Here is a 216,513-nt window from a genome sequence, read left to right on the forward strand (position 1 = left end):
TGATCTCTCCTCTTTCATTTTGGATTTTATTTATTTGAGTCCTGTGCCTTTTTTCCTTGGTGAGTCTTGCCAAGGGTTTGTCAATTTTGTTGATCTTTTCAAAGAACCAGCTCCTTGTTTTATTGATTTTTTCTATAGTTTTTCTGTTCTCTATTTCATTTATTTCTGCTCTGATTTTTATTATCTCCTTTCTTCGGCTGGTTTTGGGTTGTCTTTGTTCTTCTTTTTCTAGTTCCTTAAGGTGTGAAGTTAAGTGGTTTACTTCGGCTCTCTCTTGTTTGTTCATATAGGCCTGAAGTGATATGAACTTTCCTCTTATTACTGCTTTTGCTGCATCCCAGAGATTCTGATATGTCGTATTTTCATTTTCATTTGTCTGTATATATCTTTTGATCTCTGCGCTTATTTCTTCTTTGACCCATTCATTTTTTAGAAGTATGTTGTTTAGTTTCCACATTTTTGTGGGTTTTTCCCCCTCTTTTTTGCAGTTGAATTCTAGTTTCAAGGCTTTATGATCAGAAAATATGCTTGGTACAATTTCAATTTTTCTAAATTTGCTGATATTGTCTTTGTGGCCCAACATATGGTCAATTCTTGAGAATGTTCCATGTACACTAGAGAAAAATGTATACTCTGTCGCTTTGGGATGAAGTGTCCTGTAGATGTCTATCATATCCAGGTGTTCTAGTATTTTGTTTAAGGCCACTATATCTTTATTGATTCTCTGTTTGGATGACCGATCTAGAGCCGTCAGCGGAGTATTGAGGTCTCCAAGTATGATTGTATTTTTGTTAGTTTTTGTTTTAAGGTCAATAAGTAGCTGTCTTATATATTTTGGTGCTCCTTGGTTTGGTGCATATATATTAAGGATTGTTATGTCTTCTTGATTCAGTGTCCCCTTAATCATAATGAAGTGACCATTTTTGTCTCTGAGTACTTTTTCTGTCTTGTAGTCAGCATTATCAGATATGAGTATTGCTACACCTGCTTTTTTTTGGGTGTTGTTTGCTTGGAGTATTGTTTTCCAGCCTTTCACTTTGAATTTGTTTTTATCCTTGTTGCTTAGATGTGTTTCTTGTAGGCAGCATATAGTTGGATTTTCTTTTTTAATCCATTCTGCTACTCTGTGTCTTTTTATTGGTAAGTTTAATCCATTTACATTTAGTGTAATTATTGACACTTGTGGGTTCCCTACTGCCATTTTATAAATTGCTTTCTGTTAGTTTTGTATCTAGTTTGATTCTTCTCTTTTGTTTTTCTGTCATTTGTTTCTGTTTGTTTGTGTTCCATACTTCTTTCCTCTGTTGCTACCTTTTTTAAGTCATGTGTTTTTGTGGTGGTTTTTTCTAGGGTCGTTACCATTAAGTAATGAAAAGGGTACCTACCATATTCATTGTAGTACCCTATCTTATAAGTATTTCTGCACTTCATCGTCCTTTGCTACTGTTAATCTCCATTCTCTCCCCCCTTTTTTTTCCTTTGTTGTCACAGTTTAAGTTTGGTTTTATTGTGTTCTTGGTGGAGCTGTTACTTGTGGTGTTGTTTTCTTTTGTTCTTTGAATCTGGTTGGAAAACCCCCTTTAGTATTTCCTGGAGTGGGGGCTTTCTCGTGATAAATTCTCTCATCTTTTCTGTATTTGTGAATGTTTTTATATCTCCTTCATACTTGAAGGATAGCTTTGATGGGTATAGTATTCTTGGCTGAAAGTTCCTCTCTTTCAGGGCTTTAAATATTGGGGTCCACTCTCTTCTAGCTTGTAGAGTTTCTGCTGAGAAATCTGATGATAATCTAATAGGCCTTCCTTTATATGTTGTACTCTTCTTTTCCCTGGCTGCCTTGAGAATTTTTTCTTTGTCATTGGTTTGTGTCAACTTTATTATGATGTGCCTTGGAGTGGGTTTGTTGGGGTTAAGAAAACTCGGTGTTCTGTTTGCTTCTTGAATTTGAGGCTTTAGTTCTTTCCACAGGCTTGGGAAGTTCTCGTCTATTATTTGTTTGAGTATATTCTCCATTCCATTTTCTTTCTCTTCTCCCTCTGATATACCTATTATTCTTATGTTATTCTTTCTGATGGAGTCAGATAATTCCTGTAGGGCTTTCTCGTTTTTTATTATTTTTGAGTCTCTTTCTTCTTCTCTCTGTTGTGCCTCAAGTTGTTTGTCTTCTATTTCACTAATCCTATCTTCAATCTGGGTTGTTCTGCTAGCTAAGCTTGTTACCTCGTTTTTCAGCTCGTGAATTGAGTTTTTCATTTCTGTTTGATTTGTTTTTATAGTTTCAATTTCCTTGGTAATATATTCTTTGTGTTCATTGAGTTGTTTTCTGATCTCCCTATATTGCCTTTCTGTGTTTTCTTGTATATCTCTGAGTATTTTTAAGATTTCTATTTTAAATTCTCTGTCATTTAGCTCCAAGGCTTCCAATATGTTAAGTCTTTTCTCCATAGATTTTTCCACATCTATTTGTGTTACCTCTCTTTCTTTTGTATCCATAATATTCGATTTCCTCTTTCTTATTGGCATCTGAGGGTGGTCTTGTTGATAGCACTAATTAGAATTAATAAAGAGTAAAAAGTAAAAAAACAAACAAACAAACAAACAAAAAAAACCAAAGGGTAAAACACCCCACAAAAAAAAGCAGTAATAATTTATTATTTCCCCCTTTTTTTTCTTTCTTCTCCTTCCCTCCTCTCCCCTCCTCAGGGAAATATCGTGCCTATAATGGAGGGCCTGGTTTGCGGTGAAGAGTTCAAGGGGCAAAAAAAAAGGAGAGTAGGGACCTACTAAATGCAAAAAAAAAAAAAAAAAAAAAAAAGGAAGAAAATCTTAGACAAGCATAAGTTGATCTGCCTGCGGGTGATGGTCAACTAAGAGATATAATGAGAGGGATAAGAGGGAACCAGAAAAAAAGGACAAAAAAAGGAATAATAAAGAAGAAAAAAATAAAAATAATAAGTAAAAATCTGTTGTATTAAGTGGAGCGAAGACCAAATACAATGGAGACCTTAGGTTGGGAGGACCCAAAATGCCACAAAAATAAACTAACAAGAAAAAAACAAAAACAAAAGCGAAAAAGAAAAATAAAGCCAAAAAAAGCCTTGAGTCCCAAATTAACTAATTTGTTCGTGATTGAGGATTAAATGGGAGGAAAGTAAAACGAGAAAAGAAAAAATGAATAGAAAGGAAAAAATAAGAAAAAGAGAAAAACGAAGGAAGAAATAAAAAAGGAAGAGAAAAAAACAAAATAAAGCAAAAAACAACAACAACAACAAAAAAAACAAAAGAGGAGAGAGTGAGAGTTAAGTGTCCTGGAGTATAACCCCAAAGGAGGGTGAGGATGAAGAAGAGAAATAAAATGTAACACTTATGGGTAGTGTAGTTCAAGAAAAGGGAAGCATAAGATGGGCAGAGAATAGAAGGACCGAGGTGGAGGAAATAAAGGCAATAGGATAGAAGAAACAAACAACAACAACAACAAAAAAAAAATTAGTGGAACAAGTTGTAAAGTCTGTGGATTTTTCTTGATTTTGAGATGTTAACTTCTTCCTTTTTCTTTTCTCTCCCTCTTCCTAGTCGGTGACTCTGTACCCCAGGCTCTGCCCCTGTGTCACATTTAGGTAGGGATTTGCAGTTGATGGGATTCTATGGCAATGTCATATAATTGGCTTTAGTCTTGCTGGTAGTCAAGGCTTGTTGGCGTTTGCAGGGTCCAACGATGAGAGAGTTTGCTTTCGTGGATTCTCTCTCCTAGTCCCCCCTTCCTGAATTAGCAGCCTGGTGATCCAGCTATAAGGCTGCCACTGCTTCTGCCTGGGGAGTAAGAGGCTCAAAGAGCTAGGAAATCCCCACTCTATCCCCACTCAGTGCAAGGCTCTGGGAAGGGCTCTGACAGTCAGGGCCTCCAGTGTAATCAGGCGGGGGTGGGAGTCAATTGTTGTCAAGGTGATTGTTCAGCGCCTAGCATTCCGTTGGACCTCTCATCCCAGGCTTTCCACACTTTGTAGCCTGTTTTGGCTGGTAAGAAGAGGCACTAGTCTCTGCTTGCGACTAGTGTGGTATAGATCTTATTATCTGCCAAGTCCTTCTTGTTAGCGTTTATCCCTGAATATGGTGGCTCTATCAATCAGAAGTTGCCCCCGCCCCTTTAGCGAGAGGCACCAAAAAATATCACGCCTCTTGTCTTGGGTCGGTGAACTGAGAGAGATCTTATCAATTAGAACCGAGGGTGCGCAGATTTCACGGGTTAAGTTAATTTTAGTAATTGGGTCGCAGCTGTGCTCCCGAAGGTATTTCAGGCTGCCTGCGCGCGCCCCTCCCCCAAAGCTTGATTGTTAGCTTGAATGGCTGGGTGAGGTGCCCCGCCCGCGGAGAGAATCTCCCAAGTAGGGAATACCGCCCTGGGGCCTCTCCCGCTCCCCGTGCGCGGGCCGCTGGGAACGTTAGCGGTGCTCGGTCTGCAATGCTCGGTCTGCAACCAGACCGGGCGCGTGCCAGCGGCTGCTCGCCGCTCGCCGCTCCGGAGTGTGGGCGGTGCTCGCTCTGCAACCGACCCGGGCGCTGCTCGCGGCGGCGGCTCGCGGCGGCGGCTGGCGGTGGCCGCTCGCGGCTGCTGCTCGCGGCTCCCGAGTGCGGGATGACTTACCACAGGCGCACTTCCTCGCGGCTTGAATGAACGTCCCTGCGGTAGCTTCCTCCACACCCTCGTCTCTCAGATTCAAGTGATAACAGTCCTTTTGCTTTCAGTTTGTGTGGAACTCCGTAATGCTCCGAAGATAAATTTACCTGTTTCTAGTTGATAAATTTGTTGAGATTTTGGGGAGATCTGTCGGACGCGCTGCTCACGGCGCCATTTCCGTGACGTTATTCAATACTATCTTGCTCTGTTTCTCTCTTTCCTGTCTATAGTTTTGCCACCTAGCATGCCTCCCTGAACAACATAGTTTAGTTTGGGCATTTCTAAATTTTACATAAATTTAGCAACCATACTTGAATGGAATCGTCTTCTCTTACTTCTCACACTTAACCCTGCTTGTAAGATTCGTCCACAATGTGTATATCTGTAGTTCATCCACGTTCATTGTGGTATAGGAGTCTACACTGCTCACAAAAATTAGGGGATATTTCAAAATAAATATGAATCTATAAAATATCCCCTAATTTTTGTGAGCAGTATATTATGTGGATGTTGCACGATTTATTCGTTTTACTTTAATGGACATTTATTTGCCTGTTAGAAAGATACATTGTAATAGAGGTCTCCTGGTGCACACATGTAAGATCTCTAGGTTATTCATCTAGGGGTGCGATTGATGGAACTTACTTAGGGTATGTGATTGCTTAAATGTACAAAGTAGTGCAGAGCTGTTTTCCAAAGCAGTTATGCCAATTTGAACTCCCTCTAGCTGTGTATGAGAGTTTCTGTCTGCATTCACACTTAACTCAGTGTGCTGGATTTAAAAATTTTTATCAGTCTGGTAGTATGTAGTACTATCTTTGTCATAGATATTAATTAGTCTGCACTTCCATGATTACTAATGAGGCTGAGCTTTTTTTTTTTTTTTTTAAGAGAGAGATTGAAGAGAGAAAGAAAGGGCAGGGGAGGAGCAGGAAGCATTGACTCCCATCTGTGCCTTGACCAGACAAGCCCAGGGTTTCCAACAGCATCCCAGGCCCACACTTTATCCACTGCACCACTACAGATCGAGCGTATATATTTATTTATATACTTGGCCATTTAAGTTTCTTCTTTTGTGGAGCGCAGCTTCCAGGCTCTTCTCTATTTTTCTATTGTATTGTCTTTTGCGTATTGATTTATTATTGTTGATTCATTCAGTTCGCCTACCAATGGAGAACACGGGAGAGGGCCGGGAGGACGAGGGAAGCTTCAGAGAATGAATGCGAACCGCCAGGGAGCGGAGGGCGGAGCGGAGGTCCCCAGACGTGGAGGAAATTCCCCACAGAGGAAACAGTCGCCGCGAAGATTTTATTTGCTTCAGGGCCTTCATCAAACATAACTGGAAAAGGTAAAAAGGAGAAAGAGCCCCTCTCCCTCCCCATTCCTCTTCAGGCAAATTAGATTTGTTTCTGGATTTAACATTCCCATTTTTGAAGACTATTTTTCATGTCGATGAAACGGACTGCGTGTTTCTGCACCTTGGGCTTTTCCGGGCACCGTGCCTTTGAAGACTCACCTCAGATCAAGTACAACTTACCTCCAGGCCAGGGCCATGGAACTGAGGGAAACCATCCTCTAAGAAAAATTGTTATTGTTGTCCAGACTTGCTGCCTTTCAAATCTGGAAGTATCTTAAAGCAGTATTTAAATTCCCAACCTAATGATATTATTCATAATGAATTTATCCTTCAGAAAACATAATTTATTTTTACTTCCTGGAACAGCAGTTCAAAGCTGAAAATGGATTTTTGTTGTTGTTGTTATCTCTACAATTGACAGATCTTTCTGGCTAAGCCGTGATTTGGCACTGGTTGGTTCTTAACTCCGGCTTTTTGAAAGTGCAGTTAAGGAAAACTGCAATTCTCAGGCAGCCGACATTTGCAACCTTATTTGGCCCCTCATTACCTCATTCGTGAGGGTGGGAAGCGCTCTGGCTTCAGATCACATGCTTTGGCCTAGGGAGAGGGTGACTCTTATTTTGTTCTCTGACTGATGGGGCCTCAGAATGGGGTGGAGAAGGGCTGAAAATAGTCATTTCTTGGCTGCACTGGTCAGGAGGGAGGGCCTCTCTGATATGCGTCCATTTAGAAGTGAGCAAGAGAAACAAGCCTCTGGAGTCGGCCTCACCGGTACAGTGAACATGATGTGAGTGGAGCGGATAGAGGCCCAAGGAAAACTCAATGGAGGTTTAGATTTAGTCATGGTGTCTACATCTGTTAAAAGATAAAGCTGTAGTGTGCCTTTCTGTTCAAAGCTAATCTCCACCTGACCAGGTGGCGGCACAGTGAATAGAGTGTTGGACTGGGATGTGGAGGACCCAGGTTTGAAACCCTGAGCTTGCCTGCTTGAGTGCAGGGTCACTGGCTTGAGTCCAAGATTGCTGGTTTGAACAAGGGGTCACTTGTGTTGCTGGAGCCCCCCAGTCAAGGCACATATGAGAAAGCAATGAACAACTAAGGTGCAGCGAAGAATGGATGCTTCTCATCTCTCTCCCTTCCTGTCTGTCTCTGTCACACACAAAAAAGTGGTTTCTAACTTGTTTCCAAGTTAGCATTCCTAGATCCCAGTTCTTGCCCAAATTAAATGCCACTTTCCCACTTATATATTAGGAATGTTAATTTGGTCAACTGTCTTATAAAAGTCAGGTACCTATCTGCTTTCTTTCACTCACTTAACCATTGATAGTGAACAAGTAATTTATGCCAGCACTGTGCCAGGCATAGGGTTAAAGTATGAACACGGTTTTTCTTCAACAAGCCATTCAAAACTAATAAACGGTGTGGGAGGTCAGAATCAATGTGGCTTTTGGAAAGGACTAATGATTGTAAGGAGCCACGAGGGGCCTGGGGTGCTGGTCATAAGTTGCTTCCTGATCTGGGTGTTGGTTATGTGTTTACTTTGGGAAAATTCATTCATAAATTTCTGTACTTTTTGTAAGAATGCTATATGTTGATAAAATCGGCACTAGAAAACCATAATCTACAAATGTTTATTTTTTAAAAACCTTTATGAAATTGAAATCTATAGTACTAAAGGAAAGATTGTTTTGGGGTTGAAACACATTGGAACTGAGTTCTAGTACATTTTTTCTAATGTTCTTCCTATTTCTCTGGGGATCATGGCACCACTGCCCCCAAACAACCAGATAGCCTCAGAGTATTCAGGGAATAAAATATTTTGTTTTTATATTTTTAAAGTTAGGGAAAAACATGTGAGACTGTAATAGAGAACTAAGATCCTTTTCTCTCTGACCCCTCCGCATTCTCTATGAAACTCTTGCCTTTCCTTGTATTTTCCATTAGTCAGAAGATATTAGCAATTTTTATCTGCCCATGGCTTATTATGTATGTTGTTGTAGTCTTTCATCCAATAAATGTTCAAAGATTTCAGTGAGGTTTAGATGATGAGCTGCATTTGAGCAGGCCCTTCCCTGCTCTGCACTATTTAAACGTGCTGTGACCAGGCTAGCGCATTGAAATATAATGTTGCACCATAGTGCTGTGTTCTTCCTTAGCTCCTTAGAGTGAGTTTGAAATTGACTAAGTCAGAAGACAGAGCCAAGGTAAGCTCATGCAAATATCCTGCTCCATCAACAACTAACTAAACAACCAAGTTTCCAGTGCTTAATGAACTTTCTATTTTTATAATATAAACCTCAAAAAGTTACTAAACTACATCAGGCAATAGCTGAACAGGAGAACTTTCCCCAAGTCAAGTTATAACTTCTAGTTCAATTCTTTCTCATTTTCTGATTTTATTATTTGCATTGACATTTACTAATGGTTTAGCCTTTATAAATACTATGTTTGTGTTAAACAAACATAGAGTGGCTTTCAGTTCATTTTAGGTCTCTTAGAGTGACCGTGTAATTTATTGTTCAAACCCAGGATACTTTTGAAGATGAAAGGAGACACTAAAAATAATTAACACTGTTAAATGATCCACAGCAAGGGGAACTTGGGGCTGGCCGGGCAAACCAGGATATCTGGTCACCCTACTTATCTTCAGATAAGGGGGAAAAAACAAAAACAGACTGGAGTTTGTTTTTCTCCACCGGCCTGTACTGGACCCTTTAACAGTGATATGTCCCGCACTCCTCCCTCGCATTCATTACTCGTTAACTCTAACTGGTCTCTCTACCTCACCTGTCCCAGGGGTACTTGTAAGACCACATACCTTAGTCCAGCTCATCTGCTAGCTAGCCCCTGCCTTTATTAAAAACACACACTGTACAAGTCACGTTAATTGCAATCACATTCATGTTTCATATCAGCTGATTTTAAGCAAAACAAAATAAGAATAAAACGCTCCTCCATGGCCTTTTCCAATTAATATTCAACTCTGCCGATTGCTCCAATCTCTGTGTCTTCGTTCATCATCATTGCTTCTCGCCCTTTTGGCTAAGATCAGGTGTTGTCTCTGTGTCTTCATCGTCACCAAAGTACATTGCTTTTTACAATATTCTATTTATTAAATGTACCCTAGTACATGTTCTGAAGCCATTTCATACATGTGTGTCTTGCTTCCCAGTCAGTTAAGATAATAAAGAGTTAAATCTGTTTTTCTCTGGCTTCCATATTGCCCGGTATAGTGTTCAACGCGTACGACTTCCTCAGTATGCTTCCTGACAAAACAAATCTTTGAATGGCTGCAAAATTCCAAGAACTTCTTATCCCCCACAAAGAAAACATTTTCTTATTGTTTGCAGACTTAAGTTGAAGTACAGTTGATTCTCATGCCTGACCAGGTGGTGGTACAATGGATAGAGCATTGGACTGGGATGCAGAGGACCCAGGTTCGAGACCCCAAGGTCACCAGTTTGAGCGCAGGCTCATCTGGTTTGAGCTAAGCTCACCAGCTTGGACCCAAGGTCGCTGGCTTGAGCAAGTGTCTGCTGAAGGCCCGTGGTCAAGGCACGTATGAGAAAGCAATCAATGAACAACTAAGGTGTCCCAACGAAAAACTAATAATTGATTCTCATCATTCACAGACTCTGTATTTGTGAATTAGCTTACTTGCTAAATTTATCTGTAACTCTAAAAGTAACACTTGTAGCACTTTCATGGTCATTTGTGGACTTGAGCAGAGCCACGGAAAACCTGACTTTCCCAATGCACATGTTCTGAGCTGAGGTCCAGCCAGGTGAGGCTCTGCCTTCTTGTTTTAGATCCCAGACTATAAGCAAGTACCCTTATGATAAATATAGTGCCGCTTTTTTGTGTGTATGTGCTTTCTGTGGGTACCTTTGCTGTGTAAAATAGCCTTCGGGTATAGTTCTGAAGTGCTGTCTGTTGTTCCTAAGCACAAGAAGTTTATGATGTGCCTTATGGAAAAAATAAGTTTGTTAGTTAAGGCATGAGTTACAGTGGTGTTAGCCATGAGTTCAGTGTAATAAATCAATAATACATACTAAATAAGGTCTCTTTAATAGAAATGCCTATAAAACAGGATTATGTATTGTTTGGTTGTCAAAAACATTGTGACCAAAAGTTTGTAGAAACTATCTTGTATTTTCCCTAGAAGGAATTTTTAGTATTCACTAATGCAGTATTTGCAGTAACTTTATAAAACATACTGTGCTAAATAATGAGAATTGACTGTATTCAAATACTTAAACCATTTTTCAAAACTACACAACCTGAAATACTGGAGTTAACTTGCTTATGAATATTACTTTAATGAATATAGACCTAGATTGTGCTAAAATTGAATAACTTACAATCATCCAACTCATTCTGCCTATATAAAATATTTTGGCCCTGGCCAGTTGGCTCAGTGGTAGAGCGTCGGCCTGGTGTGCAGGAGTCCCGGGTTCGATTCCCAGCCAGGGCACACAGGAGAAGTGCCCATCTACTTCTCCACCCCTCACCCTCTCCTTCCTCTCTGTCTCTCTCTTCCCCTCCCGCAGCCGAGGCTCCATTGGAGCAAGGTTGGCCCGGGCGCTGAGGATGGCTCTGTGGCCTCTGCCTCAGGCGCTAGAATGGCTCTGATTGCGGCAGAGCTACGCCCCAGATGGGCAGAGAATCACCCCCTGGTGGACGTGCCAGGTGGATCTTGGTCAGGCACATGCAGGAGTCTGTCTGACTGCCTCCCCGTTTCCAACTTCAGAAAAATACAAAAAAAAAAAGAAGCATTTTGTTGATTCCAGAACAGTCAACTCTCATTCCATAAGTAAATGATGAACTACAACATAGTTTGATGTGACTCATAATAATGAAGACATTATTGCCTAAGCTATCATAGCTCTCTTGGAAAGAAACAAACATATTCTAAGAGTGTATTTTTGCCAGTTATGTCTTGTGAAGAAAAAAAAATGTGTTCGAAACCATACCATAAGGGTGACAGCAATAAATTCTCATATGTAATACTTGGCCTATAGTTAGCTATAGGGAGCACTTTTAGAACTAAGAAACATCTGAAAAAAATGTAAGGATATGGAATTATTAATTAATTTCATCTATTTGAGGAAGTAGAAGATAATCATAATTGAATTGCCTGATGATCTGCATTTATTTTTGTGGTGTTATTAATCCTCCCAAAGATTCCAGTGAGTTGTCCCGAACTAAATTCCATCCTGGAGAGGATGAACTCCCCTAAACAATGAACCGGGCTACATTTTCTCTTTTTGAGCAGGAGAAAGAAAACTGGCCTAGAAGTCGGGAGATCAGTATTTCATTCCCCACTGTCACATTTAGAGTCACTTCTGATTAAGTCATGCATGTGTCTCTTGGTAGCCGATTCTTCGTATTTCTTATTTGGAAAGAGCTGCTGTAGATGGTCAGCTTCTCATGTCAGCTGGCACAACAAAAGCATGGTGGAGCTCTGGGACCTGACTGCAAATTTGTTGCAGTTGTGAGTATTTATCTTCCACTTACTGTGTCAAGCACCGGGCACACTTGTTATTACCTGTCTTGTTGATAACAGCTAGTTTAACAGGTGTGAGGTGGTATCTCATTGTAGTTTTGATTTGCATTTCTCTAATAGCTAATGAAGATGAACATTTTTTATATATCTGTTGGCCATTGTATGTCTTCTTGGGAGAAGTGTCGGTTCAGGTTCTCTCCTCATTTTCAAAATATGTTTTGTTTTTAAATTTTTTTTATTTATTGATTTTAGCAAGAAAGGAAAGAAGAGAGAGAGAAAGAGACAGGAACATTGATCTGTTCCTGTTATGTGCCCTGAGGACCGAACTGGCATCCTCTGTGCTTTGGGACAATGCTCTAACTAACTGAGCTATCTGGCCAGGGCTCTTCTTTTTTAATTGTATTGTTTGCTTGTTTGTTGCTTGTGGAAATCTGTCTACATGTGGCAACAGCTTATCCTCCCAACAGCAACATGAGTCAGTCCCATTTTCAAAGAAGGAAATGAAGGAGAGAAAGGCCTATTGGGAGGGTACCCAGTTTTGAACAGTACACTAATTCTGTTGCTTGAGCTCTTAAACACTATTTTTTCATCATGTGTGATTTCAGGCATGATTTTAACTTTTCAAAGTGTTGAAGTTCTCGGGTGATAGCTTAAGATGTGTTAAAGCACACACCCCTGATCAATTTAGGGAAATTTGCTCTTGGCCTCTCTCAACAAAGTTTATTAAAATAATAACCGTAATCCTTAACAATGTCATCAAATCAATCAACTGATAAGTAATATCAATCTTGGGTTCACAAGATATTGATATTTTGAATCTTCAGCTATGTATAGTGTTGAACAAAAAATTTTCATGGCTAAAGCTTTTTTATTTTTTTTAAAGATTTTATTTATTGATTTTAAGGGGAGTGGGGACGAGCCATAGTTGCTTCACTCTAGCTGTTCACTGGTTGCTTGTCATATGTGCCTTGACTGGGCAAGCCCAGGGGTTCGTTCCAGGTTGGCATTCTATCCATTGCACCACCACAGGCCAGGCCGAAAACTTTCTTCAATGAAAGTTTTTATTAGGCCATTGCTAGTGTAGACATAAGAAATATCCAAACCTATAGAGAATTTTCATGAGCTTATTTGAGCCAAACTAATGACTATTCCCGGGAAGCAAAATCTTGATGAATAAAATGCTCTCAAGAATAACAGCTTTGCAGTTCATTTTATACATTACAATCGAAGGAGGAGGCTAAGGGGTCACATGAAATCCATTGGTAGATTAAGGGACCAGAGAAAGCAAAGAGGGGAAATCTCTGGGATGAGATAAAAACTAAAATGTAGACACATACTTCTTTCACAGTGTTGAGTTCAGGATAATTAATTACCACTTATAGTTCATAGAGATGGTATTCAGGGAGCAAGATAATATTGAGAGGTTCTGGTTGGGGTGCTGAGGGGTCTGCAAAAGGAGATTACTCTGTCATTTCAAAGTATGCTATCTTAGATGCAAAAAGAAAAGAGACAGGTGCACTTCAAGTAAAGATTAGCCTTTGTCAAGGGAGCTACAGGCCAAGGATGGAATATCCACCATGACTTTCTTTCAGTGAAGAATTTTTAGGTTCAGATCATTTTCTGTGGTTACTTTCAGTCTCTGAGTTTGTAGGGCCTCCCATGCAGGCTTCCCTGAGCTTGTCAGGTTTAGTCTGTGTTCCCATTTTGTCTACACCAGTGAGAAAAAGAGCCAGAGCATGCGGTCGGAACCACTAGCAGCACTGTAGGTGGGAAAGGCGACGTCTCTTGTCCTAGAGTTTACAGGCTCTTTTATGGAAACAGTTTGGGGGAGAAAGATGGAAGGTATTTTGAAAGACTTTACATGGCTACAGATAAAGGGGTTGGAGAAGGTGAATCAGGCCTAATTTGGGGATAGGTGCAGAGCCCCCAAGGAAGAGGTGTCAGGTCCTGTGGATTGGTGGTGGGCTACAGTCTGGGAAGTTCATGCATAAGCAAGAAGTGGAGGCTCCAGAGTATATTGGCGCCAGGCTGTTATCTTTAGATTATCCTGGAAATAGTCATCTGGAAGTTAATTTAAAGTTCCAACATATAGTCTAGAATGCAAGCAGTTTTGTTGGTTTTGCCCTGCGATTGTTAACTGATTAACCTCTGCTGTCTCTTCTTCCCACAATCCTGCCTGCTATAATTTAATTGAGGACACCTCAGAATTTTTTCTTTAAATGGGATATTTGCAAATAAGTAAGTTAAGAAAAATTGAAGAGAGCAATAGTTTGTTCTGTTCAACCATATTCGAGCAAAACATTTAACAAGACAGTTAGTTGTCGAGTAGCTGTTGCTTGTAAATGTTGAAGTCTGAGGACTCATTGAATTCATTCTGAAGGTGCCTTGTCCAATGAAATGCCTATGGCAAATGGAGAAAGCCGTGCAGGATTGCATAAACTGAACCTTAGCATTCCAAAACAGTGACCAAGCTCAACAGTACAGCCAGTTAATTATTCTCAGAGAGATTTCTGTGTCTCTTTCCCTATAAAACTGCATTTTTCTTTATAAAATGAAGAGCATCATATCATTAACTTAAGAATGTGTAAAACATTTTCTTAGAGTATATTGCTTTAAAATAAAAATTTACTCAAGATATACAGTCTACAAGGACATTCTTTTTCCATCATTAGATAAGCAGGACACAGACCGCAGTAAGGACACCTAAACGTACATCTAGAAATCAGGGGGAAATTTTTTTGAGTTCTAGAAAGTTGAGGAGAAAAAGGAGTCACAGACTCAACCTGGCAAGCTCAGGGAGGCCTGCAGGGGAGGCCCTACAAACTCAGAGACTGAAAGTAACCACAGAAAATGATCTGAACATAAAAATTCTTCACTGAAAGAAAGTCATGGTGGATATTCCATCCTTGGCCTGTAGCTCCCTTGACAAAGGTCCATCTTTGCCTTAAGCGAGCCCGTCTTTATTATTTATTTATTTATTTGATCTAAGATGGCACACTTTGAAATGACAGAGTCATCTCCTTTTGCAGACCCCTCAGCACCCCAACCAGAACCTCTCAATATTATCTTGCTCCCTGAAGACCATCTCTATGAGCTATAAGTGGTAATTAATTATCCTGAACCCACCACTGTGAAAGAAGTATGTGTCTACATTTTAGTTTTTATCCCATCCCAGAGATTTCCCCTCTTTGCTTTCTCTGGTCCCTTAATCTACCAATGGATTTCATGTGACCCCCTTAGCCTCCTCCTTCGATTGTAATGTATAAAATAAACTGCAAAGCTGCTATTCTTGAGAGCATTTTATTCAAGATTTTGCTTCCTGGTAATAGTCATTAGTTTGGCTCAAATAAACTCATGAAAATTCTCTATAGGTTTGGACATTTCTTTTTTTTATAGGGACAGAGGGAGAGAGTCAGAGAGAGGAATAGATAAGGACAGACAGACAGGAACAGAGAGAGGTGAGAAGCATCAATTATCAGTTTTTCATTGTGACACCTTCGTTGTTCATTGATTGCTTTCTCATATATGCCTTGACCGTGGACCTTCAGCAGACCAACTAACCCCTTACTCAAGCCAGTGACCTTGGGTCCAAGCTGGTGAGTTTTGTTCAAGCCAGATGAGACCGCGCTCAAGCTGGTGACCTCGGAGTCTAGAACCTGAGTCCTTCCGCATCCCAGTCCGACGCTCTATCCACTGGTTTGGACATTTCTTATATCAAGGTAGCAAAGACAAAGAAAGAACAAGGTGGAAAGCTCAGGCTAGTGTTATGACTCTTGATCAGATCCTAGATGCAAATTTTCTTCATCTTGTTACATGTCTTGTGCCCAGATGATTGATCATGGTGATGCGAAAGTGTGCCCGCCTGCTGTCTCTGTAAGGATCACCCATCCTCCCATCTGGGTGTCCTGGGGCCCAGCAAGCTCACTGCTGCAAGAGAAGTACCCCCAAGTACTGATGATCATCTTTTATCATGACCAAGAGCGAGGGAATGAATGTTATGAAGTAGTTCTACTTTGCATTTTTTGCTTTAGGTAAGTTGGTCACATAATCAAGAGGGTAAGTTACTAATGGGGCACTTTTTATTTTGAAGCAGAAGAAATTCCTTTAGATTGGTACAGGAAACTGAATTTTCAAGTGCTCAAGGTTGTTGGCGGCTTTTAAAGAATTCACACATGCCTGACCTGTGGTGGTGCAGTGGATAAAGCGTCGACCTGGAAATGCTTAGGTCGCCAGTTCGAAACCCTGGGCTTGCCTGGTCAAGGCACATATGGGAGTTGATGCTTCCTGCTCCTCCCCCCCCCCCCCCCCGCCTCTCTCTCTCTCCTCTCTAAAAATAAATAAATAAATAAAATTTAAAAGAAAAAAAAAAAGAATTCACACATCTCAACGAGAAGTTGGTCCTCAATGAACTTAGGGACTAGAATGCAGCTTCTTACTGTAACTTTTATTCAATGGAAAACATAGACTTGACTTGATCATTTCGACCTCAGTCTCAAGTTTGAGAACTACCTGTATCGAAGAGAAGCCATTGTTAGGAATTAGTTTTAGATATATTCATACCTGTGTTTCCTCCCCTTTTTTTCCTTTTGTCTCTCTCTTTCGTGTCTGTGCTGTGTCTTCCCTATGACACTTCATGAACAAAAATGGTGTTAGGATGGGGAGGATAGTGAAGTCCCACAGAAAGATGCAGATTGGTTATGCAGGACAGCTCTTCATTCCTTTTTGTTATTTTCCCCTTAGGATGGCTCTTTTGCAGGCTGGGTTGCCTTTAGTTCATTGTTTGCATGATCTGCCATTGAGAGAGTTCGTGGACGGACTATGTCCTCACATGGTATAATTTTGGGCTTCAATCTTGCAAAGTTTCTACTTAGCAAACTTCCGTCCATTTGCAGATCCAAAGGCCCAATGTTCCCCATCGAAGCAGATTAGAAATAAAATGAACCGATGGCTCAATGGAGTAGAATAGGGAACACAGCAAAGCCTCACACTCAGCAGCGCCTTGTTAGCTCACAGACATTACAGTTCATCTACGCAAATAACCGCACTCCCGTGTTCAATAGATGCAGCAAGTGAAGTCAAATACACAGCTCTCTCTGACACCTAGAGAACACAACCCTTTGGTCTGGATTTTATGTAACATTATTCTGTGGAGTTGCTTCATCCCCAAAAGAAATTGGTAGAAATTATTGTAATTAACGAACAGGCAGAAGATATGCACGCACGTGAAAAGACAAATGGCAAGCAGTGTCTGTACTGTTAAGAATCTGAGGCGACTGTTGTGGAGTAAATGGCTTTCATATCGATAGCAAAGAAAAGTTCAGAGGAGAACATCAGAAGCAGAGACTGAGATGGCCTTTTAACGCGAGTGGGGTAGTGTGTCTGTTAGAACCTGGGGCTGTCGCTTCTACAGAGCCCTGCTGCCCCGCACGCTGATTTGGAAAGTTAAAGGGATGGATGAGGCAGAGTTGGGCGAAGAAAAAGAAGAGGATCCGCGATCATTTCCCCTTAAAGTCTCCTAAATCCAAATGCGGGGGATTGGCCGCGTCTTGCCAGAAGAGGAAATCCGAGTCGCGTCTGAGAGAGGACTGATAAAGATGTCCCTCTTTCACCCCGGGAAGCCAGCACCCAAGCACGACTGAGGACCGCGACCCGCCGGCTGCGGCAGCTTCCCGAGGGGCCCGGGGCGCGCCTGTGGAAGGTCGGAGGCGGAGTTGCCTGGCTTCTGGGAAGAGACCAAAGGAATGAGTAATTGGAAATTCTGTAACATAGACCCTTCTCCTAAACCCTTTAGCCCTTTCACCCCAAACCCCCTGCTGCGAGGCAAGGGGACTGGAGACAGGGAGTCGTGGTGGAGGGAGAGTCGTGTTTCGGAGAGGGAAGTGAAATAAAGAGGGCGGCACCCGGGGGGACCTGTGCGTCATTGAGGGACCGCGGAGAAACGCGGGCGCCCGGGGTGGAAAAGGAGAAGTGGGAGCGAGAAGCCAGAGGGGGCGGCCGCGGAGCGCGGTGAGGGCGCCGCGAAGCGCCGGAGCCTCCTGCCTTCTCCCGCCGCGCCCCGGCCGCCCGCAGCCCCGCGCGCTCCCCGCGACAGCTGTGCGCAGAATGTGGCCTCGGACGCGGCCCCGGCCCCGCGCGTCCTGGCTCTGGGCGCTGGCCCTGCTGGCCTGGGGCGGCGTGGGACTGTGCCAGCCCGGCTCGCAGCTCACACACCCCGCGCGGCCCAGTGCCAAGAACAAGTAAGTGTGGGCCCCTCTTCTCGCCCCAGGACGGCGACGCTCCTTCCCAGAACTCCCGACTCCTGCTTCCTTTTCCCGGACCCGCGTCCGGGCCCCGAAACTGCCCAGCCAGAGGTGACGAGCAACAGCCGGAGGCCCCTTCGGGCTGCCCCAGAGCGACACCTCCTCCCAGGTGGCCGTGCACTCCGTGGTCGGCGCGGGGCCCCAGGTGACCCCGCCGGAGCCTTCAGCTGTGCTGCCCCCGGGGCGCGGGGCGCTGTGGTGTCCCGCAGAGCAGGACGAGCAGAAAACTCCTGCCAGGAACTACAGGAGCCCCTGGGCCAGGGTACTCGCCTTCGTCTCTCGTAGGGAGAAGGTGCCGGGTCTTCCCCGGCGCGTCCGCGCACCTTCCCGGGGTCGGCTTTGTGGGGCTCGCGTCCCCGCAGGAACCCCTGACCCCGGCTGCGTCTGCCGCCGTATCACCTCGTCCCCTCTCACCCATGCATCCTCCTTCTTCTCCGGGTGCCCATCTGCCCCTCTCTCCTTCACCCCAGGAACTGGTGCGCCTACATCGTGAACAAGAATGTGAGCTGCTCTGTGCTGGAGGGAAGTGAGAGTTTTATTCAGGCTCAGTACAACTGTGCCTGGAACCAGATGCCCTGCCCGTCGGCGCTAGTGTAAGTTCTGCAGCGGAGGAGCGGGCGGGGGCGGGGACCCCGGGCGGGGCGGCGAGGGTGGGGTCCGCGCGGTGGGCGCCGGTCGGTACGCAGATCTCTTCCAGACCCGGTGTCAACTCTGCCGCCGAAAAGTTTGAGCGCTGAGCGGGGTCCCGGGCACGCCAGGGCATTTAAGAAGCATGTGTTGCCCTGAGCGAGCGCTGAGGATGAGCAAGACTTGCTTTATGATCATCAGGGCACAGGAATGGGATGAACAAAACCCCCACCCCCACTTCTCTCTCCAATTTTATTACTAACATATGGCAGCTGGACCTAATCAAATTCATATTATGTGTTCTGGGGCATACAGAAATTCCAAAATGTATACTGCAAGAAATGTTTAAGTGTAGGGTTAGCTGAGTGTCATAAAACAGACGAGTTTTGTTCAAATGTCCCTATGCCTCTAACCTCTTCTAGTGTAGATCGTCCCAGGAGTAACTGGCTTAAAAGTGTGTCGTTGTTGTGTTTTTCAGGTTAGATTTGGGGACTGGCTAAGAGGTGATGATGAGAGAATGGTTCTTAAAGACAAAGGGGAGGAATTAATCATCTTTTTGCTTATAAAGATTTCACCATCTTAAAAGAAAAAAAAAAAGAGGAAGCAATGCAATAAATAGAGTACAGGGTTTGTTAAATACATCACACTCGTTCAATGGCCATCCAACAAGTCTTTGTGTTCCCGTGTAAGTCAGATATCAGAGGATGAGCCCATTTGAAGAAATAGCTGTTGGAGAACACATGTGATGGTTGAAATTAATTGTTTTCCCCTAAGAATAAGTTGTTTGTCTTAGAGCACAGTTGTCATTACAGCAAAGAAGAATAGCCAGTAGGCGGATCTGTCTTTGGCAAAGCAAAGGGACAGATTGAAACTTGTACTCCAGAAGCCTCATTCCAGAAGACAGATGAACCTTCAGGCATGTGAGGTGCAAGTGGTCCCTAAATCACTGCCACCCCCCACCCCCCCCATGGCTGTAGTGCTAACTGCAAACAGGAAAGGGATAATTCCTCTTAGGTCATGACTTAGAAGAGATTCCCACTTTTTAATATACAGAGAAACAGGCTGAAGTGGAATCCCTGGCTGTCACATTGGGTTTGGTAGATGGTCAGAGAGGTGCATCTCTAGTCAGTACTGTGCATACCTCACAGTCTATGGCAGGGGTCCCCAAACTACAGCCCGCGGGCCACATGTGGCCCCCTGAGGCCATTTATCTGGCCCCGCAGCACTTCCGGAAGGGGCACCACCATCTCATTAGCCAAAAGCAGGCCCATAGTTCCCTTTGAAATACTGGTCAGTCTGTTGATTTAAATTTACTTGTTCTTTATTTTAAATATTATATTTGTTCCCGTTTTGTTTTTTTACTTTAAAATAAGATATGTGCAGTGTGCATAGGGATTTGTTCATAGTTTTTTTTATAGTCTGGCCCTCCAACGGTCTGAGGGACAGTGAACTGGCCCCCTGTGTAAAAAGTTTGGGGACCCCTGGTCTAGGGTTAGCAGTCAGCGGATTCAAAGCCAAGTAGCAATTTTATACTGTGGTGGAGACATGGAAGTATTTATACAGTTTGAATTGATTTCATAAAATTAGATTGGTTAATCAGGAACGTTTCGTTTGTTTTACACAAGAATAGGATTTTGTGGCTCGCTATAACCTTAATATTTACTTGTGACAACTCAGAAATAAGTTTGTCACATGGGGAGGTAATATTTTTCATTTCAATGATATTTTTTTAACACTCTGAAATTATTTTAGTGCTTGGAAAATTCAGTAACAATTTAATTGTTGTATTTGTATTAAACTTAATGAAATAAATCCTGTCTTCAGCAGCAGGTTAATGAAAGACAAGTAGAGTGTAATTTTGCCACCCAATAGGAAGGACAGCAAAAAGTGCTATAAAAATACAGATGTTTATATTGATTTATTAAACAAAATCGAAATAAGTGATCTTGGTATTTTTCTTCAATAATAACCATGTAAACGATTCAAGTGTGTTTTTACATTATTTTTTTACAGGGACAGAGAGAGTCAGAGAGAGGGATAGATAGGGACAGACAGACAGGAACAGAGAGAGATGAGAAGCATCAATCATCAGTTTTTTGTTGGGACACCTTAGTTGTTCATTGATTGCTTTCTCATATGTGCCTTGACCACGGGCCTTCAGCAGACCGAGTAACCCCTTGCTCGAGCCAGCGACCTTGGGCTCAAGCTAGTGAGCCTTGCTCAAACCAGATGAGCCCGCGCTCAAGCTGGTGACCTCGAGGTCTGGAACCTGGGTCCTTCTGCATCCCAGTCCAATGCTCTATCCACTGTGCCACCGCCTGGTCAGGCTGTTTTTACATTTTAAGTTACTGCATTGAAAGTGAAGTTTAGCCTGACCAAGCAGTGGTGCAGTGGATAGCACATCGGACTGGGATGTGGAGGACCCAGGTTCAAAACCCGGAGGCCGGCAGTTTGAGTGCAGGCTCATCTGGCTCACCAGCTTGGGCATGGCATCTCTGGCTCGAGCAAGGGGTTGCTTGGTCTGTTGTAGCCCTTCAGTCAAAGCACATATGAGAAGGCAATCAATGAACAACTAAGGTGCCGCAACAAAGAATTGATGCTTCTCATCTCTCTCCCTTCCTGTCTGTCCCAGTCTGTCCTTCTCTCTGTCACAAAAAAAAGAAAGTGAAATTTAAAAAATAAAAATAGTAAGATAAAAGTAAATAAATAAAAAAGACTATTTTAGCTGATCAAGCTGAAGATCTTGAATTTAAGCTGCTTATTCAGTCCTGGCCTTTTTCTTTCCGTTTCTTTAGACAGGAAAGGAATAGTTTACCTTATTATTCAACTACTGTTTCTTATATTTTGAAGATTAGTAGATGAATGAAGACAAAGGGAGAGACATTTTAAGAATGTATTTAAAAGATAAGGAATGGCTGTTTGGCACGAATTCCCCAGGTTTTCTGATGAGTCCAGAAGCCTGAGTAATTTCTTTCAACTTACAGGTACTGTCAGGTGAGGTCTTCATTATTCAAACCTTAGACCATGAGATCTGTGGACATGAAGGTGCTTGAGGGATGCTTCCTCGGTGGTGTCAGAAGCACAGGCACACCTTGTTTTATTGCACTTCACAAGAATTGCATTTTTTACAGAGGGCAAGACCTTCCACCAGCAAAAAGATTACATCTCGCTTTATTGCAGTGCTCACTTTATTATGGCGATCTGAAACCGAACCCACCATCTCCGAGGTTTGCCTTATAGGACTGGAGGCTGGTTAAGATGCTGGAGCTAGATGAGAAAGCTTACTGCCTATGTTTCCTTCTAAGATGCTTATGGTTTCACGACTTACATTTAAGTCTTTTATCCATTTTGAGTTTATTTTTGTGAATGGTGTAAGTTGGTGGTCTAGTTTCATTTTATTTGCCGGTATATGTCCAATTTTCCCAACACCATTTGTTAAAGAGACTGTCTTTACTCCATTGTAAGCTCTTACCTCCTTTGTCAAATATCAATTGTCCATAAAGGTGTGGGTTTATTTCTGGGTTCTCTGTTCTGTTCCATTGATCTATATGCCTGTTCTTATGCCAGTACCAAGTTGTTTTGAGTACAATGGCCTTGTAGTATAACTTGGTATTAGGAAGTGTGATCTCCCACTTTATTCTTCTTTTTCAAGATTGTTGAGGTTATTCGTGTTCTTTTTTGGTTCCATATAAGTTTATGTTAAGTGAAATAATTCAGTCAGAGAAAGAAACATATCATATGACCTCACTCATCTGAGGAATCCAAGGAACAATGAGAACTGAGGAATGAAATTAAACCTGAAGGGAAGGGGAAAGGAGGTGTTGGGAGAGGGGCAAGGGAGATGTTGAGGGGAACACGGGGGAGGGATGCATTAGGGAGACACTAGAATCTATGTAAACACAATAAATTAAATTTAAAAAGATGTTGCCTGACCTGTGGTGGCGCAGTGGATAAAGCGTTGACCTGGAAATGCTGAGGTCGCCAGTTCAAAACCCTGGGCTTGCCTGGTCAAGGCACATATGGGAGTTGATGCTTCCAGCTCCTCCCCGCCTTCTCTCTCTGTGTCTCTCCTCTCTCTCTCTGTCTCTGTCTCTCCCTACCCTCTCTAAAAAAAAAAATGAATAAAAAAAAAAAAGCACCTCTTACGTAAGAGTGTGCCTAAAAAAAAAAAAAAAAGAATCTAAAAAGATGTTAATAATAAGGAAAATGGAGAACTCTGTACTTTCTGCTCAACCTTTCTGTAAACCTAGCATTGCTCAAAAAATAAAGTGTAATTAACTTTACAAAAAAAAAAAGATAAAGAGAGAGATGCTGGAGCTAGAAATGCAGTTTGGTACTTGGTGACAGTCAATTGCCTGGGAGTGGCAGGTGTGACTAGCGAGGCCTTGATATGGTTGGAGCAGAGCTGGGCGGTTACCGGCCGTGGAGGGAAAGGAGGAAGAGAAGCCAGAGACGGAGCAAAGCCAAGATCTGGGGGAGTGAACTGTGTCTTAGAGACCCCAGGAGGAGGGGCCCAGGAGGCGAGGGGCCCAGAGGGCCAGAGGTGTTAGCGAGCAGGAAGATTTGCTTATGCAGATGGAGGCAGTTTCAGTTTCTGGAGCTCCTGTGAGATTAAGATGAGGATACCCAGTTATCCAAGAATCAAAGGTTTCAAAGACTTGGGTGGATAAAGGGAGTTGACAGTAGCCAAGCAGGTGGAGAATTAATTCAAGAGAGAACTGCATGTTTTAGCAGAGACGTGAGGGAGCCGAAGGGAGAGACTGAATGTGCTCTGAAGTTGAGGTGGGAACTGGCTGGGAAGCCAGGGCTTTGCTGGGGAAGTTCACACAAACAAGAGGAGGACATGCCTGGCTGCATCCCTGGGTGCTCACCTCCGTGGGCAGTTCCAGAGAGTTTAGACCAGGGGTCCCCAAACTTTTTACACAGGGGGCCAGTTCACTGTCCCTCAAACTGTTGGAGGGCCGGACTACAAAAAAAACTATGAACAAATCCCTATGCATACTGCACATATCTTATTTTAAAGTAAGAACAAACAAAATGGGAACAAATACAATATTTAAAATAAATAACAAGTAAATTTAAATCAACAAACTGACCAGTATTTCAATGGGAACTATTCTCCTCTCACTGACCACCAATGAAAGAGGTGCCCCTTCAGAAGTGCGGCGGGGGCCGGATAAATGGCCTCAGGGGGCCGCATGTGGCCCGTGGGCCGGGCCGTAGTTTGGGGACCCGGACCCCTGGTTTAGACAGTGCTCCATGTGCATATAGGAGGAGCCTTAGCTTCCCGATTGCAAACTGCGTATCAGTAAGTGAACTAGGAGCAGAGGTTTTTATATGCTATGTGGGCATTATGAACATTCACTTTTCTGAAACTATAAAGAACCTTATGTTAGGACTTTTCATTCTATATGTTTTTTAATTCTGGCGACAACCTTTCAGGAGGAATACCATTGTCTCCATTTTACTAGTGAGGAAATGGACAGGAGATATTCCCTGGCTTGCCTGTGGTCACAGGATGGTAAGTGGCTGAAGCTACTTCCAGACCCAGGGCTGCTGGCCTTTGGGGACTGGCCTCTGTCCCTAGGGCAGTGGAGAATGCACTTGTTGTGTGTATCGCACAGTACTCAGCTATAAAGAACACATCTTCCTTCATTAAGGCCATTTCCACATAAAAGTGATTGAGAACTGTTTGGAAGGTTCAACACAGTATCCCAAGCCCGACTTGGGGAGACTGTCTCTCTGGAGCGCGTGTTGTGACATGATGAGCCCTTTTATCTTCACTGCCTTCCATCTTTACAGCAACCCCTGCAGGCGTTATCCCCATTTCGTAGAAGGGCATGTAGTTAAGAAGTAGCAGAGCCTGGGTTCAAATCTAGGTCTATTTCTAGTGTTTCCAAGCCTTGGGCTCTTCCTGCTGCACACCCCTGTTGTCCCTCACCCTGAGATGGGCAGCCCGACAGTGTGTATGTGTGAGGCCTGCCCCAGCACTGGGACTCCCGCACCTCTGTGAGATGGGGAGGGAGGAGGCCCCTCCAGGCGGGCTGGTGGCAATCGGGTGCGCCAGTAGAAACAGCACCATCTTTCTTCTTCTTGGACTAGGCGTTGTTTCCTTTAATGCATCATTCATGCCTCATGGTGGTCATTCCAGATAATTATACAACCTCCCACTCAGCTCGCAGTGGTCCAGCTGGCTGACGTCAGCATTGGAGATGTTTGGGGGCGTCCTGGGTGCAGAGCAGCTGCCTTGCTGATGCCTTGTTGTTGGAGCGAGCTGAGGATCCCAGATGTGAGGCAGGATTATTCCCCTGCATTGGCTTCCCTTCCAGCTCCAGGCTGAGGCTCTACAGGTCTGGCTGCAGTTTCCTGCTCGCTGACACCACAAACCGACGAGGGCTTATCAGCATCTACCCAGCCCTGCCCCACCCCCTTCTGGGGTATATTGCATCTTGGTGAAATTTTTCCTATTAGCTTTTTTTAAAAAAAAAAGTCATCAGTCGAGGGATCTGAATGAGGCCAACTGAAAGAAACTGTACTACCATAATAACACAGACTAGGAATTTGCGAATGTGTAGCAGGTGTGAGCTCAAAGTGCTGAGTCTCCAGAGCACCTGTAATCCTCTGATTCCAGTGGGAGCAGATGGTCATTCCCTTGGAAGAAAAGCTGTCTATTTGGAAGTAATCTCAGCCAGGAAATGTTTTTTGGTTTGTTTTTTTTTTTAAACTAAGAACACTCAGGACTTGGGGAGGAAACATAAGGGCTTGCATATTCTAGAGACAGTTCTATACTTTCTGCGTCTCTAGGGACAGAATTCTCTTTCATTCAAACAAAGCCTCTGTGTGTATAGCTTTGGGGGATTTTTCCCCTCCGAAGCTTTTAGACAGCTTGCACTCAGTTGGCTGTTAGGAGCCTTTCTCCTGGGTGCTGAGGAAAACTCAAATGAATTGATTAGGTCTGAGGGAGCCTGGGAAGACACTTGTGAACATGTGCTCGGAGGCTCCAGACCCCAGACCCTGGGCTGTGACTGGTGTGCTTCCCGCCTTGGGTTTTCCATCCTGATCTGCCTTTCGTGCGTCTCCTGAGTTTCCCTAGACACCCTCAGACTTCCCTTCAAGCTTCTTTGACCTTTTGCACTTTCCCTGCCCTAGGTTCCCGGTAGATAAGACGTAGACCCCGTTGGCGTTTCCAGAACACTTCTATGTGTGTTTTATTTTTTTCTAATCACGAGCTCGGCCAGAGGATTAGATAGGGCAGAGACAGACGGGGGCCTTGGAAAAAAAACACTTGTATGCTTATGGGCTACATTTTCTACCCTATCTTGGAGGAAAATTAATGGGATTCAAATAGAACTTATGGCCTTAAGAAAAAGTGTGCTTTGCCCTGGCCGGTTGGCTCAGTGGTAGAGCGTTGGCCTGGCGTGCAGAAGTCCCGGGTTCGATTCCCGGCCAGGGCACACAGGAGAAGCGCCCATCTGCTTCTCCACCCCTCCCCCTCTCCTTCCTCTCTGTCTCTCTCTTCCCCTCCTGCAGCCGAGGCTCCATTGGAGCAAAGATGGCCCGGGCGCTGGGGATGGCTCCTTGGCCTCTGCCCCAGGTGCTAGAGTGGCTCTGGTCGAGGCAGAGCGATGCCCCGGAGGGGCAGAGCATCGCCCCCTGGTGGGCAGAGCGTTGCCCCTGGTGGGTGTGCCGGGTGGATCCCGGTCGGTCGCATGCGGGAGTCTATCTGACTGTCTCTCCCCGTTTCCAGCTTCAGAGAAATACAAAAAAAAGAAAGAAAATTTTGCTTCTTGTTAAGCCCCGTTTTAGTCCCGTTAATTGGTCTTTCTCTGTTGATGTCTTCTACCACATTGGCACTTGATAAATGAATGAAATTCTAAGGTAGGCAGAAAAGTGGAGGTGAGTGGAGGCAAGCATCCCTTGAAGTAGCCCCCCCCCCCCAGGCTGGCTGGTGTGGCCAACATGTTCTGTGGAGGAGGTGAAAAACTCGGCTTCTGGCCTGAGTCTTACTACCACCGAGCTGTGGACTCCAGACAAGTCCCTTACCTCTCTGAGGCACAGTTTCCTCATCTCTACAGGACTTTGAAGAAGCGCCCCATTGCACTCATCTAAGGTACACTTAGCGGACTGTCTGGGACGTCTGTTCTCACTGCTTGTTTCAAGTGTTGTTGCCTCTCAGACAATCTTATCTGTCAGGGCTTTGACTGTGAAGTGAATGCTTCCTGGCATGTTAGAGAAAGACTGAAGTGCTAAAGAATGAAATAAATTCAGTGAGCTGAGATAATAATTACAAAACTGAAATGACTAAAATTGACTTTTATTTTTTTTTATTTTATTTTATTTTTATTTTTTTTAAAAATTTATTCATTTTAGAGAGGAGAGGGAGAGACAGAGAGAGAGAAGGGGGAGGAGCTGGAAGCATCAACTCCCATATGTGCCTTGACCAGGCAAGCCCAGGGTTTTGAACCGGCGACCTCAGCATTTCCAAGTCGATGCTTTATCCACTGCGCCATCACAGGTCAGGCCTAAAATTGACTTTTAAACATGAAGTTAAACTCTTCTTTGGAAGCAGAACCAGCAATGAAGTTTCTTCAGGGAATACACATGCTTTCAGTTGCCGTGGGCATTGATGGCTTGGCAAGAGTCAGTGGCAGGTAGAACAGTAAGGAGAGGCAAGGGGCTTGTTCTGGTTGCTGTGGGCAGTGGTGAACTCTGCTGACCTTTCAGGCAGACGCTAGCACACTGTTTTCCTCATGTTGGTAATGTTAAGATGTTACTTACTAATGTTTACTGAGTGTGAACAATGTGGTCAGCACTGATACGACTAGTTATAGTCTTCTATGTACAACTTTTTAAAACCTACAACTGACAAACTCGGCCAGTGCTCAGATTACTTCCAGACTGTCACCCAAGTGTTTTGATTTATTGTTGGTTACAAGACATTCTTACTACTCAGCATTAACTGCTCTTGTCCTTAATGAAGCTTAAAAATACCGATGAACCGCTTGATAAGTGATGCAAGTGTGTCTTCTCATTCCGAAGAATGATTTTCCTGGAAGGGTCGAGACAGGAACATAGTAGTTTCAATGTGGTCGTAGTTTACATTGGAGGAAAAATAATGAAATGATTAAAGTGAAACTCACCAATAAGTTTTCTTCTTTCCTTCCTGTTTTAAAGTGGTGATGGATGTTGAAAAAAGTGGAGACGGTTCAAGCTAGCCACATTCCTGGTTTGAAAATGCTAGAGAAGCAAACTTTTCTGGGTGTGTCGGGGCCCAGCTGTACTTTTTATTTTTTTCCACCTAAGAAAATATTAGATGATTAGGGAATATGCCTAAAAGTTACTCTGTGCAGGGTCAGCCTTTCAGGAGAGGGTATTTCACTGTACATTTGGTTAACAGAAATTTGGTTAAGAGACAGGTGGTTTAGGCAAAACCTTCTCAAACTGGTCATTTTGATGGAAGGAAATTGGTGATGAGGTTTCTCAATTTTTTTCCCCTAACTTCTCCCATTTTCGTATATATTTATGATTGCACAATATCTGCCAGATTGCGTGGGTGTAATGTGGTAATCTTTTACAGAGATTTGCTCACAATGTATTCTAAAACAAGCTGCTAGAAAATTTCCCTCTTGCGTCAAGTTTCCAACATCTCAACAGGGATGCCGTGGAAGGATCAGGAGATAGGAGCCTAAGATTTTTCTAAACCGTAGTGGTGAAATGTCACTTGCTTTTCTTTTCCACACATCCTGAAAACGTAGCCCAAAAAGCTGTGGCAGTGATTACGACAGAGCTGAGGGAGGGCTGAGTTTCCCAATCCAGCCCTTCGTGGAGACATCTTTCCATCCTCTGGGCGGTGTTTCTCCGCTCAGTCCATTCCAGCCCTGAGAGCTCTCACACGCTGGCGGGACGAGGGCCTCGGGGGCGGAGATCTAGCCGCGCCTTTCTCAGTATTCTGAAGGTTCCAGATTCTCCAGTCCAGCCTGCTGACCTGACAGTGTTCAGGCCTGGTTTGTGTGTCAGCTGGGCTACTCCGAGAGCCTTCGACTGCTTTCAGCTGGGGCAGCAACTTTCCAGGACAATGGCAGGTCAGGGCCCGGCTTGGTCGTGACAAATGGTGTGTCCTTTTCCCATCCCAACATATTGCATCACCTTCTGGCCACTCTTGGGGTATTGGGGGGGTCATTCTATTCTATCATTGTAAAATATACCTAGGAAGACACAGCACAGATTCTTGCTCACTGACGGTGTGGGTGGGGAAGCAGAGATACCTTTTATGGCTTGTTTTCTGAGCCAAATTGCAAGGCATCCTCTACACCAGGGGTCCCCGCGGGCCGCATGCGGCCCCCTGAGGCCATTCATCCACCCCACTGCACTTCCGGAAGGGGCACCTCTTTCATTGGTGGTCAGTGAGAGGAGCATATTGACCATCTCATTAGCCAAAAGCAGGCCCATAGTTCCCATTGAAATACTGGTCAGTTTGTTGATTTAAATTTACTTGTTCTTTATTTTAAATATTGTATTTGTTCCCGTTTTGTTTTTTTACTTTAAAATAAGATATGTGCAGTGTGCATAGGGATTTTTTTATAGTTTTTTTTATAGTCTGGCCCTCCAACCGTCTGAGGGACAGTGAACTGGCCCCCTGTGTAAAAAGTTTGGGGACCCCTGCTCTACACGCTCCTTGTCAGAAGTGACAACTGGGAAAATAATAATCCCAATGAGTGGACTGTCTGGTTTTCAAACTGATAATTTATGTCTTTGATGCTTTGTGTTATTTTACACAGAATGACAATTTGGAAATGGTTATAAAATATTGTTTTGACTGTCTTTCTTTGATCATTGATCCATACCTTTGACAGTCCAAAAATAAACCTAAGCTTGAGTGTCCAGTAGACAAAAACAATTGGTTGTGTGTCTGAAGAGTAATCTGATATATTATATAAAAAAAAACTTCACTCAAATTTTTGCTTTGAAATTCTGAAAAAGACTCAACGATGCTGGTTTTGGTTTGTGCTTAACAGAGCTCTATTTCAAATAGTTGAGACAAGACTCTCCTATCAGGCACTTCGCTTTCACAGTCCTGAAGAGGTTTGAAAACATCCCCAAACAAAAGTAGTTGGTTTTTAAAAAACAGCTTTGTTGAGATATAATTTAGATAAACTGTACATATTTGGAGTTGGATACTTTAATATTATGACCCATAAAATCAACATCACAATGGAGATATTGCACATTTCCATCACCCAGAGTTTCCTCATACACCTTGATAATCCTCCCTTCTCCAGGCTGATGTGCTCTCTGTCACTGGAGGTCAGTTTGCGATTTCTAGTTTTATGTAGAGTTACACAGTATGTGCTGTTTTTATTTTAGACATGTTTTCATACAGCATAATTGTTTTGAGGTACATCCGTTTTGTACTATGCATCAATGTTTGATTACTTAGTGTGGATCAGTGTTCCCTTGTGTATGTGTGCACTACAATTTGTAGTTGTTTTGTAACCAAGGAATTGTGAAATACACTGTACAAAAACATTTATAATGATTGTAAGGTTACTTCTCCAATTTTTCTGAAGACCAGTTGAGGCGGTAAATACATAACAAATGTAGAACATTAGATAAAACTATAATGGAGTGGGAAAAAAAATCCCACATTTCACATTTATAGCTCTGCAAATGTTGGATTAAGGCTATATAATTAGGATAAGCCATTCTGAACTGACAGAAAGCTGAGAAAGGTTAAAGCAGACTTACTCTTTGAAGATGCTTGGTTACTCAGTCTCATTAAACAAGCATTTTTGTGCCGGGCCCGTGTCTGGCACAGGACAAACAAGGAAACTGACCCCTCTCTTGCCCTCCAGATGTTCACATCCTGTAGGTGAAATGAGACCTAAACAAATTATAACAAAATAAAAGGCAGAAATGAGAATTGCTGTAAGAGAAGCACAAATAGCTGACGATGTTCAGAGGTGGAAGAAACTGTTTCCAGCCAGGAGGCATGTGAGAACTTGTTTGCAGGTGGTGACACCTTAATCAGGCTTTGAAGGAAGATCCTAGTTGAACATACGCAGATGAGAGGAAATGCCAGCAAGAGTCAAGAAGGACCATGAGCGAGGGCCTATGGGTGCGAGGTGCGGGGACGTCTATAGTGAAGAGGAAATCAAGGTGGAAGCACAGCTGGTTTTGAGACGGTGAAGGAAGGATCCGTTCAGGTCCTCTCTCCTTCGTGTCTAGATGGCCATCTTCTCCCTCTCTTCCCAGCATTCTCCTTCTATGTGTGTCTCTGTCCAGATTTCCTGTTTATATAGGGAAACCAGTCCTCCTGGATTTAGAGCCCATCCTAATGACCTCATTTTAACTTGATTACTTTGTAAAGGCCCTATTTCCAAACAAGGCCACATTCTGGGGCACTGTGGGTGAGGATTCCAACATATCTATTTGGAGCATGGGATACAATTCAACCCATAACAGCTGAGATGGGGAGTTTGGGCTCTATCGTTTAGGCAAAGGGGCTTCATGGAAGGTTTTCAATCTGGGACACCATCAGAGGTGCACTTCCAAATGTTGATCTGGCATGTGTGCAGAGAGAATTAGAGGAGAGAACGGGGTGGGCACGAGGGGTGGTAGGAGGGGCCCTGTTAGGAGATGGACCACCGTCCACGGCAGACCTGAGGTGGGTGTGGTGGGAGAAGTGGCCCCGGCTGTGGAGAAGATGAGGAGCAGCGACCCAGTTCTGATGGGTGGGTGACTGTCTCTGTGCTTAATGTATGATTAGCACGGCGTGGGTTTTAAGGATACGTGAAGATCTGTCACTGAGAAGTCTGTGTAGTCTTTTGTCAACGGTATTGATAAACAGGACCACACATTGCAAAGGAAGGCAAATTAGTTCATGGACCATCATTTGGAGATTTATGGTTGGATTGCTTTTATCCACGGGACAATCAGGACCTCTTTATTCATCACCTTTGGTGATCAGGCATCAACTGTTGTCTTTCATTAAGGCGACTGATTCCATTACTATAGAAAGACCCCATATTTTTAGTCACTGCAAATTTTGCCTTATGATGTGTGTTTGTGTTTACATATGTATATTACATGCACAGTTTTTAACTTCATTTATATAAAGTTTTATAATTTTACAGTTTTCACAGCTATTGTCTAATTTTATTCTTTCACTGTCTGGGAGTAGAAGGGAGACAAATATTATAAATCCCAATTTGTATTTGAGGAAACTAAGGATTAGAGAAGTTTGGGGGTCTTCTCTGATCTAACTGGTCTTTGACTGAGTTGGGACTTTAATGGTGTGATTCTGGTTATGGATAATAGAATTAGATGTTATTCTCCATATAGTCTCCATATAAATGTGATTGTCCCATACTGGATACTGATGGCTCCAGGAAAGCAATAGTGTGGTGCTTGGTACCACTTGGTAGGTGCCCAGAGGATGTTTGCTGAATGAATGGATGAAAGAGACAGCATGGGGGTTGTTTTTTTATTTTTCTAGTGAGGCTATTTTTTTTAAAGACCAGTTTAAGGTTCACAGCAAAGTTGAGGGGAAGGTACAGAGATTTCCCGTACACCCCTTCCTCCACACTTGCACAACCTTTCCATTACTGACATACTCCACCAGAGTGGTACCTTTGTCACAACTGATGAACCTACATTGACACATCATTGTCACCAAGGGTCCATAGTTTACATTAGGGTTTATTCTTGAGAGATCACGTGTCTATAGCTTATCTTCCTTCCCATTGTTAAGAATCATGTGGCTGAGTTTGGTTTTCAGGTATGGAGACCATAAATTTGAACAACTGTCCATGGCTTGTGTTTTTAAAATGGAAATTGTGACATACATACCTAGTCTTCAGAAGTAATTGTTAATAATGAATGAAGCCTGAGCAGGCAGTGGCCCAGTGGATAGAACATCAGACTGGGATGCAGAGGACCCAGGTTTGAAACCCCGAGGTCGCCAGCTTGAGCACAGGCTCATCTGGTTTGAGCAGGCTCACCAGCTTGAGCCCAGGGTTGCTGGCTTGAGCAAGGGGTCACTCAGTCTGCTGTAGCCCCCCAGTCAAGGCACATATGAGAAAGCAATCAATGAGAAACTAAGGTGTCACAACGAAGAATTGATGCTTCTCATCTCTCTCTGTTCCTGTCTGTCTGTCCCTCTCTCTGTCTCTGTCATTAAAAAAAAAAAAAAAAAAAAAAGCCAAACAACAAAAAAATGAATGAATATGCAACGACTTGCAGCTAAAATTAGGATTCGAGATATGGTAGATTCCAATGAAATCAATCAAAGTAATTATATAAATTATAACTTAGATTTCTGAACTGGCTATCTTAGTATAATCTTTAAAAGATTTTTTCCAATATGTAAGTGTACATTGACTCTCTTGGGTGTGAAACAGCTTCATTTTGCGAGGGTTCATGTTACACAACTATAAAGAATAGTTTGGTGTTATTGGGAAGATAAAGTGACCAAAGATAGAACTGCATTTTGAAAAAGGTAAATACTAAAAATATAGGAAATTATTTTAAAGATTAATTTTGAAGCTTCTTTGAAAATACCGTGCTTGCTTCTATATTTTATTTGCAGAAATTGATTGAAGGCAATTTTAGTGAAGTCTTTGGGTACTGAGCCAACTTAAGCTCCAATTTATTAGGAGGATGAGAACCACAACTTATACCACAGATCTGATTGCTTTACTTATTTAAAGGAAACAATATAAAGCGCTCCATAAAATTTTTATAAAAAAATTAAATATGATTTTAAAGAAATGGAAAGCAAGCCCCATATTTTCAATTTGTTAACAGATACCTGTTGGTCCCCTCTTCATTCAGCGTCTACATACTGCTCTCACTCTCTTCTAATGAAACAATTTAGTAACCGGTTGGCCCTTTATTCAAAGGCAGACAGCCCATAGGTGGGGAGAGTGCAGTGCTTCACGAGCAATGCGGGGCCCACCCTGTCTTGGGTTTTTTGGTCATTTTTTACCTTAAATAGACAGTCAGATATTTCTCCAGCAAAATGGGTTAATTCAGGAACAACAAAGAATGGCAATTCGTGATATGTGGTTTAAAGGGGAATTGTGGGCAGGTCCAGAGAAACAAAGAAAAGGGACATTCTTTTATGGACTTGAGAGGGGCTAATGTAAACAAGAGTCTTTTGGAGGAGACAGACTCAGGTTGGAAGTGTAGTGACATTTCATTGGCTGCGTTATAGCGGTCTCCCATCGGCTCAGCTGTTCCTGGGCCAAGGAGGTTCTTTCCCTCCTGCTGTGTGAGTAAAGGAGTGTCACTTACTGTCAGAGACGTAAGGAACATTTTCCTGTGGGATCAATACTATGTGTTGAATGACACCTATGCGTGTCTTCTCTTTTAGCCTCCTGCGTCCCCTTTAACTGAGGTTTCTGTTTATTACTTCTCATAGGCAAGAGTAAGTTTTATAGAGCGTTGGAAGAGGTGACGGAAGTAGGGCGCAATTGGCTGGGATTGGATACCTGACCTTATTTAGAAATCAAGGAACAAGGAAACGGGTACGGAGCCCAACTCTGGCTTGGCATTTGGGGACCAGCTAACTGGAGAGAGTGTGTTTCTGGTCAAGTGGAGCATTGAGATGAACATGGAAGTTTAGCTTGCTGATGTGTCACCCAGTCAGAAGCAGCTCTGTCTGGATCTGGAAATTTCTTTCAACACCTCTAATTATACAGGAACTGTGGATGCCCAAAACCTTCCCTCTGACCTGGGACAATTCTCAAGGTGTACTGTCCCATCACCATTTCATACCTGGGTTCTGTGGTCATTCTCTTAAAACCACATGAGGTTGGCTGAGCTAGGGAATGCCATACTCTCAAGTTCCCTGAGAAAAATCCAGTCCTCCAAGTCTGCCTGAGCAGTGCGGACTGTCCTGGAGATTGTTAGAGACACATGTGGCTATAGGACATCACAAATATCACCCACCTTGACAGTCCATTGGCCACCCCAAGTTTTCTTGGAGGAAAGTTATTCCTCCTTGTCCTACTGCTTCACTACCACCCGCCATTTAAAAGCAAATACAATTACTTTTTGTCTCACTAAATCATCCCCCTGCTCTCTACTTGTCCACATCTTGTGAGAGAGGTGTTCTGCGCGGTCCCTTTAAGAAGAATCCTGGGTCTGAGAAATCAGTCTCTTTCTCACAAACAGTATCCTGACTTGTTTCCAGCTAAATACTGTCTTTAGGCCTCTTCTGGGCTCTGGGGCTGTAGGCTGGGGCTTTGTTCCTGGGGCTCAGGACCCTCCCCTCTCTGCTAAACTCACTTCCCACCACGCGAGTCTCTCCCTGCTGCCGTTCGCTCTGGGGAGCTGGGCAGCCCTCTCCGCATTTCCGCTTTTCCTCCCAGTCTCGGTGTGGCTTCTTCAGTGTTCCTTGGTTGAAGAGTCCTCTTAGTTTAGTCCAAAGTTGGTTCTTCCAGATGATGATTCTTAAAATTAGTTTGTAATCCACATTGGTTCTGGGAGGTGGGAGTTGGTACGTCCACCTACTCCAGCGCCATCTTGACTCTCCTACTTGTCCACATCTTAAGGTCTTGGGCTAGGTGGGGTGGGTTGTGGCAGCATCTTTCAAAGAAAATCAGTGTTCCTCATAAGCAGAGCACAGGTGAAGAAAATGTCTCCACCTCACTGTGTTAAGTGTGGATTTAAAAACCATAAAGTAATAATTAGCTTGGATAATGTGAGAAATAGAAAACTATGTTACAGCGTTTTGTCCTTTACCCCCACCCTCGTTGCGGTCATAACTTAGAAAAGAAATGCAAGTGTTCCTATGTTTTCAATTCCCAAATTATTATTATTATTATTATTTTTAACAGAGAATAAATTGGCCCCAAGGGAGAAAATGTCTTCATAGCTGCAGAGAAACTCATACTCTCTCAGGGTATTTTAAACTTCTAAGTGACTTCCACACCAAGTCACAGGTGTGACCTGTGTAACAGCTTGCCAGGTGCATCCATAGTCTTTACCCAAAGGTCTGACATAAATACAGATGAGATATCACAGCCAATTCCTTTTTTTTTTTAAAAAAAAAAGGTTTTATTTATTCATTTTAGGGAGGGGGGAGGGGGGAGGAGCAGGAAGCATCAACTCCCATATGTGCCTTGACTGGGCAAACCCAGGGTTTCGAACCGGTGACCTCAGCGTTCCAGGTCGACGCTTTAGCCACTGCATCACCACAGGTCAGGCTAGCCAATTCCTTCTTAGCATCAAAAAGCAACACTAAGAACACTGGATGGGTAGCTGCAAGCTGAGGAGAGCTGGAGCATATGGAGTCGAGGAAGAGGAAGCAGAGAGCAACTGAGATCCATTCCTTAGGAGAGAGGGACAGAGGTTGCAAACCAAGTCAAGAGAAACACAGGAAAAAGGATTTTGAAATTATGGTGACTTTATAGGAGGATTTGAGAAAATACCTTTTCTGCTTAAAAAAAAAAAGAGGGGAAAAACCACAATAGAGTTATTTGGTGGCTCTGAACAGAAACGTTTGGATTCCCAAACCACGGAAAGTCATGTTTGTGGTGAGTGTCAGGCGGAGGGCCGAGCCAGCTGACGTTGGCACAGCCGCACGGTGGGAACACTGAGTATGAACCTGGGGGACCGATGAGGAGGACAGCCTTCTGTGATTCTGACTCCGGGAATGAGGAAAGATGACGTCAGCTTGAGAAACGGAATAGTGTAGAATGTATTTGGCGGGAACAGCCTGCAGCAGTGATGGCCCTTTCCAAAAGAATTCTTCAGGAGAATGTGGCCCATCATTAATCTTGGATTATTCAGCCCTCCAGAAAGCCACCACAGTTCGCTGAGGCCTGCCTGATGCCCCACACTCGCTGGGCCTCCTCCCCGCTGTCACAGTGTAGAATTGAGTTTTACAATGTATCTCCCAAAGTGAGGAAATTAAAAGTAAGAATGCGGGCTTATTGGAACTCATGCATATGCTGTGTCTCATGGTCTGGATACACTCTGCAGTTGGAGATGATGTCATCTTTAGCAATGCAAGTTAGTCAGAAGGTCCCGATTGCTCTTATAGTCGAACTTAAGAGTAACAACTTCACTGTCTATGAAGCCAAGTTGGACTGAGCCTCACAGCTGAACAACTGTGGTTTTCTTTAATCACCTTTCTTCAGGACTGTAGAATAGCTCTGGCCTCATCGTTAAGAGCAGTGATAAATTATGGAGGAAAATTTCTACTCATTACACTATCTGATCAGGGAAAACTATTAAGAAGTAAAGAGAATTTTAGGTTTTGAAATCTAGCTTGCCACTCTAAGCACAGAAGGAAATGAATTCAAGAGGAAACGGAAAAATAAGCAGCTTACCATTGTGGTTTCTGCAGCAAATATCTCCTTTGTGCTGGGAACAGACAGCCCCTTATCCGCACATTTTCATTTTGAATACATTGCTTTGGTGTAGGATCTGTTATTTTAAAAATGTGGACAAAGCTCTATTGTGATCTGATTTTACTCGGGGCTCATCAATCTGACTTTTAGATTCCTTCGATACATTTAGTATTTCAGAAATATATTTGCCCAAGTGTTCTGGCTTTTAAGATTGTGGTGGATTTTCCTAAAAAGTCAAGAAAAATATTTTACATTTTTTCCCCCCTGTTAATTTCTCCATTCAGAGATCTAATTAAACATGTGTAATGCAACAGAAAAAGATAAGATAAAAATTCCGTTTTTTTGCATTTGCTGTGCTTTAACCTGGAAATTAGCTCTTCATTCCCTTCATTTTATCTCTGTGGGGAGATGTCGCCAGAATGTGGAAAATTAGCATCGGGAGGGTCCTGGTGGAAAGAGTCACTCCCTCAGATGGCAGAAATTGTTTTTGTGGATAACGGCCGATTTTGGAGCGTCAGTAGGACACAGTAGATTTGAACGGCGTGTGTTTCCTCTGCGGGTACAGAGCCACTTTTCCTTCAACACGGTTTGGGAATCACTTCTAATTTCAAAGTTGGTGGCTTCTACTGCTAAACTATATTTACTTTCGGCCAATGGTCACTTCAATAAAAAACTCCTGTATGTATTCATTGATTGATAGGAAAACAAGCAAAAACCGGGGGAGGGGCGGGGACCCCTTTGTTACACATGGTTCCTAGAAAACTGCCCCATTGTTTTATCAGTTCTGAATGGGAACATGGAGGCCAAACACTGTAAGAGTGAGTTAGCATAGAAAAAGGAAGAACATTCTTTTTTTTTTTTTTTTTCCCCATTTTTCCGAAGCTGGAAACGGGGAAGCAGTTAGACAGACTCCCGCATGCAACCGACCGGGATCCACCCGGCACGCCCACCAGGGGGCGATGTTCTGCCCACCAGGGGGCGATGCTCTGCCCCTCAGGGGCGTCGCTCTGTTGCATCCAGAGCCATCCTAGCGCCCGAGGCAGAGGCCACAGAGCCATCCCCAGTGCCCGGGCCATCTTTGCTCCAATGGAGCCTCAGCTGCGGGAGGGGAAGAGAGAGACAGAGAGGAAGGAGAGGGGGAGGGGTGGAGAAGCAGATGGGCGCTTCCCGTGTGTGCCCTGGCCGGGAATCGAACCCGGGACTCCTGCACGCCAGGCCGACGCTCTACCGCTGAGCCAACCGGCCAGGGCCAGGAAGAACATTCTGACACAGGCCCCAGCCTGGATGAACCTTGGAGGGGATGAGGAAGGGCCGTCCATGCTCTTTGCCCTCCTCCTCTCCTCCTAAAAAGCAGTGTGTAAATACCCCACCTCTCCGGAACCAGGATGAGGAGGGCAGTTCTTGTCACTGAGGACAAGGAGCTGGCAGTGACATGAGTCTGCGTAAACAAACCTCACTAAAATAGCCCTTATCTTCCGTTAGTTTCCCTCATATATTCCCTAGTCACCATCTCACAGCTCATCACCTCTCGAAGGCCAGGGCTTCTTTCCTTTGTCTAATCACTTCTCCAGAATTTATCACCCTCTGTTAGAATGGCGGATAAGCCGAGTTTAACTTATTTCTTCTTCGGAGTTTTTTCTTTTCTGAGAAGCCGCTGTGCACACAGAAGTACGGTTATGTGTCTTTCTCTTGTTAACCTGTCTTTTGTCAGTTTAACTCATAGGCCCAGAACAGAAGAAAGCTTTTTTTTCCTTCTCTACCTGGACATTATGCTAAGTGAAATAAGCCAGTCTCAAAAAAAACAAATACTGTCTGATTCTACTTATATGAGGTACTTACGGTGGTCAGATTCATACAGACAGGAAGTAGAATGGTGGTTGTCAGCGGCTTGGGGGAGGGACTAATGGGAGTTAGTGTTAAACGGGTACAGAGTTTTAGCTGAAATGTTGGAAAAGTTCTGGAGAGGGATAGTGGTGACAGTTGCACAACAATGTGAATATACTTAATGCCACTGTACTCTTAAAAATGGTTAAGTGTTGGCCCTGGCCGGTTGGCTCAGTGGTAGAGCGTCAGCCTGGCGTGCAGAGGTCCCGGGTTTGATTCCCGGCCAGGGAACACAGGAGAAGCGCCCATCTGCTTCTCCACTCCTCCCCCTCTCCTTCCTCTCTGTCTCTCTCTTCCCTTCCCGCAGTGAGGCTCCATTGGAACGAAGATGGCCCGGGCACTGGGGATGGCTCCTTGGCCTCTGCCCCAGGCGCTGGAGTGGCTCGCGGCAGAGCAACGCCCCGGAGGGGCAGAGCATTGCCCCCTGGTGGGCAGAGCGTCGCCCCCTGGTGGGCGTGCCAGGTGGATCCCAGTCGGGCGCATGCAGGAGTCTGTCTGACTGTCTCTCCCCGTTTCCAGCTTCAGGGGGAAAAAAAAAAATGGTTAAGTGTTCAATGTAATGTGCTGTGTGACAGTAATTGTAAAACATTGAATTACTGTGCCTGGAGTGAATTGAACTGCTGCTCTGTGGAAAACTTGGAGTAGTAGCTAAATGCCAGATACCCAGGTCTGCCCTGGCGAGCATTCTGAAACCCGAAGAAACAACTTCTCGACTCTACATGCTAATATTCCTTGTCCAGGTAGGTGGTTAGCTCTCCAGGCCCAGGGTGCTGCCTACCAGGGAGAGAGGAGCACCCCTTCTTTCTGGCTTCCTTTCCCACCCCCTCAGTCTTGTTCCGATCGATACTATGCAGAACCACACGTGCGTGCAGAATGAAGCAAGAAGAGCTGGCTCCAGTTTTCTTGGGGACAAGCCAGTGACTGGAAGAAGAGTTTACTACTAGAAAGTCTGTTCTTGGGGGAAATCCCAGTCAAACGAGTGTGTCCCCAGTGGACCAGTGGGCTTTTGATTTGAGCAGTTTTCGTGGCTTGTGCAGTGCAAAGATCCTCACCTTGTAGAACGCTGTCAATACGATCCTCTGCCAGCGACGGATGTGTGGTTATTTTTCAGAGAGATGTTCTACCAGCGATTCTAGGTTGTGGGAAGAGAAAGACAACCAGTGAATGTGAGATAGAGACCCAGCGATGAGCAGATAGACGTAAACATGTGCCCATTGCTGTTCCCTTGACAATCTTGTGACTCTCTAGGATGGTCCTGTCCAATGAAACGTTCTTGAAATGTGGCTCATGTGACTGAGGAGCTAAATGTTTAATTCTATTTAATGTAAATGTAAGTAGCCAGAGGTGGTTAATGGTCACAACGCTAGGTCACCTGGTGTGTGATTCTCACCCAGTTCATCATGATGTGAGACCCTGCAGCTTGGTTTGGTTTGGGGGAGACTTACGAGTTCACATCTGATTGGGGTTAGACCTGAGGATCATTCTGGAGTTTTTAATTAGGATAGTGGACTCCCCCAAACCCTGTCAAAAGTAGGCCTGCTATTATTAATTATTGTTTAAAAAATCAATTATTAACTGATTAATAATCGTTCATCAAGCACCTACAATAGGAGTGACACTGTTTTTAGTGGGGATGTTGTAGAGAGCAAACCCCAGAGGTCTTCTGGCCCTAATGGGGCATCCAGTCTGCAGGAAAGACAGACATTGAACAAGCAAAAGCAGGTGTGAACTGACATGTTTGGGAAAAATCTCACCTTGAGTCAGCAGGAAGGAGTCTTTGTGGCACTGAGGTCAAATGAAGGTACAGTCATTTTGTCACATACCGTTCTAACGGACAGTTCCAGTTATGTGTTCCCTGAACTCTGATTCAACATCTTTCAAAAAAAAAAAACAAAATAAAACAAAACAAAACAAACAAAAAATACCTTTTACTTATTCATTTTAGAGAGGAGAGAGAGAAGGGGGGAGGAGCAGGAAGCATTGACTCCCATATGTGCCTTGACCGGGCAAGCCCAGGGTTTCGAGCCGGTGACCTCAGTGTTAGGGGTTGGCTATCTACTGCGGCCACCACAGGTCAGGCTCTGATTCAACGTCTTCAGTTCTTTTCTTGCTACCTTCCTTCTCATTAGAATTTCCTTGGTCTGAGTTGGCGCCTTTACACAGAATGAACTCATAAAAATGGTGAACCTTTGTTTCACCCCAAAAAGTTTCCGAGGGAGAGGGGAGTTGGAGCGAGTGGGCTTAGCTGAGGCAGGGGTTGGGGCAGGCTCCGGCTGAGGCAGCTCCTTGCACCAGCCCCCGGGACCCCAGGAAGTCCTGGGCAGCCGGGGACAGTGCTTCCCAAGGGGCGGGATGCTGTTATACTCTTGACCCAGACTGGGATGGGGGCCAAGGCTGCAGCCTGGGTCAGCCTTCCGGCTGTCCCGGCACCTCCAGACTTGCCCTTTGGCGGCCCCCAGGGGATGCCATGAGTTAGCCAGTTCAGTACGCATCTATTGAGCCTCTCTGAGAGCTCCTAGCCCAGGGGTCCCTGCTAACACTTAGGCTGCTCTGGCCCTGAGCACTGCCCTGCCTGGAGACCCAACCCTGGCTGCCTCAGGGCAGTGGGTTCCCTGGGCCTGCTTCTCAACTCCGCTGGGCTTGACCAACAGTCTGGGAGTTTTTGAAAGGTACACAGACCTGGGTGCCCCTGCCCTCAAACCAATTATAAGTAAAATGCTGAGGGATAAAGGCCTAGACGTTTTGTAAAGCTCCCTGGCCAGGATGCTGTCCTGTGGTGCTCTGGCTGATGGGGGCAGGGTCCTGGAAATCCTTCTGGGTTCTTCCCTGTCCTCTGTGGAACCTCCCGGGGGCTGGTGGGAGCAGGAACCCTTTCCCCTTTCTGGGAGGAAGATCCCAGTATGGCTGCAGAGGGCGATAACCCCTCCCTTCCTCCTTCACACCCCCACACTGAGGTCAAGGGGACCCCAGGCCCCCTCTGCGATCCAGGTAGCCAGCACAGAGAAGCTGGAACGCGAGCTTTCCCACGGTTAGGGGTGGCGGCCTGATCATTTCCAGCCGTCACCAGGGAGGCCCCTTGCACAGGCTAGACCTGAAAACAGGAGAGATACCGGCAACCCCAACTCCTCCGCCTGCAACCGGAAACCCTAGGGGGAGGGCGGGGGAGGAGACCCAGGAGGAAGGAAAGGGAGGCGGGCACTCCAGGGTATCCCCCGTCTGGGGCGGCTCCACAGTTCATAGCCGCCTTCACGGAGGAGAATGAAGCGTGCTGGAAAAGCTGGAGTTTCTCACAGCTGCACCGCAAGAGGGGTTAAGGCTCCCGAGTGGGATGAGAGGCCGACCTTCTTCCCAGGGCATCCGAGCTTCAGGCTTTGCTTTCCTGTTCAGCTCGGCGCCTCCAGGAGAGCTTAATATGTGCTGTCATCTACTGGCGCAGGAACAAAACTCCAGAGCAAACTCATATTCACATTCAATCTTAATGCTCAGAGGAACCAAGTTTTTCTGAGGTTACACATTTTTCCAGCATTATGCTGTGCTTGAGCATGCAAAACAATGAAGTGGAATTTTTCTTTTTTATAGTTTCTAGGACTACACAGAGGATTCTTCTGGTTAGGTAGGAGGTAGGGCCAAGGGCTGAATTAGACACAGGCGAATTAGGGACAGTGACTACCTTCTTAACAGATGTCCTTTGGAACATCTGCGGGTGGGTGTGGCCATTTCGAATTTAGGGCAAATGCCAGCAAGACTCGCTGATTTTGCGAGTTGGGAGGCTGTGTGGGGTACAGAGGAGAACACGAGTTTAGATCTCAGCCCTACCCTTCCTGGTTGTTGGAACGTGGACAAGTCCGTTAGCCTCTGTTTTCTTATTTGTGAAAAGAGGACAGTCTGGATTGTGGGGACTGGTTGGGTGTGTGGTGGGAATGAGACAGAATGAAGAGCTGAGGAGGGCGGGCTTGCACCCCTGCTAACCGCTCACTCCTGAGCAGCCTCTTTTCTGTTTACTGGGCTTTCTCTTCAGTTTTACTTGAGAAAGGCTCCCACTGGACCTTCTCAAAATCCACACACCAGCCTCACCACAGACCAATGAACTCAGAGCCTCTGACGGTGAGACCCAGGCATCAGTACTTTTTTACAGTACCCTGGGGATTCTCAGAGCCAAGGTGAGCACCACTGTCCTAAAACACCAAGTAAAACAGGGACAGTGGCAGGTGCTGGGACCCTAATGCTTGGAGCAGGGCCCTCTTGGAATTCAATACCTGGTCTGTCAGGTGGTGGAGTAGATTTTTACATTTGAGGTTTTGGGTGACATGGTTTTGACCCTTCTGTGGAAGATTTTCTTTTAAGTTAATTCATTGATTTTAGAGAGACAGAGAAAGGGGTTGCATTCGGGGAGAAAAACAGAGAAAGGGAGGCATTCATTTGTTGTTCCACTTAGTTGTGCACTCATTGGTCACGTCCCTGACCGGGGATGGCACCCAGAACCTTGGTGTTTTGGGATGACGCTCTGACTGAGCTAACCGGCCAGGGCTCCTCCTAGAAGATGTTGAAGTCCATGACATGTAGTAATCTCCAGTTCTCTCGGGAAGATCACTTCGAACAACACCCATCGCCAGGCTGGAGCCCGAGGCGGAGTGGCTTGGCTGGCAGAGGGACGGCAGGCCACCCGGCAGCTGGTCGACCCAACCCCACCCCTGAGCAGCACACGACAGCCCTGGGAGGCGATACAAAGATCCTTTCTTTCTGGGAATTGGCCCTAAAAAGACGACCAGCTGCTAGTGCTGGTGTTCAACTGGAAGAGAAAGGGATGAGGTTCAAGAATGTCATGGTTTGAAGCAGAAATAGAAGTTGGGGTAAATGAAGGAGCTGGCTTGCATCTGAGCTGTAAGCCGGGGCCCTGGGGTGCTACAGTCCGAGAGCCCCGTCCTTCCGAGTGCCCGGCAGCCGCTGGGTGGTCACTGCCTGTTCTAGGCCCAGTGCCCGTGGGGACTTTGCAGCTCTTCACAAGGGGCTGTGTGATGTGCATCAGGGACGTGCGCTTTTAAAGGGGACTTCTGAGTGGTTGCAGTTCTGCTTTCTTATTTTTCTCATTAGCTGTATGAATCAGGGTATCTTTTCAAAGAATCTGGACACAAATATTGGGAGGTACCATCCCCAAAGGCCTGTGGCCCGCCATCTTTGTCAGTGTCAGGGAGAGCAGGTGCTTAGATAAATAACCTGGATGCCATGGGAGACAAAGGTGCAGGGATACTTCTTTAAAACACGAAGCAAATGACCTTGAGTTACACCTGAAAAACTGTCCACAAAGCAACAAACTAGAACAGACGTTTATTGGTGGAATAAAAGCTCAGTGTATGCAGAATGTCCTCATCCAATGGGGATCGTGGGGCCAAGTGTTTCCAGGTTGTCTGTTTCTCCAGCCTTTAGTGGGAAGGGGCTGGGGCTGGGGTGGAAGCCAAGAGATGGAGGAAGGGGGCCAACGGTGGTTTGGCCGAGCCCCAGGGCGCCACTGCTGCTCTGAGGAGACCTGGAGAAAGAGGCAGGGCCCAGTGACCTGGATGCTCTTCATTGGAGTCTTGGGGGAGGGGGGGGGGCAGGGTGCTTGTGACAGCAGCCAGTAAAGAGAGATGCCGCCCTTTCCTCCCGTTCCTCCCACAGGTACCGTGTGAACTTCCGACCCAGATATGTCACCAGGTTCAAGATGGTGACTCAGCTGGAGTGGAGGTGCTGCCCTGGCTTTAGGGGGGCAGACTGCCAAGAAGGTCTCAGAAAACCCATGAAGACTCTGCATCCCACGCCCGCTCGACCTCGCAACAGCTTGAAGAAACCCACCGGTAACTTCTTACCTGTGCTTGGCTGTGCTGGGTACCGCTGATATTCCCAGTGCTCCTTCAGACAACACGACTTAGGGTTCGTGATGTGGAGCTTTTCAGGGTCTTCAAAGCACGCAACTATAGCGTGTGCCTGCAGTAGACACGTGCAGCACACAAATTTGCAGAAGCAGTAGCAATAAAAAGACAAAATTTTTGCAAGGAAATGGCTTTGTTAGGGCCAATTTGTGAAAGCCAAGGCTTTAGAAATCAGTATAGAAGAGGTTGGTGGTATGACTTGTGTAGCCCCAGGCAGAGGTGGAGAGAGATTCAAGAGCAATGCCACTTTGGGCCCTGGCCAATGAGCTCAACGGTAGAGGATTGGCCCAGCGTGTGGAAGTCCAGGGTTTGATTCCAAGCCAGGGCACACAGGAGAAGCACCCATCTGCTCCACCCTTCTCCCTCTCCTTTCTCTGCTTTTCCACTCTTCCTCCTCTCATTTCTCTCTATCTCTCTCGTCCCCTCCTGCAGCCAAGGCTCCATTGGAGCAAAGTTGGCCACAGTGCTGAGGATGGCTCCATGGCCTCTGCCTCAGGCGCTAGAATGGCTCCGGTTCCAAAGGAGCAACGCTCCAAATGGGCAGAGCATCACCACCTAGTGGTCATGCTGGGTGGATCCCAGGCGAGCCCATGTGGAAGTCTGTCTGTCTGCCTCCCTACTATTCAGAAAAATACCCCCTCCCCAAATAGAGCAATGCTGCTTTGTTTTTACTTTACTTTCATCTATAAGTTCCTATAAACCTGACTTTAAAGGAGTTAAAATTACTTTTTTAAAAATAGAATCATTCTCATTCTGTTTGGGTGTGATATTTGCAAAGCTAAACCCCACATCACAAGCCTCCAGTGAGGTGGTTCTTAAATTTGTTTCAAATAATTTGTTATTTTTTTAACTGAAGTAGCAGAAACTCAACGCATCGCTAAGAAAGAAAAGATCATTTTCACCAGAGTACACCTTTGCTTTTAAGTGTACGGTTAAGAGAGTGACTTGTATGGGTACTTTTTGTCTTTTTTATCTACATCACTTTCTCTTTCCTCTTTTTTAAGTTGAATCAGAATAAATGTAACTTAGATTTCCTTATGAATTAAATGTTTAAGTCATTTTGAAACGATTATTTTTCCCATGAAGTGTTTCAATTTAGAAACTGGTAGTTTGTCCCAACATTGTAAAATAGACTTTCAGATAATATTTTATTATAAAAGTAATGCATATCAATTAAAGAATGTATATAAAACACAAGACAATGTTTAAATATAAATACTCTCACCACCATGTGATGACTGTTATTCATGTTTTGTTACGGAACATGACTCTTTCCTGGGTTGGCATATACAGTATCGTTCATCCCATGAATATTTATCGAGCTTCTATATCTGTACTAGGTACTCGGTAAGTGAGGAGAACAAGGCAGACGCAGTCCCTGACCTCACTGAAGGTCCACGTTAGCCAAGTAATTACAACAAATCATGTTAGGTACTGTAATGGGCACACGTGATTTTGGCTGATAGCAGTTTGTTTCTGTTTTGTTTAGTTTCAGTTTTCATTTTATAAAAGTTTAAACATAGATGTAGTTTAATGAGTCGAATTGCTTTATAAGGACTGTTAGGAAAACCCCTTTCTGTTCCCAGGGATAATTAAACACGAAGGCGCCCTTTTGTAATTTACCTTCATATCTATTGACTGCTCGTTATGGAGGGTGAGGCTTTGACTCCCTTTCGTCCACCCGCCAACACACTGCTCCTTTGCCTCCATCTTCTCCATATAGTTATAGCGTGTTTTATTCATTCAGTATTTACTATTGGCTGTGTAGATACTAGTTACAGCTGTGGTATGCTATGCATCTGTTGCCTTTCCTACACAGCTTTTTGATTTCTGTCAAGTTAATGACGATCTTATATTTTTCTTTGCTTGTTTTTTTATGTTTTGTTTTGTTTTTTTTGTATTTTTCTGAAGCTGGAAACGGGGAGAGACAGTCAGACAGACTCTCGCATGCGCCCGACCCGGATCCACCCGGCACTCCCACCAGGGGCGACACTCTGCCAACCAGGGGGCGATGCTCTGCCCCTCCGGGGCGTCGCTCTGCCGCGACCAGAGCCACTCTAGCGCCTGGGGCAGAGGCCAAGGAGCCATCCCCAGCGCCCGGGGCCATCTTTGCTCCAATGGAGCCTTGGCTGCGGGAGGGGAAGAGAGAGACAGAGAGGAAGGAGGGGGAGGGGGTGGAGAAGCAAATGGGCGCCTCTCCTATGTGCCCTGGCCGGGAATCGAACCCAGGTCCCCCACACACCAGGCCGACGCTCTATCGCTGAACCAACCGGCCAGGGCCTGTTTTTATCTCTAGTTCAACCCAAACTCTCCTCCAGTTAACTACATGTCCTGTCCTTATATTCAACACATCAGTTTTGTCTTCCTGGAGAAACCTCCCCAGGAGCCCCCTTGCCTGCCCCACCTGGGCTGGCCACCCTCCTCTCCTGGTTTACAGCTGCTGCCTCGTGAGCTCTCCGGGCCTGGCTTCTGTTGAGTCTGTGTTCCTGTGCCCCCTGCTTGCTCTTTCTCAGTTCATGCCCTTGCCTAGTGCACATCTTCTAGTAGTTTCATGAAAAGATTGCATGACAGATAAACTTTTTGATATTATAATGTCTAAATATACTTTTTACTCTAGTTTTAGAATTCTAGGTTGGAAATAATTTTCCTTTAGAATTTGAAAGCATAGCCTGTCCAGGTGGTGGTGCAGTGGATAGAGTGTCGGACTAGGAAGCAGAAGACCCAAGTTTGAAGCCCTGAGGTCACCGGTTTGAGCGCAGGCGCACTAGCTTGAGCGTAGGGTAGCTGGCTTGAGCATGGGGTCGCTGGCTTGAGCATGGAATCATAGACATGATCCCATGGTCGCTGGCTTGAGCCCAAGGTTTCTGGCTTGAGAAAGGTGACACTCGCTCTGCTGTAGCCCTCCCCCGCCCCGCTCATCAAAGCACATATGAGAAATCAAGGAACAACTAAGATGCCACAGTGAAGAATTGTTGCTTCTCATCTCTCTCCCTTCCTGTCTGTCTGTACCTATCTGTCCCTCTCTCTGTCACAAAAAAAAAAGAAAAAAATAATTTGAAAGTGTTGCTCAGTTTTCTTCTAGCTTCCAATGCAGCTGTTTAGAAGTCCAAAACCCTTCTGATTCCCATTTTTTTTTTTTTTGTTTTTGTTTTTGTTTTTGTTTTTGTTTTTGTTTTTCATTTTTCTGAAGCTGGAAACCGGGAGAGACAGTCAGACAGACTCCCGCATGCGCCCGACCGGGATCCACCCGGCACGCCCACCAGGGGCGGTGCTCTGCCCCCCAGGGGGCGATGCTCTGCCCATCCTGGGCGTCGCCATATTGCGACCAGAGCCACTCTAGCGCCTGAGGCAGAGGCCACAGAGCCATGCTCAGCGCCCGGGCCATCTTTGCTCCAATGGAGCCCTGGCTGCGGGAGGGGAAGAGAGAGACAGAGAGGAAAGCGCGGCGGAGGGGTGGAGAAGCAAATGGGCGCTTCTCCTATGTGCCCTGGCCGGGAATCGAACCTGGGTCCTCCGCACGCTAGGCCGACGCTCTACCGCTGAGCCAACCGGCCAGGGCCGATTCCCATTTTTTATGTGTGAGTTGGTGGTTTTTGTTTTGTGTGTGTGTTTTTTCATTTTAGTAGGATTTCAAAAGGGATGAAAGGAGATGCTTATACTCAATCTACTGTCATGAAGAACATATTATTTTTGGAACTCATTTTTTAACTTAACTTATATGAACATCCTTCCATGTTATTAAATATCCTACAATATCATACAATGGCTTTAGAGAGTCAGTGTGATTATTGGAACACAACCCCATACTGATAGTCACTTAGATTGTCTTCAAGTTTTCATTAATACAGATAATATTTGAAAAAGCATTTTTTCCTGCTAATTTTTAGACTCATCCCTGATTACTGGAATATATATCTAGGAGTGTAAATTGCAGCGTCAAAGGATTCTGAGTATTTTGACACGTACTGCCAAATTATACTGTCAAAATGTTGTAGCAATCCCCACAGTCCCCAGCAGAAGAAAGAAGCACTTCCTTTTTTTTTTTGTTTTTGTATTTTTTTGAAGTTGGAAACGGGGAGGCAGTCAGACAGACTCCCGCGTGTGCCCGACCGGAATCCACCCGGCACGCTCACCAGGGGGCAATGCTCTGCCCATCTGGCGTGTCACTCTGTTGCGACCAGAGCCACTCTAGCGCCTGAGGCAGAGGCCATGGAGCCATCCCCAGCGCCCGGGCCATCTTTGCTCCAATGGAGCCTCGGCTTCGGGAGGGGAAGAGAGAGACAGAGAGGAAGGAGAGGGGGAGGGGTGGAGAAGCAGATGGGCGCTTCCCCTGTGTGCCCTGGCCGGGAATCGAACCTGGGGCTCCTGCACGCCAGGCGAACGCTCTACCACTGAGCTAACCGGCCAGGGCCAAGAAGCACTTGCTTACATCCCCAGTCTCCTGCCCTTTGTTTTATTTCCTTCGTTCACAATAACATTTTGTTTGTATGCGATTCAATAACTTGTTTTCTTCTTCTAGTGTCTCGAAATAAAATACATCTCCAGTATGGAAAATAAGTTCTCCACTTGGGAGTTTGGTCGTCTGGCCTCCAATCTTGTTCTTACCACTAAATCAGTTTTAATTAATAATAGCTGTTATTAGGACCATGTGTAGAAGTTTAGAGGAGATAAAAACAATGAACATTAAACTCAAATCTCTGTAACAGTCTCAATTTGTTTCTAATGTCTGTCAGGGTCCATTAATGCACTTTATTTCATTGTAACCTATTCTGTGTTTGACTTTTTCACTTTACTTGCAGGCTTGTCCATGCTAACTAACCCCTTCCTAGTATTCCTTGCATCCTGCTCTGCATTCAGGGGTGTGGTTTGCTCCTTATTCTCTTAATTGCCTGTGGTTTCGATAATCTCCTTTTAGTTTAATTTATCTTTCCCTATACCTATCAGTTTATTTTTACTTTATGACTCATCACAATCGTCTTTATAATATTTTTTCTTCTCTCTTGGACTATTTCCTTGGAGTTATATTTTTCAAAGTAGGATTATCAAAAATTCAATGTTCGTATTCTTTGACTTAGTGCACCTTCCTACATATGGCCAGATGACTTCAGTTTGGAGATAGCAATAGAATCATTTGCTTTATTTCTCTTTTCATTTTAGTTTCCCCAACTGAATAATAAGACTAACCAGTGTCTCTGAGACTCTTGTAGCAAAGAGGATGGTAATAAAAATAAGAGGATATTGAGGAGTTACAGGGAGGATAACTTGCTGCTCCTATGACATCATACCACCCAACAGCTAATGGGTGGGTCTTGCAAAAGTGGCTTCTTGTGGTTTCACAGTATGTAGTCAACCACTGGGATGTAACTGCAGTTTGCTAATGTGGGGATGATAGTTTCATATGATAAAGTAGATAGGAATGTTTCCCTTCAGGGTGAAAGAGACCATTAAGTGTCATGTACCATGTACCTATTTTCTGAAAAAACCTAGGAGGGAAGGTAGCACCTCTGCTTCACAGATGAGGGGATTATAGTTACAAACATTAACTAACTTGCACAAGGGCAGAGAGTAAACTACAGAGGCAGAAGGCAGGTGGAAATCGGTTTGACTCAAAGCCCACAGTCTTTTCCATTCTACCACAATAATCATCTGCAGCGAGAGTGGAGGTTTCAGTGTATTCTGTAAGTACCCTGTTTATTGTTTTTGCAGAAACAAGGTAAAGGTAGAAAATGTTAAGTCATGTCCAACTCTTTCTTCGTAACAGATGATGAACCAAGCCAAGTCTCAGAGCCCAAAAAGACTTTGTCACCAACTCATGCAGCAGAACCAAGCCGGACAGTAGATCCAAAACAGGGGCCCCAAGAACTTCAGGATAAAAAAATTCAAGTGCTCGAGGAGAAGGTTCTCCGACTCACAAGAACGGTTCTTGACCTCCAGTCTTCCATTGCTGGAGTGAATGAAAACCTCAAACATACCATTCAGGATGATGCCAGCAAAATGCACCCGCAGCCAGTGCCTGGCAGTGCTGTTGGTAGAGACACTGAAGTGGCCCAGCATCCTGGTGTCAACAAAAAGGAATCTGGCATGAAGGACATCAAATCTGAATTAGCTGAAGTCAAAGATGCTCTGAAGACCAAGAGTGACAAGCTGGAAGAGCTGGATGGGAAAGTGAAGGGTTATGAAGGGCAGCTCAAACAGCTCCAAGAGGCTGCCCAGGGCCCCACGGTGACCATGACGACCAATGAACTCTTCCAAGCCTATGTCGACAATAAGATTGATGCCCTGAGAGAGGAGCTCCTGGAGGGAATGGACAGAAAGCTGGCAGATCTGAAGAACTCGTGTGAGTACAAGCTCACTGGTCTCCAACAGCAGTGTGATGACTATGGGAGCAGCTACCAGGGAGTGATCGAGCTTATAGGAGAGAAAGAAACAAACCTGAAAAAAGAAATAAATGACCTTCGAGCCCAGCTACAGGAGCCTTCAGCCCGATCAAACTGCTGTGATAGCAAAAAGACTGGTGACTTTGGGCAACAGATCAAGGCGTTAGACCAGAAAATTGAGAGAGTTGCTGAAGCCACCAGAATGCTAAATGGGCGACTGGACAATGAGTTTGACCGACTGATGATTTCAGAGCCAGATGTGGACTTTGATGCAAGATGGAATGAGCTAGATGCAAGGATCAATGTGACGGAGAGGAATGCAGAAGAACATTGCTTTTATGTTGAAGAAACTCTTCGGGGTACCATTAATGGAGAGGTAGATGACTTGAAGCAGCTTCTCGATCAGAGAATACGATCTCTGGAAGAGCGTCTGGGGGGTCTCCTGGAGGTGGGCAACGACACCTATGCAGAACTCACTCCCCCAGCGTCAGCCCGACCAGGTGTGTCGGGGGCTGGGCAGGAACAGGTCATTATAGAATTAAATGACCTGAAGAACAAAGTTCAAGTTGTTGAGGATATTTGCCTACAGAACTTCCAAGGAGAGCTTCATGGGATAGAAGATACTCTGCCAAACGGAGACGACCACACAGTGGGTGATAGTTTGAACCTTTGGAAATTGCTAAATGAGACGATGCATAGGAAATTTGAAGAAACTGAACGCAGCATCCAGAAACTTCAACAAGATTTTAGTTTTCTTTATTCTCAACTAAACCACACAGAAGACGAGATGAACCATCTTCAGAATGAGGTGAGCAAGTGTGGGGACGGTAAAAACGCTGGAGTAGGCGGGCCTTCTAAGGGGGGCGAGCAAGAAGGGCCGGTGGAGCCCCTCCCTTCCCCCCAGGACATGGTGTCTCCCTGCTGCGGCCAGCTGGAGGAGAGGTGGCAGAGCCTGCACGGCCAGCTTCTCTCTGAGCTGGACACCTGTAAGGACAGTACGCAGGGGGTCCAAAGTGACGTCTCCGCGGTTGAGGCCCGGGTGTCGCAGATGGAGAAGACGTGCAGCAGACTGGACGCCATCTCGGGAAGTCTGCAGAGGATCAAGGAGGGGCTCCACAAGCACGTGAGCAGCCTGTGGAGTTGTGTCCGGCAGATGAACGGGACGCTCCGGGCGCATTCCAGAGACATCTCTGGTCTGAAGAATTCTGTCCAGCAGTTCTATAGCCATGTTTTCCAGATTTCTACCGACTTGCAAGATCTGATCAAATTTCAGCCATCAGCAAGTAAGTTGACCTCTCCTGTGTCATTCTTGTATGTGTTCCCGGCATGCATGCTACAGTTTGGACAGTTTGGGGGACTAGTTACATCGGTGCCGCTCTAAATGTGCTCCATAGACTGGCGCCAGTTTGTGAAATGTTTGGTGCTGGGGAGTGATGACAGAAATACCAACTTTGAGAGTATTTAGTGTTTAGAAACTTTTTTTTTTTTTTTTTCTGAAGCTGGAAACGGGGAGGCAGTCAGACAGACCGGGATCCACCCGGCATGCCCACCAGGGGGCGATGCTCTGCCCATCTGGGGTGTCGCTCTGTTGCGACCAGAGCCAGTCTAGCGCCTGAGGCAGAGGCCATGGAGCCATCCTCAGCGCCCGGGCCACCTTTGCTCCAATGGAGCCTTGGCTGTGGGAGGGGAAGAGAGAGAGAGAGGAAGGAGAGGGGGAGGGGTGGAGAAGCAGATGGGCGCTTCTCCTGTGTGCCCTGGCCGGGAATCGAACCCGGGACTTCTGCACGCTAGGCTGATGCTCTACCACTGAGCCAACCGGCCAGGGCCATGTTTAGAAACTTTTAAAATAATTTGACATTACTGTAGCATCCAACCACAGGAGTGTGGGCTGCATCCATGAACTGCTGTCCTCAGGTCTAGCACAAACTCCCTTGTGTCTCCCGAGTTGAATGCTGACTCACTGGGTCCATAAAGACTTGTCTAGGGCAATGATGTGCCCAGAAAAAACCCCGCCTCCTGACCTGTCTTCACCCCGTTTTCTTTTTGTCTCTCCTCCTCTTTGAGCTTTCCTTATCTTTACCACCTTGCTCACCTCCAGCTGACGGAGGTCCTTATGAGCTCAGCTGAGATTTTATGTCCTGCTATGAGCCTGTAGAGTTTTATGATCAGGTTCCAGCTGAGACATAACACCCGAGAGGTAGACAAGCCCTGGCCTGACCTGGGAGAGGCAGGGCCTCTCCTCAGTAGATGTGGGGAGGGTCCCAGGTCCTCAGAGTTAGAAGGTTTGTAGATAAGGAGTTACCATGTCAACCAAGAGCAGGAAGTTACCCTCTGCCCAGTGTTGGGCCCGCCATACCACGCTATTTATAACTCTCCTCTCCTCCTCCCCAGGCCCATGAAGCTCCTATATCTCTGGAATGTTGAGTAAGGGTCACAAGACTGTGTGTGTGTTCACAGAATGATTGTCTCTTGTGGTGACAGGGCTGTATGGACAATACCTTATAACAACAGATGAAACCAGATATTTCCAGTTGGTTTGCAGCTCCCAGGCAGTGTGGGAAGCTGTATGAACTCTTTCACATTTGTCTGTTGAAGTAGGAGTTGGTGGTGTGTGGCTTCCAAAAGATTATCCTTTTGCAATGAACTCAATGTTGCGAATTTAGAATGCATGGACTTTCAGGGATTTCAAAGAGCCAAAAGTAACCCAGCAGAACTTGATCCGTCCTGGGAGAGCATCCAGGGCAAGGGGATCTGTGTCTTGAGTACGGGAGGCCCAGGGGTGAGGCAGGAGTTAAATATCACAAAAAGTCATACATCACCTAGTGCAGTGGTTCTCAACCTTTCTAATGCCGTGACCCCGCAATATAGTTCCTCATGTTGCGGTGACCCCAAACCGAAAAATAATTTTGGTGGCTATTTCATAACTATAATTTTGCTACAGTTATGATTCGGAATGTAAATACCTGATATGCATTATGTATTCTCATTGCCTCTCTGCCTCCTAGGCTTCTGTCCTCCGGCGCTTGCTGCACCCGCCCACTGATGACATCAGCAAGCGCCGGACACACGTAATGCGCTGCTATGGACTGTGGAGCCCCCCCCCCCCCCCCCCCGCTCCCCCCCCACCCCTTAGGCCCCGGACGGATGATGCAATCCCGTCTGCGCATGACCGCAGGCAATCAGTTTGAAACGCACGTCCAACGAACGTCCATAATGACGTGCGTTCAAGCTGAATAGCGCTGCTGCAGACGCTAGCGCGGCTTCTCAGCGGCTAAAGCCATCAGGAAATATGTATTTTCCGATGGCTTTAGGCGACCCCTGTGTTTTGGTCGTTCGACCCCTGCCAAGGTCGCGACCCACAGGTTGAGAACCGCTGACCTAGTGGAAAAGTCAGCAGGACATTTATTGAGTGCCTCTGAGCAAGGCTCTGTGGCAGATGCAGATGAGGAGCGTGATCCTCGCCCTCCAGGCCTCTTCAGTCACAGTGGTGAAGACACACCCAGGGCTGCAGAGAGAGGGAATGGGATGGTATGTAAAGGTCCAGTGAGAAGTGCAGCGGTCACTCTTTTATTTTCTATTTATTTATTATTATTTTTTTTGGTATTTTTCTGAAGCTGGAAACGGGGAGAGACAGTCAGACAGACTCCCGCATGCGCCCGACCGGGATCCACCCGGCACGCCCACCAGGGGTGACGCTCTGCCCACCAGGGGGCGATGCTCTGCCCCTCCGGGGTGTCGCTCTGCCGTGACCAGAGCCACTCTAGCACCTGGGGCAGAGGCCAAGGAGCCATCCCCAGCGCCCGGGCCATCTTTGCTCCAATGGAGCCTCGGCTGTGGGAGGGGAAGAGAGAGACAGAGAGGAAGGGGGGGGGGGTGGAGAAGCAAATGGGCGCTTCTCCTATGTGCCCTGGCCGGGAATTGAACCCGGGTCCCCCGCACGCCAGGCCGACGCTCTACCACTGAGCCAACCGGCCAGGGCCGCGGTCACTCTTTTAGTTCATAGGCTCTTACAGAATGCTTATTGTGTGGGAGGTAAAGAACTATGTGTGTGGAGTATGTGGATGACGGTATGTGATGGTGATAGTCTGAGGGAAACAAATAGAGATGGTCATGGGAATGGGGGTGTGGAGGAGCCCCCACGGCTGTTGTGGAAATTGAGGAGGACTTCTCAGAGGAGAGAACTGCTGAGCCGAGCATTCAAAACTGAGTAGATTGAGAGCTCAGAGGCTGGTGGCATGAGGAGTGGGGTAATGTGCTAAGTGAGACTTCTGAAAGGAGGTGTTACTGGAGCTAATATTGCTCCAGTGAGGGGTGGGCGAGCTTCAGAAAAGCAGAAGCATGAAGGAGGATGAGGGCATGCCTTGTGAGGGGTTGGTGTGAATTAATTAGTTATTTATCACCATGGAACAACCTACCCCAAATCTTGGTGGCTTAAAAGATAAATATGTATTGTTTTCTACTATTTTGTGGGTCAGGACTTGGCAGGGCTTAGCCTGGCGGTTCTTCTGCTCCATTTGAGTCACCCACTTGGCTACAATCAGCTGGCATGGGGCCTGGCTGGGCTGAGAGGTCCAGGCAGACTTCAGCCACATGTCTGGGCCTCATGATTCCTCCACTGGCCATTGTCCCTCTCTCTCCATGTGGCTGACTTGGGCTTCCCCACAGCATGGTGGTTTCAGGGTGGTAAGGTTTATTACGTGGCAACCAGCCACAAGGAAAGTTGCAGGCTGTTGGGCCTCTTCCAGGCGCGTCCTAAAGCTGTCTCGGTGTCACTTCTGCCACATTCTGTTGGTCAAACGAAGGCCTCTGTTGAAGACCAATGTGGCTTGTATGTGTCGGGAGGGAAAGAATATTAATGACAGTCCTCATACCTCTCCCATGAGCAAAGGGCCAAAGGTGAGGGTGCATAATATAGTGTATGCGGTACCAGAGACCAGACCTCTAGACCAGGGATGCAGACTTCTCACTTCGTCCACAACCCTGTTCACAGGTCACATTCTTTTCTTCAGAAGCACCCCTAATGGTGGCCGAATTATCTAGGGGCAGCCAGTGGCCAGGCAGGGGCGGGCAGAGGGGCCTCAGCCGATGTCTAAATAGCTTCGAGTCTCTTTCATGTCTCTCCTGTTAGTACAGATGTTTTGTTATTTGGGGGGACATATGGTCAATGACTTTCATCTAGTATTTGGACAGGTGCCTAACTTTCACAAGGTGAAGAATCGCTGTATTTTCATCACTGTCTCGCCTTCAGCTCCGTGGCCCCTGTATAGTCCCACCCATTCATTCAACAGATATTTACTGAGTTGTGTCCTAGTGCTGAAGTTTTCGCCCTCAGGGATCTTGCACTGCAGTTAAGAAGACAATGCAAAGCCAAGGAAATAAAGGTCTGATTTCAGCTAGCGGTCAGCGTGTGAGGAAAGATATAACAGAGCTAGGCAGTCGAGATTAGGGGACAATATATTTTAAGTGAGTGATCAGGGAGGGCTGCTCAGTGGAGATAATATTTGACCATATACATGAATGAAATGAGGGGCAAGCCCTGCAGAGATCTGTGGGACAGATGTTCCCGGTAGAGGAAACAGCATGTTCAAAGGCCCTGAGGCAGGAATAAATTGGCCCTGTTTGAAAATCAGAATGCCAGTTTGAGCAAGTCTGTGAGCAAGGGGAAGTCCTAGACAGTGAAGTCAAAGAGCGGGTAGGACCCAGATTATGTAGGATTTTTTTGGCTATGGTAAAGGACTTGGATTTTAAGTATAATAAGAAACTATGAGAGGATTTTTAGACAGGAAGAGATTAGTATTTCTCAGGTTTGCAATTCCATCTAAACCCATACTTTTTAACTTTGGCTAAGTTATTTATCTACCTAATGCCTCACTTTCCACATCTGTTAATTGGAAAAGGTAATGATAATAATACCTTAAAAGTTGTTAAGAAGATTGATATCCTCGGCAGTGGAGTATTACATAGTCCTTGGTAATCACTCAATAAATATTACCTATTATTTTAACCCTCTGGATGTTCAGTCTGCTCTCGGCTGAACTTATAAACTGTGGATTGGGTAGAAAGTGTAAAAAGCCCAGAAACCCTCCTCCTTAGCATTCAGGATTCATGCTCAAATACACTGTGCACAAAAATTAGGGGATATTTGATCACTTCATATTCATTTTGAAATATCCCCTAATTTCTCTGAGCAGTGTACTTGCAGCGCCCAGAGGCTTGGCACTCAGGGATACATTAGCTTCTAAGGAACAAGGAGGTTCCTTCCTCCTTTGTTCTTCTGTCCGACACGGCTGAGGGGTTCTGTCCTCTGCATGGACACAGTCATTCCCGTTTTCACAGCCGGGTGTGGGCACTGTCCCTTCACACCTTCTCATCAGCACCCTCCTCTCCCTTTCCTTTAGTGGCATCTTGTCCCCAAGCTGCGCAGTTTCATCCTCACCGAAGTCAGTCAAGTAGGGAGTGTCCCTGCTGCCAGTAGCTCCAGTGTCCATCCCCAGGTGAGGGTGAACGGCAGGGTCTGTCCTCTACCCAGGACCAGGACCCTGCAGCCTGCACGGCCAGCATCCCCAACACCGGGACCGGCTGCGGCCGCTGGCAGCTCCAGTGTCCATCCCCAGGTGAGGGTGACCGGCAGGGTCTGTCCTCTGCCCGGGACCAGGACCCTGCAGCCTGCACGGCCAGCATCCCCAACACCGGGACTGGCCGCGGCCATGGGCAGCCGGCACCTGCCCGCCTGCTCCTGGTCTGACAGAGAGGCTGAGCCCGGCTGACTGCGGCGTTTGTACTGTTCCTCGTATAGTCGGCAGAGAAGGGGAGTTCCGGTGTTGAGAAACCTGGGGCTCCCCGAGCAGAGGCTGAGGCAGAGCGTTTCTGTGCAACAGGGAAGCTCCCTTTCCCTGCGTCACGGTTCCAGGAAGGGTGCCTGCCTAGATGCCACAACGTCGTTTCAACATCCTCGACACAGCAGCGTCACTGCCCTTTCTGATCGCCCACCTGTTTCTTCTCATGTCTTTGGGTAATTTCTTTCTTGCTTTATTTTTTTGGCGGCGGGGGGGGGGGGGGGGGGGGGAGGAGATGAGAAGTATCAACTTGTAGTTGTGTCACTTTAGTTGTTTATTGATTATTTCTCCTAAGTACCTTAACTGGGAGGCTCCAGCCGAGCCAGTGACCCCTTGCTCAAGCCAGTGACCTTTGGGCTCAAGTCACTGTGACCCTGGGATCATATCAATGATTCCACACTCAAGCCAGCGACCCCGCACTCAAGCTGGAGAGCCTACGCTCAAACCAGTCAGGCGTTTTTGAGTAATTTCTTATTTATACTACTTCAATTATATTAGTAATGTTTCATTTAGAAGTGTTTCAGATTTAAGAATCCCATCAATACCAAGTTGCTTAATTTAAGATGTGCTGAAGAATGGAAATGCATGATTTTTCAAATCCGTATCTAAGCATGAAGTCCGGCTGGGGGGGAAGTGGCCTGATGCAGGTGTTATGATGGGTTTTTTTGCTCTTAACTTGAAATTGGTCCATTTTGAAGCCAGCTTAGGGCTAAGACAGCATGATGGACTTGGAGTGTAATGGACATATTTACAGGCTATATAAACTGCATACTCGGACCAGACTGACTGCAGACAACATGCCGCCTTTGACCCTACAGGCATCTGGTTTTTGTGGCGCTCTTTAGGTGTATGAATAGCATCCGCTTTTCTCCATCCTAACCTTGAATTTCGAAGTGCAGAGTTCTGAGGACTGAGCTCTCCCACAGCTACAGGCAGAATCCTCTGGGAGCTCCAGGGGATTCCTGTTCAGCTGGGATGAGGTGAGATCCAGGAGTCTGTAATTACATTTGTAATTAAAACAATAAACTGTTAGGCCCTGGGCGGGTGGTTGGTTAGAGCATCATCCCGACATGCTTAGGTTGTGGGCTTGATCCAGTCAGGAAACATACAAGAATCAACCGATGAATGCAGAAAGAAGTGGAACATCAAATCAATGTTTCTCTCTCTGTCTCTTTCCCTTCCTCTCTTTCTAGAAATCAATAAATAAAATAGAGGGTGAGGGAGAGAGTGAACAATATATCTTTAGCTCTAGTCCTGGAAGTGGAAGGCAGGCCAGCTCAGGGGCATCAGGGGACAACTGCCTAGGACCCACTTTACCCAGAAAGAAGGGGAGACACAGGTGAGGACAGAATAAAGCCACTGACTTTGACACCTGCCACCCGCACAAGGGTGACTGTGCATGAATGGGTCGTTACGAACTCTGTTCTGTTCAGTATTGACGGGTCTTTCCTTATGTCTTGATTACTGCAGCCTTATATACAGTGAGTCTGGACATCAGGTAATGTAGATCCTCTCTGCCTTTCCATATACATTTCAGAATCAGCTTGTGTATTTCTGCCAAAAACCAAATTCCCAGGTGATGCTGATGCTCACTCAGATAAGCTAGAGCTCTTCCCTGAGATTCAGTGACATACTTTCCGTTTCAGATGTACTGCCACAGATTTTACCAAATGCAAGCAAAGCAGTATCTGTGCAGTCGTCCCTGGTTACGAACAAGACAGGTTCTGTAGGTTTGTTCTTAAGTTGAATTTGTGTGTAAGTTGAAACAGTACATTTAAATGCGACTTAGATGTTTGTCTTAACACAGTATTTATTTTTACCTTCCGGTGCATATAAATACTTAAACATTTTTATTTTATTTTACTTGTTAATATTTATTGATTGATTTTAATGAGAGTTGAAGTGGGACAGAGAGAGACAGAGACAGGAACAGGAACATCAAGCTGTTTCTGTATGTGCCTTGACCAGGGATCGAACCAGCAACCTCTGTACTTCGGGATGACGCTCTAGCCCACTGAGCTAACCAGCAAGGACACTTAAATATTTTTATTCTCTTTTTTTTTTCCTTTCTTTCTGAAGCTGGAAACGGGGAGAGACAGACAGACTCCCGCATGCGCCCGACCGGGATCCACCTGGCACATCCACCAGGGGTGATGCTCTGCCCACCAGGGGGTGATGCTCTGCCCCTCCGGGGCGTCGCTCTGCCGCGACCAGAGCCACTCCAGCGCCTGGGGCAGAGGCCAAGGAGCCATCCCCAGCGCCCGGGCCATCTTTGCTCCAGTGGAGCCTCGGCTGCAGGAGGGGAAGAGAGAGACAGAGAGGAAGGAGGGGGTGGGGGGTGGAGAAGCAAATGGGCGCTTCTCCTATGTGCCCTGGCCGGGAATCGAACCCGGGTCCCCCGCACGCCAGGCCGACACTCTACCGCTGAGCCAACCGGCCAGGGCGACACTTAAATATTTTTAAATACAACCTTAAGCAATCCTGAATGATGCAGAAGATGATGGACTTGTTGAAGAGGATGAGACTGGTGTTAGAAAGAGTCAGTTTCTTTTTCTTTCTTTTCTTTTTTGTGTGTGACAGGGACAGAGAGATAGACAGAGAGAGGGACAGATAGGAACAGACAGACAGGAAGGGAGAGAGATGAGAGGCATCAATTTTTCATTGCAGTTCCTTAGTCTACTTAGTTGTTCATTGATTGCTTTCTCATATGTGCCTTGACCAGGGGGCTGCAGCAGAGCGAGTGACCCCTTGCTCAAGCCAGTGACCTTGGGCACAAGTCAGCGACCTTGGGCTTTAAGTCAACGACCATGGGGTCATATCTATGATCCCACACTCAAGCCAGCAACCCTACGCTCAAGCAGAATGAGCCCGCACTTAAGCTGGCGACGTTAGAGTTTCAAACCTGGGTCCTCCGCATCCCAGTCTGACACTCTATCCACTGCACCACTGCCGGGTCAGGCAAGAGTCAGTTTCTTAAAGTAGGCATCAGGGAGGTTTGTACAGAGCTTTTCTTTTCATCATAAATGGCCCTGTAGCATCTCAGGTCTTCAGTAACTGTGCGGTAAACTTTGGTGAACCTCTGTGTATCAGGGTGTTGGTCCTCTAATTTTACCATTCCTGCTTCAGTAAAATGAAGAACATCAGCTAGCTCTTTTGTAGAAAACATTTTGGTTCAGGAGTTTCTGAGTTCCTGTTTTCTTCCCTAAATGCTATCATCTGCTGCTCCAGCTCCATAAGGTCTTCACTGGTTAGTTCTTTGGGAGTTGAGTAACTCGATGACATCATTTTGCTGATGTCTGACTGCAGCTGATTACCAGTAGCCCTTGTGGTGCTCCATTCGTAAGTGCAACTGGCATGTAAGTTGGATATTTGTAACTCAGGGACTTACTGTATTTCAGTGTTGTCCTTGTTAGAAGTGTTAGAAGTTGTCCCATTTTCCCTGTTTAGCCTGACTCCGTGGGCTTTCTCTGTGGTCCCATCTGGACTCGCTCTCTAGGCTCGGCCCACTTGGCTCTGCCCTCCCGGGAAGAGTCAGCGGGCCCCTCTGTGCTGTCTCCAGCACTGTGCTCCCTGGTACCAGTGGGAGGGTGTTTTTCTGTTCATTCCAACCAAAGCCAGAAGCAGCGTGTAGGCTGCCGTCTGGTGAGGGGGGAGCCATTCCAGGGAGTACACGCGCTCCCTCCCTGTGTCGTCGGGGGACAAGCCAGGTTTTCTGTTGATTGCCTCGTCAGCCTTTCATGTACTTACATGTCCTCCGTTTAGAGGGCAAGTTCACCTGCTGTCACCTCAGCCTTCCTGAAAGGAAGATCGGTGACCATTTCCTCAAGAAGCCCCTTCCCGTGGCCCACCCTGCCTGCGATGGGGGCTGCAGCTGCTCTGAACTGCCCGGTGAGCAGGGTGAGCCGGCGTTTGTCACCTCGGTCAGTGTTGGCTTGGGCCTGTCCCCAGGAACTGCGCGTTCACTGCTCAACGTAGCACATCTTGTGTCCCACCAATTTGCTACCCCGTGTCAGCATGTGATGAATTTTTTTTAAAGCCAGTTCTCTTGGTTGACATCTTTAAAATACTTCTGTGGCTGCAGCGTTTGGTCTGCAGACAGGTGCTCCAGATGCCGGGCAGATTGCCTTTCACTGGAACCTGACTTCTGAGGAATTGCACCGTCTCTGGCTGTGTTTTACCACTGGGGAAGCATGCTCACACCCCGCCCGTCATCTGATTGGCCCTGAGGGCTGCCTGGGTGACAGGAGGTGTGGCCAGGTTAACCTGGTAACAGAGGGGGCTAAGGACTTGCGAGGGTTCAGTTGCCTCCCCACAGCCAGCGCGTGACACTGACGCTAATGTCTAAGGCCAGTGTCTGTCCGCACAGATTCTTGTTCGGTGCTGAGACACCACTAAGGCACTGGGAACATGCTCAGGAGCCTTAATTTTTATGACTTAAATTCACAGTGCAGCCGGCCTGCCTCCGGGTCCCTGGGTGGCTGCAGGAGGGGACAGACTACTCGGCTCTTGTCGGGGACACAGGGCATTGACAAGCCAGAAGACACATGTTCTTAGCGCATCAGCCTCATGGGTTTCTGAGGACTTTTAAAGGCAGATCCTTGTTCTAGGAAAATTGAAATCGGCTTTTACTAAGAACTTAAAAGGAGAGGGAGTGGATTTCATTACCCAAGTGTCGGGTCCATCCACGGTAAGGCTGTGTCATGTCTGACCTGCTCCCGGTGGCACGAGGCCACATGTTGGCATCAGGACAGTGCCACAGGGCAGGGTTCTCAGCACCGGAGCCAGGACACGTGTGGCTGACCCATTCCTCGCCACTCCTCACGCAGTAAAGCAGGGCAGCAACCCTGGGCTCCTAGGAACTCGATTCAAATGGTCACTCTCTGAATTAGAAACATATGTTCAATTCAGAAAGACGTTGACTGCCAGAGAGTTATCTTCCCAGAATGAGCAAAACACTGTCTAGTCTTTGTTTCAGCGCTCATAACTGTAGTAAATCAGGAGCACCACGTGACACTGCGGAGGCCAGGCTGGGGCTATGCCGTCCGTCCCTGCAGCCTTCTTGTTACTCTTGCTGTGACATGACGGGAGGTTCGGAGCTCACCCAGCTCTCGTGGACGGATTCCCCGAGGCCATTAGTGGAGACTGGCCCAAGCACTGTATTTGTTCGTGCTTTTTCCTCTGAATTCCGCTCGGTGTGATGGGCCTGAGTGTTGAGGGAGTCATGGCCATGACAGAGAGAGCTAGCGCTGTCTCTGTGACCAGTTAGCAGCCCCCACAGAGGCAGTCATTGGCAAACTTAGGGAGCTAGTTTAATGGCTGGCAGGAATGTGGGTGGGGCCCATAGTCCGTGCCATACTTCCAGCCTCCTTCTTTTCACCGGGCACTTACACGTGCCAGGCCCTGTGCCTAGCCCTGGGGATAAAGATCATTAAAGTGTGTCCTCATCACCCAGCAAGAGAGTAAAGAGAAGAAAGTAAAAGAATCTCTGGAGGACCAAAGAGCCTCATGGTTCAGACACAGAATGTTTCAGGTCCTACTGGGCCGACTCACGGAGCAGGTGGTGTGTGAGCTGGGACTCAGGAAGGATGACTTCTGAACCGGGAACCAGTAAGGAGGGCGGAAGAGAAGATGGAAAAGCAACAGACTTAAGCATGCCGGGAAGGGATGGGAAGAAATGGGCCCGTGCCGAGTGTCTGCTACAATTACATTTATACGAATAGGAAAAATAGTGCTGAGACGCTTATAACGAAAATCAGCATCACTGCCCCACATTTCCCGTCGCCCTTCTCACTCTCGGGGGCAGACACGGGCCACTCTTTCAGTCCGTGGGTTTCTCTCAGTGAGAGAGCCAGCAGAGGCCACTGAGGGAGTGCAAACAGTGCAAGCAGAGGCACAAAGGAATGGAGCTCAGAGCACCACGGAGGTACTGCATTCAGCCTGCAGGAGGAGACGGGCAGGTAGTGGGGACTCGGGATGTCAGACGGATAAGGTTCGATTTGGTTTGATGAGCAGTGGAAAACAACGGAAGATTTTTGAGCAGGGAGAAGGTGACTCAAATGCTTTCTAAAGAGCATTGTGTAAAAAGTGTGGAGGAAGGAGCCAAAATATTTCAGAATTAAAATCAGCTGGACTTAGCAACAGATGTGTGCGTGTGTGCATGTGTGTGTGCGCCTGCGTGCATGCATGTGTGTATGCGTGTGTGTTAGTTAAGGGAGAAGGAGGAGGAAGCTGTGACTCTCAGTGCCTGGATGAGGTGACCAGGAGAAGGGCTGGATTTCAGAGTGACAGCTGGTGTGCAGGACTTGATGGGAAGAGGTAAAAAAAAAGAAGGACCTGTCTGAGGGGCCAGACTTTGCTATTTTAAGGTACTTGGTTGACTGTAATTCACTGAGGGTTTTAGGATTGAGGAAAAGTATTTTTGAATTTCAGAAGGAGACACCTACACTGAGGCTTAAAGGGAAAAGTTGGTGGGGAGGGAGGAAAGAGGGGTGAACAGGCGGGAGTGATGCCGGATTTGGGCAGCAATGTGCCTGAGAAGGAAGGATGACTTCTGAACCGGGAACCAGTAAGGAGGGCGGAAGAGAAGATGGAAAAGCAACAGACTTGGCCCTGGCCGGTTGGCTCAGCGGTAGAGCGTTGGCCTGGCATGCAGAAGTCCCAGGTTCGATTCCTGGCCAGGGCACACAGGAGAAGCGCCCATCTGCTTCTCCACCCCTCCCCCTCTCCTTCCTCTCTGTCTCTCTCTTCCCCTCCCGCAGCGAGGCTCCATTGGAGCAAAGATGGCCCGGGCGCTGGGGATGGCTCCTTGGCCTCTGCCCCAGGTGCTAGAGTGGCTCTGGTTGCAACAGAGCTATGCCCCGGAGGGGCAGAGCATCGCCCCCTGGTGGGCAGAGCGTTGCCCCCTTGTGGGCATGCTGGGTGGATCCCGGTCGGGCGCATGCGGGAGTCTGTCTGACTGTCTCTCCCGGTTTCCAGCTTCAGAAAAATACAAAAAAAAAAAAAAAAAAAAGAAAAGAAAAGAAAAGCAACGGACTTAAGCATGCCGGGAAGGGATAGGAAGAAACAGGCCCGTGGTGAGTGTCTGCTACAATTACATTTATACGAATAGGAAAAGTAGTGCTGAGACGCTTATAACAAAAGTCAGCATCACTGCCCCACACCTCCCTTCGCCCTTCTCGCTCCCGGGGGCAGACACGTGCCACTCTTTCGGTCCCCGTCCCCCTTGACACTCGCCTCCATACTTCTAAATTGATTTATTAGCTTTAGATGTCTCTATGCAGATATTGTAGATTGTAGTATTTAGATGTTATAGATTATATTACTTGTCAGCTACAGACGGCCTACATATTAGAGTCTCTCATGTCTCCCTGCTTCCCCTCCTCCCGCTCCCACAAAAATCAAGTCAATCCTGATGCTACTATGAGGTAAACAGCTCAATCATAGCTAACACTTTCGGTTTTGCTTTTTTGCTGAATTAGTAGTAGTGTTGCGTTATTGGCTAGATTTTATGTATCTGTTTTGAAGTCTTCTCGCCCTTCAGCACTCTCTTAATACAGTTTTCCACAGAATCAAATGAATCGTATTTGTTGACTCCCCTCCTGGAATTCTCTTCCTCATCCAATCTGAACAGCTTCTCTAGTCTTGCTAGGAGGCTGAAACTTCCTTCACTACCATCCTAGAAATTTCCTGAACCTCTTTCCTGTCTAAGACCCTTTTCTTTACTTCGTTTCTTTCTTTCAGCCCTGGCCAGTTGGCTCAGTGGCAGAGCATTGGACGGGTGTGGATGTCCCAGATTTGATTCCTGGTCAGAGCACACATGAGAAGCGACCATCTGCTTCTCTTCCCCTTCTCCTTCTCCCTCTCTTTCCCCACCTCCTGCAGCCATGGCTCAATTGGTTTGAATATATCAGCCCCAGACCCTGAGGATGGCTCCATGGAGCCTCCACCTCAGATGCTAAAAATAGCTCAGTTGCGAGCATGGCCCCAGATGGGCAGAGCATCGGCCCCGGACGAGGGTTGCTGGGTGGATCCAGGTCGAAGCGCATGTGGAAGTCTCTCTCTATTTCCCCTTCTCTCACTTGGAAAAAAGAAGGAAAAAAAAGTTTCTTTCTTTCATGGTTCACTTTCTTGTTTCAGTGGAGCACATTTTCCAATTCTCTCTCTCTCTCTCTCTCTCTCTCTCTCTCTCCCTCTCTCTCTCTCTCTTTCTTTTTTGAGAGCCAGATAGATAGACAGACAGACACAGGAAGGGAGAGAGATGAGAAGCATCAACTCGTAGTTGCAGCATTTTAATTGTTCATTGATTGCTTCGCATATGTGCCTTGGCTGGGGGGCTCAAGCCAAACCAGTGACCCCTTGCTCAAGCCAGCGACCTTGGGCTCAAGCCAGCAATCTTGGCTTCCTGTCTGTGATCCCGTGCTCAAGCTGGATGAGTCTGCTCTTAAGCCAACGACCTTGGGGTTTCAAACGTGGACCTCAGCATCCCAGTTGATGCTCTATCCACTGAGCCACCACTGGTCAGGCTCAATTGTTTTTTTTTTTTTTTTAAAGAAACTATGCTTGAGGGAGAGTTTTGTTTGGTTTATAAATATGGCATGTCTTAAACATGTCTTTTTTCTAGTAGTCTAATCGACAGACGGTTGTGGCTGGCTATGGAATTCAAGGTTAATAATGACGTTCTCTCAAAATTACCAGGTGCTGGTCTCGTTTTCCACTTTCTAATACTGTTGTTGAGAAGCCTGATGCGCCCCTTCTCATTCAAAGTCACCTGAAAAACCCTTTTTCCCCTGAAAGCTTATACGATCTCCTGTTTATCCTCAGTGTTCAGAATATGCCTTGGTTTGGGTCTTTTTTCAAGAATTGCACTGGGATTATCTTCTTCAGTGTGAAAAATTGTGTATGTATTTGATAATTCTCTCCTTACCATCTCACCATCCCTACATCCCAGTTTTTCTTGGCAAAGACTTCTGGGTTGACCCTCTGATTTTCTTATTCGCTCCTATTGCCCATCCTTTTGTCTTCCTATCCTATCTTCTGAAAGGTCATTTTGATTTTATCTAGCAACTCTTTCATTAAATCTTCTTCCTTTTGGCAAGCATATTTTAGATCAGCAACGTCTCATCCTTACCATGTCCTTTTTTTTTTTTTTTTTTTTGTATTTTTCTGAAGCTGGAAACGGGGAGAGACAGTCAGACAGACTCCCACATGCGCCCGACTGGGATCCACCCAGCACGCCCACCAGGGGCGATGCTCTGTCCACCAGGGGGCGATGCTCTGCCCTTCCGGGGCGTCGCTCTGCCGCGACCAGAGCCACTCTAGCGCCTGGGGCAGAGGCCAAGGAGCCATCCCCAGCGCCCAGGCCATCTTTGTTCCAATGGAGCCTTGGCTGCGGGAGGGGAAGAGAGAGACAGAGAGGAAGGAGGGGGTGGGGGTGGAGAATCAAATGGGCGCTTCTCCTATGTGCCCTGGCCGGGAATCGAACCTGGGTCCCCTGCACTCCAGGCCGACGCTCTACCGCTGAGCCAACCGGCCAGGGCTCCTTTTTCTTTTTTATATATATCAGTCTGTTCTTGCCTCTTAGATGATGTCTTCTGTTTCTCTGAGGGTATAACATGTTTATTTTCCCGCGTTGTCTGTTTCTTCAGAGTTCTTTGCCTTAGTTGGTTGGATGGCTGTTTTGGTTTGGATCTTTCATATTGAAGGCTTTCCTTGCACGTCAAGTGATCTTGACTGTGGTTCATAGTTAAAGATGAGGCACAGATAGGGCTTCCCGCCTGTGGGCTTCCCTCTGGAGTCTATTTGAAGGTCCCTTTTGTCTCTGACCTGAGCTAGCTAATAAGTATCCCGGAAGCTGAGCAGGGGAAAGGTGCTGGGAGCCTCCTAATTCAGTGTGCAGACTGTGCCTTAGTGTCTTCAGACTGTTCCCTGTCCTCCACCGTGGCTGATACCTCCGTGTCCGAATCCCTCTGCCTGTTTCTCTAACCCAACCCTTCCTAAACAGGGTCCTGAAGAGAATTGGGCCTGACCCATTCCACTGATTGGCATGAATTACCTTCTCATCTAGAGTGGTCCTAGCTCTGTATTTCCTTGGGAGAACGGAGGACAGGGTCCCTCCGCCTTGCTCTCTGCAGGGCTCAGTTCTCTCACGGAGCGCTCGGCAGGAAAGGCGGGGTGTGAGAAACCAGCTCCCTCTGGGGTGGGGGTGGCTGAGCAGCCCAGCTCTGTGGGTAGAGAGGGTGTGTGTTTAATGTGTCATAATTACCTTAGTAGTAAAATTAAACTAGACAGTGGGTCAGAATGCAGTCACCGATTTTGCCAGGACAAAATTGTATAGCCGCAGAACCTGGGTATTGCAGGCACCATGGGGGCCCAGAGTGGGGTGTGTGTGTGTGTGTGTGTGTGTGTGTGGCTTCTGAGGGTGGTATCCGGCCAGTCCTGGTGATTTTTAGATAAGGCAGGCTAGTTCCAAAAATGTATTTATTGGGGGCAGCAGTTGTGTCCCAGCGCCATCACAAGAGGGCAGGAAGGTGTGAAGAGACGCTTCCTGTGTTGGTGACGGCCAGGCTGTGGTGAGAGGCAAGGGCCCCGCTGCTGCTCTGGGGCCGCTCTGGCTGCAGAGGTGGCCGGAGCTCCCTGACACCTGCCTGGGCCACCTCGGTGTCTCTCCCCTGGTCGCCCTCAGCTGGTGAAGCCGTCCACGAGCTAGTGGTGGGAAGGTAAGGCAGCAGGTTGCCTGCCCTGATTGGTGGTGCATCTGGGGTGTGTTACGCAGTGGAATCAGTTCTTGGGGCTGGTTTTGGAGAGTGCAGCCATCATGTCGGGAGGCTGAAAAGCCGCTCCCTGGGCAGGGCAGGGCAGGGGGGCTGCCGCTGGCCTTCGTAGTGGCCCCCAGGCGCCAGAGGGCAGCTGGACACGCGGCCCCTTCCGGAGGGCAGGCAGGCTGTCCGCAGGGGGGCTGCTCTGCTGCTCCTGGCCCCGTGCCCCATGCCCACGACTGGGTCGGTGCTACCACAGCACAGCCGCCCAGGCACACACTTCGGTCTCACCGAGGGGCTGTGGCCGAGCAGTCAAACTTGAGGTGGTTTTTTTTTTGACACTCTGATTTTTACTATGATGCTACAACAATGCTTTTTTAAAAAAATTTTTAATTAATTGTGTTTACATAGATTCTAGGGTCACCCCGAATGCATCCCCCCCTCATATTCCCCTCAACATCTCCCTTGCCCCCTCCCTAAAACCTGAGGTTTGTAACTCTGTGTTTCTTTCCACTTCCCAAATGCTCAGCGGAGGAGCCCTCAGAAGCGCCCCCGCCTCCACCCCGAGGGAAGGCCCCCCAGGCCCCCGAGAAGCCCCCGCAGCTGGCAGAGGTCCCCACGGAGCCATCTCATCCAGAGCTGACCCCTCCACTGCCGCCAAGGCCCAGTGCCCCCCCACCTTCTAAGGACGCTGAGCAGCAGCAGCCTGCTCTGCCCAAGAGACCCCAGCAGCCACTGCCCCCGCCAGCGCGGCCCGGCTGGACAGGGCTGCCCTCTCTGCCCGGCTCCAGCGGGGTCTTCATGGAGACTGGCGAGGCGGGGCCTCCGGGGAGGATGGGCGTGTCCGGAAGGGGCCTGCCCCACGGGGTGGACGGCCAGACCGGGCAGGTGCCCGTCCCCAGCACGGAAGGCTTCGCAGGAGCACCAGGTAAGGCTCCCGGCCAGCAGGCCCCTCTGAGCCGCAGAGGGTGTGACTACGCGGAGGGGCGGCCCGAGCCTCCCGGGTCTGCTGCAGGGGCTTTGAGGGTTCAGGGTACAAGGTCCAAAATTTAGCTCTCCAAAGGTGCTGCGATCCTGAAGGACCAGTTCATGCTGCTGAAACCCCCAAAGCCTCGGGCACCCCAGGGACAGTGCAGTAAGTTAGTCTTAGAATTGCACCCTATGGGCTGGAAACCCGAGGCCACGGGGAGAACTCGCTGATCCCCCAGCAGTAAGTGCTCCCGGGAAACCAGATGTGTGCTGTGTGCGCGTGTGCAGCAGCAAAGACAGCCGCCGGCCGGGTGGCCTGCGCTGGCCTCGGAGTTTCTGTGAGCGTGAGGGAGGGAAGCCTAGTTTGGCGCTCGGCTAATCAGTGCTCCGTGCAAGTTATGTCCACAGCATCGGGGGGCAGGCAGCAGCGGTGGGGTGGTGTCGGGTGAAGGCCGGAGAAGGAAGGAAAGGGGAGCAAGCATTTGTGGGATCCCCACCATGTGCCAAGGACTAAACCAGGCACTCGATTTCTTATGGCTCTCCTGACAGCACTGTCAAGTTGTTCGTTCTGTTTACAGATGAGGAAACTGAGGCTCAGGGCTATGACATGTAAACAAATATTTTTAAGCAGTTTGTTTTTTTATTAGTTTCATGCATTGTGGATGCTTATACACTGTTGGGCTACTGTCCGTCCGTCCATCCATCCACCCATCCATCCATCCATCCATCCACCCATCCATCCATCCATCCATCCACCCATCCATCCATCCATCCATCCACCCACCCATCCATCTACCCACCCACCCACCCACCCATCCACCCATCCACCCACCCATCCATCCATCCACCCATCCATCTACCCACCCATCCATCCATCCACCCATCCATCTACCCACCCATCCATCCATCCTTCCACCCACCCATCCATCCATCCACCCACCCATCCACCCACCCATCCATCCATCCATCCACCCATCCACCCATCCACCCATCCATCCACCCATCCACCCATCCACCCACCCACCCATCCATCCACCCACCCATCCATCCACCCACCCACCCATCCATCCTTCCACCCACCCATCCATCCATCCACCCACCCATCCACCCACCCACCCACCCATCCATCCATCCATCCACCCACCCATCCACCCACCCACCCATCCATCCACCCATCCATCCATCCATCCACCCACCCACCCACCCATCCATCCACCCATCCACCCACCCATCCACCCACCCACCCACGCATCCAGGTGAAGCCCATGGACAGACAGTGCTCTTAGAGGGCAGCATGGTAGATGAGCATAGCCCGATTCAGTCTGTGGACCTCTCTCCATGGCTTGCGAAGCCAGCGCCTCCTCTCCCTCATCCAGCTCACCCCCAGGAGAGCCTCCTGCTCCAGGGAAAGGCGGGCTAGTGAGCAGCCGGTGCAGCAGGTGCATCTGTGCCTAGGAAGGTGGCTTGGAGTGGGTGCCCTTGCTCTTTGTCTAGTTAAAGAAATAGCACGAGGAGCAGGGAGAGAAAGAGGGGCTCTGGAAGATGAGGTGCTTTCTAGAATTTTGATATTCCATTCCCTTCCCATTTTGTTTTTCAGGCTACCTCAAGTCACCTCCCATAGCGGCCCCAGGTGCGTCTGCCAGGCCAGGGCAGCCTTTGCCCCGCGTGTCCTCCTCCCTCTGGGCTGTTTGTGTGGGTGGACACTGGGGCACAGCCCTTCCCCACCAGCCAGCTGCAGGCACAGCCTCTGCTGACGGCAGTGGGTGGAGCCCTGCAAACTTGGCTCCCCAGAGAGCGTCCGAGTCATGCTGGAGACATGAGATTTCCCCTCGTGCATGATTCCAGCTTGTGGAGCTTGCCGAGAGGACCACGGGGTGGACCCAAGCCTAGGCTGGCCCTGACCAGCCCCCTGGGGCTCCAGGCTTTACTGGTTCTTCAGTAAGCAAGCAACTCCCTGGCATTCCCATTACTCAGTCCCCGCCCCGCCCACCCATACAGGCAGTGTCACACGTAGACCCCCAGCAGTGCCTGTCCCACCACGCAGCTCCACTGCCCTCCCGTCCCTGCGTGCTTCACTTGAAGACAAAAATCAAATGGCGAGCCTGCCTCTCGGGACAGGCACCCAGGCCCCATCACCACCGGCCTGTGACCCCCTCGTCCTGTCTGTTCCAGGGGTTCCAGTGCCTTCTCTGGTGTCCTTCTCTGCGGGGCTCACCCAGAAGCCTTTCCCCAGTGATGGAGGCGTCGTCCTCTTTAACAAGGTGCTGGTCAACGACGGGGACGTGTATGACCCCAGAACTGGTAAGTCTTGCGGGCGGGCTATCCGGGGTCCTGGGAGTGGAGCCGCATGGGGGAGACGCCCCAGCAGCTGCCGGCACTCGAGGGGCAGTTGGTAGCGTTGCTGTTTCTGGTTGCGGGTCTGGTGCAAAGGTTTCCGGCTCGCGGGCTGCAGGGCCGGTGGGTGTGCAGTGAGTCTCCAGTCGGCACGCCAGCCCTCGCCGTGGCTTGTCCCTGACTGTGCAGCCACGAGGGGCTCTGTCAGTATGTCGTCCTCGCACCCGGAGCAGGCCAGCGGGAGATTAGCCCGCCCTGCCACACTCAGGGAGAAGCTTGTGGTTTATGATGAACAGAGCCCCCCTAAAGGGCGGGATCCCTTCCGGGAGAGTGGCCTGTGTAGGGTCTCCTGCTCCGGGACAGAACCACTGTGGCTGCCTCGGTCTGCTTGGGGCACCCGTACTGTCCCCCCCCCCGGCCCACAAGAACGGGTCACCCTAGGATCCTGCTTCTGGGGCTTCCCGCCAGCCCGCCCCCCGAGCCTGGGATTCTGTCCCTGGGGACTGGAGGCAGAGCCCTTCCACCAGGCCAGACCTGGGCATCTGGTCTCCGGTGGAAGGGAAGGCGGGTCAGGGCCCCACGGGCGTGTCCCAGGGGCTGTGTGTGCTTCCCTACAAGGCCATTGGCAGCCCTGGGGAAACAGCTGCAGGCGTGCCTGGGGCCAGTCAGGGCGGGCTCTGAGGCAGGTGCTGAGGGCCCGGGCGGCCTCGGGGGTTCTCTCCTGAGGAGCCCGGAGACCTCCTGTCAAAAGCCAGCAGACTGAGTGCCAGCGTGGGTCCTCCAAGGGCTGTGTGCACATGCGCAATGGCCGGTGGACTTCCAGGAGGTGGTATTGAGTTCCTTCTCAGCCATCGCCCCTGTTTGCCCTTCCTGGCCATCAGGCCAAATCCCACCTGTTCTTAGGGCAGTGGTTCTTAGGTGTCAGTGAGCATCCATCATGTGCAGAACCTGGGAAAACAGAACTCCGGATCCTCCAGGATGACTGCCGGGGCACTGGGGAGCCTGCGTGTCTAACAGCTCCCGAGGCCCGAGCAGGCAGCCAGTGTGGGAGAAGTGCTTCTTGCTCTCAAGCACAGCTTCCTCCACGGCCCCCACTCCGTGCTGCCTGGGTACTGGGGACAGCCTGTCCACTGCGACAGGTCAGGGACCTTTGCCAGCAGGAATGGTGACCCACACTCTCCCACGGTCCCAGGATGTGCGGCCCAGAGCTTCTCACTGAGCAGGTCCTCAGTGAAGGAAATTCTGGTGGCTCCGAGCAAGGCCCCACTCAGGCGGACGGAGGGACCGTGGAGGCCCGGTGTCCGGAGTGCTGGCCGAGTCTGCTCTCAGGCCCAGGTGCCCTGGGAGACTCCTGGAGCTTTAGCGGACAATTAAAAGCTGGGAAAGGAGGCTGGGTGGCCTGGCATTTTTCAGGGCGAGTGGAGACCCAGAACCCAGATTCCTCTTCAGCTCCGGGGCCTCCATGCTGTCAGCTCCTGGCACGGGCTTCGTGTTCCCAGGCTGGTGCTCTCCCGAGCCCAGGGGAAGCGGCTGCTCCGGCAGGTGTGGTGTGGGACGTGCCTCCGCTGTGGGGCCGCCTGCAGCTGCTCTGCAGTCGGTATATCTACAAACCTTTCCTCTTTCTCACGCCGTCTCCACGCCCCTTACTACCACTCCCCTGCCTCCCCGGGCCCAGAACCTGTGGACTTTGGACTAAGTGAAAATCAGCTAATTTCTGGCTATGAGGGATGCCACCCACACGCTGGTCCCGTGTGGGAAACCGGCTCCTCCACGGGAGAACCGGCTGTGCTTGTCCCCAAGCTTCACGGCAAGCTCTGTGAGTTGTGGGGTCCTGCCTCCTCAGGGGGCAGTGCAGGGCTTTATGGACATGATGCCCACAGGCAGAGCTGGGCGGCGGTTCCAAGTTAGCTTTGGGCTACTTTCAGATGGAGGACACTCCCTCCCAAAAGGCAGCTGGAACCTGGGCGGCTGCTGCCTCCCCGCTGCACCTTAGGGGCGGGGTAGCAGGCCACACACTGGGCCTCAGCCCTGCACCTCCACCAGGCAGGCCAGTGCCTAGGCTGGACTGGGCTGCCTGCAATGGTAGAGACAGAGCTCTGTCCCAGCAAGGCCAGAGGGCCCTCCCCTGCACGGCGCCCGGGGGCAGGACTCCCCTGCACGGCGCCCGGGGGCAGGGCTCCCCTGCACGGTGCCCAGGGGCAGGGCTCCCCTGCACGGTGCACGGCGCCCGGGGGCAGGACTCCCCTGCACGGTGCCCGGGGGCAGGACTCCCCTGCACGGCGCCCGGGGGCAGGACTCCCCTGCACGGTGCACGGCGCCCGGGGGCAGGACTCTCCCGCAGCTGCCCTGGGCAGAGGTGAGGTCTAGTAGGCCAGATGCCGGGGGTTCTGCAGTATTACCCTCTTCTGGATGTGACAAGCATCAGGCAGTGGATCTTGCTATGCAGACAGGGTGAGTGGCCAAGAGCAGTGCGTGCGGTTGGGCAGATGCAGGCGGGCTCCCTCTCCTGAGACCTGGTACGCTGTCTCAAAGGGCTGTGATGCTGTCACATGAGCACAAGTGTCTGCCTTCTTCCTCCCAGGGGTGTTCACAGCTCCATACGACGGGCGCTACCTGATCACTGCCACCCTCACTCCAGAGAGGGACGCGTATGTGGAAGCCGTCCTGTCCGTCTCCAACGCCAGCGTGGCCCAGCTGCACACGGCTGGCTACCGGAGAGAATTCCTGGAATACCACCGGCCCCCAGGGGCTCTGCACACGTGCGGGGGCCCAGGAGCGTTCCACCTCATCGTGCACTTGAAGGCGGGGGACGGTGTCAACATCGTGGTGACGGGGGGCAGGCTGGCTCACACAGACTTTGATGAAATGTACTCCACGTTCAGCGGGGTTTTCTTATACCCCTTCCTTTCCCCCATCTAGGGCACGAGGGAAAGTCATAAGACCTGGAAAGCTTTAATATATTCACTTTATGTATGTAACTGGAGCACTGGTCTAGTTTTCTGCCAACATCCCACCACCTCTCTCAAGATAAAGGCCTTATCTGGCTTTGGGGGCCACCACCACACCCCAGAGTCCCCAGCATGCAGCAGGGAGCCAAACACGTGGGCACCAATTTCCGTCGCTCCCACAGGCCAGCTGAAGAGACGGACACGCCCCTACTACGAGCCAGGTCCTCCTGGGCCCCATCTCTGGCTTTTCCCCGTGGGCCTACGCTGGGCCCCCAGGGCCGCCCCGCAGGGCGAGGCTGCAGCATCGCGTCCTGCTGACGAAGGCGAGCCGCTGGATGCAGTCCCAGGAGGCTGGCCGGCCCAGGTGGCTAGTCTTCACCCGAGAGCAGGCCTGTCCCCTGCTGGCTTTGTGCTGAGACTGCGTGCAGGAGAGAAGTTCAAACACTGAAGTGGCACGTGGCCACAAAGAGACCTGGGATTCCAGTCGGGGCCGCCCCAGGCCGGATTCACCAGGGCTCAGCACCTGTGAAGGGATCCAGTGAGACTGTCTGTGCAGCTGTTGGGCTCCTTGAATGACATGTACTATTTAAGTGCAAAGACAGGGAGTATCAATAAAGATGTAAAACCACTAAACCACTTCGAGTTATTAAACCTGGTGCCTTATGGATTGAGAGTTGTTGCTAAAAGTAAACTGTGGAAAGGTAATTGACTTTTTTGGTAACTGTAGAAGATAAGCTTGAGTAAATGAATCTAAACCATTAACTTACCCCTTAGCATCCAAGATGCGCTCTTGGTTCTGTTTTGCTTGTAAAGACAGACCAGATGTGCTTGGAGGTCCAGGCCCCATGTGAGCCCTGCAGCTGAAGGGGCCCCTCCAGGGGATGCTGAAAATTCACATCTAATTAGCAGCTGCCCACGCTAATGAGACCGCTCGCTGCCCACATCGCACAGACGTGGCTTTAAGAGCCCCGGGTTCCCAGGCAACAAGAGGCCCAACATAAAGCTGAGCACACAAATGAACGCTGAGGTCATGAGAGAAGCAGGCCTCCCCCCATGGAGAGCACATTCTGTCCCGGGAAGTGCAGGCACCTTCCTCCCCCTCCAGCAGCCTCAGAATCCGATAGGCACATCAGACCCTCAGCTCCAGGTGGTCTCTGTTCACCAGGTGGATACAATCTGTTGGGCACTCAAGTGCCACTGGGGGAGGCGAGTCCCCCAGAGCCCAGGGAGAGATGTGGACACAGACACGTTCCTGTGGCCTGAATCAGCCCCACATGCGCTTATGCTATAAAAATCACTTTGGACTGTCCCGGACTGCTGCTTGCCGGTAGACGACAGGGGGGCCACTGGCCACTGCAGAGGGGAGCCTTCCCCTTCACCCCGACCACCAGGCGAGGGAGAAGTGCCCAGGAACCCGAGGGGCTGGGTGGGAGTGGCATTCTCACCCTGTTCCCCCGCTGGGAACTGGCTAAGGGCGGCTGTCCGAGGATCGCTGGCTTCCTAGCAATGACTCATGGGAAAAACCCCAGGGCAATGGCGCACTTTCGGAAACCCGGCTGGCACACAAATGCTTTTGCCCTCTTGTCCTCACACCCCCTGGAAAAGACCTTAACTCGGTGCCAAAGGGGATAAATGTGCGACAGTTGGAAGGCAGTGACCACAGACGGTTGGAGAGCACCAAGTAACACGTGTCTTCCCTCAGGGCATTCTGACTCACTTACTGAAAAACAGGTGAATTTCAGCTGTGTCCCAAATAGGCAAGGTAGAGGAACTGCAGCAAGTCCTGCATTCACTTCAAGATGAAATAGGAAGAACACCCGATCATGCTCCATGTAGGAAAAAGCATCTTTCCGAATGGAAAGGCCAAGAGAAACCACGCATCACCCGGCTGGAGGCTGCGGGCCCCCGAAAGCCGGGGAGGGTGAGTGGGTCAAGCCCTGGGCCTCAGTGAGGACTCAGTAAAGGAGCTGCTGCTGAGAAACAGGGAGAGTACCTACGGTGAGCAGAGAGAAAGAGGACTGGACGTTGTTTCTCCTCGCGTGAAACACGACGAATGGCCACACTTGAAATGACTGAAAACAGAAGAATCCGAGCAATACAGAATGCAAATCAATGCATACTGCACCTGAAATTATTTCCATGTTAGCGCATTAATCTAGCTCTCTCAGTGACTCTAACCTCTCTCCAACTGTTTTGATTTGTGGTTTGAAAGGACAGAGGTATTTGTGATCAGAGACACACTCAAGTCCACGCTTCCATTCTTGAATGTGCCTTTGCATATCCACAGCCACTTTCTAAACACATACGCGTCTTCCCCACACTGCCCTGTCAGGGAAGGACAAGGAAGGATCCGGGCAAACTCTAAGGGGTGCAGAGGGCAGCAGAAGGAAGCTACAGTTGACATAGGTCTACGAGAGCTCAGGGATGGAGCCCATGCGGCTCCTCCCTAAAGTGCTTGAAGCCATTTGTGGGGGCAAAAGCCATTTCCTTTATAATCAACCTCCCTGTGAAGAACTTCCTTTCTCTTCCCAAAGCACAGCCCCAAAAGCTGAGATCCCTCCCCAACCTCTGCCCACGGCCATGGCCTGCCCCGCGGCAGGACAGGGCGCTCCCACAGGAAGGCAGGCGCACTCCGGGAGGGCTCGGGGGCCCAGCACATGCTGCATCTGGCAGGGCCCAGCGATCTGAGGGGATAAAAAGATGCTCATTTAAATAATGTGTGGGTGTGGGGTTTTGATCCAAGTTCATTTTGACTCCTGAGCTGATGAAAACATCAGGATTGCTAAGTAGTCTTCACCCCGAGGAAGGGTTTAATGAGGTGGGCTGGCCATGAGCAGGCTCTCAAGGGACCCTGAAGGGCTAGAGGTGGGAGGGAAACACAGCCCAGAGGACTCCAGTGAGAACACACCAGAAATCACATATGTACAAATGAATCATTCCCTGGCAGAACTTACAAAGCAAGAGGTTAGTTCCTGAGGGTGTAGCCTCACTTTTGGAGTCAGGTTTTATGAAAATAAGCACCAAAAAGAAGTCCTTTCTGTAGACAAATTTAAGTGTCAGCAAAGATCAAAATGCTAATTTATGGAAATCAACAATTTCTGGCAAGAGTACACAGATGGTTTAAATGTCCTCTGAAGGAAAGAGTCAAATGCATTCAGTTTATGCTTGTTTATTGTTGTAACATTTTATTTTGAACATCAAACACTGGACCAAAATATGAGCCATTTATCTTAAAACGATGGTCTTTGCCATAAGTAAGAGTACTGGACTGATGCTTACAATTAATTTCTGACAACTGAAACCTCATTAGTGGCACTGCTGCCTAATAATCAAATACTTCATCACAGAGTGCAATTATTAAAAGAACAAAGTTTCCCCGTCCCTTTCTTACCTTCAAACCAAAAACATAGGTTTCACCTGGAAAGAGCACTTACTTGAAACAAAAACTCAGTATTTAACTGGTTTCACTAAACCCAGCACACTCTAAAATAGGAAAACAAGCTTCCTAGAGTAAATACGATATTGAAAAGATGTTAAAATTCCCTGGAAAAGTCTGTTTTCACCAAGTTGCAAAAGAGAGAGTTAACTTCTTACCTGTTTTGAAATGTCTTGTGGCCCCGGCCAGTGGCTCAGTGGATCGAGTATCAGCCCAGCGTAGGAACGTCCAAGATTCAATCCCTGGTAGGGCACACATGAGAAGCAACCATCTGCCTCTCTCCCCCTCCCTCTCCCCCTTCTCGTCTCACAGCCAGTGGCTCAACTGGTCTAAGTGTGACCCCGGCACTGAGGACAGCTAGCCCCACATGGGGGTTGCCAGGGAGTCTATCTCCTCTCCTCTCACTTTTTTATTTTGTATTTTTGTTTTGTTTTGTATTTTTCAGAAGTGAGATATAGGGAGGCAGAGAGATAGACTCCCGCATGTGCCCGACAGGGATCTACCCGGCACGCCCAGCAGAGGGTGATGCTCTGCCCATCTGGGGCATCACTACATTGCAACTGGAGCCATTCTAGTGTCTGAGATGGAGGCCATGGAGCCGGCCCCAGCGCCGGGGCCAACTTAGCTCCAATGGAGCCTTGGCTGCGGGAGGGGAAGAGAGAGACAGAGAGGAAGGAGAGGGGGAGGGGTGGAGAAGCAGATGGGCACTTCCCCTGTGTGCCCTGGCTGGGAACCGAACCTGGGACTCCTGCACGCCAGGCCGACACTCTACCACTGAGCCAACTGGCCAAGGCCTCCCCTCCTCTCACTTAAAAAAAAAAAAGATCTTGTGAGGTCTCACGGGGCACAAGCACTGCAGTCTTTTACTAGCTGCTGTTCCCCAGCTGCTCTCCCTGTGACAGCAGCTTTCATTTGAGCAGGTCACAGTAGTCAGTTTTTACTTTTTCCAGTTGAAAACTATGCACAGCAAACACAGGACTCACACATAGGCCACACGGGCGGCTGCGGCCCACACGTGTACTCGCTAACACCAGGGAAGTGCAGATGACGACACCACAGCCACACGCGCTGCAGCACGTGCACCAGGCAGACACTGGAGTCAGGTGGAGTGGGAGCGCGGGCAGGGGGCAGGGCCGTCTCACCGGGGAAGCAGCTGAGCGCGACCTGGAAGAGCCCCCTCTGCCTGCGATCTCCCCGCCACGTCCTCCATCAGCTAAAGCAGCGCAAGGCTAACGCTCCCTTGCTCGCTCACCACCGTGGGGTCTGTGTACAAACACACTCAAGGGCACCGCTCTTTCACAGAAAGAACACGTCATTTGTACCAAATGGCGACGGGTTTTCAGCACAAACAATACTTTCATAACACTATAGTAATAGTCATCACCTACTCTTCAGCAAGAGGGACTCCTTAAATAAGGAAAAACACTCATGTCAACTAGGGGATGTACCCACTGGATCCATCTGCAGCGACAAAATGACAAAGCCTCGTGCTGTGGACACTGGGAGAAAGGGCTGGGTGACCCGGGCTCCCACTGAGCCTTCTGGGAAGGCCATGTGTCCAAAGAAAGAAACTGTCTGGTCAAAAGCTCTTTAAAGGACAACCTAAAAAGACCGACAGAAGGTGTACGTTAAAAATGTTCCCACTGCGTGTACGCAGAGGCCCGACTAGGCTCAGGTTAAGTGCATCAAGCTCCTGTTCTTCTAAAGCAAACGCAGCCGAGGACACACTGGCAGCATCTATGAGATCAAGTACCGGCACGGCCACTCTACGGGGAACCTGATTCACTAACAGGACAGAACTTCGTGTAAAAACCTAGCTTCCCTAGCCTACTGTACAGAGATACACTCACTGGACAATCAGGTCCCGCCCTGCCTCGGCAGACGCGGTGCTGCCCGCTCCGGCACACAGGCCTTCAGGCCCGCACGGAGAGCCGCGTCCAGGGCCGCACGGAGAGCCGCGTCCAGGGCCGCACGGAGAGCCGCGTCCAGGGCCGCACGGAGAGCCGCAGTCCAGGGCCGCACGGAGAGCCGCGTCCAGGGCCGCACGGAGAGCCGCGTCCAGGGCCGCACGGAGAGCCGCGTCCAGGGCCGCACGGAGAGCCGCAGTCCAGGGCCGCCAGGAGAGCCGCGTCCAGGCCCACACGGAGAGCCGCGTCCAGGCCCGCACGGAGAGCCGCGTCCAGGCCCGCACGGAGAGCCGCACGGAGAGCCGCGTCCAGGGCCACACGGAGAGCCGCAGTCCAGGGCCGCACTGCTGCCCGCACCCAAGTGCTCTCGGGAAGCCGGCCGAGCGGCACCAGGGACTCTCCACCGCTGCCTCTTCCCTTCTTGACATCAGTATTATTTTGAGTGGAATAAACTGAAACAAGGAGAGCCCCCAGCCCAGTACAAGCAGAGGTGGAAATGGAAGCCACCCGAGTGGGGTGGGCCTGAGCCGGCAGCTCCCACTCCGGCCTCCGCTCTGACCTCGCGCTCTGCTCCTCACCCGGAGGCCTGCGTCTGCTCATTTCTGCTCCCCTACCAGTCCTCTCGGCTTTAGTGCCCAGTTGACTGTCAACACCCAACCCGGTCTCCAGGCCTCAGCTTACAGGACAGAAGCCTTCCCTGGTGCTGTCTGCTTAGACTTGGACATGAGCTCATTACCGCAGCTCAGAAGCTGAGGGCCAGGCAGGCCGGGCCCTGCCCAGGAGCCCCTGCACGAGCACTCCAGCATCTCCCAGGCCTCCCTGAAAGCAGACATCAAGCACATCCTGCAGAGCTGTTTCTTCTGGCTAGCTTCAAGACGTAACTTAAGGATCTCCCGTCATGGAGTCTCACAGATGAGAAGGTGATGATCTAAGGGGCTTTTCCTCCCAAGAGCCTGTATCTGTGCGGGGACATGAGCCCCCTCACCCCGCCAGGTGCCAGCTGTCCCACTTCTGAGAGGCAGGGGAGAGGAGCCCGGAGAAGGAACGTAAGCAGGTGGTTTGACCAACATCATTAATGGGGCCTGTGCAGTTTGGTGGACCCTGATCCCCTTAATAAAGCCCTGATTTTACAGAGAAACACTTTCAATTGCCCAATGGAAATTTAACCCTTTACTTTGTGCAATACTTTGGTCCACTCTTATTTCACTTTTTTCTTGCTTTTAAATGATGCAATCAAGGAGCACCCAGCACACAACCTGACACAGCGCATGTGTGAGAACCGACCAGTGACAGGAGCCCAGGCCTCGGCCCTCGGTCCGACCCTCCCTCCCTTCTCCCGCTGGGGCCGGCTGCAGCCCCGCCAAGCCCGGGAGGTGAAGGAGGGGCCCTGCTGCTCCAGGCGCTCTCCTGGTCCCTGCTGGGGGTGGCTGTCCACACAGGTCTTGCCCCGCGCCTGCGGCTGGGAGGGGAGCCCAGTGTCCTCTGTCCAGCAGAAGTGCTGGTCACCTTCCCGAGCTGCAAGGCAAGAGATGAGGATCTCCTGGAGGGGCCGCCTCAGGCCAGGTCGTCCAAGTCCACTCTGGGGATCGGATCTCGCCAGTAGCAGAAGGAGCTGAACTCTGGGCATGGAAAAGCCGAGTTCTGTTCCTTGCTGAGCAGTGGGAACACGTGCTCCACGAGCTCGCTCAGCCTGTGGTACCTGAGAGGAGGGAGGGGAAGGAAATCACACACTGTCAGTGCGAAGCTGACCCAGGAGCACAGAGTGCAGGTGGTGGAGCTGGTCACTCAGTGCCCGACGGGCAGGCTCTGAGCCCCGTCTCCTCCCTCCACGGGCACAGACTTCCTCCTCGAGGCCGAGGAGTCAGCGACCCCATGAACAGAGGAGAAAGCACCCAGGCAGAGAGGAAAGCCTCCAAAGACAGGTGCAGTTCTCACACGCTGAGTGAGGCCAATACTTAGTGTCTCTGTCTGTCCCCAGCATCACCCCGGCTGCAGGGCACGAGGCTGAGAAACACACTTACGATGACTTGTTTCCTTTGGTTCTTTCTTGTATTAATTCACCCTTGGGGTTCACGGTGAATATTCTGCAGTCTGGAACTCCAACTTGTGTGTAAGCATAGACATCCTGCAGGAGACATCAAGCAGGGTGATGACAGGGAGCAGAGATTAGGAGCCGTTTCTCCGGTTCCTCGGGAGCCCGAGTCGCACAAACACAAGACTGTCTACGGAAAACAAGCAGAGCTGGGCACCGTGTAGCTCTGCCACCGAGACTGAGCCTTAGACAAACCCAAACAAAAAGTAGAGCCAAACCCAGAGGGCGTGGAGGATCCAGGAAACGCAGGCGCCAAGGAGACGCCACAGGGCACCCTGGAGCAAGTGGGGTCCCTCTGCCTGCCAAAGGCTGGGGCAGCCCCTTCTGCATGCCTGGGGTCTGAGCCCTTCTAAGGGGAGGCAGGTCAAGGGCATGCTGATTAAGGGTGAGCACGTACGCCGTGGCTCTGGGGTGAAGCCAGACATGGCTCAGAACCACTCAGAACATGAGTCAGAACCACCCGAGGAGACAGGGACTGATGCCACAGAAACAGAGGACAGTGCCCTTCACCATATACCAGAACCTGGGGACAGGTCTCCACCGACAGGACCTCCCTGCCTGCTGGGAGAACTCTGAAGCAGATGCAGTGAAAACCTGTTTAGTGGGACATCCATTTCGCCTCTAAACTCACTGGAGAATTATGACACGGCTACCCCTGAAAGCATACTGTCAGTGTACCCCGCACAGCAGATGTGCAGCCGAGGAGACACTTACATTTGGACGATTTCCAAAGGCAGCATAGAAGGGCTGCTTAGACGGGGCAAACAGGTTCTTGATATCATTTAGACACTCAATTTTGAATTTCTCTGGTTTCTTTTCAATCACTTCCCTAGAAGAAAAAAAAATTGTTAATATAGTCACCAAATTCAAAATGGTAGTTTTCCCCAGTGTACGGTCTTGAAAAATTTTGGTGCTCACAACCACCCAGTTTCTAAATCCTTTTTACTGATATTTTTCTCCTTCTCTTCCCGTCAATCTGATGACTAAGACAATCTGATGGGGTTTGGAAAAAGAAAAACACGACCACTGCCAGAACTGGACTTTCCCTGGCCGTGCCTGACACAGAGCAGAAGAGCTGTGCCTACAAGGCTATGGGGAAGCCCAGGAACTGAGACAGACAGACAGACAGAAGCGACAGCCCGACACGCACTCCCACACAGTCACCCAGGCCCAGCGGCGCCGCTGCCTCCCTCCCCCCCCTCCCGTGCTGCGAGGGGCTGCCCGCGGGGGGGGGGGGGGTACCTGTGGAAGGCGGAGAACAGGCTGCTGGGGGACAGCATCAGCGGGCCCCGGGGCAGGATCGTGCCCTTGTCGTTGACCCAGTGCAGGTAGCCGCGCGTCATGTCGGCCATGCCGATGGCACGAGCAGAGCAGTACAGGAACTTGTAACCGTTCCTGAAAGAGAATGTGTCCTATTTCAGCCCATTGTGCTATGGCTAAAGGTGGGGAAAAAAAGCACTTTTCTTATGAAAGATCCAAGTAAAGATCTTCTCATTTACTGTGAAAAATTCTTGAACTTAACAGGAAAACAGGATTACAAAGATTTCACCTTTCCATGGAAAAATCCCAGACATATATGCAACTAGGAATTATGCTAAATTTATAAGGACCTCAGCATCTAGTCCATGAAAGGCAGATTACAGAACAAAAATCTTGGACTATCTTTAAATTATCTGCTATACAAGATCTTACTTCTAAAGACAATCTGCAGAAGGCAACCCACTCTGTGAGCCATTTTCATACTAGGGCATTCTCAACTAATGTTGAAGACCCTGTAATTTTCAAATTGATTTAACACACACACACATTAGGGCCCCATGAAGGCCACGGCCCTGTGGTCTCTGCTGTGCTAGCACAGAAGGCCCCACAGGTGAAAGGTTCCCCCATGCATGCATGTGCTTCCTCCTCATAGAAGTCCCAATTTAGAAGTCCCCAAGTATCCAGTTCATAAACCAGAAATGAAAACTGCTCTTGCTAAGTTACAACTAAACGCCCCACAATAGCAGTATAGGAATACAGATAATGGCTAAAGCTCACAGCACTGTGAGAACGAGAGGAAGGCGTCGCTGCCACTGCGCTCGTGCGAGGCTGGAGGGCGGGAGCCGGAAAGCGGAGTCGGGCTGACTGGATCGTGAGCATGCACGGTTTCCACGTGTGCTTTTTAATAGTTCTTTTTTTTATTCTTTTACTTTTTATTATTGATTTTAATTTATTGTGTTTACATGGATTCGAGTGTCACCTCGAATGCATCCCCCCCCCCCCCCCCCCCGTATTCCGCTCAACATCTCCCTTGCCCCTTCCTCATTTCTGATAGTTCTTAAAGCAAGATCCTAGTTCCCAGAGAACATGAGCAGGTGGGACGGGGGACCTACTCATTGATGGCATGGTAGAGCTTTGCGATGCCCTGGTGAGTCCAGTCTTTACCCAGCTGTGGAAGAATCTGTCCCAAAGCATCAGACCTACGAGGGTAGAAGCAGGAAAAGGTATTAGAAGTCAAGCACATGATAGACAAGTATTTTGCTTTTTAGTTATATGCCCGCTGCCGAGAAACTTGGAGGGGGGGGGGCAGTGGACAGGGCGATGTGCAGTGAGGGGCCCCCTGCAGACACACCCACCCACAAGCTCCGGGCAGCAGACCCAGGCCTGGGCCAGCTGTGCATCCTCAGAGGTAATCACAGCACACACCTTTTCCTCCTCCTTAATCTCAACAGCTTTTGAGTTTTTATTTTTAATGACAAAATCTGGACACCAAGTAACTAAATCCTTCCAAAAGTTACATTCATCATTACATTTGTGTGGCTCCGCCCATTTCCTCCATTCATAAATGAGCCCATGGGGACTGCACTCAGGATGCTTCAGTGAGCGGTCCCGATGGCCGAGGGTGGGTGCCTGGAGAGAGGCCCCAGCCTGGCCACACACTGCCCTGCGCCCCCTCCTCTCCCTGCCACCCACCACTAGCTCCTGCTTACTTGGTTATTGTTCCGTCTATGTCGGAAATGACGACCTTGTCATTCCAGTCCCACAGGTAAATGGTCCCTGCGCAGCGGCAGGTGCCCTGATACTGGGTTGTAATACTGAACACCACATCATTTGGGCCATCTTGGAGCTTCAGTTTTGCCTTTTATAAAAAGTAAAAGAATAAAGAAAACCAGAGGCAGAATTTCAAAAGTTGATGAATCTACGTTACAATCAAAAGTCACATTTTCCAATAATATGTAGTCATTGAAAGATTGTAAGATACATATAATGTTAAGTGAAAAGGAATCTAATCTCCAAAACATATAAACATAACTGTGTATAAATACATAAAGAATGCATTAACATTATACCAAAAATTTTTTAAATCAGCTGAAAACACAGTTTGGAGCAGTCGGAATGTTTACAGAACAGAACAGCGCCTGCTGCGCCCGCACCCCTGGCCCAGGCCGTGCACAGGACCCCTGGAGGTCCGCGCTCAGGGAGCCACCGCCTGAACAGAGTTGGGGATTCCAAGAGCTTTTCCTGATCCCCCAAACAAGAAATCTCTCTGCTCCTGCTCCAAACCTAAGACTGAGGGCTCAGCAAAACTATTTCACACTGCCTGATCAGGCGGTGGCGCAGTGGATAGAGCGTTGGACTGGGATGCGGAAGGACCCAGGTTCGAGACCCCGAGGTCGCCAGCTTGAGCACGGGCTCATCTGGTTTGAGCAAAGCTCAGCAGCTTGGACCCAAGGTCGCTGGCTCGAGCAAGGGGTTACTCGGTCTGCTGTAGCCCCACGGTCAAAGCACATATGAGAAAGCAATCAATGAACAACTAAAGTGTTGCAACGAAAAACTGATGATTGATGCTTCTCATCTCTCTCCATTCCTGTCTGTCTGTCCCTATCTATCCCTCTCTCTGTCTCTGTAAATTAAAAAAACAAAAACAAAAAAAACTATTTCACAATGAAAATAGGTGGAAACAAATAGGAAAGGGGAAACTGTGTCTAAATAAGATATATTACTTCTCTATTACTGTGAGATAGTGGGTGACCCAGTGATGAGCTAGATGTGCAAGATTCATGGGGAAACAGGTTAAAAATACAGATTCCTCAGCTCATTCCAGAAACTGAGGTGAGGGAGTCAGGGCTGGTAGAGTAAGCTACATCCCAAGTTCCCCAGGGGATCCTGGTGGTCCCAAGAGGTGGGAATTTCTGTGAGCATTAATAATAATTCAATAATAAATGTGGCCTGACCAGGCAGTGGCGCGGTTGAACTGGGATGCGGAGGACCCAGGTTTGAAACCTCGAGGTCGCCAGCTTGAGCCCAAGGTCACTGACTTGAGCAAGGGGTCACTCAGTCTGCTGTAGCCCCCGGTCAAGGCACATATGAGAAAGTACTCAATGAACTAAGGACCCACAATAAAGAATTGATGCCTCTCATCTCTCTCCCTTCCAGTCTGTCTGTCCTTATCTGTCCCTCTGTCTCCATCACACACATACAAAAAAAATAAAGTGTGTGTGTGGCTTGAGACTGAGTGGACAGAGAGGAAGCAGGTCAACTGAAACAGTTACTAAGACACTCCCACCAGACCCACGCGGATCGCACACTACTCACGATCTGGTCTGAGGACAGACGGAGAGACTTCTTGTACGAGGTGGTGCTGCTGTGGCTCGGGGACTCCGCTGGCATGGAATCCATTTTGATAGATTCTTCAAGCTCCTGTGACCCCTCATCACTGGATGACACATCCTCTGCCGGCCTAGTCAACATCAACCCAGTTACTGAAGAGGCAGTAGGCTGTTTCCATTTAGGATCAATAGAAGAAAGAGAACCTAAATCCCTTCTAGAAACGGGGAGTTCTTCCCCCTGCCGCTCCCCCACATCCTGCGTCCATGCTGCACATTCACTTCATAAAGGGCAAGCCCAAGTCCATGTTCCTCCTTCATAAAGGGCAAGTCCACGTCCACGGTCCTCCTCCTGCTCATGACTGGCCCCCGGTTACTTTCTGGCTAGGACTGGGCTTTTTCTCCTAAACCAACGAATGCTACTTGTTGAAGTAGATATGTATGTTTCAAAAAGTACAAACTAAAGAAAATGTAATTGTTTATGTAGATTTTAAAAAAACTAACAAGAAAGATTTTCTACAGCCCGTTTAAAAGAGGGTAGTCCCCTCCTCTCACTTAAAGAAAAAAGAAAGAGGGAGCGAAGGTAGAGAGTAAGACTACCTTGTCACACAGATGCTGAACCAGAGTCAGGGAAGGGACAGACGAGCATCTGACTGAGGAAAGTACACGGGCGGCAGGAACAAGGACAGGCTATACGGTGGCACTTCCTCTAAAAGGCCAGCCAGTCTGAATGGCCAGCGGGGTGCTACTTCTTCCAGGAGATGGAATAGACCCACACCAACTCCTGAGACTCCCTTCTATCTCCATCTGCCTGCCAGGAAGCCGGGGAGCAGGGAGCAGGGACAGCCACCTCGGGCCTCCTCGGGGTCCTCTCTCCCCAAAGGCCCACAGTGATTTCACAGGTATCCGATTCCACGGCTTCAGGATGGGAGGAACAAGGTATACTGCTCACAAAAATTAGGAGCTATTTCAAAATGAATTTGAAGCTATAAAATATCTCCTAATTTTTGTGAACATAATTAGGGAATATTTCAAAATAAATATGAAGCGATAGAATATCTCCCAATTTTTTGTACTTAGGAAGCAGAGATGAATACATTTACTCTTCTAAGCAAATAATAATTTTTAGAAAAGCAGTTCTCATTTGCAAGCTGGATGGCATGAACAAGCTACTTATTCACATACATCCACAGGAGAAAGATGTTCCCAAGAATTAAACCAAACTGTCAAAATCAACTTAAATGCAGTGACCAAAGCAGGGTGGCCCAAGTGCTATGAGCCCAGAGGAAGGGCAGGGTGTCCCCACCTGCCACTGGCTGGCTCTTTTGTGTTCGATGGCAGGTCACTGGTGGGTGGCACCTCGGATTTCCCTTCCTTGGCCTCTGGCAGCTAAAAAAGCAAGATAACAATTGTCAAGTGCAGCTTCCCTACCAACAAACAAAAACTCATCAGCAGTCCTCACAGGAATAAGCAAAACTGCTTTCTGAACCTACAACTTAAAAATGCTCAAGAAAACAGACTTTCCCTAGTTTGAGTCAGACAGAAACCTGAGACAGAAGTCACATGCTGCTACACAAAAGTTGTCACTCCAAAGTCAGAAGAAAATAACTTGAAGAGTACCATTTCAAGTCACAAATTAGGATGCAAACAGTCCACACTTGTTAGGCCCCAGCAGAGGTCCCGGGGCTACGGGGCAGAAGGGCGGGTGCTGTGCCTCCTGAGCGGCAGGGAGCCAGCCCGCTCCAGCTGGCAGGTGACGCCGGAAGTGGGAGAGCACAGCCCTGGAGCTGCTCTCAAGGTCGAACCCTAGCTCCGCCCCTCAGCAGCCAGACACTTCGCTGCTCCGTGGCCCAGCATCCTCCCCTGGACACATCGGTAAAGGTGAGGTAGCACATAGGATATAAAGAACCTAACACAGTACCTGCACACAGCAACCGTTAAACATGGCGACTCTCACTGTAAAAGTGTATTGGATGGCCCGAGTGGACGTTTTTGTGTTTGGCATTATTTTTTTGAATAAATGAAAGATTCTCATCTTTTCAGTTCACGGCAAGGATGCTCCAGGCCGCTTACCTGTTTGGTCATGCTCTCTCTCTTACGCCAGAACCACCAGCGACCAGATTTCTTTGGCATCTTATCTTTGACCCAGGACTCAACTGTGGCCTAGAAACAATCCACTTGGGTTAGTCCAGCAATCTGAGCACCGAGCTCCGCCCTCCCAGACTCCTCTGAAGCTTTTAACCCCGGAAAGATGAACAGTGTCCTCTCTCATGGCAGCTCTGGGGATGAGGCCGAGGGGTCAGCCTGTGTAGGAGCAGCCCCTCAGGGGCTGGCAGGCGGGTGCTCACATGTCTCTACCCCTGGGAAATGCGGCTCCCCTAAGTTATCAGGACCCATCAGGCCAATGATGGCTTCTTGCAGAACGGATTCAAAGCCACCTTCAGGTTCTACATAACAATTTGACCTAATCACATGATGCCATACTTCTGGTGGCCACATCACCTCTTCTTGCTTCTTCTTTCCATATTAGTGAGAGGAAATCTTTTTATTGATTCTGTATTTAGCAGTTAGAATCTCTCCACTTTCATACACAATCAATAACTGGTAAAAACGACAAAGATGTGGTGGCCCAGATAATTCCCTAGATTTTGGGCATGAGATCATTTGAGTGGGGACAGAACTCTTTTTGAATCTTTTATAGTATTAAATAAAACTCTGAAAAGTACCGAGTTTAGAAATACACACATATGAACTTTTCTAAGTACTATATGCTGAGGATACTTGTGAAGGGGCAACAGAGGGCAGATGATCTCACCTTAGGCAAACTCTTCTGGAAGACTTGCAAGCTAAGGATCATGGGAGCGGCCAAAGCCCAGTTATAGTAACTGCAAGAAACAAAAATTGTAAAACACCATTACACAGACTGAGGTGTGAGAGAGGAGGGGGTAGGAAAAGAGGAAGAAGAGATAAAATTCCTTATTCTTTTCAGTAGAAGTGAATAGCTAAATTTTTTTGTCACGTGATTAATGTTTGCTTCAGGCCAAACTACTCTGAATAGAGAAGCAGTAAAATCTACCAAACAAAATAATATTTTAAGAGCTCACTTAAAAATAAAGCTGAAGCTTCACTTTCATGGCAAAGTTATTGTCCATTAGCTCATTTATACAAAATGACATATTTTATAGCCAGAAAAACAATAGTTAAAAAGAGCGCTTGGGAAAAAAACCCTGCAAGAGCATTTAACAATTACAAAAACAAAAATATTTACCGGTTATATATCCGTATTACAAGGTTAGGATTGTCAATAAGCCCAGGGTTTTCTGCAAATTCATGATAAGTAATGATATGCTCCATAAATTTTTCTGCAATTTAAAATAATAATTAATTTGGTTAGAGGTTATATAAATTCCCAAATGCGATCATAATACTCTGCACTGAAAGGATTACAGCACTAAAAAAAGTCAGACACGCCTGACCACCAGGTGGTGGCGCAGTGGATAGAGTGTTGGACTGGGATGCGGAGGACCCAGGTTCGAGACCCCGAAGTCGCCAGCTTGAGTGCGGGCTCATCTGGTTAGAGCAAAGCTCAGCAGCTTGGACCCAAGGTCACTGGCTCAAGCAAGGGGTCACTCTGTCTGCTGTAGCCCCACGATCAAGGCACATATGAGAAAGCAATCAATGAACAACTAAGGTGTCACAACGAAAAACTAATGATTTGATGCTTCTCATCTCTCTCCATTCCTGTCTGTCTGTCCCTGTCTAACCCTCTCTCTGTCTCTGTAAAAAAAAAGTCAAAAGTCAGACACTTGTTTTTCCCCAGGACAAGAAAAAACACATCTTTTCTATCTTCTCTCCTTCTTCCACCACTTCTCCCTCGGTTAAAAACAAGAAAATAGAAGAAAGAGATATACCAGAGACTTCTAGGAAAATTGATCACAGATGTGGCCAGCAAAGAGTACACGTATACACACACACATACTCTCTTCTGACTAATGGAAACTGTACATTTCATTCTTATCAAAGGGAGAAACTCTCTACTGGCAGGTAACTGCATAACTGAGGAATATTCATGGGGCTTTTACAGCTTGAAAGGCAAGCTACATTAGAAGAAATAAGACATTTTACAACTGCTTGGAGCAAAAAACACCCGAAAATTTGGCTTTGGGTCTGTCAAGAAACACACCCCAGTTGCTGCAGAATGAATGAAGTTTCTGTATGAATTTTTATACCGTCCTTAAACCTGTACTCTAGCAGATCTAGGCTAACAAACAAAATTCTCCTTCTGGTAATCTGTGCACTAGTTACCTTTACTCGCCATTTCTGCCTCCTCTCATAACAAGATCTACCTTTCGAAAGGGTAAATTTTATAGTTTACATAAATTGTAAAATTACCATTCTTCACCTCCTATATATTTTTAAGTGAAGTCTTATAAAGATTATAAGAATGTGATGGCCATGGCCAGGTGGATGGATAGAGTACTGGCCCAGCATGCGGACATCCTGGGTTCACTCCCCAAGTTAGGGCACACAGGAGAAGCAACCATCTGCTCCCCCCCCCCCACTCCCCCTTCTCTCTCTCTTCCCCTCTCGCAGCCAGTGGTGTGACTGGCTTGAGTGACAGCCTCAGGAGCTGAAGATAGCTCAGTTGATTCATGCATTGGCCCTAGACGGGCACTGCCCTGTGGATATTAGTAGGGGCATATGCAGAGTCTCTCTCTCTATCACCCCTCCTCTCACAAGAGAGAGAGAGAGAGAGAGAGAGAGAGAGAGAGAGAGAGAGAGAGAGAAAGAAAAAGAAAAGAATGTGACCTACTTAATTTTGTCCCTGGAAGGAACCACTGGCCATAAGACACTTAACTTTTTGCAAAATAAATAAATAAATAAATAAAATGGAATTAAGAAATGAAGAAGGAAGAGGCATAATGAGTACCCTGTGAACCTAAAAGTAAAAATATTTAGGCTAACATAGTTCTCTGACTCTGGGGCACCCAGTCTGCCGCAAGCAAGCTTTCAGATGCTCTGAGGGCACGAGAAAGCAAAAGATGATGCTAGTCATGGAAAGAAGATCTTTCCTCAGAGAAAAATCAATCCAAGGCCACCAACAAAATTGAGAAAATATTAAGAAGAGTTTAGTTTACAAAGGAAGAACAAAAAGGCTGAAGAACTTGGGACAGATGCACGTGGGTGTTCAACTCACACCAGACGTGTCTGAACCACCCCTGATCAGCTTCTTCCTTTCTCCTGAGCAACTTGACTCTCCTGGGCTGAGTCTCAAGGCTGAGAAAGGAAGCAACCCCTTCTACTTTCTGTCAGAAAGACCATTTATCCTCAATGAACAGTCCATTTTTGACCACTTGGGGCCTGATTGTCATACCTAAGGCCCAGTGCTTTCCAGAAGGGAAGCAGGCCCCGGGCCCACAGGTACTTCCACTTTACAGAAGAGGAAACTGTCACAGCCTGCGCTGGCCCTAGGGAAGCAGGCCCCAGGCCCACAGGTACTTCCACTTTACAGAAGAGGAAACTGTCACAGCCTGCGCTGGCCCTAGGGAAGCAGGCCCCAGGCCCACAGGTACTTCCACTTTACAGAAGAGGAAACTGTCACAGCCTGCGCTGGCCCTAGGGAAGCAGGCCCCAGGCCCACAGGTACTTCCACTTTACAGAAGAGGAAACTGACACAGCCTGCGCTGGCCCTGCCATCAGCACACAGAGCAGCTCAATACCTCCCCCCTTCTTAGTGTGAGCTCACAGCCTACAAGGCACCTCCCTAGCCTCGCCACTGATGGGTGATGTCACCCACCGGAGGTACCTAAGTGATGGGCTAAGGGTCTTACACTAAAAGGTGTCACCTGTTACCTGCACAAGATCATTTCAAAACTTAATACCCTGATACGGTTCAATAGCCGGTTTTCAACCTAGTGATGACCAGCTTCTGTCTCAAAGTGAGGACAGGGCACAAGTGCCCAGCGTACCTTTAGAAATTTCTCCATTCTCACTGAGGCCCCCACAAAGGGAGAGGGTGACGTCCGGCAAGTCCATGGCAGAGTCTGAGAGGCACTCAGTGCCACTGTCAGCGGCTGCACTTCCCACGGACTGTGGGGACTGGGAGCCAGAGAGCGTGTCCGACTCGGGCCACTGCCTGGAGCCAGGGTCTGAGTCACTGTGGGTAGGGGACAGGGAGAAAAGGGTTTGCTTTATTAGAATTTCTTGTATTCCTACCTTACTACATGGTTCTCTGAGGGCTCCAATCAAATAAAAAAACCCTTTAAAAAGCAATAAATTGATCTGCAATCAGACATAGATTTTCTTAGGCAGTGCTTAGATTCATGTCATAATGACATTAAAAATAACCTATCAGCGCTACTGAGGAATTAACTGTAAATGCAGTAAATGTCAAAAATTCACCGTAAGTTATTCACAACAACATGAACATTTCAGCTACAGCCTTCCTGATTTTAATTAAAGGATTAAAAGAATTTTAAGCATTTACTTGTATTTCCATGATGAAAATGACAGGGTAATTAAGACAAATCTGATGTTTGGAAACCCTTTTGATCCTAACTTCCTGGAAAAAGTTATGTACTATACACCAGTGCTCCCCAACCTTTTTTGGGCCATGAACCTGTTTAATGTCAGAAAATATTTTCACAGACCGGCCTTTACGGTGGGACAGATAAATGTATCACGTGACTGAGACAAGCATCAAGAGTGAGTTTTAGACGGATGTAACAAAGGGAATCTGGTCATTTAAAAAAAATAAAACATCATTCAGACTGAAATATAAATAAAACGGAAATAATGTAAGTTATTTATTCTTTCTCTGTGGACCGGTACCAAATGGCCCACGGACTAGTACCAGTCTGTGGCCCAGGGGTTGGGGACCACTGCCATATACTACATTCTGTAGAAAATTACTGTAGTCCAATAAGCATTTTCTAAATTCATCTGTTACTCTACAAAACAGAACAAAGAAATGAAGCAGGCTAGATCCACCACAAAAAGAAAGGTATTAAGAAATAAAACTAAAAATACACTGCTCTTACACTAGAGTGAGGGTCAGAAAGAAACAGGAGGCCATGCAGTATTTTCACTGTTCTAGCTGGTAAGGCCCAGGAGCCAGGTTTCAGAAGGTGACTCTAAGGGATACTGTAATGGAGCACAAGGTGAGAAAAAGAACTAGGAAACGGCTTCTTAAGCTTCTTAGTCATGAATGTTTAATTGATCTACACCCTTTGGATGGATAATACATTTACTGTTCTAGAGTTTTCAAATTCTTTATTCAGAAAGCCAATATATTTAATGTATGTGCATAGGCAATCCACATAGGCAATCCAATGTACTTTAAGATCTTCAGAAAAAAAAATCTCCAATTTGATCAGTAGATGGCAGCAGAACATAGCTATGTCAAAACTAGAAAGCAGTTTCAAAAGCTCTAGTTTTGTATTTGAATCAACAAAAGATTTAGGTTTCTGGTAATGTTCTGTCTTAATAGCAATACACAGCCAAATCACAATACTGAAATTAACTAGAACGTGCTATGTATTCACAAACACCCGTTTCCTCTTTATCCTGGGCTCACAGGTAGGGTCCCACTATAGTTAGAATGTTACCAAATGACTTGAGTTGATGTGGACAGAAAGAGTAGGCTGTGCCCTTCCCAAGCCTGGCCCCTGAAAACTACCCCAGGTGACCCTGTCTCCTTTCCCCAATGTGGCCCTAAGGGGATGGTGGAAACTCAAGATAGAGGGTTTGTGCTCCTGAATCCTTGTGGGCAAGGCCTCCCAGCAAACACCACTGTTGGGAGTACAGTTGACCCTTGAACACACATGGGTTTGAACTCTGCAGAGATGAACGTGGATTTCTTCTCATCAATACATCGTCAGCCCTCTGTTATTTCTGTGTTTCACATTGATGATTTCAACCAACTGTTTGGACCATTTACGGTCCACAACAAATGGCAAAAAGCCTTTGTAGATTTGAGGCTTAGCAAAAGGCTAAGTTCTCCCCCCTCCACCTCCATATTGGCTATGATGCTGAGTATTTGCACCCACTTCACTTGCTTGCTTAACTTGCTGGAAGCAATTTACATGCCCTTCCTCTTACTCTTTGTTCAGATGTTGGTTGGTTTCACTTATGCATGGTGGGGGGATTGCTGTTTATGCCTTGGGAGAGTTCCTGTTTTAGCCTTGATGTCTAACTTCGTATCAAGGACTTCCTTGATTTGCATATGTCTATATAATAAAGCAAACTCGGGCTACGGGGCACTCGGATATTGCCATCAGCATTGAAGAGGCCTCCCGATCCCATCCCTCTTTCTTAATTCTGCACCGTTCTCACTCAAGACCCAGAATTACGAGCCGCGCTGGTCCGCGGCAACCAACCATGGATTAAAAGCAGCATTTTCTGGGGATGTGGAGGGCTGACTATAGGCATTGTGCTACAGCATTTTATACAAGGGACTTGAGTATCTGTGGATTTTGGCATCTGCGATAGATCCCAGAACCAATTCCCTGTGGACGGATGACTGCAGGTAAGTTTTGGAGGAGTCAAAAGTTATATGTGGATTTTCAACTGCATGGGGGGGATGGCACCCCTAAACTACCATTTTGTTCAAGAGTCAACTGTATTATTACACGAACAAGAAATAAACTTCTATTGTAAGCCACTGGGGTCTTGAGTTTTATCAGAGCAGCTAGTGTCTCTCTGACCAATGCAACCATGACATACAGGGAAGACATCATCTGACTCAGCATGTTGCTAAATCCACAAGTGATGTGATTTCAAGTTTAATTACAAATACTGGATACTCAGTCGAGATAACAATGAACATAATCATAACAGAATACATGCTTAGAAGCATTACAACAGTTCACTATCTTTAAGTATGCATGAAATGTCTCAAGAAATAATTCGTTCATGAGGTAAGAAACTTACCTGGTGAACAGGCAATGATCCTAAACAGTAAAATAACAACGGGGCAAAGTAGGGTCCCAGTGCTTTAGTCACTTTCCCCATTTTTTAAAAGGGAACAAAGAAATCTCTTAGGAATCCTGATGTAAGTAAATGATTGAGAACTGATAAATCTGAAAGAAAGTGACAATTCTAAGACAGTTTACATTTTAACTTTCTTATTTAAAAAATGGACCAATTTTAGTTCTCTCACCTTAAAAACTCAACTACTACTTCAAACGAAGTGAATATTTGAGACAAATTTAGAGAGCTAGTAGGAAGGAGTTTAAGCATCTTCCAAAAATATCTGTAAAAACTAAGTACTCAATACTTCACATCAATCCCATCTTTCTAGTTCAAATAAAAACTTAATGTTTTCCAATAATTAATTAATTAATTAATTAATTTTATGGAACGCTTCACGAATTTGCGTGTCATCCTTGCGCAGGGGCCATGCTAATCTTCTCTGTATCGTTCCAATTTTAGTATATGTGCTGCCGAAGCGAGCACTCCAATAATTTATTTAAGTGTTCACGTGTGCCTATGGTTCAGTACTGAATATTCAAACCACACTTCCACAGGGAACACTGTTTCTTTGTAATCATACGGTATATTGAAACAGAGTTCCCTAAGAACTAAAACGAACTTGGGAGAAGAGTACAAGCAGACCCTGGAGGAGCTTTCAGAGTATTTAGGGGGAAACCGTGAGGGAGACGAAGGAAGAGCGACAAGAGGCCGGTGCCCTAGGAATGTGGGGTACACAGGCCAGCTGCAATGGTGCCTCACCAGACCCAGGCTCGAGTTAAGACAAGGCGGGCAGCTCAGACTCATTGAGGGACTGAAGGCATTCTTTGTAAAATGTTTTCCAACAGAGATACAGTACCTTTAAAACACGTAAGGAATGAGACAAATGCTAATGAACTTCCTGAGGCACGCTGAGTTTGCATTGTTAATGGTGCTAACTGGAGCAATATCCATACCTTATGTGGGCTTAACAGCTTGTTACACTGAAAATGTCTTCACAAAAAGGTAGTTATTCATCTCAAATTACTACAGTAGGAACAACACACTCACAATTTCTGAATCTTCTAATTTGAAGCAATCATTTAATGTAGCTAAATGACATCATTTTGTTCCTTTCTCTCAGACAAAACGTTTTGCCCTAGAAATAGCCAGAGTATTTCAGAGCTGTTCACCCTTCACTATACAAGGAATACACTACCTTTTAGGGAAATAGAGAGCTGCAACTTCAGGTTCTAGAGCCTTTAAGTCATCTAGGTAAATATCATCAGGTCCCTGGTGTTGGCTTCTCTTGTGGACACCTGTTTTTATAAGAAAAACACATCAAAGATAAGAAATTCGTTATTCTTCATTTACAACTCTGCAAAAGACCCCACAAAGGTTTGTAAACAATAACACTGACCATGATTTGAATTGGGCATCATTTTTAAGTATCAAATAACCTTTTCATTTGTGTTGGTCCTCAATCATCCATGCCAGTGTTACACTCGTAACAGTTACACACATAATAGTTGCTCAATAAACATGTCTATTTACTCATTTTTACTCATTCTTTCTTTTGCTGTTATATGAATAATCCTGTCCCCCAAAAATAATATTTGATAATAAAGATTTTGTATATTTGTAGTATAATTAAGCAAGGCCAGACTTGATGAAATCACAGGCAGCAAGAAAGAAGCCATTATTCTAAAAGTATAAAAGAAATGTTGTTGAGGAATAGATATTCACATGGTGCCAAAGTATTACCTTCTAATTGCAAGAGCACAAAAATCCTTTACAATGAATAAATTTGGCAGATAATACCTTAAGCAAGTGATTACATTTAGCATCACTAATAGTGAGACATTATGAGACACTGCAATATGAAGTACCCAATATATCCTATAAAGTAATCTTCAATTCAAAAGTAAAAGAATATGTAAGCCAAATCTAATTAAACCTTTTGACCTGTACTGCACACGATAGGAGTCACCAGCCACATGAGGCTACTGAGAACTTACTTTATAACAATGCAAAATCTCAATAATTTTCACATTGATTACATAATAAAATGGCAATACAGTGGCTTTACTGGCTTAAATATATTATTAAACTTAATTTTACTTGTTTATTTTTTACTACTTTAATTTGTGAGCAGACTTAAAATTATATATGCACATTACATTTCTATTAGAGCTAACTTCTAGTTGAAGAAAATATGGGGATGTCACCTTGAAAAAAAGTCATACATCCGGAATGTAATAAGTATACCAGACGACTGACTTGGCTCTTCAAATGTCAATATTATGAGTGTAGAGTGGTGTGTTTTAACTGCCAGAGTGCAAAAGAGTTAACCACCCTGATGTATAAAGATTTCACCCCAACCCCCAATGATTAGACTCTATAATCTTCATAAAACATCAGGTTAAACTTTGGCAAACCTGTACACAATTTCTGGTGCACTGGCGGTTGAAAAAACAGTGACGTAGAGGATAAAAAGGTGTAGGTAGTGGTGTGTGTTACGTATGAGGGAGGGAGGAAGAGTGAGGTTATTCAAAATAAAAAATGGAACATGTGAACTTTGGTTTGGAAAAAACAGCTAAAAAGCTAGTCTTGGTACATTTTGGAAAATGTGAATATGGATTCCTCAACATGACAATAGTAGCAGGTGTAAGGCCCAGGGCCACCGCTGTGTGGCCATTCGCATGCAGGTGCAGGTTCCCACTGGGTTTGGGCAGACAGTAAAGAAACAGTGGAGCCAAGAAGCAAGAAATGGTGCGTCATTCCCTTATTAAAGTCTCGCACAGGCCGACGAGCAAACACACAGGAAAACACTTCCCTCATCATTCACTCAGCGCTCACAAAGCCCTGACACATTATCTGGTTCCACAACCAGGAGAATCTTCTCCGGTTCCTCCTAGAATCAAAGACCTCACCAGTCTCAGCGGAGCTCACAAAAGCCCCTCAGCTCTGGTTCTCCAACTGCACACTTTCTCTCTCTCTGCACAAACTGGCCTCCTCTTTTGGCACTCTTCATTCCCTCTACTCTCCCTGCAAAATATGGCTTCTCTCTTTTCAAAACTTCCTGGAGAGAAAACCTCTCCTGCAGCAAACATTAGCAAAACAATGGTTCCTCGCAAGCAGGAATGCAATCTGCAATTTGCAGTCAACTGCCCGGCTCTAACAATAGAAGTGAGCAACTCAAAAATACAAATTTGACAAACTCACTTGCTCAACATATGGTTAGGTAGAGAATGTTCTTATTCTTAGGAAGTGTATCTTCTTGAGGTGGTAAACACAACATACAGATGATGTATTATAGAACTGTACACCTGAAATCTATATAATTTCATTAACTAATGTCACTCCAATAAATTCAATTTAAAAAGTGTATCTTGGAGTATAGAAAGGTGAAATGACATAATACTTGCAACTTGTTTCCAAATGGCTTAAAATGATAAACTTTATGTGTGGGAGTAGTGAGACAGACAGTGGAGAGAGCGAGAGAACACGGGCGAGAGAGAGAAAGCGTGCAAATACACATCAAACTTTTCATAATGAAAGGCTGGGGGTGTGGGAAGAATGAGGCCAAATGAATGGTGGAAACCACTCAGTGTTCCTAACTGGAGTTAGTTCCTACACTATGTGCTAAGAATGGGGGGCGGCGCGAGGGGTAGTATTTCCTAGAATAAACAAAGCATTCACCTTCAATACTGCTCTTCCCCCCTTACCATTCCTGAGAACAGAATCATGGTTATGAGCTTTTGGTGTAAGAAGTGCTGATCTATGAAAGAGAAGAGTGCCGAGAGATGCTGGATCCTCAGCTCGATGACCACACTGGGACACAAATACCCTTGGCCACCAAATCCTTTTAAGTACGTTCTTTCTGAGTGACCCTGAAGGCCCAAACTTGTAGTGAACATTTATGAAATCAGTTTGTGATGATCCATGCTCTGCTGTTAGAATTCTAAAAAATGGAAGTAGCCATCTGGCTATATTTAGGTGAGGTTTTATTTCCCTAGAAAACGGTCCAGGGCTGCCCGACCAGGTGGTGGAACAGTGGATGGAGGGTCAACCTGAGATGCCGAGGACCCAGCTTTGAAGCCCTGAGGTTGCCGGCTTGAACACGGGTGACACCATAGTTGCTGGCTTGAGCAAGGGGTCAGCGGCTTGGCTGGTGGCCCCTCAGTCAAGGTATGTATGAAAAGCAATCAACGAACAACTAAAGTGCTGCAAATGAGTTGATGCTTCTCATCTCTCTCCATTCCTGTCTCTTTCTCACTAAAAAAACCAGGCAGGGCGGGACTCCAGGGCTAGTGTTTTGACTCTTACTATACCAAGTATCAATGAATAACTTAGTAACTTTGTAATTTTAAATAGAAGAATGTTCTGATTTATTAAACTTGTATTCCAAAAGCAATATAGGGCTGCTGAGCCAAGAGTGGGACCCTACCTTGTTTTAGAGGGAAATAATCAATGAAAAAAACACATGCTAACAATTAGTGTACATTTATCTCTACATCTCATATTACTGGGGAAAAAAGAACACACTTAATTTGACCTCAACTAACCAGATGTTTTATGTGAAAATTTTTTTCTTTCATTTTTTTTTTTTGTTTAAACATAATGTTTTAGGATTCCACTTCACTTTATTGACATGACTAGTCATTTAAAGGGGTTAATTTTTCTCATTAACTTAGTTAAATGTATTCATTAATTTTTTCCCCATACAGTGCTTGTCCAGGGCCTACTGAGTAGCAGCAGTCGGGAGTGAGCAGTGAGGAGTCAGCCCTGCTCCAGTGGCTCCGGGGCTGCAAAGGGAAGCCATAGAACACAAGAAATCCCAATAGTGTGTGACAGGTTCTGATCAGGGTAACATCACGAAACACTGAAATAATTTACCATCTGTTGGGCAAATAAGTTTGTATTTTTTGAGTTTGCTCACTTTTATTAAAAAAATGGCGCTGGGCAGCCACGTGTGTGCTTGCCCTCAGAGCGGGGCAGTTGATTGCAAATTGTGGGTTGCATTCCTGCTTGGGAGGGGCCCATGTTGCTAATGTTTGCTGGAGGAGGGGTCTTTGTGGGCCCAGGCAGTTTTGCAGGGAGAGCGGAGAGAATGCAGAGTGCTGAGGAAGAGGCCAGTTTTACAGAGAGGTGTGCAGATGGGAACCAGAGCTGAGGGGCTTTCTGAGCTCCGCTGAGACTGGTGGGGCCTTTGATTCCAGGAGGAACCGGAGAAGATTCTCCTGGTTGTAGAACTGGAGAATGTGTCAGGGCTTTGGGAGCCCTGAGTGAAAGGGAAGTGTTTTCCCTGCCTGTTTGCTTGTTGGCTGGTGTGAGACGTCAATAAAGGAATGGCCCACCATCTTTTGGCTCCACTGTTTCTTTACCGTCTGCCGAATCCAATGGGAACTGACGGCCACGATGGCAGCAGCCTCTGGTCATACACCATCTGAGCAGAGTACCTGATGTCAGATTAAACAACAATTACCTTTCTTCTTTGATGGCGAGTCCACTTTAGCCGCTGGTTTGGATTCTGAGGGGACCTCCACTAACGACGGGTTAGGAAGGTGGTCAGCATCTAACGTGGAGGAAAGGTGAGGCTCCGGGGAAGGCTCGAGGAGTCCCGCAGTGCAAGCTGCGTCGCTCACCTGCTTACGCAGGGCTCGGGGCTTGGGTTTCACTATGGTACAGACCATCTCCCCCATGGACACATCCTCCTCAGCTTCACTTACGAGGTGGTCCTCGCTAGGAATTACCCGAAAATGGGTCTTTTCTGATGGTGTAATTGTAGCTGTCCTAGGATAATGGTCAGATCTCTCTCTTTTGCTGACCTAGAAAAGTTGAATTGTTTAAAAATTAAACTACTTTCAAAGATGTTTGTTACAGTCTATTTCTTAAGTTGGAAGTACTCGTTTTATTTAAACAACACATTCAGTAAATATACATCATTTTGTTTGAAATATTTCATAATTAAAAAGTGGGGAAAACTAGTAACTGCATTTTGTCCAATAGCATCTTTATAAAAGTAGTATTTGTAACTGTTCTACAAAGAAGTGTCCATCACTGGCAAAGACTGAGGAAACAGATGAAATATATATATTCTAAGAAGGAGAATATTCATTTTGAAGGAGAAAACTTGAATGCTACAGGCTCTGTGAAAGCAATATAACATGTCAAATTAAAATGTATACCTGAAATGTACGTTATAAACCAAATGTTACTTTTTTTATTTAGTGAGAGACAGAGAGGCAGAGACAGACTCCTGCATGCCATGCGCCCTGACTGAGATCCACTTGGCAAGCCCCTACCAGGTGATGCTCTGCCCAGCTGGGAGCAGCTCCATTGCTTGGCAACCAAGCTATTTTAGTGCCTGAGGCCAAGGCCATGGAGCCATCCTCAGTGCCCAGGGCCAACTTTGCTCGAACCATGAACCACTGAGTCATGGCTGCGGGGGTGGGAGGGAGACAGAGAGAGAGAGAGAGAGAGAGAGAAAGAGAGATATGGAGAAACAGTGGTCACTTCTCTTTTGTGCCCTGACTGGGAATTGAACCCAGGACTTCCACATGCTGGGCTGATGCTCTATTGCTAAACCAATAGTCCAGGGCCTAATTTTATTTATTCATTTTAGAGAGGGGAGAGAGAAAAGGGGAAGGAGCAGGAAATACCAACTCCCACATGTCTCTTAAACAGGCAAGCCCGGGGTTTCAAAATGGGACCTCAGCGTTCCAGGTAAACGCTTTATCCACTGTACCACCACAGGTCAGGCCAACCAAGGTTACTTAAAAAAAAAAAGTAAAGGTGAGCAGTGAAATCTCAAGTGCAATCACATAAATAAGCTAAATGTGTATTTTTAAAAAACAAGAGGTCTAAACATTCTCTTTCAAGAGACAGACAAACACCGTATAATTTCACTTACATGTGGAACCTAAAAAATAAAACAAGAAAACCAAAATGAGACAGAAGCAAACTCATAGATACAGAAAACAAGCTGCCGGCTGCCAGAGGGAGAAGCTGGAGCTCCAAGCAGAAAGGGGCAGGGAACGAAGAAGTACGAAATGCCGGTTACAGATCAGTCACAGGGATGTAACGTGCAGCACAGGGGACAGTCACTAATATCATACCAACTAGGTGTGAAGGCAGATGGTTACTAGAGTTAAAGTGGTCACTTTGTAAGGTGTACAAATACTGAGTCGCTACACTGTGCACCTGAAACTAATACAGTACTGTATGTCAACTGTAAAGTAAACTAAAAAAACCAAAACAAGAAAACTTAAAGTTGGGTTAATTCACACACAAAAAATAAGTCTCTCAATAAATGAATAAATAAAATATGTATTTTTCTAATTCTTCTTTCATTATGAGTCTGCAAAACAGCTTTCACAATTCAAATTCCTGCTAAAATTTTAGTGTGGAAATTTTAGTTTCTTTTAGAAATCTTTTACATTTTCCTTACTATAATGTTAGTTAACAATCAACGTTACAGTATTTAATAAATAGAAACAGAAAATAATTCTAGGTTCTTTGTGTTGTAAACAGTGCAAACATGAAAAATGTTAACTCTGAATTTACTTATGTGTGCCCTTGGCCAGATAGCTCGGTTGGTTAGAACATAGCCCCAAAGCACAGAGGTTGCCGGTTCAATCCCCGGTCAGGGCACATACCGGAACAGACTGGTGTTCCTCCTGCCTCTCCTTCGCTCTCTCCCTTTCTTTAAAATCAATGAATTTACTTAAGTGACCACAAGAGGGCACTGCCATCATTTATGTTCCTATGAGCTCCGTCAGGGATGGATACTTTAGGAAAACAAACCCATGTACCTTGGTGGACTCTGGGAACCCGCCCCACGTCCACTCCATGTGGGACTCGGATCTGAGCAGGCTCTCGGCAGGTTTCACCTCCAGCTCGGAATCGCTCTTTGGACATGCTGCTGGGGAATACGGGCTGCAAACACAGTACAAAGAAATGGAATGACTCTCAAGTCAGGAACTTCAGTGTTGCTGAGCTCAACAGACGAAAAGTAAATCTGAATATAACAACTGTACCCTGAAAATATAAAGCTATAAAAAAGCATCAATTATTTCTTCCTCCTGAGTTTTTTAGTAGTCATAAAAACACCAACCAGAAAAATTTTTATACATCATCCCATTTGATTCTTACAATAAATCAATTAAAAAGGTCATTGACAGGAGAGGAAGTCCATGGAAAACATGAACATTACCACATAAGAGAAACTGGGTTTGAGCACAGACCAGAGTGAGACTGCACTCTTCACAATGTTATCCATAACACAGTTAGTCCTGCAGTTGACATTGAAAGATCAGAGCTTTAGAATTGTAGAGGGCCAAATTCTATGCTGATTACACAGCTGTACAGTGGGCTACATGGTGAGAGTAAGTCAGATCAAGTATAGGAGCAAAGTAATTATTAAGAGAAAAAGTCCCGATTCCGGTTAAAAGTACACTTTCAATGTCTCTACTGTGTGAAATTGAAAATACCATTACTGTCCAGTAACAGAAAAAGCTATGTTTCCTGTAAGAAACTGAGAAATTTTGAAAATACTTACTTGTCCAGAGGGGACCAGTCTCCATCGGACAAGGGGTAGTGATCCCCAGAGTGGAAGAGCAGGGGCTCCTTACAGTCTTCCTCCTTTAAGGAAGCATTCGAAGACCCTCTGTGAAGGAGGAACACAGAGAAAGGCAGGAACAATGACACTATCCACTGCCACACCATCTAAATGATGCAAATTAAAAAGACTAAATGATTAATAATAACCCTCTTAAAATAAAAACATGAAGGTGGAGGTGACTGATTTCACCCAGCATACCCTATGACAATCACTATTTAAATACGGGATAAACAGAGTTGGAAAGAAAGGATGTGGTTAGAAATTCATTTTTACCTCTCTTAGGGATGATTCAAAAGCTAGAAGAAAACTGAGGCTTTATGTATATATTTCATTTAATCCTTACAAATCTAAGATAATATTCTACTTTCAATATTAGGTAATCAAGAATCCACAAAGTTTAGTAACTTGCCCAAAGTAAAAGAGCTAGTAAGTCGCTGGATTCAAAACAAGTAAGCCCTTGTTTCCACCAGACTCTCCTGGGAATTACCAGAAATATAAGAATATCAACTGGGCCCTGGCCGGTTGGCTCAGTGGTAGAGCGTTGGCCTGGCGTGCAGGAGTCTCAGGTTCGATTCCCGGCCAGGGTACACAGGAGAAGCGACCGTCTGCTTCTCCACCCCTCCCCCTCTCCTTCCTCTCTGTCTCTCTCTTCCCCTCCTGCAGCCGAGACTCCATTGGAGCAAAAGATGGCCTGGGCGCTGAGGATGGCCCTGTGGCCTCTGCCTCAGGCGCTAGAATGGCTCTGGTTGCAACAGAGCAATGCCCCAGATGGGCAGAGCATCGCCCCCTGGTGGGCGTGCTGGGTGGATACTGGTCGGGTACATGCGGGAGTCTGTCTGACTGCCTCCACGTTTCCAACTTCAGAAAAGTGCAAAAAAGAAGAAAAAAAAAATCTTAGGTTCTCTGCACTTACTTTCCAGATATAATTTCTAATTAAGTCTGCTTTGTTGGATTAAAAGTAGAGGTTCCTGCCTGACCAGTGGTGCCACAGTGGATAGAGTATTAACTGGGATGCTAAGGTCACCGGCTTCAACGCAGGCTTATCCTGCTTGAGTGTGGGCTCAGCGGCTTGAGTGTGGGACCATAGACATGACTCCATGGGCACTGGCTTGAGCCCAAAGTTCTCTGTATTGAGCCCAAGGTTGCTGGCTTCAGCAAGTGGTCACTGGCTCAGCTTGAGCCTCCCCCGTCAAGGCACCTACGAGAAGCAATCAATGAACAACTAAAGTGATGCAACTATGAGCCGATACTCCTCATCTCTCTGCCTTCCTGTCTTTTTGTCTCTCAATCTCTCCTGCTTAAAAAAAACAACAGTAGAGTTCCTTTCTGATGGTGTGGTCTTAATCTTCCATTGTTGCCATTGCTGGTATTTTATGCATTTCTATTAGTAGCATATTTTATATATTTGCTTTATATAAATGTTACAGCACTGTCCAATATGAAAAGTCTCCTCCCTCCAATAGGTTATGTATGTGTAGGTCTACGTTTTGAACACACACACACACACACACACACGTCCACACATCCTTTGGAAGGACAAACAAAGCTTTTGTATTACATTTAAGCCAAAAGCCCAATTTTAGTAAGGGACAGAGATTCATTATGTACAGCTTACACAAAGCCCTGTGTAGTTTAAAGCAGTGGTTTTTAACATCCAGTCCACGGACCTATGCTGGTCTGTGAAAAAGTTCATCACTGTGATGTAGGAAGATTACAGACCCAAAGATGACAGATTCTATAATCTCCACACAACATCAGGATGGTTAACTCTTTTGTGGACCGGCATGAAATTTCTGGTGGACTGGCAGCAGTCCATGGACCAGTGTTTGAAAACCACTGGTTAAAAGTTCTCTGATTTCCACCAATTGAGTTTGACTTATGAAACAGATATAGCAACCTCTCTTGCTCTCTTTAAAAAAAAGCACCAGGTTGTTACTATGCTGTACACCTGAAACTACTGAAACTAATATTATTGAGTGCCAACTGTAATTAAAAAATAGAAATAAAGTAAAAATAAAAGCTGCAGGTTGTTTAGCAGTTCTAAACTTAGTACTATTATGTTATAATAAAGGACTTTGTTGAATACTTGTCAACAAAACTTTGAAGGCAAAAAAAGTTTTACTTCAGAGTCCTTTCTTTTTTTTTTTTTTTTTTTTGTATTTTTCTGAAGCTGGAAACGGGGAGAGACAGTCAGACAGACTCCCGCATGCGCCCGACTGGGATCCACCCGGCACGCCCACCAGGGGCGACGCTCTGCCCACCAGGGGGCGATGCTCTGCCCCTCCGGGGCGTCGCTCTGCCACGACCAGAGCCACTCTAGCGCCTGGGGCAGAGGCCAAGGAGCCATCCCCAGCGCCCGGGCCATCTTTGCTCCAATGGAGCCTCGCTGTGGGAGGGGAAGAGAGAGACAGAGAGGAAGGGGGGGGGGGGTGGTGGAGAAGCAAATGGGCGCTTCTCCTGTGTGCCCTGGCCGGGAATCAAACCAGGGTCCCCCGCACGCCAGGCCGACGCTCTACCGCTGAGCCAACTGGCCAGGGCCTTCAGAGTCCTTTCTGATGAACCTTAGGAAAATTTCAGTTGGCAAAAATATTTCCAGGTATTAAGTCACTTAAAGGAATATTAGTGTTAATCTCATTAAAATTAAGCTACAAGTGTATTTCAAGCTTTTCTTAAAATAACATGTTTCTTGCACACTACGCATTTTAATATAAATAAGCTAAAACTTTTAAAGAAACTCTTTACACTGTTCTTAATAGCACCAAAATCAAATAATAAAAGATCTCGTAGGGTCTTCTGGTATATTCTCCTAGCAAAGGGAGCAGTAAATAACCCTGAAGAGACTGAAAGCAGGAGAAAAGAATGGTAAGAGTTTCTGTTTAAGAAACTGTGGTACTTTTTATTAGCTTTAAATTATCTGCAAATCAATGACACAAACAGAGAGTTTATAACATTTATAATTAAGTCCTCCCCAGCTAGTATTTTGATACTGACCAAAAAAAAAAAAAAAGAAATCAACCGAATTTGTTATTCAGGATTTTAAAATTGTACAAGTATAGTTGTTTACACTGGTTGGTAAAGCTTAAAGTACTTTTCGCTTTCTGTCATTTGTTGTTTAGTTCTTACAAAGTAATTCTGCATTCTTGGAGAAATGAAATCAAAGTCTATATTTAGTATAGGAGGACTGAGAAAGAGCATTACAAATATTACAGTTGAAGTGTAATAAAAGATGAATAGGGTCCTGGCGGGTTGTCTCAGCGATAGAGAATCGGCCCTGCATGTGGAAGTCCCAGGTTCAATTCCCGGCCAGGGCACACAGGAGAAGCGCCCATCTAGTTCTCCACCCCTCCCCCTCTCCTTTCTCTCTCTCTCTCTCTCTCTCTTTCCCTTCTGCAGCTAAGGCTCCACTGGAGCAAAGTTGGTCCGGGCGCTGAGGATGGCTCTGTAGCCTCTGCCTCAGGTGCTAGAATGGTTCCGGTTACAACAGGGCAACACCCCAGATGGGCAGAGCATCACCCCCTAGTGGGCATGTCAGGTAGATCCCGGTCGGGTGCATGCAGGAGCTGTCTGCCTGCCTCCCCACTTCTCACTTCTGAGAAGGAAAAAAAAAATAGTTCATATATATAAAAAATTACTATCAAATGTAAAATTTTGTTCCAGAATTTAAAACTCAGATTTTAAAGTTTTAGAAAATGAGTTAATGGTTTTGCCAAAAAGAGATTATTATACTCGTTATTTATTAACAGAGTATAATTATAATAATAGATAGCATTTTTTTTTCCTGACTTGACCATTTAAAACAAAAGCTTGATAAAGCGTCAACCTGGAACACTGAGGTCACCGGTTCGAAACCCTGGGCTTGCCTGGTCTAGGCACATATGGGAGTTGAAGCTTCCTGTTCCTCCCCCTTCTCTCTCTCTCTCTCTCCTCTCTGAAAATTGAATAAATAAAGTCTTTTAAAAAACAAAATCTTGGTAAAACAAGCACACACTAGATCAAGACAGTTTACAATTGGTAGGTATTTGGTCTCTGTAACTAGAGAAAGAAATTATATTCCCTCTTTCTCGTGATGAAGAGAATTTGAAAGCACTGGTTTCCCAGGAAGAAGCGCATGACAGCTCTTCCAGCAGCAGAGAGAAAGCGTACAAGCGGAGCAGCAGACATGCCAGAGCTCCGTGTTCTCCCACCCAAACCCAAACAAAGGCTTTGAAAACTCAGGGACCCTGTGGCAGCAGCTCTGACTTCAGGGGTCACCAATGAAGGTAAGGGCCCAAATGACACACATACGGTCCTCCCTGTGCTAGTTCACCCTGAGGGGAACGAGTCAAAGATACTCTTCTAAAAGCAAATCTTGAATGAGAAAATATACATTCTACCCCAAATTGTTGCCTGTCAGCCCCAGACAGTGCTGACTGAACACTGGCACCTATTTCCGGCTCTTCTACTGAGCAGACAAATAGTGATTATGATTCCTCACTTAAGAAAACAAAATCCTCCTTTCCTCTTTAACTAAGATTTTTTTAAATTAAAATTTTTCTTTTTCAATTACAGTAGACAGACAATATTATACTAGTTTCAGGTGTTCATCCTGGTGATTAGACGTCATGTAACTTTCTAAGTGGTTATCCCGATATGTCTTGTATTCATCTGATACCGTATCAGTTATGGCATATTACTGAGTGTACTCCTATGCTGTACCGTACACACCCCATGACTACGCCACTGCTACCAATGTACTTCTTCATCCCTGCCCCCTTTCACCCAGTCCCCAAACCCCTCCCTCCCGGCAACCATCAAAATGTTCTGTGAGTCTGTTTCTGTTCTTCCATATTTGTTTTTTTCTGATTCACTGGTTCATAAAGATGTATTCATTGACATTCTATTGTTCCTATTAAAAAAATTTTTTTTCCCTCCTTCTTCTTAACTATTCTATTAAATAGGTGAGATACTAAGCATAAGACCATTGGGTTGAGAAATAGTCCTGATGCTTATATCTATCTGCTTATGTAGGGCAAAGTCACTAGTTCAGATCTTCCTTGGGACTTACAATTCATGTGGCTTTTGGAAACTTACTACTAGATGAAAAGACATACTGCCAGCCTCCTCCACATGATATCTGAGCACCACAGTAAGGTGCCTAATGGCAAATGTTGTGAGTTATGGAAAGGAAAAAAAATGCCCTTCCTACTGGATTCCACAACAGACTGTCAGGGGAAAAACAAGTCCAAAAGCCACACTGTAGACCCGTAACAGAAGCTGCGTTTCACTTCACGAGTGCTCTGGTCTAGCCGCGTGGACCCCTGGCGCCCGCAGAGCCTCCAGACTGAGAGCCCTACCTTGCCGACGGGGCCCCCTTGTCGTCCTCAGAGCTCAGATCCATGTCCCCGGTGTCCTCTGCAGCAGGGGACGCTGCCTGCTCTTCCTTTTTACTGTCCGGTTTGCATTTCTTTTTTCTTCGTTTTTTCTTTTTCACAGAACTTGGAGTAAAAACCATCTCTGTTTCCAAGATGTGTGAAACGTCAGGACTCTGTGATGGTCTTTCATTTCCACCTGGTTTTACCAAAGGGGAGTCAATATCTTTAAAGAACTGATCTTCTGTAGGAATTGGTGAGGTGGCAAGGTAAGCAGGAAGTTTTTCCTTAAAGAGAACATGGAGAAAGAAAAGTCACCCATGGCACACTGGACAGTGGATCAAAATAAGAATGAATTCTTTGTGTATTTAAATTTTCAGTGGCAGAATGAGCCCCGTCCCTAAAGCTAAGAAAGTCACACTGAACTAGGACACTGCCTGCTCTGCTCTGAACAGGTCCCTACTCTGTTGCACACAGCTAAGTGTTAGCTCATTCAGGCCCACATACCTGAATACATTCGGAAGAACAACTATGGAAGTCAGCCTGGAACACGTGAAAGCTGTAATTACAGCAGAGCCAATTAAAGACTCTGTAAAAAGAAGTTCAAAGCAGCAACAGCAGCATTCCAAGGAAGCACTACAAAGCATTCTGTCAAGAACTTACAAAGAACAGGAAAAAGCAGAAAGCAGGGATCAGGAACACCCCTTCAGACAAAAGGCAACAGGACAAGTGAAGTGAGGGACTATTGTAAAATTTATAATTAATGCTTGTGCTTGTCAAATTAATTGAGGGTGGAGGAAGGCAATTATAACAGAAACAATAAACTGTAACAAATAAAATTAGTGGGGTATTTTTTAATATTTATTTTATTTTTTAGCATATGCGTGCAAGGCAAGCAGAGAGAAAGAGAGAGAGAGAGAGCTATGATAAGCATCAATAGTTGTAGTGTTCATTGATTGCTTCTCATAGGTGCTTTGACCGGGGGTGGAGGGGGGGTGGGGAGGGGCTCAAGCAGAGCCTATGACCCCTTGCTCAAGCCAGTGACACTGCGCTCAAGCTGGTGACCTCGAGCCTTCGAACCTGGGAACTCAGTGTCTTAGGTTGATGCTCTATCCACTGCACCATCACTGGTCACGCTAAAATTAGTGGGTTTTAAAATCATTAAGTATTTAAAATAACCTTTTAGAAATTCAAAAAAATTAAACTTGTATTTTAATACTAAATAAATGATTAAGTTTGGTGTTAGGAAATTAACTTTTTAATCATTTCCTTCATATCATGGGGGGAATGGATGGAAGGTAAGAGTGTTATAAATTAACCTCAGATAATCTAGAACACTCGAGGTTTTACGTAACAGTCCTGAAAATAAGTAGGTTTCCAAAACTGATTTAATTTTTAATTTTTATTTATTGATTTTAGATAGAAGAAGGGGAAAAGGGAGGGAGGAGAAGGGAGGGGAAGGGGCGAGAGGAAGTGAGAGAGAGGGAGGAAGGGGAGGAGAGGGAGGGAGGGAGGGAAAAGTTGATTTGTTGTTCCATGTATTTATGCATTGATTGGTGGATTCTTGTATATGCCCTAATCGGGGATCAAACCCGCAACCTTGGTGTACTGGAACAATGCTCTAGCCAATTGAGCTACCTGGTTTGTAATTGTTTTAAATTAAGCTTTTGAATTTGGCTTTGGTAAACATATTACCCCAAAGCCAAAGTTTTGTTTACGCACGCAAAATGTGTGTTCACCAGCAACAGATACTTAGAGAGAAACTGTGATGATAGAAAATTACTCTGCAAGCCTGTAAAGCACAGGGTTCACAAACCATGGTCTCTGATATCCAGGGCCTTTGAATTTAACAGTCTTTGTTATAAATAAAGTTTACTTGTACTTCCTTAAAAGCTGTTTTGTCACTGGCAATATTTCCAAATCTATTATAGCACCATTTGTAGCGAGAGTAGGGAATGGCAATAACCGGAATGTTTATCAGCGCAAGAAGGGTTAAACTAGTGCTGATGTATCCATACCATGGAATATGGTGTAGCTATTAAAAGGACAGAGATTTAGAACAACTGATTTAAAAGAAATGCTGATGATAAAATGATAAAAGTTTGAGAGAAATAAAAAAAGAATAAATGGAAGCTAGATGGCTTTTGGTAATGTTTATCCTTCTTTAAATCATGAATTCCTATGTTTTATTCATAGCATGATATATACAGTAGTAATTTCAATGTTGTTGGATAATTTTTTTAATTTTAAAGAGAAACACATTATACTGAAAAAAATCTGGCAAATTTGGTTATACACGGAATAGGAAGAAAGGCTGGAAAGTTTAACACTCTCCAAGTTAACCTTGCTAAAGCATAGTTTTAAATGAAATCATCAGCACAGACCATGAGAACTAGGTAACAAACTATCAATAAACCAGTCCTTTCACTTGTTGACTTACAGAAAGCCTAACCAGTGTTATGAATTACATGTGATTTTAAGTAAAACATCAAAATATATTTTATTCCTGTAATAACTCATTGATTTCTTCATTCTGACTTTGCTTGTCTTTGATGAAAATAAATTTTACTTAGGCCAAGTAAATGAAAACAAAATAAAAGCAGTTAAGGTACAAGGAAAACATGGTCTAGTGAGGGTCCCTTCCATAATCATCTTGTGTTGATGTTGCTTTACATACTGGTACCTAAAGCACCTAATTTCTCTCAATTTAAAAAAATGATCATCTCATTCTGTTACTGTTTATTTGTTGGTAATATTTTTCATTAATTTATGACATCAAACTGGCAGTTAGTCTTCAAAACTCAAAACGTAATCCCGTATCCTTAATAACCTGAAGCTAATCATTTTTGCTGAGATTTTATTCTTTATGGTAAAAGATATAATGATGCCTTCTAAGAATTTTTAAAAAAGATCCACATTAAATCCATCAAGAATAGTTTACCACCATTCAAATCAGTAGACACAGAGGATGAAAGGAAGAGAAGAGGAGAGAAGAGGTGGGAAGGGGAAGATAGGGGGAAAGGGAAGGGGTAAGAGAGAAGGAAAGAGGGAAGAGAAAAGAGGAGGAAGAAGGGGAGGGAGGAGGGAAGGGAAGAGGGAAGGGAAAAGGGGAGGGTAAGGAAAGAGAAGGGGAGAGGAGGGAAGGGTATGGGGAGGGAGTGGACAGGGGAGGGGTGGGAAGGGAAAGGAAGAGGGGAGAGGGAAGAAGGAAGAGGGGGAGGGGAGGGGAAAGGGGGATGTGTGTTGGTAACAACAAATTGTGCTCTCTTGCTTTAAAGAAGCCAAACATGCAATAATCGTTTATAAAAGGGTATAGGCCAATTAATTTAAATCCCTTGAGACCATAATGAACCACTTTGCCATGACTAAGTTTAGAGATGCAATGTCCTACATTAAAATGGTAAGCTTGTTTTCTAAGTTTAAAGATCACATGTGTATGAACATACACAGCCTGAAGAGAGACGCTTTGATTACTTAGGCAGAATTCAAACGTATTCAAGTCAAGGTGTAAACTCCAACACTAAATAAGAAAACTCACTAACGTCAGAGAAAAAGATATGCCTTTCCTTACAAAGCTCCTTTCTTACCCCTCCAGCTTCTTTCTGACAGCTCAGTGCTTCCACCTAAAACTAAAGCTTGCTGAACTAGCAACAGTCAGCTCTACAACTGACCATGAAAACTGAGTTTCTCTGTTTGGAGATACATACCACAGGCCTGAAAACATTGTATAAAGTGGACATAACCCATTAGGACTTACATATTCCTCTTCAGTCTCCTCCACAAAGAAAGCTTCTCCATTGTCACCCAATTTCATATGAAGATCCACTGCATCACCGTTGATTTCTATATCAATCTAAGAGGAGAAACAAAGTGCGAATCAACATTGAGTCCTTCATTCAAGCTAAACTAAGCCTTAATTCTGGGTTCAAGCCAAAGTGAGTATTGAAGTTCCTAGAGTGATGACCGCAGAGAAACACTGCTACCTGCCCTGGGGGTGAGGCGGGGACAGCATGGTAATCAGGGATCGAAAGGAAATACCTGATCATCTATTTTAACAATAAACATTTTAAATTATTTCATTCCCAAATGTCATAAAACAGGGAACACATCATTGTCAACAAACATTTGAGCACTTTCAGAGTTGTAACACAAATAGGTCTCACCTTGCGTGGTTCGATAAACACAAATTTCAGTTACCACGGTATGTTAACTGGGAGTGACTGCAAAGTTCAAAGTTCACTGCGGCTCTCTGTCCACAGATCACTACATACATACGCCCATCATGATCAACAGCCCTTCTTGTCACTTTTTCAAAATCTGTCGGTGACTGGTCCCCGCACTGCTACTGTTACTCATTTCAGACAGCAAAGCATATACCGTGTATTTCGCTCCATAAGACACACTTTCCCCCCCAAAAGTGGAGGGGAAAATGCCCGTGCCTCTTATGGAGCGAAAGATACAGTAGCTGCGTTGCCTCCTTGTGTTTCCCAGTGAATCTGGCCAACATCAAAGTGCAGTATAGATACAAATTAATAGTATTGAAAGTAAAACTCAAATGGAACATTAAAACAGTTACAGAAAAAACAGCCAATGGTGGGAATGGCGATCCTGCTGCTCTTCAAGACTCAAGATGTGCAGCCCAAGGAACTTGGTGAGGGGAGCTTATCCAGAGAGGAAAGGACAGTGGCTGTGACGAAAAGAATAAAGGTGGTCTAGAGCCAAGTGACACAGGCAAAGAATTTCATGTTAAAGGAACTCTCGGAGATACTTCATGACATTGGAAGTTCAACGGATGAAAAGTTGGAAGCTGACAGAAACTTACAAAGTAGGACAATTTGTCAAAACAAAGAAAAGATGCTTGGTTCCATATCACATTTTCATCAAGAAGGCAAGCACTAATAAAATTACGTGTTAAGTTTTACAAAGAAATAATTCTTAAACTCTTAATGTTTCTAATGTTTTAAATTGCAGTGCACTAAATACAATTGTACTGTTTTTCATTTTCCTAAACATTTATAACTATCAGTAATTTTTAAAGTTGTGACACACATTTGTAAAGGTCATGGAAAAATTCTAATTTTTCTCAGATGATAAAAGTTTTGCTTAGCACAGTTTCAGTTTTTACAGATCTGAACTACCATGCAAAGTGAGGACTGTCCATATATAATATTTACTATTATTATCACTTTAAAATAATGTAGTTGTTTACCCCCAGGCAGTGAATAAATTATTTTAAGTACCATATAATAATAAATGAATACCAACTTTTGAAACTTAATGAATAATCTTGTAAAATCCAGTTTCAAATTGTTAAGGGAATATAAAGTTAAAAATGCAGGACAGAAGTACGGAAAATAATATAACAACTAAGAAATACTAAAACAAGAATAAACTGTTTCACATACAACTGTAACCCTTCTTTTGCCCCACCTTGTATATTAAAGCAAATATACAAATATAAATAGACTAGACCATAATCTAAGTGTCCTTAGCTCTGCAGGGATTTTTCCCAGTGAGGACCAATTATCCTTTCTGACAGAGACTGAATGCTGGCTCATGTTCAGTTACTGAGGGCAGCGACACCTTCCCATTATATTTACAGTAAAGAAACCTAGTAGACACCATTAAAGAAGTGATCAAAGGTACCATCTCAGGAAACATGATGGCCTCCTGAGGTGATGCACTGAGGAGGGCACGCCATCACTGTGTTATTCCAGCCAAACTGAGCAAATAGCAGATAGCTTCAAACTGAGGAACAGTCTACAAAAACAAGTGCTGTGTAATCTTAAAAAGCGATGCGGGAAGATCCTGGATAGAATTCCGGAACAGAAAGAGGACAACAGTGGAAAACTGGTGAAATCTAAATAAGGTCTTTTTAATAATATTACACCAAGGTTAACTTCCTGGTGCTGAGAATTGTACTATGGTCATGTAAAAGGTTAACATTCGGGAAAAGACTGGGTAAAGAATATATGGAAACTTTTAAACTATATACATCTGCAACTTGTCTGTAGATCTAAAATTAACAAGCTAAAACACACTCACAAAAATTAGGGGATCAGGGAACGTGCAGACACTCCAGTACTTCCAGCCTTTTGTATAGTGCATTTTCACCAGTGAAATAAAAGTTGGTTTTGCATCTCATTTGCATAACTGAACAACTTTCTTCGACCTGTTTGCTTTTCTGGTGTTCTTCTTTAATAAAAAAAATATCAAATGCTTCTTTTTTTATTGATTCATATTCATTTTGAAATATCCCCTAATTTTTGTGAGCAGTATGTATGTCAGTGTCATAAAAAGAAACAAAGAGTGAGGAAGTATCAAAGACTGGCGGAGACTAGAAAGACAGGACAACTAAGTTTCTATAACTCAGTTGTGGAGCTTGTTTCATGGGTGCATACATATGTTAAAATACCATATTGTATCCTTTAAGTATGTGCAGTTTATTGTGCGTTAATTATAGAAAAGAATAAATAAGAAAATAGAAAAAGAGGCAACTAAGATTTAAATATCAAATAACAAGTAAAAAAAGCTACATATGTAATTTAAGAAATGTTAATGAAGTCACTATTTTATATAATAACTCATTTGTCTTTTCCTTTTTAAAAAGAAAGGCTGCATAAAATAGTTTCTTTATGATAAACAACCTTAACTCATTTTCCAGCTAGCTTTCTTCATGTTTTATATTATTGTGAACACTTACTGCTAAAAAATCTGGGCATGACCTAAAACCTAACACTTCTGAGACAAAGTACTGTTGGGCTAAGAAAAAAAAAACATTCACAGGTAAATTTAAATTTTTTTATAATAAACTGGTTGAACTCCCATTAGCATCTAGAGTTATCTAAAGCAGTTGTAATAATAATAGCAGTTCCTTTCATAATCCTAGGAAGACTGTTTTCTAACTTTAAAAGTTATGTAAAAATGCCTGACCAGGCGGTGGTGCAGTGGATGGAGCATTGGACTAGGATGTAAAGGACCCAGGTTCGAGACCCCGAGGTCGCCAGCTTGAGTGTGGGCTCATCTGGTTTGAGCAGGGCTCACCAGCTTGAGCCCAAGGTCGCTGGCTCAAGCAAGGGGTCACTTGGTCTGTTGTAGCCCCCCCCCCCCCCCCCGTCAAGGCACATACGAGAAATCAATCAATGAACAACTAAGGAACCGCAACGAAGAATTGATGTTTCTCATCTCTCTCCCTTCCTGTCTGTCTGTCCCTATCTGTCCCTCTCTCTGACTCTATCTCTGCCACAAAAATAAATAAATAAATAAATAAATAAATAAATAAAAGTTATATAAAAACTGAGAAGGTCGCCTGACTGGTGGTGGTGCAGCAGATAAAGCGTCAACCTGGGATGTTGAGGTTCCAGGTCTGAAGCCTCCAGGTTGCCAGTTTGAGTGCAGGCTCACCAGCTTGAGTGTGGGATCACTGATGCGAACCCATGGTCGCTGGCTTGAGCCCTAGCTCACTGGCTCAGCTTGATACGAGAAGCAATCAATGAACAACTAAAGTACCACAACTACAAGTTGATACTTCTCATCTCCCTTCCTATTGTTTCTCTCTTGCTAAAAAAAAAAAAAAAAAAATTAAATTAAAAACATTAAAAAAAAACCTGAAAAGATAAAAAATATGTTTTTTCTAAACTATAGGGAAAAATGGTATTTCCTCCACAATATCAAATTTTAAGTTTCTCAAGATAACTTAAATAGAATATTTGAATTTATTCAACTAGAAGTTGAATGTATAAAATAATCATTTAATTTGTATAAATTAAGTTAAACAATGTAAATAAAATATTTAAAATTATTTTATCTTTAATAAAAAGTATAACAGGCCCTGGCTGGTTGGCTCAGTGGTAGAGTGTCAGCACAGTGTGCGGAAGTCCTAGGTTTGATTCCCAGTCAGGTCACACAGGAGAAGCAAACATCTGCTTCTCCATCCCCCTTCCCCTCCCTCCCTCCTGTCCTACCCCCTTCTCTCCCTCTCCCTCTCTCTCTGACAGCCATGGAGTCTCTTGCAGCCATGGCTCAGTTGGAGCACGTTGGCCCTGGGAGCTGAGGATGGCTCCATAGCCTCACCTCAGGTGCTAAACTAGCTCAGTTGCTGAGCAATGGAGCAACAGCCCCAGCTGGGCCGAGCATTGCCCCATAAGGGGCTAGCCAGGTGGATCTTGGTCAGGGTGCATGTGAGAATCTGTCTCTCTGCCTCCCTGCTTCTCACTTAAGAAAAATAAATAAAAATAAATAAAAAACACATAACAGATTAAAATTGATACCATCCTTTAAAATTTTCATCTTTGAAAGATTATCTATTTACCCAATTCAGCTGAGAAAAAATACTTCCTTAGGATGCAAACTCAACTGTTTTTTTTAATATATATCTTTAAAAATTTATTACAAAGTGATACATGCAATTTATAAAAATTTAAATATTCCATAAATATTTAATGTAGAATGTGAAAAATCTCATGATTCCCCCCCCAACTCAACTGTTTTTAAACCACCTTAGAAAAATTAACCCTCTCCTTTATAACCTTACTTTTAGGGAACAAGTATGAAATTGCTGAATATAACTACTTATGTCAGTCTCTCGATTTGACTTGAAATGGAGTTTGGTTCTTTTCAAAAATTGAATCTCTAACATTGCATTGTGCCAAAACTGAGGACACTTTAAAAGAGTATGCCATAAGCTCTTTCGGCGACAAAGAAAAACTATTAATAATACTTTGAGAGATGGCACCAAGTAGGAATAAATGCTTTCTCAAGGTTATTATTTTAAAAAGGACACACATTTTGATGTAGTACTTCTAATAAACTGGTTGCTAAAACAGCATTTATTTCTGTATGTTCACACCCCCTACACTGTGGCTTAATCTTACTCAACATATACAGACCTGATTCACTTTTCGGAAATACTGGCTGTAGCAGACACTTGTTTCAGACATCTATTTTTGTTGTGGCTTCAGAGAATGGGGGTAGGGCTGTTGTTCAAGCCAGGCCAATTGATATATTCCACCCCCGCTGTTGTGACTGGTCCCCAAGATATATGTGACCCAAGTCTGACGGAGACTAGACACGGACACTTCTATAGGAAGGGAAGGCACTCTTTCCACTTGGGTTGATGAGTTAATGGGAAGTAAGCCTGGAGGTGGCCATCTTGTATTCTATATACACAGAGGGAAGCAGGGCTAAGAGGTGGAGGGAGGGCGAGTTCTGAGAATACCTCCAGAGACTCTAAATAGAGCCCTTAGTAATTCTAACGCCTCTGGACTTGAGGTATGCAAGCCAATTAATTTACATTTTGCTTAAGCTAGTATGAAGTGGATTTTTGTCATCCACAATGGAAACTGGCTTTTCTAACACACTACGTTATTTAACTTTGATAAGTAATCAAATAATCAGTTTTGTGTTAAAAAAAAATACAATTTAAAAATAATCAAGTGCAGGTTTACCTTCTGAAATTAAACTCCTTTCAAAAAAATTTAGTGATCAATTTTAGAGAGAGAGGAAAGGAGAGAAAGGGAGAGAGGCATTGATTTGTTGTTCCACTTATTTATGCATTCACTGGTTGACTCTAGTATATGTCCTGGCAGGGTATTGAACCTGTAACCTTGGTGTACTGGGACAATGCTGTAACCAGCTGAGCTACCTAGCCAGAGTTATGAGACATACTATGAGTACTGGTGTTCTATCAAACAAGAACATACCAATGGCAATGGGAAAATTATTATACTGCATCTAACCAAAAGTTTTAAGGTGTTTATGATTTCAAGTTCACTTCACAGGTGGTGGGTACCATACTGAAAACTAAGTCTTAGTTTAAAATCAATGAATTGGGCCCTGGCCAGTTGGCTTAGCATGTAGAGCATCAGCCCAGTGTGTGAAAGTCCTGGGTTCAATTCCCGGCCAGGGCATACAGGAGAAGCGCCCATCTGCTTCTCTAACCTTCCCCGTCTCATTTCTCTCTGTTTCTCTCTTCCCCTCCCGCAGCCAAGGCTCCAATGGAGCAAAGGTCCAGATGGGCAGAGCATCGTCCCCTAGTGGGCATGTTGGGTGGATCCCAGTCGGGCACATGCAGGACTCTGTCTCTCTGCCTCCTCACTTCTCACTTCAGAAAAAAATCAGTGAATTGCTTTCCCTAATCCAAACTGACCAAAAATAAGAGAAATAGTAATCCAATTGCTAGGCAATCTCAAGGCAGACATGCTTTTCTTATAGGAAAGTTGTGTTTTGGTCAAATAACCAAATTTCCTCCCAAATATATCTTTTGAGTTTTGAGGATATGAAGAGAAAAAATGGAAAGAAGGAATTTCTCTTGTCCTGTGCCTCATAAATAGCTTCCTATTAAAAGTCAAAGGTTTGGCCCTGGCTGGTTGGCTCAGCAGCAGAGTGTCTGCCTGGCATGTGGAAGTCCTGGGTTCGATTCCCGGCCAGGGCACACAGGAGAAGCGCCCATCTGCTTCTCCACCCCTCCCCCCTCCTTCCTCTCTGTCTCTCTCTCTTCCCCTCCCGCAGCCAAGGCTCCACTGGAGCAAAGTTGGCCCGGGCACTGAGGAGGGCGCCATGGGCTCTGCCTCAGGCACTAGAATGACTCCGATTGCAGAGGAGCACCGCCCCAGAGGGGCTGAGCATTGCCCCCTGGTGGGCATGCGGGAGTCTGTCTGCCACACCCCTCCTCCCCCGCACTGCTTCTCACTTGGGGGGGGGCGGAGTCTGACCAGGTGGTGGTGTAGTGGATAGAGCATTGACCTGGGACTCTGAGGACCCAATTTCAAAACCCTGAGGTCACTGGCTTGAGCGTGGGATCACAGACATGACCCCATAGTTGCTGGCTTGAGCTTAAAGGTTGCTGGCTTGAAGCTCAAGGTCACTGGCTCAGCTGGAGCCCCCTTGGTCAAGGCACACAAGAGAAAGCAACTAAAGTGCTGCAACTAGTTGATGCTTCTCATCTCTCTCCCTCTCGCTAAAAAAAAAGTCAAGTGTTTGACAATATATTTAACACAATGATTTGTGTAACCTTGTAGAAAAACTATATTCCTTCTTAATTAGAGGCATGCAGCATGCAGAAGGAGGTATCTTATCTGTCCAGGCACCATTTGCTGATGCACAAATGCTTATACACATCAGTTCCATTTTGAAAGGGCGGAAGACCTACCCAATCTGATCAAAAACCCAGATCATAGCAAAAATAAATAAAGAATGCCTTATATGCTATTTTACAAACAGATCTTTGCACAACTAACGGCAAGTTTCAGTGTATAGACAGTTTGCTGCTGATTCTCCCAAAGCAGATACAGTTTGAAAGAATTGCAGCTTAGTAGTACCAGAAAGAAAGAAAAATTCCATAAGTTAGCTGTGGCTAAACACTGTTTTATAAGAGAAAGTTTCAAAGTCACTAAGTAAATCACAACTGCTTTTGGTTTCCAAAGGGTGACTGTGAACAGAGGCCAGATCATACACACCCTGCCCTCTTGAAATGTGGCTTTCCAATGGAACACTTATTTTATTTTATTTTTTTGTTAACACCTAGAAAAATGAGAATTTTTTGAGCAGGAAGAATTATTTTTTTGTCTTTTTCTGAAGTGAGGAGTGAGGAGGCAGAGAGACAGACTCCCACATGCACCCAACTGGGATCCGCCCGGCATGCCCACCAGGGGGTGATGATTGGTCTATCTGGGGTGTTGTTCTGTTGCAACTGGAGCCATACTAGGCAGAGGCCACAGAGCCATCCTCAGCGCCCCGGGTGAACTTTGCTCCAGTGGAGCCTTGGCTGCGGGAGGGGAAGAGAGAGACAGAGAGGAAGGAGAGGGGGAGGGGTGGAGAAGCAGATGGGCGCTTCTCCTGTGTGCCCTGGCCGGGAATTGAACCTGCGACTCCTGCACGCCAGGCCGATGCTCTACCACTGAGCCAACCGGCCAGAGGGGTGAATATTATTTTATGAAACCCATAAATCTTATTTTACACTTACTTTCAAAATAACCTACATTAATTAAAATGGAGGAAATTTACTATTTTAAAGAAAAATATCAGCTATGTGAAACAGTCCCAATCTAAAAGTAGATCTGTTTCGGGAAATGGTGTGGGTCTCTCACAGTGCTTTTAAGTCCTGGCAAAAACTCCCTAGATTATTTAGGTGGATATCAAGGGCCAAAAGTAGAAAATATATAGAAAGGTAAATATAATGTACCTGCAAAGTGTTACTACCAGCTTAATTTTCTGACTAGATTGACATCAGATGTATTAGCAGACCTTTCAGTTGCTCCATCACCTGAAGGTAAGAGAATGTAAGAGGAAGAAAAGCTAACACAAATACCTTCTTTTTATTTATTTATTTATTTATTTTCTGAAGCTGGAAATGGGGAGAGACAGTCAGACAGACTTCCGCATGCGCCCGACCGGGATCCACCCGGCACGCCTGCCAGGGGCGACGCTCTGCCCACCAGGGGGCGATGCTCTGCCCCTCCGGGGCGTCGCTCTGCCAAGACCAGAGCCACTCTAGTGCCTGGGGCAGAGGCCAAGGAGCCATCCCCAGCGCCCGGGCCATCTTTGCTCCAATGGAGCCTTGGCTGCGGGAGGGGAAGAGAGAGACAGAGAGGAAGGGGGGGGGGTGAAGAAGCAAATGGGCGCTTCTCCTATGTGCCCTGGCCGGGAATCGAACCCGGGTCCCCCGCACGCCAGGCCGACACTCTACCGCTGAGCCTACCGGCCAGAGCCTAAATACCTTCTTTTTAAATGAATCTTTCCTAAAGTAAGTCAACCAGACTACGGCCTGTGGGATTTGTATTTCAGTCAAATTTGGACACAAATCCTGATATTAACAAAATTCAGATTATAAATAAGATTTTACAGCTCTGTCAAAACAAATAAATTTGGCATTAATTGTCTAAACAATTGTAACATATTTTTGATTATGTCAGTCTGTTCCATTCAGAATTGTTGTAAAGGCATTGCCCTAAATATTCTGAAGTGCTAAGATAAAGGGACTTTTCTAAATACACCTTATACTCTTGTTTATAACTACAGTTTCTCTGTTTTGGTCTTCTGAGTGACAACACTTAAGATGATCAAAACGGTTTTCAGTATAAACAATATAAGATTTTCCCTGGAGAGACCTCCTGTATTTAGTAGGGTTTTTTGAATTTAGAAGCAGCTTCAAAATGTAATCGAGGTTGACTTCTCACACCGCTGTATTTCACAACATACAGATGTAAAATAAAAGGCCCGGAGAGCTCAAAGTCGCTGAGCCCTGCACTCACCACTTTTTCTTTGGATCTCAGGACTCCCAGCTTCCCAAAGCGAACGTGGAAAGGCGAACACTGATAGGTGCCATCCTGCTGCCGCACCACAATGACATCGATACACCCAGACAAGGTGGCTTGGTTAATACCCTTGTAGAGCTCCTTCACAGTGACAATCACCTGCCCAGCCAACTGTCCCACATAATTCATGGTTTGAGACTACAAAAGAAAAGGAAAAAAATTAGATGCAGTATTATCACTAAATTTGTGGACCTAATGACAAAGAAAAAACTAAAATGACTTGAAATTAATTGCTCATCTGTACACCAGATTATTTACTATTAGTAGCCGTGATGATTTTGAACCCCATTAGTCCCATGCTGCCACTGTTTCTACACATTTCCACACATGGACAATCCAGACTGTTCTGTGTATTGGGGGCATGTGTAAGTTCCCTTTCCTTTCCCATCTGCAAGGATAATGCCAGATGCCATTAGAGATTTTTCAGCAAGGTCAAGAACATGCACAGAACCACCAAAGAACCCAGACCACCACCACTGCCCTTCTGCCCAACACTCTTGGGTACTCGTGGCTCTTGTCTCCACTCTGGCCACAGCAGACAAGCAGTCTTTCGAAAATGACTGAAGAGCATCCCCAGGAGAAACCTGCTGAAAGCTGAGTAAGTTAAGAGCCTCATTTTCTATGGGACTATTAGAATATTATGGTTGGTGTAGATGCATTAAATAAACTCTAGTAGGCTAGACTGGGTCTAACCTAATTTATAACATTACTTCCAGGGAAAAATCCCTTCAATGCTACAGCACAACTCACTGGAACACACATTCATGTTACACAAAGTTCAAAGCCAAAACAGGGTTTAATCTTGTTCTTCAACTACAATTCACTATTCAAACCAGGATCCCCAGGCTGTAAAGAATTCTCCAGAAAGGGCCAAAGAAGGGGTGCATGTACCTGATAAGGTCTAGAAAGCAAAAGCTTTATGTCTGTGCCCCATGCCTGCAGTCGATGCAGCTGGGGCCGGCCTTACCTGACTGCAGAACGGAGAGCACACAATACACTCTGCTGTGAGGGCAGGTGGCGAAGTCTCCCTGGCACCCTGCTCAACTTTTCCACTAATCAGGAAAAAAATAACCCCATCTAGTCCTAAGACTGTCAAATTTCATTGCCAATTATCGAATGTAACATTTCATTCGTTAGACACTGACACCCTTCTCTTGGGGAGGAGAGGGTCTGCAGACCAAACAGAGAGCTTTCCGCAGCTCTGGCTAACACAGAGGCTGACTTGCACTGAACCAGGGACCTGAGAGATTCTAGTGCAGGATTTCATCATCAGCACAGCTGTCTCGCTAAACCTGGCTTCTGAGGCACCTAGAGCTCAAAGTTACATGCTCGGGGAAGTCTCCAGATCACTATCTATGTTGTCAGGTAAGTCCAAAGCTGAACTGGGAGAAAGGATGCCAACCCTTGCGAACACGTAGGGGCCTGCCAGGGCACCTGCCACGGAGAAACTCACCCCTCTCCCTCAAGGTGAGCAAGTGCCCGCTGGCAGTGTCTAGATGACTGTTCTCTGCTCCCGTACACAGATGACTGTGTAATCAAGGCCCATCAGTTTTACACCATGAAGCACAGTAACGGTTCTTTTACCCTGGAAAATTTTTTGAATATTTTAAAGCTAATGCTACCAAGACTCCCAAAATGCACCCACAAAAGGTGCATTTGAATGATGTAAACTTCCTACAGAACTTAATACTAAATAGCCAAATAAAAGGAGGTCCTCTATGTGGTAAATTCTAAAAGAGTTATAAGTGGGTGATGATACTGGTGTTATCATAATTATTTCTTGAATAAATAAAAGAATGATCAAATGATCAATAAATAAGACTAAAAATATGTGTGGGGAGAAAATGGTGTTTCATCAGAATATTCATATTACAACTCATTATATATTTTAAACTTAATCTTTTAATTTTGAGGTAATTGCAGATTTTCATGCATGTAGTTGTAAGAAATAATACAAAATGATCCCATGTACTCTTTACCAGTTTCCCCCAATGGTAACATCTCGCAAAATTCTTCTGCAGTATCATAATGGAGATATCAGCATTGATTCAGTTAAGAGACTGAACATTTCTATCATCACAAAGATCTATCCCACTGGCCTTTATCGCCACACACACCTACTTCCCTCTCCTCCTCATGTCCTCCTTAATCTCTGTCAACCATAAATCTATTCTTCATTTCTGTGATTTTTGTCATTTTTAAGTTATATATGCCTGACTGGTGGTGGTGCAGAGGATAGAGCATTAACCTGGGACGCTAAGGTCCCACGTTCAAACCCCCAAGGTTGCTGGCTTGAGTATGGGATCACTGAAATGATCACATGGTTGCTGGCCTGAGCCCAAGATTGCTAGCTTGGGCAAGGGGTCACTGGCTCATCTTGAGCCCTCCTGGTTAGGGCACACATAAGAAACAATCAACGAACAACTAAAGTGACTCAACTACGAGTTGATGCTTCTCATCTCTCTCCCTTCCTGTCTTTTGTGTCTGTCTGTCTGTCTGTCTTTCGTATGGGGAGGGGGGAGGTTATATACTGTATTTTTCGCTCCATAAGACACACCTAGGGTTTTAAGGAGGAAAATAAGAAAAAAACTATTCTGAACCAAATGATGTGTTAAAATATTTAATGAAATACCGTATTTTTTGCTCCAGAAGATGCACAGGCATTTTCCTGTCCACTTTTGGGGGTAAAAAAGTGCATCTTATGGAGCAAAAAATACGGTAAATGGAATCAGAGTGTATATGACCTTTTGAGATTGCTTTTCTTCCACCCACATTTTTATGGAGAGTCAGCCAGGTTGGCATGTATGAGGTTTGTTCCTTTTTATTGTAAAGTAGTATTCCATGGTATGGATGTACTACATTTTATTTAACCTGTGAAGGAACAGTTAAGCTTTTTGTTTTTGGCTGTTAACAAAGAAAACTGCTATAAGCATTCCTGTATAGGTTTCTAATAAAAATTTTTTTTCAGTTAACTGAGGTAAACACCCAGGAACATGGCTGCTGGACTGAATGGGAACTGCGTGTTTCATTTTTCAAGACCCTGCCTCCAGAGCTGCTGTACCATTTTATATTCATACCAGCAAGGTCTGAGAGGTGCAGTTTCTCCACCTTCTTGGCCAGCATTTGGCATTGTTACTGTTTTTTATTTTAGCCATGATGACAGGTGTGCAAAGATATTGTTTTTTAATTTGCATGTCTCTAATGGCTAATGATGTGAAACATCTTTTCAGGTGATGTGCCACATAAATATCTCATTAAATTTTGTTTCATAAAAGTACAACTAATTTAGAGGACAAGAGAACATCTTGTTTGTGACTTCTGGAGTCACAGTGTACAATTTTTATGTGTTAAGATTATCTCTGAAAACAGAAGTGAAATAAAATTTTGTCTTGTGTAGTTTTTTCACTCTTGTACTACAAGTATTTTTCGGCAACCTAAAACAGCCACCGGAATTTTCAGTCTGTAATTAATACTCGTTCGCATCATGCTTTTTGCTTTCCCAACACGCACATTAATCAAGCAAACAGCACCCATGTAGTCAAACCTTGTATTATTGCCTGACTGACGGTGGCAATTTTGAAATGAGTTTTGTTACAAATTTAAAAAATAACATATCTAATTAAATAGACCTTTTCTTAAAAGAAACTGAAAATGGTAACTTTTATGCATCTACATTCAGCCATAAGCAAGTCTTATAAGCTAAATGTACAATAAGCTTATTTTCAACTAGAGCATAGAATCCGTAATTAAGTGTAACTATTGTACATCTATTCAAGATGATTTTAATTACCATGGTTGAAGAATGTGCTGTTATACAAGAAAGTCTATTGTGTAAATGCCAGTTGCTAAATGTAGAAAAATACAGTCTGTCAAATGACTGATTTTCTCTCAGCAGATACAAACAGTTCTGTTTACATTATGAAGGCTGGGAAAACAAAAATAAAGAGAGGTTCACTACACCCTGGGAATGAGGGGCACAATTCTGCTAGGTGGGGCACCCCAACCAGGCTGGGAGAGGGGGCTTCTTCATGGTTCTGTCTGAGGGAAAAGCAGTTGGTCATTGCATGCATGATACCTTAAACAGCTTCCTCTTTAGGTAGAACCAAGCACCGTGAGACTTTATCCCTATATGCCCAGCCCAGCACTAGCCATAATAAAGTCCAGTGAGGACAAAGTCAGGTCTCTGACACCAGCCTGTCCTGGTCATAGACTGGGAGAGTGGGACTCTGTGCAGGGGCAGGAAAGACAGATGATTATGTAACACAGCAAGATACTAGCTTTTGAAATATAACTAAGATGAAAAAAAAATAGCAAAGTAATGTACATTGTAAACTATTCATCATATTTTATAGTGAATGATAAGAAAAAGAGATCAAAGAGAAGAGAAAATAAATTCAAGAACAAAGAGTGACAGAGACCAATGGAGAAGGATGCAGAATGAGACATGAAAATTCAGAGAGAAAGTAAAGACACTACCTAATTAGAAAGCTGACTGACACAAAGATGCCCACACAGACAGAGCACCGTGGAGATATTCACAGAGCAGCACCCTAACCTTCAGGCTTATGAGCACAAAGAAGAACATTAAAGTCCATTTGCTGATTCTTAGAATTGGAAGAATTTATCCAGCACAGTCTTGCAACAAATACCAAAAATGCTTCTGGCACATCTTGAAACATGGTCAAGTTAAAATCATCACAGTAGCAGCAACTACTTTGAGAGCTTACTATGTACTGACTTCTTAAGCTTATACAAGCATTATCAGCTCAGAACCACCTTGTAGGTTAGCATTATTTCTATTTTTAAAGATAATAAAATCGAGGCTTAGAAAGGCTAAGGATTGTTATGGACTGAATGTTTCTTTCCCCAACCCCCAAATTCATATGTTAAAGCCTTAACCCTAGAAATGGGGTCTTCGGGAGGTAATGAAATTTATGTGAGGTCATGAGAACACTGATTCTCCCATGATGGAATCAATGTCTTTACATGGAGAAGACCAAACCAGAATGCACTCTCCCTCCACCCACCAGATGAGCACACATGAGAAGGTAGTTGTCTACAGCCAGGAAGAGGGCTCTCACTGGAAAATGAATCTGCCAGTACATTGATCTTGGACTTCCCAAACTCCAAAACTGTGAGAAATAAATGTCCATTGTATAAACCACACAGTCCATGGTACCATGTCACAGCAGCCTGCGCTAAGACTAGTATCTTCTTTAACAACACATGGTACACTGCTTTTCAGTTTGGGAATACTTCCAGGTGACAGAGACACTCCTTTCACCAAGAAGTTCACAACAGTATCTGACAGTCCTAGTTACTATGTCCACCAGAAATCACAATGACTTACGTACTACCCTCTTCTAAATGACACCACTCCACGCCAGAGTTTATTGTACAACCACAACTAGGTCTCATCTATTCTGGGCTAAGCATTCTTATTCCTTAAAATATCTGAAATGACTATTTACTTTCACTTTAGTAACCAACTAAGAGAACTGTCCATGTCTTTCTTTAAATGAGATATTCAAAGCTAGGCAAAATGGCAGAGATAGACCTGGGAGGCAATTACTAAATTCATTAAACTAAAAAAAAAAAAAAAAAAAATCAGTATGTGGCAATCAACTAAAATAGTTATTGGAAGCCAAATGGCCGTTTGTGCATAAAATTCAATAGACCAAATAGTTCTTCATATAGGAAATTCAATGGTGCCTATAATCAGATTTTTATTATTAAATATTTTAAACATACTTTAGTGCCTGGAATAAATAAGTGGCTTTCAAGATTCAATATTTATCAAAAGCTTGAAGCTTTGCTTAGCAACTTCACCTGAGAACCAGAGAAACTAAAGTAAATTGTCCCGGTATGTAGCAGAGATCTATAACTGAAACGCATCAGTAAATAGGTTCAAATACGGATCTCTCTCCTCAAAAACTGCCCCAAGTTATTTAAAGGTGATATGTTCAATCAAAAATAATGTTTGTGAAAGAAAAGAGTAACTATAAAGATACAGGTAGCTATTAAAATATTACAGTTTTTAAATTGTTATCGATACAAAATAAGTATAGTCTAAACTGCTCCTTTATACATATCACCAAAATCTGTTTCCTGAGTTTTAAATTTACTTTCATATACATATTCTATACTAGTGTTACTATATGTAGTTAGCGGAACTACTAACAAACCCACCACCACAGTTGTTACATGTCCATGTGTATCAATTGCTGTAATAACTTGAACAGTATCTCATGTAATCTTCACAACTACCCCTAAGTTTGGCATAAGTGTTTCCATTTATGAGTAAACTGAGGTTCAGAAGTGTCCAAGGTCACCACACTAAGTGGTAAGGTTGAAAGATACTTGAATTCAAGTCTGATTCTAGAGCCTATGACCTTCCCTGAATCTCTAAGTGACAGAAATGCTCTAACCATGACAAAACCCGCAGATTCCTTGCTGCAAGTGGAATCTCAGAGAAAAAGCAAAGATGGAATACATAATCAGAAAGCAGACTGACACAGATGTCCATACAGACAGAGCACCACGGAGCTGAAGGATTTCATAGGGATTCCAGCCCTCATTTTCAGGCTCATGCACACAGAGCACAAGAACTCCAGATTTCTTTAGGAACTGGAGTGTTATTTTTACTTAATACTACCCTGGCCACATAAACATGATTAAAGAGTCCAAAGAAGCCAACCCGTCTTCCAAGCCTCTTCCACATACTGCTATGAGAGTTAGCACTGCCTACTAACGCTTCTGCTAACCCAGAGGTTCAATGTTAGGAAGTGAACTTCCTCGGAGACCTCATGTGATCCGGACTTCTGGACAGCTTTTATCTAAGAAATTGCCCTCAACATTCCATCTAACCTGCTTGCAGATATGAGGAAATGTGCTATAAAGCAACAATACTTCTAGATACTTCAGGCACAAACACCAGAACACTCTTACCTCATAACATTCCAGCTTACACCCATGCTACTTGACCAAACTCCTCCAGGCATCCAAGCTTACATTCTGCATTTGAGTAGCACTATTTTTTAAGAACTTTTCTCAAACATATTTCATTTGATCTTCAAAAAGAGAAATTCCGTTATGTAAGGCAGATATTATTCATTTCATTTTATATTTAGACTGAGACAAGATGTTTTACTTCCCACTACTATTCACTAGAATGCAGCTCCGCTGTGACTCAGGGTCCCAACCTTCCTGCTACTGCCCACGCGATGTCTTCAATCGTTGGACTCTCAAGATCAGCTGGTGTCCCTGAGGACAAGAGATCTGAGTCAGGCTGAACTTAAGTCCCTATAGCTCTCCAAGGATTCCAGAGTCCCCTAGAGTAGGGTGTCACTTAGCCTGGCTGAGAACCTGACTTCCTTACAAACGGGTGATGAAAGGAGCAATGGCATGCACAGCAGCACCTGCTGCAAGTCTCTGCTCCGGGAGAGCAGGAGGTGCAAGTCCTCAGAGGTGCCCACATCCTGTGGGGCGAACTCAGGCTAGACATTTTTAAACACTTACCATGCACCCAGCAGACACTTTGGGGATCACAATGACCTAAAAGTGGTTACAGGTTAGGTGGACATATGGAACAGAGAACTATTCAATACAAGTGTTGTCTCTGAGCAAGCAGCAAACAGTGCCACAGACAGCTGATGCTACGCTGAAAACCCCAGCCTTCCTGGAGAAGCCACTCTTGGCCACTTACAGTCAACTAAATGGCTTACTTTGTAACTCTTACTTTTCTCTTTTTCCCATCACAGCAGAATGCAAACTTGTTTAATTTTTCTTATTTTATATCAGCTGCCTTTTAATATTTGCTTTTTAAAATAAGAAACAGAAAATAGTAGCACAAGAAATAGTCCTTGTCCTCAATCAGGAAGACAGTTCCCAATCCCAGGAGCTTCACAAAACAGGTGGTTCATTAAGCTTCACTTGATCTCCTTGGAGCCAAAATCCTTGAGGAAATGCTGACAGCCACACAGCCCCAAACATCCACTCAGGAACGTGGCGGGTCTCTGCCCCACAGCACAGGGTGGCTTTTGCTAGGACCATTTGAGTTCCCCATCTACAGAATCTGTAAAACAAAACCAAAACTCCAAGCAAACTTCATGAATATACCAAGTTCTCCAGACAGCCTTTTTGTCTCAGCAAAGGTCTTTCAATGTAACACCTCTGAAGCTTTAATTCAGAAACAATTATGTAAGATGACTGGGTAAATCGTTCAAGACACACAACAGGAAATTTATAATCCGTCTGTCAAAATGTCCATTATACTGACGTGTTTCTGACAGGACTTTAAGGCAGTCAAACAAAACTGAGCATCTGCCTCATGCCCGGTACCACAGTGAGGCCTCATAATATAAAGATAAACAACATCCCGCCCTCCTTCTCTGAGAGGTCCCTGGGTCTAACAAGAGAAAGGGACATAAAAATTTAACTTACATAATTCCTGTGCTAATGCTAGTCTGGCGACTTCTGAGAGGACTAGAGAAAGAAGAAAAACGCTGCACGGGAGAGGCAAGGGAGGCTTCGGGAAGCAGTGTAAAAGTGTGTGAGAAGTGTCAGGCCCAGCGGGCAGTCCCAGGCGGAGAGAAGAGCACGTGGAAAGTGCATGCTGAGTACGAGGCAAAGGTGAGAGACGATGAAAGGTCTTGGACCCATGCCTCAACTGCATCCCATGGTCAGTGGGCAGTGGCTGTGGTCAGGGAAGTGACACGATGACTTGGGAGTAGGTAGGATGAATTGAAGAGAAGACTATAAGCAGGGACCACATCAGAAGCTCCTATAACCAATTCAAGCAAGAGATGGCACACTGTAAAGGCAGAGGTGCAGAGGGAACTGAGACTCAGCAAGACCCAATGACCAGCCCAGGGCAGATGTAATGAAAAGAAAGCAGTTGGTTAGGATCATGCCACAATTTCTAGACATAGAGCTAGAAATACATCTTGCATATAATTGGGATGCAGTAAATATTGTTAAATGAATGATCAAAGCAACTTAGACATGGAAATAAAAAGGATAGATTTGGTGGGGAACTTTCTTTTTCTTTTTTTTGTATTTTTCTGAAGTTGGAAACGGGGAGGCCATCAGACAGACACCCGCATGCGCCCGACCGGGATCCACCCGGCACGCCCACCAGGGGCGATGCTCTGCCCATCTGGGGCATTGCTCTGCTGCAACCAGAGCCATTCTAGCACCTGAGGCAGAGGCCACAGAGCCATCCCCAGCGCCTGGGCCAACCTTGCTCCAATGGAGCCTCGGCTGCGGGAGGGGAAGAGAGAGACAGAGAGGAAGGAGAGGGGAGGGGTGGAGAAGCAGATGGGCACTTCCCCTGTGTGCCCTGGCCAGGAATCGAACCTGGGACTCCTGCACGCCAGGCCGACACTCTACCACTGAGCCAACTGGCCAGGGCCGGTGGGGAACTTTCTATCAAGAATATTGTTTATTCCATTGGTTCAAAATTTTGTATACATGAAAATCATCCTGGACAGTTTCTAAAATGCAAATTCCCTTGGATCTTTTTAAAAGTTTAATAACTAATAATGAAGATGAGCCATGTTAAAGAAGCACAGCTTCATGTAAAAGCAAGAGATCTCTGATGAAATTTCGTGCCTATTCTTGCTACTTCCAATATCAGTCTGTCATAAAATGGACTACAAGAAGGGGTGAACCTTTTGGTGCTCTCCTGTGTCTTTATTCAGAGAAAATGTGGAGAGGAGTTATAGAAATTCCTTCTGATCTAGCATCTGGACCCAGAAGACTTCTTCCTGAAAGACTAAGATTTTGCCATAATGAGGTATTCTTTGGAGAATTTAGGGTTCTGGTCAATTCCCTGTAAATTGTGATCCAGCTTTCTAATAAGAGCAACTCCATCACCTCCAAGGTTTGCAGGTAGAGCCAGCGATTGTTCTATGTCTAATCAACCTCTTTTTTTTCAGTTAAGTGAAGAAAACTGGGAAGGACCTCTGCAGGTCAGTATTTCTCAGAGCAGGCTTTGGGGCATCTACAATAGAATCAAGTTTAGGCGGTTGAGAATGTAGTTTCCTGGATGTAGAGTCTTGAGGATCTGTTATCCATTGACTCTGACGGACATCCAGATCTGAGGACTACTTCCAGTCTCTATTGCACAAACTCTGACTTCCCGGTCCTCACTAAGCTTGTTGAGAAAACCAAATTGTTAAGGACTGAACTATGTATCCTAGTCTCAAGACATTATCTATTATCTTAACATCTGATCCAAACTTAACAGACTTTGAATTTTATACACTTTACTGAACAAACAGCTGACCTGATCATTTTATAAGATAAATTCTAGGACTGACAGTTGTTCTGTCAAGAATTCCTTTATAGCCCTGGCCGGTTGGCTCAGCGGTAGAGCGTCGGCCTAGCGTGCGGAGGACCCGGGTTCGATTCCCGGCCAGGGCACACAGGAGAAGCGCCCATTTGCTTCTCCACCCCTCCGCCGCGCTTTCCTCTCTGTGGGCAGAGCGTCACCCCTGGTGGGCGTGCCGGGTGGATCCCGGTCGGGCGCATGCGATAGTCTGACTGTCTCTCCCTGTTTCCAGCTTCAGAAAAATGAAAGAAAAAAAAAAACAAAAAAAAAAGAATTCCTTTATAAATATTCTGGCCCTTGCCTGACAGCTAAGTTGGGTGGAGAATTGTCCTGAAGCACAGAGGTTGTTGGTTCGATCCCTGGTTCAGGGCACATACAGGAGCAAATTGATGAGCCTGTCTCTCTCTCTCCTTCTCTTCCTTTCTCTCTCTCTCTCAGAAAGTGAGAGAAAATTTATGTTATCATTTCCTCCTAGTCAATCTACTTACAGGAAAATGCCCAACATTGAAATTCGGTAAGGCACAGCCTTCAAGGTAAATGGCAGGTAGCAATAGTTTCATTTTCCAAATGCTCAGTAAGTAACTGAATATTTGTTTTCTTCAGCAACAGAATTGATACAGAGCAAGGGAAACAAAATACTCAATTTTACACCTATCTTTAGATTTCACTATACATAACAAAATTTTGTTTTTTAGGTAAATCCTAAAGCAGAAAGCAGTACACTAGGGCCCTCAATGACTCTTCTCAACCCCCGCATCGTTCCTGTGACCAAACTTGTTGCAAACTACCGCAGCTCTATAAAATTTAATGGATCTCATTCCCTCAGTTCTCTGCACTGCTTCTCCCTTCATTATTTCAAATTGCAGAATAATGCCTTTCAATGAAGCCTTCCGATAGCTTTTCCTGTCATGACTACAATATGCTCAGTTCTAATCTATTTGTACATGAGGTGACAGATCATAAATGTTACAGGGAACACTGAACCTGACTGGAGACTAGAAAGAAACACAGAAGTAAAATGATTTTAAAATGCAACTGGGAGTGAACACACAATATAGTGTACAGAGATATGTTGTAGAATTGGACACCTAAGCTGTATTAATTATGTTAACTAGAGTCACCCCAATAAATTCAATTAAAAATATTTTTAGAAATGCAAGTAAGCATGAAAACTACTAAGCAATTACTTAGTCAATCTTTGTGTAATAGATACAGCTACGAGCACATTAAACTTCTAACTGAATGTCATGCCAACCAGCTTGTTTAGTTTGCCCAAATCCTCTAGACTAGACCTACACCTAGTTTTTGAGATGCCTAAAGACAGCGATGGGATGATAACTTATTACCTATGCAAAAAACTGACTGACCAGCAACTGGATCAGATCTATAATACTGGGCTTTTCCTAATCACCTGAGTGAAGTAGTTCAGCTATCTGAGAGTATATAATTAGGACCAAGTATCTGGGCAAACTAAAAGAGGTAGTATAAATATTTATATAGCCATCCGCTAGATATCTGTCCAGTTATGTTACTTACCAAATCAGAGCAGTAAATAATTCAGCCATTTTAATAAATGCAAACCAAAAACTTTGTGAGCCTCTAGCAGACTCAGTGTGATAAACATTTGCTGAATGAAGACAATTTTGTTTCCTTTAAATTGTTTAGTCATGTACTCTGTGAAGCAGTTGCATATACGTACACGTGTTTTTAATTGTATCTTATCTGCAAGTCTTTCTTTCTGAAAACAGATGAGGGCATAAATATAAAAATGGATAATAATTTTCAAACAGCCTAGACATAATTCTCACCACAGCCTCTAAGTTACTCTTCCCCAAATTCCTGAGCTCACCTGGGACATTAGGATGAAAAGAGGCAAACAACTTGTGTAAACACAAAGCTTCTAACAGAATTTACTCCCCCAAACTGCCTAACTTAGTAACAGCACCACACTTCTGTGAGGAAATAAAATTCTATGCAACTAAGTATTTAACCAGTTCTGTGAACACTGTCCATGCTGGGTTGAAGGAAAGTGTTTGGTTTTGGAGCCATCCACCAAGTTCTGCTTGAGGATTTCGGGCAGCAAGGAGCAATGACAAATGTGCTGAGAAGGGGGTGCCCCCACGAGGGTTTCCTAACTCAGTATAAAGCACACGGCCCCAAGCCACACACACTCCACCTACGGGCTGACTCGTTCTGTTCCGCCACTGTTTATGTTACTAAATTTTGCTGTAAATAATATAAAATACAAAATTCTCCCTGAAAAAAGTGAGTTTTGGGGACTCAAACACACAGGTGCCCAAATATTTTGATTAAGATTAAGAGAGCAGAGGACAGGATGGGGAAGCTCTGCCCTTGGGCTTTGGGAGTCCTGAGCTGGTGAAATGTGGGGATCCAACCAAGGTCACGCCCCACTTCCGCCTCAGGAACAGGGGTTCTCATCTCTACCAAGAAGTGCAAGATGCCCCCTAGACCCCTTCCAGCTCTAAACCACAGAAAGACTCAATTCTAGAAGCCTTTCTTAGGATTACAAATTTGGCTATGAAATCCTGTAGTACATTCTGCCCTAATTTTAAAAAATACAATCAAGGTAACTGAAAATAAGTGAGGGTAAGTAAGGCCAAACAGATTTGGAACTTCAGGGTATTTGAATATAAAACAATTTGGCCTTTTCCTTACCAAACAAAGGACTTATTTTCACTTGTTTAGAAATTATAGAAACATGGTCTTTAAAAATTCCCAATTTCTAGCAAAGCACAGGAAGCTTTTTTATAAATTATTAAATTTATGCATTTACATTCCAAACAATCATCTTTAAGATGAAGATTTTCACCTTCCAACAAGAGGTATGCCCAGACAGCCTATGACTAGTATGGAGCGACTGAGGGCCTGGACCCTGATAATCATATACACACACACACCCAGGTTATAAAGTCTAACTCCTATATAATCAGTACAGCTTATTGAGCAGATATCAAACCCAGTGTCCTGAACACTAGCCATTCAGAAAATCAAAGTTTCTCTTGGGGCAGGGAGGTAACCCATGGAACGTCAATGTTCTAACATTACCATAAAAGGGAACTGATAATAAAATGCAACCTAATCAAACACTCATTGCCCTCCCTTTAGAAAGCAGGAAGTATAAGAACTTCTTCCAATGGTGGGTGGCTTGTGTCAGTGCTACTCACTAAATGAATTCTTAAAATATTTCACATCAGCTATGTTCACTATTCTCCTTTCTGACCTTTACAACGGAAGCGCATGAATCCACGTGTACATATACTCTTGAGTCTCTACTATTAAAATGAAAATTTCAAAAGTATATTGCATCTCAGTAGCAACTAAGATTCATATTCAAATGATGTCCATATTCAAACAATGTCCAGTTCCATCAATTCTTGAAAACCCTGAAAAAGTACTTTTACCAACTGGTCCAAAAGCAAAAACACACAAAATGTGAGGAAATTTTTAAAAGGTGACAAAAATTTTGTCAACTAAAATCAACTTGATTATGAGCCACAGGTTTTGGAAACTAATTTTTATCCTGTTTATTTTACACTTGTTTTCATAAAAACGCATGCCCTTAATTTTCTAATACTTTTACTAACTCACTGCATTTATTTCAGATTTTTAAAGGAAAAGATTCTAAAGGCAAAGTTAAATAATGGTCACTTGATTTTGTTTCCTTAATGCAGACTTCAAGAACTTAACACTAAGATTATATGACTTGTTTTATATCTTATAAGAGAAGAAACTCTAGATTTAAAAAAAAAACCTCAGGCATCTAAATTAAATACACACACACACACACACACATAAATCAAAAAAATATTTTCAAACCTCAGACAATATGCATTTTCCCCACATATTTCAAGCTTACAAACATTTTTTTGTTTGCATCCATAGGAGAAAAAAGACTGCAGTCACACCTCTCCATCATATATCAGAATAAAATGCCAGTTTCAAAATATTGGTTTAGTGTTTAAATATTTTTGACTAGAATAATAAAAACTAAAACTTTTAAATGTTTTTATTCCTCAACTACTGCACTTAGATGCAAAGAGAATGTAAATCCAGATACATTTTGTTTGAAATCCAGTTCTTAAAAAAATTCTGTCTAAATCATCAACTTTTTTTTTCCTAGGCAGAAAGTTATTAACTAATAAATGGAAAAAGGTAGAAAGATGCTGTCATGTGAATGAGGGAGACCAGGTGGGCAAAGATACCTGTTACACCTAACATTTAAAAAGTAATAAAATCCCTATGGCACTACATTTTCCAAAGAGAAGGCATTGGCCATTTTCTTTTGGTGGGGGTCCTCACCCCTTTCTCAGCACTGTCGAGACCGAGCAGGTAAAGTGACCAGGACATTGGCAGATATAACTCACCAGGATACCAGCAGGGGCCTTCCCATGGTAAACATCTTCGGTTTTACTTAATAAGCCTCCATGAACCTTCTCATCTTCGCTGTCATCTTCTAAGTAAAACATCTTAAAACTGAACTAGCTTATAAAGCATGTCTTTTTTCAAAGATGAAGATACAAGTCTAAATTACCAAAACAGAAAGCTGCTCTGCTGACAAACTGTTTGCAGACACAGTAATAGAGTTAAACCGAAAGGAAATGGTTCTTTAAAAAAAAAAAAAGCAATATATACACGACTTTACCAATAAGATTTGTTCAAAACACCTCAACCCCTTCTCTTCGACGGAGATAAGAAAGGGCATGCACAGGCTATGCCATGTGTTTACACTGATAGGTCCCAGGCCCTGCCCAATCACATGACGGTCACTGCAGCTTCCATCACACAGGACAGGGATTGAGTTAATGATTCTCTAAATCAATCACATCCTTGCTTTTAGAAATAAAAACAACTCTACATATGGAGAAGTAATCTTATACAAATTAATAATGTAAGGGGAAACAGTTTATGTGTATTTGTAACCATCAACGAGCTTCCCAAAGATAGGCAGGTTATGTATGCTTTATAGAACTTGATTACCAGAAAGTTTTTACTTTGTCATATTGGCATGACCCAACATATTTCACAATTCTGGAAGAGAGGCAGCCTGCTCAGCACTGCAAATAATGAACAAATAGTAATAGTTACCATATTAATTCTATTAATGTCATTATAATTATATTACATAGTACATAGTAATATAATAATGAGCAATTTATTTAACTTCAAGAGTGTGATTCTGCAACATTGTAAAATTCAAACTTTTAAAAAAATTTTACCATTGAGTTGAGGTAAGGAAGGGGAGGAGGGCGGGAGAAAGGAAGTTGTTCCATTTAACTGTGCACTCAGTGGCTGCTCCTCATATGTGCCCTGACTGGGGATCAAACCTGTGACAGCATGCCAGAATGACACTCTAGCCACTGATCTACGTGGCCAGGGCCAAAATTCAAACATTCTTGGAATTTTCTTTCCAGCTCTTAGTTAAGTCAATATATAGTAAATTCAAGTGAACTGTTAAAAACAAAACAAACAAAAAACTAAAACACACTTAACACAGACAAAATGTATTAATTTTTAAATTAAAACATACTATTTTATTCATCAGTATAGGACTGTGTTGTTCATTACAAACAGCCACTAGTCACGTGGTTATATTTGCAATGTGGCTAGTACCAATAAAGATGTGATTTCAGTGTAAAAAAGGATACACTTAGGATAAAAAAAGAATGTGAAATAATCTCACAATTTTTTATATACTCTATAGGATACATGTTAAATGATAATTATTTTGAATACATTGAGTCAAGTAAGATACATTCTTTTTAAAAATTTATTGATGTGAGGAAGAAAGAGAGAGATAGAAAGAAACATCAACTTGTCCCACTTATTTATGCATTCATTCGTTGATTCTTGTATGTGCCCTGACCAGGGAGACCGAATGAACCCACAACCTTGGCATACTGGGACGATGTTCTAACCAAACTGAGATGCCCGGCCAGGACAAAATACATTCTTAAAATTAATTTTACCTGCCTTTATCTTTTTACCTTTTAATATTACTAGAAAATTTTAAATTATGTATGTGGCTCCCATATATTCTATTGGATGATACTGCTTTAGAGCCCGGAGACGTTCTTGAGTAAGGAGGTTAAAAAAGTATATTCGGCCAAAGTTCTACTAATGAATAACTGAAGATCACAGGATTTTTCATTGTTCCATAAAGGTACTTAGCCAATTCATTAACAATATACTAGCTGATCATCATACATTTAATGATGTTCATTCACATTCTTAAGCCTTTTTTCCTACCTTTCCTAAACATCATAAAGACAAAATTCCAAATGTTTGACCAAATAAATAGGGGTTGGTAATGTTTACTTCAGCTATATACCACTAAGATTACACATAATAAAATTTTAAATGGCAGATTTAAAAACAAATTTCACCAGAATCAGAAATGGGAAAACCTGGCCCCAATTCAGCCGCCAGACACTACAGTGCGCCTGGAGGCCATGGAGTGCCCACAGGCCCCAGTAACTAATTCAATACGCACGGTGCACACAGACTCCTCCTTTCTAAAGAAGCGATTTCGAGGGGGGACATAAATATCATGCAATGTATAAAAATTTAAACCTCTTCCTCCACGTCCTACTGCAGTTCTTGACCCGGGCATCCAATGGTAGGAAGAGAAATTTGATCCTGGGGTGCTGCCAGGGGGAAAGAAAGGAAGGAGAAGTCAGGAGGAAGAGGAGGTTAAGGAGAAGCTACTTAAGAAGGTGAGGAAGGGGGTGAGGGAAGAAACAGCAAAAGAAATACAACTTGGGAAAGATGAGAAAATATGCAGGGGAAAACTGTAAGTCAGAGGGTAGATGACTGATGAAGATACAAGTAACGGGAAAAATGGAGAAAAACCATCCATTTTAAATGTGAGAAAACTAAGGTCTAGAAAGAAGTCAAGCAGTGAGTCCCAGGTTACCACCCACTTAGTTAACACCAGATTCTGGTTCAGTGCTCCCCCCACCACCAAACACACAGTGCCAGCTTGGGAGAAAGCGCTAGGTGGGAGAGGGATGGAGACTGACAGGAGGAGGAGGAAGGCCCTCCCGAGAGCGGGGAGATGCAGGAGGGCAGAGACGAGCCTGTCTGACCTCTGTTCCACAACCTTCGCCTCAGATGCCCTTTACATAACAGCCGGCCCAAGGCCAGCCACTTCAGTGTCCTGCTAGTATGAAAACTGTTTCCGTGTTTGCATTAATGACTCACAGGATGTTCTGCCTGCAAGGGAGCAGGCACCATGGACCAAGTGGAGGGTGAGAGCATCCTTCAAACACTGGCTTAGCCAAGAAGCACACAGCTCCGGGTTCCACCTGTGGTGACCTCTGGGTCACCTAACCCCCAGGCTAGAACCCAACATCCTGGTTCCCGCCTGTCACCTGAGTGGTGGCTTTTGGATTCAGTAAATAAGAGTTAAAAATCAAACCAACAATTCCTAACCAATGTGACTTTTCAAAGAAAAATGCTACTTTATATTGTCAAACTTTTTCTCTATAGGCCAAGAATAATGACTGAATATTGAGTAAAACTACTTTTTACTTCTGCATAGCATCATTATCATTTTTTTAAACATGGGTAGAAGTTGGGGTTGTTTTTCCCCAAGACTTACATCTATCCAAAATCTAGCAGTGAAACAAAACTAAAATGCTAGTTAAGAGAGTCAGAATCTTTATATTCCACAGCTGATAATGATGCTAGTAAAATATGTACCTTGTTTTTTTTCTTTCTTCCTACTACTAATTCCATTAGTATATGAGACTAAGTATAAAACTTTTTAAGTAGATGTAAGCCCTGACTGGGTAGCTCAGTTGGTTGGAGCATCATCCCAATACGCTAAGGTCACAGGTTCGATCCCCAGTCAGGGCACATATAAGACTCAACCAATGAATGCATAAATAAGTGGAACAAATTGATGTCTGTTTCTATCTCTGTCTCTGCCACTCCCCTTGCTTTTTCTCTAAAATCAATCAATTTTTTTAAATGCAAGAACTTATTTAAAATTTCCTAACTTGAAATTTTCTTATTTGAAGTTTGGCTAAATTGGTTCAACAGAAATACCTTTATGCCACAAATTATAGTATTCTGATTTCAACACAAAACATGAAAATAAGTTTCTCCACTCAGTGGTCAGACTGTGTAATAGCAACATATTTCTACTGAATTAACCATAAAGAAAACTGACATCTTGAGTAAAAATAAATAAATAAATAAATCATGATGAAAATATTTTTTAAAGCTTCAATTACGCCTGACTTGTGGTGGCGCAATGGATAAAGTGTTGACCTGGAATGCTGAGGTTGCCAGTATGAAACCCCAAACTTGCCTGGTCAAGGTACATATAAGAAGAAGCAATTACTATGAGTTGATGCTTTCTGCTATGCACACCCCCTTCTCACTCTCCCTCTAAAAAAAAAAGCCTAGTTACAAAGAATTCATAATTTCCACCACAATTACTCTATAGCAAAGGCATTAACTCAAGTGCCTTCTTGTATTTTCAAGGCCACTGGTGCATGAGACCCACACACGAGGACCAAAGCCCGCCTAAAACAGAGCTCCTTGAGCCAGTGGCTCGGCTCTTACCATCTACACTAATGCATAGGAAGTTTTTCTTCCCATAGCTGAAATTACTTAAAATTCACTGTTTATCTATGAAAACAATTCAAAAGTAACTGATATGCTTTCTTCAAAACCAAGAGAAAATTCCTCTTGATGCCACTCTGAGGTTTCTCAAACACTTGTAGTTTAATAACTGTTTGCTGGAAAACAATTATTGTTCATTCAAGGTCCAGTATTTCAGTATATTCTTACACAGTTCCAAAACTCTTTAAAGGATAGCTAGTGACTATTTTATTTGAGCTGTGAATGAATAAATAATCAAATGCAAACAGGTCTGCCTGACCAGGTGGTGGCACTGTGGATAAAGCATTGGACTGGGACGCGAAGGACCCAGGTTTGAAACCCAAGGTTGCCAGCTTGAGCATGGGCTCATCCTGCTTGAGCACTGGCTCACCAGCTTGAGCGAGGGGTCACTGGCGTGAGTGTGGAATCATAGATACGACCCCATGGTCTCTGGCTTGAGCCCAAAGGTCACTGACTTGAAGCCCAAGTTCGCTGGCTCAAGCCCAAGGTCGCTGGCTTGAGCAAGGGGTTACTCAGTCTGCTGGAGCCTCGTGGTCAAGGCACATAAGAAAAAGCAATCAATGAACAACAAAGAATTGATGCTTCTCATCTCTCTCCCTTCCTGTCTGTCTGTCCCTCTCTCTGACTCTGCCCCCCACCAAAAAGCAGTTTTTTCTAGGAACAAAGAAGGAAAAAAAAGGGTCTCCTGAGATCAGAAGGCCCAGCTTAAAGTGTGAGTCCCAGAGATAAACTTCTTAAAGACTTATATTTTATCTTTAAAATTCAATATACTGTGCATTCTCTTCTGATGTATTCATTTCTCAACATGAAAAAAAAAAGATGACTAAGTGGCCAAAGTTCAAGGGTTATTGTACAACATTTACTGCATGGCCTAGAGCAGTGGTCGGCCTGCGAGCCACATGTGACTTAATAGCATGCGGCATTTTTAGCAAAGGTCAGCTTAGGAGTACTGTAATTAAGTTAATAACAATGTACCTACCTATACAGTTTAAGTTTAAAAAATTTGGCTCTCAAAAGAAATTTCAATCCTTGTGCTGTTGATATTTGGCTCTGCTGACTAATGAGTTTGCTGACCACGGGCCTAGAATATCTGAGGAGTTGGGATAAACAGCCTCTGAGATTTAACTCTCCTAACACTGTTCTGGGTCAAAGCAGCACCCAATATTTTGAGACCAGAGAGAAAATACAGAGCTGCTTGGCCATAGCAGTCAAGCCTATCTGTTTGACCATGAATAGAGTCACGCTGTGTATGTCCTGTTGATGATATGTTTCTTTTTAAATGTTTGACTCTTCCTTTATCATTTCACCCTCTAAACAGCAGTTTGCAATGTCCCTGTTCCCACAGTGACACTCAGAGGTGACATCCTAAGTATATAAGCAATTTTCTGTACTAGGGTGTTGTCACCCCATTTTATTTAACAGGAAGGAATCCTATTAAAATGCAAGTCATATTATTATCCAATTTGAAAATAGTAAACAGAACAGATTTTTTGCAATAAACCCACAACTAACAGGAGTGCACTGGTGTATTACAACACTGAGCGAGTAAAGGCGCTTCAGAAAGCAGTGTTGGGTGTCTGCACTCCAGGTCAGAAGTGCGACGGCTTAAAATAGCCAAAGACAACTACAGCAAAAAAACAAAGGACATGAGCAAGAGTTGATGATATTAACACAACCCCACCAAAAATATAAGTGAAAATTACCACAAATGATGAGATCACCTTCTCTGACTCTTATAAAGAATCTCCCCATTTTACTGCTGGTTCTACAAACATTTCTTAATGAAAATTTTCTGGACCATTTGAAAAACTAGTGATGGTTGTTTTAATTAGTTTGTTGCTGTGATTTTACCTCTTTCAAACAATTACTTACAACTTTTTTATTTTAAAAATGTTAGTAATTAGCTGGTACTCTCCTTACTGCCTTCTTCCGTCTCTGTAAATGTTAAGTACTTAGAAACCAGAAAATCACGTTCTATCATATACAAAATTCATACAAATAATACAGTAGGATATCAAGAGATAACCATACAAAGGACATACACAATTAACATCCCACATATATAACTCATCAGCAGTGACAGCCTACTCATATCTTACAGCTGCTATTTGGAGAAGCCGAGATATAAACCAAGGCCTGAGGTCAGAGCCTTTGCTTTTAACCCTATTATTGATGGTTACAGTTTGCTTGCTATCAGATTAGTAGGCTTAATGAAAATACCATCCAAAAAGTTGGGGTTATCATTTTAATAAAGAATCATCATGCGTGCTAAGAGTCATCCAGATAGGACAGATGGGTGAGAGTATAAATTATTGATCTGTAGGCTGAAATGGACCAATGGAACCTGGCAACTCTGCAATGTTTCAGGGGTCAACTTGCTCCCAATTGTTTCTTTTTCAAACCTCCATGATTCTCAACCTCACTACATCCCCATCACCCTTCCGTCCCCATCAAAACATGCAGCATTTCATATTCCTGTATGCAGATTCATCTGCTTTCCTCCTAAAATCAACAGCCAGATTTTTTTCAATGGGTAAATTTAACTTAAAACAAAAATTAGAATTTTTATATGACTGTCTTTCAAAAGCTGAATCTGCTTACTTCCTTGTAAAGTTCCCCTAAAATGTATAAGACAGAAAAATTGGTCCACAGAATTTATACATGACAATAGTTATACTACACACATATGGATGGACACATTGCAAAATGGCAGGAATAGTTGCATTCTCCATTGACGGTAAAGCCTTAAGTCAGGTTTGTTACTTTTAGAAGTTAAATGTTCGTGATGTCTAAAATTTCACCTTACAAGGCCAGAAAACAATATAGGATCCAAGAAAGCAGAGAAGCATCTGAAAGCAGCAACGTCAGAAGGAAGGGTCCCTTCTTTTCAGGCCACAGCGCCAATGAAACACCATTTACAATTTATTTTTCTTCCAGAGTCAACATACTTTATAAAGCTCCCCGAGGAACAGGATATTTAGTTTGTGTAAAAATCATTAGCCTTTGCAACAAATTAATTTTAATCATTTTTAATAGTATGTATTTTAATCATACAACTTGTAGAGATGAAAAGAAATAAACAAAGGTAATTTAAACTAAACATTAATGAGCAATTGTATGGTAAACCAATATTTATATTGAAACCATATAAGAAAGCACAATACTGAAAGCCTAGTTTTATTTATCTAGTATTTAACTGAGTCACATTTTAGAGCTAGTCCTTTGCATATATTATCTCTGATCTACACAACTTCTGTTAACAAAAGACTTGCTTTATCCCTGTATTTTATACACGAATAGTGGCTTAGAGAGCTTACGTGCTCTATCCAAGGTTACCTGCTAGTATTTAAAAGTGCCAAAGCCAGCCCGACCAGGTGGTGGCACAATGGATAGAGAGTCGGACTAGAATGCAGAGGACCCAGGTTCGAAACCCCAAGGTCACTGGCTTGAGTGCAGTCCCACCAGCCTGAGTGTGGGTGGGATCATAGAAATGACCCCATGCTGGCTGGCTTGAGCAAGGGGTCACTCGCTCTTGCTCTGTTGTAGCCCCCCGCCCCCCATCAAGGCACATATGAGAAAGTAATCAATGAACAACTAAGGAGGCGCCACAACAAAGACTTGATGCTCCTCATATCTCCCCCTTCCTGTGTCTGTCTGTCCCTCTCTCTGTCTCTGTAACAAAAAAAGTAAAAGTGCCAAAGCCAGGTTCAAACACTAATCTACCTGGTTTCAAACCTCAAACCGTATTCTACAGACTATTAAGTTAAAACTTACCAAGAATTCAGATTTAGTGTGCTTTGGTATTTTTAAGTTTTTTATTTTATTTTAATTAAGTGAGAGCAGGGGAGGCAGAGAGAAAAACTCCCGCATGCATCCAACTGGGATCCACCCAGCAAGCCCCCTATGGGGCGAGGCTCTGCCCATAAGGGGCGCTACTCTCCTGTCAAGCAACTGTGCTATTTTAAGTGCCTGAGGGAGGCCACAGAGCCATCCTCAGTGCCTGGGGCCAACTCCCTGGAGCCAATCAAGCCATGGCTGAGGGAGGAGGAGAGAGAGAGGGAGAGAAGGGGAGAGAGAAAGGGGGGGAGAGGTGGAGAAGTAAATGGTTACTTCTCCTGTGTGCCCTGACTGCAATCAAACCCAGGACATCCACACACTAGGCTGATGCTCTACCACTGAGCCAATTGGCAAGGGCCTGTATGCTTAGGTGTTTTGAAAACTTCAAATATAACAAATCTAAAAGAATAAAATATCTAGAAAATAAACTTAAGCAAGGAGTTGAAAACTTTAATATTTTAAATTATAAAACTTTGCTAAAAAAAATTTAAAATAACCTAATAGAAAGACATCTCATGTTCAACAATACAAAACCTTAATATTGTTAGGATGTCAATACATGCTACCAAAACAATCTACAGTTTCAATGCAATCCCTATCAAAATCCAACAAACTTTGCAGAAATAGTTCTAATAATGATATGGAACTGAGAGGGGCCAAAACATCCTGAAACTGTCTGATTTCAAAACTTATTACAAAGCGGCCCTGGCCGGTTGGCTCAGCAGTAGAGCATCGGCCTGGCGTATGGGGGACCCGGGTTCGATTCCTGGCCAGGGCACATAGGAGAGGCGCCCATTTGCTTCTCCACCCCCCCCTTCCTCTCTGTCTCTCTCTTCCCCTCCCGCAGCCAAGGCTCCATTGGAGCAAGGATGGCCCGGGCGCTGGGGATGGCTCCTTGGCCTCTGCCCCAGGCGCTAGAGTGGCTCTGGTCACGGCAGAGCGACACCCCGGAGGGGCAGAGCATCGCCCCCTGGTGGGCAGAGCGTCGCCCCTGGTGGGCGTGCCGGGTGGATCCCGGTCGGGCGCATGCGGGAGTCTATCTGACTGTCTCTCCCCGTTTCCAGCTTTAGAAAAATACAAAAAAAAAAAAACAAAAACAACAACCAAAAACAAAACTTATTACAAAGCTACCATAATAAAAACAGTGTGGTACTGGCATAAAACAGACAGATGGGCGAATGAAATAGAACTGAGAGTCCAGAAATATACCCAAACATGTATGTCCAACTGATTTTTTAAAAGGCATCTAGTTCATCCAATGGAGAATGAAGTGGGTTTTATTTAAAGCACGGGGCAGCTGGATTTCCACATACAAAAGAATAAAGTTGGATCTCTACGTCATGTCATATACAAATGAACTGACTAGCCCTGATCAGGTAGCTCAGTCGGTTAGTGTCGTCCCAACATGCCAGGGTTGCAGATTTGATCACCTGGTCAGGGCACATAAAAGTATGAACCAGTGATGGCATGAATGAGTGGAACAAGTTGATGTTTTTCTTTCTCTCCTTCCCTTCTTTTCTCTCTTAAAAAACTAAAAAAAAAATTAACTGAAAATGGATCAATGACCTAAATATAGATAGAGCTAAAACCATAAAACTCTTAAGAAAATACAAAAGTAAATATTCATAACTTCTGATTTGGCAAATGATTTTTAGATATGATACCAAAAATATGAGTAACAAAAAGTATATAAATTGGATTCGATCAAAATTTAAAACTTTATTTTTTTTGCATCAAAGGACATTATCAAGAAAGTGAAAAGACAGCCTACAGAATGGAAGAAAATACCTCCAAGTCATGTACTCACTAGAGTTTAAATCCAGAATATAAAAACAACCTTAAACATAATATGGACAAAAAGACCTAAATAAGTTGTGACAATCAAAAATGTCTCCAGTCATTTCTGAGTGTCCCTGGGGCAAAACTTCCCTGTACAATTATTATTACAATGTATTCGTACATCTCTTCTGGCTGGACCACCAGAAACGTTAGGGGTGGGCCAGACACGCACATACTTGCTTTTTACGTTATACCGATCAAGTTTTAAAGCACAGCTCTACCACTTACTAAACAGCCCCGGCACTTAACCTTTCTGAGCTTCAGTCTGACCTGAGTGTCACATGACCACTCCAAAGAGCCTGGTCACAATACCTCCTGGTGAAGACTACCTTCAGGGTCCAATGAAGTAGCACCTGGAAACTACTAGGTCCTTAATAAATATTAGGCCCCTTCCTTCTTTTCATTAAAAAGCAATGTACTGAATAGCTTAAAGGCCTCAGCCACATAGGTGCCTAGCAGATGATTGTTAGTGTAGGATCCCTGCCATTAAGGAGCTATTTAGTGAGTTTCACAGGGTAGTAAACAAATGACTTCCAATCTAATTTCCACTTCAACCAACAGCTCTTTTTACCTCTGTTTTGGCTTCCCAAACCACTTCTCTATCCTCTAGGACCAGGCAACTGAGGTCCACCCTTAAGCCCATTTGTATAAACAGTATGAATCCAATTCACATTCCAGCCCCAAAGAGCCAACATAAGATTAACATGATTGGAAGAACTTTAAGGATGTACAGAATAATAGTCTTAAGACAAAAACTATTGGATTCAGGGACCCTCTCGAGACCTACATCCTACATTGGGTCCAAATCAGACTGGTCTCCCTGAGAGGCAGGTAAGGCACCTTACCTAGCATATTTCTTTCTTTCAAGTTTTGATGTAAAACTGCTAAGTCACATCACGTGTCTTTTAATTAATTACCTCTGAAGGCTACAATAAACTGATCCCATTGATAAACCATTGTTCAGCATATTATTAGTACTATTGTTAGTCCTTCTTTTTTCCTGGAATAGTTCTTTAAATTTAGGATAAAAACCACGGAATAAAAATCAGGGGCTCACCTGGACATGTTTTCTTTGAACATATGTACCCTGATTTATTGATGTCACCCATTAAAATTAATAAATTTTTTTTTAAAAAATCAGGGGCTCTGGGAGGTTGGCTTAGTGGTAGAGCATCAATCTGGCGTGTGGAAGTCCTGGGTTCAATTGCTGGTCAGGGCACACAGGAGAAGCAACCATTTGCTTCTCCACCCCTCCTCTCCTCTCTTCCCCCACAGCCACGGCTTGGTTGGAGCAAGTTGGCCGCGGGGAACTGAGGATAGCTCCATGGCTTCTCCTCAGGCGCTAAAATACTCTGTTGCTGAGCAACGGAGCAACAGGCCCCAGATCCCAGATGGGCGAAGCACTGCCTCATAAGAGGCTTGCCAGGTGGATCTCGGTCAGGGTGCATGCGAGAGCTATCATTCTGCCTCTGTGCTTCTCACTTAAGAAAAATTAAAAAAAAAAATCAGTATCCTTACTATGTGGTCACAACTCAAACAGTACAAAAGTAGGTAAGGTTCTTCTCTCTGACATACATGATCCATTAGATGTCACTCTGAATGACTTCTGGCTATTTCCAAAAACCTAACCTACCTTCAGGGTAAAGATGTTCTATCACTGAGTATAAAAAGAGTACAAAAAGGTGGAACAAAAGGAGGTTTACAGTTATTCAAATGGAAAATACAATCATTAATAAGCAATAAGAATAAACTGTTTTGCATAATCACAATTATAAACCTATTTTTGCTCCACACTATATTTTGAGACTCTGAGAGTAGTTTTAAAAGAAAGTGGCATTCCAAAATGTTTTTGAGAATGACTGCATCATTGAAATGCACATGCTGCCACTCAAGTGGGCAATGTGCATTTATTTGACTGCATTAAGTTTTTTGTCATATTCCTTCAAAGTTACATTTATTTATGATTTTTTAGTTATTCATTTTAGAGAGAGGGGAGAGAGAGACAGAGACAGAGAGAGAGAGAAGGAGGGAGGAGCAGAAAGCATCAACTCCCATATGTGCCTTGACCAGGCAAGCCCAGGGTTTCGAATTGGCAACCTCAGCATTGAAGGTCGAAACTTTACTCACTGCACCACCACAGGTCAGGCACAGTTACATTTTTTTTAAATGATTAAGATTGATTCAGTGGTCTTAGTTAGCAAACTGGGAACACAGGCAAAAAGCCAGAAGTGGTCCAGAGAAAAAAAAGTTAGAGTTCTTTTAGTAAAAAATACATTCTTGAAAATTATCAGTCCTGCATTCTTAGCCCTAGGATTGGTCATGATGATGAATACCAGTTGGTCCAAAAAATGGGCACCAGGAGGTCTGGTCATGTCTGGTGGTCTGGATAATGGATGTCAGGTAGATGTCAAGAGGTCTGGCTACAAGTAATCAGAGGCTTATCTGGGTCTTGGTATATGTCCACATATATGTCCAGACATTGACACAAGACTGGAGCCTGACCAGGCAGTGGCACAGTGGACAGAGCATCGGACTGGGATGCGGAGGACCCAGGTTTGAAACCTCGAGGTCGCCAGCTTGAGTGCAGGCTCATCTGGTTTGAGCAAGGCTCACCAGCTTGAGCCAAAGGTCACTGGCTTGAGCAAGGGGTCACTTGATCAGCTGTAGCCCCCCAGTCAAGGCACATATGAGAAAGCAATCAATGAAGATTGCTTCACTAAGGTGCTGCAATGAAGAATTTGTAAGGATCAAGAAAAGATCAAATTGTTAGATTCAGGAAAGTGTGCTGGGATTGCCAGAGTGTAGATGCAGAGACAGGGAGGTAAGGATAGGGACCCTGTAAGGCTAAGAACAAAAGAAGACAAACGTTTGCATTCCATTAGTTAGAGACCCTTATCAGAAGTTTATGTTTGAAGTTCGCCAATGAGCTAGACCCAGCCCCTGTTGCTATGCTATGTGCAACTCCCTTAGCAAATAAGTGACCGCTATTTTTGCTTCTGTATTATGCTTGCTTACTTAGGATATATAAGGAACTAGCTGTAAGCGCCCGGGGCGGTTCCCATTTGCAGCTCCTACTGAGTACAATAAAGTTACATCTATACCTACCTCTGAAAGTCTCCGACATTTGTTTTTTATTATACCCGGTGGATGCTTCAGAATTGATGCTTCTCATCTCTCTCCCTCCTGTCTGTCCCTATCTGTCCCTCAGTCTCTATCACAAAAAAAAAAAAAAAAAAAAGACTGGAAAGTTAAATAGTTTTAGGGCTAATTAGTGCAAGAATCAAGTCTTTTCTCATATCTTAATATAATGTTAATAATTTTAGCAGCTGGTTAAAGTGACTCCATTTTAGATATTTCCTCAATATATCACTGCTGTAGCACAAATGACACCATTTGGTCCTGTAGCTATCTCTTCAATACCATGTATTAATCTCATAATAAAATACAACTAAAGTGAAAAGAAAATCATCAAATCCCTGTCACTCTTAAGTCTTCTTTTCCGGTACTCCTTCCTCCTGAAAATTACTTTGGTGGAATGCAGTTTTATGGAGGAACTGTTCAGCAAAATAGTTTTAAACTGAACTTATTAGGGTAAATGGTTAATAACATGATATAATTTTCAGGTGTACAAGATTATACATAGACATCTGTGTTTCCTCTGTTACCATATATCAGGTCTACCGGAAAGTTCTGTCCGTTTCTATCACAACAAGTTTTAACACATAAGCACATGTTTATTTGGCGCATGTGTGCCTCTCTATTTTTTTTTTTTTTTTTGTATTTTTCTGAAGCTAGAAACGGGGAGAGACAGTCAGACAGACTCCCACATGCGCCCGACCGGGATCCACCCGGCACGCCCACCAGGGGGCGACGCTCTGTCCACCAGGGGGCGATGCTCTGCCCCTCCGGGCGTCGTCTGTTGCGACCAGAGCCACTCTAGCGCCTGGGGCATAGGCCAAGGAGCCATCCCCAGCGCCCGGGCCATCTTTGCTCCAATAGAGCCTCGGCTGCGGGAGGGGAAGAGAGAGACAGAGAGGAAGGAGAGGGGGAGGGGTGGAGAAGCAGATGGGCGCTTCTCCTGTGTGCCCTGGCCGGGAATCGAACCCAGGACTTCTGCATGCCAGGCCGACGCTCTACCACTGAGCCAACCGGCCAGGGCCACCTCTCTATTTTTATCACTTAATGTATACATACTGACGTAGCAAATTAACTAAAACAAAATTGGTTCACGTTAGTCTTATATGTAAAGTGATAGTGTACCCATGGCTACTGATAATTACACCACTGTAATTTTTATGAATTTCAACAAGGAAGAAATGCTACAGAAGCATGTAGAAACTTATTGAAAGTGTTTGGTGAAGGTACAGTTTCTGATAGGACATGCAGAAGATGGTTCGAAAAATTCAAAACAGGTGATTTCAACCTTTCTGATAAGCCACGTTCTGGGCGACCATCTTTGATCGATGACGATGTTGTTAAGACCATGTTGAAGCAAGATCCTTTTCTGACAACATCGGAGATTGCAGAAAGGCTTAATTCAGCTCAGCAAACCATTTCAGACCATATTCAGAAGATAGGATTGGTGTAGAAATTCAAGATGGGTGCCACATGAATTAAGTCAGAAGAATTTGGATGGTCGAGTCGTCATATGCACATCTCTGCTTGCTCAGAACAAAATCAAGCCCTTCTTGAACCGGATGATAACTGGGGATGAAAAGTGGATTACCTACGAAAACATCGTAAGGAAAAGGGCTATTGTGAACCCGGAAAACCTAGCCCTTCCACCTCTAAACCAAATTTGACTCTGAATAAGAGAATGTTGTGTATACGGTGGGACATTCGAGGACCAATACATTATGAGCTTTTAAAACCGAACGAAAAGCTCAATTCGGAGAAGTACTGTCAGCAACTGGATAATTTAAAGACAGCAGTCCAAGAAAAGAGGCCGGCGATGTTCAATAGGAAAAACATCATACTGCATCATGATAATGCCAGGCAACATGCTGCTTTGGGGACTCGTCAAAAAATTACAGAACTAGGCTGGGAAATTCTGTCGCATCCACCATATTCCCCGGACTTAGCACCCTCCAACTATCACTTGTTTTTGTCCTTACAAAATTTTTTGAAGGGCAAAAAATTCAAAAATGAAGAAGATATCAAACAAGCACTGGTTCAATTTTTCGCATCAAAAGATAAAACATTTTTCAAAAATGGGATATACAAATTGCCCTCACGCTGGCAAGAAATCATTAATAATAATGGGAATTATATTATTTAATAAAGTTTATTGACGGTAAGAAAAATCTGTATTTTGTTTTATTCCAAAAACGGACAGAACTTTCCGGTAGATGGTATATTTGACCCCCTTGACCCACTTCACCCTCCTCCCACCCACTTTCCCTCTGGAAACCACCATTCTGTTGTCTGTATCTGTGAGACTGTTTTTGTTTGTTTCGTTGGTTCATCTGTTATTTTTTTGTTTTATAGTCCTGAGTGAAGTCATACTTTATTTGTCATTTTCCATCTCATTTATTTCACTTAGCATAACAACTCAAGATTCACCTATATTGTCACAAATAGCAATGTTTCATCTTTTTTATGACTGAGTAGTAGTCCACTATACACATATTTTTAATAGGAGTACCAACAGTTTCCTTATTACCCATCTGCAATGGAGCACAAAACTGGAAAAGTTGAGGTAATTAGATCTTATGGGTAAACTTTAGATTACCTAACAAAATGCTGTACCTTGTTATTTAAATAGTAATATTTTTCATCATGAATATGTCCATCAATTATCATCCATTACCCCATCTCAATAAACACCGTGAGGCTGCAGAAAAGAACTATTTGCTCACATCCCAGGACAGTATGTATGTATGTATATATGTATGTATGTATGTATGTACCTACCTACCTACCTACCTACCTATTGAATATCACAAGTATATCCCCAAACAACAGAACCACCTCCCATCATTCCCCACCCTCCTTCACGATCACACAAAGGGAAAAATCATTTGGTTTTACAGAGAACCTGCCACAGACACCAAGTTCTCTAAGTCTGCTAAGAACTCCAAAGCTGATTGGAAACTTTTGCAAAAGAGGTGCCAGATTCAACACTTCATGAATATGTACACTTCATTTTTGGAGGCTTGTACTTTTCTAAATTTAACTGAAATTCAACGAAATATTAGTGAGATCAAAGCTATAGCAATCACCTTTGGGACATCACCAGAATGCCAAGCCATTGTGCCTATAAACCCTTCGGTGTGCCAGGATGAAATCAAGACAGTGCTATGATTCTACATAAACAATCTGACCAAACACATGTTGCCTCAATCATTGTATAATGACTCCTATGGGTGAAGAGGAGGATATTCTGATTACTAGTAGCACTAATTAAAAACAACAACAACAGAAAACAAGTACCAATCCATCAGCTTACTGAATTGATGTCATAAAAGTGACCAGGAGAACCCCTCAGTTCCTGTAACACATACTCGGTTTTTTCAAACACCCCAAACTCTCTCGTACTTTACTTTCTGGAGTGCAGGTCTAGTTTCCCAGAAGGAAGTCTTTTAGATCAGGAAACACAAACTCACTACTTCTCCACTCCTTTTTGGAACCACCTGGGCCATCTGTCTCAGTTATATAGAACATGACAACCAAGAGGCCAAGAAGCAAGGATGTGAACTCCCATACAGCCATGCAGAGACACCTCCCAACTACAGGCATCCGCACAGGTGTCTGCAGAGGGTCCTGGGGAAACCAAGAGAGGCTGTGGGTGGAGCTGGGTGAGAATCTTCCACTAATGCCAATTAAAATACAGCTTGAATTTCATGCCCTGCTTTCTTCTGCATAGTGCCTACTGGGACGCCAGCATAACTTTTAGGAGCTATTAGAAGGGACCCTCCCCTTCCTGGCTCTGGGAGGATATTTGGGTGGATCAAGGGAGAGGCTGTGGGGACGGAGGCCAACTGTACCACTACTATCAGCATCACCCACCATTCTAGTTTGAGCCACATGTGCCTTAGTTGTTATGTAGTTTTGCAAAACAAATACCAGGTAAAGCTGTGTCTGTGTATTACCATAAGCCGACTTGCACATTAAACTACTTCAACGAAAGAGAAGGACTTTCAAGAACAATAAATAACAAGTCACTGAAGCAACATTTGGAATGGTGGAAAAGAAAGCCTATTTCACTCACTGATCTGTTTAAAAGCAGCATCTGCTTTGACGTGCTAGGCACTATTCTATTCTGAGCTAGGATCAAGCAGTGAACTTGCCTGATGACTAATAGCACTGAGATTCTAATAGAGAGAATAAAAACAAAGAAAATAAATAAAATTCTAGACTTGATAACAATTATGAAAAAATTAAAAAGAGTGATGCTAACAGAGAGGAAGGAAGGAACAAGGGTTACTTTAGGTAAAGAGCTTGGGGAGCCAAACCAAGAAAACGTAGGACAGAGTTTTTAAAAACAACAAAGTCCAGAAAGGCTCATATCTGAAAAAGAAATAGGGTATAATTAACATGGGAGAGAGGGCAATAGAACCTGCCGATGATGTTCATACCTATCCTTAGGATTTACTTGCTCACAAGACACTGCTGCTATTCCTTCTTTAGCCATTTCTGCAACCTTCAAATTACTTTAAGAAACAAAGCCAGAGTAGAAAAGGAGATGACTCTGATACTAAGTTAAACATTCAGGAAAGAGAGGAAATTTTCACAGTAACACAGAAGTCTGAACAAGAATCTCGTTATAATTTAAAATTTACTTCTTGAGAGTTGCTTTCTGATCTTCAGTGAAGACAGAAGTGACTAAAGCATCTTTGAAAATACTGCTGAAATGAGATACTCTGTTAAACATAGAGCATGTCACTCACACACTTCTCTTGAAACTCACTGTTACGAACTGAACTGTGTTCCCCAAGAGTGGTAAGTTGCAAGTTCTAACCCTCAATACCTCAAAAGGTGACCTTCGAAATAGGATCTTTACAGAGGTAACTAAGTAAAGATGTTACCTCTTTACAGGTAACATTTATCAGGGTGGGCCCTAACCAAGGACTGGCTTCCTTATGAAAGGAGAAACTGGGCCAAGAGACAGACATACATACACACAGGGAGAAAGCCCTGTGAACACGAAGGCAGAGCTCAGGGTACTGCAGCTACAAGCCAAGACACACTGAAGATCGCCAGCAGAGTCAGAAGCTAGGGGACAGGCTCAAACACACTGTCCCTCACAGTTCTCAGAAGGAACCAACCCTTCTGGCACCTTATCTCAACCTTCCAGCCACCAGAACTGTGACAATTTCTGTTGTTTAAGTCACTCAGTCTGTGGTACTTTGTTATGGCAGCTCTAGCAAAGTAATGCACTCACTAATATAATAGCAAAAAATATATACAAAGGGTAAGCAACAAGTACAAAGAGAACGGTTAGAGGAAATGAATGAGAGCAAGTATTTGAAAGACAAAAAATGTTAGGGGGGAAAAAAAAGGAAGGTGAGGAAGTAAGGAAGTGCTTAAACAAAGTCCACATTAATGGAGGCATCAAAACAAAACAAAACACAAGAACTACAAGAAAATTTCCCAGAGTCAAAGACATGATTTTCAAAATTAAAAGTTCCCCCTAAGTGCCCAGCACTTTTGTGGGCTCCACCAAAGGCAGTCAGGACAGGAAGATGCCAAAAGACAACGTTAAAGGCTCCTTTTAAGGGCAAACGATTAAGAAAGCTTCATGTGGGCAGAGCTACACAGGATGCACATCACGCTCTCTCAGAGGTTCAGCACACCAGTGCTGGCCGCTTTCTGAACTGTGCATGAGAACGAACAGCTGCGGATGATTCCGCGTGTGGGATGAAGCTTCACTAGGCCTGAGAGGCACCCACTACATTCTCCCTGTGTTTTTATGCCCTTCTGACCTATTGAGACTGGTGACATACTTACCTTCTAGCCAGGAGCAAGTATACAAAACAAGCCCAGGACTGCAGGTTAACAATGGGGCCAGGTGAAGGGCACTGACCAGGTGTTCCAATCACTCTCGGACCATAAATGGTCCAGAGAACAATACTGCAAATTACAAATGAAGGCAATTCATCAAGAGATGAGAAAGAAGAGACTTGGAAAAAAAAAAGAGATATAGTAAAGGTGCTATAAAAAAAAAACATGAGAGAATGGGAAAGAATAGAAAGAGAGGGAAGTAGAGGTAAAGAGAAACAAAAATTTAAAAGCTTGGGACTTCTCAAAATAAGCAATTTCTCAAAAGTAACAATTCAAAAATTTAAAGGATAACTATTTTCATTCTAGCACTCTAGCCAGCCCACCAATCCAGTATCAGGCTAGAATACATTTCCAGACATGTAAGGTGTCTCATTGACATGACCTTGTGAGACCTTTCTCAAAAAGCTACCAGAGAATGTGCCCACTAAAATGAGAAAGCATGTTAAGAAGAGTATCTAGAAAACAGGGCCCAAAACAGGAAAAATAAACAGGATTCAGGTGAGGTGCTGAACTGGTAAAGAAATAAAATCATGGCACATGCCTGTTCTGAATAATACTTAGTCATGAAAATATAAGCACTGAATATTGAGGAAATAAAAATTATGACACAATTGTATTAAAAGAACAGAAGGAAAAGGAAACGTGTAAGGAGGTTATACGAGATGAATTCTCATCTTGCATAGCAAAAAAACCCATAGACAAGGTCTAAAATTGAATAACCAAGCTATAATAGAAGCATACAAACATGGAGTTAAATCCCACAACAACTGATACAGGGTTGAAAGAAGTTGCTTCTAATAAGCAGGAATCAGCAATGAGAAAGAGATTGGTCTTCTTCATCATATATCTCAAAGTACTGTTTGAATTTTTAAACTATATTTTAAAAATAATATACTTAAAGACGAAAAGAACTATTATGTTATGCAGCCTTGTGAAAAATTCCTATTTACAGGAATGAAAACTACTAGGAAAAGAAAAAAGATGCACCAAGCAAATATGAGCGCTGTGGGTTCTGCTTCACTTTCAATTAGGAAAAGCTCTTCTCCAGCTCTTGGCATTAGCATATGCGGTCCATCTGAGCTTTAGGTTCGTCTCATTAACAAAACAGAACAAATGAACCAGGAAATTTAAGTATAGCCAAGTTTCTGTAAATTTATCTGGTTCATTCACTTGGGGTAAGAAAGTGTCCTAACACAAAAGCCCTTTTTCATTTCATGGGGAGGATACCAGCAAAAGATTTAGTGAGCATTTAAAACGATTTAGTGCGCATTCAGATTTAAAAACATCTATATCTATATCTATATCTATCTATCTATCTATCTATCTAGATAGATAGATAGATAGATAGATATATTACCCTTACCCACCATAATACAAGTATGATAGTGCTTTTCTTTTTTTTAAGTGAAAGGAAGGGAGATAGTGAGACAGACTCCCGCATGTGCCCTGACCAGGATGCACCCAGCAACTCCCCTCTGAGGCCCATGCTGAATCAAGGAGCTATTTTAAGCACCTATGGCTGATGCTGGAACCAATCTAGCCACTGGCTGCTGGAAGGGAAGGGGGAGGGAAGTGAGAGAGAGAGGGAGAGAGAGGGAGAGAGAATGAAAGAGAAGTGCATGGTCACTTTTCCTGTGTACCCTGACTGGGGATGGAACCCAGGATGTTCATACATTGAGCCGATGCTCTACCCACTAAGCCAACCGGCCAGGGCCTATTAGTGTTTTTCAAATAGAAAAGAGAATTTCGTGGTTTTATAATCGAGGAAAATTTTTACAAAAATTAGTTATTAGATTTTACAGAAAAATGTTAATTACTTAAGTGACTTCATTACTAGTCAGCAACAGAACTTTCCTTGCAGTTAAGCATTTACCTTCAGTACACACAGTGGGGCAAAAGTAGGTTTACAGTTGTTTGAACAGAAAGATAATAAATTAATAAATACTAATACAATAAACTGTTTCATGTACTCACAACTAAAAACCTGCTTTTGCCTCACCCTGTACATACTAGGTATAGAAGACAGCTCTGCTCTCTAAATAAGGGTAAGGTTCCGCCTACAGGCCTGAACAACAAAATGAGATGAATTTTGATAGCAAAATTCACAAGGCTTAAATTTATAAACATGTAGTGCATAAAACTTATACAATATTACTAACTTATAAAGGTATGTTTTCTATTTGGACACCATAAAAATAAAAATTCTGGGTCAAAATAGAAATTTTAAGCAAGCACATGAAACAATCATACTTTTCAGTTGATTACATTTTCACACTGAAAGTATAAGCACAGAAGTTCTCTCTGAGATACTTCCTATGACTCACATTCAATCATTCATGCAGAACCCTGTACTGCAGTTTTATAAGTCTGCTGTATGGAGAAATACTTAACCTTTGAGTAGTGAGTTTTTTTGGTTTTATTTGTTTTTTTCTTTTTTTTTTTTTTTTTACGGGGACAGACAGGCAGGAACGAGAAAGATGAGAAGCATCAATCATCAGTCCTTCGTTGCAACACCTTAGTTGTTCATTGATTGCTTTCTCATATGTGCCTTGACCGCGGGGCTTCAGCAGACCGAGTAACCCCTTGCTCGAGCCAGCGACCTTGGGTCCAGATGAGCTCGTGCTCAAGCTGGCGACCTCGGGGTCTTGAACCTGGGTCTTCCGCATCCCAGTCTGACGCTCTATCCACTGCGCCATCGCCTGGTCAGGCGAGTAGTGAGTTTTTTTTCATGCTCACTGACCCCCAGGAGTGAGTTTTTTTTTCCAAAAAATGAAATTAGTTCATAAGTTTTATTAACTTAAAATCATGTTTTTTTGATAACCAACTTATGAAAACAAGAAGAACATACATTTGCCTTTTTTTAATGTTGCCTTACACGTTTTTTTGTTTTTTTGTGTTTTTTTTTGTTGTTTTTTTTTTGCATTTTTCTGAAGCTGGAAACAGGGAGAGACAGTCAGACAGACTCCCGCATGCGCCCGACCGGGATCCACCCGGCACGCCCACCATGGGGCGACGCTCTGCCCACCAGGGGGCGATGCTCTGCCCATCCTGGGTGTCGCCATGTTGCGACCAGAGCCACTCTAGCGCCTGGGGCAGAGGCCAAGGAGCCATCCCCAGCGCCCGGGCCATCTTTGCTCCAATGGAGCTTTGGCAGCGGGAGGGGAAGAGAGAGACAGAGAGGAAGGCGCGGCGGAGGGGTGGAGAAGCAAATGGGCACTTCTCCTATGTGCCCTGGCCGGGAATCGAACCCGGGTCCTCCGCACGCTAGGCCGACGCTCTACTGCTGAGCCAACCGGCCAGGGCGCCTTACACGTTTTTAAAATAAATTGATCGTACTCTGGATGGTCAGGAGGCAGAGGACGTACATGGAACGCTCATACTACTCAAAGGGTTAATCCCTCCTACAAGACTTCAGGACAAGTGGGATGCTCTATTCACCTTTTTGTCCTTTGCCCCGTGCCTCTCCACAGTGTCTCCTCTTGTTAGAGTTGCCCTGCACCTGGCTCTCTGTGGCTCTGGTTTAATACACAACCTCACCTGAGCCTCAGAATCAGCCCATCAGTAGGTATCATTATTTCCATATTACAGATGATACAAGTGAGTAAACTATATACCAAAAGTGCACTTATGAATTTGGGAATTCCTAAAGGTCTATAAATGTATTTCAGTTTAAGAGAGAGGTGCTAAAGAGTTGGTAAATACCAAATCATTTATTCAATTACGGTAAGTAAAACATCCTTAACACTTCATTAGAGAATGCTATCCATACATGTATGTAGTTACCTAGTGAGTCAAATGATATAGGAAAGAAAGTACCAGTTAAAAAATCAAATCTGTTCAAAACTTCAAACTTAGATACTCAATAATATTAGTGGTTTCAGCTGGCTACCCAGTGATGGGACTAAAGTTCCTGAATGAAGAAAGAGGCTAAAAGCTCCATCCAACTCTGAAATGTTGTAACTCAGGGATCCTCCCACAGTCCAGACTCATGTAACCCATGAAAACTGGAGTACAGTTTTCAAATCAGGAATAGTCAGAAATACCTGAGAAAATCCTTGAAGAAGGTATCCTGTTGAATACTGAAATACCATGTCTCAAAAAGTCCAACTGAGTCCATTTCTTATTCTCAACACTAAACAGAATCACTTTCCTCTTAGGCTGAGCCTAAAGGCAATACTTAGAGGTTTTGACCCTCGGTCCCAACTTAGCAGTGACATGCTTCCATTGTGGAAGGAAGACAGGAAGCTCAGCTTCACTCTTTCCCCAGCAAGCACCAAGCAGACCTGGCGGCTGAATCACCTCCACTGTTTTCTTGGCTGCTATTCTCTCCCTGCCACAGTTTAGTTCCCAAATGACTCAGAGAAATCCTAGGCCCCTATAAGGCTGGTGTAGCAGTTTACAGATGCTGACATTAAGAATAAGTTCTCCAGTTCTACCTAATAAAGTCAAAACAAAATCCTAAAATTGATTTAGGCATGTCAATTAGATGCAGGAGAATTCTTACAGTCCTTGAGCAATATAGTGGTACAGGAGCAGGGGCACTGGTGTGAGGTGAATGAGAACACAGGGTGGTGTGCCTTAGGCAAATCTCTTTCAGCTTCAATGTCATCAACTAGAAAATAAGGCTACTGTCTACACCTTGCAGGGCTGTTGTAACTCTTAAAGAGATGATTTACATAAAGCACAATGCCTCACCCAAAGAAGATGCTCAATCACGTAACTGTAATAATGACAATCTTTTGCAAACATTAAACACTCCTAGAAATATTTAGTGCTCTTAAAAGGTAGGCATCAGCACCATTTTAAAGACTGAGAATCTCCGTGGATAAAGAAAATAGATGTTATTATGTCTATAATGTCAAATACGTATCTATTATTCACTCCCCAAATGTTGCGATTTTAAAGAAATATGTGGGCAGAGGCTTTGAAATGTTTTACAAAGAAAAAAACAATCACACTTAGCATCCCAAAGGTAACAAAAAGTATATGAATATTGCTTATGGTTCTTCAGTATACACAAACATTCCTTGGTTTATGTTGGTTCAGAAGAAAGGCACATCACTTTACAAGGATCAAAAATTTAGACTCAACTGTTTGGAAAAGTATCATACTACAATTCAAAGAGCACCAACTCAGAGTTAATTCACATTAAATATTGTATTTGACGGTTTTACTGTCTCATAACAATAGAGAATCATATAATCAAATTATCAGATTCTAGACACTTCCTCTTTTAGAGTGAGGTAAACATTAAGTCTCTAGTACAGTTGGACAGAACTATCCTGCTAGGAGAAATAAGTCCCACATCATAATGCACTGACTAGATTAGAACCATCCTGGCCATTGTAAGATTCTACCTTATTCAAAGGTATAAAAAAGTCTTTTAAATAGATTCCAATTCCAGATTAACCAATGAACCTTTTGTTTATAATTACGATACTTTCTATTTAAAAGAAAGCATCTCACTATAGATTTAAAAACATGTTTAAATCAACCTGACCAGGTGGTGGCGCAGTGGATAGAGGGTCGGACTGGGATGTGGAGGACCCAGGTTCAAGACCCAAGGTCACCAGCTTGAGCACGGGCTCATCTGGTTTGAGCAAGGCCCACCAGCTTGAGCCCAAGGTCGATGGCTCGAGCAAGGGGTCACTCGGTCTGCTGTGGCACCCCTTCGGTCAAGGCACATATGAGAAAGCAATCAATGAACAACTAAGGAACTGCAAGGAAGAATTGATGTTTCTCATCTCTCTCCCTTTCTGTCTGTCTGTCCCTATCTGTCCGTCTCTCTGACTCTGTCTCTGCCACAATAATAAAAAAATAAATGTTTAAATCAATTATCATTCAGATACAGGTACAGTAAGTCCCTGAGTTTCAAACATCGATCCACATACAATTCATGCTATAAACAGAGTACCATAGGTGTATTGATAATCAACTGCAGCTGGACATCAGTGAAAATGGTATCATATAGTTACTCGATTCAAAGAACTAACCAATGAAGACTTTATGGAACCAGAGCAGCAGATGATAGCATTTAGGGAAGAAAACAGGATTCAGAAACTCCAGAACTGAAAGTTTTCTCCAAAAGAGTTAGCTGATGCCTTTCATCTCACTGCAGCAGGAATGGCAACGTTAGAGAACCAAGATGCTGATACACAGAGGTTCACCAAAGTCGACTGAACAGTTAGCGAAGGCCTGAGATGCTACAGGGCGATTTATGATGAGACAAAGAAAAACTGTGTACAAACTTCCCTTGATTCCTACTTCAGGAAACACTCCAGTAGCAGAATCAAACCCTGACTCTCTAACACCAGTCCCATCCTCACCAACAAGTTACCATCTTCTGCATCATCCAAGACTGTTTAAGGTTGTATTTGTAAAGGTTTAAGTATTTATATGCACAGAAAGGTAAAAATAAATACTATGTTAAGACAAACATCCGTTTAAGTTGCGTTTAATAGGTAAATGTACCTGTTCCAACTTACCAAGAAATTCAATTTAAGAACCAACCTACAGAACCTATCTAGCTTGTAACCTGGGGAACTGCCTGCAAATGTAGAATGTCAAGTTACTGAAGAAGGTATCTGATACCATATGACTATCTTTCCTCTTGCAGTAAAATCACTAGTTCCAACTTTCCCCATCCTCAGCTTCTCCTCTTTGTGTAATAATTATTTAGTTATAGCTACCAAACGTAAGTAATCTTTTCAAATCCATGTCCCTTTACACTTCCTGTTACTTAAAATTTCACCTAAATTAACAAGTGACCACAAAAATTAAAAAATCATAACAAAAGGAGAGAGAACACCATACCTTCAAAAGGTTTCCATGGACTGAAAATAGCAGGTCTCACAGCTCAGCTGCTCCAGCTTACTCTATTTGAGCTTTCTGCACATCAACCTACAATCACTCTCTTCCCCTTTCCCCTTCATAGCTACGGATCCTGTCCCCATAACGATGCTCCAAAGGTGCCCAGGTTTAAATATTCCTCCCTCTCCTCTTCAAATCCTTTTTCTACAAGACTTTGACAAACATTCAAGGCCAGCTTCTTACTACTCCCATTCCATGCTCGCCATCTCCCTCTACTGTTCCTCTTTGTTCAACATTTACAAAAAGCATAGGAGGCAAACTGACCAGGCAGCGCCTGAAAATTAAGAAAACAATAATTATCTATTCTGCTACTGATTAACAGCTAGAGGAAAGCCACAGATGTCTTGAGAGCAAACACGAAGTAATACAGAGAGCACTAAATAGCATAATATCAACACATGTAAAGTAAGGTGTGACTCCTACATCTGAAGGTCATCAAGAAAAGTGAGTATTAAAGAAAATGATTACATGTTTGGGGCGAGTAGAGATGGTAGGGAGAAAACAAGAGAACTGAGGTGAGAAATTTATTTATATTTTCTTAAACAGATGATAACCAATCATGTAAATTCTTGAACAAGAAGAGAAAAAAGATGCTAGAAATTGAAATGTTAGAATTTACAAATCACTTTAAATTTTATTTATACTCTGCCTGGTTGAAAAAAATAATGTGAGGGAGTTCAGACAAACATACATATGAGTAAACAATAAAATTAGAGAACTGGACAAAAATAAAGCTATAAAATAAAATAAAAGTAACAGACTCAGTTACTGTTCATAAGATTAAAGACTTTCTAAACTGTACAAACATGCAAAAATATCAGATAAAGGCAATCTACCAGCTACCTGAACATCATAAGGTGTGTTTTTCTGTGAGCCAGTTTTTCTCCACCAAAACAGTAGAAAAGCCTACTTTGGGTGGTTCATGGTGAAAATATACGACCCTGAAGATGGTTATAAACACCTCATAACAAAGTCCTAAATGCAAAGATTACAAACAACAACAACAACAAAACCAAAACCCACATTCTAAATGGATTTTTCAATTACTTTCTAGGGCTCCCCCTCAAACTTCTCTGATACATTTATATACTCTCTCCAATTATACAGTTGACTTAAATAATCTAAAAACAGTGGTCCCCAACCTTTTTTGGGCCACGGACCGGCCTTTAGAGTGGAACGGATAAATGTATCATGTGACCGAGACAAGCGTCAAGAGTGAGAGAAGACAGATGTAACAGAGGGAATCTGGTCATTTTTAAAAAAATAAAACATCATTCAGACTTAAATATAAATAAAACAAAAATAATGTAAGTTATTTATTCTTTCTCTGCGGACCGGTACCAAATGGCCCGAGGGTTGGGGACCACTGATCTAAAAGATCCCACTTCGCACAAATCATATACGTCCTTGTCTTTCAGCCATACCCTCTTTGTACAGAAGTCAAAGGAAGGTAGGAAAAGGAGCTGATGATGTAACCATTTTGTTATGCTTTACAAATAAATTGATTTCTGGCTTTCTTCCTCACTTCTTAGTAACAATTTTAACACCAATCTAAACTAACAAACTCACTCATATTTAGCACTGAAAGTCTTTGGAGTAAAAATCTAAATTGTAGTCAGTGAATGAAATAAGAAAAAATGTATACTCTATCATCATTCCAATCCTAAAAGTCAAGTCACAATAAAAGCTTTGTCCTGCATTGCAACACATTTTATCTCCTAACGATTTATTTTGTTCTTTCCCCATGTGAGACTGAAAACTTAAGAGTAGAATCATCCCTTCAAAGGATTTCAGAACCTGGGCAGACAGACCTCTGGGTCAAGAGCTTCCTGTTGTTGGTTTGGAGCAGGAGTGCCCGAAGTGAGGACTGCAGAGTTGGAGGTTGCTACGGACTTTGAAAGAATACCTAGCTGCTTTATCTGGACCCCAGGGTGAGTAACTTGCCCTCATACGTGTTTTTTGAAGAGTACAGGACTGTATACATGTAAAGTGTTTATTTAGTGTTAGTAATATAACATGTTACTGAAAGTATCAAGTTGACCTGCAGGATGGATTCCAAAAAGCACAGCTAAACAAGCAAAGCCACCAAACTTCTTATTCAAATGCCTTCTTACCAAGAGATAGCCATAAAGCATACAGCTCCAGCCTGTAATAAATAACTTCAAAATTTTAACAAGACAATTTATAGAGGATTCTGCCAACCAGAGGCTCTGCCTACCAACTAGTGAGTTGTTTCATCATGAAAAAGACAAATGATAGATCAGAAGAGTATATTCTGAGAAGACTCTGAGGCTCAGCCAGAAGTACAAAAAACCACTTACTTACAAACGAAGGAAATAAAACAGACTTTCAAAATAAAGGTCCTAAGCCACTGCCTAGTAAGTGGGCGAGTCAACAGGCGGGAAAGTACTCCCTCACACACATAAACACACGCTGACAGCTACTGGGGTCAGAAAGAAAAGGAAAGGATTTTAATTAAAAGCAGGCTGACTTAAGCCAGACTTAAAGAAAAACTTCCTGAGTAGGTAGCTAAGCACCTAAGGGAGGGAACTAAATCCACCTCCCAGACAGACAAAGCTTCAGGCTAAGTGTTACTGTGTTGCTGCTATATATGAGGAAATAGGCTTACCAGGAAGCGTATCCAGAGGAGATATGTACTTGTGGAGACAACTAAGCTGTGTTTAAACTAAATATTAATATTTAAACTAAACATTGCAAAATGTTCACTACAATGATCATCAACTTACTTTAACCTTTTACCAGCACTAATGCTTGGCACTGCTAGGATTATTCATCCAAAACTCACAATTCAGGAAAGTTGATGAACTCATTCAGGAAGGGCCACTGGCTCTCAGGTCACTGGTAAGGACACTACTGATTCCTACTTTCATTCAACACACCTCTCCCAGGGCTCTTCTAAAAGCTGGTTCTGCCGCTGGTACCAGGCAGCAACCAGAGTCTGTCTGGCTTCCAAGGACTCTTGTCTAGTTAGTGCAGGAGACAGTCCAGTCAGTAAACCCAAAATTACTATACAGGGTGATGCAGCAGTAAAGGACATAAAGCCCCAGCTGACCTTACTTGCTTCTTAACAGAGGCTTTGCTATGTGTTAAAAAGGTTTTCACATGCTCTCATTTCCAGTTCCTCTTTAACAGAGAGCTTTTTTCTTGGTTCTCATCCTGGCCCTCAACTACTAAAACAGAACCTATCACCTCATTTGTAGCATTCTATGGCCATCTCTACCAACATCTGGGTATGGAGATACTTCAGTCTGATATACCAGTCAACCGTACATTTAATTGGAGAAGTTATCCACGTTGCCCAGCGCTCTTTCACGCATAGTCTTGGGCCATGCTTTCACACTCCCGCCGGGTATGGCCTGGGGCTCACTGCCCTTCAGGCAGTAAGGACGCTGCATTAAGGCACCACACCACGGCGGGCCAAGGGGTCACCTCCCAACCCCCATTTTTCCCCTGCACCTCGCTGCTGACTCGGCGGCTCCGCATCTCAACATCACCTGCTACACTTTTCATTCTTAAGCTACTAAGAACAATCATTAGGCCATCAACAAAAAGAAACCATTATGGGCCACTAAGTAATTTGTAAATATTTCAAAGCCGACTGTGCATTAACAAAGCATTATGAACTAGGCAGGCTAAGTTTTAATAAAGAGCAAACTTACCGAGCATCTCTATTGAGCAAAGAGCTTCACCAGGGCCTAGCCTGACACCAAGACTTTTTCAATTAAAAACAAACGGGTTTGGAATAACAATCTCCAAATGTGCACTTAAAATGAGTCTAGCGGCTTGTTGAAAAATCCTTCAGAGTATTTCCAAATAGTCAGAATTCCAGAACTTTCTGAAAGGAAGGGTGATTTTTCTAGTCCTGTTTTTACTTAACTATGCCTTTAAAATGTCACCCTAGATTTTCAGCGAATAGTCTTAACTTGTCTAGGAGAAAGCGGTGATTCGCCGGGGTTCAAAGTTGCGAGAGCGGCGCTTACAGTATCTTAGTAAGTTCCATTCAAATGAAGGCTGGCCGTGGGAAGGCGGCTGGGGAAGAGGAACGCTACTCACACTTAGGACCTGAACCTACCGCACCAACAGCACCTCCCCATCCCGGGCCCCGCTGCGGGTGGCGGGTGGCGGGTCGCTGGTCGCGGGTCGCGGGTCACGTGCCGCGGGCGCCCCCTCCCCCCCCCCGGGCCGAGGGCCGGATGGAGACGCGGCTTCCCGCCGCACTTTCCTCGCCGAGATCGTAATGGCCAACCCTCGCTCCGGCCTCAGATCGAGCCCCCACGCCGGTAATCCGAGCGGGTGAAGGGTGACCATCGCGTCGGGCAGCGACGGGGGTACCCTACATTTTTCCGAGTCTTCACGTCCCCCGCTCGTGTTCACCCGCTGCCGCCCATCCCGCTAGCCTGTCCCGCCGCAGCGCCGGCGAGGCCGCCTCTACGTGACCGCGGCGGCGAAGCGCGGGCAGCCGGGGGCGTCCCCGAGGGTCCCGGCCTCGGGCAGGGCAGTCCGCGCGAGTTGGAGCCCCAGCCACCGCCGAGCGCAGGGACACAGGCGCGGGAAGCGGCCCGCACTCTCTTACCTGCGGCGGCAGAGCTCCCGGCCCGCACCGGCACCCGCGGGCAGCCGAGGGCAGGCGGCGGCTGGACGGCGACGGCGAGAACCAGCTGCGCAGGATGGGCTCGCGGGCAGCCGAGGGGGCGGGGCCGGCCGGGGTCGCGCGCGGAACTCCTGTGCCGGCCGCCGCCGCTGCCTCTGGAGCCGGCTGGGCCGCAGGCAAGCCAGGCGGCCCTCATGAATGGGACGCGGCGGCGGCGGCGGCGGCGGCGGCGGCCGAGCGGCGCGCAGGCCCCGCCTCAGTCACGTGGTACCACGCTGCACCGCCCCCTCCCGGCCGTTCTGCGGGTCCCGCTGCCCAACCCACCGCCGCCGTCGCCGCTGCTCACCTTCTACGCTGCGGGACGCGGGCCTCCGCCTCTTGCGTGCCCGCTGCAACTCGGGCGTTACTTTCTAAAAATAAAGTTTGCTCTCGTTTGCATGGCAACCCAGAGGCACGTCACGTGGAACTTAGAGCCCAGTTGCCAAAAGAGAATAAATGTTATTAAAGTGCACACGAGTATAGGGTATGAATGTTTTCTACTTTTGATCACTCGTAGCGCGTTTGACTGGTTTCTTTCTCCTGACCCCTTCCCCCTCCCAAACCCTATTATATCTCCTTTTAAGTATGTATTTTTAAAAGAAGTGGATTACCAGTGCTGTGTATTATTGGTGTACACTGGTTTTTATCTTTTCTGCGGCCTATTCTATTATTGAAAGTTATGAATGGAAGTGCATGTATATTACTTACAAAATGCCATTTAATTTCTCAGTGTGCATCCTTTGGATAATTTATATCATATAATTTGAGGATATTGAAAAATAATGTCATTTATATAAAGCTCTTGTGTGACGAGCCCAGCCACAGGACAATTTCTCCCCGCAGAGGGAGTGCTACGACTGGACTGTGCTGGGACTGGGCCTGAACCGGCTTCCTGTCACAGTGCTCGGGTCGGGTGCTTCTGCAGAACTACTTACTTAACCAAGTTCCTTCTGCCTTTCCCTAGCATTCAACCAAACTTTGCCTCATCCTTAACCAAGGTCCAGCAGAGATCCAAGTCGTTTCACTGGCCCAAGAACATAGGAATTTTCCTCTTCTGGGCCTGTCACCTGACTCACAAGTGAAATAAAAATTTAAAAAGATAAAAGACTGGAATTTTCCTTCCATAATTCAAAGCATTTTACTCGGCAAAGGAGAAGCGGAATTAAAGAGAATAGAGGCTGAATCCTCAGTTTCTACCTCCATGAAATAGAAACAGTAATGCCTTTTTCACAGGATTGTTTTGAGGATTTCACACATTACCTATATAAAATGCCTAATTCAGCTTAGTGTCTGGAACCTACAGCATGCTGTTAAGTGTTCGCTTTCTTTCAATCTTTCCATTTTTCTCATTTAGACTTTTTTGTTTCTCTCATGCTATTTAAACTACCTCCTGCCTTCCAAGGGAAATACTCTGCCAAGCTTCCTTTCTTCCTTTCATCATTCAGGAAGTTATACACATCCCTCCCTTCCTCCCACTTCAGATTAGTTTGATACCGTACTCTGAATGATTGGTTCACATTTCTAAACATTTCCTCATTCTCTGGTGTCCACCTATTTTAAGCCACCACTTAAGCGAACTAGAGACTCATTAAATATTTATGGCATGATATCCCTACACTTCCTGCTCTTGACACCTAAGAAGTGTGGGAGGAGCCACCGAATTCCCATCTATCCACTGGAAAGTCAGAGGAAGGAACCTCTTCCTTCACTTGTCCTCTGACTCCACCACCCTCCATCTTCATCACTTAGGGAGAAGGCGGGTGGGAGGAAAGAATGAAGAGGAGGAGGAGGAGGAGAATTTTTGTCCCTTTATTCTCCAGGTTATCAACTTATCTCACAACTTCCTCCCCAGACAAGCTACCTGGAGAGAGGAGTGTCAGATTTTTCATCTCTTCACTGTTGTGCCCCTGCTCTTCTCCACCTCTGCAATGGCTGCCTAAAGTCATCAATAATTTTCCAGTTGCCAAGTACTGTGGATCCCCTTTCAGGTCCTCTTTCTCATGCTGTCTATAGGAAAAAACAATATTGACCACAATTTCCTTCTTAAAACTCCTTCCTCTCATCAGCCAGAACTCTGTGAGAGCCATGCCTGTGCTCAATGACGTTAGACATCGCCACCAGCATGGGCCACAGCGAAGTCAGATTCAGGCCCATCATGTTTGCTTTCAAACCCGCTCCTCTTGAATCTCCTGTCTTAGCTAATTGCACCATAATCCATATAGTCATCCTAGCCAGAAACCTGGGAAGGAGTCTCATTGCCTTCTATTCCTGTTTTGTGTCCATCAAATCCTGTCATTTCCATCTTATGCTTTCTACAGAATTACTGTGTTGTCACCTTCAGGGTCCTCCACAATCACACAATTGTGTAGCCTCACTCCTCTAGCAATCAGACCCTCCCTCACTATGTCTCTTAAGATCCATTGTAGGTATATTCAAGCTGGTCTCCTGGCCCTCAATTCTTCTACAGTTCTATATACCCTCCATCCTGAATTGCAGATCTGACCATGGCACAAATTATTGACAATCTATTGCCTAGAGGAAGAAGTCCAAGCTCCCTACCATGGCATCCAGGGTGCTCTTTTTCTCTCAAATTTCCTCTCCTCCTTATAGCCAATATGCTTGAACCATTCCTTTCACAATGGGATAATTTTAAAAATATTAACTTCTGTTTTTCTCCATGTATTTCCTCTTTCTTTTCTTCCTTATAAGAATGCCTCCAGACATTCTGCTTGCCTCAAGGAACTTCTAGAAAGCAGAAGTTGTCTGCAAGGTATTTCCTTCCTCTCTTTAATTCCCAACACTCTGAGCTCATTGAGGAACCTACCTACCATATTTCCCCATGTATAAGACGCTCCCATGTATTAAGACATCCCTTAATTTGGGGGCCTGAAATTTGAAAAAGAAAATGTATTACATAAAGTTATTGAACTTAAGTTTTATTCATCATAAAATTCATACAACTCCGCATTCACGCCAAAAAAAAAAAAAAAAAAAAAAAAGCAGGAAATGCATGTAAAAAAATCTACAACCACTATATAAGATGCACCCAGTTTTTAGACCGCAAATTTTTCGAAAAAGGGTGTGTCTTACATTGATATGTGGGGAAATACGGTAAGTCAGAAGGGAGAAGGCCCGTGCAAAGAGGTCTATTTGAGGGAATCCAAAAGAGGGAAAGGTTTTCCCTAAGAATAAAGTCTCCCCAGCCTGGAGTTGGAAAGGACATGGTCCTATGTCCTGCCTCTGGCAGCTCCCAGGAGAGGTGATTAAACCTTGCAGGGGTCCCCAAACTTTTTACACAGGGGGCCAGTTCACTGTCCCTTAGACCGTTGGAGGGCCGCCACATACAGTGCTCCTCTCACTGACCACCAATGAAAGAGGTGCCCCTTCTGGAAGTGCGGGGGGGGGGGCGGATAAATGGCCTCAGGGGGCCGCATGCGACCCAAGGGGCCAGTAGTTTGGGGACACCTGCAGAGAAATAATTTGTTTGTTTTCAGCTTATGCATCTCTTCTGTGAGGACATAGACTAGTTCCCATTGTTGAAGCCATGGCCATATTCTTAGCTCTTCTAGTAATTCTAACTACAAACTTCTAAGATAGCTGCTGTCCTTAACACCAGTTTACTAATGAAGGAACTGAGACACAGAAAGGTTGAGTGACTTACTACAGTTCTCACAGTTAGTAAGCCGTGACCCTGGGCTTTATCTCCAGGCCTGTTTAACTCCCAAACCTATATTTTTCATCACCAATTCCGACCACCTTCCATTGCTTACCTCTACTGTCCTACCCCAATCAATGTCTCTTTTTCTCACACTACTAGTCCACTTTGTACAGATCACTATTATAACACTTAATCCATACATATCCAGTGTCCAATAAATATGTGATGAAAATAAACAAGGATTTACATTTCTAGTAATATGCTCAACGAGGGTGGTTGGAGTAAGTTTCACCCAAAACAACAACAAAATATTAAACATATACTCTGGAAGGCATCTATAAACTGACAAGAAGTTAAGAAATAACACTAGGACAGAGTAAAGGCCAGAATCCACAGAGGTAAGCAGAGCCCAAAGTCAGTTTTTACCTGGGAGGTAGTTGCTGAATCTAGTGAATTTAAACATTGGTGCTTGCAGTTTTGGGCATCTAGGGGGCAAGAGTAAGAAGCCTAGTGTCTGCTTTCAGTGGAAAGTTTAATAAAACTGAAACCCCCAAATCAATTAAGGCATGTCTCAACAAATTTTGGAAATTTTGTATTATATCCAAATTTTCAAAATTCAGTTAAATCAAGAATTAGTTTTTTAAAAATTACTAGAAAAATTTATTTGTTTGTAAACTCGGGGTCAAAAAACAAATCATTATGGAAATATGGTAATATTTCAATGCTATATATCAAATATTTGGTACTATATGTGGAAGCTTGAGAGATAAAGCTGAACAAGAAATTAAAGGGAAATTTGTAGACCCAAAAGCTTATATTAGAAGAAAAAAATGGTTTGAAATATAAAGAGCAAAAGAGTTAGAAAAGAACAGCAAAATAAAGTCTAATAAAATAGAAGAAAGGAAATGATAAAAATAAAATAAGAAAATAATTTTAAAAAATATAGCAGAGCCTGACCAGGCAGTGGCGCAGTGGATAGAGCATCAGACTGGGACGTGGAGGACCCAGGTTCAAAACTCTGAAGTTGCTGGCTTGAGCGTGGGCTCACCAGCTTGGGTGTGGGGTTGCTAGCTTGAGTGCGGGATCATAGACATGACCCCATGGTCACTGGTTTGAGCCCAAAGGTCACTGGCTTGAGTTCAAGTTCACTGGCTTGAGCAAGGGGTCACTCGCTCTGCTGTAGCCCTCCCCCCAGTCAAGGTACATATGAGAAAGCCATCAATGAACAACTAAGAAGACAAAGGAGCTGCAACGAAGAATTGATGCTTCTCATCTCTCTCCTTCCTATCTGTCTGTCCCTATTGGTCTCTCTCTCTGTCTCTTTCTCTGTCTCTGTCACAGAATATATATATGTATAAATATATATATTTATATATATAAATACATATATATATATCAGAAAGGACCAACTGAGTCAAACAGTGGATTTGCAAAAGACTAATACATTTAATAAGCCTGTGGTAAAAAATGACCAAGGAAAAAAGAGATTGTACAGCAACATGAGGAATAAAAAAGAAGCTGTAATCACGCGATACAGAAATTACAGAGATAAAAGAATTTTGTGAGCATTTTTAAGCCAATTAATTTGAGAACTTACATAGGCCCTGGACATTTGGCTCAGTGGTAGAGTGTCAGCTCGGTGTGTGGATGTCCTGGGTTCAATTCCCAGCCAGGGGATACAGGAGAAGTGACCATCTGCTTCTCCACCCCTCCCCCTCCCTGTTCTCTCTCTTTTTCTCTCCCCCTCCTGCAACCATGGCTCGACTGGTTTAAGTGCATCAGCCTGGGTTCTGAGGATCTGTGGAGCCTCTGCCTCAGGTGCTAAAAATAGCTCAGTTTGGAGCATAGCTTCAGATGGGCAGAGCATTGGCCCCAGATGAGGGTTGCTGGGTGGATTCTGGTCGGGCACATGTGGAGTCTCTATCTCTCCTCATTTCACTTGGAAAAAGAAGAAAAAAGAAAACTTACATAAATTTTAAAATTTCAAGAAATATGTTAATAAAACTGAAATGGAAAACCAGAATAGATTCAGAACCACTCAATAATTTGAATTTATTATCAAATATTTTCTGCAAAGAAAAATCCAGGCTGAAACACTTTACCTACCTGTAACTTCTATCAAACATTCAAGGAATAAATAGTCTTAATCTCATACAAGCTATTTTATTTTATTTTTTTCAGAGAGAGGGATAGATGGGGACAGATAGACAGGAACAGAGAGAGATGAGAAGCATCAATCATCAGTTTTTTGTTGCGACACCTTAGTTGTTCACTGATTGCTTTCTCATATGTGCCTTGACCGTGGACCTTCAGCAGACTGAGTAACCCCTTGCTCAAGCCAGCAACCTTGGGTCCAAGCTGGTGAGCTTTGCTCAAACCAGATGAGCCCACGCTCAAGCTGGCGACCTCGGGGTCTCGAACCTGGGTCCTCTGCATCCCAGTTCGACCCTCTATCCACTGCACCACCGCCTGGTCAGGCACACACAAGCTATTTTAGAGTTTAGGGGGAAAAAAGAGTATTCCTCAACTTATTTTATGAAGCTAGCATAACCTTATACCAAAATCTGACTAAAAAAAAAAAATCTGACTAGGAAAGTAGAGAAACAAGAATTTCAAGCCAATCTCATTCATATATATATATATATATATATATATATATATATATATATGGACACAAGTCCCAAGCAAAATTTCAGGACTTCAAATCAAGCAACATGATAGACCATAACCAAATTTGTTTACCTAAGAATGTGGCCCTGGCCAGTTGGCTCAGGGATAGAGCTTTGGCCTGGCATGTGGAAGTCCAGGGTTTGATTCCCGGTCAGGGTACACAGGAGTAGCACACATCTGCTTCTCCACCCCTCCCCCTCTCAGTTCTCTCTCTCTCTCTCTCTCTCTCTCTCTCTCTCTCGCTCGCTCTTCTCCTCCCTTTCTGCAGCCAAGGCTGGATTAGAGTGAATTGGCCCTAGGCACTGAGGATGGCGCCATGGCCTCCACCTGAGGCACTAAAAAAATGGCTCCAGCTGCAAAAGAGCAAGGGCCCCAGATGGGCAGAGCATCGCCCCCTCGTGGGCCTGCATGGTGGATCCTAGGAGGGGTGCCTGTGGGAGTCTGTCTCTGCCTCCCCTCCTCTCACTAAATGAAAAGGAAAAAAAGAAATGCAATGTTAGTTTCAGATGAGAAAAAAAATTAATGTAATTAACCACATTAAAAGATTAAAGGAGAAAAATCATATGATGATTTCAGTAATTACAAAAAAAAAAAAAAAAAAAGCCTTTAAGAAAAATTTAGTAGCCACCCAGGAGAAATTTATAGTAAACTAGGAAACCTTTTTTGATAAAAGGTACAAAAACCTATAGCAAACAACATAAGTAATCCTTTTTAAAACGGGGATCAAGATAAGAGTGCTGCCATCTCCACTTCTAGCCAGTATTGTGTCAGATGTCCTAACTAGTGAAGTCAGGACTCTATAGTTCAAAAGAAACTATAAAGCTTGGAAAGGTAGAAATTGCAGTATAATAATATTTGTAGGAAATTCAAAAGAATATGTACATAACCTGTTGAGATGAATTATGATCATTTAACAAGTCAAAATCATTAGCATTTACATATATCACCAATAAACAGAATGAAGCCTTTGGAAAGATGCCATACACTATTTGCTATAATTACCTCATACTTCTTAACCTATCATATTTCTCTATACAACTGCCCATTCTTCACCACACCTAGCATTAACATACATAAGTCTAACCAATGGTGGGAGTCAAATAATTTACCGTATTTCCCCATGTAGAAGACCCACCCTTTTCCGAAAAATATGGTGTCTAAAAACTGGGTGTATCTTATACAGTGGTTGTAGTTTTATTTACTTGCATTTCCCACTTTTTTGCACTTGTTTTTGCACTCATTGTTGAAGATCTTCATCATCAGACACAGATGAGGACAAGATAATGGATGGGAGTTTTGATAGTGATGAGGAGTTGTATGAATTTTATGATGAATAAAACTTGAGTTCAGTAACTTTATGTAATACATTTTTTTTTTCAAATTTCGGGCCCCAAAAGTAAGGTGTGTCTTATACATGAAAGCATCTTATACATGAGAAAAATACGGTGACAACTGGTTCTTTGCCCTAATGACCATTTTAAGTATAAAAAAAGATGTACTGAAAGGTAGTTTATTATTTCATGCATATAATACTTAAATAAGAATAATAAAAGAGGTACACAAAACTAGATTATAATATATTTTAAAATATTAATGAAAAAAATATTAAATAATTCCTGACAAAAACAATAAAACTGTTATTTAAGATATTTCCATATTGTTTCTTGATTGGTGTCCTCACTTGCAATTTTTTTTCACCTATGGATGGAATGAACATTACTACAGGCACTTAGAATATATGCTGTTGCCCAGATGAACGTTAAAAAAGAGTTAGGAATGTAAACTTGTGAGTTCCACATTGGGCAGCTGTCTAGGCATCCACCTTAGAGAGGACCCTGATTACAAGTGCCATTTTAACAACTGGTTCACTGAACTCAACAAAAAATTAGGTCTTGGTTCTGCTGAACGGGTGTGAACTGGCTGAATCTCACTACTGGGTCTGTTTATTTGGCTATTCATATCTTTACAAAGACTTCAATATTCTGCAAAACTTATAAAAAATAAGTGTGTAGGCTTTTCTCCTGTTGATCTTTCTCAGTTTAATTTTCAGACCCAGCCAGGAACTGTATGAAGGTGGTAGAAAACATTTTCCTTCTCTACAGTATCAAAAAAACAAGGTACTTAGGAATGAATATGACAAAATACATTATGTACAGGACTTTTTTTTAAGTGAGAGGAGGGAAGGCAGAAAGACAAACTCACACGTACACCTCAACTGGGATTCACAGAGCAAGCCCCCTATGGGGTGATGCTCTGCCCATCTGGGACAACCGAGCTATTTTTAGTGTCTGAGGCAAAAGCTTCATGTAGGCATCCTCAGCACCTGGGCCAACTCACTTGAACCAATCAAGCCATGGCTGCAGGAGGGGATGAGAGAGAGAAAGAAAGGGAAGAGGAAAGAGTGGAAAAGCAACCATCTGCTTCTCTACCTCTTTCTCTCCCCCTTCTTTCTCTTTCTCTTTCTCTCTCTTCCCTTCCCACAGCCATGGCTCCATTGGTTTGAGCACATCAGTTACTGAAGATAGGTCCGTGGAGCCTCTGTCTCAGATACTAAAAATAGCTTGGTTGCGAGCATGGCCCCAGATGGGCAAAGTGTCGACACCAGGCAGGTTGCCAGTGGAGCCTTATTGGCACACATACAGGAATCTGTCTATCTTCCCTTCTCTCACTTGGAAAGAATAAAAACACTTTTTAAAAGACCTTCCTTCCTTCCTTCCTTCCTTCCTTCCTTCCTTCCTTCCTTCCTTCCTTCCTTCCTTCCTTCCTTCCTTCCTTTCTATTTTTAGAGAGAGAGACTGCAAAGGACAGAGAGAGGGAGGAGAGAGGGTGAGAAGCATCAATTCATAGTTATGGCACTTTAGTTGTTCATTGATTGCTTCTCATATGTGCCTTGACTGGGGGCACTCAAGCTGAGCCCCTTGCTCAAGCCAACAATCCTGTGCTCAAGCCAGCAAACTCCAGGTTTCGAACTGAGGCTCTCAGGATTCTGGGTGGATGCTCTATCCACTGTGCCATCACTGGTCAGGCTGTAAGACTTTTACATAGAGAATTATAAAACTTTAATGAAAGGTTATGAAGAAGACTTAATTAAAGAAATATAATACTCATGGGTAGAAAAGATCAAATCTCATAAAAATATTAATTCTCCACAAATTGATCTAGGTTTAATGCATTTCCACTCAAAATCCGAACAGAAGTCTCTTCTTCAAGAGACTTTTGAAGTGGAGAGCCCAGAAACAGACCCAGCTTATATAAACACTTGCTGTTTGGTGGAGGTGGCAATTTGGATCCCATTGTTCTCCCAGCCCTTCGACCCTTCCCCCAAGGTCCTCAATAAAATGGTTTGATTTAAAAAAAAAGTACTAGCTATAAAAGAAAAGATTGATAAGTTTAACTACTTTAAAGGTAGAACTTCTTTAAAAACATATTGATTGATTTAGAGAGAAAGGAAGTGAGAGAAAGAAAGAAACATCGATTTGTTGTTCCATTTATTCATGCATTCATTGGTTGACTATTGTATGTGCCCTGACTGAGGATCAAACCTGCAACCTTGGTGTATCAGAACAATGCTCTAACCCAGTGGTTTTCAATCACCAGTTTATGGACCGGTGCTGGTTTACCAGAGATTTTGTGCAGGTCTGTGAAAGAGTTAACCACTCTGATGTTGTATAAAAATTATAGCGGTTGAAAAACTCTAACCAATTGAACTATCCAGCCAGGGCATAAAGTTGAACTTCTTTAAAGAAGACAATAAAGAGAGTAAAACAAAATTTAAAAATAAGCATCATTCTAGGAGGATATATTTGCAACATAGGAAGACAATCAAATATTAGAATCCAGAATATATAAAGGACTCATATGTATCAATAAGTAAGTTTAGCAGACAATAGAAAAATGAGCAAAGAAAAAGGGGATTTTCACAAAAGAACAAGCACAAATGATTCATAAACTTATGAAAAGACATTTTGTTTCATTAACAATTAATTGTAATGTAAATTAAACTTCAATGAAATACCATCACACACCTATCAAAATGGCTACAATTTTAAAAAGCTGTTCAAGTGTTGACAAGGGTGTGGAGTGACTAGCATTAGCTAGAAAGTTGAAATAGACATATATGAAACCCAGAAATTCCAATGTTAGGGCTATGCCCTTGAAAGGTTCTTGCACAATAGACTCTTTATGGCAGCATTGCTCATAACTACAAAAAGTGAGAAACAATCCAAATGCTCACCAAAGGTGGAATAGATGATTAAATTATGTTATAATCATACAATAAAAGACAGTACTACACAATTCTATCAACATAGATGAATCCAAAAAAATAAACTATTGAGCAAAGATGCAACAAAAGATTCAAATATGAGTCAACTTATTCTATTCCATAAATGGGCAACTCTAAATGATATCTTGTTTAAGGATAAAAGCATAAGTGATATAAACTATAAAGAAAAACAAGGGTGGGGGTTACAAGATGGCCACAGTGTTAGCGGATGCTCCAGCTCCCACTTCCCAGGACCAAGTGGATTACAACTTAAATCTGAGAACACTCATCGTGAAAGACCAACTTTGGACTAAACTAAGAGGATTCTACAGCCAAGGACCACCAAAGAATTCACACTGAGACAAGTAGGAGAGGCAAAGACACAGAAAGAGCTGCCCCACTCCCAGGAGTGAGCGTTGGCTGGGAGAGACTCTAGCAGTGGGGAGGAGTGCCCAGCAAGTTGTGGGTCGTCATCCCCAAAACCAGAACCCTACCCTAGAGCCCTGAAGCCTGGAAGGGGTGTACGGACTATATTTGACTGAGAAAAGAGCCTAGACACTGTTTGTGAGAAGGAGGCAGAATTCTCGGACCCAGGTTTTATATTAAAGGGACTGCACAGAGAGCCTTGCTCACAGCCACTTTCCTGGAGCTCCAGGAGCAGAGAGCGCTGAGAAGACTGGAATTGCCAGGGGAGAGAGTGGTCTTGGAGGCACAGGGGCAGACACTTTGAGGGATAGACACCCTAACCCCTGGACTGAATCACTTGTCAAATCTAAAGTGAACATTTTTCCTGGGAACAGCATCACCGGCAAAGGGACGAAATTACCCCGTCCATTGGAGGCTCACCTGTCCCAGTTAGAACAAAGGCGCTTAGAGCCAGGTAGCATGTCAGAGACACAAATAGGAAGTACAGAGGTCTAAGCTACACCCCCCCACCCCCTGCACTGCTGAGTGCTGGCAGGGGCGGGCAGGCCGGAGGTCGCAGGGCACAGCTGTGGAATCTAGGGCGGTTTGAGCGAGGGCACACAGGCCAGCCAGTGAGGGGGGAAGTTGAGGTGGCCACTGCGGAGGTCCAGGCTGGTGCGCAAACCTGTCCATGGTGCGAGTGTGCCCTCAATGGCAGCGGAAGCTGGCAACTTTGGGAGTGGTTCGAGCAGCGCATGCTGCCCCCCGCCCCGCGCATGCATGCTCAGCGGCTGCTGAGGTTTGAGCTGACATGCAGGCCCCCGGTGATGCGGACCAACTCTCTGCAGCAGTGGAGGCCGAGGCAGCCCCTGAAGTGGTCCAAGCAGGTGTGTGCGGGCCCACCTGCGGGAGAGAAAGCCGGGACAGATGTTGAGGAAGCCAAGCCTGTGAGCGAAAGTGCCCATGGTGCAGACTAGCCCTCAGAGGCAGCGGAGGCTGGGGCTGGTACCAGCAGCACCTGAGCTTAAACACCCCAGGCAGCAACAGTGGTGGTAGCCCAGTGGACAGACCACACAACGAGAGCACAGGGGCCATATCCACTGAACTCCTGTGACTACACCTTACTGAGTGCTGAAAAAGAAGAAAAAAACCAAAACTAACTAACTAAATAAATAAAAAATCTGGATAGAATGACACCTGAGAGGCTAAGGAGTAGGCCACATACAATATCGTACCTAATCACTGAATTACAGTGCTGAGCCCAACAAGTAGCCAGCAATAAGAGGCAACAGAAAGCAGATCTTAGGAGAACTTAATTTTTTTTTTTTTTTTTCATTTTTCTGAAGCTGGAAATGGGGAGAGACAGTCAGACAAACTCCCGCATGCGCCCGACCGGGATCCACCCGGCACGCCCACCAGGGGGCGACGCTCTGCCCACCAGGGGGCGATGCTCTGCCCATCCTGGGCGTCGCCATATTGCGACCAGAGCCACTCTAGCGCCTGGGGCAGAGGCCACAGAGCCATCCCCAGCGCCCGGGCCATCTTTGCTCCAATGGAGCCTTGGCTGCGGGAGGGGAAGAGAGAGACAGAGAGGAAAGTGCGGCGGAGGGGTGGCGAAGCAAATGGGCGCTTCTCCTGTGTGCCCTGGCCGGGAATCGAACCCGGGTCCTCCGCACGCTAGGCCGACGCTCTACCGCTGAGCCAACCGGCCAGGGCAGAACTTAAATTTTTAAAGGAGCCTTTTAAAGGAACTTTCCCCAGGCCAAGAGTAGATAAAAGCAAGCCTAGGAGTGCAACTGATATTTATAATGGCACCTGGACCCAGCAGAGGCAGCCACAAGATCTGGATCTCCTGTAGCTCCCAAAAGGTTGATAAGAGCCACTCATAGGCAGTGACCCCCACTGATCTATGCCAGGCCCCAGCCAGGGAGGTCCAGGGCAGTCACATTCAGTGGCCAGATACGGAAAGCACCAGTTCAGGACCTAACAACCCTTGTTAGAGTAGAAGCTTAATGAAGGACTCTTCACACCTGACTCAGCTAAGACATAGAAAACTGACACAAACAGCAAAAAGAACAGTGATAGCAAATAAGTAGCCCACAGTGGATTACAAACAAGAGCTAATGCCAACCCAAGAAGACCTAGAAATAACACAACTGAAAATTGGAGGCCGACAATACCAACCCTAGACTTATCTAGCTTCACAAACAACACACCCAAAAGAGGAGTGTATACACAGACAAAATGGGAAGACAGAGAAGTGTAATCCAAATGAATCAACAAGAGAAACTGGCAGAAAATGAACTAACTTAGATGGAAATAACCAAACTACCAGATGCAGAGTTTAAAATAATGATTATTAGAATATTCAAAGATCTTAGAGCAACAATAAATGGACATAATGAGACATAAATAAAGAGATAACAAGCATCAAAAAGGACATTGAAATAATAAAAAAGAACCAGTCAGAAATGACAAATACAATATTAGAAATGAAAACTACACTAGAAGCAATTAAAAGCAGGCTGAATGAAGCAGAGGATCAAATCAGCAATTTAGAAGACAAGATAAAGAAAACATGGAAGTGGAGCAGCAATAAGAAAAGAGGCTCAAAAAGTCTGAGGAAACACTAAAAGAGCTCTGTGACAACCTAAAGAGAAACAATACCACATCATAAGGGTTCCTGAAGAAGAAGAGGAAGAACAAGGGATAAAGACCTTGTTCAATGAAATCATAGCTGAAAACTTCCCTAAACAGATACAGGAAAAAAGTCACACAAGTTCTTCTTCTGATACAAGAAGTACAGAGAATTCTACTAAAGAGTAACTCAAAGAAATCTACACCAAGACACATCATAATTGAAATACCAAAGTTAAGAAAGAAAGAAAAAATATTAAAAGCTGCTAGAGAAAGAAATTCAATCACCTACAAAGGAGCCCCATAAGGATGACAACCAACTTCTCAACAGAAACACTTGAGGCCAGAAGGGAATGGCAAGAAATATTCAAAGTAATGCAGAACAAGAGCCTACAATCAAGACTTCTTTATCCAGCAAGGCTATCATTTAAAATCGAAGGAGAAATAAAAAGCTTCCCAGACAACAACAACAAAACAAACAAACAAAGAAAACCTCTCAGAATTCATTACAACCAAATCAATGCTGCAAGAAATGTTAAGGGGCCTGTTGTAAACAGAACAAAAGGGGAAAAAATATAGTAAAAGAAGAATGTAGCTTTAAAGAATAAAATGGCAATAAACAACTATATATCAATAACTTTAAATGTAAATGAATTAAATGATCCAATCAAAAGACAAAGGGTAGCTGCATGGATAAGAAAATAGGACCCATACATATGCTGTCTACAAGAGACACACCTCAAAACAAAAGATACACATAGACTGAAAGTAAAAGGATGAAAAAAATATTTCATGAAAATGGAAATGAAAAAAAAACTGGGGTAGCAACACTTATATCGGACAAAATGGACTTTAAAACAAAGGCTATAGTAAGAGGTAAAGAAGGTCAGTACATAATGGTAAGGGAGCAATCCAACAGGAAGATATAACCATTATAAATATCTATGCACCTAATATAGGAGCACTTAAATATATAAAGCAGATTTTGATGGACATAAAGGGAGAGATCAACAGCAATACTATAATAGTAGGGGATTTCAATACCCCACTAACATCACTAGATAGATCCTCAAGAAAGAAAATTAACAAAGAAACAGCAGACTTAAAGGACACACTAGATCAACTCGATTTAATAGATATCTTCAGAACCTTTCACCATAAAGCAGCAGAATATACATTCTTTTCAAATGCTCATGGTACATTCTCTAGGATAGACCACATGTTAGGACACAAAAGGGGTCTCAACAAATTTAAGAAGATTGAAATCATATCAAGCATTTTATCTGATCACAATGGCATAAAACTAGAAATCAACCACAACAGAAAAACTAAAAAATACTCAAACACTTGGAAACTAAATAGAATGTTATTAAATAAAGAATGGGTTAACAATGAGATCAAAGAAGAAATAAAAAAAATTCCTAGAAACGAATGATAACGAGCATACAACAACTCAAAATTTATGGGACACAGCAAAAGCAGTACTGAGAGGGAAGTTCATAGCATTACAGGCATACCTTAAGAAGCTAGAAAAAGCTCAACTAAACAACTTTAACCAGCATCTAAAAGAACTAAAAAGAGAACAGCAAGTAAAGACCAGAGGTAGTAGAAGGAAGGAAATAATAGAGATCAGAGCAGAAATAAATGACATAGAGGCTAAAAAAAAAACAATAACAGAGGATTAATGAAACCAATAGCTGGTTCTTTGAAAAGGTAAACAAGATTGATGAACCTTTAACCAGACTCACCAAGAAAAAAAGAGAGAGAACTCAAATAAATAAAATTAGAGATGAGAGTGGAGAAATAACAACTGACATAATAGAAATACAAAGGATTGTAAGAAAATAATATGAAGAACTGAATGCCAAAAAATTAGACAACCTAGGTGAAATGGACAAATTCCTTGAAACATATAATCTTTCAAAAATCAATCTGGAAGAATCAGAAAACCTAAACAGACCAATTACAACAAATGAGATATAAACAGTTATCAAAAATCTTCCAACAAACAAAAGCCCTGGGCCAGATGGCTTCACAGGTGAATTCTACCAAATATTCAAAAAAGAACTAATTCCTATCCTTCTCAAGCTATTTCAAAAATTCAAGAGAAAGAAAAATTTCCAAGCTCTTTTTATGAGGCGAGCATAATTCTGATTCCAAAATCAAGCAAAGACAACACAAATAAAGAAAATTATAGGCCAATATCCCTGATGAATTTGTATGCTAAAATCCTCAACAAAATATTAGCAAACCAGATCCAGCAATACATGAAAAAAATCATACATCATAATCTCGTGGGGTTTATTCTAGGGAGGCAAGGCTGGTACAATATTCGCAAATCAATCAATGTCATTTATCACATAAACAAAAGGAAGGAGAAAAACTGCATGATAATTTCATTAGATGCAAAAAAAGCATTTGATAAAATCCAGCACCCATTTATGATGGGTTATAAAACTTTCAGCAAAGTGGGAATACAGGGAACATACCTCAACATGATAAAGGCCATCTATGACAGACCCACAGCCAACATCATACTCAATGGGCAAAAATTAAAAGCAATTCCCTTAAGATCAGGAACAAGGCAGGGGTGCCCCCTTACACCACTCTTGTTCAATATAGTTCTGGAAGTCCTGGCCACAGCATTCAGACAAGAAGAAGAAATAAAAGCATCTGAATTGGAAAAGAAGAAGTAAAACTTTTATTATTTGCAGATGATATGATACTGTATACAGAAAACCCTAAAGTCTCAGTCAAAAAACTACTGGACCAGATAAATGAATTTATCAAGGTGGCTGGATATAAAATCAATACTTAGAAATCAGAGCCATTTTTATACACAAACAATGAACTGTCAGAAAGAGAAATTAAGGAAACAATCCCCTTCATTATTGCAACAAAAAAAATAAAGTACCTAGAAGTAAATTTAACCAAGGAGATTAAAGACTTGTACCAGGAAAACTATAAAACATTGATAAAAAAATCAAGGAAGATAAAAACAGGTGGAAGCATATACCATGTTCATGGATAGGAAGAATAAACATCATTACAATGTCTATATTACCCAAAGCAATTTATAAATTTAATGCAATACCAATTAAAATACCAATGACATACTTCAAATATATAGAACACATATTCCAAAAATTTATACGGAACCAAAAAAGAACACGAATAGCCTCAGCAATCTTGAAAAAGAAGAAAAAAGTGGGAGGTATCATACTTCCTGATATCAAGTTATACTACAAGGCCATTGTACTCAAAACAGCCTGGTACTGGCACAAGAACAGGCATATAGATCAATGGAACAGAACAGAGAACCCAGAAATAAACCCACACCTTTATGGATAATTGAATTTGACAAAGGAGGTAAGGGCATACAATGGAGTAAAGACAGTCTCTTTAACAAATAGTGTTGGGAAAATTGGACATCTGCCTGCAAAATATGAAATTAGACCACCAACTTACACCATTCACAAAAATAAACTCAAAGTGGATAAAAGACTTAAATGTAAATAGTGAAATCATAAGCATCTTAGACAAAAACATAGGCAGTAAGCTCTCTAACATCTCTCACAGCAATATATTTGCTGATTTATCTCCACAGGCAAGTGAAATAAAAGACAGGATAAACAAATGGGACTATATCAAACTAAAAAGCTTTTGCACAGCTAAAAACAATATGAACAGAATAAAAAGACAAACCACACAATGGGAGAACATATTTGATGATATGTCTGATAAGGGGTTAGTAACCAAAATTTATAAAGAACTTGTAAAACTCAACACCAGGAAGATAAAAAAAATTTTAATAAAAAAATGGGCGAAAGAAATGAATAGACACTTCTCCAAAGAGGATGTACAGATGGCAAATAGACAGATGAAAAAATGTTCAATATCACTAATCATTAGAGAAATGCAAATTAAAATGAGATACCACCTCACACCAGTCAGAATGGGGCTCATTAACAAAACAACACATAATAAGTGCTGGTGAGCATGTGGAGAAAAGGGAACCCTCCTGCACTGCTGATGGGAATGCAGACTGGTGCAGCCACTGTGGAAAACAGTATGGAGATTCCTCAAAAAATTAAAAATGGAACTGCCTTTTGACTCAGCCCATCCCACTTTTAGGAATATATCCCAAGAACACCACATCACTGATTCAAAAGAAGAAATGCACTCCTATGTTTGTGGCAGCATTTTTCACAATAGCGAAGATCTGGAAACAGCCCAAGTGTCTGTCAGTGGACGAGTGAATTAAAAAGCGATGGTACATACATACAATGGAATACTATGGGGCCATGAAAAAGAAGGAAATATTACCTTTTGCGACAACATGGATGGACCTGGAAACTATTATGTTAAGTGAAATAAGCCAGACAGAGAAAGAATAATATCATATGACCTCACTCATTTGAGGAATCCAATGAACAATGTGAACTGAGGATCGGAATTGAGACAGAGGAGGGATCAAAGGGACCAGAGGAAAAGACAACAGAAGGAAAGGGAGATGATAGGATGGGATAAAACTGAAGGGTAGGGGGAGGGTGCTGTGGGGAGGGGGGCAAGGGAGATGTTAAGGGGAATATGAGGGAGGGGGTGGATGCATTCAGGGTGTCACTAGAATCTATGTAAACACAATAAATTAAAATCAATTAAAAAAAAAGAAAAACAAGGAGCCTGACCAGTGGTGGTGCATTGGATAGAGCGACATGACCTGGGAAGCTATGCTCCCAGGTTCGAAACCCTGAGGTCATCAGCTTGAGCATGGGCTCATAAACACAATCCCATGGTTGCTGGCTTGAGCCCAAAGATCCTTGGCTTGAAGCCCAAGGTTGTTGGGTTGAGCCAGAGGTCACTGGCTCTCACTGGAGCCCCCTGGTCAAGGTACATATGAGAAACAATCAATGAACAACTAAGGTGTAGCAACGAGGAGTTGATGTTTCTCATCTCTCTCCCTTCCTGTCTCTCTCTCACACACACACACACAAAAAGGAAAAACAAGGGAAATGTGTAAACTCCAGGATAGGACTGACTGATAAAGAGACTACGGTAGAGCGTTGGCCTAGCGTGCGGAGGACCCGGGTTCGATTCCCGGCCAGGGCACACAGGAGAAGCGCCCATTTGCTTCTCCACCCCTCCGCCGCACTTTCCTCTCTGTCTCTCTCTTCCCCTCCCGCAGCCAAGGCTCCATTGGAGCAAAGATGGCCCGGGCGCTGGGGATGGCTCCTCGGCCTCTGCCCCAGGCGCTAGAGTGGCTCTGGTCGCAATATGGCGACGCCCAGGATGGGCAGAGCATCGCCCCCTGGTGGGCAGAGCGTCGCCCCATGGTGGGCGTGCCGGGTGGATCCCGGTCGGGCGCATGCGGGAGTCTGTCTGACTGTCTCTCCCCATTTCCAGCTTCAGAAAAATGAAAAAAACAAAACAAAACAAAAAAAAAGAGACTAATGCAATCTGATTCAGACCTACCAGGTTTCTAGGTAGGGTAATGTGCTATTTGCTGGCTTGGGTGATGGGCATATAGGTGTTTGTATGTATCTTTATTTCACAGTAAAAATGAAAATAAATAAAAAATTAATAACTGAATACATTTGTGTATTTTTAACATCATGCTGGGCCAACTCAATGCATGATAAGGCAGTTAGAATTGTTGGCTTACTCAGTAGGTAGACCTACCTTGGGGGAAATCTTCCTGAAGTCAATCAATGTTATCTAGGGGACAGACTCCCCAAAAAGCTACTCATTGGAGAAATCATTGTCTTTCATAGTTTTCAGTTGGGCAGTTTAGAGAAAATGTGTTCTGTAAATTTTGTAGAAGGATTTTTATTATTAGCACCTTGAGATTTTTCTGCTCTTTTGTAGCGCTAAATTTCATCAGCATGTATATCTAAAGAAATAGTTAACCATAATAATGAGATAATAGTAATAGTATAAGAAAGGGAGAGGAGGAGAGATTTTAACTCACCTAAGAAGGGCTCTGCCCCCATCAAGTTAGAAAGCCTTCAGCATTTCTGTTATAGCAGCAATTCTGAGACCAGCCTTGGAAACTTTCCACATGTGAATATTAACTTTCTTGTGCTTCCACATTGCTTGGTTCAGCAGCTACTGTCTATTTCTTTCCAAAATAGCCAGTAATTTGAATGGAATGTCTGGACTACCACTAACTGTTCTTAAAGAATGCAGTTGCAAAAAAAATCTGCTCTCCTTACTCTCTTCCAAAAGACTGCGAAAACCATCCTTTTTTCCTCCTCAGTTTGGGGGTTTTGATTCTGAGTAGTGATTGCTGGTGATCCCCATTTTCTCCCTAAAAAAAGCTCTTCACTAAATTCATTTTCTTGGCAACACACACAAAAAATTTTTTTTTCCATCTTTCCTTCAAATTTCCCTAACTGGCTGTGAGGTCGGTTGGCAATGGAGGAAGGTCACGTGAGTAGCCAGGCCCGGGAACTTTGGCTGGAACCGCCCACATCCATGCCCGCCAAAAGACACACTCTGGAGCCCTTTGAAAAAGAATGACTGTCTGTCAGCCACTGAAATTTTGCCACATCATATCAACTTGCCATCACCCTACCAACCCTATAAATTACCCCCACGGGGAAGAATCTGCGTGACTTCTCTGGCCCCTTTTATGGACCAGATAACCTCGTCCGGGATGCACTCTTACTAAATAAAGCTTTTGCTATCCACATTTGGTAAATATATCCTTCTTTCTTCCTCAGTAGGAAAAATACCTTACATTTGGTGCCGAAACCCGGGAGGAGCTTAAAGTCTGCAAAGGACCACTCCTCTCCCCTTCCCTTCCGAGGAAGAACCAGGACCTCCGACTTTCCACCCACTTCGGCACATGGTGAAGTAAATCCCCTGCCTCCAGCCTCCCCTCAGTTATTTCCACCAAGACTCCCTGTCCATAGTTGCAGCTGTGTCAGGGACCTCTTATTCGTTCCGAGTGAGTGTGTGCTCGAGGAGACGTCCCAGACACACCCACTCTACCTAACCATCTGGTGGCCAGAGTTTGAGTTGCGGGACACCAATTCTCATCTCTGATCACTCGGAGGGCTGAGGATGGCCATAGAGGCACAGGAATCAAAAGACACTCCTGGAGTGCCTTATCCAGAATCTCTCCCTCCCTAAAGAAGAAGAAACTGATCTCCAATGTGGCCCAGCCACCATACCCACTGGATAATTGAACCAGGTGGCCTCCTAAAGGGCCTTTTTTTTTTTTTCTGAAGTTGGAAATGGGGAGGCAGTCAGACAGACTCCTGAATGCGCCCGACTGGGATCCACCCGGCATGCCCACCAGGGGGTGATGCTCTGCCCATTTGGGGTGTTGCTCTGTTGCAACCAGAGCCTTCTAGTGCCTGAGTCAGAGGCCATTAAGCCATCCTCAGCGCCCGGGTCAACTTTGCTCCAATGGAGCCTCAGCTATGGGAGGGGAAGAGAGAGACAGAGAGGAAGGAGGGGGGGAGAGAAGCAGATGGGCACCTCTCCTGTGTGGCCTGGCCAGGAATTGAACCCGGGACTCCTGCACGCCAGGCCGACGTTCTACCACTGAGCAAACCGGCCAGGCCCTAAAGGGACTTTTGATTTTAACACCTTCACCAATTTAACTATTGCCAAGAAACTGGGAAATGGTTGGAGATCCCTTACATTCAGGGCTTCTAGTATTTGCGCTCCCGACCTAATCTCTGTGTTGCATGTTCTACGGTGCAGGCCCTTTTTGGCCAGAGAAACCCAACTAAACTCTCCACTCCTGATCTTTCCTTCTTCGCCGACCCCTAGTTCTCTCCCCCTCCTGTCCGACCCCTGGGAGCACCCCTCTCTGGTCCTTCTGCGGACCTCTTCTGCTCGGGTTTCTTCCTTCCAGGAAGCCCCCTCCCCGGCCGGCCTGGAACCTTTCCCTTCTCCACTGGGTTCTTAAGCCTCCCCTGTCAGGCCCTCCTCCGCCAGCCATTGGCCCTTACACAGGTTTTCAGGGCTCCTGACCCCATGGTCCAACCCAGATCTTCTTGCAGGAAGGCCTGGCCTTGTCCTGCCTCTGGTTCCTGTGTTTCTGGCTGGATCTGGGTGCCGGGCTCCCCAGGAGCCCCCCTCCTCTTATTCTCACCCCGAAACCCATATCCGGGACCTGTGAACATGGCATTTAAAGTTTTTAATGGTCGTGGCTAGTAGAAAAAGGCTGAGGCTGTTCGCCAGGCCCGCATGCAGCAGAAGGTAACTCTCCAAATCTAGGCTCTTGTGGCAGCCCTGAGGCCAGCAGAGCAACAGGGGCAAGGCACAGGAGGTGCCTGACCCAAGTCCAGGCCACAAAGTGGAACCCCACCAGGAGCTTGCTTTAAATGCAGCAAGAGGGTCACTGGGCCCGGCAGTGCCCCTGCCCGCGGCCGCCCACTGAGCCCTGCCCTGACTGCAAGCAGCCTGGTCACTGGTGGAGCAATTGCCCCTTTTGGGCAACAGGCTCTTACAAGCCACCCAAGTAGGAGGCCAAGCCAGCCAGGCGGGCCCACCACTCAAACTCCTAAACTTCATGGAGGACTGATGCGACCCGGACTCAGAGACCCCTATCACCCTCACCAAGCCCAGGGTAATGCTGCAAATAGCGGGTAAGTCCATCTCATTTCTTGTGGACACGGACGGGGGCTACCTTCTCTGTTTTGCCATCACACTCTGAACCTCTAGTTCCCTCATAGGTCTTGGTTATAGGAGTAGACGGGACCTCATACGGTAATATTGACTACTTTTACTGCAGCCAAACTTCTAGGGCAAACACCTTGGTACCATGTCTCTTGCCTCAAGCTTGCCCCCATACAGGACTGCTGGCAGTAGGAACCACTGGGCCCCACCTGTCTCCAGCTCACCAAAACTTTGGGCCCTGCAGATCCTCCTGTTGCTCCTGTCCCTCCCACCGGGAACCTGCCACCAGAGTGAGCTAAAGCAGGGAGCAATGCTGTTCAGTGAGACTGGTCCAATGGAAGAAAGCATCAATGTCCTCAACCGTCTACAAGAGAAACTGCACAAGGATCTCTCCTCCTACAACCGGCTTAACTCCCGGTGGCAGCCACCCATCCTCACCTGGGCTGCCCCTATCCTAGGTCCTCTTCTAATTATCAGCATATTACTCGTATTTGCTCCTCTTTTTTAGATTCCTACAGGGCTGCATCTGTGAGGTTTCTCGAGTCACGGTCAACCAGATGTTCCTATACCCATATATGCGACTCCTCTCAGAGCCACCACCTTCCGACCTCCTTTCCCTACGACACCCCTAACCAGAAGTAGCCAGACAAATAGCGGCGCCCCTATCTAACATAAAAGGTTGAATGTGAGGTCGGTTGGCAATGGATTAAGGTCACGTGAAGAACCAGGCCTTGGAACTTTGGCTGGAACCGCCCACATTATGCCCCGCAAAAGACACGCTCTGGAGCCCTTTGAAAAAGAAAGACTGTCTGTCAGCCAATGAAATTTTACCATGTCATATCAACTTGCCATCACCCTACTGACCCTATAAATGACCCCCATGCTGGAGAATTTGCGTGACTTCTCTGGCCCCTTTTATGGACCAGAGAACCTTGTCCGGGATGCGCTCTACTAAATAAAGCTTTTGCTATTCCACACTTGGTAAATATGCCCTTCTTTCTTCCTGGGCGGGGAAAATACCTTACACTAGAGATAGACAAATCTCTTCCAATGTTAGAAAAACCAGGAGAAAGTTTATGGCTCTGTAAATTATTTCAGTGTTTTCACTGGTGGAGTCTTTTGTCATTAAGTAATAATCCCCAGAATTTATTAAATAAATAGCAAGTATAAAGTGTATGTAGTTATTAAGTAATTAGCTAATCTTGAGCTGGTTAGTCACTAAGCACGCTCCACAAACTTTTATGAGGAAACAGACCACTTTAGAACTCAGAGATGGCCCAATTGAGTCTATGATTGGTAGTTGGAGAAAAATGCAGCACTTGTCTCAGAGAGTCCAGGAGGAAAGAAAAGGTACAGCCTGAAAAAGGGGATTCTCAAATGTTTCCTTGTTGGAACAACTTCGATTTCCAACCGCCCTTCACTCTGAGTCACCATGTCCCACTCTCTTTCCACCCTCCCTTCCAAAACACACTGCAGGCTCCTTAGACTTTCTGTTTAAGCTGAAGATGAAGACAGGGTACAAACAGAGCAGTGTGGGTGATGAATAAACTTTCCTCTTCCCTCCAGGTTCTCTGGCTGGTTTAATAATCAGGAAAAAGTAACCAAATGTAATACATACATATGAATGGGAACCCCACATACATGAGACGGTCAGAGACCCCACATCCGGGAGTCCCTTGGGAGTTTCACAGGGTCACTGCTGATGATGAGAACTGCAGGTGTTTAGTGAATAGAAGTTTGCCCGCCCTTAGATAGGTCAAAAGAGGTTATCTCTGATAATCACTTACAGGCAAGGCCTCTAATTCAAGTTGTTCTAGGTAGTTAAGGGAGGGGTCAAAGTTTCTCTTGAGCCTGTGGCTAAAGTCGTCTTTAGCTCAAAACAATCTGTACCACGGAGGGACATCTTGGGGCCACCACAGCAGCAAGGAGAAAAACAGTAAGAGAGAACCCCGTGCTTCTGCACACAGTCAGAAATCAGCTTTAAGAACTGACTATCCCACAGATTAGCAACACGAGCAGCTTGGAAGTGTGGAGAAAAACCTTCTCCAGAAGGGTTGCTATCACCCACCAAACAACCACCATTCTTTCTGGATTTCATGGCTCCTCAACTTTCTGGAATTTTCTAATATGATTCTGTGCAGGGAAAAGCCAGCCCCATGTGTCTACAATCTAGAACAGCGGTTCTCAACCTGTGGGTTGCGACCCCAGCGGGGGTCGAACGACCAAAACACAGGGGTCGCCTAAAGCCATCGGAAATGTATTTTTCATTGCGACACTTTAGTTGTTCATTGATTGCTTTCTCATATGTGCCTTTACCATGGGGATACGCAGACCAAGTGACCTCTTGCTCAAGCCAGCGACCTTGGGTCCAAGCTGGTGAGCTTTGCTAAGTTGGTGACCTCGTGGTCTTGAACCTGGGTCCTCCGCATCCCAGTCTGGCGCTCTATCCACTGCACCATTGCCTGGTCAGGCTCTTAAAGCTTTTAATGTGATTTCCGATGGCTTTAGGCAACCCCTGTGTTTTGGTCGTTTGACCCCCGCCGGGGGTCGCGACCCACAGGTTGAGAACCGCTGATCTAGAAGAAGATGCAAGCTGTCATGAGGTTGGGGCGTGGGGCGGCTTTGAAAGGCTTCTACAAGATGCTGAAGGAAATTCAGGCTGGGGATGTGGAATTTACATCGGAAACAAACACTTAATCTGTCCTCCTGTTCTCAGATTTGAGTCTAATTTTAGACTGCTGTACAGAAGGGCGTGCCAGGCTGACATCTCATTACCTCCTCTGTTTCGGTGTCAGGGAGGAAGTTTCACGTTGTTATTGTTTTGGAAATAGAAGGCTCCTGAAAAGCTAGCCCCCTTGGCTTCGGAGTCTTACCACCCCAGCCCTCCTAAACTGTACCTAGTGAAGCCTCCTGACAATGTGTTTGCTAAAATTTGTTCCATATCACTGTTAGGGAGTGGAAACTGAGGATGTTTGGGTGTAACTGATAGGATGTTTGGGTGTAACTGATAGAGTTATTAGGAGCCAACTATTCCCCAACTTAAAGTCTCAATAGATATCAGTGCTCCAGGCCTTTGAATGTCTGGACTAAGTTTTCTGAGACAACCGAGCAAGCTGGTTTTTACACTAGCAAGTCACCCCTACAGTTCATCCTCAGATTAATGAGACCCTAAAGAAATGGTTTGGTGACCTACACCAGTCTTTCTAATACTTCCATTCACCCCCCATTTTTTTCATCCATCCTCTGGTCCCACATGTTAACTAGATACACTTCCTGACCTCTTACCTATGGCCTCCCAGTTTTGCTCAAGTTACTCCCTCTTTCTGGAATGTTCTCCTGCTCCCTCAATTCTACTTATTCTTTCAGTTTCTGTGTGAGTGCTGCCTCACCAAGAATCTTCTCAGATCTCATCAACTGGAAGTAATTTTTCCTTTCATTTCATTGAATGGCAAAGAAATTTATTTGTAGCTCCCTTAAGGCTTTTTATTTTTATTTTTATTTGTTTTTACAGAGACAAAGAGAGAGTCAGAGAGAGGGATAGATAGGGACAGACAGACAGGAATGGAGAGAGAGAAGAATCAATCATTAGTTTTTCATTGTGACACTTTAGTTGTTCATTGATTGCTTTCTCATATGTGCCTTGACCATGGGGCTACAGCAGACTGAGTGACCCCTTGCTCAAGCCAGTGACCTTGGGTCCAAGCTGGTGAGCTTTGCTAAGTTGGTGACCTTGGAGTCTCGAACCTGGGTCCTCCGCATCCCAGTCTGGGGCTCTATCCACTGCACCACTGCCTGGTCAGGCTCTTAAGGCTTTTAATGTGATTATTTATATGTAGACATTGCTAGTTTGGCTAGTTTGTTACCATTGCTTCAGTACTATCAAACACTGTGTAGAACAAATTGCAGAAGGGAAGGTAAGAAATATGTGATTCTCAAATAGATGAAGATGGCCTTAAGTAAAAGCAGAGATGGATTTACTCAGTGAGCAGATCCTTATAGCTATTGTGCCATACAAGTATGGGAAGAAATGTGCATGACAGTGAGCAGTGTCCCTAGCCCTGTCTCCAGCTAGAACAGAGCCTGCTGCCTTTGCCTCCAACATTGTCGCCCTATTCTTTCTTCTGCATACTAGTCAGTCTCATTTCCTCATCACTGCTGGAAAATCTTATACTCATTCCCAGGCCCACAGCTTTTAGCATGACATTCTTCCTACCTGAAATGCTCTACTTCTCTGCTTCTAATTGTCTACATTTTGCCCTCCCTCCCAGGCTCAGTTTAAAGTCCACCTCCTCCAGGAAGTCTTCCTTGGTAGCCATTGGCAGCAGCGTACTATGAAGAAAGGACAACAGATTAAGGTTCATCACCCTAATCTGACCTGTGGTGGCGCATTGGATATAGTGTTGACCTAGAATGCGGAGGTTGCTGAAGTCATCTGTTTAAAACGCTGGGTTTACCTGGTCAAGGCACACAGGACAAGCAAACAAGAAACAGCTAATGTGAAGCAACTATGAATTGACACTTCTCGCTCCCCTACTCCTTTTCTCTGTAAAATCAATAAATAAAATCTTAAAAAAAAATGTTATCTCAGTCGAACAATTTGCTTTGTGAGGCTTCAGAAAGAGCCATCACAAGATGTGCCTCTGTGATATGCGGTTGTTTTGAGCTAAAGGCTAGTTTATCTGTGGGCTCAAGAGAAATTTCTACCCCTCCTTTAAGAACTTGAAATGGGGGGGCCTTTTCCAGAGTAAGAGATGATCAGGGATCACCTCCTTCTATCTATAGAGCAGGGCAAACTAACATGTGCTCTCCCTGCAATGACCCTTTGAAGCCGCCAAGGCATCTAACCCCATCCCAACTCAGAATGTCGTATATACTCATTTTCCTTTTCTGTCTTTGAACCTCTTATGCATGGGGCGGATCTCTGACTATCTAATGAGGAGGGGTTCCCATACATATGTACTAAATTTGAGTTTATTGTCTTATTTGTCTCATGTCTATTTGATTATTAGACCAGTCAAAAGAATCTTGTTGGAGAGGAAATTTTCTTCCTCCCCTACAGCCTCATGTCTCTTACCCTCTTACTCCTCTCTATAAAATGAGTACTTAGATTATATGTCTCTAAAAGCTCTTTCTGGGTTAATACATTCTGTAATACTACCTCTCCAAACTTGTAACTTTGAGCACATACATTGTTGTAACCATTCATTTGGTACCAAACCTACAGTAATCTGCATTGTTACTGATCTTTTTATATTCAACTCTAGTTCATTCAGCTAATCTGTAACTCTCCCAAGGACCAAAAATGTGTTCTTTAATTATTTGCAGCCTTGTCATTTAGGATAGAAATTTAAGTGGTAAATATTTTTGGTAATCACGACAATAACAGGTAGTTATCAATGTCTGCACACTTTTACACAGTTATCACCAGTAATCAGAAAGATAGAGAGATTCTGGGTCCTTGACAGCATCATTAGGCTGCTCTCCGAGCCTTAGAACTTCTTGTTATGTAAAAAAAAATACCCCCCTATCTTCATCTTTTATAAAAGCAAGAGAACTAGAACATTAAGCCGAGACCTTGGCTTTCTCCAGTTTTCTCTCCTAAGTGTTTCAGACAAACCCAGGTTCAACTGAAGGCTCTACCTGCAGCCTTACTTTGCTCCTGTACTTACAAAATCTTACTCTAAGTCATATTTGAATACCCATCCCCCACGCTTCACATGCTGGTCATTTCCAGCCTTCTGGCCTCAGCTCAAATGGCCCCTTCTCAGAGACCTTAACTGCTAATCTTTTCTACACTTGCTTATCTTCTTCTGTAATTGTCTGTTTGCTTGTCATTTCTCTTTCCTGCTGGGTTGTACGCCCCTTGGGGCAGGGCCTTGTCTATTTTGTTATTGTTCTGCACCTAGCAGAGAGCAGTATAACTGGCACTGAGTAGGCATTTATTGTGGACTGAGTGGAGTGATCTTTCTCTCTCTCCGCCACATGAGGACCAGCACGAAGGTGGCTGTCTGAAAACCAGGAAGAGCATGTTTACCAGAACCCGACCGTGTTGGCACCCTGATCTTGGACTGGGTTGTTTAAGCAACCTAGTTTATGGTATTCTGTAAGAGCAGCTGGAACTGACTAAGACAGTGCTCAATACCTGTTTGTTAAGCCACTAAACAAACTTCTGAAAGCTCAATGTAGTTTTATGTGCCTTGACCGGGCAAGCCCAGGGTTTTGAACTGGCAACCTCAGCGTTTCCAGGTTGACGCTTTATCCACTGCGCCACCACAGGTCGCTCAATGTAGTTTTAGTTCAAGGTTAAAATCTATGCTGATAAAAAGAAAAATAGGATAACACAGTGGTTTATGGCTCAAATGTCAAAAAGATCCTTTGACATAAAAAAGATTCAAGACAGATTTTCAAAGAATTAAACTTCATTTTCAAAAATTCCTTTAATGGTCAAATTTTGGGGAGCATACAACAATCTGAAATGAAGTGAGATACATCTGTATCTCTCCCACACATGCAGTATTTAGTTTGAAAAGATTGCTAAACATTCAAATGTCTTCCGAATTTAGTACACTTCTAATGAAATGTTTTTTTTGTTTGTTTGTTTCATTTCATTGGTAAAAGCCACAATATGGTGGTCAGGTCAATAGACTACTGATATTTCTTTGAAACTTAGTATCATAAATCACCATGGCTTTAGAGAGGCACACATATGTGGGGGGATTTGGTCTGTTGTAGTTAGTGGTTATCATGACCCTTTGCAAAAATGTCAGAAGTAGATGAAAGTGGGAGGGACAGCAGAAAGCAGAGAGGTGATATGTATATATGAATGTGTGTGTTCTGAATGTGATATATGTCTGCAAACATGTGTAGGGTTGACTCATCCAACCTTCGATCACGTATTTTAGGAGAGCTGGGTTGGAACATTGGAAGGAGACTGGAATACAGTAGTCCCTCCTTATCCGCAGTTTTTGTTTCCTGTGATTTCAGGAAATATTAAATGGAAAATTCCAGAAATAAACAATTCATAAGTTTAAAATTGAGTGCCATACTGAATACTTCTCTTCTTCTCATCACAATGCATTGTGTCATCTCATGCCACTCCTGGAAGACGGGTGAGGATCATACAGTAGGTATTCTGAGAGAGAGAACACATTCACATACTTTTATTACAGTATATTGTTATAATTGTTCTATTGTTGTTGATAATCTCTGATGTGCTTAACTTATAAGTTAAACTTTATCATAAGTATGTATATGTAGGAAAAACATAGTAGATACAGGGTTCAAGACTATCTTTGGTTTTAGGCATCCACTGAGGGACTTGGAATGTAGCCCCTGGTGATAAGTAGGAACTATTGTAATAATTACAGGAATCATGGGAAAATTTTAGTTCACATTTTTCAAGAGGGTAAGCAATGCCTCTATTTAAGGAAAAAAAGAAGCACGGGAGCAGAATTTATAGAAGCCCCTTAAGAAAAATAAAAACAAACATATGGAATAATATAATAGGAAATACACACTTTAATTAAAGGTTAAAAAAAAAGAGAAAGTGGTAACTATTAAATATATTCTCAAATAAAAGGGAAGATTGAACAAAAAAGATTTCCTAAATGTCCAGAAACTAGAATTATGGAAATTGGATGCATAGTAAAAAATTTGCTATACTTTCATAATTATATGAAGAATAGAATAAATGAATGTTTATGATAATATATAGTATATAAATTTCTAGGACTTTTAACTAAACAGATTTAAAATACCTATAATGGGATAACTGTGAGTTAAACATAGTTTATTTATTTAGTATACAATAGAAGCACAGTTTTATGTGGATAACTCTAATTTTTATTCAATGATTAATGCTTACATCATTCCAGTGAGGTCAGCGAGTTCATTTGCATTTGATATATACTGATACAGAAACTAGTAACTAACTGAGCAAGCTGTGTGACTCTCCCAGAGGTACTCAGTTTATTCCAGTGGAGCTAGTCGGAAAGAGCATAAACATCTGACTCACCATGTACCCTTTCCTGGTTGTGAAACATTTCTTCTTCCTGTTTACATTTTCTGTTTAGCCAACATAGATTTTATACCAAAACAAGGCAGAGAGAAATAAGACAAGGTCTCTTTCTGGCTTTTCCCACCTAGATTCATATAGTGGGGTCTTCCCCGAACATAAGAAAGGGGCTTGGATGTGGACTGGCGAGAAAATGACGAATGCCTACTGCAGGGCCAATATTAAGCAGAAGTTATAAAGTAAAGATGAATATTTTACTTCTTTAAAATTGTTCTTTTTTTTTTAGAAGGTGGTGCGCCTGACAGGTGGTGGCTCAGTAGATACAGCATCCACCCAGAAAGCTGAGGTTGTGGTTCTGAGGTTGCTGGCTCTGAGCGTAGGCTCATCAGCATAAGACTGTTGGTTTGAACAAGGGAACACTGGCATGGCCCTGGTCAAGGCACGTACTATGGCGGAAGCAATCAATGCACAATTAAAGTGAAAGCAGCTACAAATTGATGCTTCTCACTCTCTCTCTCCATTCCTGTATCTCTCCCTCTCTCCCTCTCTCTCTCAAAAAAAAAGAAGTGCTAAATATATTAGCATTAGATACTGACTAAACTAAATAGGGTCTTTATCTCAGGATGTGATTTACCATTTTTATGTTTTTAAATTTTGCAAAATACTTGCAAAAGAAATTCAAATTTTACACAGTAATAAAGAGCACTTAAATATATATTAAATCACATTTTTACCTAAAAGATTTCTTATAAGTATTCAAATGGGCATTACCTCTAATGTCTGTGGCTTCTCTGAGTAAGGATATAATTTATTGGATAATAATAAGTGCATAGTCTTAATAAGTGCCATATATACATACATACATACACACACACACATCCTATCCTCACTACTCTAACAGATAAGGATTATTTTTTAAAACGATTTATTTATTTATTTAAAGTGAGAGGAGGGGAGATAGTGAGACAGACTCCCTCATGCACCTCAACTGGGATCCACCCAGCAGCTCAAATCTACCGAGCTATCCTCAGCACATGGGCCAATGCTTGAATTAATCCAGCCACTGGCTGTGGGAGGTGAAGAGGGAGAGAAGGGGGAAAGGGAGGGGAGAGAAGCAGATGGTAGCTTCTCTTATGTGCCCTGACCAGGGATCAAACGCAGGATGTCCATATGCTGGGCCAATGCTCTATCCACTGAGCAAACCAGCCAGGGACTCATTTCTAATTTTATGTATTTGAATCCACTCTTTTTTTCGTGATGAGTATGGTTAAAGGCTTTTCAATCTTGTTTACTTTTTCAAGGAACCAGTTCTTAGTTTCATTGATCCTTTGTATATATTTTTTAGCCTTTCTGTCGTTATTATTTCCTTCCTTCTACTTCCTCTGGGCTTTATTTGTTGTTCTTTTTCTAGTTCTTTTAGGTGCAGGGTTAGATTATTCATTTGACATATTTCTTGCTTTTTGAAGTATGCCTGTAATGCTATGAACTTCCTTCTCAGGCCTGCTTTCTCTATGTCCCACGGATTTTAAATTGTTATATGTTCGTTTTCATTTGTTTCAAAGAAATTTTTTATTTCTTCCTTGATGTCATTGTCAACCAATGCATTACTTAGTAACATGCAGTTTAGCTTCCAAGGGCTTGAATGTTTTTCAGTTTTTCTATTGTAGTTGATTTCTAGTTTCATGCCAGTGTGGTCAGAGAAGATGCTTAAAATGATTTCCATCTTCTTAAATTTATTGAGACTTGTTTTGTGTCCTAACATGTGGTCTATCCTAGAGAATGTACCATGAACACTTGAAAAGAATGTATATTCTGCTGCTTTGGGGTGATAGGTTCTGAAAGGTATCAATTAAATCCAGTTGATCTAGTGCACCATTTAAGGCTACTGTTTCTTTGTTAATTTTCTGTCTGGAGGATCGAGCTATTGATGTTAGTGGGCTGTTAAAATCCCCTACTATTATTATATTGCTGTCGATCTCTCCTTTTATGTCCATCAGAATTTGCTTTATATATTTAGGTTCTTCTATACAATAGTGGGTTCATAAATATTTACAACGGTTATGTCTTCCTCTTGGATTGCTCCCTTTATCATTAGGTAGTGACCTTCTTTGTTCCTTACTATAGCTTTTGTTTTAAAGGCTATTTTTTAAGATGTAAGTATTTAAAGTTTCTATTTGCATGGAATATTATTTTTCCATCCCTTCACTTTCAGTCTGTGTGTATCTTTTGTTCTGAGATGGATATCTTATAGACAGCATATATATGAGTCTTGTTTTCTTATCCATGCAGTTACTCTATACATTTACATTTAAGGCTATTATTAAAATGATAAATATTAAATTTATTGTCATTTTATTGTGTAAACCCATAATCCTCTTTCTCTCAATATCTTTATTCTTTTTCTGTTTTTATAGCAGGCTCTTTAACATTTTTTACTGTACTGGTTTGGTGGTAATGAACTCCTTAAGCCTTCTTTTGTGTGGAAAGCACTTTATTTCTCCTTCAATTTTAAATGATAGCTTTGCTGGATAAAGTAGTCTTGGTGGCAGGTTCTTGTTTTTGCATCACTTGGAATATTTCTTGCCAATTCCTTCTGGCCTGAAGTGTTTCTGTTGAGAAGTCAAATGTCAGCCTTTTGGGGGCTCCTCTGTAGGTAATTAACTGCTTTTCTCTTGAAGCTTTTAGTATTCTTTCTTTGCCTTTTATCTTTGGCATTTTAAATGTGATGTATCTTGGTGTGGGCCTCTTTGGGTTCATCTTTAATGGGACTTTCTGTGCTTCTTGAACTGTATGACTTTTTCCTTCATCAATTTAGGGACATTTTCAGCTATCATTTCTTTAAACAAGTTCTCTGTCCCTTGTTTGTTTTCTTCCTCAGGAACCCCCACGATGCAGATGTTTTTAACTTGATGTTATCACTGAGGTCTCTTAGAGTTTTCTCAGTCTTTGTGAGTCTCTTTTCTTTATCTTGTACTCTAAATCGCTGATTCAGTCCTCTGCTTTGTCCAGTCTGCAGTTGATTCCTCCTTGTAGTGGAATCTTCATTTCAGATATTGTAATTGCCATTTCTGACTGGTTCTTTTTTATGGTGTCAATGTCCTTTTTAATGCTTACTAAGTTCTCACTCTGATCATCCATTCTTACTCTAAGATCCTTGAGCAGCTTAATAACCACTATTTTAAACTCTGTGTCTGGTAGTTTGGTTACTTCCATTTCATTTAATCCTTTTTTTGGGGATTTCTCTTGTTGATTAATTTGGCTCATATTTCTTTGTCTGCCCATTTTGTCTGTGTATTAGGTACCTCTGCTCTGCCTCCCAAATTTGTTGTGACACCTTTATGAGGAAGGTGGGCTCAGTGATACTAACCTCTAGGCCAACTGACTCCTTGTTCGAGGAATGTTTCTGGAGGGTTATATTTACCCTCCTGTTGTTTGTGAGTCTTGAATACTATCAGCCCTTTAATGGGTGGAGTTAACCTTTCAGGCTGGCTCTAAGGATCAATGTTGATCACATGTATTAGATGCTGCGCAGTGTCTGTTGTATGAGGTGTAGTTCTTCTCAGCAGAGTCTGGTGCCTGCTGGACTTCTCCTTTCGGTGTGCTGCTTGTATGGCTAGTTGAGTCTCGTGTTGGTGCAATCTGCTACCCACGACTGGTAGTGTTGGTTTTCGGTCCTCTTGGATGGAGTTCAGGTACGGTTTGATGTCAGATGTTGTTTGTAACCCACTGTGGCAACCTGTTTTGAGCTACTGCTCTGTTCACTGTTTGTGTCTGCATTTTCTGTGCCTTGGTGTGTGTGGGAGGGGCCAACCTATGTGTAAGGATCAACTTCTTCCTGCTTAGAAGTTGATAGCAGTTCAGTAAAACAGCTCAAGTTTCTTAAAATTTGCCTCCACTTTTTAGCTTTTCCACCTCCTCTTCTAGCTGTCTGGTCTTCCCGCTATAGAGTGGGCTCAGACTGGCCTCACCCCAGCAACCCTTCCACAGGTTGCAAGCTTGGTGAGTTAGGGCAACTGAGGTCAGGATGACAATGCTTGTGGGATCCCCTACTTTAGGGGTCTTTTGGTCAGGAGCTCAGTACGGGGGAAGTGGCTGCTACTCCAGAGCCTAATCCCTCTGATACTGCTGGATTCTCCAGTTCTATTTCTTCACAGCAAGTGAGTGGCAGGTTTAGGTTGGGTGGCGCCAACAGTCCCCTCTGCAGAAGTTCTTCCAAGTAGGGAGTCTCTGGTCTCAGAGAGGAAGATTGAGAAAGTCTTCCACTGGGGCTGATTGTGACCTCTCCAGAAGGTGGCTAAGCCCCTCAACTGGTCCCAACAATAGGCTCCAAGGAACTCACACTTTGAATGTCTGTGCTCTAAGCCTCTTTCTCTTCTCCCTGTGGATCTGAGTCCTGCATGGCAGGATATCTGGGACTTTGGCCCACTGACTGCGAAGGTCTACCTCATTCAGTGCATACGAGCTGTTGTGTAGGTGTTAACCACAGAAATCAGAATTTGCCTCAGCTGGGTTTGGTGCCTGGTGAGCTCTACCTTTAAATATGCTGCTAATAAGGGTAGTTGTCTCCTGCTCTGATGTTCTCTGTAACTAGCCACTAGATGTGTTGGTTCTGGGCATCATAAGAGGCGACCTGTTGTATACAAGTTTAAGACACTGCCCGTGACTGGCCCTCAGCAACATTTTTGAAGCTATAAGCAGTCCAGAGTTTGTGGCTGCCTTTGCTGGGCTTACATGTACATTGGAGGACCAATCTGTACATCTAGGCTTATCAGCCTTGGATTTGGGGGCAAGTTGGCAAAAGGCTCAAGGTTCCCTGAGCTTCGCCTCCTGCTGTTTCTGTCTGCTGGCTGCTTATTGGGCTTGACCTCTGAGAAAACTTCTTGTAGAGTCTAGAGCCTGGGGCAATTTGGGGTAAAGGAAAGGTGGTGGGTGTGTCTCTCATACTAGGGCCCCAGGTGTCAGTCTGTCCTGAATTTTTTTCACAGACCTCAGTAGGTTGTAGCCACTAGGAATCTGGTGGGTGTGGGCTCTGAATCCCGGAGATGTCTGCCTCATAATCAGGACAGTTTTTACTGAATCTCCCTTGAGGCAGAAGCATCAGTCATAGACTCGGGAAAGTGACGGGAAAAGCTCCGGCCTCAACTCCAGAAAACGGAGTCACTGTCACTCCCTGAGTCTTTTCAGCCTCTTGCTCCCTGGTCAAGGCTGCTTATTTCTCACCAGGGGCCAGTCTCCAGAGGGTGGGGCAAGAGATATTCCCAAGGGCGGGGCAGTTGTTCTCCCCCCTGCTGCTGTGCAGAGGGGACTGCTCCACCCAAGAAAGATGGCAACTGCAGTACTGGAGAATGACTCAACACAGAGGTTCTGGTGGCCATCCCCCACAGTGTCTCTCTCTGAGGCCACCAACTTCACAGTCTCCTCACAAGTCTCTAGTCTTCTCAGCCCTCCTCTGCCTGAACCCCACTGTAAGGCCAGTATCCACGGCCACCATTACAGCTGCCTGGCCCATGCAGGTTTGCATTTGATTCGGATAGACGGTAATGAAACAACGGAGCCAAGAACTGCTGGGCCATCATTTTTATCCTAGCTTGCACCCTGCGGGCAAGAAATACACACAGTGGGAAAACACTTCAAAACACTTCCCTTTCCATTCAGGGCTCCCAAAGCCACGGACTTATCTGAGTTTCCTAGAATCAAAGGTTTCTACCTCACCAGCCTTATTCACCTCTGTTCTCCATCTCCTTCTCTCTGCACAAACTCTGCACAAACTGGCTTCTCCTTCAGCACTCCGCCATCTTGGCTGCTTCTCCTGTCCTCCACATGGCCTTTCTCTGCTCTCTCCTCTAATGCTAATCTCAAGAACCAAGAGAGAGCAAGCTTCCGGTCTGCCCCATTTTATAGTGTAGAAATCAAAACCTTTAATCCAATATACAAACAAGGAAGTCTCGGATACAAAGTCACTTAGGGTGGGAAAGCCTTAGTCTTAAAACTAAGCTTTAAAGTATAACAATCCTGCCTGCTTACAGCCTGTCCCCCACACCTAATGAAAACTATAAGCGAGCAAACCTATATATCATATTCACAAACTTATTTGACCAACACCCATGTAAATGGCTGTGAATGAGATTTTCTGCATTGGCCCTTTAACAGGGTGCCTACGCCTCAGAGAGCTCCTGTCTTTTTCTTATAGACAGAAACCTCCCCTCTTTTCACTGCTAAATGTTATGTGGGCACCTCTTCTAGGCTCTGGTGCTCTAGCCTGGGACACCAGGCCTAGGGCTTGGAAGCCACGCCTCTTAGGGAAAACCTCCCTACAGTTAAAGAGTCCCTCCAGACGCTCAGCCCTGCTCACAGCTGGGAGCAGGGCAGCCCGTGTTGTGTCTCCACCTTTCCTACTGGTCTCAATGTGGCTTCCTCTGAGAATCTTTGGTTATAGACTTCTCTTCTTTTTGTCCGAAGTTGCTTTTTCAGGATGATCTTAAATTTAGTTGTGACTCCAGTTTGGTCTCGGAGGAGACGAGTGGAATGTCCGTCCACTTACTCCATCACCATCTTGGAATTTTAGATAAGCATTATTATTATCTCCATGTTACAGATGAAAAGCTGATGCTCCAAAATATCAAGTAACTTGCAAGGTCACTGAGCTAACACACAGCAATTGGCCCCAGGCCGGCAGGCTCCAGAGCCTAAATCATTTACCACCCTAATATCTAAGCCAAATTAGCATATGTGAAAAAGTGATCATCATGTGTGGGGCAGCTGTGTTAGGCCCGCGCGCAGGTTTACCAGCTGCAAGCACTTTGCTTGATTAGCGCATGAGCACGTGGCAGAGGCATGTGTGTGTGTAGCCTATATAAGGTGCTTCCCCTGGCCAGTGATTCTCCCAGATTGCTCCCCTGACACTGTGAGGTGTGGGTTTCCTAGCAGATTTTCCTTTGTTTATCAGCTCTTTCACTTTTGTGGTTTATTTGCTCGTCTGCTGTTGCGAGACTCTATGAAATAGGAGTGGCCCTACGCTTTCCGGCTCCGCAGTTTCTCTACCGTCTGCCTGAATCCAACGTGAACCTGCCTGGCCTTGGCCGCTAGCATTCCATCCTGCATATTCAACTTTATGTAGTGCCTTTGCAAAAGTTAGTTTTTCTCTTACATTGTTTCCTGCCCTGCTCCACTAAAATGTTATAAACCAGGGAAACAATGTCATCTTAATTATTTTGAGTACAGAAATAAGAAACTTTTAATGTCTGTACGAATCATTGTAAACAGAAGAAATTATGAAAAAGGCATGAGAGAGAGAGAAAAAAATATCTAAAAGCTTCTTAAGGGCATTGCTAGGTCAGCCAATGTCCTTCACTATAAAATGTTATTGTTATTATTTTTTTGAAAGTGAGAGAGTGAGAGAGAGACAGGAAGGAAGAGAGGGTGAGAAGCATCAACTCGTAGTTGCTTTCCCGTTAGCTGTGCCTTGATTGCTTTTCCTTTGAGCCTTGACCAGGGCCAAGCCAGTGTTCTCTTGATCAAGCCAGTGAGCTTGGGCTTTTCATGCCAGCAAACTTTTGGGCTCAAGCTGGCGGGCTTTGGGATCGTGTGGATGATCCCTCTGCTCAAGCCAGTGATCCTGCAATGACCAGCCTGTGCTCAGAGCTGGCAACCATGGGGTAACTTGGGGACCCAGCATTCTGGGTCAGTACTTTATCCACTGTGCCACCCTCAGTCAGGCTAAAGTGTTATTTTTAATTTCTTGGGAGACATTGGTCTTATCTGTTTTTAACCTCTCACAATAATCTAAAGAGACAAATTGACATAACAAAAATGAAAGAACATATCAAGTGTGAATTTAAAATAAGGCAAAAAAGCATAGGGCTTTTCAAGGGTAAATATTAAATAGATCACTGCTGAGCATCTATACTTTCATTATGTAAATGAGAAACTTTAGAGAATCTAATCAAGTTAAATTATGGTCATCACACCTTAGAGCAGGGGTCCCCAAACTTTTTACACAGGGGGCCAGTTTACTGTCCCTCAGACCGTTGGAGGGCCGGACTATAAAAAAAAATTATGAACAAATCCCTATGCACACTGCACATATCTTATTTTAAAGTAAAAAAACAAAACGGGAACAAATACAATATTTAAAATAAAGAACAAGTAAATTTAAATCAACAAACTGACCAGTATTTCTTTCTTTTTTTTTTTTTTTTGTATTTTTCTGAAGCTGGAAACGGAGAGAGACAGTCAGACAGACTCCCGCATGTGCCCGATCGGGATCCACCCGGCATGCCCACCAGGGGGCGATGCTCTGCCCACCAGGGGGCGATGCTCTGCCCCTCCGGGGTGTCGCTCTGCCGTGACCAGAGCCACTCTAGCGCCTGGGGCAGAGGCCAAGGAGCCATCCCCAGCGCCCGGGCCATCTTTGCTCCAATGGAGCCTTGGCTGTGGGAGGGGAAGAGAGAGACAGAGAGGAAGGAGGGGGGGTGGAGAAGCAAATGGGCACTTCTCCTATGTGCCCTGGCCGGGAATCGAACCCCGGTCCCCCGCACACCAGGCCGATGCTCTACCACTGAGCCAACCGGCCAGGGCCCTGACCAGTATTTCAATGGGAACTATGCTCCTCTCACTGACCACCAATGAAAGAGGTGCCTCTTCTGGAAGTGGGGTGGGGGCCGGATAAGTGGCCTCAGGGGGCCGCATGTGGCCCACGGGCCGTAGTTTGGGGACCCCTGCCTTAGAGGAACCATTCAGAAGAATCTTATTTTATATCCTTCTTGCTCCTAATTTCACCTGACATCTTCTGTTCAAAACTTCCTTCCATGAAGTCTAATTCTGAACACATTTCCATGTAGTGTCTTTTTGTCGGTTGTCCGTATGGATCTCTTTCATATGCCACTGATTATTGTAGAGAGTTACACAACTGTACTAATGAGTCTCCTTTTAAATGAATGCACAGATTTCAAATGGGCCCTTGACACTTCCTGAAAACAATACTACATTTCCTGCTCTGTTAAGATATTTAAGACTTTATTTATTTATTCATTTTAGAGAGGAGAGAGAGAGAGAAAGAGAAAGAGAGAAAGAAGGGAGGAGCAGGAAGCATCAACTCCCATATGTGCCTTGACCAGGCAAGCCCAGGGTTTTGAACCAGCGACCTCAGCGTTCCAGGTCGACGCTCCCTCCACTGCACCACCACACGGCAGGCCGTTAAGATATTTATATCATACCTTTTTCTGTTTTTGATAAGTAACCCAATCCTTCATCTTCATCCTGCATCTTCACTTTCAACTGATGACTGAGCCTCATAAGTCAGGAATAGAAACAGTGAGATAGGAACTTCCTCATTGTCTCACCAGTAGCTACCTACCCTGTTCTCACATTCTCTGTCTTTTGCCCTGTGGAGGCGAGGAGAAGGATCCCTCTCCAAGCAAAGCCAAACCTCTACCTGTGCTCTGTATGCCATCCTCCCTGTCTACTCAAGGGCTTCAGTCTGCATCTTTACTTTCTCCTCTCTACTTAATCAGTTTCATCGACATCTTTACTCTCTTATCTATCATCCTAGAGAACTTTTACTCCAAGTCTCTTCTAGCTGCCATCTCGTTTCTTTACTCCTCCTTCAGAACAACTACCTGAATTAATTATCTTTATTTTTTAAATTACAGATTTTCAATCTGTAATTTTAAAGGGGTAAAGTAAGTGTAGGCTTTAAAATATTTAAGGCCCTGGCCGGTTGGCTCAGTGGTAGAGCGTCGGCCTGGCGTGCAGGAGTCCCAGGTTCGATTCCTGGCCAGGGCACACAGGAGAAGCGTCCATCTGCTTCTCCACCCCTCCCCCTCTCCTTCCTCTCTGTCTCTCTCTTCCCCTCCCGCAGCCAAGACTCCATTGGAGCAAAGTTGGCCCGGGCACTGAGGATGGCTCTGTGGCCTCTGCCCCAGGCGCTAGGATGGCTTGGGATGCAACAGAGCGACACCCCGGATGGGCAGAGCATCGCCCCCTGGAGGGCATGGCGGGTGGATCCCGGTCGGGCGCATGCGGGAGTCTGTCTGACTGCCTCCCCATTTCTAACTTCAGAAAAAAAAATTAAAAATAAATAAATAAATAAATTTAAAAAATATTTTAAAAAACCCATAGATTAGAAAAGAAATGTACCTTTACGTCTATTCCATTTTCTTTCAAACCCACTCCTAGGTATCTAAACTTTTAAGGTTAAAGAAGTAAACATTTTCTGAAATTTTTTTTTTCATTTCAGCTTAAAGGGAGTTCTTAGAGTTTGACTCTTTTTTTGAATGATGTCTTTGTAACAGACTTCCTGAGTTGACAAAGGACACATGGCATTTCTGTAGCTGTGGCTACCATAGAAATGAGAAGCAGTTCCAAATGTTTAACTATTTTAAGGTCCTTATGTAATTTTTTGAGAGCTTAATTTCTCTAATCTTTATCACGTATATATCTCTATAACATGCAACTATAATACAATAATAACATAGAACTAAATGTCTATGTAATAGGTCTTTTTATAATACATAAATAATATAATAATAATAATATACAACTGTATCCCTATAATGTGCCACTGTAATAAACATTTCAAGTAATGTGTTTGGGTATTTTTTTTAACTTCTAGTCTCTAGACTTATTTTTTGCTTTAAATTATTTATCAACAAAGGTCTGAACACTTACTGAAAATACTCAACTTTATGGTGATGAACATTTCCCTTTATTTTAGTTTATTATTAATGTAATGTGGAAATGGGACAAATTAGCTTTACTTTGTGCCTTCCAGGAGATCAATCTGCTTTCTGTTTATAAAAGTTGTTCAACTGTCATTGACTCAGATGCTAGCAGAACTAGAGAGATAAAAGTATCTCTATTTGGCCTGACCTGTGGTGGCGCAGTGGATAAAGCATCAACCTGGAAACGCTGAGGTTGCCGGTTCAAAACCCTGGGCTTGCCTGGTCTAGGCACATATGGAAGTTGTTGCTTTCTGCTCCTCCCCCCTTCTCTCTCTCTCTCTCTCTTTCTCTCCCCTCTCTATAATGAATAAGTAAAATCATTTAAAAAATCTCTATTTTATAAGATAAAGTGATTTTTGCGTGACCATATTTTAAAATACAAATAATTTTTTTTTTTTTACCATTCTAGTTAAAATGGTTTATCGTATTTTACTCACAGCTTTTTTATTTCTTTGGTGCCTTATATTTTGAGTCAACAATTTTAATACAGCCCTAGAAGCACAGAGCAATTTTATGAAATGTTAACAACTATGAAGTAGCCTAGATAAGAAACAAGACTTCTGATTAAAAGCCTGAAGAAGTATAAAATTGAGAAAAGGTTCAATTAAAAATCTTTACAGAAAATAGTCTAATTCTTTATGCATTGAAGCCAATAAATGCTCTCTTCTCTTCTCCCTTTTCTCCCCTCACCTCCCTCTCGGGCACCAGCACACTGAGCAGAGCAACTCTTATCTCGCCTCTCTCCTTGTCCAGTGAGTCGGAGAAAAACAATTCTGTCCCCGGTACAGTTCCATGACTTCTGGGAATGCCTGTGCAGAGGTCAAAGCTTCCTGTGATTTTCCACTTACACCAGACATGAACCTGGCCAGAACACGGAATTTCAGAGGCCGAGGGCAGCCTACCACTGTGATGCCTTTTGGGCTGAGGGGCCTAACCGAGACCAGCGCTAAGTCAGTATCTGTTGGATGAACAAATGAGTAAGAAAGTGATGTATTTTTATTCGTATAAGCTAGAGGTAATTGCCTTCTATGTCAGATTTGAGAAGAAAACAAGGAATTCTTTTTCTTTTCATCATTTCTTCTTTACTTCAACACTGCCTGAAACTTTCTCCTGAGAAGATGTCAGACTTCTTGGTTCTGACCCAGTAACCAGCTGTTCTCTTTCTTCTTCTTCTTCTGCCCGGTTTTCTTTTCAATAAAACCAAAAGCTCCTCTTGGCAATGTGGTTCCTGGTTTTGGACGTATGAGGAAGAGATGCTTCTCATGTGAAATTCTGGTGAAAGGGAACTGGACCTTGGGGGAAGCTCATGAGCTGGCTGCTTGTATTGACATAAGTTTGACAGCAAAGAGGGTTCTGAGGCATGGTTAGACCTTTCTAGGTAGGAACAGAAAGCTGTAAGGAACAGAAGGGAATAGAGGCGGAGCTGTGTTAATATATACGCTTCAGTTGTCATGGAGACATACTGGAGAGGCTTTCTATGGGCAGCTACTGGGCATATTCAGTAGGGAGGTATGTTTAGGTAACTAAGATCAACCTGGGTGAACAAAATTAAATCTACATAATAAAACATTTTGATTCTGGGACATATCTCCTGTCTCTGAAAGGAAACGATTCACTTTGACCAGTCCCAGCGACATGGCTTCAATGGTGGCACTTCCTCTCTCATTTAGAACCAGCTTGTTGCAAGTGGAGTAGGCGGTTTTCACGTGCTACGTGAGCACTAGTAACTCTTCAGGCTGAAGCCCTGTTCTTCTGGGTTTTGCTCCTTGTCCTTTTTAAAATAGAGAGGAGAGGGAAGGGAGACCATGACACTCAAGACCAGGGAGGGGAACACTCCTTTATGATTTATTCAAGGCAGGGTATATTTTGTTACCAAAGGAAACTGACTTGTATGTTGTTCTCTCACCTTTTCAGAATGAAGACATTTGTCCTTAAATGGAGACATGTGCTGTCATGTGTGTGAGCTTTATGACAAGTATTGTATTCCTATCCCTTCTTGACACTAGACTACAATAAAGTATGTAAAAAAAATAGCACGAAAAGTCACTTAGATATTAATACGTAAAATGTATGAGCAAGGTGATTATGGAAATTTTCATGTGAATTTTAGAGACCGAGATTTTAATAGACATACCGTATTTCCCCATGTATAAGACACATCCTTTTCCAAAAAAATGTGGGGTCTAAAAACTGGGTGCATCTTCTACAGTGGTTGTAGATTTTTTTACTTGCATTTCCAGCTTTTTTGCACTTCTTTTCGTGCTCATTGTTAAAGATAGTGATTCGTCATGAGACACAGATGAGGACAAGATAATGAATGGGAGTTTTGACAGTGATGAGGAGTTGTATGAATTTTATGATGAATAAAATTTGTGTTCAATAAATTTATGTAATAAATTTTTTCTTTCAAATTTTAGGACCCAAAATTAAGGTGTATCTTATACATCAGAAAATACAGTATATCAGTTCATTCTTCTGAAGTGTTTAAATCAGGGGTCCCCAAACTACGGCCGCGGGCCACATGCGGCTCCCTGAGGCCATTTATCTGGCCCCCGCCGCACTTCTGGAAGGAGCACCTCTTTCTTTTTTTTTTTTTTTGTATTTTTCTGAAGCTGGAAACGGGGAGAGACAGTCAGACAGACTCCCGCATGCGCCCGACCGGGATCCACCCAGCACGCTCACCAGGGGCGACGCTCTCTGCCCACCAGGGGGCGATGCTCTGCCCCTCCGGGGCGTCGCTCTGCCGCGACCAGAGCCACTCTAGCGCCTGGGGCAGAGGCCAAGGAGCTATCCCCAGTGCCCGGGCAATCTCTGCTCCAATGGAGCCTCGGCTGCGGGAGGGGAAGAGAGAGACAGAGAGGAAGGAGGGGGTGGGGGGGGGAGAAGCAAATGGGCGCTTCTCCTATGTGCCCTGGCCGGGAATCGAACCCGGGTCCCCCGCATGCCAGGCCGACGCTCTACTGCTGAGCCAACCGGCCAGGGCTGGAGCACCTCTTTCATTGGTGGTCAGTGAGAGGAGCACATTGACCATCTCATTAGCCAAAAGCAGGCCCATAGTTCCCATTGAAATACTGGTCAGTTTGTTGACTTAAATTTACTTTTCTTTATTGTAAATATTGTATTTGTTCCTGTTTTGTTTTTTTACTTTAAAATAAGATATGTGCAGTGTGCATAGGGATTTGTTCATAGTTTTTTTTATAGTCTGGCTCTCCAACAGTCTGAGGGACAGTGAACTGGCCCCCTGTGTAAAAAGTTTGGGGACCCCTGGTTTAAATCATCTAAGACTTTTTCTAAACAATTTCATCTAAAAAGCCCTGAGGTAAAGGTCAAAATGCAAATATCTAAAACAGAACATGATGGTCATTGTGTTTCAAACTTGTAATCTTTCCTAAATTCTGTAATCTAACTGTCTTTCTGTGGATAAGTGAAGCAGGGGCCTAGAGTAGAACACAATAAACACTTGAAACTGTGCCAGTGGTACTATTAAACCATAAATCACTTTTTCAGTTGATGACAGTGGTTACTTAGAAGTAATCAGAGCATACAGTTTGTACTAATAACAATACAGTGTTACTTTGTACCAGAAACACTACATAATACTTGGAAATGTTTCCATAACTGCTACAGCAGTAAGGAAAATTTGTGATTATATGCCTGGGAGAACTGGATTTAATTCCTCTATTACAAAACATTTGCTGCCCTAATGTAGATTTATTAATGCATCACGAGGATGGAAAGTTGTTTTTTGTGTTTTTTTTTTTTTTTAATACATGGCAGAGTTCCCAGTACTTTAACTCACACTTTTTTCTTTTATGTTTTTTTCTAGTAATTCTACCCCAGGAATCATTTAAACATAATCCTCTTTTGCTTTCTGGCTATCTATCTCATATTCCCTCCTACAGCTTCAGTAGCTTCTATCTTTTGAAAGCAGTAATTTCTTACCCTGAGTTTTTGCCATGATGCTACTTACAACCCCCCACCCTCAACATATACCTCTCCTTCTGTCCCTGGGATGCTCCTCTTTCGGACGACACAACCATCCACCCAGTTCTTCAACCTGGCAGCTAGGTCAGTGAATCCTTCTGATCAATTCCCTCTCTCTCAACCCTTCTCCAAATGACACCCAGCTCTTTCACATTGAGCTCCTAAATGTCTCTCAGAAATTTGCCTCCTCCTCTCCATTCTCACAGACACTGTAACAGCCTTCGGGTGATTCAGCCCTGAGCAGTGTTGGACTTACTAAGACTAGAGGGACGGAGGATGGCACTGATGCCTTGAACCCTAGGGATAGCCAGGGTTGGCGCGAAAGAGTGCGTGTTCTGGGAAGTGGTCGGGCCAGGCTGCCTCTTGCACGGTGTCTCAGGAGCAAGAAGAAGACATTAAGAAATGAAAAGAATGTACTTTGTACTTGCTCACACATTAACCAGTTCTGCTATTTTTCATTCTTTCTTGATCTAAATTTCCATCTCACACCATTTGCCTTCTGTCTAAAGAAGTTTCTTTAACATTTATTTATTTATTTATTTATTTATTTATTTATTTTTACAGAGACAGAGAGAGAGATAGACAGGGACAGACAGACAGGAACGGAGAGATGAGAAGCATCAATTATTAGTTTTTCGTTGCACATTGCAACACCTTAGTTGTTCATTGATTACCTTCTCATACGTGCCATAACCGCGAGCCTTCAGCAGACCGAGTAACCCCTTGCTCGAGCCAGCGACCTTGGGCTCAAGCTGGTGAGCTTTTGCTTAAACCAGATGAGCCCACGCTCAAGCTGGCCTCAGGGCCGGCCTCGAACCTGGGTTCTCTGCATCCCAGTCCAAAGCTCTATCCACTGGGCCAAAGCCGGGTTAGGCTTTTTTTTTTTTTCCAGTACAGATCTGCTAGTAGTGGATTGCTCAGCTTTAGTTTGTCAGATAAAGTCTTTATTTTGCCTGAATTTTTGAACACTGCCATCAGTGTAGGTAGAGAAGAGGCTTTGTTTTTCATTTGGCACTTTATTTTATTTTTTAAGATTTTTTTTTCATTTTATTCATTCATTTTTAGAGGGGGGAGAGAGAGGGGGAGAGAGAGAGAGAAAAGGGGGGAGGAGCTGCAAGCATCAACTCCCATATGTGCCTTGACCAGGCAAGCCCAGGGTTTCGAACCGGCGACCTCAGCATTTCCAGGTTGACGCTTTATCAGGCCATTTGGCACTTTAAAGACCTTACTCCATGGTTCTCTGGCTTCTCTAGTTTCTCACGAGAGGTCTCTGCCATTCTCACCTTTGTTCCTCTCTGTAATTTCTCTTTTTCTTCCTCTGGCTGCTGTTAAGCTTTCCTCTTTATTAACGTGTTTTTAGCACATGGCATGCCTTCGTATTCTTCCATGCCTCTACTTAATATATTTACTATCTCCTCAGGCTTCTTGAAAATATGGAATATAGTTATATCAGATATTTGAATGTCCATTTCTGCTAATTCTATCATCTCTGTCACTTCTGGATTTGTTTTTATTAATGCACTTTTCTTTTTTTCCCTCAAGTATGTATTAATTTTTTAGATTTTAGATATCTGCTCACTTAAACAGGTTAATAAGTATAAAACTAGCAAAAACACTTCAAGTTACATAATTATAAGAATTACTGATATACATATAGGTCATTATATTTCAAGAGGTACTTAAGCATCTCTTTTGAAATTATGATTACATTTGCTGTTGCGATTATAGTGTTGAAATGACTAAAAATTACTTTGAATTTTCACTATCTGCTCAAAAAATATTAAATTAATAACTAATTCTTGACACTTCTACAATATTTGTGTATAAAGTTATTTTTTTCCAGTTTTATTGATATATAATTGACATACAACATTGTACTAGTTTTAGGTGTACGACAGGATGATTTGTATATGTATATATTATGAAATGATTACCTCAATAAGTTTGGTTAAAATTCATCATTCCATATAGTTATAATTTTTTCCCTTGTGATGAGAACACATAAGGTCTATTCCTTAGCAACTTTCAAATATATGGTACAGTATTATTAATAATAGCCACCATGATATACATCACATCCCCCGTGCTTACTTTTTTTTCCTCCTTTTTCTTTTCTAAGTGAGAGGAGGGAAGAGAGAGAGACAGACTCTTGCATGCACTCTGACCGGGATCCACCCAGCCACCCCTGTCTGGAGCTGATGCTCTGCCCATCTGGGGCCATGCTCGCAACCAAGCTATTTTTAGTGGCTGAGGTAGAGGCTCCACAGAGCCATCCTCAGCCTCCTGGCTGATGTGCTCAAACCAATCGTGCCATAGCTGTGGGAGAGGAAGAGAGAGAGAGAGGGAGAGAAAGAGAGAGAAGGGGTAGGGAGAGGAATGGGTTGCTTCTCCTCTGTGTCCGACTGCAGTTGAACCAGGGACATCCACACGCCGGGCCAGCACTCTACCGCTGAGCCAACTGGTCAGGGCCTCTCCCGGACTTTACAGATTCTTTAATTTGCTTTTCTTTTGGTGATTGGCGACATTCTCTTGAGTGTTTGTATGCTGCTAATTTTTTATTGGATGTCAGCTATTATGAATGTCACACTGTCGGAAAACGTATTCGATTAATGTGTGTTGCACTTTTTTCTGACACACCGTTAAGTTATGAAGATTTTTGATCCTTTTGAGGTTTGCCTTTAAGTTTTGTCAGGGTTTTAGAGCAGCTTTTAGTTTAGGATGAATTAAGCCCACTGCTAAGGTGAGACACTTCTCAGCACTCTACCTGATGCTCCATTTATTACAAAATCTTTTCATTCCAGCTAGTGGAAAGAAGAACTATTCCCAACTTATGTGAGCTCCAGGAACTGTTTGGCCTACTACTTCTCAGTGGTGCTTTCCCCACCACCCACAGAGCAGAGCACAGCCAGAGGCCCCTCCATGGCAGTCCAGTGCTCCTCTGTACAACTCCCTCCTCTCTAATACTCTAACAGGCATCCTTAAACTACGGCCCATGGGCCGCATGCGGGCCCCCTGAGGCCATTTATCTGGCCCCGGCGCACTTCTGGAAGGGGTACCTCTTTCTTTTTTTTTTTTTTTTTTTGTATTTTTCTGAAGCAGAAACGGGGAGAGACAATCAGACAGACTCCCGCATGCACCTGACCAGGATCCACCCGGCACGCCCACCAGGGGCGACGCTCTGCCCACCAGGGGGCAATGCTCTGCCCCTCCGGGGTGTTGCTCTGTCATGACCAGAGCCACTTTAGCGCCTGGG

At 44.3% G+C, this 216,513-nt stretch overlaps 2 protein-coding genes, 1 long non-coding RNA gene and 1 other non-coding gene across 5 annotated transcripts; 2 read left to right on the top strand and 2 right to left on the bottom strand.

Moving 5' to 3' along the window:
• The first annotated feature begins 17,417 nt into the window (after positions 1-17,417).
• On the top strand, positions 17,418-75,456 carry EMILIN2 (elastin microfibril interfacer 2). The gene is made up of 8 exons (XM_066353045.1): positions 17,418-17,774; positions 18,308-18,430; positions 44,363-44,538; positions 50,375-52,273; positions 69,110-69,508; positions 71,147-71,179; positions 71,722-71,850; positions 74,465-75,456. The coding sequence occupies exons 1-8, from the start codon at positions 17,641-17,643 to the stop codon at positions 74,800-74,802; spliced, it is 3,231 nt and encodes a 1,076-aa protein (XP_066209142.1). The 5' UTR covers positions 17,418-17,640; the 3' UTR covers positions 74,803-75,456.
• Positions 75,457-77,990: 2,534 nt separating this feature from the next.
• LOC136383536 (uncharacterized) lies at positions 77,991-81,378 on the top strand. Its single transcript, XR_010747424.1, has 2 exons — positions 77,991-80,372; positions 80,507-81,378. It is a non-coding gene; the product is annotated as an uncharacterized lncRNA (long non-coding RNA).
• On the bottom strand, positions 80,394-168,468 carry LPIN2 (lipin 2). 2 transcript variants are annotated; one of them, XM_066353521.1, is made up of 20 exons: positions 168,217-168,468; positions 123,026-123,226; positions 113,533-113,628; positions 109,761-110,062; positions 104,365-104,472; positions 103,619-103,742; positions 101,290-101,632; positions 97,021-97,120; positions 92,822-93,009; positions 90,121-90,214; positions 89,668-89,737; positions 88,926-89,015; positions 88,159-88,241; positions 86,842-86,986; positions 85,236-85,384; positions 84,639-84,725; positions 83,509-83,661; positions 82,981-83,095; positions 82,196-82,299; positions 80,394-81,873 (listed from the first exon to the last, which is right to left on the bottom strand). In XM_066353521.1, exons 2-20 carry the CDS (start codon positions 123,215-123,217, stop codon positions 81,729-81,731), a joined length of 2,688 nt encoding a protein of 895 aa, XP_066209618.1. In that variant the 5' UTR covers positions 123,218-123,226; positions 168,217-168,468; the 3' UTR covers positions 80,394-81,728. The 2 variants fall into 2 exon arrangements, with proteins under 2 accessions (XP_066209618.1, XP_066209616.1); XM_066353519.1 differs by lacking the exon at positions 168,217-168,468 and adding an exon at positions 137,807-138,049.
• On the bottom strand, positions 96,202-96,308 carry LOC136383613 (U6 spliceosomal RNA). The gene has a single exon (XR_010747438.1). It is a non-coding gene; the product is annotated as a U6 spliceosomal RNA (small nuclear RNA).
• Positions 168,469-216,513: the final 48,045 nt, after the last annotated feature.

This window comes from Saccopteryx leptura, chromosome 11 (genome assembly GCF_036850995.1).
Source record: "Saccopteryx leptura isolate mSacLep1 chromosome 11, mSacLep1_pri_phased_curated, whole genome shotgun sequence".
NCBI classification, from domain to species: Eukaryota; Metazoa; Chordata; class Mammalia; order Chiroptera; family Emballonuridae; genus Saccopteryx; species Saccopteryx leptura.

What these genes read in the sequence shown, in the direction of transcription:
- EMILIN2 (XM_066353045.1), top strand. Translation starts at nt 17,641, where the DNA reads ATGTGGCCTCGGACGCGGCCCCGGCCCCGCGCGTCCTGGCTCTGGGCG. An exon ending in CAAATTTCAGCCATCAGCAA is followed by an intron (nt 52,274 to 69,109) that starts GTAAGTTGACCT and finishes CCAAATGCTCAG; the next exon opens with CGGAGGAGCCCTCAGAAGCG. An exon ending in ACCTCCCATAGCGGCCCCAG is followed by an intron (nt 71,180 to 71,721) that starts GTGCGTCTGCCA and finishes TGTCTGTTCCAG; the next exon opens with GGGTTCCAGTGCCTTCTCTG.
- LPIN2 (XM_066353519.1), bottom strand. Translation starts at nt 137,908, where the DNA reads ATGTTTTACTTAGAAGATGACAGCGAAGATGAGAAGGTTCATGGAGGC. An exon ending in GTAATACGGATATATAACCG is followed by an intron (nt 89,738 to 90,120) that starts GTAAATATTTTT and finishes TGTTTCTTGCAG; the next exon opens with TTACTATAACTGGGCTTTGG. An exon ending in TCCAGAAGAGTTTGCCTAAG is followed by an intron (nt 89,016 to 89,667) that starts GTGAGATCATCT and finishes GATTGTTTCTAG; the next exon opens with GCCACAGTTGAGTCCTGGGT.